The sequence below is a fragment of the Myotis nattereri genome, assembly GCF_964212035.1.
Source record: "Myotis nattereri genome assembly, chromosome: 7".
NCBI classification, from domain to species: domain Eukaryota; kingdom Metazoa; phylum Chordata; class Mammalia; order Chiroptera; family Vespertilionidae; genus Myotis; species Myotis nattereri.
In genome coordinates, this window is record NC_138082.1 from 53,655,556 (window position 1) to 53,943,913 (window position 288,358).

Here is a 288,358-nt window from a genome sequence, read left to right on the forward strand (position 1 = left end):
GAACCATCCTGGGAGCAGCATCCCTAAGGAAGTGATTCCACTTTTCTCCCACAATGCTCTCTACTCTGTGGCCAAACAAATCTTCCAAATATTCATGTATCACCATTACTAAAAACTCAAATATTCTAATACAGAAGTTAACACCACTTATAATGTTTTCAACTGTGTTTCTACCTTTTCTCACGGTCTCCACTCCCCTCCTAACACTCCACCATATCGGGCTGCTTGTTGGCTAGTTATCACACATACTTTAATTATTTTTTTTATTTCAATATGGACATGTATTTGAGAATCTTTGCAGTTATTGGAGTAGGTTTCCTTTCCCATATCCATCCTAATTCATATGCTACCTCTTATCTAACATTTTCTTCAAACTCTGCCCTACTCCAAGTAGTTCCACCCTTGAATTATTCACTGCTTTAATCATACTACCAATTTATTGTATATCACATTATGTTATAGCTATATGTCTAAAGAAATAGGTCAATGCAGGGGAAAAAAGACAAGACACTTGAATCACAATTTAAAATGTGCAAGAAAATTAGTTAGGATAAATATTTATTTCCACATAACATTTCTTAGTTGTGAAAAACACAATATCCTAGTCACATTTACACTTTACTTAAACTTTGCAATAAATTACATTCAAGATATTCACTAATTTTGACCAGGAATCTGAAATTAGGAAGAAATATATAACACTACATTTTTCTTATATTTTATATGATTTCAAAATAGTAGGATTAACATAAGGATATCATTAAAATTCACACAAGAACAAAATGACTATAAAAATACTCAGAAATACAGAATTTCATTGGATATGACTGCTTATTCAAATAGGTGACCATGTGAAGGTTTTAATTCACTACGATCATTTTTAACAGAATAGTTATTCATATATGAAAACACTAGTAGGCTGCTTATGGGACTGACTGCTAGTCTAAATCATAAAGCAATGGGAATGTTTATAATGTAGTATCTGTATTACAAAATATACAAAGGCAACACATTGAGAATGGAAAGTTTCTGTATTTTTTTCCTTGGCATTTATAAACACAGACTTTGTTCACTGCATATTCTTCTTATATTTTTTAGGCTTATGTTCCATAAAAGAATTGGCTCCTTAAAAGATTCTGAGGGGAATTTTTCAGAAGGCATCAAAATGTTGAACCTAATGAAGGCTTTGTTACTAGTGATTTTTTTACCCTTTAGAAGCTTAATCACAAGACCTTTCCCCCCCTCACTTTTCATGTGCACTTATACACAGAATATGCAATGAATAGATTGGAAAAGCAACAGGGCTCTGAATGATTATCAAATTGGACACTGAAGATCACTGATCATTCTTGGGAAACAAGAGAACTACATGATTTGGTTTTTGTTAACTTCACAATTCATCAAAAACAAAAAAAATACTGTATTCTTAGTAATGCTCAAAAATTCTCAACTTTTCTTCCGTTTATATAAGCTTAGTAAACATGATTTCATATGAACTGAAACATCTACAAAGCTTTTCAAACAGAATCTGAAAATTTCATTTAAAAGATTATTTTTCTACAACATGCATTTAATTAAAAAGTGGAAAAGAGCTTTGTAGAAAAACAGAGACCTGCCAGTCTAGCATGAGAACGTGATTCAGAAGCAGCTTTAAGCAGTACATGACCTTTAGCGGCAGAGAACTGTACAGAAGTGGAATTTCATGTACAATGACTCACCATTGGTATTCCACGAGTTTGTATATAATAGATTTATTTGGAAAATATTCATTGTCAACGGGAGAGAAATTTAACAGCATATTTCCCATAAAGGTTCTTTTGAAAATCTCACAAAACTTACAAAGTTTTTCTAAAGCATTTCGTACAAGCCTAGTATTTGATCATGTAATCACAACTTGAATTTTAAGCAAATACTACTTGACTCTTTGCATTAGTGTCTGATTCTTTTAAACAAGTTGTGAATAGGTTTCTACATATTTTTTTCAAATTTAAGTTTTAGCTACATATAAATTCTTAACTATTAAATGTATCATATTAAATCAAGGAAGTGCATAAATTCAGTTGTTAAAAAATGCTTTCCAACTAAATTTTTAATCTGGTTATTGTGAAATAAGTCACTAATACAAAATAAGAAGTAAGACTACCTTTCAAAATTCTTCTCAATGAAATTACCAGGTATCCTCAGGTCACTACAGTAGGAAAATACAAACTAGGTAAATATGACTTATCTCTTTAAGAAAGCGATTGCTCTCATAAAACTGGCAATGAGAATCCAGTGTTTACAAATGCCTAACACACCGCAAGGAATGCAGAGGTTCTTCAGTAGCTATTGTATATGCTCACAAGTGTGTCTCACTGCTCAGAAGTTTAAACACAAAAAGAAACAAGTATTGCACTACTTACAGTATGAAGGTGGATTTGGGATGAGAGACAGAATTTACAATACATGATCAAAGCAGTTTTATTAATAATTGTGGCACTCTTCTCATAGATTTGTAAAAAATAAATTGAAGATCAAGTCATAGACAAGTCTCCCTGTCAACACCTTTCTGTGAGTCAGCTTTCTTCTCTTTTCGGCTTTCACTGCTACAGGGGGGAAAAGGAGAAATTTATTACTGCAATTCAGCATGGCTACTGTGAGATCTGCTTGCTCAGACACAAAACCCATCGGCCCCGAAGCGCCACAAGGGCCCTTAGGCATTGCGCTCTCATGCTGGGAGCACACACAGATAGATAGCAACAATTAAAATCCTCTGTACTCAGTGAGATAGAAACCAAGAACTGCAAGAAAGGGGGAAATTCAAAACACAGACAGCAAAGACCAGACATTTTAAAAACAGTTTCAAAAGCATGCAGGATTAATACCGTGGTTTTCATTTGGGAAAATGAATCACCGATGATCACTGAAAATGCCAGTTATGGCCATCTTAAGATAGCACTGACACTGTAAATGACACAAACGAGATGTCCCAGAAGGTATTTCTGGGCTCTGCTGCAAGTGGCCCGTCCTCTGTGCATGGACTGGATCCTGCATCTCAGTGAGAACCCTGTCCTGGTCAGTAGGTCTGGAAGGAGGTGGCCATCCCGCACACTGCCCTCCGGACATCCATGCCATCTCAACAGACAGACCCTGTCCATCCCAGAAACAATGTTCCACCTCACTCAGTCCAGAATAAATTAATTCCCAAGTGGCTTCTATTTTAGCTATTCCGTAGTTAATTTCATTAATGGGCAAGCTGGTAATGTGACTCTCCCATTTTGTCTTCTTTTTCCCCAATATTTTTCTGATGTACATTTTTCCTACTCTCCGACTGACAGTTTTTGTGGAAACTTCCAACAAGGTGCTCACATGCTCGAAGCTCACACTGAGAGCATACGCTTCCCAAAGGGCAGGTGCTCCTCCCCACTACTTCCCTCCATGTCTGAGCCGCTCTGTGACCCTCCCTGCTGCTGGCAGGGAGGGCAGCCCACAGCTGGCCGGCCTCTGAGGCCTGAGTGGAAAAACCCAGACATTGTTACTGTTCATGTTAGCCCTTAATACAAATTTATAAAATAGTTGCTGGTTTTAATCCTTGGTTTTAATAGCTCTTTTCCAAGGATTAAAGTGACAGTTAAACCCCTTTATTCTGTGGGGTCTCCTGTGCAGCTTTTACCATGGTCAGTAGCTTAGCTATGTTCTAAGAGTGTGTTTTTTAAATTGTTTTTCCTCCATTTCAAGCTAGAAACAGCCTTTCTCAGTTGCCACCACCACCCGGCACCATCAGGTAAGAAGTGCCGGAGCTTCTGCCATCGGTGGCACGCTGCCAGTGCTGAGAGCTGGTGTGAGCGAGTGTCTATGGCACCCGGGTTTATGCCTGCCACACTTCTCAGCACATGCTACTTGCAGGTCAGAGCAAAGCAACTCTTCTCACTTTTCTTTTCTCCTTCCATGAGAAGAGATGACAGTGTGCGCATGATGTGTTGAGAGCCTTAACTCTGTATTTTTAACTCCTCTATCTAAATGACTCACTTTCCTCCACTTTAAGTTCCTTTCATATGACAAGTGTCTGCTACCCTACTTTCCAAATAAACTTTTCCTGGGGCTCTACCTGACTCCCAGTCTCTTCAGCCAAACAAAGCCAATGAGAAGGGGCAGCTGGGGCAGGGAAGAAAGCCCTGGGCTTGGAACAGAAAATTACATCCTGTTCCTGGGAGCTGAGCATGAGCTGTATGACCTTGGCCAGTTGTTTAACTTTTCTGGAACCTGTTTCCTCATCTGTGAATTGGTTTGACCTGGATGACAAAGTTCTCCTGTAGCTTGAATGCCAGGATTCTGAGGCAGGTATTCCCAACTCCAGTGAACGCCTGTCTTTTGAAAGATGGAAGGACAGATCCTATCTGCAGGAGATTTCGGGGACAGAGATACACTGCCCTCCATCTGTGCACAGTTTCTAAGTGCACAGAGCCCTGCTCCATGTGCTTCTGATAAATGAGCAAAAGCCTCGTGCACTCTTAGTCACCAAGAGTGGAAAAAAGAGACTCAGGATGTCAACGTGGTTCCAGACACGCTTCCTCCTGATGTGCTACTTTGATCATACTGGTTGTTCGGTTACAAAACAACCAATTATGATTCAGGATTTTAAAACTCTAAATCAGTGGTTTTTGTATTAGATTTCAGCATGCTATGAAGCAGAAGTTTTATAATCACCTCAAAATATCTATAAAAAATAGAAAATTAAATTGTCTTACTGTATGGCTATTACTCTGTTCCTGGTTACAGTGATTTTCTCATTGCCAACCAATTATAAACTTTCATTGTAATAGAGTGTATATATTTATTAACTATATTACATATATGTCATATCTATTATGTACTATTATAATAAAAATACATTGCATGTCTATTACATGCCATATATATAACACATATTACATGTTTAATGTAATATACAGATATAGATCATATTGTATAGTACTCTGAAAAGACCAATGGCTAGAAAATGAATGAGACAGTGTCCCTTCCCTTGAGGAGTTACAATTTAAAATAAAAGAAAGTAAAATTTCAAGAGAGAAAACAACTTGACCCACTACATCCACGCTGCTAAGCAATCTTGAAACTGTTATTTTTCAATGACACCAAAACAGAAAGTAAACAACATTTACCAACAGTCATGACAGGACCTAGGAAATCAGAGCAAGAAAGAAGAAGGTGGTGGGGGTGGGGACATGACACACAGGGCAGCAGGGAGGGTGGTCGCAGAGCCTAGCCCAGGGGTGGGCAAACTTTTTGACTCAAGGGCCACAATGGTTTCTTAAACTGGACTGGAGGGCCGGAACAAAAGCATGGATGGAGTGTTTGTGTGAACTAATATAAATTCAAAGTAAACATCATTACATAAAAGGGTACGGTCTTTTTTTTTTTTTTTTTTTTTTAGTTTTATTCATTTCAAATGGGTCGGATCCGGCCCGCGGGCCATAGTTTGCCCACGGCTGGCCTAGCCTCTGCCACCAGGGCAAACCTGCTTTTCCCAGGTACCTTTCCAAGGAACATCCAGCTTGGTGTCGGTTTATAAAGCATGGCAGCTGCTCAGCTATTCTATGCAATGAAACCTGTTTCCACAATCCACTCAATGAGCTAAAGGGAGCTTGTCCCATGTGTGAATAGCACCACTGAACTAGGTCAAGTTAGACATCCCACAGGGGTGGTAGAATTCCAGTTAGCTCCTAGGAACTTCTTCCAGAGGACCTTTCAGTTACACTGAATAAAATTTCTTGTCAATAAAAAGTGAATGAAATAATGGAGAAAACATAACTGCTATTCCAAATTCCACTAACAAAGGGTATCTAGGCTCCTCTGTTAGGCAAGGATAACCAGGGATGGGGGATGGAGGAGCCAGTTTAGGTCTCAAGAGATAGAGACCCTGGTAATCTGGTCTTTTTAAAAAATATATATATATTTATAGATTTGATGGAGGAAGGAAGAGGGGGAGATAGAAACATCAATGATGAGAGAGAATCATTGGTCAGCTGCCTCCTGCACTGCATGGCCCCCAGTGGGGATCAAGCCTGCAACCCAGGTATATGCCCTTGATCAGAATCGAACCCTTGACCCTTCAGTCCACAGATTGATGCTCTATCCACTGAGCGAAACGGGCTAGGGCTGGTAATCTGGTCTTTAGGCCTTGTTTTTGCCAATGGATAAGCTAGTAGGCACAAAATTTTCATAGTTTCTAGTCATCATACTTTAATGCTCCAACAGATACAAAGAGAAAGCAGTGGTTTGGGGAGGATATTGCTGTTATTAGTATTGGTGGTTTTAGGATTTCTGGAAGCCACACTCTTTCTCAGTTTCCATTGTTATGAAGATGAAAGACATTAACCACTAACTGAGAGATATTTAATCACATGGAATTATACAGATTTTATTACATCTAAAGGTTAAAAAAAACAAACAAACAAACAAGAAAACTGGGTAAACTTTCATTCTACAATAGATTCTCATGCTAGTTGGAATATATATTCAAAGAATAAAGAACAAGTGGATATATCAAAATATAAATTATGGTCTATTTAAAACTGGACCTGCTTAAGACAGACACATTACATTGGTCACTAGAGTTAATCTCGTGTCTGAAATAATCTACATACATATTTTTAAAACAACTAGGCTTTTCTAGTGAAAAACATTACTTGACTTTACTACTTACTTTAAGGAGTACCTAAACTATCATAAAAACGTTTGCTTGGCCCTGACCAGGTAGCTCAGTTGGTTGGAGCATCCTCTGTACACCAAAAGGTTGCGGGTTCCATTCCCGGTCAGGGCACATACCTAGGTTTCAGGTTTGATCCGTGGTAGGGGCACATACAGGAGGCAACTAATCTCTGTTTCTTCTTACATCGATGTTTCTCTCTCTTTCCCTTCCTCTCTCTAAAATTGGGTGAGGATTAAAATCACACACACACACACACACACACACACAACAACAACAACAACAACTTTTGCTTGAACCAAAGAAAAGCAGACAGAGTTTGCACTAATGGATTCATATACTACAGGAAGAAAAGCCATCTATAAGTTCAAGTGTCTCAAATTCTCCACATATTCCCATATCTGGCATTTATTTTGAACCCATAAACTTTGAGTTCAATTTTTTTTATAAATCAGAGAAATGCCATATTTTTAATATTAGAGTCCACAGGCACATATTTTAAGGGTCTGAGAAATTACCCCTCTCATAACTCTGATTTTCTTTCAAGACTTCTAGCAAAACTGTGTTGCTGTGAGAATGGCTCTATCAGACTATAGCAGGGGTCTTTGGGAAAGGATGATTAAGCACGTTTTAGAATAAAACATGACCTCTGCTTGAGCCAAGCAAAGAAATACATGGAGACTTTAAAGTCCAGTTAAAAGACAGGAAGCATCAAGCAGATGCTTTGAGAGAGTCTATTGAGTAATTTATATTAACCTCTTTTGGAATAAGCATTGGGTAGTTGACTGAGGAGAGGGGGTGAGGTGGGGAGGGAGAGAGAGAGAGAGAGAGAGAGAGAGAGAGAGAGAGAGAGAGAGAGAGAGAGAGATCCCAGCTTTCTGGGGTGAACTCTTACACATTTGTTTTTCTTGTTTATGCTGTTGAGAGCAGAGATGACACTGAAGCAGCATGCCATTTTGGGGTGACAAAAACCAGCAACAAGAGGTACTCCCTAAGTCTAATGTAGCCTCTTCTTCTAGCCCATGTTTCCAAATATTTCTCACGAAGCCAGATAAAGCTTGCAGGTTCGGAAGCATGGTGGTGCATAAATGGAAGAGCCCAGCTTTGCAATCACTTAATGCAAGGGGTACATTTCTTTTTCCAATATAGAAATGGAAACATTACTAAATACAGTTCTGTGATATTTGTTGATTTATATATGAAGCATTTGTATAAATCATGTGGGGGAGACGTTTACTCAAGTTTCAAACCCTTTTAAAGAGCTGAGTCGTCATAGGAATGCCATATGCAGTCTGATACTGGATCTAAGCCCACGACTCTGCATGCCTTTTGCCTCCCCAAAACTCACACAGAGAACATAGGCTGACCAGCTTTCTAGAAGACACCATTTAACATAAGGAAATACAATTAAGGAGTAAGTTTGAGGGAGAGGGTCTTACCTTTGGGGAATCAGCTTCTAGAGTGATTAGGAAGGGGAGCTTATGACAAAAACGTAATATAAAAATTAAGTAGAAATAGTTAATTTAAGGTCATAAAAATAAAGGAACTTAATAATTAAACATGGTCCCAAATCCCTCAATCACTCTTTAATAAGAAGATATATTATTATAACAGAGATTTTTATTTAGATCAGCATCTAAGTAGGCTGATGGTTTGAATATCTTATTTGTAAATTCTGGAAAATTTAGTTGGAAATCCTATGATGACTCTTGTTATTTAAGGACACACTCTTCCCCCAGCATGCATTCAAAACTATCATCCACAACTACAGGAGTTGTTTGTAATGCTTTCATGGATAAGTAAGAGTGAACAGAACTTTCTGGAGCTGAAAGTTTGGGGGTAAGGAGGTTAGAGAACATTTTCAAGGGGTTGAGTAGGAGACTGGAAATATGCTAAATACAAAATCACCATTTTATGTTTCATATGAGTTTTTGAAAGGACATGGGGGAGTGCAAAATGTGGTCAGACATCAACAGGGTTCCTGGGAAGTGGGTGATAAGGGAAAACAACTAAATCTTACTGCAAAAGACTAGGCCAAAATGAATGTCCAAAGATGTCATGCATTGGGACCCATTTATAGCACCATTACTCCCCACTGTCATAGTTTTGGAGTGAACTTTTAATTTGAAAGGGAGATAAAAACAATACCAACTAATACGATAATTACAATTTCTACCCACTTTTCAAAATAATTTTCTGAAATACTTTACATCTAAATTTGATGAAAAACTATTATACTTTTGCTATTGGATTCATGTCAATAGCTGGGATCAGTATAAATTAATATTATATTAGAATTCAAACCTTTTAGAAGGAAAGCTTGACTCCTTTTCTTTTGAGTTATCGGCAGTAATCAGAAGGTTTCTCCACAAGGCAGTCTTTGACATTTCATCAGAAATATTGATCACAGATGGATCATCTCTAGATAGTAGTTTACCCAAAATGAAATAATAAACAATAAATAAGCAATTGAAGATATTTAGTGATAGAAACAAATATAGGACAATAGTATGCCTGTATGTGTGTGTGTGTGTATATGTGTGTATATATATACATATATATATACATATATATATTTCTTTTGATAATTAAAAATTAAAAAGTATTGAATAGTTTTCTCAATTAAAACATTTATGAAAAATAAAAATCTAGACAATATATTCTAGTTACATAGAAACTGGTTTTGGCTACAGTTTTCCAAATTTATTTCAAATTATAGAGATCAGGTGCTGCATGTTCACTGCCTAGACTCTTCCCCTAATATTTGTAGCACAGCAGACCCACTTCACTCTCTGCTTAGACTCTACAGTTACTCCCACTCACTCAGAGCAAAAGGCAAGTAGATGGACTATTAGGCTCTGTTCCCACCTTCACCTTCCTGCTTCATCTCCTGCTCTCACTCCCCTGCTCCTTCCTCTCCAACCATATGCAATGGCTTCCTGACTGTTCTGAATCACCATAAGGCTTGTTGCTGCCTCACAACCTTGTACCTGCTCTTCCCTCTGCCTGCAATGTTCCTTCACATGGTACAAACCTTTCCCTCCTTTGTTCAAATGCCACCTACTCAGACAGGCCTTTGCTGACTATTCTATTTAAAATTTCTATTTTTATCCCCTCAAAGCACCCTCATTCCTCTTTTTTTCACTTTTTTGTTTTTATTGTACTTTTCATTATCTGAAATAGTATCTATACTAATAAAAGGGTAATATGCTAATTAGACCGGGTCAAGCAGACATCTTCCAGATGTCTGTCTTCCTTCCAGACAAAGCCACGGTGGCAGGGGCCAAGGCAGAGGTAGTTAGGGGTGATCAGGTTGGCATGGGGGCAGTTAGGGGAGACCAGGCCAGCAGGGGGCAGTTAGGGGGCAACCAGGCCAGCAGGGGGGCAATTAGGGGGTGATCAGGCAGGCAGGCAGAGTGGTTAGGGGTGATCAGGCAGGCTGGCAGAAGAGCAGTTAGGGGGCAACCAGGCTGGCAGGGGACCAGTTAGGGAGTGAGCAGGCTGGCAGGGGACCAGGTAGGGGGTGATCAGGCCAGCAAGCAGAGGCAGTTTGGGGCAATCAGGTAGGCAGGTAGAGTGGTTAGGGGCCAATAGGCAGCCAGGCAGGCAAGCAATTAGGAGCCAGCAGTCTCAGATTGCAAGAGGGCTGTTTGACTGCCAGTTTAGGGTAGCAGGATTGGGCCTAAACTGGCAGGTGGACATCCCCTGAGGGGTCCAGGATTGGAGAGGGTGCAGGCCAGGCTGAGGGACCCCCACCCAGTGCACGAATTTTGTGCACCAGGCCTCGAGTAGTATTATATTTGTTGGTATGTTTATTTTCTGTCTCCCCCTACCTCTAGTCTACTTGAATATAAGCTTTATGGAGAATTCTTGACCATTGCCCCACTGCTGTTCCCCCAGACAGAGCCTGGCACTTCATACTTATTCAACAAATATCTAATCTAATAAAAGAGAAACATGGTAATTGGCGTACGACCGCTACCCTTCCCATTGGCTAATCAGGGAGATATGCAAATTAACTGTCAGCCAAGATGGCAGCCTGCAGCCAGGCAGCTTGAAACTAACATGAGGCTTGCTTGCTTCAGTGACGGAGGAAACCAACGTTCCCCGCCTGCCTTGCAGGCCTCTGAGCCTGCAGTTTGAAACATTTTAACAAATATAGAAGCTTAAAAAAAACCCCAGAAACCAGCTTTCAGCGAGCTGGGATCTCAGAGCTGGAGTCAGAGCTGGAGTTATACATGGTTTCGATTACCTACTTTCAGCAGCGGAGGCCTAAGAGCTGGAGCCTCAGGGCTAAAGCTGGCCCAGAATTAAAAAGAAAAAAAAAGAAAAAAAGGAGCGGTAGGGAGCTTCCGTCACCTGCCAGCCTGAAAACAGCCCTCAGCCCCTCACCCAGACTGGCCAGGCACCCCAGTGGGGACCCTCACCCTGAAGGGTGTGTGACCAGCTGCAAACAGCCCTCAGCCCCTCACCCAGGCTGGCCAGGCACCCCAGTGGGGACCCCCACCCTGAATGGTGTGTGACCAGCTGCAAACAGCCATTATCCCCTCACCCAGGCTGGCCAGGCACCCCAGTGGGGACCCCCACCCTGATCCAGGACACCCTTCAGGGCAAACCAGCCAGCCCCACCCATGCACCAGGCCTCTATCCTATATAGTAAAAGGGTAATGCCTCCCAGCACCGGGATCAGCATGACAGGGGGCAGCGCCCAAACCCCCTGATCGCCCTGTGGCTCTGTGTGTGACAGGGGGTAAGGCCACAACCTCCCTATCCGCCCTGCTCTGTTCGTGACAGGGGAAGGCGCCCCAACCTCCTGATCGGCCTTGCTCTGTGTGTGACAGGGTGCAGCGCCCTAACCCCCTGATCGGCCTTGCTCTGTGTGTGACAGGGTAGAGCCATAACCTCCCCATTGGCCCTGCCCTGAGTGTGAGAGTGGTGGCCTCCCAACCCCCTGATCCGCTCTGCTCTGTGTGTGACAGGGGGCGGTGCCCCAACTCCCCTATCGGCCTTACTCTCTGAGTGACAGGGGGGAGCTCCTCAACCCCCTGATGGGCCCTGCTCTGTGTGTGACAGGGGGCAGCGCCCCAACCCCCGGATTGGCCCTGCTCTGTGCGTGACAGGGGGTGGCACCACAACCTCCCCATCGACCCTGCCTTGAGTGTGACAGGGAGTGGTGCCCCAATCCCCCAATCAGCCCTACCCTGAGCGTGACTGGGGGTGGCATTGCAACCTCCCAATCCGCCCTGCTCTGTGCATCACAGGGGGCGGCGTCCCAACTCCCCAATCAGCCCTGCTCTGAGCCCGACCAGGGGCTGCACCTAGGGATTGGGCCCCTGCCCTCTGCCACCCGGGAGCAGGCCTAAGCCATCAGGTCGTTATCTCCCGAGGGGTCCCAGACTGCGAGAGGGCACAGGCCAGGCTGAGGGACTCCCTCCCCCTCCCCCTGAATGCACAAATTTTTGTGCACTGGGCCTCTAGTCCTATATAATAAAAGCCTAATACTATAAGTGTCTGGTCATCCGTTCAACCAATACTAATGATATGCTAAGGCTGCTCAACCGCTCACTATGACGTGACCACCAGGGGGCAGACGCTCTGACTGGTAGGTTATCTTGCTGCTGGTGTCCAGCCAATCGGGACTGAGCAAGATGGGCTGGACATGCCCTGGAGCCCTCCTGCAGTCCCTCTCTGGCTGGCCAAACTCCTGTGTCCCTTCCCAGCCCTGATTGTGCACCAGTGGGGTCCCTGGGCCTGGCTTGCACCCTCTCACAATCCGGGACCCTTTGGGGGATGTCAGAGAGCTGTTTTTGACCTGATTTCTCAGGCCAGGCCGAGGGACCCCACTGGTGCATGAATTTGTGCACCAGGCCTCTAATCCAGTGATAGAGAACCTTTTGAGCTCGGCGTGTCAGCATTTTGAAAAACCCTAACTTAACTCTGGTGCCGTGTCACATATAGAAATTTTTTAATATTTGCAACCATAGTAAAACAAAGACTTATATATTTGATATTTATTTTATGTATTTAAATGCCATTTAACAAAGAAAAATCAACCAAAAAAATGAGTTCGCGTGTCACCTCTGACACGCGTGTCATAGGTTCGCCATCACTGCTCTAGTCTGTTAAATAAATGAAGGCATCCTGTGTGTTTGGCTGGGTTCTTTCCCAGTGGCTTGGGGAGCTTGTAATATCAGCACTTATGCCAGGCTGGGTGTTTTTTTTGTTTGCATTTTTAAATGGCACTAATTATAGGTGACATCCATAATGTTCCAAAACATTCCCACGGCTAGAAACACAAGCAAAATGCAGCAGAGACAAATCATAGACCAAGTCAAGGAAAGTTTCATTGATTGAGAAAATAGCACTCTTCTCACTACATGTAAAAAAGATTCTCTGCTGTGAAAAAGAAAGGAAAGAAAGAAAGAGAGGAGAGAGAGAGAGAGAGGAGAGAGAGAGAGAGAGAGAGAGAGAGAGAGAGAGAGAAGAAGAAAAGAAGAAGAAGAAGAAGGAGGAGGAGGAGGAGGAGGAGGAGGAAGGAAGGAAGGAAGGAAGGAAGGAAGGAAGGAAGGAAGGAAGGAAGGAAGGAAGGAAGGAAGGGAGGAAAGAAAGAGAGAGAAATAAAATCCTAGCCTGACCTCACATGGCTCTCATTGCTAGTTTTCACAAGAGGGCAACAAATACAATTTTTAAGAGAAACACTAAGGGTCTAGAGCAGTGATGGCGAACCTTTCGAGCTCGGTGTGTCAGCATTTTGAAAAACCCTAACTAAACTCTGGTGCCGTGTCACATATAGAAATTTTTTGATATTTGCAACCATAGTAAAACAAATATTTATATTTTTGTTATTTATTTTATATATTTAAATGCTATTTAACAAAAAAAAAAATCAACCAAAAAAAATTAGTCACGTGTCACCTCTGACACGCGTGTCATAGGTTCGCCATCACTGGCCTAGAGCAACACCTTGGGTCTCATAGGCCCCTTTCCTTGCCTAATCTAGACATGTATTCATTAATTCCTCCAATTCACCTAGCCTTTGGGAACTCAAAGCATAAAATCAAGTAATTCCCTAAAGAGTGTCATGTGGAGTACAAGCCTTTTAAGATATGTGACAGTTTTGTGAGCAAATAAGTTTGGAAAATGCTGGATTAAACCGTTGAACTTTTTTTTTAATGCAATACTATTTAGATTTCTGAATATGCCAATGTGCTTTGTTAATTTACAAACTGGAATACGGTATGGGACATTTTCCAAACTTATTTAACCACATAATCCTTTTGAAAGTGGTATCATCTGAAACTAGGTTTCTATAGAATACACTTGAGAATATGCTGACTCAACTAAATAATCAACAGGACTTTAAAACCTAAATATTGTTTTTAAAAAGATAAAGCACTTTCTATGCTCGTGCCTGTGCTTAAGTGGTACAAAATTATATATGTTTTAAATCTAGGAAATATGATTTTACAGTAAGACCCTGAAGATCTAGAAGACTCTTTTTTTAACACTATGACAAATTTCCTCCTCAGAGAAAAGTCTCTTCTGCTTTTTTACGGCATTGCCTTATATTATTCCTAAGTACTTTGAGACCATATATAGAATTTTTTAGCCAGATACTTTCAAAATTTTTATTATAATTTATAGGAGTTTGCTTTCTTTTGCTATATCTTTGTGCATAAAGACAATTAGCATATTTTAGAGAGTTACATAAATATTTCCTAAAATGACTGGTAGAATTTCCTTTAATTTAGGAAATAGATTACCTGTTTGGAAGTGCCTTTAGGGATAATCTCACAGAGTTCAAACATTTAGCTGTGATCAATTTAGTGAATACCTAGCTCATTTATCTCAGAATTGAATCTTGACTTGTCTTCAGATGCTACTTTCAGAGGATACGAAAGAGAGCTTTCATATCAATTATAAAATATGAGAAGAAAAGACTTCAAACAGTAGTTCCCTGCCCCCCTTCATCTTAAGCTACTTGGCCACAGTCACATAGCTATTAGCGACAAAACTTACTACTGGGACAGAGTAATCTAATTCCTAGCTTCAGTTCTTTCTACTCTAATGCAACTTCAGCAAACCTCTATAGGAATCCATGTAGTACAGAATTTTTAAGTAGAGTATATAATGAAATGTGCCATTTCTCCAATTGTCTGTTTTCACCTTCTATCTTACCTGTAATGCCCTTCCAATGGGAGTTGTACTGTACCCTCATCTTCCATAGCTAGCATACTTTGTTCTTCCTGGAAAGATAAATGTAAAATATATAAAGTGAACCTGATGAGTCTCCCTTTTACATTGAAGAAGAAACACAGATTAATGTTTCACTATCTCATTAACCCCAGGACCTTCCACTCTGTTTGCACTCATTAATGCTAGCACAGGTCCTTTCAATGAAGAAAGCATCGGCTACCAAGAACACAAGTAATTAATGAGAGTCTCATATCACAAAGTAATTTCAATGCTAACAACAGTCTCTTTCATGTTAACTTCCAAGCAGATTTTTTTAAAAATCAATCTGCCCTAACTGTTTTGCTCTGTGGTTAGAGTGTTGGCCTGAGGATTGAAGGGTTATGGGTTCAATTCTGGTAAAGGGCATGTACCACAGTTGCAGGCTCAGGGAGTGTGCAGGAGGTAACCTATCAATGTGTCTCTCTCACATTGATGTTTCTCTCTCTATCTCTTCCCCTCCCTCCTACATTCTCTAAAAATCAATGGGGGGAAAAAAAATCCTCCATTGAGTATTAACAAACAAACAAAACAACCTAAATTTTACAAGGACAAAAGTATGAGTAATATAGGGTGTCCCAAAAATTCACACAAGATTTGCAATTGAATTGAATTGCAAATCTTGCGTGAATTTTGGGACACCCTATATAATCATTTTCATTGTTGTAAAGTTGAAATTATATTCCCAGAATGCTCTATTAGAAGGGAATGAGGGGTGTATTTAAAGCAGTGGTTCTCAAACTTTAGCTTACATTAGAGTAATGGAAAGGCCTTGTTACAAATACACATTGCTGGGCCCCACTTTCAGATTCAATAGGTCTGAAGTAGGGCCCCAAAATTTACATCTCTAATGAGTTTCCTGGGGACACTGATTATGCTGTTCCGAGGACCACACTTTGAGAACCATTATTAGGAGGTACTGGAGAGACTTGGAGAAGGATAGTAAAAGACACCTTCTTGTACGGACCAAACACAGATGTGTTTTCCACTTAGCGAGGCATCTTAGGCTTTTGCTTTATGCTTCAGGTTTCTTCTTATAATGACAACATCCCACCCTTCCCAAAGGGTGGAACTGCTTTATATAGTTATTTCTTCAGATATAACATTTTAAAACTATATATCTGGGATAAAGATAATCTTGTTACCATACAGAAATATCCTGCTTTAGTTTTCAATAATGTTATCATCAACTTCTTTCCATACAGCAAAAAAGAAATTTAGTTATCTGTAGATTATAGTTCCAGTTTAATGCATTTGTTTTCAAAGGGTCAATTAGCAATGCTCAAGTTCAGAGAACTATTTGGGGCCATTAAAAAATCTTAGAATTATTGTCTTAAAGTCCAAAAATGGAATTTTAAGTTGTATAAAGATGAAGAGCTAGGCAGCTCCCTGACCAAATGGGAACTGAAAAGAGAAAATGGGAATAACCTGGAGGCTCATTGCCTTTCCTCTTTCAGTAGCTTAGCAGTAGCTTGGCTGATTTAAATTGGCTTCCAGAGAGATATGACCTTTGGTGGATGTCATTATACTTGGCATGCAAAGCTGTTCTTGCAAGTTCTGTATTGCTGAACTTGGCCCTCAACTTGCATGTTGCCTAGTCTGAAGACCACTAGCCATATTTCTTGTTACTTAAAGACTTAAAGAAACAGTGTTTGCTAGAGTCTCTTCAACTAACCCATGAAAATTAATATAATATAATAAATATAATATAATATAATTAATATAATATAATATATAATATAATATAATATAATATAATATAATATAATATAATATAATAAATATAATGTAATATAATATAGGCATGTCTCATTTTTTTAAACATCTTTTTAAAAAATGTATTTTATTGATTTTTTTACAGCGAGGAAGAGAGAGGGAGAGTTAGAAACATCAATCAGCTGCCTCCCACACACCCCTTACTGAGGATATGCCCGCAACCAAGGTACATGCCCTTGACTGGAATTGAACCCGGACCCTTCAGTCCCCAGGCTGATGCTCTATCCACTGAGCCAAAGCGGTCAGGGCTAGGCATGTCTCATTTTAACTCTTATAGTACTTGCTTCCACATCCAACCTGCAGACCAAGGCAGGCTCCTCTGCTGGGACCTTGGCCATGTTGTGTACAGAATATCTATGCCCAGGCTTAGGCTGTGGAATAATGGAGAGGCCAGGGGAGTGCCTGAGTTCTGCTGTCTCTCTGCTTATCAGTGCCCCGCCCCCCAAGCCCTATGCTACATTTCTACTCTGTGATACCAATGGTATGTGTCTGTTACTCCTTTGCATTGCAGAAATCAACCCTATTCTCTTTTTCTGTTGTTCTTTAAGATTTTCTTTAAGAACCATCATATGTTCTTTATTACTTGTGTATTATGCCTAGTCCCCTTGGCATTTGGCAGTGCTATTAGAGTTAATTTATGGTAAATAGATAGTACCATTTGTTTTAAATTACACATTTAAGCATCTGAGCAGAGCAAATCTGTAGTCTAGGTTGAGGCATGTCTTGCAAATAGGTTAGTCACTATACATGGAACATAATATACATGTCATGTTAATTTATGTGCACACCCTTGAGGCCAAGAACAGAGCATATGTACCCTTTCAGATAGATGTGGTTATTTCCTTTTCTACAGAAAAGGTTACCTAAATGAATAGGGATGAACATAAAGAGGAAACATTCAGTGATCCCAAACGCTATTTAAGTAAAACCAAGATACAAGCAAAATGCAATTATTTCCAAAATGCAATTATTATCCACAGAAAGGTAAGCTTGGTACATAGTATGTTTCTTGACCAACTCAGAATAAAATCTCAAAAAGCCAGGTAGAAAGGATTAGTACAGGGGTCCTCAAACTTTTTAAACAGGGGGTCAGTTCACTGTCCCTCAGACCGTTGGAGGGCCAGACTATAGTTTAAAAAAAACTATGAGCAAATTCCTATGCACACTGCACATATCTTATTTTGAAGTAAAAAAAAAACAAAACGGGAACAAATACAATATTTGTATTTGCATGTGGCCCGCAGGCCGTAGTTTGAGGACCCCTGTATTAATAAATGAGTAAAGTTCAAAAAAGCTAAGAGAAGAACAGTGCCATCAATGTTTAGGTGACCTGGCAGCAGAAAACCAAGACTCAAGATTCAATCTAAAGGAAAAAAAAAAAAAATGGACCAAAGCTTTGGGAACAATTTTGTTTTTTCCTCAGATGATTTTCCACTTTTCTCTCAAATTGCTTTCAATAATTATTTTGCACTCTGTGGCTTGTTAGCATGTGTGGGCTTTATACTAGTCATAATTCTATCCAAACAAAAACTCGTCACCTCTAAAGATAGCATTCCAAGCCATGCTTATCTGAAGAGAACGTGGCAGAGCAGCCGCTGCCTTTCGTGCCAGAAGGAGGCTGGGTGGGCCCCAGTGCTCTGGATGGAGGGCCGGCTGCATCCCAGGCAGCATTGAGGAAGCCAAAAATTGAGACTTTCTGGGGAGGAGCAGTCAAATCAGGCACTAGCCGTCACGACAATTGCGGCCTAGTTTATCTCAATCATACAGTAAAAGAAAGTGAGAGCATAAAGCCGAGTATCCACCACTTTTTAAGTCAGAAGTACCTTAAAATGAGTTCTATTCAGCACTTCATTCACACAGGGTCCATCAAAAATATGCTGACTCCTACCTACAACATGGTGAAGATCTTAAAGGATGATGATCAAAGTTCTACCCAAGAACATTTGAAGGGTTTTGCCAATTTGACTAGAGGAATATTCATACTATGATTTGAATACTATATCTTAATTAAGATAGTCCAAAGCCTTCTTCAGATACCAGATAAGTCAGTGGTTCTCAAGCTTGGCTGCACATTACAATCACCTGGGAATTTTTTTAAAATCCTGATTTCTGGGCCTCATCCTCCGGAAATTCTGTTTCTTTGTTACTAATGTTGTGGCCCCACCCCATAACAAAGAAACAGAATTTCTGGAGGATGAGGCCCAGAAATCAGGATTTTAAAAAGATTCCCAGGTGATTCTAATGTGCAGCCAAGGTTGAGAACCACTGAGATAAGTGAAGGACAGTTAATGCTATATCCAGTGAAAGGCAGGAAAATTGAGGCTTAAAAAAATCCATTCAAAAGCACCCAAACATTTACTGAGCATGTATTATGAGATATGTATAATTTAGCAGCTATTCATAAATCCATTTAACAAATATATATTAAGTATCATCTACATGACAGGTAGTCTCCTAGGTACTAGGGATACAGCAATAAAAAGGAAGATAAAAACCCTACTCTCAGAGGTTGAGAAGCATCACCTTAAAAACTACAGGAACAGAGAAAGTGGTATCTGACCCCATCTTATTTGATCAGTTTGGTCATAGAAAGGAAGAATCTCTAGTTAGTAAAAAGGAAAAAAACTCTAAGTAGGCCAAGGATAAAAGTTGTCTATAAATAAGATGTATTTGCATGACAATAAACAATGAGCCTGGCTGGAGCCAAAGGTCTGTGCTGAGTATTAGTGGAAAATAAAATTGGAGTTAAATTATGGGGTGTTTTGATAAATAGGATGCTATATATAAAATTATATCATGAATCTGAATTATATTTTGTGATAGCATAAAAAATACCATGTTACCTAACACATGCTCTACCTTAGTGAAATAGGTAGCATCTGTTACTATATCCATATCTCGGCTAAAGTCTGTATTTATGTAGGAGCCCTCAATTGGCCCGCAGTGCAAACAACAGCAAAGAGCCAATGTTCACAAAATTCTTAGAGTATTACTAGTAGATAGAGAAATACTCAGCAATTTTAGAATTCATAGATTTTTAAGAAATAGAGGGGTCTTCAAGTTTAACCCCTTCATTTTATCCAAGAGAAAAACAAGGAAAGTCAAAGAACATAAGAGTCTACCATTTCCTTCCTAAATTAGTGATAGAATAGATAATGCTGCAAAAATTCCACATATATTACATATAATGTATTATATACACACATATATACAATACTTTTAATGCCATAAACTATTATAGCCCTAAGAGGTATTTTTTAATACTCCCAATAGATAGAAGAGTCAACACATACACTACTCACTTTACTGATGAAAGCCAAAAAGAAGTAAAGGGGCGGAGAAGTAGTCCACACAGAACTCATATGGATAGGTGGAGGCAACATATGTCTTTCGTCAGAATGTTTGATTGTGTCTAAATGACTTATCTAAATTATTATAAAATACAAAAATTCTGATAGAGTAACCTTGGATTTAGAAGAGTATATTCTGGAGATACAGTCTCTGTGATTTTTAGGAAGTCTTATCTCATATTTTAGCATGAATCAGAAATACCTGGAGGTCTTGTTAACACAGAGTACTGGCCCTATCCCCAGAGTTTTGAATAGAAGATCTGAGTAGTGTCCAATAATTTGTCTTTCTAACAAGTTGCAGGTGTCGGCTGATACAGCAGAGATCCTGGGACTACACTTAGAAAACCCTCTGCTTGAGGGAAAATCTGCTGGCCTCAGTCTAAGATTCAATTAGAAATAACATTTGTCTGTGTAATAATTAAGACATGCTTCCCAAATCCACAACCAATTCTGATCTTTCTTAGCAGTATAGACATGCTCTGTGATAGGTTTAATTGCTCTTGTTTTTAGATTGCTTTTATAACTTCTTGGCCTTGTTCATGGTCATGCTTCATATAGATCACAAGTCTCACTAGCCCCCTTTTTGCCTTTTTCTATAGCGTATATGTTAGAGCGAACCTACTATAAACCAAGAGGTGTCACTACCATGATCACTGCCCAGAGTTGAATTTCCAGGGTTTATTGAACACTAACTGCCTTCTCCCCCCACTCAGGAGCAAACATGCTGCTAGGGCTTTCTGCTTTTAACAGCAGCCCTTTTGTCAAATGGGTACCATGTCCTAGAGAATATTTAAGCAGCAAGGAAGGCTTGTTGGTACTCTGAGCACATTTGGACATCCAGAATTTGATTCTGCTGTCTTTCCTTTACACAGAGCAATGTGCAAAATGTCAGGGTTCCAATATTCATTTCTATCCTGATTATAATCCTTTCTTTCTAAAAACTGAAGCATATGCATATGCATATGCATGAAGTACATGAAAATTTGGAACAGAAGCTCTGCGACCTTGGACTGGCCTGTGTAGCTATTTATTCTGCTTAACTCATTATTGAATTTTAAGGTCAGACTAATGTTTTCTCAATGCCATAAGACCAGAAGTGGGCTACTGATAGGAAAACCCTGGTGTATAAAGGTATAAGCTTGTAACTACTATCAAAAGGACAATAGGTGAGAATACTCTAAATTCGAGTCTCAGGGAGTTGAGACATTTCTGCTCTTTATCACCTTCCCAGATCAAATCAAAGTGACTCAATTAGTTTGAGTAATTGCAGAAATGCAACCTTTCTAGAGATCTTGTCCATTTACCACCTCAGTGCACCACCTCCTGGGTAAGGGGGCCTGGGAGGACTGCCACAGGAAGGAGTCACATCCTTCAGGAGAGTCCCCAGCCTCACGAGTGAAATCCCAGGAGCCAGGTGACCAAGTGAAAATAACCAGAATTTCCTTTCTGGTGTATTGCTTCTTACATCTTCTGATTTCCAAGTTAGAAAGTGAACATCTTTAAATTTCCTTTTCTTCCTCCAGTTGTCAGATGGAGAATTATCTTTTTTTTTTTTTTGCACTGGTCATACCTATATTTTAATGTTTGATAATGGATTGTTTTTTCACTGTATTATTGGTGCTCTTGTTTCTTCCCATGTACTGAAGATCCCATGAAAGTATCATCATATTAATCTATCTGAAATTTTAAGTGTCGGTAAACCTGCCTGATTTAATGTATTGCAACTTTTTTCACATATGCATATCTGAAGGATACCCCTGTAAAATTGCCTCAATAAATCTCTAATGGATTTTGTATCCTTTTGGAAAACATGAGTTCTGTGAAATCTAGCAATATTTAATTACTTCTAAAATCATTATCATCATAATCAGAAAATAGTAAACACCCATTAGAGTACAGTGGGTCTATAATGGGAAAAAAGTTAGAAGTTCATTAAATAGTGTCTCTGCCTATCTGAGATTAATAAATTCCAAAATGGACACCTGGTACATATGCATATAAGTCCCATATATATGTGGCCATGGGAGTGGCTCTGTGCAATGGAAATGGCAGATTCTAATACATTTATGATTATGATCATATTTGTTCTCTCCTACTTGACAGACATATAAAGGAGAAATTTTTTAAAAAAATTAATGATAAAAAAGTAAAGATAATATGTTATATAGAAATATCAGTTTTCATTTTACAAAGTTCTGGAAGGGCAAAAAATGTCCCATAGTATGGGTATGGCCTAAGGAGAATGCTGTGGAAGGGATGACTAGAAGGCTGGGACTGTTGCCACCCTTTTCTTACAGAAGTAATAAAGAGAATTGACATGAAGTCAAAGCAAAAAAAAAAAAAAAAAAAGTAAAATTACACTAGCTACTGCTTCAGTATACTTAATAATGTTTTCATTATCAGAAAGACTGAGTGGAAGCTTATAGGTTTTGAATTCAAAATTACATTCTTTGGAATTTAAAGCTTCTTAGAAATTGCTTTCAATCTGAATAATTTTAATTACACCAAGTGTGGATAATTTAAGTCTTCAGAATTTCTTTATTCTGATGCCCATCTTATGTACATTTAATTTATACCAAATTTATGTCATACGTTTTGAAATAGTATCTGATGATGAGAGTAAGCCTTTACCTAAAGCCCAAAAATTAAATAGAGACTATCAAAATATCTTAGTTAAAATATTATTTTTAAAAATATCTCATACCTAAATAAGAATATATCAAACAGAAAAGTAAAGTAATGATACCTTTATAATATGAATTTTAAATAATATAATAGCTTAAATTTTGTATTATTATTATTACTAGAAGTATGAGTCTCAGTATGCTTTCTACAATATTTGAGAAAACTGAAATATTCATACAGTGTTACAATACATCGTCATGATCAGTTCCTAAATGTGGGAATCCACTGTCAATGATGGGACGCCATGGAATAGTGAAGAAATACCAGACAGTCACTAATTATGTAGCTATATTTGTAGAAACATCTGTGCAGAAATCTCATTAGACTTTGTGACCTATCAAGCTTCACCTAATGACTGAATAAAATCTAAGACCACTGAAAGGTTTTCAAACAGATTTCCCAAAGGCAAGAGGAATATATCCATGTTTTGAAAAAATATACTGTAGGTAAGAAAATGAATACACTTACTAACCACCTTGTAGAAGAAGGAAAAGTGGAAAGAATGCACAATTGTCATCAAATGTTTTCTTTCTTTTTTAAAAAAAATATATATATATTTTATTGATTTTTTACAGAGAGGAAGGGAGAGGGATAGAGATTTAGAAACATCGATGGGAGAGAAACATCAATCAGCTGCCTCCTGCACACCTCCCACTGGGGATGTGCCTGCAACCAAGGTACATGCCCTTGACTGGAATCGAACCTGGGACCTTTCAGTCCACAGGCTGACGCTCTATCCACTGAGCCAAACCAGTTAGGGCTCAAATATTTTCTTTCATCTTCATTTCTATTCACATGGAAATTTTGCTCCTATCTTTTATAATTTATGGGTTCAATCATTCTGCTAAATTATGTAAGGGTCACTTTTTTAACTTATACTCCCAGACTTACACCTGAATTTTAAATACTCCATAATACTTAAATTGTTTTAACATATGAAACAGGATAGGATAAATGAGTAGTCTATAAAAGCAATTAAATCCAAAAAGTTTCTCAAACAATAATCTTAAATCATTTTTGAAAGCAAATCAGATCAACATATTTTCCTCTTAAGTTTTTCATCTATTTCAAGAATAAATCATTTTATCTTTGGATTAAAATTATCTTTTGATTAAAACTTTGTCCCTAGAAAAATACCCACAGCGATAATTCTCCTTTTTGTTTCTCACTTATTCAACCAAAAAGCAATCATTGAATGACTATAATTTGGAAATAATTAAATATCTGTAAGTTTCTACCATCCACAGGGGAAGAATCAGAAAAATAAACTGTACAATTTTCATGATAATGAAGTACAAAGTATTATGTTTCACTAGGGATTGATTTCCTCATGTAAGATATGCCCACTCGCTCTCTCTGTGTTCAAATTCCAACTTTATGGTTTTAAACATTAATCTTCAAAAAGTGTCCACCTGTGCTTGTTAATCACTCATTGTCTAAAGCGAAACACAATAATTTAATTTTGCAAAGAGCTATTGTATACAAGTGCTCCTTTTACTTTATAAGATATTTATTTTGCTATGACTTACTTCTTTTTCGGCATCTTCTAGTTTCTTTTTCTTGCTCTCAGGCATTAAATCATCTAACCAGCTGAGTTCCCGTTTGGTAAACAAAAAGTCCATCAACTTTCTTACAAATACCAGAGCTAAGACCTGAAATAAATAATAAAATAGTGTAAAATATGGGAGAAATGGAAATGGGGTATGTAGATGTTTATTTTTAGAAACAAGTCAATTTCAACTAGGACTGAGATTAAAAATGAAATTTGAAAATATATGTATATAACAGGCATTGTCTGTACTTTTGCTTCTTTTATTTCCCTTTCTTACCTGATCCTCTGAATAATGGCTATGGTGTTACTTACCCATTATAGAAGTCATTCAAAGAAGCTACTTTAAAAACTATAAAACATATTCCACTGTTTTCTTAAATACATATAGTTAATAGTTTGCTTTATTTTAAATGAACATTAAACTATCCTTATCTGTACTGAAAATATTTTAAATATTTTTAGCTATTCAAATTCACTATATTTTTGAAGCATTTAAAACTTTGCCTGAAATATTTAATGAAATTTCATTTTTAAAATCCCCCAACTTTTCAGATTTGCTAGTACAGTTTTAAAGTTAAATTTTGGAAGTTTACATTTTCCCACCAACTTCAATTAATTCAAACAACGACTAGTATTCAGAATGATAGAGACAAAACTAATATGAGTCACTGATATTCATATATAATCTCAAACCCAATCTTAGTCACTAAGATTTTTTTTAAAATATATTTTATTGATTTCTTACAGAGAGGGATAGAGAGTTAGAAACATCGATGAGAGAGAAACATCGATCAGCTACCTCCTGCACACTCCCTACTGGGTATGTGCCTGCAACCAAGGTACATGCCCTTGACCGGAATCGAACCTGGGACCTTTGAGTCCGCAGGCTGACGCTCTATCCATTGAGCCAAACTGGTTAAGGCCTAAGATTTTGTGGTTAAAGTTTATACCAGGATTACCAGTAACTGTTCAGAATGATTCTATTGCTTCAATTCCAATAAGAGCAGAAAAATCACAAATAAAGAAAAAAAGTTAGAAGTTCCATACCATCATTGGAAAGACAATAGCAGCTCTTGAAACTTTTATTATCCACAAAAGGACAAGGCAACTCATCTGAATAACTGTGAAGAGATGGACTTTTCGAAGTGGAACATGCCTTAGATATATAAAATCTGGTTGATGTTTTGCAGGCATCCAGAAGAGCTTTATTCTATCAAAGAACTAAAAGATAGACAGGCTAAATTGATTTTTACAAACAACAATAAAAGTAGAACAAGTAAACATTTAATGTGGTCCAATATATTGTACATCTGGATCACTTTTAAGCTGACATTTGGGCATCTGGATAGTAGTATTGTTATGCATACATTTTGAAATACTATGATATCAATTTTATAATATCCCACATTTTCTTGAAAATATGGACCCAGGTTGTAATTTAGAAGAGTTTAATAATATTAAAGACCACGCTAAATGTTGTTACCAGGGAGAGTATAGCCTTGAGAGACAAAACACCATCATCAACCTCTTTTTCATCGTCACATCACAATCTCTTCTTTTATTTGCCCCTTAAGCACCAGGGCTTCCTGGACTCGCATTCTGTCCTTTTCTCTCCTACAATAGTCTATGGCTTCAACTAAACATACTTCAGCTCTCTGTCTCAGGAACTCTCTGCCCATCTCCAGCTGCTGAGTCAGATGTTTTGACCTCTCATTTTGACTCTGCTGTTCTGACTTTGTTGCTTTGATCTCCACAAGGTTTAAGTACTGATTTTACAAACACAAATACCTTATCCATAAATATTTAACCTAAATTAATTACAGTTAATAAATTCTTTCCAGAGCAAATTTTGTTAACTCAATTTAATTTCTTAATTTCCTACACTCCACTGTCAAACCATTTATAGATTTTATTGTATTTTATAAAAATTATTTTTACCTAGATAAATGTTATTTCTGTTTAAATTTTACATTAAAGACAGCACAACTATTTTTTAATTATATAATGTTGTTACAGCTTTGACTTGGAGGCCATTTTTATCTACAAAAGCTAATTTTCTCAATTAAAATTCTATATATTAAATTTTCAGAAGAACCTTAAATCTTCAATCACATTTTATTTAATGACAATACTTCATATTACTTTATTTTATGTGTATCATTTTGTTTAATATTTCTCAGGCCAAACTTTGTAGTTTTGAATGTTTCCAACAGGAAGCAATTATTTAGAGTATGGTTTTAATCACAGTCCTATTTCATGCCATTTCTACAGTAATATCTGTTATATGTTTTTAAAGAGTACTATTAGGTTTTATTTCTTAGCTAATTTATAAGAAAACTGTAAGTAATTTTCAGCACATATTCCAAAATTACTCTAATAAGGAACAAATGTCCATTGAGTCAAGTGTTAGGATCAAAACATCCTATTTTACCAAAATCTGTTTGCATGTGTAATAGGAATCCCAAACTCAACAGAAACCCATCTTTCCTCTGTGTTCCCCTTCGTATGCTATGGCATGATCTCTTCTTGGTCATCTAAACCAGAATCACATGTAGGTTGGTTCATGTATTTATTCATATCCATTAATACCCTCAAAAAGCATTTATTGAAAACCGTCTATGCAGAGTACTAAGCACTGAATTTCTTTCCTGGCCCATCCTCTCCATACTGTCCACAAATATATCATTAGGTCTTTATTTCTACATCCTCAATATCTCTTAAAATTACATGTCATTAAGCAAGCAAATAAAACTTGGTACACGATGGGAGTGGGAATAGGGAAGAAGCAAATTAAAATCATCTGGCTTATAACTGAATGTTTCCGTTTCTATAGCACTCATTTTTCTCAGCCACCATTTCTCCTTTGTGAAGTTATGCTATTGCATAAGTGTACTTCAGTGTGTGGGTGCTTCAATTGTTATTGTTTAAATGGCACATTTGCTTTACTTTGGACTCCTGAAGTGTTGGAATGAATATAGATGTGGTGATATATCTGAGTACAGAAACAACATTCCGAGAACACTGTGATCTGTTTTTTTCTGCCACATTGCACAGTGAGAAGTCTAGATAATAATCTTCTTAATAATGCTAAACAATCATGTACAACACAGGGTCCTACTACATATAGAGGAATCCATTAACATGCTCCTTGTATTGTTGGTATTCAGCACATGTTTATTACCACTTACATCATGATAAGCATAAATGTAATCTGAGTTTTGCATTTAGCATTTATCTTGACATAATATCAATTCCCACTTCAGAACCGAGTTAGCCACAGAATTCCAAATATGGATTTCGACTCCCTGAGCTTCAGGCTCACTTAAATTTTCACTAGCACTCTTTCTCAATGTGAGATCTTACTTGCTGTTTCATTTGTGCTATTTCATACTCATATTTTTATTTTGCGCCTTTGATAATATTTTCTTCAATTTTCATATGAAAGATGAACACTGCAAATAATTGCAAGAATTGTTTAGTTTTAAATCATGAATATAAAATTTTGTGAGTGAAGTTAGTGGGGGAAAATCTGTTGAAACCTATCAAAATTATTTTACTTTGTTTCTTAAACTTTTACTGCTATATTTTTGTGAGCCTGAGGCCTAATAATAAATACTTTGGAATCACAGATGAAATTAGTACTCGTGGAACTTTTGCCAAAGGCAAAAAAACACACGAAAAAACAACAAAACAAATAAATAAAACCTCTTTAGTACTCTTCCCTCTCTGCCTCACCAAATCAATTATTTCACAATATACTTTCATCTATCATATTATAAATGAGAAAATTAAAACTAATTTGAGCAAAATTTAAATGCATAACACTTCTGCACCATCTCCCTCTCCCAAGTTAATGTAACCCACTGTCGGGATGAACAGGCTCATCCTCTTCACTTTGGGTGTTTGATGACCTTACAAGACTTCATATTGAAGTTTTGCCTCAGTTCTAACATCCAGCACTGCCCTAAGGCCTACGTGGTTTTCCTGCTCCCAAAGTCAGAGCTGGCTAGCTGTTCATTCAGGAAAAGAGTTCCCGTGCTGCCTGTTCTTCAGTGTCTAGAGTTTGGCTAAGATACTCCATGGTATTGTTGCCTTGAATCTATTTTATTCAGCCTAGTGGCCTGCAGTGACCCTTAACTACACTAGTCCCTCATGCAATTACATTCCCTAGGAAGACGCCCACAGAGTCACAAGTAAACAAAAGGTCCTGATATGACTTCCCCAACAGCCGTTGTGATCAACAATCTCCCCTGCCTCCCAATGCCTTTCCCTTATGTGCCCCTTAGGTTCCCAGGGACTTAAACCCTGCTGTCTTAATTTGAATTAGCCCAGGAACCCCCAAGTACTCTACCCACAGACCCTAACAAAAGCATGTGCCCAGATTTTGTCTCCACCTATCTGTCTTTATTTTGCCTTGACGTTCTACTCTGGCCCAAGGCCAGGTATTTTCTCCAGGACCTGTGAGTAATAAACTTCTCTTTTTCAATTTCTCTTATGGTCTATTATTGAACCGAAGCTCACCATTCCACACCCTGTGCTCCATACTTAAGTATTAATTTGGTAAATACATAACATTCTGTCAGGTAACTTTTCTTTTATGTCTTTGAACAGCCATGAATCAAGCCGTGTCAAAGAAAAAGCAACAAGTTATATTTTCCTTTTAGTCAACAAAAATAAACTATACTTTACAATAAATAACCCTCAAAATTAGTCTCTTTTTCAAGAAAATGTGTTTTAGATCAATCAGTAATTTAGGACAACCAATACTCCTTTAAACAATTAATAATGTTAAGTTAGCAAACAAGAGCATTCAAAGGCAAATTTATATAGAAATCTATATTAGTTTCCTAGTGCTACTGTAACAAATTACCACAACTCAGTGACTTAAAGAAATACAAATTTATTATCCCACTAGAGGCCCAGTGCATGAAATCTGTGCATGGGTAGGGTCCCTAGGCCTGGCTGGTGATCAGGGCCGATTGGGGCCTTCTGGTTGCCAGCCAGGGCCTTCCTTCATTCCGTGCCACCCCCTGGTGATCAGCACATGTCATGGCGAGTGATCAAACTCCTGGTCTCCCGGCTGAATTACCCGAGGGGACACTTTGCATATTAGCCTTTTTTAAATATATATATATATATATATATATTATATATATATATATATATATATATATATATATATATATATATATATATATATATATATAGATTGTTGTGGAGGCCAAAATCGAAGTGCTGGCTACAAAAGCTCCCTATGAAGGCCGTGAGGAAGAAACCCTCCTTGTCTCTTTCAGCTTCTGGTGGTTCCTGATGTTCCTTGGCTATGGCAGCAAAACTCTAATCCCTGCCTCTATCTTCATGTGGCCTTATTCCTCTTATCTCTCTGTGTCTCTCTTCTTGTTGTAAAGAACCTAGTGATTGGATTTAGAGTTCACCCTAAATTCAAGATGAACTCATCTTGAGATCTATAACTAATTATATCTGCAAAGAGTCTACTTCCAAACAAGGTCACATTCTGAGATTTCAGGTGGAAAAAAATTCTGGGGGGACACTATTCAACCCACTACAATAATGTAAGCAGGAACAATTTGCCAACAGCCTCTATAAAGATTTAGAAAAAAATTGTGTGCTTTTAACATGAATCCATAAATTCTTTAGTACTTTTTTCTCTTTAAGAGATAAAGTCTAGCCCTAGCCAGTTTGGCTCAATGGATAGAGAGTCAGCTTGTGGACCAAAGGGTCCTGGGTTCGATTCTGGTCAAGAGCGAGCACCTCAGTTGCAGGCTCCTCCCTGGCCTGGGCCCTGATGGAGGCTTTCTCAGTTGTTCCCTCTCTCTTCCACTCTCTCTAAAAATCAATGGAAAAATATCCTCGGGTGAAGATTAAAAAATAAACAAATAAACAAAAAACAAAATAAAGAGATGAAGTCTAATTTCTTTTCCCTTATGTACAAGCTGGCTATAGGGATTTACTTTTAACAAATAGTAAAAAGTGGAAGTGACCAAGGGCAACTTTGGAGACTAAGTCAAAAGGCACTTTTGCTCATTCTTTCATTCTCACTCCAATAGAAGTTAACTTCCATGTCATGTGGACACTTGAGTAACCTATGGAGAGGCCCATGTGGCAAAACAGAGGCTGCCTCTCAATAGCCAGGCAGGAACTGATGCCTCTTGCCCATAGCTGTGTGATAAGCCATTTTAGACATGATCCTCAAGCCCTATTCAACCTTCAGATGGCTGTAGCCTTTGTCCATATCCCGACAACAACCACCTGCGACATCTTGAGCCAGAACCACTTGGCTAATCTGTTCCTAAATTCATGACTCACAGAGACTGTGAGATAATGTTTGTTATTGTTATGTATTCTATTGTTATGCAGCAATAGGAAACTAACCCAGCTATATTTATCTATCTAATACTTCCTTAAACAATTAATAAGCCTTTCCTTATACTTTGAAACTGGCTTACTTTATAACTTTATTTTTAGTTTAATATTTCTATAAATATAATAATAATAATAATAATAATAATAATAATAAAAGACAAAAATCACACAGGATTTTTTGTTACTCCTCACCTGAGGATATTTTTCAATTTATTTATTTTTAGAGAGAGAGAATGGAAGGAAGGGGGAGAGACAGAGAGAGAAACATCAATGTGAGACAGACACATTGATTGGTTGCCTCCTGCACATATCCCAACCAGGGCCAGGGATCTAGCCTATAATCGAGGTACATGCTCTTGACTGGAATCGAACCTGGGACCCTTCAGTCTGTGGGTGGATGCTCTATCTACTAAGTTAAACTGGCTAGGGCAATAAATTATTTTTATTTCTCTGTCTTCCTTTTTAATATGACCAATATCATAGCTTTATAAACCAACTAGAGGCCTGGTGTATGAAATTCGTGCATGGGGGGGCGGGGGCGGTGTCCCTCAGCCCAGCCTGCACACTCTCCAATCTGGGACTCCTCTGACATCCTTCTCACAATCTGGGACTGCTGGCTCCCAACCGCTCACCTGCCTGCCTGCCTGATTTCCCCTAACCGCTTCTGTCTGCCAGCCAGATCACCCCCTAACTACTCCCCTGCCAGTCTGATCAATGCCTAACTGCTCCCCTGCTGGCCCAATTGCCCCCAACTGCCCTCCCCTGCTGACCTGGTAACCCCTAACTTTCCTCCCCTGCCAGCCTGGTCCCCCCCAACTGCCCTCCCCTGCCAGCCCAGTCACCTCTAACTTCCCTCCCCTGCCAGCCCAGTTGCCCCCAACTGCCCTCCCCTGATGGCCTGTTCGCACCTAACTGCCCTCCCCTGCCGGCCATCTTGTGGCTGTGGGTACCGCCATCCTTGAAGGTGTGGCAGTCAATTAGGATATTCCCTCCTTTTTGGCTGTGGGCACTGCCATCTTTGAGGGCAGGGCAGTCAATTAGCATATTCCCTCCTTATTGGCTGTGGGTGCCACCATCTTTGCGACAGCATGAGGGTCAATTAGCATATTCCCTCTTTATTAGATAGGTTAGTTGATACAATTTATTTTCCTACTTTTTCACTTTGCATTGTATCATAAGCATTTCTACCATGTTACTTTTATTATCATCATAATTACCACTTTTTAATGAATATACCATAGATTATATAATTATTTACTAATGTTGGATAATGGGATTGTTTCTAATAACTTGAAAGTGTGTGTAACAATATTTTGTGCATAGAATTTTTTTCTAGTCTCATGTATATATATCCATAATCATGAAGACAGTATCAAAGATTAAAAGTATTTGTATATATTTTGAAATGTACTATGATTAGTCATCTAAAAGGGCTGTGAATTCTAAACATTTCAATTTTAATATACTTATGGTAAACAAAAGTACCCTAGGATTATGAACCTAAGATGCTGATGAGGATCTTCTTTAACTTTGGGAAATCTGACTAGTTTTTTTAAAAAAATTAATTGTAGTCTGAAACCTGTTCCTAAGATGATCTCATTTTCTTAACTATCACATGACTTAGCATCAACAGATCTTACAGTAAGTCATCATAGATGTGCCTGTATTACTGTAAATAATTTACCTGAATTCCCTTTAGAGATGAAGCACCCATATAAAGAAACACTCCATATAGCACTGGCATGGGGATAAACTGTGAAAGAACAATTGGAGAAAAGACACAATTTATTTTCAACTTATTTGGATTAAAGGCAAAGAATAGAGCTAATACTTAGATATTGCTTCTACATTATACCAGATGTTTCCAAAATTGTGGATTGTTCAACTTTTCTCTTTCTTTAAATATTCAGCATCATTCTATCTCTATAGTATTTATATGAAATACACGCCAATTCTTGCAAATATACTTATGAAATTATTAAATACAAGTAAATTTATGTAAATAATTAAATATTTCAACTAGAATTTATAAATTATAGACAACTGAGATGAGTTACAATAAAATACAAATAACACATTTTAGAAATATCTACCAGAATTATGACATAATAATTACTCTTTAATGCTCTCATATTATTATTTTTATGGAACATATACAACTGCACATGTGGCTATGACTGTAACATTTGCTTACTTCTATACCTTTATCTTATACTAGGTAATGTTAATTGCAAATATAGCTTTCCATTGACAAAAAAATAAAAGCTTTATTTTGTGTAGGCCTGTAGTGAATTCAGGTCACAAGTCAATCAGAAATAATGAGGGACTCTTTCCCACAACTTTGTCACATTCTCAAAATTATGGTAATAATTTACACATCAAATTTTACTTTGCCAGACTAAATTTTTATTTAAGTATTTTAAAATACAGCACACAATTTTCCTCATTAAGTTAAAAAGTTACATAAACATGGTAAAGAAATTCATCACTTTCATCATGTGCCATAAAATATTTGCAAATTGATGGTTTAGATTCAAATGAAATCTCTTAAACAATAATAAGTCTGTTCTGCCTTCTCTTAAATTCATAAGGGCAGATTTTATTACCTTCAGAATACTGGTCATAAAGACTGATGAACCCATAAGAACAAAAATCATAAGCCCAGTAACTCTCTGCTCCCGAATGCCAAGAAATTTGGGTTGTTCTCCTGGAGCTGAACATTCTGATTCCAGTTTTAGGCTGTTGACATGAGTGATGGAGAGGACAGTGGCAGCCACAAACCATGGCAGGCCCATGATGGAGCACACACCAAGCATGACAGCCACCATTAATAGGTCCAGATGGTATCCACAGCCTTTCTGTTTAAAAAAAGAGAGAGAGAGAGAGAGGATATTCATAGGACCTGAACTTAGTATAGTGACAAATAACACGACTACCATGGAACAGTAAGAATAGAAAGAAGATGCTGTCTTGAATCTTATACAACTGATTCTAAAATGCAAAATCAAGATAAAAAAGTAACAGTGTCATAATATGTAATTCTCTTAAAGAAATGTTGCAGATATTCCTACTGCAATTATGATTATAGTGTCTTCTACATACTTTGATAGGTTCAATGTATTTCTAGGTTAATGTCACATTAGTTTCTATTCTATTTCTATTGGGTAAGTAAAGTCATTATCAAATACAGTCACTTCCATAGTTTCCTTAAATGGGCAAGTTAATTTTCAATTAGTATTATTCACAATTCGTCATTATTTAATCACACATAAAAATATTAAGTACCAACTTTCTATCACGTAGTAGGCTGAGAAGACAAAGCAGGGACTGTGACAACAACAGAGCTAAGAATGACCTAATTGTGACTAGAAGACAACTTCCTGACAATATCCAAGTATCCTCTCATATGAGATCGCCTAAAGATAAATTATCACATGATCTCACTGATATGTGGAATCTAATGAACAAAATAAACTGATGAACAGAACAGATCTAGAGACATAGAAGCATGGAACAGACTGGAATCTCAGAAGGAAGGCAGGGGGTGGGTGGGAAGAGATGAACCAAAGAAATTGTATGCATATATGAATAACCCATGGACACAGAATAGGGTGGTGGCGGCCTGGGGCAGGGGATGGGAGAGGCTAGAAGGGGTCAATGGGGGGAAAAGTGGGATATATATAATACTTTCAACAATAAAGTTTTCTTTAAGATAAATTATTCTAAAATACTCTGTTTCCAATTGCCATCTTTTGTTTCAATGGGTGACTTTCCCTAGGAAAAATAATATCATGTAACCTAAGATTCCTTATACAAATATATATGTACATATATATGTGTGTGTATACACACACACACACACACACACACTATCAGTTCCATTTGTTTTAGTTTCAGCAACTTAAAATCATAGTTTTTGTGTTTTCTCTCTCTTCCGTGATCCTATTCCACTATCACTGATCTCCAGGTATTGCAAACTTAAGTGCTTTCTGGACCAATCAGGAAATGTGAAAAAGGAAAAGAAAATGCAAGGGGCATGTGAAACGTGGGGGAATTGATGACTGCTCTCTAAAGAAATTGAAAATGGGGAAGAGCCGAGTTAACCTCTCCCTCTCCCTTGGGAAGGTGACAGGGCAAAGTCTCAGAAGTAGCAAAGGGCGTGGCCTAGTTCACATTCCAGCTCTTAATGAGAGGTAGTGTAATAAAGTGGTTAAGAGTTTAGTTTCTGGAGACTAGTGGCCTGGAATCAAATGCTGGCCCAGCCAATGACCTTGAGCCTCTGTTTCCCTATCTGAAAAATGGTGATGATGATACAGGAGCCACCTAATTGGGTTGTTGTGAGAAGTATATCACTTAATTTTGCAAATCATTTAGAACCATAATGGGTATATAGTACGCACCTATCAAATGTTAGAGACTATTACATTCTAGCAGTTGAACAATAAATTTCTCTTTTGAACTCATTTGTTTTAAGGCTCCTCAATAAAAGTATGTTTCTTAAGGGCAGGTAACTTATCATATAATTTCTCAGTGTTTCCTATGGTTTTTAGCACAGTCATTGGCATACAATAATCAATCAATAAGTTGATTTTTTAAAAAGTAAATATGCATCATTGAAACATCTTTTGGAATCCAGTTTAATATGTATAATTTTAAATATAGCTGTTAAATTTGTTGTCATGAGTGAGAGCAGACATTACCAATTCTTCTAGAATAATAATTTTGGCTTCTTTTTTTTACAGGCAGTTTTACCAAACTGTAAGCAATTTACAGTTAATATGAAAGCTCATATAGCCTGGAGTGAAACATATGAATTATTTGTTGCATATTTGTCATGGTAGTATTTCCTTTTTGCTCTTTTGCTTTGTTAATTGTTTTATTAAGAAAAATACCTTTTAAGTCCATTGTACTTCCTTTCTTCCTATCACTGCCAAATTATAAAAGTGCAGGGTGACAAGGAGGCAATGGGAGCCATCCACACAAAGACCTCCTCCTTGTCCACTGTCAGTGGTACTCTTCCTTGGTCAGCTGAGCTGGGGCAATGCTCCAGTTCGCCACAATGCCTAAGCCCAGTTCCCCTTGTGAAGAAGTTGCTAGAAACTTTTCTTGGCAAGTAATGCAGGAAAGATCTTCATTACTAGGATCTCAAGAGTGGGCAGAGAAACACCCTGATATCCACTTAAACAAAAAGGCATGGGAAGGAATAAGCTTCACCAGGGCCATAGTTTGTTCCTTGGGTCCTTCTGCAGAACATTTTGGAAGATGTAGATGCATGGACTAAAACTCAAATTTGGGTCCCTTAAAAGAACAATATCTTAGCCAGTTAGAGAACTGCTTTGTCCTAGGGACTCAGGAGTGAGAAGGAGCAAGAATAGTGAAGGACTTGCTCAAGCCCCAGCCTCTGGGGGAGTACAGTGTGAATGACACCCCCTGGGGCTGTGCAGAGCTGTAGTACTGCTGAGAGAAAATAGAGCATGGAAGTGGATAAACATCAGAGAGCAGTGGACATGGGGCCTTGAGCCTGTACACCCTGGATTTTCCCAGGACCCATGTTGACTATGGCTTAATAATATGAGGAAGGACTTCTTCATGATAGTGATTTCCTATACCTCTTACAAAGTGTTTTTAAAATAATGTAAATAGTAAGATTCTCACTTGCAGGAAGCAGAAAAAAATAATGCTCTCAGAGGAAATAACTTATTTTTAAATTTAAAAAGCTAACTTTGTTAAGTGCAAGTATATAATAAAAACAAAAATACAGCTCCCCCTGGTCATGCTGTACAACAATGGCAGCATCTTAATGTGAATGGAAAAAATAAAGCAGGTCTGGGACTTTCACTCATTAAACGTCATTCTTCTCCTTCTCTTTCATCTAACATGTCTTTAAAAACGTGGTCTTTGTAACCAAATTATTAGCTGATAGGCATGCCAGCCAAAGGAAAGTATCCCTTTGTCAGAGAGGAAACTGCACCTTCGAACATATTTCTGTAGAATTTTTTTCTGAAATAAAGACAGAACCAGAGCTTTTATTCTCAGATTCATCCATGAATCATGGGAAATGGACATATGGAAGGAAAAGGGAGCACAGCAACAGGTGATGCTACAGCAGACCCCACTAAAACCAACATGCAGCAAGACAAGAGGCCAGCCAAGAGGACCATCTGATACCCAGATGCCACTGCTGAAAAAATTCATTTCAAAGCTTGGCAGCAATTTCCTGCAGCTGTCAAGTTAACCACATAAAAGACTATAGATTGACATGAAGAACCAGGCTGACAAAGAGGGCAAAAAAGAACATATCAAATGCCATAATCATCAAGAGAATGTGGTGCCAAATGAATGCTGCAAATGCATTCATTTACTCAAGTGATCTGGGATTGTATTGCTGTTTATTAAAAATGATGTCAAAAGAAGCCTGAACTCTCTACAGAAACACGTAGAAAAGCCCACGGTTGTACCTGAAGAGAAACTTTCTTTTCTGTAAAATAATATATCTTTCCATTTTTAGAAAATACATTTTTTAAGTGAACATGTGTAATGCTTTTCAAAGAGATTCATTTAACCTATGCCTAGCCCACTTCGCTTGGAAAGAAATGAACAAGCAAAAAAATGCTAGCGTATGGATTTATATCTATACATAATGTAGATGATAACTTGCATTCTCAAATTTTTACATTTTGCAGCTTTTAAATCTTTTAATTAAAGTATAGTTGACATACAATATTATATTAGTTTCAGGTGCACAACATAGTGATTCTACATTTATCTATCTTACCATGATCAACCCAAAGGTCATGAAGCACAGTGAGTTGGAGTTTGGCTAATTTTGAGTTTTTTCGTTCTGAGGGAGGAGTAAATTACTGTGCCGGTGATGTGGACTTAGCCTCTATAGGTCAACATGTCATTCCTGTGTGATGTAGTAACACCCACAAAATAACGAAAAGCATTTTTAGTGGCATGAAAAGTTCTTCTAAAAGAAAACCAACTACTAGTTTTGGTGATGGAAATAAAGAAAACGTTAAAGGACCTCCACTATAAGTCTGAGAGAGATAAGGAATGAGAAGCTGAATTCCAAGGTGACTTGGATATATGGTGTTGACTTAGGTAACTTTAGACATATGTTGTCGAATTCATCAGGTGCTTGATACAGAAACCACAAAACATACTTCATTGAATTATTTCTGGGAATGCTCCACTCAAGGCAAAAATGGGCTTTCAAGTGAGGAAAAAAAATAAGTAAAAGCAGAAAATGTGGTTAACTTGTGGTCTGGGGACATGTTCAAGGAACACATGTCTTTCAGTGACAATGTGGCTCAAGTCAAAGCCAGGAGATAGCGCAAACATTTCAGGGAAGCAACAGGCGGAGAGAACGGCTTTAGAACAAACCGTTATTCTGAGTAAAGACTGTTCTTGGAGGTGATTTTTTGTTATTGTTAACAGGAAAATCAGTAGCAGTAGACCACACTATACCAACGCTTACAGAAGACAAAGGTTAGAGGTCAAAGAGAAAAAAAAAGTGTTCAGTGTAGATAAAATATATCTTCACTGCAAGGAACTTGCTTTGCAAATATCCATATCCAAGGGGAAGATGGGCTGTTCAGACTCATAGCGACCAAGAATAGACTGGCTCTTCTACTTGGGGAAATATACCAGTTTGATTAAGTGAGATTTGCTCTATTGTTAACTATTAAGAGGAAAAATTATGAATCTTTTAAATACATGGTCATTTATTTGTATAATAAAAAAATTAATGTATAATGTAATATAGTTTAATAATATAGCCTCAAATTTATTTTAGTGACCAAAATATTAAATGTTTTTGTTCTACATTTAATTCTATAAATGCAAGTACTTGAAAGACCACATAAAGAATGCTTTATTATATTTTAGCTATTGTACATGATAGGCAAAGAAGGAAATACATCATATTGGAGTTTGGCAAAGATGGTGAATGTCAAGGGCCAACCACAGGCTTATGAAGAACAGAAGGAAGTGCTGTGTGATTTATAATTCTGAGAGTCCAGGAAAGAGTAATGACAGAGAATGGCCAAAAACAAAAAAAAGTACCACCCTCAGCAAATCTTCACTTACTTCCACAGTTTGTTTTAATATGAGTCCACCAATGCTTAGAAAAAATACTGCCTCCATCAGTTTAGCTGATAATCTTTAAAAGAATAATTTTTCAGTGAAATCTGTGGAATTCCTGCCTAAATATAAAGACTAAAAAATGTTTTTCTTTGAAAGGAAGCAATGATTACACAGCTTATTTTATTCTTAAAATATGATCTATTTAGTTTTTTTTGTGTATGTGTTTTATTATTTAAGTCATCCCTGATACTTTATTTTTTATGAAATAAAAAAATATATATTTAGCTTAATTTATAACATCCTATGTAATAAAAGCCTAATATGCTAGGTCAACCAGTCGGCCACTCAACCAATCAAAGTGTAATATGTTTATGATATGCTAAGGCCATTCAACAGCTCACTATGATGTGCACTGACCACCAGGGGGCAGGCGCTCCAACCAGTAGGCTAGCTTGCTGCTGGGGTCCGGCCAATCTGGGACTGAGCGAGATGGGCCTGACATGCCCTGGAGCCCTCCTGCTGTCCCTCCCTGGCTGGCCAACCTCTCGCGTCCCTCCCTGGCCCCAATCGTGCACTAGTGGGGTCCCTCAGCCTGGCCTGTGCCCTCTTGCAATCTGGGACCCCTCAGGGGATGTCAGAGAGCCAGTCTTGGCTCAATTCCACAGGCCAGGGTCCCCACTGGTGCACAAATTTGTGCACCTGGCCTCTAGTGTGTCATAGAATAAAATATATATACAGGCATTTAAAATATAATGCATGCCAAAACCGGTTTAGCTCAGTGGATAGAGCATCGGCCTGCGGACAGAAAGGTCCCAGGTTCGATTCCGGTCAAGGGCATGTACCTTGGTTGCGGGCACATCCCCAGTGGGAGATGTGCAGGAGGCAGCTGGTCGATGTTTCTCTCTCATCGATGTTTCTAACTCTCTATCTCTCTCCCTTCCTCTCTGTAAAAAATCAATAAAATATATTTAAAAAAATAAAATAAAATAAAATAGAATATAATGCAGTCTCATTTTTTTATTTTCTCCCTAGTTTCCTCTGCCCTAGGAGATGTAGCTACAAATATACTGCTACAAGAGATGTCTGAGATTTTGCTGCCTATGTTTTCTTCTAGGATTTTTATGGTTTCTCAACTTACATTTAAGTCTTTTATCCATTTTGAGTTTATTCTTGTGTATGGTGTAAGTTGGTGGTCTAGTTTCATTTTTTTTTGCATGTACCTGTCCAATTTTCCCAACACCATTTATTGAAGAGACTGTCTTGACTCCATTGTATGCTCTTGCCTCTTTAGTCAAATAGTAATTGAGTGTAATGGCGTAGGTCCATTTCTGGGGTCTCTGTTCTGTTCCTTGATCAATATGCCTGTTCTTGTGCCAATATCAGGCTGTTCTGATTACAGTGGCTTTGTAGTATAACTTGATATCTGATATTGTGATACCTTCAATTTTGTTCTTCTTTCTCAAGATTGCTATAGCTATTTGGGTCTTTTTTGGTTCCATATAAATTTTTGGAGTATTTGTTCTAGAGCTGTGAAATATGCCATTGGTATCTTAATAGGGATTGCATTGAATCTATAGATTGCTTTGGGTAGTATGGACATTTTAATTATGTTAATTCTACAAATCCATGAACGCAGTATATTCTTTCACTTGTTTATATCTTCCTCTATCTCTTTTTTTCGGTGTCCAGTAGCTTACCTTCTTGGTTAAGTTTATTCCTAAGTATCTTAATTTTTTGTTGCAATGGTAAATAGGTTTTTTGTTTTTGTTTTTTTAGTTTCTCTTTCTGAGAATTCATTATTGGTGTATAAAAATGCCATAGATTTCTGTTAATTTTGTATCCTGCTACATTAAAATTAAAAGCTCTGCACAGCAAAAGAAACCATCAACAAAATGAAAAGTAAGCTCACTCTATGGAAGAAGATATTTGGCGATGATACATCTGATAATATCCAAAATATATAAGGGACTCATACAACTTAACAAGAGAAAGACAAACAATCCAATTAAAAAATGGGCAAAGGATCTAAATAGACGTTTCTCCAAAGTGGACATACAGATGGTCAAGAGATATATGAAAAAGAATGCTCAAAGTCACTGATCATTAGAGAGATGCAAATTAAAATGACAATGAGGTATCACCTCATTGACTTCCATCAACGAATGACAAGTGCTGGTGAGGATGTGGAGAAAAGGGAATCCTAGTACACTTCTGGTAGGAATACAGATTGGTATGGAAAACAGTATGGAGTTTCCTCAAAAAATTAAATATGGAACTACCATTTGACCCAGTGATCCCACTTCTAGGAATATATCCTAAGAAACCCAAAACACCAATCAGAAAGAATGTATGCACCCCTATATTCATAGCAGCACAATTTACTAAGATTACATGCTAAGATCTTGGAACAGTCCAAGTACCCATCACTAGATGAGTGGATAAAAAAGCTGTGGTACATTTATACCATGGAATACTATGCAGCAGTAAAAAAGAAGGATCTCTTATCCTTTGAGACAGCATGAAAGGACCTGGAGAGTATTTTGCTAAGCGAAATAAGCTGGTCAGAGAAAGACCAGTATCATATGACCTCAATTATATGTGGAATCTAATGAACAAAATAAACTGATGAACAAAATAGATTCGGAGACACAGAAGCATGGAACAGACTGTGGAATCTCAGAGGGAAGGCGGGGTGGATGGGTGGGTGGGAAGAGATAAACCAAAGAACTTGTGTGAATATATGCATAACCCATGGACAAAGACAATAGGGTGGTGAATGCCTGTGGAGGAGGGAGTAGGGGTGGGGGTGGGCTAGAAGGGGTTAATAGGGGAGAAAGGGGACATATTTCAACAATAAATATTAAAAAATTAAATGATAATGCATATTTGCATTGTTAACATTGGATGATTCCCATGATAATGCTCTTATGTGAAAAAATGCAAGTGACATATGTAGTATAAAAATATATGTTTGGGTACATATAAAAATGTTAATGATATTATCTCTAGGTAATGAAATGATATTGTTTTCCACTTTTTTAACTTTGCATATTATCTATTTTTTTTTAAACTGAAATCATGTTACTTGATAATAAAAAAGTATAGGTGTTTTCGGTTTTAAAAAATAAACTGGTGTCTAGGAAAAATGTGTTCCTACTTCTTAGAGGGTAGCAGGCTAAAATTATTAATATAAAGTAGCTACACTTGTTTTATAGATCTATTTAAGCAACTATGTAACTTTAATAATTAGGTAGTGGTGGCATTTGCTTTTGCAGAAGGTTAATATTTTAAAAGCAAATACTTTTAAATGATTGATATTAAATAAGTAGGCTATTAAACTTGGGGGTCTGAATTCCTTATTTTGAGGACTGTAAATAGTTCCGTTTCTAATACTGAATTGCGTAGTTCAGCGATGTTTTGGGAGCCAGCTCATATAGGCTATCAGAGCCAATTGTTTAATTTTCAAATAATTTTCCTGCCAATTGATGTCACACTGGTAGCATAAAATGTGCCGTGCGATGATGGGGCTTTCATACGATTAAAATTGCAAACATTGTAAATCAAGATCTCTCTCTTTTTTTAAATGCAGAGAACTGGTTGTTAAACATGTACCAGCACACCACCGGTCTAGTTCCTAAGACTTTATGAAATGTTTTTGTAAAATATATCCTTAATAATTAAGATTTTATTTGACAAAAACAAGTGAATTGAATGAACTTTCAAAAAAGGTTGTGAGCCCTCAAGTTACTTTCTACAAAGAGAATGAAGAATGCTCTTTGTTTTAAGATAGACACACTCTCTCCATTATATACAGCATTATATACAGAAAATTCATTTTTAGTAAGATTTATTATAAATCATTCTGCTTTCTTACATTTATGTTTTTACTATTTACAATCAAATAGTTCAATCAGAGATTTTAATCTTTCTAACAAACATACTTATAAATCCTTTGGAACATGATTTCTGTTGCTCTGACAATGAACCTTTTCCTAGAGTTTAGAGTATGTACATAATTCTAAAACAAAACAAGATTGTGCATGTTTTGTTTTTACAAGATTTGATTTAGATCATTTCTAACCATTCAATGATTTTGATTTTATTTAACATATTCTTATAAGTGATAGCACTCATATTACATAACTCAGACAAATTGTATACCAGTAAACCATTTGATTATTCTCAGTTGCAAAATGGCAGGGTCAGAATATAAAACATATCCATATTCATTGTCTTTGTAAAAAAGAAAGGCATTAAAATCTGCAATAAAACTCAACAGAGGTGTCACTTACAGTCTATAACAATTATTACTGGGTTTTGTTGTCATGGGCATTATAGACAGAGGAATAACTAAAGAAAACAAGAAATATCTGAAGATGTAATTTGTTCGAATAATGAATGTAATCTAATAGACATATTTAGGGTCAAATCAAGAAATAAAAAAATCCCTAATGTAAGACAAATTGGTAAAGATGCACTTCACCAGAATAGAACATTTCATTAAAATATGTTAAACATGGTAAAGAAAGTTAGAATTTAGGCACTGCTTTTTTTTTTTTAATTGTTTTATTGCTTAAAGTATTACAAAGGGTATTACATATGTGTCCTTTTTTTTCCCCCGCCCTTGACAATCCCTAGGCACTGTTTTTACTTTAAAGCCTGAAGGTAAGGTTTCAGAGTTTAGAGCTCAGTCAAGTATTATTGATTAATTAACTAACTAAAAATAATTAACTTTAAGTTTATTGTAATACAGAATATCCTGAATATGAACAATAAAAAGTATGAACTTGAAAGCATTGCTTTAATATTTCATTATACAAATGACTATAGCATATAAAGTATAATGAACATCAATTGATGTCAGTCAAGTCATAATAATTTACATTAAAATTAATGTTAAAATATACCTTTAGCTTATGCTCTTTTCTGTTGATTATGACAGCTGTAATCTGTTGGTCCATAAAAATTAGAATAGTACACAGCAAAGCTGGAATAATAGCAGCTATTACTGTCCACCATGGATTTGGGCCTACAGGTGTAACAAACCAGCCACGATCATCTCTGGTGGGCTGTGAAAAATAAAAGAATGCACATAGTTATGAGTTAGATCAATGAACATCTAATCAAATTAAGTTTAACAGATGTTACCAGGAAAACCCTAATTATAAACTGATATGCTGACTGAATAATACTAATTTTTACATTAATAATAATAATGAATGACACTAATGTTTACAAAGCATTTATAAGGTACGGCACCATTCTAAGTGCTTTAAATATTTTAACTCGTTTTGTTCTTGGCAACAGATAAGGAGGTACAGATTAAAAAAACTGAGACATAGAGAGATCCAATATATTGCCCAAGATTCCAAAGCTAGTAAGTGCTGGAGACAGGATTTGAACTCTGACTGACTGGCTCAAAAATCTATTTTCTTAATCAATATCTATATTAGCTAAAATAATATTTACCATTTCCAGTTGGCAAATTTATTTATATATATTGAAATATATTCATATTTACAAATACATTTATCTTTACAGTTGACAACTGTATGTAATCTTATTTTAAATGTATGCACAGACCATTATCTGAAAACAGCAAAAAGACAATTGGTGACATCAGGGGCTCAGTTCTAAACATGGGTGGTGCCTGAGATGAATCCCAAAGGAAGTCTTTTTGACAATAATTCTATGAGGAAGTCCATAGCTCTGTTTGATAGATAATAAAATCAAGTTTAAGGAACTCAACCAGGGTCACAATCTTAGTAACATGGTCAGAATTCTGTTTCAGACCTATTTTTGTTGTAAGTACTATTCACTGGGCAATTCTGCATCAAGATAATGCATTTCCCTTAGTTTCAAAATGCTTCCTTAACTCTTAGGAGTGTTATATGTAGATATTTCAACTGGCAAAATTGACAGGAAATATTTTCAAGTGGCCTCCAGGATTCTATTTCTGTGGTTCCTAATTTTTTAAATAGTAGACCAAAGTTTTAGTCATGCTTATGGGCATTTTACTAATCTATATCTTTATATTTTCATCAAAACCCCAAGTTCTTGGTTTCTAGCCACTATCTAAGTGAATATTTGGTCTACAGAGACGAAGAGGTAAATAGAAAATGCTGTAAGTTCACCTTGAAAACACTTGGTACTTGTAGTTTTGGAGATGGGATCCCAGTGGCATAGTCAATTAAAACCATACACAGAATTGTAAGAAAGACAGCAAAGTCACTCACTATGGATCGAACCTAAGAATAATGAAAACATTTGTCACTTGAAGAAATTATAAATAGACAGGAATACTCAGGAACATAATCTTTCTTTGAAAAACTTTATGACATAACATTACAATATTATATGCTATGCATACTAGAATATTATTATTAGCTCTGTCAGAACCTAAATGTATATTTATGTAACTATCATTAAGATGGATACACACTCAACCTTTCCAGAAAGAGGCACTGCGAAATAGCTGTAATGGTCATTGTGCTATTTTAAGTTTTATTTAAAATCTAAGTTTATTATGCAACTAAGTGCGTAAAAATTTAGAACATAGAATAAGGTTGCAAGGCCAGAATTTGGCTACATTTTAGGACTCTTTCTCACACAGGCAACATTTTAATATGATAAACCTGAAGCACCATAAAATAAAATCCTCATTTTTATTGACGAAGCATAATATTTTAGTTAGTATATCTGGGATATCAGAATGGCAGCAAGGAATGTGCACAACAGAGTAGAAAAAAATGAAAAGTTCTTCTGTGTAAGCCAGTTTTAAAGCCATCTCATATATAAAGCCATCTTTCAGCAAAAATCCTAATACAATGATCAACAAGATCTGGCTTCTTTATTAGGATGACTTTATGAGACACACAAAAATATAGGAGATTATTGTTTCAAGTTACAAATATAAATTTAATCAAATTAAACTTTCAAGGGAAAGAAATAAACCTTCCACCTTACAGAAGGAGGTGACAAAAACTGAAGTTTTCTGTAGAAGAAACAGTTCTTTAAACATTTTCCCAGGGTGGAATTTTTATTATAATCATCAGCTTGTCCTTAAAAAGCTTGTTTTCTTGTTTTCTATTGGCTGAGTCAGACATTATAGGTGTTACTTTGCAGTGTTAAATATTGAACTAAGCTGTGTCTCTGTTTACTTTCCTTTCCAAATATGCAGATGCAAACGTGGTGGGTTAGGGGGAGGGACTGACACTTTGAAATGTAAGAGAATAGTATTCCAATGGGCTTTTCAGGGGCTCTCCCAGTTAGAGTGTGGCAGTGGCTCCAAGGAGGTATCTGTCAGGCTGGAATAGTTCCCACTGTTCACTGAAGGGAGTGACAATCACTACTGCAGTGTGTGCTTTCAATTTCCAAAAACGGAAGTGGGAAAGTGGGAGCTAATCTTTGGGATTTGAAGGAGAGAAGCCTGGAGTTTATGTGCACTTCCAGCTCCTGTCTCAAAACGCTTTTCCTTCACCTCCCTCCTCTACCACCTCCACTCCTAACCTGGCAGCCTGCTCACACAAAAGCTTTTTAGTGGCTCCGTTCATCACAGCAACTGCTCTTTCTTTTTTCTCAAAACATGTATGCCTTCATAACCTGCTTTATGTAGCTTTATGTTTTAATCCAGAAAATTGTAGTCTAAGTACCTTGGTTGGAAAATAGCGGCTAGTCTTGAACTGCTTCAGGGTGGCTGACATAGTCACTGTGGAAAAGAACAGGATCACGGACCAAAACAGAACATCCGGAACGTATGGGTGCTCGTGGCCGCAGGCTCGTCCCACATACTCTCCGTGCAATGACTTGCATTCCTGCCAGAGGAAGTAAAACACATGGAGCTTTTAAGAAAAAATGGGCACAGTCCCCTCCGACGTCCAGCACCTGAGGTCAGCTGCCGTGGAGATGCCGCAGCTCTGCCTCTGTGGCCCTCCCAGTGACTTACCAGCTACTCTGCGCCCCACGACTTCTATCAGGACAGGTTCGGTAGTGAGAAATATCAAAGGCTTATGTGAAATTCGAACAGGAACCACTTTAAAATTTCGGCCTTTTTCAAATTAAATTTAAATCTATAAAATTAATTGATTTACCAATAATATGTATTTAGCTTATATCAACTAAGTTCCTAAGAGCACATTTATTGAAATTTGACATACTTCATAGTGATTACTAGGTCAGACACTACGCCAAACCATTTAAATACATCATCTTATTTAATTTGCACATCAAGCCTATAAACTAGGTAGCTGTTATTACTTTGATTTCACGCCTGAGGAAACTGGGACAGAGTTTAAGTCATTTGCTCTGATCTCACTGCTGCTGGTGGCGGTAGAGCTGTGATACAAATACAGTGTCCATGGTGGGAATATTATTACTTATTAAGGAAGAACAATGATTTTGTAAAATGATCTAATCCAAAAGCTACCAAAAAAGATGATAAAGGCAACAAGAAAACTATGTTATGTTATTACTGAAATGAAATTGTGAGTCAAAGATCGGGCCTAAACTGAGATCACACAACAACAAAAATGTTACTACATGAGCAAGACGGAGCTCATATTTACTATTATGACTTCTCTGTGGTCTTTCCCCCCTCCCCGCCCCCCGACCCCCACCCCCCGTATATATTTTTATAAGGCCCTGGAGGATCATGTCTAATTACTGCCTTAGCCATGAGGTGGCAGCAAAGTCAAAACAAAATTCCTTTCTCCAAGAAAAGCTGAGCACTTTAAACATTAATATTTTGAAATTGAAAATTTCCTTTTAAAATCATCTTGGTTTCTCTTATTTTATTTTAAAGATTAGATTACTAAAGTATTTATTTTTATTTTAAAACAGAGAAGATAACTGCTTAAATGGACCAGTGACTTGATCAATCCTTGAGATATTCCGGACCTGAACAGAAATGGAATTGTGCCACGGTACAGAGAGATTTTAAAGAAACATATGCACTGATGGGTTGGGCAATAACACAGAGCCCACTCACTGAACAATGCCTTAGGCCCTGGAGCCCTTGTATAGCAGAAAATAAATACGTTCGAAAGACTGTAAAATAAACCACAGACAGCTCCACTGTTATTCAAAAATAAACAACCAACCAGTAAATCTAGTTGGAGCAGCTACTCCTAAGGCTAGGCTTATGAAGAAATATTGTTAGTGTACCTTATAATTATCTGAAACAATTCTGTCCCCTCTTCTAATCTAACTGCAAATACCTTCCTTGCTAGCTAAGGCTGAATTCCAATTATCCATGTTAAGTTAATACAGAGCACAATAACTTGGCTAATTGAAAAACCAAAGAAAAATCCTCCAGGCCTTAATTATAGCTTTAATTTTCATTTTCTCAAAACTCTGTAAAAATAAAGTTCCAAAAATAAATCCTTGCTTTTTTCTTCTTTTTTTAGTTCCTTCTCTTGTCCTTGTTCAGAGATACTAGGAGAGCAATTACTAAGCCAAGTAATGGGTAAGCTGAGCGACTAAATACGAAGAGGAGCTACAAGCTCCACTGTAAACTCATTATCTATGGACTTGTGATTTCTGCAGTCTTTCGTGCAGTTATAAAATGTTCCTTCGACTTGGCTGAGTCTTGCTCTCAGTTCTTAAGAACAGAGCTGCCATTTGCCATTTCAAGGGATTGTTTAACTGTCTTATAATCTATAATAAATTTACAATAGCTTGCTTAGGTACTTTAATTCAAAGTAAATTTGAAAAGGATATTTATTTGGGGAGGTACAGAATGTTAATATTTTAAAAAGTATAATCTACTAAATTCTACATTTATTTTCTGGTTTATGTTAACTGTTCCTCACCCCCCAACACACACACACACACACACACACACACACACACACTTCTACATCTATATCCTGAGATATAGAAGTGAAAAACAAATCTAAATCCTGTTCTTTTAGTTTCAGTCTAACACATGCTTTCATTTACAAAATAAAAAAAAAAATGCTTGTTGCCAAACTCATTTCTACTAATTATCCTTCAAATACATCCTAAGTATTAATAATTTTATAAGTTAGTAAAAATCAAGTTTGATAAAATAAGAAGTTGAAGTTGGCATTAGTGTCCTGCCCCTTAAATATGCTAGCTAAATATGTTATTCTGGCACTGAGACTATTAACCAATCGCAAGTTAAATGCTTGTGAATATTTTAAACCTTACCTAAGAACTCCTTATAATGGCTGATTTTGAGATACTGCTAAAAATACATATGACAAAAGAAACCTAACTATTCCAGTTTGCCATAAAAGACTTGTATTAAGCATTATTCACAACAGCCAAGATACAGAAATAACCTAAGTGTCTGCCAAAGAATTAATGGATGAAGAAAATGTGGTATAAATATGCAATTGGATGTTATTCACCCTCAAAATAAGAAGGAAATCCTGCTATCTGCAAGAACATAAATGAACCTGGAAGACATTATGCTAAATGAAATAAGCCAGAAAAAACAAACACTACATGATTTCACTTAAATGTGGAATTTAAAAAAAGTCACTCATAGAAGCAGAGTGCAATGGTGGTTACCAAAAGCTGGGGGGAGAAGGGAAATGGGGAAATATTGTGTCAAAGGGTCCAAAAGTTTCAGTTATGTGGAATGAGTAAGTTCTGAAGATCTAACCCACAGCATAGTGACTGTACTTAATAATAGTGTATTACATAGTTGAAATTTACTAAGAGTATATTTTAATTGTTCTCACCTAAAAAGGCAACTATGTGATGGATTGGTATGTTAATTAGCTTGATTGTGATAATCATCTCATGATGCATACATGTAATCAAAACATTATGTTGTATACCTTAAATATGTATAATTTTTGTCAACTATACCTCAATAAAGGTGGAAAATAAACAAAAACAAGTCATGTTAAATAGTAAATCTGTGATATGGGACTATCTTTTAAAATAATCATTGAATATTTATGGAACACTCACTATGCATATAGCAGTTTGGGAAAATCACAGAAAGCTAAAGTTCTTTGCCCTTTGTGAATTCTCAATGTAAAACTATAATTTATGAGGTATGTAAAATGTAATTTTAAAAAATCTGTCAAATGAACAACGTATAAAATAATGTTATATTATTATTTTTACAAAGTAGTTATAAAAGCCATTAGTACAAAACTTTATTAGTAAAATGCTTTTACTAATTTGTGATTATGCTTTAAAAAAAGAACACCGGTATAACAATTAAGACAAAAAATTTCAATGGTCTTCATTGACTTAAAAATTACCAATTTTTTTCATTATGTAGCAATTCCCTTTGTGATAAAGGTTATTTCTGGTCAAGAGTAGCAATTATTCAATTTCAAAAGCAGCTTTTAACTAATGACAAATAATATGAACATTTATGCCAGAATGTTAACACCTAGTTCAGGACTTTGAAACAACAGCAAAATGCTGGATATGCTTTGATTGCAAAATACTGTTCACTATACTCTGCTTGACTCTAAAGCAGTGGTTCTCAACCTTGGCTGCACATTAGAATCACCTGGGAATCTTTTTAAAATCCTGATTTCTGGGCCTCATCCTCCAGAAATTCTGTTCCTTTGTTATGGGGTGGGGCCACAACATTAGTAACAAAGAAACAGAATTTCCGGAGGATGAGGTCCAGAAATCAGGATTTTAAAAAGATTCCCAGGTGATTCTGATGTGCAGCCAAGGTTGAGAACCACTGCTCTAAAGCTTCTAATAATTAAAATTAACCAATGGCAAGCCAGATCACTTGTTCTGTGAGTCTTTTAGAAGGTTATTATTCAGGATTTGCAGCTATACAAAATATTATTATTTAGCATTAAATTATTCAGACAATATAAAATACATAGAGTTAGTGACCATGTTAAATAATTTAGAGATGGTATTACTGGGGTTTCTGCATTGAAGAGAACACCACAGTGAGGAACACAAGCAAGAGCTTCTTTAGACATAACATCCTTATAGTTGACCCAAAAAATGTAGTTGGAAGATACACTGTTGGATGGATCAACCACGGTATAGGTAACAATGGCTATCCAATAAATGGATAACCATGCAATATTATTTTTCTAGGGGAAAAAAGTAGGACATAATAAATGTTAACTATAAAAGAAGAAAACAAGAGTAAGTAAAGGCTTATTCTAGAGAAAATGATGAAGGTAAGAATAAAGGTAGTAAAATATAGGTCAAGATTGAATTTTATACAGAGGATAAGTAATTTGATTTTTATTCTAAAGAAAACGTTTATGGGAAAATTGACAAAATAGGTAATAGGTCAAGTGCTCTTACAAAATTCATGTTTATATTTAAAAGTTACTAAGAGAGTAGACCTTAAAAGCTCTCATCATAAGAAAAAAATTCTGTAACTATGTGCGGTGACGAATGTTACAAAGACTTATTGTGGATGTCACTTCACAATATATACAAATATTAAATCATTATATTGTACACCTGAAACTAATATAATGTTGCATGTCAATTATACCTCAATTTAAGAAAACACATTTAGATTTTTATAATATTTGTATAACAAAAAAGATTTATTTGTTCCACTAACTGGTTCGCTTACTAAAATGATATGTGTTTCATAAAATGAGCTGAATTCATATAGTTTTATGCTGATGCCTATAATGGGTTTGAGCTAAACAAGTAGGTGAAGTGGAAGAAGCTTTGGATCATCATGTTTGTAACTGAGGGGAATAAAAAAAGAAACTAGGAAGACTCAGATTTTTTTAAATATTTATTTAAAGCAGAACATTTTCAATTTTTTCAATTATGAGATTTGACAAAACAGAAGTGAAGGATGCACTGTATTTCAGATGAAAAAAGAAGTGCACAACCATAATGATAGATTAAGCAGAATGGAGAAACAGCTATGAGAGAGAGAAACCACAAAGTAGAGATAAGAAAAAAAAGTTTTTAAAAGGTATGGGATTTAAAATAAAAATGTGTTGCCATCCTCTTTCCTGAAGGGGAGATAAGAAGAAAATGGAAACAAGAAATCCCTCCTGAGGGAGGTGCCAGAATTTCGTTAATAAACTGACTTTGGTTCTCCCAAAGATTTCAATATTTACACTAAAATAATAACAGGCAGCCCCTTAACCTCAGCATATTCTGAAGAGCTGGAACAGTACTACAGAGCAAAGTAAAAGCATCTGGTTTCTTTACACAGAAGGACCACTTAGTGCTGCCATACGGCTTCATTTAGGTCAACACCATTGTCATTTAATATGCTTTCCGTTAGTCCAGTCATATTATGCTGTATATGTGTGCTTTCAGTGCAATGCAGGCCTACCAGGTATTAGAAATACTTCACAATGAAAGAAAACCCCAGAAAAAAACCAACAACTATCACTTTTATAGCAGTATGCACTCAAAAAAAGTTACCTTAATGGTGATAATTCACTCACAATGTCAACAAAAGCCACCAAACAACAATACAATTCAATATATGACTCGTTTTTCAATGTATCACTTACTGACACAGTTAGGTTCTCCCAAATTATGTCAGAGGCAGAAATATTGGACTCGCTCCATTCCTTTAGCGTGTCGTTGCTGGGGTTATGGGGCTCCACACAGTTGCACCTGGAAAGGCAAAACGGTGCAGTTTGTGAAAAGTATCTTTTTGTCATCAGACTAAAAACAAATATGCAATGGGTCCTTTTCCCGAGGCATGGCTTTCCTCCAACTAAGAGATAAGAGGTTAGTTTATCCTGAATTATTCTAGGACAGACCATGTCCAGAAAGTTGGATAGATATATAGCCAGGGCACTAGACCACTCTACAGTGTTTCCTACAGTGGGGCCTTGACTTACAAGTTTAATTCGTTCCAAGACCGAGCTCATTAAGGAGCTCGTTAACTCAAATTACTCTATCAACTCAATGCAAAATATCGGCCGAGAGACAGCTGGTATCTCAAAACACTCGTTAGTCGGGACACTCGTAAGACAAGGCCCCACTGTATTTCCTAGTGAAATAGGTCATTCCCTCTCTGTCCCAGTCAGAGAGGGTTTTATAAATTGTATTTTAGAACCAGGTCTTTGGGGCCCTTTTAAGCCAGGATGCCTTCTAGGCTTTAAGGGACTATTTGCCTCTAAACTATAAGTCAAGTGGAAAAAATGCTAAACATCCAAATCTATTATTATAATTTACTTATATCCTATATAATAAAGGCTAATATGCAAATTGACTGAACAACAGAATGACTGGTCTCTATGACTCACACTGACCATCGGGGGCAGATGCTCAATGCAGGAACTGTCCCTCGTGGTCAATGCACTCTCACAGGAGGAGCACCGCTCAGCCAGAAACTGGGCTCATGGCTGGTGAGCACAGCGGCAGTGGCGAGAGCCCCTCCTGCCTCCGCGGCAGCACTAACGTGGTCCGATTGCCGACTTAGGCCCACTCCCTTAAGTGGATCAGGCCAATCAGGGCCGGCCGGCTAGGGCGAGGGACTGCGGGAGGTTAGCCAGACATGGTAGGTTGGCTGTTGGAGCGCACTGACCACCAGGGGGCAGCTCCTGCGTTGAGCATCTCCCCCTGGTGGTCAGTGCGTTGTCATAGCGACCGGTCAACCAGGTTGCTTAGATACACACACACACACACACACACACACACACACACACACACATACACTAGGGGCCCGATGCATGAAATTTGTGCAAGGGGCTTGGCCCTCGCAACCCTGGCTGCCTCAGCTGGCCCTAACAGCCACTAGCAGCCTCGGCCGGCCCTTGTCGCCCCGGCATCTCCGGAAGGTCATTTAGCTGTCCGGTCTAATTAGCATACTAGCTCTTTATTATATAGGATAGATCATTTATCAGATATGGAGCATATCCTTCTAACTTCATTTAACCTTGATTACCTCCTCAAGACTCTATCGCCAAAGAATTGCAATGGAAGCTAGGGCTTCAACATATAAATTTTGAGGGAATACAACTCATCTGTAGTAATCACTCTCTGGTTCTTTACTCCTGCTCCTTAAGATCAATTACCCTTTAAGAAAGCCTCTATCTCAGGCTATGCTTTCAGGGGAACCCAGGTTATAGTATGTTTTGTTCTATATGTATGGCGACGACACACACACAAAAATGATCCATTGAAAGTCTAGTCATGAAGGTATTACTATGCACAATGCTTAACTGAATAAAAAGTTAGTAAGTTATTTTTTAAAGTGAGTTAAAAAGTTAATTCAATACTACACTGAGCAAGACACCATGCTAAGTGTAACACTGAATAAGATAGACATGGTCCTGGGGGCTTTCTTTAAATGCAGGAGAGAAATACTAAACAGTCGATTACTTAATTATATAAATACATTTGTGAAATATGCTATAAAGAAGCCTAGGTTGCTAAGAAGCCTTGAGTCTATGTGCTCGGGAAAAACTAAGAAAATGAGGCTTAAGCTGAGATTGAACAAAATTTAGTAAGAAATGGTGTGGGCAGGGTGGTGGTGTGGTGGACTAGAGAGAGCAACAGCAGGTGGGAAGCTCTGGGTCAGGAAGCAGATTGTCTCAGAAAGGTCAGTGCGGCTGAATCAGAAGGGGAGTGGGGAAAGAAATGGGGTGGGGCTGTGAGAGAGGCAAGGCCCAGACTGTACAGTGAGCCTTGCGGGCCCTAGTAAGTACTATTTTGAATGTTAAAGTGAGAACAGTAGGGCAGCTTCAAAGTATTTTTGGAAAGATTTGTTTATTCCATTGTTGCTGTGGTTTTTGTAGCCCTCATATAAAGTCCATATCATTAATTAAAACGATTAGATGTAGGCATAGCTAGAATAATTGTAGCTCAAGCTCTGAGGGAATGTTATTGAAGAAAAGTGCTCAGGCCATTGAGAGGTCTTAAAAGAGTCAGTGGACATAGTAGAGAATTGTGATAGAAAAGATCCTGCCTTGACTTCTGTCAAAAGTGTGGGAGGCAGAGAAGGTAAGGCCTGACGTTCTAGAGCCATGGATACCTTATCTATGTTACTACATATATAAGATCTGCTAGTTTCTCCAAGATCTGATTTCTAAGTCTCAAGTTGGAATTCATAGACAAATTCTAATATGAAGTATATTAGCAATTGTGAAAAAAAATTTCTCTCTGCATTTCTGAGAACTTTCTGTTGTTTCCATCTATTTTCCAAAAACAAAGGAAGTTCTTATGTTTCCCTGTTTTGTCTTATTTGCTCTGTGTGTATATGTTTGTAATATGTCTGCAAAGAAACTTATGAAAACCCTAAGCTTGGACCTGGCTGGGATGGCATACCATATTGTTCTTTGATCTAAAGGATCTATTTTTTCTCTTTTTATTTTATGCTCAATACATAAAAGCTATTTTAAAAATGTATGAAGCCCTGGGGTTTTCAGGTGATCTCTTCTAAGCATTGATTTTTACAAAGATATTTTCATCAGCTTTGCTGAAGGGGCAGATTACTCGGCGATTCCCCCACCTTTTTTGATGCCACCTGCCATTCTTTAGGATAATTAATAAGTCTGAGCTCTGAGTGGAAAGAAAAGTAAAGCCTCCATTTGGAAGTAATATTTTTTTTTAAATATATTTTATTGATTTTTTACAGAGAGGAAGGGAGAGAGATAGAGAGTTAGAAACATCGATGAGAGAGAAACATCGATCAGCTGCCTCCTGCACATCCCCCACTGGGGAAGTGCCTGCAACCCAGGTACATGCCCTTGACCGGAATCGAACCTGGGACCTTTCAGTCCGCAGGCCGACGCTCTATCCGCTGAGCCAAACCGGCTTTGGCTGGAAGTAATATTAAAGTGAGTCTTGACTCTGCTCCTTCGCCCTATTTGACCTAAGGAAATCACAGAACATTTTTGAGCTTTTATTAACTCATCTTACATCAAATATAATTATAACCATTGTGCAGGGTCATGTTGAGGCTTTAAAGGGGTACTATAACATATGTAAAGTACTATTCCTAGAATTTAGTAGATGCTCAATATAAAGTACCTTATCACATATGTTTGTTATGTGGGTTTTAAAATACTTTGATATAATCTCATTGAACCTCAAATCACTCCTATGAGAGGTAGGACAGGTATTTTTATCCCCATTTAAAAAGGAGAAACTAAAGCTCAGCAGCTGGCTGGTACCATGGAAAAGGATGAGGTAGGCCATAGGATGTTTGGTCTGTACTCCAAAAAATGGAGCCCTTGAGAGGTGGAATAGGCAAAGAAAGTTTTTTTCACTTAGCATTGTCTTATTTCTAGTCTAACTTCATACTATAGCAGAACAAGATGGCTGAGAATATCCTGGATTTATGGATGTTGGCCCCAGAGATATATATTTTATTATTTCAAAAAAACACCAGGTGGGCTAGGAGAGGACCAGGTACAGAGTTAATCCATAAACTAATATTTATAACTGTGTTCAAAATTATAGGTAGAAAGCAAATATGTATCAACTATTTTATTCATTATGTAATCGATATGGGAAGTCATTTTTAAAAGGACAGGTATCTCCAACAATTTTTGGCGTAAATTGTAAGAATTGGAAAAAATATATAAAGTAAATCTTATAAAGGTCATGTCCAGGACCTCCAACCTTGTGAGGAAGAGATATTTTTCATCTTCCTGAAACTGGATCCCAGAGTGATTCTGAGAATAAGGTATATTAGAGACAGTGAGGGGTGGAACAAAAGTACTACCTGCTTTTACCTCCCCATTGGAAATCCTAGCTAAGGAAGCGTGTGGGAGGAAGGAAGCAGCAAATGGCTTGGAGGGCTGCTCGGTGACCTGTCAGGTAGAACGTCAGGTCCTTCTGATAGACGGCACCCAATCCATTGGTCAGGAACTACTAAATGTAGGGCCTTGTGAACGTGTGCCTGGTTTCTGGAATTGGCATATGCTCTCTAATGTCTTTGTAGAATGATAAACATGATTTAATCTGCTAGATTAGAATAATTATGTTAGATAGTTGCCTAGGCACATACATGTGCTATGGTTCAGGTCAAACCATTTGAATATACAGAAGACCTGCCTCAAATCCTTACCCAGCTCTGTCATGAATTCAAATAAAGATACCAGAGGTGACTACTGCACAGTAGTGGTGCCCAACAGAACACTGTTAATATTATTCATTAGGAGCAATACTCTCTTTCTTGTTAAAGTAAATTAGTAACATATTGCCTGAATCTGTTATATCATGCAGTAAACATCCTGTTTTTTTAGGTAGCTAATGATTAGAATTCTCCAAGTTAGTCATTCTGCTAATTTACCTAAGAAAAAGCAGCCCCAAACCATTTTTTAATAGGAAATTATGTGCATATTCTGAAAATTTTGTAAAAGCATAGCTCTATAAGGTAAAAGGAAACTTAAATGTAAAACAGAAAATATATGGCAAGTTTCTTGTGGAAGTAACATAACAAAGGAGAAGGAGCACTGTAGTAGACCCATGAATACATCTATGTACAGACGTATGTGTGTGTATAATGCACATATAAGCTCCCACTAGCCATTGCATATTTATGCATATCTATCTGATATGCATATAGCTGCCACATGCATAACATGAGGCACCTCGTTTTCTAGTTTAATAGTTTGATTTCTACATGTTATAGATGCAGGAAACTAAGTGTTTGATGACTTACCCAAAGCCATACATGCTGATAGAATTACATTTGAATCCAGGTCTGCAGCTACAATGTGCTTCCTCTAGATCAGTGGTTCTCAACCTTCCTAATGCCGCGACCCTTTAATACAGTTCCTCATGTTGTGGTGACCCCCAATTTCATTGTTACAAATTGAACATAATTAAAGCATAGTGATTAATCACAAAAACAATATGTAATTATATATGTGTTTTCCAATGGTCTTAGGCGACCCCTGTGAAAGGGTCGTTCGACCCCCAAAGGGGTCGCGACCCACAGGTTGAGAACCGCTGCTCTAGATGCAGTTCTGTGCCATTTCCATCAGCAGAGCCACATAAAAGAGATGACTCCAGAACAAGGAAGTGATCTACATTTCACTATGCGGGCTTCCTAGCTTCCCCTTTCAGGACCTCTCTCCTGTACGGTATCACCTCCCAAAACACCCAGCAGACCTGCCCTCATATCACGATAACTACACCAGCACTCTGCAGATTCCTATTCCTCACAGCTGCGTCTAACCCTGGCCTGGGATGACTTCCTTCACTTAGCTGTGTGTGCTCCATTCCCCAGGGCCCTGGTTTCTTTTTCACAGCCATTGTGCTGGGTCAGTGAGGACAGTGATAGAATGTGTCATTCCATTCCTGGGAGTACAGTGACATTTTAACAGTGATGTTCTGAAAGTACTAAGAAATCTGGCATAAAAATGTGAGTTCATAGAAAAGACACTTTTTTGGAGAGTCAGATTTATAAGTGGACATTAGTCACCTATGCCTCCTTGTCAGGCCTATCTCTTGTTAATAATAGTTCTCATCCATAAATGAATTCCAACGAGGAGAAATAAGTTCTTTAACCTAAAAGATTTATTTTATACATCACAGGTATCACAAGTAGCCAGTGTTCTTTCCTGAGGTAGGCGGATGTGATAACCACTGCCTTAGGGAAACAGATACATTGCTCCTTCCTGAGTCCCCACCTCTGATACTGGGAATCTCAGCAGAGAGTTCTTAGAGGCTGCAGGCTTGGACAGGACGTTTGAAAAAGCTCAAAGAAGGCTCTGGCTATTAAGAGTTTATGTTCTTAAACATCAAAAGCAGATATTCTAAATACATAAAATGAGAAAAAAATCCCATTTTCCTGTTTTTCACCTATACTGATGGACTTAAATAACTCCAATCGAAAACTACAAAAAGAAAAGAAAAGGGAAACCAAAAAAACTAGAGACAGCAATACAAGCAAATAAAATGTAAGTTTGGATTAAATTCTTCTGTTAATTTTATCCAAAGTACTTTTTTAGTGACTCTGGCCATAATATAGAAATGCTAATGCAAATAATCTACACTAATAAAAGAGAAAAATGGTAATTGGCGTACGGAGATACCTTTTTCATTGGCTAATCAGGGCTATATGCAAATTAACTGCCAACTAAGATTGGCAGTTAACTGCCAACAAGATGGCGGCTAATTTGCATATGTAGGCACAATGCAGGGAGGCGAAAGGGAAAGCAGGAAGAAGCCCCCTGCCACTGACAGTGATCTGAAACCCAGGGGGGAGCTAAGAGCTGGGGGGCAGGGCAAAGGCGGCCCTGGGGCCATGATCGGAGAATCAGGCGCCTTTGCCGCCCTGGCCAGTGATAGCAGGAAGTAGGGGTGGAGCCAGCGATGGGAGCTGAGCACGGTCGAAGCTGGCAGTCCCAGGAGCTAGGGGTCCCTTGCCTGGGCCTAAAGCGAAGCCCACGATCGCGGCGCCCCCCGCTGCCACTGCAGGTCCCCGCTGCCCGGGCCGGAAGCCTAGGCCAGAGGTGTCAGGCCTGGGCAGGGGCGGAGCCTGCAACCGCAGGGAGCTGGGGGTCCCCTGCCCAGGCCTGACACCTCTGCCGGAGGCCTCAGGCCTGGTCAAGGGGCCGATCTAGTGATTGGTGATCGGAGGATGACGAGGGTCAACTCCTCTGGCTGAGGCATCAGGCCTGGGTGGGGGGCGGAGCCGGGGATTGGGGGGATATGATGGTCCCCTTGCCCAGGCCTGAAGCCTGGGTCAGAGGCGTCAGGCTTGGGCGGGGGGTGGAGCAAGCGATCAGAGGGAGATGGGGGTCCCCTGCCCAGGCATGATTCCTGGGCCAGAGGCCTCAGGCCTGGGCGGGGGCCAGAGCCAGTGATTGGGGGGAGATGGGGGTCCCCTGTCCAAGCCTGACACCTCTGGCGGAGGCATCAGGCCTGGGCAAGGGGCTGATCAGGCGATCGGAGGGTGATGGGGGTCAACGCCTGAGGGCTCCCAGTATGTGAGAGGGGGCAGGCTGGGCTGAGGGACACTCTCCCCCCACCCCCACCCAGTGCACGAATTTCGTGCACTGGGCCCCTAGTAATAATAATAATAACCTTTAGGTATATAAGTGCTTAGAATACTGGACTTTAGTCTCTTTAGCACGGTTTCTATGATCACTTACCAGAGGGACTTTGGACAAGTTATTTAACTTCTCTATATCTGTTTTCTTAAAGTGGGGATAATGAGCCCAGCCAATGTGGCTCAGTGGTTGAGCCTTTGACCCAGAAACCAAGAGGTCACTGGTTTGATTCTGGTTGCCAGCTCAGTCCCCGACTAGGGAGCATGCAGAAGGCAGGTGATGGATCATGTTCCTCTCTCGTTGATGTTTCTATTTCTCCAACCCTCTCCCTTACTCTCTCTAAAAAACCAATAAAGACATATTTTTTAAAAAGTTGGGATAATGATAGTATTCAACCTAACAGTATTATTACAAAAATAAATTAGTTAATGTAGGTAAAAGCATCTAGAACAGAATCTGGTGTAAATAAATTCAAATTAGGTGTTAGGTATCATTATTGTTATTACTATTGTTACTAGACTAGAAATTTCAGTAATCCAAAGGCAATAGAATGGACTGTATATGCACTTTTTTATTACATTTTTAAAAACACCAGTATAAAATGTCAGTAATTCTGACTTATGATGTTGAATTGTTTGGCTTAAAATACACTCTTCACCAAACACTATGTTTTACCGCCACTTCCCCTCCCCACACCCATGTGTGCACTGTAAGCCATCTTGTTTATGTAAATGGCTACAGAGTGATTAGATAAACATTATAATTAAATGCCCTCATCCAGAAGTCATTGCTTTTGTCAAGGCTAATGGAGGTGATCAGTCTTCTTTACAACAGAAGAGCCTGTAGCTGTCTTCTAGAAAACATAATTTGGTAGAACTGCCTTCAACATTATTACTAATTTTAGTCCCTGGGTTACAGATGATCTCCTTTGTCTTTGTAGTTATTATCAGTACCTTCCTGTGTGTGCTGAACAGTATGGTTTGTGATTCTTTTTTTTTTTAAGTCTTTTTATTGACTAAATTAACCCCTAGAGTGCTTTGTAGCAAGTTAGGTATTAATATGTGGCATAAAGTCACAGAATTATGATCTATCTGTAGAAGTCAAACGTGTTTTTATGTCTATACTTTTTTCTATTTCAAAAGTATTTTGAATTACTGAAATAATAAAAGCAGACTAGAGGATATTTATAAAATAAAGAACAAGAAGAAAATCAGTCTATCAGTTACTGTGATTTTTGACATATTTCTTTCAGTAGTTCTTATTATGTTTTCAACATATTTATGACCATACAGTGTTTTCTAGCCCCATCAGTGGGCTTTGAGAAGCAGTGTGACATGCTCTGACTTGGGCTGTAAGAGAATAATTCTGGCTGCTTCATAGAGAACAGTCTGTGTGAGAGCAAGTGTAAAATCAGGGACACCAGTTGAAAGGCAATTGTAATAATCTAGACAAGAGATGATGAAGAAAGAGAGGGTGGTAAGTAGTGTTTAAGTTTTATATAGAGAGCCATTATATTTGTTAAGAAGTCAGGGTGTGTCAGAGAGTAGTCAAAAATAAATCCATGGTTTTTTTCATCAGAACAGCTGAAAGGATAGGGTGGCCATTAACAGGGGAACGACTTCAGAGAGTTTGCTCCTACAACTCCAAAGATAAATAGAACTAAACTACTGTAGAGCTTTTACTCAGTATACTAGCTTTCTGGGGCTGCTATACCAAAACACCAAGAACTGGGTGGCTTAAAAAATCAAAATTTATTTTCTTACAGCTCTGGAGGCTGTAAGTCTGCGATCCAAGTGTCATCAGGTTGATTACCTCGGAGGCCTCTCTCTGGCTTGCAGATACTGCCCGCTCGCTGTGGCCTCACATGTTCCTTTTAATGTGCCTGTGCATTCTGGTGTCTCTCTTCTGTGTCCAAATTTCCTCTTCTTTTAAGGACACCAGTCAGATTTGATTAGGATCCACCCACATGACCTCATTTAACCTCAATTATCACTAAAGGCTCTGTCTCCAAATATAATCACAATCTAAGTGAAAGGTTTCCATCTTCCACATACGAATTTTGGTGGAACACAATTCAACTCATAACACCAAGTGATATGATTTCACAGTGAGTAAGTACCACCTCTCTTACTCCCTAAAGTCTGTTTTTATAATTGAAAATAAAATTCTACCATAGGTGCTTCATTCTTTTAAACACAAAAAAATGAAATGTTTTGAAATAAATAAAACTAGACTCTTAGTAATCCTTTTTAGAGCAAGTTCTTATAGACTATGAAGACACCAGGTAGGTACCTATGAAATGAAGAGATGAGCAACACATAATGGGGTGACTAGAAGCAGCAGAACTGGCCACAACACAAACTTCACTGAGACTAAGTAATAAGCATTCATTTACGGAACATATTTTGTTACCCTTCATAATATTTGAATAGTCTTACAGAGAAAATATCTACAAAAGATAGACTTTTTGGTAATATATAAAAACTGTTTTGCCTGAAACTGAGAGCTATTACAATAGAATGTTTTTAAAAGTGAACTTCTTCCTTTACCATATATATATATATATATATATATATATATATATATACATATATATATATATATACATATATATATATATATATACATATATATATATATATATATACCTTTTCACTTGATATTTTCCTGTTTGTGAAATAATAAATGTAAAGTATATAAATGGAACACCTTGTTTTATCAAAAACTAAAATTTTAAACAGAAAGAATATGCTAAGCTAACTTGACTAGTTCTACAAATATTGAGTAGAAATAGTGTTCAAAGAAATTAACATATAATATTATAAGTAGCAATTATTACTCATAATTTTTTTCATTTACATGGATTTTGATATAAAAATCCAGTGGAAATTTTGGAAGAACATAGAATAATAATTTTTTCTCATTTCCTTAACTAGATTCAAGCCTCCTTTAAAGTAGAAAATGTAACAATTTTATCTCCCATAGTCCCACCATACTACAGAATACTAGAGGCCCAGTGCATGAATTTGTGCACAGGTGGGGTCCAGCCAGCCGGCCCCAATTGGAGCTGATCAGAGGTGGGACCGGCTGGGGGGAGGGGTTGAGGGTGGTTGGCTGGCCAGCCCCACCCCCTGGTTGAACTTCTGGTTGAACTCCTGGTCGAAGGGACAATTTGTATATTAGCCTTTTATTATATAGGATGGTAATGTGTAATGCATATTGATTAATTGAACATGTTGTAATATAATAGACATCACCTGACCAATCACGTTTCACAAGTAAAGATAACTGAGCTCTTTTACAGTATCTTTAACACTACTCTTAAAGATTTCAACTAGAAATTTTGAATAAACTGAGAGGTTATAAGAATCTTAATGTGGGATAAAAATATACAAACTGAATTCATAAAACTAGTTCTGACTGCAAATTTAAACAGGGTGCCAACATGGTGGAGAAGTCATCTGGAAGAGAGGCAGGACTGCAACCTACAGCAGAACCCCAAAGTTGATCAGAGATGTTCGGAGAAAGGTGATGAAAGGGAGGTTATCTTGGCTCATTGACCTGTTGCTCCTCACTAATCAAAACTAAAGGATAAAACTCAGATTTAGATAAACCCCTGTATTTCAACATTTTAAAATCACTTTTTTTCTACATATAAATGACTAAATTTATCCAGAATTGCTTGCAACATAACTTTATAATTGTATTTTTATGTATTTATTTGTGTAATATATGTGTGACTCCACTCGATTAATCTCCATAATGCTGGACCCATTACTATAAGGCAGGCACACCTTTTACCCCCTATACTAGCAAAGTGCTTGGTACACATCACAAATGAACATGTTTGTTCATATTTTTATATTTCAGAAATACTTCTTACCATGCACATTTAATATAGAGTTTTTTTCTCTATTAAAAACCTGACATCTTAGAATCAAATAAATATTACTAGGCACTCAAAAAATCATTATTCAATAAATTTCTGGAAACCCATCTTATTGTTGATTCTTAATCCAAACACTTGCTATCTTTGTTTTCCCTTTCTGCTTTTGAACTAAATTCTGCTTTTAATGATAGTCTTACCTCCAGTAGCCATAGTATTCAGTATAAGTTTATTATTTACCTATTTAATCCTCACTATTCCTAATGAATTATGAGCCTTTGTGTAACAAGATTAATGTCTCTTCATCTTTCTGCCTCCACAAAGCCAAGGGGTTGGTAGATACCAGCAAGCTTTTGTTAAGTGTCTTTTAACAATGTTACTTTTCAGATCTACTCCATCTACTATTTTCTTTCTTTATAACTATAGATTTGCAAACCTGAAATATTTTTATCTTCCATGCTTTCTTATCAAGCAGCTATGACAGGACAGAAATTTGCACAAACATCCATATTAAAGGGAGAGTACTAAGCAGGTATTGGTGATTTCTTCATTAAGATGCATTAAATGGTCACAGGTGTTGTGTTGTATATCAAATGCACAGTATTTTGATTTGTTGAGATGTGATGACCATTCTCAAAGATAATGATTCATAGAAGGTTAATTTTATTTCTTCCAAAAAATTTATTTTATATCTAAAAGAATGAAGCACCCATGGTATAATTATTTTCAATTATAAAAGCAGGAAATGTTTTGCCCACATTTTCCAATAAATGTTTGTTTAATATATATGTCATCCTGTGCAACTGAAAAAATGGTATTCCTCATCTTTGCCTTTCTGAGACCTATTATAGTATAAATTTGCCTATAAATGGTGGGATCTTCCAGCTTAATAGTTCTTCCAACTGCTGAAATTTTAAAATGTATTTAAAGCACTGTTTCTCAACCACTGATACACATGCAATCAGGAAAAAAAGCAGACAAAATTTAAATAGGCAACTGAGTTGTTTTTTAAAATCAAATATTCATAATAAAATGTTCTTCCAAAAATTCCACTGGATTTTTATATCCTTAAAACCCATGTAAATGAAAAAAATGAATAATTGCTACTTATAATATTGTATGTTAATTTATTTGAACACTATTTCTACTTGATATTTGTAGAACTAGCCAAGTTTAGTTAGCTTAGCATATTTTTCTGCTTAAAAATTTAGTTTGTGATAATGTAAGGTATTCAGTTTATGTTCTTTACATTTATTATTTAATAAACAGGGTTTTATAGAGGGCTATGGGCTGGAAAAAACAACAACAAAAAGATAGAAAAAGGATCAAAATCCAAAATAAAACCTTCCTGTAACCTAGCAATGAGATCATACTTTCTAATACCTCTGTAATTATTCAACTCCTGTATGTTAATAAACTACAGTAATAGACCCTGCTCTTTGTTTTGATCCAACCAACTAAAAAGAGTTAATACAACCCCAATCTTTCCTTAGCTAGCCATCTTTGAGAGCTTTAGATTATTACAATATATTTGAAGAAACATTTCATCTTTCATAAGCAGAGTGCTTTATTCTATTTTTGCCATTTCTTAAAATCAAGGCAACCTAGAAAAACTTATTTCCACAAACTCATTACTTATTGCTAACTTGACAAATTTCAGCTTGATCATCTGGTGTAATGTATATATTCTTAAATTAAATTGATTAACTTGACACTTGCTCTTGGCACAATGAAAGGAAAGCTCATAGCTTTGAATAGAAGGTCTACATATTATTACCACATTATAAGATTAGGATGCCAGAGGTACTAGGAGAATCTTAACAAAATCAATCACATTTTGTTATTTGGTTGGTAAAACTATGACTTTAAGGAAATGTAAGTATAAGAAGCTCAAGTATAAAGAATATCTTTGAAAATTAAATGAGGCCCTTTTTTCCATATCTTATACCTAAGCAAAATATGTGAGCACATAGACATATTAACTTTGCAAATACTGCAGCTCAGATGTACTGCATCCTAGCTTTGACATTTTCTAGAAATCCTATATAACAAAAGCCTAATATGCTAAGTGTCTGGTTGTCAGGTCGTCCATTCAACCAATCATATTATGCTAATGATGTGCTAAGGCCACTCAACCGCTTGCTATGATGTGCACTAACCACCAAGGGGGCAGACAGTAGACCGGTCAACCAGTTGCTATGATGTGCACTGCCCACCAGGGGGCAGATGCTCTAAACCAGTAGGTTAACTTGCTGCTGGGGTCTGGCCAATTGGGACTGAGTGAGAAGGACCGGACACATCCTGGAGCCCTCCCACTGTTCCTCTCCAGCTGGCCAACCTCTCCAGCCCCAATCGTGCACTGGTAGGGTCCCTCAGCCTGGCCTGCACCCTTTCACAATCTGGGACCCCTCGGGGGATGTTGGAGAGCCGGTTTCCACCCGATCCTGCAGGCCAGACGGAGGGACCCCACTGGTGCACGAATTCATGCACTGGGCCTCTAGTTTGTCTCATAAAAACTGTGCAAGCATGAGACCAGCAACATTAGTAGAAAACTTTAGGAGAGCATGAGCATAATGACACTTAAAACTGATTAGGTCACAGTGACAAGAACAAAAGACCACTAAAAGTGTCATGTGAACTGCATAAAACACAAAATGTTTTGTACAAAAGGTGAGATTATACAATACATTAAAGTAACCATTATTGTTATCAGTAAGTTTGATTTATTTTCTTTAATGTACATGACTAAAAGTATGTTAATAAATATATGCATTGTATACATAGCAAAAAAAATTAGTTTTGCTTTTCCAAAGAGCAAGTAATGGCAATACTTTATCAGAGTCATGTACTCAAAGTGAGTAGTGCAGGAAACCATTGAATCATGGTGAGAAGCTAAATGGAAGACAAGTGCAGTAGTCACATTTCCCAAGGAGATTGTTATTCTCTGTGTTTCTCTTACACCCATTTCAGGTCCAGGAGACACTAAAACCTCATGACCCATCAGGATGGATCAATCTTTCCATACCTCCTAACCCCCTAATTTTGGTTGAGAAGGGCATTTGGGCAATGGAACACAGTGATTAGCTCATATTTCTGCATCCTGGCAACTTTATAGTCTGTAGTTTCATTGGTATATCTACCATGTACATGCCCTTCTCATCTTGTTTTCTGTACAAAAAAATATATATTTTCATTTTCTTCATTCCTGATGAGATTTTTCTGGGATAACTCTACATTCATACATTGCTAGTTGTGGGCCAATATTTCCCATTGTTATGCCTCCAGCAAAAAAATATATATGGTAACCAAAAGCGAACATAGAGAAAATCTGGAGAAGTATATTGATAAACACCATTACAAACTAGCAGTTGAGTGACCAAGGTTCCCAAGAAAGCAATTCTTACTCCAAGGCCATAACCAGTTCGAGATCACATTACATTGGACCACTCTCTTTTAAATTTATGTGGTTCTCTTAAATGCCTGTCTATGCAGGGAAATAATAACCACTGAAGCTGTGCCACAGCACGGTGGCACCCACCATGCTGAAGAAAAGAAGCTTGCAATCACATCAGGTAGAAAAAGCATCATATTTCTCTGAATCTGAAGTAAATTTAACACTAATGCCAGAAATACTCCAATAAAAAACAGTACTACTCCTTGAATCATCAAATTTACACTCCAGCTAGTCACAGATGAGATAAAAGGACCACAGTATCTTTTTGAGCCCAGTATCTCTCCTTCTACTATGGTTTCATAAATTCAGTAAGCCAGCAGGATTAAAAAAAAAAAAAAAAAAGGCATCCCAGCTGAAAAGACTTGTCTGTGAATTAAAGCAGATTGGCATTTCAAAAGAACCACATCTTGCCCTGAAATAGGACCTACCAGAAATCCCCTGCCTCTGCCAACTTCTGGGACATGTGTCCTCATTTTTAAACACATAGCTCTTTCCTTTTCTCTTTTTAAAAATATATATTTTTATTGATTTCAGATAGGAAGGGAGAGGGAAAGAGAGATAGAAACATCAATGATGAGAGAATCATTGATTGGCTGCCTCCTGCACACTACCTACTGGGGATTGAGCCCACAACCCAGGCATGTGCCCTGACCAGGAATTGAACCGTGACTTCCTGGTTCATAGATTGACACTCAACCACTGAGCCATGCAGGCTGGGCACATAGTTCTTTTCTATCACAAATTGTCACTCACAATCTCATTGCTCTCTCCGACAGGCACTGTCTTTACTTTCTTTGACATCATACCTAGGCATACTGTCTCCATTTCTTTACCGCCTATGCTCTTCTTAATTTTTTGCAAACTGGCTTCTAGTCATGCCTCTCTGCTCCACCCAATACTGTTTTTTAAAGTTAATATTGATCTTTTTTATTAATTTCATACTGAATCTCTCTAAAGATTTCTTAAAACAATGTTTTCCCTTGACTTCTACAACCTGATATTATTCATGTTTTGTGGGGGGTTTTTTGTGGGGGTTTTGCTGTTGTTGTTTTGTCCTTTTCTGATGCCTTTTTCTAATATTTTATCTATTGGTTACAAGTTTTCATTCTTCTGGCTTCAAGCTGTGACCACTATCCAGGGCTCAGTCCTTGCGTCTCTGATCCTTTTCCTTTCTAGACTAGAGGATTTTAAACTGTGGTCCTCAGTCAGAATCACCTTAGAAACTGCAACTATGGGTACAGGAAACAGCTGAAAGGGTGGACAGTTGCTGCCTCCACACAACTTCAAACGGAATTTCTCTGCTTTTACTTATTTTATTTGCTCCATGTTGTCTCTTTGGAGAGCTTATTTTTATTCATCAGTATACTGAAAATTGTATCAGAGTCATAAAACTAAGTCTGATTTCTTGTTTACCACTACCTATATGACTTTGGACAGATACTGCAAAGCATTAATGAATTGCTTGCATCCAGGCCTGTGCCATTCCCTCCATCTGAACCACTCTGCTGTCCTATTCTTCACCTTTCTAACTCCTACTGATTTTTTTTTATCTTCTATATCACTTCATCCAGGAAATCTCTGAACCCAAAATTTGACTTAGGTGCTCTTCTGATAAGGTCCCATGGCATCCTGTACCAATCCCTTAACACAACACTTATTTCACTGTGATGTCTGTTTGTCTGCTTTCCCATATTAAACTGGAAGCTCATTGAGAACAGAATATTATTCACGATTTCCTTAGCACCTATCATAGTATCTAGCAAGTGGTAGGTTTGAAAATCCAAGAAGAGATGAGTATATATCCTAGCAAAAATATCCCAATTAGGGGGCACTGCTCTTTTTGAAACTGAAGATAAATAAAAAGGCAAATATCTGCCCTAACTGGTTTGGCTCAGTGGATAGAGCGCTGGCTTGTGGACTGAAGGAACCCAGGTTCGATTCCGGTCAAGGGCATGTACCTTGGTTGCGGGCACATCCCCAGTAGGGGGTGTGCAGGAGGAGGCTGATCGATGTTTCTCTCTCATCAATGTTTCTAACTCTCTATCCCTCTCCCTTCTTCTCTGTAATAAAATCAATAAAATATATATTTTTAAAAAGGCAAGTATCACTGTTATCACTCACTCTAATCAAACTGCTCTTCCCATCTGCCTGCTTTCAGAGTGTCCCTGACACCTCCTTCATCCATTTCTGAAACCTAATCATAACACCCTCACTATTTGCTTTTATTGGGAAAGTTATTAGTTATTTTGTTTCCACTCTGATTTTCTTGTCCAAAAAACAGAAGTATACTGTTTAAAGCTATCTGTGAAAAAGTAAAACTAAAGTACTAAAAATCACATTATTTTCCAAAAGGAAAGATAAAAATCACATGATCTCACATGATCATATCAATAGATGCAGAAAAAAGCATTTGACAAAATTCAGCACCCATTTATGATAAAAAAAAAAATTAAGCAAAGTGGAAATAGAGGGAACATATTTCAACATAATAAAAGTCATATATATATATGACAAACACACAGCTAACATCATACTGAACAACAACAACAACAACAACAACAACAACAAACCTACATGTATATGGAACCAAAAAAGATCCCAAATAGCCACAGAAATCTTAAAAAAGAAGAACAAAGTTGGAGGTACCACACACTACCTAATATCAAACTATACTACAAGGCTAAAAATCAAAACAGCCTCGTACTGGCATAAAAATAGATAAATAGATCAAAGGGACAGAATAAATAACCCAGAAATAAACCCACATCTACATGGTCAATTAATATATAACAAAGGAGGCAAGAACATACAATGGGGTAAAAACAGTTTATTTAATAAATAGTGTTGGGAAATTGGACAGATATGTGCAAAAAAATGAAAGTAGACCACATTGTACATGATACACAAGAATTAACTCAAAATGAGTTAAAGACTTAAACGTTAGGCTCAAAACCATAAAAATCTAAGAAGAGAACATAGACAGTATAATGTCAGACATTTCTCTAGCAATATTTTTTCTGATGTATCTCCTCAGGCAAGGGAAATACAAGAAAAAATAAACAAATAGGGGCACATCAAACTAAAGAGGTTTTGCACAGCAAAGAAAACCATAAAAAAAGACAACCTGTTGAACAAGGGAAGATATTCACCAATGATATATCCAATAAGGGGTTAATATCCAAAATTTATAAAGAACACATACAACTCAACAGCAAAAAAAAACCCAAACACTTCAATTAAAATATGGGCAGCAGATCTGAATAGACACTTCTCCAAAGTGTCTATACAAACGGCTAATAGACATATGAAAAGATGCTCAATGTCACTAATCATCAAAGAAATGCAAATTAAAACCATGATGAGATATCACCTCACACTTCTCAGAATGGTTATCATCAATAAATCAACAAACAAGTGTTGGTGAGAATGTAGAGGAAAGGGAACCCTTGTGCACTGTCGGTGGGAATGCAGATTGGTGCAGCCACTGTGGAAAACAGTGTGGAGGTTCCTCAAAAAATTAAAAATTGAACTGCCTTATGACCCAGAAATTCCACTTCTGGGAATTTATCCGAAGCAACCCAAAACACGAATTCAAAAGCATATATGCACCCCTATGTTCATTGCACATTATTTTCAATAGCCAAAATATGAAAACTACCCAAATGCCCATCAATAAATACGTGGATAAAAAATGTGGTGGTACATATATACAATGGAATATCACTTGGACATAAAGAATAATGAAATCTTACCTTATGCAACAGCATGGATGGACTAGAGGTTATTATGCTAAGTAAAGTAAGTCAGACAGAGAAAGACAAATACCATATAATTTCACTTATATGTGAAATCTAAAGGACAAAATAAATAAAAAAACAAAATATAAACACACTCATAGATATGGGAAACAGACTGATAGTGCCAGAGACAATGAGGGTTGGGGTCTGGGTGAAAAGGTAAAGGGATTAAGAAGTAAAAATTAATAATTACAAAAATGTCACGGGATGTCAAGTACAGCATCAGGAATATAGTCAATAATATTATAACAACTACATATGGTGCCAGTTAGGTACTTGAAACATTGAGGGAATTACTTTGTAAAGTATATGATTGTCTAACCACTGTGCTGTAAAACTGAAACTAATATAAAATATTGAATATAAATTCTAATTAAAAATAAATTAATTAATTAAAAACCATGTTATTTTTAGCCCTATCACTACATCTTTCTTTACAAAATTATACATTGCACTATTTTGGTCTAATTTCAACAATTTAAAATTATTCTAATAACAAAAAAGGTAATAAATCTTCAAAACATATGAGCCCATATCTAGGCAGTTAGTAAGAGCACTGGTGGTTGATGCAGAGGCTATAACTGCCCCATAAAAACATATTGCTTCAAATGCTTGCTATATAAAAATGTACACACAAATACAACAAAAATATTCAAGTTAAATACACGAAAGGGCAAATATAATGTCCGTATACAGCAGCGGTTCTCAACCTGTGGGTCGCGACCCCTTTGGAGGTTGAACAACTCTTTCACAGGGGTCGGTCTCATTGGAAAACACATATATAATTACATATTGTTTTTGTGATTAATCACTATGCTTTAATTATGTTCAGTTTGTAACAATGAAATTGGGGGTCACCACAACATGAGGAACTCTATTAAAGGGTCGCGGCATTAGGAAGGTTGAGAACCACTGATATACAGTATATAAACACAGCCTTAGAGAAATTCTAAACTACTGGCCTACTAAAACTAGAAAGATCAATAGGTCCAATACCATTTTTAACCCTAACTTGTATATTAACTTCAAAAGGCAATACCTGAGCACTTCTATCATAAATGTCATAAGTTGCAAAAGCAATATTATATATCAATTCAGTGATTTTTGTTTGTCTTTTTATTGACCCAATAGAATCTCTTTCACCGTATTGCTCTAAATCTGAAATCTTATATTTTCAGTTTCCTTTGAATTATAGTAAATTGAAAAGGCTCTAAAGAAAAACAAAAATCATATATATTTTGTAAAAACAAAATGCCTATATAGCAAAATTGGCCTTGGTTCACTATTTACTTAATAGGGAATGCCTGACAAAATAAAACTCCAAAAAATATATTCTAGGCAGAGTTGTTATATTGTGAACATAAGTATCTGATGAGTGGAGTGGCTCATTAGATGACTTTTAAAATCCTGTTCCACTTTGAGAGTGCTGGATTTAGGTCATGAATCAATTTAAGGCACTCTATCTGCTGAGTAAGTTCCCCATATTTCTTATAACAATAGCAATATTTGTTAAGAGGCAAGTCTCACAGCCAACAGGGGAAATAGTACTTACGAGTATTGTGTTAGCAGTTCCAAATCATTATGCATGTTGATTGGATATGCTTCACTGAGTTCAAACAACTTCTCTAGGGCTTCATAAATGAAAATGATGCAAATAAGAGAAGCAAAAGCTTCTTCAGTAAACCGGGTGATATAGCAAACAAGGGAGCTTGCATCAGTGGCCACAAGTATGATGCATAGTGTTGCAGTCCAAAGTCCAATACTGGCTCTGAGAGAGAGGTATGACAGCTCATATTCTCTAGGAGGAGACAAGGAATAGCAGAAAGAAGGTCACTGTACAGCTTGCCACCATTTTAAACAGATGGAAATAAGGCCAACTCATGAAGTGGAAGTAAATAACTTCACATCCCATGAGTATCCAAACTCATGACTTTGTCTAAAGGGAACACTAAGAGGATAAAACTAATAGGGGCTCTCAGGGTTGAAAACTAAATATAATTTTTTACAAACATCACAAAACATTATACACAGATCTTTTTGTTTTCCTTTATTTTCATGGAGAGGCAAAAATGGCACACTGAATCAAATCAGCCACTTCCACCTCTCCCAGCAGACCTCAAACGTGATGTTGGGAGAAGAATACATACAGTAGACAAATAGAAAGGGGCTAAGAGCCAAACGTATATAACACTTACTTGCAAAATTTAAATAAAATCTTTTCAAACACCAACACTGGTCCTGTACTGCCTAATATGGTAAGAGGCTGTCCACCAAAGAGAGAGTAGGCTATCCCAGTCATGGATGCTCCAAAGAGAGATTCAATTGCACTCTGTGTAGAGATATAAATTATTTCATTATCTAAGCTCTACAGGTACCCACTATAACTGGGGAGAAATGTTTAAAATACAAGGGCATAGTATTTTTCCTTTGCAATGAAAATCCTAGCAACCTGGGGCAAGATGTGGATAGGAGAATAAAAAACGATGCAGGCAGTCGGCCAAAAATAAATGGTAGTGAATAGGGATGTGTCTTCTCCACCTTCCTTACCTTGCTTTTCTTTTGCTCACTAAAAGTGTACATACTTTGTGATATGTGAATGGACAGAAGCATGGCTTATATACATGGTAATGGATCTCTTGTGAGGGAAGAATCACAGCCTAAAACTAGCCTAGGATGGAGGCCAGAGATGAGATCAGAAGCTTGTGTAAGACTCAGAAGTAACTGTTTTGAGATCTTCCCACTCCCAGATTACCAGTTCCACCACCATCCAGGAAATTCATATGAAGTTATCTGCCAGACCAAACATCATATATCTCCTCAAAAAAGGAATCCAAAATTAAACGCTCACTTATCTAACTGGGAAGCTTAAAAATGGATTAATTTGAAAGTTCAGAGAAAAGCATAATACGTACTATACGACCTTCAGTGGCTTCTCCCAGCAGCCCTCCAAATGTGATGACAGGAGACATACACGCGCAGTAGAGAAACAGAAAAGATGCTAAGCACTGCAGGCTGAAAGCATCTCTGAAGTCACTCCAGAAGTATGGAGCTTTTCTTTTGATATCTAAAATAAGGCCCCCAAAAATCCTAAGACAGGGGGGGAGACACAACAGTGAAATCCAAATATAAAAGACATACAAAGCAAAATACCATTAGCTTTGCTGCCAGGTCCCAGTATAGGTTTTCCATCAGCTGAGATGAGACCCAACATGAACCTGCTACATTGCATTATCATGATCTACAGCAGTGGTTCTCAACCTTCCTAATGCCGCAACCCTTTAATAGAGTTCCTCATGTTGTGGTGACCCCCAACCATAACATTATTTTCGTTGCTACTTCATAGCTGTAATTTTTCTACTGTTATGAATCGCAATGTAAATATCTGATATGCAGGATGTATTTTCATGGTTACAAACTGAACATAATTAAAGCATAGTGATTAATCACAAAAACGATATGTAATTATATATGTGTTTTCTGATGGTCTTAGGCGACCCCTGTGAAAGGGTCGTTCGACTCCCAAAGGGGTCGCAACCCACAGGTTGGCGACCCACAGGTTGAGAACCGCTGATCTACAGGGATGGCTTTGCACCACTGTTTCCCTAATGCCTAGCCAAATATTATATCAACAGTCAATAAATAAACAAAAAGAAACAGGTTCTCTCAAACAAGGTCAGAGTTGTTCATCAGTTCAATTTCAAATAATGAGATTTAGAATTACTCCAAAATTTCTGTGCCATTTCTACATAAACCTACTCTTAATCTCAGGGCTGCTACTTGCAATTGTTGGCAGTATTTTTTGATTGTTTTCATTTTGTTTAGCTAGCAGAAAATGCCAGAGGGAGGGTAAACTAGTTAGCTACTCTCTCTGCCAAACACACATAACACCTTCCCCAGATGTTGTTCCAGGCAGGCATCTAAATGGCCTTTGAATAAGACAGATAGCTTCCACAGTCGTTTTCAATATTAGGCAAAGGCAACTAGGAGGAGGACCTTATAACCATAAAGTTGAACCCATTATTGCCTAAATATATTCCAATTTCTGTCACTCACAAGACAATAATAACCTTACTTGGTATAAATTCATTTTTTAAATATATTCAAAGCCAAACTGAACACTTAAAAGAGCCTTGGAGGGTGAGGGGAAACAGTATTAAATTGTGATATGCTGCCTAAAATTTGAAGACTAAATGTTTTTGATCTATTAGGAATTAGAATACTATGAGCAGATAGTCTCATTTTTTGAACATTTAGTAATCACATGTAGACTTAACACTTGACTACTGAAATTTCTTTGTGCTCCATGGAATAAGATACCATATTAAAATTAATAAGACTGCCCTAACCGGTTTGGCTCAGTGGACAGAGAGTCGGCCTGCGGACTAAAGGTTCCCAGGTTCGATTCCGGTAAAGGGCATGCACCTTAGTTGCGGGCACATTCCCAGTGGGGAGCATGCAGGAGGCAGCTGATCAATGTTTCTCTCTCATCGATGTTTCTAACTCTCTATCTCTCTCTCTTCTTCTCTGTAAAAAATCAATAAAACATACTTAAAAAATAAAAATAAATAAAATTAATAAGACTATGGTTAAGTTCCTACATGAAGGTTAAAAAAATACCTATTACATTACAATATACTGCCAGTATGCTGAATACATTTAAATTATGGGAAAATCTTAAACTTGTATTATTTATTTTCTAAATAGAAATATTAATTTGCAATCTAATAATAACCTCAAAAATGACTGTGCCCTTGAGAAATAAAGTTACTCTGCCTTTAAAAATGTACATCTTCAGTATAACTGAAAATTTTGAGTATTATTTTTAATTTCCTTGATCTGACCCAATAGTAACATATTAGTAACTTTATCACTATTATGTGTGATAGAATCACTATGTTTTCCCAGTGATTATTTCCATCAAAGGGATATGAAATAGGAGAAGTTGAGAGAGTAAATTTTAAATTGAAAATTAAAAGGACATTTGAAACTTAGAAACTCTTGCAGAGAACCTGTAAAATTCACACACAAAAAAATCATTTTAAGTTCCTCTACCTGTGTTTTGTAAAACAAATACATATTATTTTTATTTTGGGGGGAGTCATTTCTGAATAATCTGTTAACTTGTCAAAGTCACAATTCAAAGTAGATTTAATTTATTAGTCTATTCATTTATTTATAATTTATATCCCACCTAACCCTCAAAAAGAATTTGAGGTGGTTATGAAATATTAATTAATAGTTAATATTTATAGGCTTGATAGTACTTTCTATTAGACCATTGTACTTATTAGAGCATACATTAGTCTACATAGCTCTTATATTACTGTGTAATAAATGTGCTTTTAGCAGCAAAAATCTAAATCCAGAAAGGGGAGGTCATTACAGAGAACAGTGCAAGAGCAGCCCAGATGGACACCAGCAACTCCAGGCGAGCAGGTGAGTAATGGATACTTCAAGCCATGTCAGCAACAGAATCTGTGGAAGAACTCTGGAGAAGCGAAGACACCGGATATGGGTGACCTGGGAGGATTTAGGAAGCAGTAAGGAAAAGTGAACTTTGAAAAAAGTCTAAGCTTTGTGGCACGTTATACCTGAGAGAGAGAAAAATATAACCACCAAAAATAAAAAGGCAGCATTTGAAAATGTGAAAGCAAACAGGAGGAGTAACAATGCTTCTAGTAAAGAAAGGGAAAGGGAAGAAACTGCTTGAACCATCTCAAATCAGGTCTGGAGCCTGGGGAAGACATTAAAGGACGTTTCCTCCGAGACAGACAGAGATGAAGGGGAAGAACAGAGGAGCATTACCACGCACAGCGTTTCAGAAACTGGAGAGTCAGCTTAGAAAACACAGTGAACGCCGCTCAGGACACGGCCCTGAGGGGAAGGGAGCGCCAGTCCTGCAAAGCCTTCGCCATGGCCTTCCATTGTAATGGAGGCTGTGTGCACATATTCTCTGAGGAGAGACCCACCCAAGGGTTTCTGATTTTCTGCTCACACATTGCTTGGAGACAGACAAGCTGTCAAAAAACCATAAAGAACCATTTTAAGAAATAAATTGAAGCTTTCATCTCGTCAAAAATGTGTGATTAGAAAAATAAATCATATAGCTCTTTCAAATCACGACTGTAAAAGTAAAAAATGCTATTCTATACATCCTACTTGCATGTAATGAGATAGAGTCTACAAAGACTGTGCTCTTGGTGTTTATTTTTATTTCTATCTTAAACTTGAAGCTTTCAACGGGTTGTTTTGGAAGGGGCAACTGACAGTTTTCTTATTCATTCTAAGAATCTGTGAATGCATTTTATACACAGCAAAATGAAAGGCTGGGTAAGTTAAAATGGAATGATGCAAACACTGTTCTGACTTAATAATAATAGCAATCATTGGTAACTACAGAGAAATAAAATTAATTGGCATTTTTACCCTCCCCCCCCCAAGAATTCGCATTCAAAGTATTTTTAAAAATGAGATCTCAGAGCAGCAATCCCTAACACGCAAGAACGGTATGTCATTTGGTTTTCGAAGTCCCACACAGGCGCTTCTCACTAACCTTCCTGTTCTCTGGAGTTCAGGTCCACTATGTCCTCCGTGGGGCTCTGCTTCCCCATGAGCTGCTGTTCCGTTTGGTACAGCAGGAGTCTTCCTCTTCTCCTGTTGGAAGTGTTTTGTTTTTTAAATATCAGGTGCTGGTTATAAATATCAAAACCAACATGTTTCCCTTGAGACGATATGCAGAGTAGCTAAGATCCAGACACCATTACTTATTTGCTGCAGGACCTCCTGAAAGTTACCTAGTTTCCTAAAGCTTTACACCCATTAATGCACCCGTGAGAATTAAGTGGGTTTTGGGCGTTTATTCATTCTTTCATGTAATAGTTATTGAGTACCTAGTGAGTGTCATTTATGGTTATGGATACTAGAGATGCAAAGGTGAGCGAGAAAAAGCATTCTATTAGTGAAGACAAATAATTAACCTATAATGTCAGGTAGAGATAAAGCTCTGAAGTTAGAGAAAGGGACAGAGAGACCAGGGCCAGGGTAGGTTCGGATGAGGTGGTGTTAATATGGTGTTAGTATGCCTGGCATAGTCCAACTGTTCAATAAACATTAACTATTATCATTAGCTATTTTTAAACTGTATTTTCCTCTTTGATTCTGGCTATCTTCCTATTCTAAGAATGATTTATTACATGGTCCTTTCTTACTCATATAGAGATCCAAGACTATTGAGCCAATGACAAATTAACTGAGGTTTATTCAAGTGCTATTTTCCCATAGGTCTATTCCACCTACTTTTGTCAGTGACAGAGATTTTTGAAAATCATAAAAATCCTATCTATTGGTGATTTTAGAGCACACCAATATATTCAAAAGTGCCTAAAGAATTGTAAAAAATATGCTAAGTGGTTTAATTAAAATGTTTACATGACTGCCATTCCAAAATCATGTAAACATGTTCTTCATGTTTAACGTGAAGTGAATTATCGAAGGATCTGATGTACAATGGACATTTAGATAAAATAGTACAAGGTTAAAACATGAGAAAAATAGGTTCTGAATTGCACAAAATATAGGAAAGTTTGTTGTTTAATATTTTTACAATTTCTCGGAAACATGAATAGATACAATGAACTAAAGTGAAAATATAAAGGATTCCTGTCAACTAATAAAGGAAATGCCTTTACTGGTAAATAATTAGCATACATTAGTCAAGGGCTTTAAGAGTAACCCTCAGCCTTGGCCAAATGACTAGGTTGGAGTCTCTTCCTGATGTGTCAAGGCTGCAGGTTAGAGCCCCAGTCAGGGCACATGCAAGAATCAACCAATGGATGCATAGATAAATGGAACAATGAATTGATTTCTCTCTCTCTCTCTCTCTTTCTCTATCTCCTATCTCCTTCTAAAATCAATTTTTTTTAAAAAAAAGTGACCCTCAACCACCTAGGAAAACATTTTTTAGCTTCCATAGTCTCAGAAAGCAAGTGATATTATTCAGTCTTCTGTGGAAGTATCCTTTACTAGATAAGTTAACTCATTGTTTTACAATGGAAAAGGCTATACACCAATAAGGCAATGATAAACTATGAAGAATATTTGCCAGTCTAAAGAGCCCTTCCCTCAAGAAGTGTTCCTTTGTAGTAAGGGGGTGGGGGGGATTTTGTTTGAAAAGAGAAGTGTATATGAATAATATCAATGAATATTCTGAGAAATAATACAGAAAATATTTTTGTTCAGAAACACACATATTTTGATGTTTTAAAACAAATCAATTGTTGAGCAGATATTTGAGTACTCGAATTATACAATTTATTAATTCAAACAATAAATTCTTATTGAGAGTCAATTTGTGTCAGGTACTAGGCCCCACCACTATTCAACCAGTGGACAAATCAGGCCTGCGGAGCTTACGTTCTAATAGGGAAGGCAAACAATAAACAAATAAATTAATTAATTCTACCATGTATTGATGGATTAAAAGCTAGGGAAAAGTGAAAATTTAGAGCAGAGTAGGGGGTGTTGAGGTACAGGGTGAGTGTTTAGAAGGAGGGAGACGCAAATATAAATACCGTTGTCAGGCAGGATCAGTGAAAAAGTGTCATCTAAGAAAAACTTGAGGGAGTCAGAGAGTTATCCATGACAATAACGGGGGGATATTCACACAGAAAGAAAAGCCAGTGGGACAGTCTTAAGGCAGCGGAGTGGCTATGGGGTTTAAAGAATGAGGTGCAAGCAGGCCAATGGAGTTGGAGAGGAGTAAGCAAGGAAGAAAGTGGTAGGGGATGACTCCTGAGAGGTAAAGGGAGGACAGATTGTGTAAGTTTAATAAACCATTGTATTTGGCTTTTATTCTCCGTGAAATGAGGAACTTGTGCAGGGTTTTGAGGAAAGGAGTAGTATGATCTAACTTGGAGTCACGCCGGCTACTATGTTGAGAACAGATTCTAGGGGCCAAGGGTAGAAACAAGACCATCTAGGAGGCTATTTTAGTAATCCAAAAGTATTATGATGGCAGCCTGAAATGCAGTGGTAGCAGTTGTAATAGCAGGAAATTGTTTCATTCTGGATAGATGTCGAAGGCAATGCCAAAAGCATTTTCTGGCAGACTAGAAATCAGGTATAAGAAAAAAATAGTAAAATGTTTGGCTTGATCAACTGTAAATGTGGAGCTAGTCCTATCAAGATGGGAAGGTGCTGATGGAACAGAATTTAAGAGAAGATCAGTTTCTTATTTCCTTAGGAAGCGTTATATTGACTTTTCTGATAGAAATACAAAGATGTGTACAGAAATAAGATAGTCTACAATTCAGTTCAAACCTTAGGACATGTTAAGTTTTATATATCTAAAAGACACCCAGGAGGAGACACACAATAGGCATTTGGATAAAGAACTCTCAGGTTCAAGTTGAAATATAAATTTGGGAGAAGATTTAAAGCTATAAAATTGGAAGATAGTACCAAGAGAATGAGTATAGATAGGGGACAGGATATGACAAAGGACTGAGTCCTGCATCACTTCAACATAAAGAAATCAAAGAGAAGAGAAGAAACCAGAAAAGAAGACTGGGAAGGAGTAAAAACCAGAGTGTGGTAAGGTACAAAGAAAATCAAGAGTGTGGTGTTTTGGAGCCAAACAAAGAAAGTATATCAAAGAGTTATCAGCTCTGCCAAATGCTGATGATTAATAGGCTAAACAACATGCAGACTGAGGTTGACCATGACCTTTTGCATTGTAGAGATATTTGATAGTCTTCATGTAATTTTATTGAAGGGATGGAAGCAAAAGACTTATATGAGTAGGTTTAAGAGAGAATTGGAGGAGAGGAATTGGAGGCAGGTAGTACAGAGAACTTTTCTGTGGCATTTAGTTGCAGTGGTAGCAATATTAACAATTCTTTTTTTAAGATATGAAAATTAATTATGTTGTATGCTAATAGATAATACAGAGCAAAAGAAATTATGAGACAGGGAAGAAAAAAGGAGAATTGGTAGATATGTCTTTGAGTAGGTGTGTGAAGAGATGGGATCTAGTGCACAGATAGGAGGCTGACTTCGGATAATTCATCAATAGCATGATATGGGAGGCAGAGTATGTGGGTGCAGATGCTGGTAGGTGGATAGCTGGGGTGGTGGGAGTCTGTGGAAATTGTCTTTTAATCATTTCATATTTCTCAGGAAAGTACAAAGCAAGTCAACATCTAAGAGTGAAGGTCAGAAAGGATATGATGATGGTTTGAGGAGAGAAAACAGGTGTGAAATGTCATCTAGAGAGAATGATTGGACTATGAACTTGCAACATTAAGGGCCCACTTGAAGTATGTAGTCAAGAATTATGTGAGATCAGTCAGAGTAATTACATGTTTTCCTTCAGCCACCTGTACCAAGGCACACACAGACTAAAGAGCTGAATTCACACAGGGTTGTAGTTTTGACAAGCAAGTAAATGGCATGACAGGAAAGCAAAGAAATTGAGGGTACACAAAAGGGAGTGATTATAATGACTGATACAAGTTCTAATGATATTTTCAGGGTTATCACCTGAGGTGACTGGTTATTCTTCTCTTAACCGAAAGGAAAAAGTACCTAAAATTCCATTACATTTCAAAAGAATAACAACCGTGGAAATTATCTCATGGGGGGGAAGTATTATTTGAACAAGTCTGAAGTCATAGTACTTAATGTTCCTCATTTTGTTTTATCTCATAAAAGAAAACATAGTTTCATAGTATGTTATTCAATTACAGCATACATTAAAAAATACTAATGTAAAGAAGCATATAGCTTATCTCTAATTCAAATTCATTATACAGAACAGTGTTGTCTAAAATGATAGCCACTAAAAATGTGTGGCTATTTAAATTTAAGTAAATTTAAGTTTAAAATTCAGTTCCTCAGTTGCAGTAGGCACATTTCTTGCTCAATAGTGGCTTGACTTATATATCATAGATATAGAAAATTTATATTCTTGCAGAAAGTTCTATTAGACATGTTGACATAGAATGTCAGTACTGAGAGGTTAGGGTATCTGCTCATGATCCTACAAATAAATAATAGCAGAACCGTCTTGATTTTTAACTCAATGTTCTTTCTACTACTTCCTCCAAATATGCAGAGTCCAATACATTCTGATCGCCTCATAAAAATAATTTTAAAAATACAGAGCTCCCATGCTTCAACTTGTCTTAATAATATAATTACTCAAAGGCAAGGTGTTTTAAAAAATGCTTAACTTCAGTTTTAATGTTTGAAAAACCAACTGGCAATTTTTAAAAGAAAGAAAAATTATAATACTCTCAACAATAAAGGTTTTTTTAAAAAAGTTCTAGAGACAGGTAGTGGTGATAGTTGTACAACAATGTGAAAATTCTTAATGCCACTTGAGCTGTACATTTAAAAAATGGTAAAAGTTTCTGCTATATACATTTTGGCACAATAAAGAAAAGGAGAGAGAAAAAAGGAAAAACTAATTGGTATCAAAAAGTGACTTTTAAAGTCTCTGTCTCAATGCATTTATATTTTCACTAAGTTTTCTAAATAACACATCAATTAAAAAGATTAGTATTTCAGGAAACATTATATCACCTTTTCTACTGTTGTAATGGCAAAGACATAAACAAGTACAAAAATAGGACAGTGTATAACCCTTAAAATTACTCCTTAAGCAACTTCTTTTATTTTCAGACTAACTGAAAATACGTGGCTGCAGTTATAGAATAGCAAAATTGTAATTGCTGAGAAAAGAAAAGAAAATTATCTTTAATGTTATGAAATAACTCAGAATTAAAATACAGAAATGAGGCAGATGTCAGCTTATTTTCCTTGAATTGAGAGTTGGATTAAGACACCTTTTTTAAGCAATCATGTTTGAGTGGTATACCTGCTCACTTGTACATCTCTGGCTAACCGAAAGAACTTCTATGTCCAGGATTGGGCCAATTTGACCATCTGTTACTTCATCTAGTGTAGTCAAGTCAGACCAGCCTGGACTCCACAGGGACAAGAGCCCAAAACAAGGCTGACTAGATGACAACTGGGACAGTTGAAGGAGGCAGATTCAGTAAAAATAGAGGTGATACTATGAGGAGTGGGCTTAACAAACATTTGGTCACCACTCTCAACAAAGGCATGCCTACATTAAGAAAATGACCCCAAATAATGGCAACAGCCTTTGTTTATATTTTTATGGACTATCCTATCTAATAAAGAGGGAATATGCTAATTGACCCTCACGCTGTTGCAAAGATGGCGGTGCCCACAGCCAATAAGGAGGGAATATGCTATTTGACTGTCCCACCCTCAAAGATGGTGGCGCCCAGTTCCCTCAGCCCCACTGGGGTGGCAGGCATGCTTGCCTCCAGAGACCCCCCAGTCCTCTCAGGCCCCAGCCACCCAGGGCTGGCCCGAGGCACAGACAAGCCTCAGATGGTGGCTGCCCAGGGCTGCCAGAGGCTCAGGTAACCAGGGCTGGCTGAGGCTTGTGCTGCTGGCAGTGGCAGCAGCTGAGGTGTGATGGGGCATCGCCTTCCCCTGATCGCTGGGTTGCCTACCGCCCCTGAGGGCTCCCGGACTGTGAGAGGGGGCAGGCTGGGCTGAGGGACCCCCCCTCCAGTGCATGAATTTTCATGCACCGGGCCTCTAGTATACATATAATGAGTAAATGGGCATTAACATTTTATAGGCAGAATTTCTACAATTTTTATGTCACACACGCACACCAAGATAACATAAACATAAGAATTTTAATTAAAAATGTTTATCAATTAATATGATCAGCAGTAATAGGAAACTTTCTATATAATAAAACTAAGTCATGCCTTTGAATTTTTTTAATACTTGCTAACTTCAAAGTGATGCATCAGAATATAGAAAGGCAGTAATAGACTTTTTCTTAAGCCATATTTTACATCTTTATTAAAAATTTAATTTTCCTCCAGTATAATGTTTTGAGATGGGTCTTAAGTCTTTCCAGGGATATGGGATTGCTTGATTTAGCAGTATATCATCAATACACCAAATTTCTCAGTGAAGTGTGTTGCATACGATCATGGAAGACTTTCTAACTTCTTAAAAGTTAAATAGGTTCTGGTGCCAATTCCATGTGGAAGAAAGTGGGGATTCCCAACACCACCAACCAATTCTCCAGACACCAGCTGGGTGTCCTACAATTCAACCCAATTTTGACGCTATCTCCCTAGAGATAGCATCAGATACCACAGGTTGAGGACTCAGTCCTGCAAGGCTGCCCCCTCACCCCAGCCCCTACTTCAGATATAAGTTGCAAGCCCAGGTTCCCAAGACCCTCTCCTTGGGTTTCAACTAATTTGACAGAGTGGATCACCGAAAACTCAGAGAAACACTTAACTGACTAGACCACCAGTTTATTATAAAAGGATATAACTCAAGAACAGCCCAGGTTAGAGATGCAAAGGGCAAGGTATGGGGAAAGGGCCAGAGGCGTCCATGGTCTCTTCTGGTTCACAACTCTCCTCAATCGCCATGTGTTCACCAACATTGAAGCTCTCTGAACCCCATACTTTGGGGTTTTGAGGAAGCTTCATTACAGAAGCATGATTGATTACGCCATTGGCCATTGGTGATTGAACTCAATCTCCAGCTCCTCTCCCCTCCCCGGAGGTGGGAGGGTGAAACTGAAAGTTCCAACCCTCTAATCACATGGTTGGCATTGCTGGCAATCAGCCCCCATCTTTAAGTGAGTTCCAAAACCCTCCCTCTCAACCTAACAAAAGACACTTTTGTTGCTCTCATGACAGGAAATTCTCAAGGTTTTAGGAGCTCCATGCTAGAAACAGGAGGAATACCAAATATATATTTCTTATTATAGAGCACAATATCACAGAGGTTATAATTTAAATCATGTCAATCCTTGTGATAGGTTATACTATTTTGGTACATGTATTTAAAAGACAAAAAAGATAAGATTTTTAAGAGTATTTTCAAATATGCATACCTGGGAAGGAACATTTTTTGGAGGTTCTATACGAATGCTTGGATCCCATTCTCCAGGAGGGAGAACAGTAACCTGATCCAGAAATTCATCAATTCCTGATACCAAGTCATTTCGATCTTTAGCTTTGTAAGCAACATCATGAAATACCTATAAGAAGGAAAATAAATACCATTTATAGATTTTAAAAATTATAAAATATTAATGTGTTCAGTGTTTTCATTTCCCAGTTACCTCATATGAGATTATAGAATTTGAAAAAATGGATGTTTTTCATGTAAAATATTATAATTTAGTTTTATATATTTAGCCCACAGATATATATTTTTCTTAGAATGCTAGAATGAATGTCAAAATTTCTGGAGGCTAGAATAAAGGGAAGGGGAAGGAGGATGGAAGGGATGGAACTAAAATTCTGCCACCCTGAAGCTGCTTTTGGGGGGATATTGACTTTGAGCTATTTATTGAGAAACAAATGACTCAATGAAACTTTTATTCTTCCCCCTTTCCTGCCCAAGAGATTCAGAGAGAAAAACTTGCTTCAGGAAGAAGATCTTAGGATACAACCTTAGTCTATTTTGAATTAAGTATGGTGAACAAGAAGGCTTTAGCCAGGTGCCTATTAGCTAGAGATCCCTGTGTCCCTTTGCTTTTGAGTCGCCAAGCAAGAATTTTCTTGCCATGTGTGTTTCAGTATTCCTCAACTACCTGACAATAGTCTATTTTCATTTCTGAAATCTAATTCCCTGCTCTCCCCAAAACATGTCTTAGACACCCAATGTTGCCTCATTGTCTTTGGAATTTTCATGCCTCTGTGAATTCCCTATGCCCATATAGTAAAATCTTATTCTCTCTTGTTCATGAGTCTCTGTTAATTTGGTTATTAGCCCAGCCTAGAAGAACTTAGGAGGTGGGAAGAAAAGTATTAATATTTTTAGTCCCACAGAAGGAAGCTAATTAAGCTGGAATTAATGATTCAAGCTTGGCAAAGGTTATTTATATGTGGTAAATCAAACTTTCTGAAAGACTTCTTTGCTTAAAAATAGAGATGAAAATGTATAGACTATATTAAAAATTTTAGCAATATTTATACCTTGGCATATATGGACTAATTTAAAAGGTTAATTTTGTTACAATTATTAAATAATAAGGTTATAAAATAGGATTTTCTGATATATACCATATCTGTAAGGTTCAGAAAGTATGTTTCCATTTAAAGTATGAGCTACATTTACACACACACACACACACACACACACACACACACACACACACACTGTGGTAATCATTTAGGCTACTGACAGATACCTCAGGTCTTCTAGACACAGAGCAGGATTGCAGTCCTTGCCTTCTTCAATATTAGAATTAGGGTGTTCTATTTAGGTGTATATATGTCACTTTCTAATGGAAGTTTTGAACACCAGTGTGTGATTTATCACATAGCCTTTTGTCTGCCATAGTGACCGAGAAAACACAGGTTGCGCTCCAGCTTCTATGGGCCTGAGTGACTATAATCAGCAGACTCTCTGCCAGTTTGTGATGGACACACAGCATGACAGAAATTAATCCTGGTTGTATTAAGCCACAGAGATTTTAGTTGGCTATTCCTGCAGCATGCCTAATCTCTTCTAACTAATACACAGAGGAATGGTATACTTAATATAATAAGTGGGTAAAATAAATGTGAAAAAATAATTTACCTTAAACATAATATAAATATTTCTGACACTGTTTTGCATTTTATATAATATGAAATGGAACAAATATTTGAGATTTGGGACTACAGTATTATTCTTTATGCTAATTTATATTACAGTAACCAAACATCCCAAAATTTACAGGAAAATTATACTTTCAAACATTCTATTCTATTTTTAGACCATTTATTTTAGCTTCTGGTTTGATGTTCTAAACTGCTGAAGTGACTCAAGAGACGGTATTGCTAAAATTACTAACACATTCAGTCTTTAATTTATTAAAAAAACTTATTGAGTCTGTTTCTATTTTGTTCTTCAGATTCTACATATAAATCAAACTGTATATGTTTGTCTAACCACTGAACACCTGAAACTAACACAAAATGATACTGAATATAAACTATAATTGAAAAATAAAATTTAAATTAAAAGAAAACAATAATAACTTCTGGAACTCTGACTAAGGGCCAGACACTATGCTAAGTCTGAAGATACAAAAAGGAAAGACAGAAGTTCCCAATACAAAGAGGAAAAACACAAATAGAGCTCAGCCAACAAATATTTATTTGAGCACCTGAAAATATCAAGGTACTAAAATGAATATATGGTAACTGCTCTCATGAAATTTACAGTTTGATCATGCAATCCAATTCACCATTTTCTGAACTTTATGAATCAACATCTTAAATTTTGTTCTTAATAAGTATAATTATTCAATAGCCTTCAAAAGAATTGGATAAGCAGAATAATTTTTCCCAAATTGGCTGTAAGCAATAAAATATTACTTTTTCTTTTAAAAGTATTTAAATATTTTTATAGTCAATGATTTTTGATAGTCAATGTACTATTTTAATTAATATGTCCTATTATCTCATCCTTTACAGCAGGGGTGGGCAAACTTTTTGACTCAAGGGCCACAATGGGTTCTTAAACTGGACCGGAGGGTCGGAACAAAAGCATGGATGGCGTGTTTGTGTGAACTAATATAAATTCAAAGTAAACATTACATAAAAGGGTACGGTCTTTTTTTTCAATAGTTTTCTTCATTTCAAATGGGCTGGATCCGGCCCACGGGCCGTAGTTTGCCCACGGCTGCTTTAGAGTAACTTTCTGACTTTCTGCTTCTCTATCCCACTGTTCAGAGAGTTACAAATTGCCCTAAAGCTAATCTCTAAAGTTTCAAGTCTAAATGATTCTTGTTTGAGCCTCCATTAGGTGGCTCATTAATCAAGGAAATAAATGAAAGTCCCTTCTCTGCTCTCATTCTAAATCTAAAATTTAAAAAAACATGGTTGTTTCTCTGTTATTCTGTATCCACTTGGTTAAAAGTTGGACAATTACATCTTTCTATTGAGAAAATTTTGAATCTAATTGGAAAAGGGGAGGTTTAGGAAGAGAGATACTTTGACTATGTATGGACCTCCCACAATGCAATATGCTCTTCTCACCATATAACATGGCCCATGCCCCATTGATATCTTAGTGTAATCCTAATGTCTTAGATGTGGAAACATAATATAACATGATACATATGTGCCCATGTAAGTAACAATATTTAAATTTTGGAATACAAATGACAGTATTATTTATTTGATAATACTATAAAAATTGCTGAATATTAATCAATATGGAAATACTAAAAGCAAAGTTACTGTGTTATCTCATAAAGAGTTCTACTAGAGCAGGTTTAGGTTCTCATGAAGCCCTTTTTTCACTTTCTGTCTTCTCCCGGATTTCTTCAATAAAATGTTACTCACTGTAGTGGATGGAATAGTGTCCTCTCAATATATATGTCCACCTGAACCTCAGAATGTGACCCTATCCTATATAATAAAAGCTTAATATGAAAATTGTCCCCTCTATCTAGAGTTTGACTGGGAGTTTGACCACTCACTATGACGTGTGCTGACCACCAGGGGGGCAGCATGGAACATAGAGGGTGTCCGCAGCAGACAGCAGTGGAGGCGCTGCTGCCCCAATGGGCCCCAATGAGAGTGGGACCATGGTGGAATGGTGGAGCAGGTGAGTGGGCAGCACCAGGCCAAGGCGGGTGCAAGTGGGGCCCCATCGCCCCAGAAATTGCCCCACAGATGGCGACCAGCAGCGGCGGTGGGGAGTGGGGCTGCTATGGGAGCCCAATGACTCAGGTAGAGGGTGGTGCATGGGGGTCTGGGGGTCCAGGTGCTGCCCAGGGCCCAGAGGTCAGCTGAGACCTGCCCCGCCCCCCCCGCCAGACACTTGTGCTTCAATCACTGGCCAGGCCTAGGGACCACACCTGTGCAAAAATTTCATGCACCAGGCCTCTAGTTTGAAATAAGGGTCTTTGCAGATGTAATTAAGGTAAGAATCTCAACATAAGGTCATCCTGGATTAGACTGGCTCTAAATCCAATGAGTGTCTTTATAAGAGACAGAATAGTAGATGACACACAGAGAGAAGGCCATGTGAAGATGGAGGCAAAGACTGGAATTTCACTGCCACAAGCCGTGAAATACCATGAGCTACCAGAAGCAAGAAAGATATGGAAAGATCTCCTTCAAAGCCTTCAGGGAGTGTGGCCCTGCTGATACTTTGACTTTAGACTTCTGGCCCCAGAATATATGAGAAAATACATTACTCTTATTTTAATCACCTAGTTTGTGTAACTTTTTATGGCAGCCATAGAAACTAATATACTCAATAAGTTGTTCTTTTTCTACTGAACCTGATTTTAATAAAAAAACAACATAACAATTGATATAAAACATAATTAGAACAGATGTAATAGAATAATTTCTATCAAACCCCAAATACAAGTTTAAATCTTCAGATTTTGTAAGGCTAGTAAAAGTTATAGTCAATGTTAATTTGCTCTTTTTTAAAGTATCCACAGCCATAAATTCAGTAAATACATCATTAAATTATTTAGACAAGATTCTAATTTTGTATAGTCCCATTTGTTATTTACTACTGAATTTTGAATTTATACCCCTTCAGTGATCTTTCGCATCTGTTCTTTTTTAATAAGAAGGACAATAAAATAATAAAAATAGATTTCCATAAAGTGTTGGGGGATACAAGAACCCAGTTAAACAATGTTTCATCTTGTGTTCTTGTTTTTATGATCTTACATTTTTGAGATATACACTTCTTTGTGAAGCTGATGAAAGCTTTTTTCAGTCCAAAAAAATCTAGATACAAATTTTTTACACAGAAAAATGTATATGCTGTATCAGAGGGATCACAGGCCCCTTGAAATCCATCTATAGCTCTAATGGTTCAAACACTCCCAGATTAAGAAAAACTATACACAGGCCATTGTAAAGAAAGTTTATAGATGTTGCATGGTTTTTATTGTCATGTATACTATTCAGATAAACTGTCATTGGTTTTTCTTGAGACCTTAAAATCATTTTGCCCACTCCCTATGTTTCATGCAACTCTGAACATACTAACAGCCAAAGAAGTGTACTCTTCAAATGGGTGAATTGTGTACCATGTGACTTTTATCTCAATTAAGTTGTTAACATTTTTTAAAAAATCACTTTGCCCAAAGCAAGATTTGCAATGATAGTAATAATGCTGCTTGCTCTGAAAACACATATAATGTAAGGGGGATATTAATAATATATTCTAAATGTCACTAAGTAACAAATTATTTTTAGAATATGAAGTTTTAAAGCATTATATTTATGTGTGTGAACTTACTACCCCTTTTAAGAGAACTTCTCCAAAGGAAATTTTACAGTGAAAACATAGAAGAAGGGGGAGTCAATACAGAGAAATCTAAGTCACAGTAAATTGTCATGATACAGGAACCCCAAAAGTTACTAGTTGTGGCCAAAAATGTTCCCAATGAACTTGAATAAATACCTCATCTGTCATTAGGGTTGCAATTGATCTGCCAATCTCATGGTACTGTTGACCCTTTCCCAGGGGTCCCAGCAGAATGAACAAAAATCTGTAATTAAGAAGAAAATAAAACAAATGTTTTATAGTAGAAATATAAAAGTTATTTTAGTAGTACAGAATCACTCATCTCAAAGGAATTACTGAATATAGGAATTTCCATGTAAAGTACTCTGTATTTTTTCACAGTTCATTATTATGTTGAAACATTTTATAATGCTTGTCTCTTATGCATAAGATTCTTAAGCATTGGGAATCTGTGGTTATTTTTATTTCAGTGTTTCCCCCATTTTGTTACTGGTAGAGCCTACACAGCTGTTAGTGAGAATTTTGAAGATTCTATAATTCTTAAGGTGACGAAAGGAAAATCTGATTAAAACGTTATGAATTGGCCCAGCAGGCGTGGCTCAGTGGTTGAGCATTGACTTATGAACCAGGAGGTCATGGTCTGATACCCGGTCAGGGCACATGCCCAGGTTGCAGGCTTAATCCCCAGTGTGGGGGGTGCAGGAGATAGCTGATCAATGATTCTCTCTCATCATTGATGTTTTTATCTCTTTCTCTTTCTCTCCTATCCTCTCTGAAATCAATAAAAATATATTTTTAAAAATTCTGAATTGTAAAAAAATTCACTAATGAGCAAATTGTAGAACTAGATAGAAGGGGGAAAGGTAATATAGTTATATAAACAAATAAAGAACATATGGTCAAAAAAACAATAGGTACATGTAAAATGTACATCAAATTGAAAAAAAAAAAGCTATCAAAGACCAGTTAGGCAGACAAAGTGGGGCATTAAAGATATTAATTTCAATGCTGGAGGAATAAAAATACCAGTTGAACTGTGATATTCCATATAAATAGGAAAACTCATGATCACAACTGGAGTTTTTTAAAGAAATCAATACATGCTCTAACTTCGCAGGATGGTCAGTGCTATAGGGAAAAGGTCAGTGCTGCAGGGAAATTGTGAAAATTTTTAAATGCCCTATATTCTGCAATATTACTCTACAGTATTCATTTGTTAAATGATTTGTGCTCTTCAATATGAAGGTCCAATGGCTTTGTGAAGTATACGAAAATGGGTACTATAATTCTACCCTTCATTTACTAATAAACATTAGCGATTATACATGTTTTTACATGAGGCATATGTTACACAGTCCTATACGGTCTGACATTAAGTTTTTGTTTCCGTTGAAACCGAGTCCAAGTCAATATCTACCATACAGAAATGTCTGCGATACATTTAAAACAGGAATAGCTTCATGTGGTAGCAGAAGCTTTATCAACTAGAATGCTTTTAAGAAATTTCTTAACCTGTGTACATGTTGCTATTTTTCAGGTTTCCATTTCATGGGCTATTTATAAATTCCTAAAAGATTATTTTCTGACATTTTTCCTGTGATGCTGGTATAGTCATGGTGTCTTAAGGAAGGATAATTAGGGCCCTCGATGGCTTTCTTTATTCTATGTGTCTAACTACTCTTCTACTTTTCACCTGTCCTAGCTAGCCAAGTTTCGTAACCTCTCCCTTTACAGTGGCCCTACCATGCCCCTGGTTTTCCCTCCCTTGTTCTCTACACATATTTCGCTATGTCAGTATGAAATGAGGTCCCCTAAATCTTGACAGTTCTCAAAGTGAGGGTTCATAACCCCATTATGTCTTTACTCCTGGGAATTTTTCTTTTCTTTCATTTGAAAGACAAGAAGAACTCTCATGGGCATAAACAGCCATCATTTACTCAGAGTTCATCAGACACTATTTTAAATGGTGGAATAAGAATGCATCGCTTGGAAGACTAATAAAGAATGTTAAACTACTAAAATAACACTTCTGCATTTACTAAGTTTGACATCTTAAATGTAAATCCCAAATTACCAGAAATTCTGAATGGGTTACAGAACAGCTGTGTAGAAAAATTGGCCTTAATTATATAGTCATATACCACTTTAATAGCCTCAGTTCATCGTCCTCCTATTTAAATAATAGTAGGTATGTACAAAAGTCTCAATAGCCCTCCAAAAGGATGAACTTCTTTCCATGACCTGAATGGTAACCAGGTTCCTTCCTTAAACCAGATTCAGGCACAGGTACTCAAACACTGAATCCCATTCCAGCTACTTGAGCTCTTCCAAAATGAGGTCTCTCCTAACTAAACTGTTCCATATTTGGGGATGTCTTGGCCATAATCAAAACACAGAGTGATGTAACCTAATGTAAAGGCCAACGGTTCATAGAGGAAATGTTCTACAAACCCAGATGCCACAGCATCTGTACCTTACGTCATCTTAACCTGGCCGAGGCATTCAATGCTTGGAAGAGAAGGCATACTACAGCATCTGAAACAGAGCATTACATGATCAGCCCCAGTCATTTGAAGGATGGGGCCGCAGAGAGATATGAAAATAGGATCAGAGTGAAAGGCTGTCTTCATATGGAAATTACATTTGATGGAGGAAAAGGGAAGAAAACAAAGTCCCTGGGTGAATTGCTAGGAACCTAATGTGCTAAAGTCAACTATTTTTTTTCTGCATATTTTTGCCTATGGATAGTCTTATATCCATAAAATATAGATATATTATAAACAATTATTCAGTTTATACTATCCCTAAATTGTTAGTTTTATGCATGGTTCAAAGAGAAACAAGTTCATATAATCATATTAAATTTGTGCTTTTGATTTGGATTCAACCACAGCACCACTGATGCTTCTACCAATGATTCCTCAGGCTCTATGTATGGGAAGTACACTGTGCCTAAGATTAAAACATACAGTACATTAAATACAGCAGGGGCTATCCTAATTATGCCACTTACATGTACTTTAAAGGCCTCCTGATTCAAGCATTAACCAAGCTTGAAAATTGATTTTTTTTTTTTTTTTTTTTTTAGTTTGACCATACTCATATACAGGATCCTTGATAGCCCAAGAAAGGATTTATATAGTGGTATAGATCAGGATATTTAGAGAAGAGGAACATGCCTAAAAGAAAACATAAAAGTTTGAGAGGAAGGAGGAAAGAACAGAATAATTTTTTAAAATATTTTTTTATTTATTTCAGAGCGAAAGGGAGAGGGAGAGAGAGAGAAAGATCAATGATGAGAGACAATCATTGATTGGCTGTCTCCTGCACACCCCCTACTGGGAATTGAGCCTGCAACCCGGGCATGTGGCCTTGACTGGAATTGACCTGGGACTCTTCAGACTGCAGGCCAATGCTCTATCCATGGAGCCAAACCAGCTAGGCTAGGGCAAAAACAGAATAATTTTTAAAGGACTTTCCCCCCTTCTCCACAAGCAAGAAGAAACAACAGTTTTGTGAATTCGTTTCTAGAAATAAACTCTCAGCGTAAATTAAATTTACTCTTTGTTTTTTACCCCACCAAAAAAAAATGGTTTCAGAAAAATGCAAAAGATGCTGTTATACTTTCACCTGCTTGGGATCGGGACTTCAGCCAGTCCTTGAAGCAATACAGCCGGAGAAAGCCTGACGAAAGCAACCACAGTTCGATCCAGAAACTCCAGCTCCCCAACTAGGATGTTTGAGGCCTCAGCCCCTGGAGGGATCTTTTTCATAAAATGGAGATCAACCTGCAAGCATCACAGAGCAAATTAAGATAAATCAAAATGGGAAAAATTCGCTAAATTACATCCTAGCACAGTGCCTCACATATTGTAATTCATCAATAAATAGTGTATCATTTGAATAAATATAGCTTATATAGGTATATAGTTTAAGAACATTTTTAAATAGTTAAAGGTCTGTTGCCCTTTAGAAATAACTTTTTTTCTTTACTGTGTATTTTTCTAACTTGTCATCAATAAACTGAATATTCAAGTTTCTCTATGCAATATCCTTAAGAGATACTTCTTCAATATCAGCAATCTTGAAATATTCAGGGAGAAAAGAGCATGTGCTCAATTAAATTAATATGCTTGAGTCGTGATTTAATTCACATTTTCCAATAGATTTAAATATTTTTAGGTTGCATCATCTAAATTTTGTGCATAATACATTTTAATTAATACTCAAAATATGCCTATGTCAAAAGAAATATAAACATGTTTCTCCTTACAGTGTTAATTATGACTTTAGTCTTCGCCTTTATTCTATATCCTTCACATTCTATACTTACCCTGATCATTCTTTAATTTTAATTTCTCATCAGAGAATTTAGATATGGCAGAGTAAAAAAAACACACAAGAATATAAATATTAACATTTGGGTGGCTGAAGAGCCATAGTTGAACTTCTGATATGAGATGTCTGTGATTGAAATGAATGCACACAACACAAAAGTGATCATTAACAAGAAGAAATGCTTAAAAGGTGAAGTCTGAGAAATGATTGTAAACTGTTTGTAAACTGTTCTTAAGAGTAAATGTTCATTTTTATACGCAGGGGCTCAACGAAAACCAAGCAGTGATTTTAAAGTCGATTTTGCAAGGCCTATTTCTTGTTTCTAATTCATTTGAGTTGCTTTTTATGGAAATCACTTTGTATGGAGAATAAGATTTTTTATCTGTCTAGTAATTGGTTTTATGCTCTGTGTCAATTAAATGGAGGCCAAAGATCAAAGTGGGAATATCCAAGAGAGAGAAAAGAGTTCTGGCAAATATAGGGGAGGCAGAGATTTTTTTTTTTAAGGGGCAAGACAGTTCTTTTGCAAGTTTAATGATATGAGAATAGCTTTGCCACGAAGTTTAAAATGAAAAATATTAGAACTTTTAGGAGTACCTTAGAGAGTCCATAGCCAAACTTTAGTGACTACATTACATATGTTGCTTTCTGAAATCAAGACCTCAACATAGCTATATAGAAAGTTTATAACTACTTCATTTATCAGTAAAACAAAGGTAACACAAAACTCATTATATGGAGTATATACTTTATCCTAAGGATTAAATATAAAAATAATCCGCAGTGCTCCACTGAAAATATCAACTAGAACCAATGTCCTACTTTAAAGAAAAAAATAATTTAATAAAGCAAAAGTGCGTATAAAATTATAGCAAATATTAAAAATTCTAAAGTTTTAACCTATAAATATGTTTCCAAATAAACTCATAAACCATATACATTGGGATATTATATGGTAAATATTTTATTTTACAGAAGCTAACCTTTTAATTTATAGGCAGAAAATTATTTATTTACCTTATTATTAGAAAGTTGAATTTCATGAAAAGTATTATCATATTTTTGTATCTGTCTATCTAGGAGATTGCATACATTGAAAATGCTTTCAATTACTAATGCTTTATAATTTCACTATAAAGCATAAATTCTAAGGGAATAAAAGATTACCCATACACTATTAACCCAAAGTCTTTCATAGCCTAAAAGAGTAAACAATTAAGTTCCCCCTCCCAATGGAAATAACAACTATACAATGTTAATACACCAGAACAAAATTTAAAATAAAAAAATAGCTTTTTAAGAAATTCTGTGATTGATAAACAATATGGGTCATATTGATAAAACCTGTCATAACTTCAATGAAAAGTCTAAATTCCAACTGAAAAACTTTTGATCAGCTCATTTGTTGTCTGAAAAATGCCATAGTCTTAACTATTGAAGTCTGTGCCTCAGGCAGGTGGGAATTATACAAATAACTGCTTTAAGATGCAATTTAATTGAATCAAGAAGTACATAGTATGCTAAAATAGCTTAATTATATAAAAGGAAATATATGGTCCTTACACAAGATTTTATTTTTGCATTACATAATACCTAATATATTAGTTGATACCTGTAATTTAGGAAGAACATTAAATATACAGACTTTTATTTCAGAATTAACAAATTTATTTCTTGATTTAAAACATAATAAGTTATAGTTAAATAATATATATCTGGAGTAGCCATTATATTATACTCATTACATTATATTATTCTTTATTTAAATGTTTTTATTGACTTTAGAGAGAGAGGGTGGGAGAGAGATAAATATCGATGTGACAGAGAAACATTGATCAGTTCCCTCCCGGACACACCCCAACCTGGGATTGAACCCACAACTTGGGTATGAGCCATACTGGCCAGGGCCATTATATTATTTTTAAAAAAATTTTAAATTTCTTTTAATCTTTATTATTTAAAGTATTTAATATGTCCCTGTTTTTCCCCCATTGGTTCCTTATAGCCCCATCCCCACCCCCCATTATATTATTCTTGAAGTAGGTTATACTAGTATATTTGAGGGAGTATTAGATTTATAATTTCTAATTGTTATTCCATTGCAATTATATATTATACTATTCTTGGGGGCACCCCTATATTTTTGTATTTGTGTTAATATACTATCATTCATTAAAAAACCTAATTTTGGCAATAAAACTAACTACATAACTACTATAACAAAAGGTCACATTTAAGGACCACAGTTTAACCTGTAATAAAATTACAACTGCCTAAAACACCTCTGAGAAAGGAACTAGATTAAATACATCTCTAAGACAATCCTCAAGTTGACTAAAAACACTTGGAGTGAACATTTAAAAATCCTGGATTTTCAGTTCTGAATAGGATCTTAAAGAAATCAAGGATTTCTTCTCTTATGAATCAGGATTTACACCCTGTTTTTAAGTTCTCCAGACCTTTGTGCGAAGAAGAGATAGATGCTTCATACTGGGCATTTGGTGCATAAGCTGTAGGTGAGAAACAGCGATATTTCTAAGGAACAAGGTTAGACAGATCATGGTGGAACTGGAAGTGTGGTCAAGCTACACACTGATATGTGAAGGAAATACAGATGGGACTTTAGGGGAAAGTTTAAGTCTTAAGTGCATTACATGAAGTACAATAAAAGCAACAGGGATTCTCTTGGGGGAAATGGCACTGTGACACTAAACAACCAGAGATCTTGAGCAGCTCTCTTAGTCTCTCTGGGATACAGCTTTCTCACCTTCTAAATGAGAAGATTTCTGAGTTTTCCTGGAATTCAAGGATTTAATCATCTAACTCTTTATATTATGTTTCACATACTAAAGATAGATGCAGAAGAAAGTTATTTCTCTAGAAAATAATGTGAATGTTTTCTTGAGTCATCTATATATATAAAAGCCTAAGCAACCAGCCAAACATTCAACCATCTGACCGGTAGCTATGACGCGCACTGACCACCAGGGGGCAGACGCTCAACGCAGGAGCTGCCGAGCTGTGATGACTTGGCAGCTGCAGTTCTCAGGTGATGCACTCAGAACCAGAGAGGAGGGAGTCTGATTCTGGGGTGCGTCACCCAAGAACTTCACTTTCACAATCTGGGACCCCTCAGGGGATATTGGATAGCCAATTTCAGCCCAATACCCACAGGCCAGGTCAAGGGACCCCACCAGTGCATGAATCCATGCACTGGGCCTCTAGCCTATTGGCTCCCCACTTTGGGTCTGGCTCTCCACCAGACCTCTAGCCCATTGCAGAGGTAGTGGTCCGGCCCATACAGACACTTTTCAATTCAATTAGCTAAATGATGAGGCATGCAGGACCTTCTGGCGCCCGCACTGGCCCATCCAGTTAATACTGATTTTCAGTAGAGGCAGATAATTTTCTGCTACCACTCTCGGCTGGGAAACCAGCCGCAGCTTCCCTCCTTCCAGGAGGGGCAGTAATGCCAACAGACAACCTCCTCCAGAGAGGGAAGGAGGTGAAGGAGCAGCTCAGGTAGGAAGAAGGAGGTTCCCGCTGCTACAGGACTCCACCTGGGTGGAAGGGTCTGGATGGGAGCCTGAAATTGAGCAGGGTCCTGCCCTAGGCCAACTAGATTCCAGGCTAAGTAAATCCTGTTTGCTAAATACTTGCATTTTGCAGCTAAATGCCCACAAGTCGTCAGTTACCACCAAACTTAGGGTAAAGTGAGATGAAAGAAGCGAGACAGATACAGAGAGAAAGTCACATAATATTGGGAGAAGAGAGGAGGGAGCCCGATTCTGGGGTGTGTTACCTGAGAACTGCCCTCTCACAATCCTGGACCCCTCCGGGAATGTTGGAGAGCCAGTTTTGGCCCGATCCCCACAGACTAGGCTGAGGGACCCCACCGGTGCATGAATCTGTGCACCAGTCCTCTAGTTTGAAATAAAAGAAATGCCACCAACATTTGGGAAATACTAAAATATCCACCCTCTACATGTCAATTTAATAAATGGAAACATAGAGTGTTTTGACACATCTGCTTTTTAAAATATTATAGGAAGCAACAACCTGACAACTTAGATTATATTCAAAAACATCCCTTAAATTAGGAAGTTTGATGGGCCTATCCATTGGAAGGGTTAAAAAATGTAGATTGAATAGATAGAATATAGGATCAAGTCACATGAAATGAATAAAGACTTTTTTACCCTTAACACCTCAAAATTCTACTGGGGTTTGGAATCTACATATTAAAATTGAAAATATTTAAATGGACAATGCCTGCTATATTCCCAGCACTCTGCCAGGCTCTCTCTATATTATTTTATTTTTACATTATTATACATAGTATTCTTATTCTTCTTTTACAAACAAGAAAGCTGAAGTTCAGAGAACTCCTTTAAGATCAGATAGTTTCTAAACACTAGAGTTAGGATTCCAGATCTCACCCTCTTTGTAAAAAGCCATGTTCTTTCTAAGGTGTCATGCTGGGGATGAGAGACTAAGGAATATAGAAGGTGAGCACTGAATAGAGGGCTCTAGAAACTTAACTTGCCTATTAAAAGATGAAATGGACAAGTGATTGGAAATATAAGAAGAAGAAAAGGATTAAAGGACAGAAAATCTATTTTTCACTCTCCTGTAGTTCTAATTGTTTGGGGGGACCTGAGGATAAGACTAGTCTCCACTTGACAAAACTCATTTTCTTTCAAATGTGAAGCATTTTCAAGGCTGCCAAAGATAGGTCAGACAACTAAAAGCAATATGGTATGGAAATATAAAACTCAGCTTGAAAGGATTATATCCTTTAAAAAAAGTTAAAAGGTAATTTAGTTGAAAGGATAAAATTGATTATTATTATTTGTGAGAATGTTAAATGTGCCCACGTTGTACTGTTAAGGCCTGCATAAATAAATAAGCAATTTCTTATGTCAGTGCTTTCTTTCTTTCTTTCTTTCTTTCCTTCTTTCTTTCTTTATTTATTTATTTATTTATTTATTTATTTATTTATTTTATTCCTCACCCAGATATGTTTTATTAATTTTTTTTGGGGGGGGGGGGGCATCGATCGGTTGCCTCCCATATGTGCCCTGACCATAATCAAACCTGAAACCTTTTGGCATACAGGATGACACTCCAATAAACTGAGCCACCCATTCAGGGCTGCCATTGCTTTTAAGATAATGTTTCAAATGAATAATATCAGCAATTACGTGTATGGCAGTTTGCAACAATTTTATTCCAACTTGCAGATGAATGAAGATGTAATGCTTTGAAAAGATAGTTTTTGGAACGGCAAATGGATTACATTTGAACTGGCTTAATGTTTGAATCACATGCCTCCATACAGTGAAATGAGCTTCGAACCATCGTGGAAACATAGCCCAAGTATGCCCTCACCTCTCTCTCTTGCTGGTGTGGAGGTCCTTTTTCATGCCTGTGTTTCATCCCACATGGACTAGTATGCCCCTTTTGCTGGCCTCCCAGTCCCTGCACGCATAATTAACAGACTTAAACTCGTACACAGTGCTCCCACCAAGACTCCACCAGGCAGCAGAGGGAGAGCATGCACATGACTAGACCCAGACCACTTAGGCATTAGCGGAGAGATTCTGAAACAGCAACGGGGAGCTGATTGCTATTACTTTTTTCAGGACTTTACTGGTGCCTCCCATCCCCATCGCCTCCCACTGTTATAATCATTGCCAGTGCTACTGACTTCATGGGGGGAACCACACACACACACACACACACACACACACACACACACACACTCTGAGTCACTGCTGTTTCAGCCACTCAGATAAAGAGAATGGTTGACCCTCTTTATTTTGGGTCAGTATTGAGACTCCTCATTGCTGTTTAAGTGCTAGTTTGCCGTAGCCCACAATAGCACATGCACAATGTCAGGAATTTGCTGACTAAAATCACATTATTTTCACAGACTCATTATCTTCTTAGAATAATTTAAGTAATAATTTAAGAATGCATTTGAATTGGCTCCAATTAGATGTATCCCTCAACAGTCCATCTTTATTATGTTTTTATTGGAAACCTTGCTCAGTTCCACCATATTCTAGTGCTTTCTTACACTAATGCCTTTCTCTGAATTACTACAATGAAATTTTATATGATTTGTTTTTCCTTAAATAAAGGAAAAATAACTTTGAAAAAACAGAAATTTAAATAATAAACTTCTGTGAATTTCTCTGTGAAGTCCAGTTATTCTTTTACGGGAAGGGATACTTTATACCAAGTGGCTCAAACCTAAAAACACTATGCCTACAATGTACACATTTGGCTCGTGAATTAGTAAAATGCTACATATGAAATTAAATGCCAACACTATCTATAACAACATCCAGTTCTGGCTAAATAACAAAAAATGTGCATGCAAAAATTATGTAGTAATTTCTAATAATAATTCAGCAACTTACTTAAATGAAAGGGAGGAAAGCTTACCTTGCTAAAGTCAACTGTGCTGTTTTCTCTGCTCACGTCATTTTTATTTTCAACACAGGCTGGAGCAGACTGTGGAGAAACAACCTGACCTGCTAAAAGAGATTGTTATTATAGAATACAAACAATTACTTAAATACTTCCAGACATTCTGAGTGAAATATGAATTAAACTAGACTAATATAGTTTCTTAATGAGTTTATGAAGTAAGCATGAAGGTTCAATATAAATAGAACTCTATCAATAGTCTTATTTATCAGTTACAGAAAGAAATGGGAGAATTTAGTCAAGAAAATGTAAACCAAATTCCCAGGTTAAAACTCTGTAACTAAATAGTTATTCCTTATGAAGAAAGATCACTTATGAAAATATTACAAAGTAATCATGGTTTTGAAACATCATTGATTTTTATATTTTATCCAAAGCTGACAATATATATTTTTTAAAACAATAAGGTAGACATCTATTATGATTTAAGCCCAGACTAAAGAATTTAAAATGTATAGTTTTTAAAAAGGGTGAATATTTCTCTGAAGAGCATACAGCATACATAGAGCTTCTATTGCATCTGAAAGAACAAACTAATGAGAAAAAAATTCTTTGACAACTTTCAGAGATTTCTATATGAGAGTGTTCATACAGTACAAACACTGTGATTAGAATTGTATGCTTGTCACTATTCGATTGCATAAGCATACTGATATTGGTCTGCAGAGAAATGATCAATAGATTTGAATTATATCAAGTTTCCATTAACACTAACCAGGAACTTAATTATTTTGTCATCCTTCCCAAATTATAGTGAAGATTATGACATTAGTTAAGTGCACAGCAGATCTGGGAACATGACAATGGCTAGCAAATGGTAATTAAATTCCATTATCCACTAATTATGAAACATTTTTTAATTTAAACTTATCTGTAAGCTCTTCATGTTTAGCAATTCAATGGTAAAATTAAAGAGTTCTGCATGATTTCACATGTATCTTCTTCCTAACGTCTCTCCATACTTATTTGTTACTTTTGTTGTGAAATGAGTGATGACAACCAAGCTTTAAAGCCTTGACCATATTTATAATAACTTACTTCAAACTACTGCTCCTATTCTCATTAGTCTTATATGTTGGGAATACACTCTCTTGTGTCTGCCTACTTCTTCTCTCTACCTACCTAAATCCCAACTTTATTCAAATTCACCTGCAGTTTCATCTCTAGTCACTGCAGTTCGTACTCATCTAAATGCCTCTAAACTACTAGTACATATACAAATAAAACCTTTTCTATAAATTCTCTCCTGAAATCCCACTTCTTCTTCACTACCCAGAAATTATAACTTACTTTCAAATATTACTCGAATTTTGCCCTGTGCACTATTAAGCCTCTCAAATGGGCCGCTTACTAATAGATACAATTTTTTTATGTTTTAAAATTGTTATATTTCCAGAAAGTAATGGGCTTAAGATTCTTCTAGAACTGAAATAGTTTTTTGCTTTCACTAAACAAAGTAAAATAATACATGTGGTGAAGATTTTAATATGATTTTTAAAGCAAATGGGCATCAAACCATGTACACAAATTCTGATTTTAGCATATTCCAAGACACATATATAATTTTGGAGAAATAATAGACTTAAGCAGCATCAATTATTTTCATTCTCCCATTTCTAACTGCAATGTGCAGCTATGACTGTGAACTGTTCATTAGCAGCCATTTAATTTATCATTCTCAAAAATAATAACTGCAATTTAAAAAACCTTTTACATAATGCATTTGTGCTAACAGATGTCTTCAATCACCAGTTTCACATCATTTCTCCATATTTTCATGAGTTAGAACATTAGATATATTTAAACCTAAATTTACTGAATGTTCTATGAAATTGAGTGGTGAAATTCAAGGCTTAAAAAATTAAATAAACATATATCTTCTTTCTTATAATAATTTATTTAATGTGGTATAAAATACATGGAAGAACAATAATTTAATTCAATCAGCAAGAAACACACACAAAAAAAGTTAATCAAATGTAAAGTAATCAGCACTGAAGAAATTTAATTGTATAGAAAATGTTATAATTTAAAATTGAATAGGCTATGTTTTCATTATATACTTTAAAAGTAGAACATTTCACAAATTACTTTCAGCTCACATGGCATTTGTATTTTATCATGTAAATATTAATATATTTTGAGATTTGTTGTTCTATCATATTTTTGTTATAAGATGATGAAAATTCCACAAAATATTACCTCATAAAGCTGATAATCAGGATGGTATTTGAAAACGATTTCTTATAAATATTTTAAGGATATGGATAATGACCTAGTGGAGAGTATTTAATTAGCAGGAGACATACTAGATGTTAGCAATTTCCTTGCTAGTTCTGGATTCTAGATATGTACATAGAATATATGCTAATACAGGAAACAGAGCTTAAAAACTGCCTGGCCAGCATGGCTCAGTGATTGACTGTCAACATATGAACCAGGAGGTCACAGTTTGATTCCCGGTCAGGGCACATACCCAGGTTGTGGGCTTGCTCCCCAGTGCATTCAGGAGGCAGCCAATCAATGATTCTCTCTCATCATTTATATTTTTATCTCCCTCTCTCTTTTCCTCTCTGAAATAAACAGAAATACATTTAAAATAATAATAATAAAAGCTTAAAAACTACCAGCCTACGAATATAAACTACAAATTTGGTATCTCTTATATTTCAGCAGTAATAGTTAACAGTAGTAAATATTAGTAGTTACATATGTTTAATAACAAATGTCATATACCAAATATGCTGCAAAGATTAAAGAGTACTACAAAGCTTATTTATTAATATATACATTAATTTGTTAACATGAGACAATATACATTGAATTTATATATCTTCAAGCAGTATTTCAGATATCTGAAAACTTGGCAGGATAGAGAAAAATATATGGGTAATATTATTTTAAAATTAAACAAGTTTGGTTTGTGTTGTTTTGAAAAAATACTAGCCTTTAAATAATGCTTAAACTTTTATTTGCTCTCTATCAAACTAAAATGCACACATGAATGAATTATAGTCTATTGAACTACTGGAAATCTCATAAGTTAATTTCTATAATTTTGTTATCAACTATAATCTTTATTTGTCTAAGCACTAATTTCTTTAGTTTACTTCAATTATCACTGCCTTTCAAGAGGCAATGGGCTTGAATTTCAAAATGACTTTCATTAACTCAAATATTATATAAGAAGAATCAGTAAATTTAGGTTTTAAAAGAGCATCCCTTATTTTCTCGCTAATGTCTAAAACAATAGTAGTTCATATAATGACAATTTTCAGGTACAGGATTTTCCTTCCAACAGAAGTGAATATGTTTCCTAAAAGAATAACAAAGAATGTGCTGGGCTATTTTCCCCTCTAAGACAAAATAGTATAAAGTTGGGATTTAGCAATATATATATATATATATATATATTCTTTATGAATGCTAATTTTTATAATTGGTCTAATCACTATGCCACAATACTTGTGAACATACATGTTTTTTACCTGCTTCTTTACATAACCATCACTTCATCCCCTGATCACTGTTCATATTAACATATCCTATAAGTAAATGTCATTACAATGTTTAATCACATCTGTTATGAGACATGAAGTGGACTATACAAAGCAATTTAAAAAGATACTTATTAACTCAATAACTTCATTACATTCAGGGTAAATTATTCAAAAACTGATGAAAAATGAATACCATTATTATTAACAGGGAAAAGTACATGGCTATTTAAGTGTAAACATTTGAGAAACCTAACATCATCCTATATATTTACCATATGTGTTTATTGTTCCAAAACTTTAAACTCAAACTGTTCACATTTTTAATGTTATATGTTTTGATATATGTTATACATTTTATCAATTAAAATTCATATTATCTAGTATTCATATTAGTAACTGCTTGAATGGATTTTCTTTTGAATCATGAATTCATTTTGTCCTCTGGACCTCTATGTAGGGATCATATGAGTTGGATAAAGTTATTATAGACATCAAGTTTTCCAAGGAAAATCATTAAAGATGTGGGACAAGCACAGGAGAAAATTGAGAATAATTCAGGTGATTACTAACTAGAATATGGAAGCTCTGCCTTTCTACTTGCTACTCCATAAATTTTTCACTAAGTCCATTGTGCAACTGGCATAGACATTTCTCTTATTATAAACTTGCAGGGGAGTAACATGAGATTATGTCAAAAGTACTAATTTTACTGTAACATTAGTATCATTAAAACATGTTATTGAAACACAACAGTAAAATATGTTATAAAAAAAACCTTTAAGTATTTAGTGCTTACCTATAGTTTTCTTTTTCTTCAAATAAATTATATACATAAGTATTGTAAAACAGTACCAATTTCTATTTGGCCAATTCAAATCAATACAATATATCATTTAAGAATATAATTATTTTCTACTGCTCAATGTACTGAAAATCATGTGTAATAGAAGGAAACTGTGATGAAGACATGGAGGTACATTACTTTAACCTAGAGACCAAGCTGGTTTACACTACCTCAGGAAACCTTCAACGCATTTAGAGTACCCAAAGGGTAGGAGATGAGGGAGGTACAGAGATGAGATGAGCCTGTTAGAGACAGACACAAGACAGAGCAAAATAAAGAAATATAAAGATGAATGACAAAGTTACAAACATGTGTAACAATACATTAATTTATGGAAATAGGAAACATGAAAGAAAGGCTAAATATTTAGAAAATGTTGATTAAGTGAGCTGCACTTCAAAAACATAAGAAGTATGCACTTAATTAAACCTGGAAAAAATTATTATGCCTGAAAATAATTAATGTAATATAAGAAATAACAAATTTAAAAGCATCATACTAGAAATAGTTTTGCAGTTAAAAACTAGTCCTGATATTCCAAAACTCAGTAGCAATAAATACAGCTTCTGAACAGCCACCAATTGTGTCTACAATATTATCTTGACATTTTGGAACAATGAAAAATATCTTTATTATAAAATGTCTAATTCTGTCATCAAAATGAATCTTTTACTATGTTTTTTTTTTCAAGTAATTCTAAGAATTATTATTCTAGCTTTATTTCTTCAAAGGTAGAACATTGTGAAGGATAATTTTTAACTTTTGGTATCTTACTTATGAGACCACAGTATTTAAAAAATAAGAACGCATATAAATATCTAAATACACATAAAAACATTGTACCTCTGAAAATAAAAAGTACAACATTTTTTAAAGTAGTGCTTACAAAGCAATAAAACTGATTTCCAAAGGCCGTAAATAAAAGTCATTCACAATACATATGCATACATTATTGTAAGGGCTGGAATCTATGTAGACTGAAGAGTCAACACATATCCCATCCTTCCAAATCTAAATGTTCTCCAGTAAAACTGGTTTTGAGAGTAAGTCAGAGACCTTCTGTTCTGTAATTCCGTTGAGATCTTAAATAAAAGGTACAACTGGAGCCCAGCCAGTGTTGCTCAGTGGTTGAGCCTTGAACCATGATCCAGCAGGTCACAGTTCTATTCCTAGTCAGGGCACATGCCCAGGTTGCGGGCTCAATCCTTTGTAGGGGGCGTGCAGGAGGCAGCTGATCAATGACTCTCGTTATTGATGTTTTTTTCCCCTCTTTCCCTCTCCCTTCCTCTCTCTGAAATCAATTTAAAAAATGTTTTTAAAGTACAACTGGAAAGTATTCAGAATAGGAAGGAGAAAAAATATCTAAAGGAAAAAAATTAGGGTTAGAATTATTAGTAAAAGACACAGTGGAATGAAAAACCCTATACCTAAGGAAACTAAGAGTCCTAAATTATTTTTAATATAAACTTTATCTCTAAGGTAATATTAGTTTATAATAGATTTATAATTCAAATGTCTCAAAATATAACTAAATACATAACCTAAATCATAAACACAAATGCTGATTTTTTCTAGATCATTTAACACAAAAGTCTTATTTTTATTTTTAGAAAGTCCTTCTAGTTTCAAAGAATAATCACATATTCATTTTCAGTATTTTCTTCCCATATCCTTTTCAGGGTTGTAATGTTAAAGAAGATATTATTTTTTAATTATTTTTTGCTGTTGTTTTGCCAAATGTAACTGTCATTTTTTATTGAAACATCAAAATCAGACATTTAATGCTCACAGTTTTGATGCTTAATGAAAAGTGAAAGTTAAACACAGCATGGTGGCATTAAAAATGCATAGTGAATCCATAGCATCCTGCATGTTAGCCCTTAAGAGAATGTGCAAAACACCAAGAAAATGATTATACAAAAAAGCAAAACTAGTGTAATATCTGGAGGTGAGATTGAATTACATTACCACAAATCACTGAAAACATTATGAACAAAATATTTTAGGCTTGGAAGGAGAGGACCAAGGAAATCACTATCTTAAAAATACATAAAATCTATAGTAGGAAAGATCCATATTTGAAATTCAGATAAACTTCTCTGACTGTTTAACCCTTGGGATTACTACCTCGGTAGCATGCTAAAGGGTCAAGTCAATTAAGAAAGTAGAAACCTTATTCTATATCATTCCTTCAGACTTCTTTATATAAGCATGAGTTCAATTTGGGGGAAGTTTCAATTGTTTTGCCTCCAAAACAAAAGCCTATTAAAGAAGAGAGGGCTTATTTCTAGCCTGTACTTAGGAATAAAAATGTTTCTGTTTTTAAGATTCTAGAAAATCCTTCGTCTATAATTTTAAATAAAAAGTTCATCTTTTTATAGGAAATGCTCTACTGGAGATATATTTTTAAATAATAAAAATATTATTATTCCCTTTTGTATATTTTGAAATCTTTTTGCATCTCTCTATACTACTGCACACACACACAAAAATAAATCTCTATTGCATATTTTGAAACAGAATCCCAAATCTGTGTTTATGGCTATGAATTTCGATGTTTGTTTATCTAAAGTTTGTCAGTTTTTAGAGTTCATAAGCAGATTGAGAACCTTAGTAATAAAGGTCTTTCACACTTTTTTCACTTCTGGATAAATTTATTTCTAAATTGGTGAAGTCTATACATATTTTCAGAATTATCAATACACATAATTATGCAAAATGTGTGAGGAAGCAAAACAGACTCATAAGGAGGTGTTATAGGCCTAGGCTTAGAACATCACTTCTGACAATACAGTCTACAATACTTAATTGGATGTATGAATCTTACTAGAAATGTTTCCAAGTTTTATTATCATAACGTATGCCTCCAAGGGGTCTGTATATGTTCAGATAAAGGCTGATTGTACATATGGTGACAGAATCACTTCAGAACTACTCACATTCTAGTTTTCAGAAAAACTAAGCAGTTGTCTGAACAAGACAAAAAACAGGCTCTCACAAAACTTTGTATCTATATGTGGATTTGTGATTGAAAGCTCTAATTCTACCATCTCTTTCTATGTTTAATAAATGTTTAAAGGAGTAACGAACAGTGTGTCCAGGTTTACATGATATTACAATAAATGGTTCATCCAATAAATTCAGCAACCTCTTTCCTCCAAGAACTTAATGCAATAAAATTATTTTATAGCAAACATTATCCCCAGTGAAATTTGAGATATAAATTATGGCTAGTTAACAGCCCGAGATTCTTGCATCTTTGAATAAATACATTTTCTTCTTATAGACATATATTTTATACTCTGCTTTCCAGCTAAAGTAATGAAGTGAAGGCAGACATTTTTTTAATGTGCTTGCAGTCCCACAAATTAATTCATGGGAATATTTTAATACGGTCTTTGGAATTATGTGAACATAAGCCCATAGCCAATATTAGTAAAATATCTAAGTCTGTTTTCTTAATAACATCATGCCAAATAAATACTAATATTGCAACAATAAGTAAAAGTGCTACATTTATATTGTCTTCTGCTTGCCAACCCTAATTTTTTGAGAACATGTTACGCCTACTTGATATCTCGTAAGGTGTACGTATGTGAAGAACCTTGAAGAAATAATAAAATTCATTTGAGCGACAAAAACACAGTATATGATGATGAAAAATACATTTATTTTTTAATGTACACATGTACACTGATAGTCTGACAGAAAACTTTATGACTCCGTTTGATATTATCAGTGGGACTTTTGCTGCTGCATCACTGATGACAGATTTTACATCAGGTTTATATTTTGTGACCTTCAGAGATATGCACAAGCTACTACTTTCATCCGTCAGGCTACTCCTATTATGAGACTTAACAAAATTCATCACTGAGAACAAAGATTCACAAGCGTATGTGGATGAAACCAAAACACTGGTCAGATCTAGGAAGGCAGAGGCATAGAAATTGCTCTTCCCCTCTCTCATCAATACATGTCTATGGTCTTTAAGATAACTTGTTATGTAAAATTATTTATTTATCTAAGATGCACCTACACTGAATTTATCTGAAAAATAAAAAAGTCGATATTAATAAAAAAATTGTAAATGGAAGATTATAAGAGAGGGTTTCGCGTGCCAGCAAAAGTTACTGGCGTGCCATGTTTGGCACATGTGCCAGAGGTTGCCCATCCCTGGTATAGAGTCTATACCAATAGCCTATAGACCATAAAGTGCTCATAACACTTTTATTGAGCTCAATATATGCACAACTACAGACTTCTACATAACAATGACTTATATTCAGTCATTGCAGGGTCTTTAGAAAGTCAAATGGAACTGATTCTGTGTTCTAAGACAACAGTACCATATTTATTGATTTATCATTTGTCCTACTTCTTTGTGTAGTATATTTGATTCAATAGTATGAAACCTGGTAAAATTCCCATATAAAGAAAGTCTGAGGAAAACTCACTATCATGCATTTGTATTTAAGGCATCTCTGAAGCCTGAAAATAGAAGTGGAATTACATAAAATAATACATGCTGACAATACACAAACTTTAGTCCATTTGTGGAAATCAGAGTCTTTCTAGGAAAGCATTTGCAATTATTTTTCATTAATATTTATCTTTTAAAACTGGGAACTCCTATAGCTGATGGAAGTTTAACAAATTCATATTATCCTCATGATAACTTCATTTTCCTTCATAAGACTAATGGAAAGGATAGATAATAACAAGATTCTTAAGTAACTTCCGTAATGTCAATGATGAAGGACCAAATGGATAAAAAGGAGGAACAAATACACAGAAAGGATCAAACAGTCTGAGGCACAAACCACAGGGAGTAAGTCACAACTGGTAGAAAACAATGGTTGGGGTCTCCTGTGTTTGTGTGTGAAGACGGTAAGCATGGTAGTTCTATGGATGCAACATGGGCCCATGAACTGGAAATCAGGCTTAATATATGTGGAGCCACAAGCAATGCCCTCTCTCAGTGGTCGGCAAACTGCGGCTTGCGAGCCACATGCGGCTCTTTGGCCCCTTGAGTGTGGCTCTTCCACAAAATACCGACTTCTGCGCATGGGCCACGAACTTTCAATCGCACTATATGTGCATGCCCGCACGTGGTATTTTATGGAAGAGCCACACTCAAGGGGCCAAAGAGTCGCATGTGGCTCTCGAGCCACAGTTTGCCAACCACTGCCCTAGCTGGTCTTTTCAACCAGTATCTTGTTTTCCACAAACACTAAATAAAGATCACATTCATTTTAACTGAAAGAACGTAAGTTGAAGTATTGTATTCTATTCTCAAGCTATGAGATAAAGTCTAGGACCTTGTTTGGGATACAATTGAAACTCACTTTATGTTTGTTGTATTTGAGTCTACAACTTCTTATTAGCTAAAAGTTTCCCTTGCATTATTTCATGAGCCCTTCAGGGCACCTAAAGTCTTGTTAAAATTTCTACAATCCAATGCTTGATAACAATACTACATATGTATATTAAAAGAAGCAATTTTATAACAATCTAAATTTCGATAGATCATTTTTAAATAAAAAATATTTTAAAGGATTTAGAAGCACTTTGATAGTTCAAACACCTATGATAAACATAAAGAGAACAATAAAGAAAGATTTACCATTTTTATCCATGGAATTTGGTTCTGATTGTTTCTTGCCAATATCAGCAAAGGAACGGACAATGGGAAGTCTATTGGTGAGTTTTTTCTGATTCTGGTGGTGATGCTGTTTCATCAGTGCTTCATGGACCCTGTGGCGCACATCCTCGTTGAGCTGACCTGAGCTCACTTGCTGGTCAAGGACCATATCTGAAAAGGGAATGCAGGAAGATTAGCACAGCTCTCCTGTAGTGAACCACTGAGTCCAAATACCCAGACTCAAGATCAGTGGTTCTCAACCTTCCGGCCCTTTAAATACAGTTCCTCATGTTGTGACCCAATCATAAAATTATTTTTGTTGCTATTTCATAACTGTAATGTTGCTACTGTTATGAATCATAATGTAAATATCTGATATGCAGGATGGGCTTAGGCGACCCCTGTGAAAGGGTCGTTTGACCGCCAAAGGGGCCGCGACCCACAGGCTGAGAACCGCTGCTCTAGATATTAGTCATCTTAAAATAGGAATAAATTCTTTAAAAAAAACTCTTGGAAGTTTCTCTTTGTAGAAATGTTGCACAAGAAAGACTTGGGAAAATTTGTATCATAAACATTCAACTTTAAATACGTAATGATCATATAGAGGATTATATTTCAAATAGACATAGGTGTATTGAGAAAAGGGTGCTTCATACTTTTCAAACCTTCCTGGAAAACGTGTTTATGTAAAAAAGGTCTTCTATAACCAAAATACAAAGTATAAAAAGTGAGATTTCAGAAGGCTATAATTCAGAATAAGAGTTACCATATGCAGCGTCCTAAATGTCTATAAAATAAGTAAATAAGTAAAGGCATTTTAAATTTGTTGGTAATACAAAGCTCACTTCAATAAACCTCAGTGTAATTAATCTGCTTTTAGATGATCAAATATTAACTTTATTTGATTTTTTTAGATATTCCTTATATGAAGCAAGCAGAGCACAATGAATTACCTTCCACTGCCCACTGAATACACTGAAGGTTTGAAAATTAGCAGAATTCTCCCTTATAAACAATGTTTTCCTCCAGTGTGAACGAGAAATGAACTATGGAAACAGACTTGGGTCACTGTGCCACATTCTATCTGTGTGGCTTTGTAAAGTTGAATAATCTCAGGGTCCTTATTTGTAAGATGAAGATAATACCTATCACATATGTTGCTGCCATGACTAAGGACATAAGACACCTAAAGCACTGATTGAATACTGACACCCTCAGTAAATAACTCCCAGTACAAGATTTTCTTCGCAATTTCCATTAAGTAGGTTATGGGTCCCTGGTTTGAATCTTGCAGTTTTAAAACATCCATCTGTATTTATAGTAATATATCAAGTGCAGGCAAAATTGGGTTTATTGATAACAGAAAACCCAAATCAAACTAAAACAGTGACTTTCATTGGCTTACTAAACAGGAAGATCCAAGTTAGGCTGGATTGAATTCCAGTCTATGTGATTCTGTCAGCATTCCCTTTAAGTGTGAGCGTAACCCGAGGCTGATTTTCCTTATTGTCATAAGGCGGCTGCCAGGAACAGCAAAGAAATACTTTGTTCTTAACCATAGATTCTTTGCCTTTTTGTGATTTTCTCTCTCTAAAAAATCATTATTTTTCCCCCTGCCCAGGAATGATTCTTCTCTATCAAGTGACACAGCTTTGCCTATGCTGAGCCAATCATTGGCAAAAGCAATGCCCCCCATCACCACCATGAAGCCGTAAATGAATCAAGAACTGCCCTATACTCTAGAGTCAGTTCTCTAAACCAGAGGCAGACAAACTTTTTCTATAATGGGCCAAATATTATGTATTTTAGGATTTGGGGACCATACAATCTCTGTCACAAATACTGAGCTCTGCCTTTACAGCACAAAAATAGTCAAAGACAACATGTGCACAAATAAGCATGGCTGTGTTTCAGTAACACTAGCATGGACACTGAAAATTGAATTTCATATCATTTTCATGTCACAAAATATTAATCATTTTGTGATTTTTCAATCATGTGAAATGTAATAACCATTCTTAGCTCATAAGCCTAACAAAGTCAGGCAGTGGGCCATATTTGCACATAGAGTATACTTTGCCAACCTTTGCTCTATCACTTTGCTGTTAAAATGGAAAGGGATAGTATGCATGTTTCAAAGTCAGCTGTGATGTAATGTTCACTATAATTACCTCCAAAGTCCCTTCCAATTCTGAAAATGAATGATAGTATAGAATAATTCATCTATCTATATCTCAGTTCTCTGGAAATCAGTACTTATAATACTCCTGGAATAATTTGAAATAAGGAAAGGATAAATTGTCAATATATATGACTTTATACTAAAACCTTACTAAGATTGAAAATTGCATATAAAATATGCAATATATACTTCATATTGGGAATTGTAAAGTAAGTTATTAAAACATCAGAGGTATGCTATCGTACGGCAGTTTCATCTATAAGCCCCAGTTCAGTATTCTAATCCGAATAAAAATGAGTCATATAATAAACCATGGACATAGTTATGATTTATAATTCCTACTAAAGCACAGTCTTTCCAGGCTTGAGTACCTCAAAAACCTGTAAGTCACTAGCTTCACAGTGTTTCAGAGATAAGGTCTTTATTTGAAAGAGTTACATAAGAGAAAGCAAATAAAAAAAAAAAACTCATCTGCTCATTAGTCACACAGACATACACAGCAAACTCCTCTGAGCTATAACTGCATCAAATAACATCTTAATGAACCGGAAAAGTTAATCATCTTGCTTAAGAGTATAAGTTATAATGAGATGATACTTAAGGACCAAAGGGAGAATGATCCACTGATCACTTATATTGTTCTCTTCACCACTATAATATATGTTAGCATTAACCTTGAAAACTAGGGAATTATAATGGACCATAATGGCTTTGGGCCCAGAGTCAAGTCCCACAATCTCAGCAGGCTGTCATGCCTAATAATACAGTCTGGCCTGCCAAAGCACAATGCCAGGATCTGGGTGATAAGAAAAGAAGCAAGAAGAAAAAAGGATAAATAGGTCTTGCTCTTCTATCACTAAGCTGGCTCTGAAAAAAACTAGTAGCATTTGTATAAAAGGACCTAAGAAAATGAAAAATTATTTTTCATCTTAATCAGATAATTTTTTACTTTTTGACTCAAACTATAACTTTTTTATTTTAAAAATTTTTATATTCAATATTATTTTGTGTTACTTTCAGATGTACGGCTTTAGAAAATCATATACTTTACTAAGTGGTCCCCCCGGAATTTCCAATACCCACGTCACACTATACACAGTTATTACAATACTATAGGCCCAGTGCACGGGTGAGGTTCCTCAGCCTGGCCTGCACCCTCTTGCAATTCGGGACCCCTCGGGGGATGTCGGACTGCCAGTTTCAGCCCGATCCCAGCAGGCCAGGCTGAAACCGGTAGTAGTGCGGGAAGCCAGGCCTGCAGGGATCAGGCCAAAACTGGCAGTCCAACATCCCCCCAGGGATGCAGTAGTGCGAGAAGCAGCAAGTAGCTGGGGAGGGGCCTGAGTCCAGGCTGGGTGCCATGTTCGCTCATCCTGGCCCCACTGCACCTGCTGCCACTGCTTGGTAGCACTGCCGCAGAGGCCGGAGAAGCTCATGCTACCGCAGCTGCACTCGCCAGCCCTGAGCCCGGCATCTGGAGCCCATAGGTCAGCTGTGGGAGCACACAGACCACCAGTGGGCAGCTCCTGCATTGAGTGTCTGCCCCCCGGGTGGTCAATGTGCATCATAGCCACTGGTCAAACAGTGAACTGGTCAACCGGTCACTTAGGGTTATATATATATATATATATATATATATATATATATATATATATATATATATTACTGACTGTATTTCCTATGCTATAATTTATATCCCTATAAATTATTCTGTAACCTATCTGTACTGCTCAATCCCTTAATCTTTTTCACCAGCCTCCCACCATGCTTCCCTCTGACAACTATCAGCTATTCTCTGTATCTATGAGTCCGTTTCTATTTTGTTTGTTCATTTATAATGCCCTTTAGATTCCACATATAAGTGAAATCATATGGTATTTGTCTTTCTCCTGCTATCTTGTTTCACTCAGCAATAACACCCTCTAGGTCAAATTCAGACAATTATTTCATTATGATCAACAGAATGAAACCCTAGAGACTATGTGATTTTATAGATTCTATATAAATCTCTGAACTCTTTAAAGATTATCATATAAATGCTTTGTCCTAAAAACCCATTGTCTTACCTTTAAAGGATGCTCAGGGCGGAGTGGGAAATAGGATGGGTTTAAATCCTACAATTTGGTTGACAGCACTAAAAAATGTATTTACTAAAAATATAAACTACTAAGAAAATACGTACTTTGCGGGCCAATGACTGCAATAGTGTGCGCATGTTTAAAATGTATGACACTCCCATTCTCCTAAATTTGCATATTATATTCAGTAGAGCAAACCATGGATTTTCACTTCACTGAAAGAATTTAGACAATAAAAGTTCATTTAATGAGTTGAGAGCAATGACTGATAATCTTTCATGGTACTAACTTTGGTTTAGTTCTAATTTCTTACTCTCATTGACAGAATTAGGCTAAAGTATAGACCTTGCAGAAGGTCTTTACAGTGTTATATTTTAAAGAGATTAACACAGACCAAAGAATTGCCTATGATTTGTAAAATTTAATTAAGAATAATAATAATACAATTAATCTTCATATCAGAATAAATTGTAAGAAAATATATCTTGAGAATTTGATTTGAAAGGGTTTAGTAATATTTTGAAGGAAGAAGTTTACATTTATTCCGAGTTCCCTGAAACATTGGGAAATAGACATTTTTAAATTAACTTTATCCAAAAGAAAATCCTACTTTAATTATACCAGAAATTCTTAACAGACCTGCCAGATATAAATGGGATTTTCTCCTACTAAGTCTATAAAACCTCTTTAAAAAATGATCTAAGAGTCTATTAAAAACATCAGAATACTGATATAAAAACCCTTCATCATTCTAAAACAATATCTGGGTCATAATCTTCTGCTAGAAAAAGCCTAAAAAACACTAATGCTGCAGAGCCCAGGCATTTGCAAAATACTCAGGTTTAGAGCCCTTAAAATAGGCTATTACATCTAGGTTTTGGAACATAGAAACAAGTGACTAATATGTTGTAAATGCCTAACATATAGAAAATGGTGATAGATAAAGGTAAAGAGAAAATTTCAGGCCTTATTGTTAATCATTATGGTCACAAATTATCTATATATCTATACATATAAAAGCCTAAGCAACCAGATGACCAGCTGGTAGCTATGATGCGCACTGACCACCAGAGGGCAGATGCTCAATGCAGGAGTTGTCCCCTGGTGGTCAGTACACTCCCACAGCAGGATTGCCACTCAGCTGACAGACGGGCGTCAGACACTGGGCTGATGACTGGCGAGCGCAGCTGCAGCAGTGTGAGCCTCTCCTGCAGACACTCCCCCTGTGCGCCCAAGGGGCAGCAGATGCAGCAGGGCCGGGATGAAGGGGTGCTATGCCAAGCCCAGGTTCGGGCTCCTCCCTGGCCACCTGCCACTTCGTGCACTACTTCGTGCTGTGAGGGATCGACACGATTGTGGGCTGGAGCCCGATGAGGTCCACTGATCCCCACAGGCCAGGCCGAGGGACCCCACCGGTGCATGAATCCATGCACTGGGCCTCTAGTCATAAAATAAAATAAAACAAAATTTATAATTATAGGTTAAAAAAAATTCCCATCTCTGCAAGTGGCATCTGTGATATATTACTAAACAATACAGCTTATTTGTCACAGAGTAAAAATAGTGGTAAGTAAACAATAAGAAAATAATTACAAGCCATAGGAAGAAATGTTTAAATTAGATTTCATTGAAGGTAGAAATAAATATCTTTGAATTAAATAAGTCAAATTAAAATTATTCAGAGAGGGAATCTTGTTACATTAATAATTGAAAAGGCATTTAAGGTCATAATGATTAAGTATTTGTAATAATATTTTTCTATCTGGTGTTAGCTCTAAAGTATTTACAGTTTATGAAAGACATTTTACAAACTGATATACATTGAAAATAGGATATTCAAGTTGGGCTACTCTGGAGACAGAAAAATACAGACTAATTAGAAGAGCAAAATGAATACTAAAAAGCTATCTGGGATATTGAACTTCTACTGAACTACTTCCATTTGTAAAGATAGCCTTAGAAACTGAAATTTGCTTTTGAAAGCTAGATTTAACACAGCTAACAGCCTTCACATATTCTACAGAATTGAGTTTGAGGAAGAAGGCAGCATTTAAGAAAGGAAGCATAAATTTAGACAGTAAAACTAAGCTAAGGTAATAAACAGGAGATTTTTAGTGAAATTAATGGGAGACGATTTCCTGGTAGAAATAAATTTCTAAAGAAAGCAGAAGTTATATGCTTTAAGAAACATAAAGCCAAAAAGAAAAAAAAAAGAAACATAAAGCCTAGTAAAACTATAAATGTTATTTTCTGAGGCTAATTTTGCCAGATTGAGAAATCTGACAGCTTCCTTATAGGTAGCCAATCCAACATTCATTTGGATTAATCCATTTTCAAAAGTAATGCCATCACTAACATTAAGTAGTAGAAATAAACTCCTTACTTTGGGCATGACCCTTAACCTTCTGAATTTCAGTACCTTTATTTATGAAGTAAGGATAACAATAAGAATAGTAAGCCCCAAGTTTATTTTGAGTATCAAAAGATAGTGTAGAATAACTAAAAAGAGCTTCCTAAACTGATAAGACCTTCCTAAATGGCCAAATACTATGAAAAGTCCAGTTATTTGGTTCCTTACTAAAATATTTATTAGGGAACCTAGGGGAAGGTGGATCCAAGATGGAATCATAGAAAGATCCTGACTCACCTCCTCCCACTACCATACCTAGTATACACCTACATATAGAAGAGCTGAGGGCTAAGTGAACAGCTTCTGCACAACAAATGCTAAAGCAACCACATTAAAAATAGGAGAAACACAGACACGGTAACAACAAGGACCCTGCCCCCACCACGGTGTCCTGCAGTAGGGAAAAAGACCACTAACTGCCTCCTGAAGGCTTGCCTACCTGGGGGCACAGCAAGAAAACAGCAATTAAAGGGCACCTACGCTATATGTGAAGGAAATCCATTGACGAACCCTATAATGTCTTCCAAATGGGTGAAAAACAACTAGAAGTCTCTCTAGGAAGTGCCATTTTTTACATTTCCCCTTCACCTTTATAGAACAAGTGGGACACAGTCCAGATGCTTTAGCCATCCTAGGAAGGCTGCCACAGTGCCTGCAGACCCCCGATAAACACCAGATGGAGGTGTCCTGCCAAGGCAGCCCCAGTACTGGTCACTTTGAAACCCCCATAGCCTGTGTCCTGCCAAGAAGACTTCTGTGCAGCTTGTCCAGGACATCTCAGCCTATGCCCACTCCAACTCCAGTAGTCCCACTGGTAGCCCCAGTGAAGAGCATAACAGAACCCCCACAACCTATGCCTGATCCTGCTCTCCTGCCCAGGGCTCCTAATACTGCACATTCTGGGACCTCCCAGCTCCAGCCATCTTGCTAATGTGGATCTGGTGGCATGCCCTGGGACCCCTCAGGCCATGCCTGCTCTAGTTGCAACTGGTTTGCCAAAAGAGGCTGGCATATGCAGGCTACACAGCAGCCACTCCTTCAAGACTTGGTGAGGTAGAGAGGGAGCTGTTATGCCTAACTCATAGAAACAAACACAGTAAGTCAAACATAATGAGTAAAGGAATATGTTCCAAATTAATCCCCCCAAAAAAGAACAGAAACAAAACTGAGGTAAGTAATTTACTTATAAAGGGTTCAAACTAACAATGATAACAATGTTCACTGAACCCAGGAAAAGCATGAAGGAACACTGTGAGAACTACATCAAAGAGTTAGGAAATATAAGAAAGAAAAAATCAAAACTGAAACATACAATAATTGAAATGAAAACTACCCTAGAGGGAATAAATACCAGACTGCGTGGTACAGAAGAACAGATTGGTGATCCGGAAGACAGAATAGTAGAGATCACACCATTAAAAACAGGAGGGAAAAAAAAGAATTGTCAAAATTGAGAACAGTTTAAGGGACCTCTGGGACAACATGTAATGCAATGTATGCATGCCTATCAGCACCAACAACCAAATAATCTTTAAATTAATTCAACTGCCATTAAAATCTGGGCTATATCCCCTGGAAGCCTATTCTTTCTTCAAACAGTAATGTAGTGTAACAAAAGGAACACATGGCTAAAGTCAGAGGCCCTTCAATGGAACCTGGACCATGAAAGTTTCAGAATTTCTATTTTCTCATTAAAATTGGGACTGATACTTCATGAGGCTAGTCTGAAGATTAAATTAAATACACTATTTTTCTAATACAACATTCTCTCATTTATGTGATCAAAAACACACAGTTTGATGGGGTCCCCCCCATCTCTACAATATAATTATCACATTAACATCTCCCTTAAGTCTTTCTATTTCACAAAAGATTCCACATATACTTGGATCTGCTCCCCCCCCCCGAAAAAAAAAAAAAAACTAGGAATTTTTTAAAAACTGCTTAAATACTTGCTTTGCTTTTATTTTTAAAATCTCCATTAACCATTTCATTTCTACCCTTTTAAAACTCATTTCTGTGTTTTTGTATTATTTTGTTTTTACTAAAATGTGTTTGTTTTTCAGACCATAAGATATGTGAGCTCTTTGCCTCTATTTCTAGATTACCAGTAAGAAGCTTCCTAAATATCACTGCTTGTGTGATGTCGCCATTATAGGCTCCTAATGCAAAGCATTCTCCCCAGGGGCTGGTCATAGTGTTCAATTACAAACTAATCTCAACTGCATCACTTGGCAGCCTCTAGGATTCAAGAGTTTAAAATAAATGATCATACCTTCCTATTGTTTTCTAAACAACATTTTTCCCATTTACTAAATAAGATTTTTTTACTTGGTTATTTCATGTTCTTTAATATTGAGAATTATCAATCTCTAGCTTTATGATTGTTTCCTTACATTTTCTAATGATGACAGTCTAATTAAATATAATAGTGAAAATAATAAAATCTAAGTGGGAGTCAGGATATCTAGATTCTTGTTCTAGACTTGCCATTGGACCAGTTAAACCATATTTTTCTGATACTCAACTTATTTTATATTAAATAAGAAGGTTGGAAAAATTATCTTCAAGATGTCATACACTGATTGTGAGAATCTATTTTTCAAAGATCACGCATATATAGAATTATAAGGAAAAAGTAATAACAAAGATCAGCTGTAGGCATAAGGATGAAATAGGCTAAAGGATGGGGGTGGGAGATATACCTGCAATTTCTTCTAAAGTATTGGCATGCATGTCCAGCAACACAGTTCCATTCAGAATACAACTTCTCAACTCAAACAAGCTGTGTAATGAAAGAGTCGCCACATAAGGCTTGCTCCACCTCTCTCCTCCATCTTCCACATCTTCTTCAAACTTCAACCACCTACACAAATAAATATTATCAAAACATTGAATATTATATTGTAGGTCCATGATGCTTTATCCTAATAATAAAAAGTAGAAATAGCCCAGCTGGTGTGGCTCAGAGGTTGAACACTGGGAAAAAAGGTCACCATTTTTATTCCCAGTCAGGGCACATGCCTCTCATCGATGTTTGTATCTTTCTATCCCTCTCCCTTCCTCTCTCACTAAAATCAATAAATACATAATTAAAAAGTAGAAATATAAATATATTCCATTGCTTCTTGGTTTCATGGGTTTTGAACGTAAGTAAACGCTATCCCAAGTCACTGTTTATTTCATTTAACAGGAATTCTTTTTGTCATTGAATAACATATTAAAATAAAAAACTCATATATTTTTATATTAATTTGTCTAGCTCTGAAAAAGTATTTTAATATAAATGTTTCATCAGTGGTTACAATGAATCTGTTATAGAACTAAGAAAAAGTATATATACTTCATGAAAAATAATGATAATTGAAAGAGATGCAAAAGAAAAAAGAATACTCATTTTTCTTTAGTGGGAGGTCTTAAAACTGAATATTTTTTTAAATATTTTTTTATTGATTTCAGAGAGGAAGGGAGAGGCAGAGAGAGATAAAAACATCAATGATGAGAGACAATCACTTATTGGCTGCCTCCTGCATGCCCCCTACTGGGTTCAAACCCGAAACCCAGAATTGAACCCAGGACCCTTCAGTCCTCAGCCCAACACTCTTATCCACTCAGACAAACTGGCTAGGGCTTAAAACTGAATATCTGAGTCTCTTGATAATTTTTCCATTCAGTTAGAGAAGCTTATATAACTTGGGGACTATTCTACAGGGAAAATACTTATTAGGCCTATTGATTGCAGTCACCTCCCAATGACTACACTAATGAGAACTAAGCTCAACCCTCATTCCCTGGGCCTTCTTGCCAGGAATGGGGAATAGAAGAACCTTCATATCATGGTGCCAAACGGACACCACTGCCCTCTTGGAGTGAAATAAATAGTAATATATATATAATTGTTTCTAAAGACAAATAGAAGGAATAAAGAGAAAACAATGACTTTTACTGCTCTGGCATAAGCACCAAATCTCATTCTCTTAGGGACTTGCCCTCTAATCTTAATAGATGACCAATTTAATTCAAACTTTTTTTAATGTTTTTGTTGATTTCAGACAGAGGAAGGGAGAGGGAGAGAGAGTTAGAAATATCAATGGTGAGGAGAGAGAATCATCAATCTAATGGCTGCCTTCTGCACCCCCCCACCCCCACTGGGGATCAAGCCCACAACTCAGGCATGTACCCTAACCAGGAATCAAACCATGACCTCAACCACTGAGCAACACCAGCCAGGCTAATTCCAACATCTCTAATGAATCCTAACATAAATTGTCTTTCCCAGCCCATGCCCCACCCTTTTCCTCATTCTTTTTGTAGTGTCATTTTGCCCTAACTTCCCCTCTCAATGCAACACCACTCCAATTCCCTATATGATATTACTGTTTTACATAATCAAATGATCCAATGCCAACAGAGGACAAATATGTTGCACTAACTAGTTAGGAAACAGTGGATCAGTCAAAAATAACTAACCAAAAGGGCTAGTCAGAGTGATTCCTGCGCAGAGTTCCAAGGAAGATAAAGAGAGCTATGGATCTTTCCTCAGTGTTCAGGGAGCAAACAATTTTCAGGAAGTGAAAATAAAGAGCTAATATGCTAATTAGACCAAAAAGCAGAACGACCATCCGGACATCCTTCCGGACAACCGTCCAGACGACCTTCCAGATGACACTGGGGCTGCAAGGACCAACCAAGGCTGCAAGGGAGGGCCAGTCAGGGCTGCAAGGGGCTGCCAGGGCCAGCCAAGGCAGCCGGAGCTACGAGGGCCAAGCCCCTTGCACGAATTTCGTGCATCAGGCCTCTAGTACCTATATAAAACACTTGAAGGTTAAAAAAAAGAAACTTACATTTCAGTCCTAAATCACTGTCAGTATTTCTAAAATTGCTGGCAATTTTATAGGGTATTTATCTATTCAGTTAGGAATTTTTCATATTAGTGATTTTTAACATTTTTTAGCCCTTAACAGGGCCATAAAACTTCATAAATCATATGATGGTCATAGCATAGTATTATTTATCAACTATACTTGTTTCTCTCTCTTTTCTTGGCAAGGAGTAGGATATCACTACCTCCCCATCCCTTCTAACTGGGTGATGCCATGTGACTGTTGACTAGTTCTGGAAATCAGAAATGTTCAAGAGGGAGGCGGCTATACAAGTTAGGGTCTCTAAGTAACTACAGTGAACAGATGTGTAGAGGCTCCATGGACATGACAGACATGTATCATGAGACATAAAAAAGTCTTTGTGATTTGAAACCATTGAGACTGCAGAATTTTTTTCTAACAGAATTTAGCTTACATTAAACTGATACAGATTGCCATTTTTGCTATGCATATCAGCATCAAAATCTTAATTGAAATGAATGATGAAAGCAAATATAATTTTAATAAATATAATAAATTAGTATTTCTTTCCAGGTTTAAAAGTAAAATCATGTTCACAATCTTAATGTCAATATCTCAAAGGATCAACTTCTTGGCAGACATTTTGAGATAATATGGAATTGTGGAAAGAGTCTTGGACTAGTTGGGAATAAAAATAAATTTTGCTTTTGTCTCTATAGCTAAATTGTCATGTAACCAAGGGAAAGACTTTCAGTTTCTCTGGGCCGTGTTCTTCTCATCTATAAAATAAGACAAATTCAACACATTAAAAACTTGCCCAAGGTCACCTAGCCAATGACCTTGCCAACCAGCTTCAACTCCAAGTGTTCTTGTTTTTCTCTAAAATCTGTGACCATTCTCCACCATTATACAATTACTTTGGTTGAATTTATGGACTTTTTAAGCTGAAATATCTTTTGCTAATGCATATAGTGGAAACAACTGATTTAACATTTGATTTTCATTCTTGTCTGGAACAAATCTCAACCTGAAAAGTCTTCTCTGTTCTCTTCCTCCTTTTTACATTATCCACAGACATGACACCAAGAGAGTGGATACAACTTTTATAAAATCCTCTGTCACCTTGAATACTATTCACATATGATGTTTTTACAAAAAGCACAAAAGAAGGAAGTATGTAGAGCAACACTTATTTTGGTGTTATTTTGACTAAAGGACCTTAATAGAATTAAAATCTAGTTTCCAGTCCCTTGGGTAGTAAAGACTTAGGGTTATGAAAGGATGTAAGGGACCATAGATTTCTCTCAATTGAAAAATGTCTTCAGTTAATGTTTCTGGAGCTATAGTACATTCTGTCATCTCTACATATAAATTCACTCCTAAAATGTTGTATTTAAAATTTTCACTCAAGTAAGACATCCTGAAAAATGCTCCTACATTATTAAAATATTATCGTTTCTTAATTATTTATGTATAAGTCCATAAACTAACTCATACAGTAATGTTATTTGTGATTTATGATAACACCAATAATAAATTCATTTTTAAAATACTAGTGGGCTTCTAGATCTACATATATCAGCAAACCTTTTCATATAAGGAAAATTATAGTTAAATTTTATACTTCCAAATAACAGTGAAGATAATTAAATAAATAATAAAACATCTTCATCATATTATATTGGCTCCTTTGAAAGTGAAAATTTAAATTTTAAGAATTCCTAGGGGGGAGGGGAAGCCATGAATGTGTAGTCCCAATCATTTTTATCCCATGTATAGATAGATTCAGTAACCACCACCACAATCAAGATAGAACACTGTTCCATCACCACAAAGAATTTTCCCTGTCTGTAGCTTGTCTTTTCATCCTGTTAACAGGGTCTTTCACAGCACAAAAGTTTTTAATTTGAAGGAAATCCAATTTATAATTCTTTTCTTTTATGGATTGTGCTTTTGATATCATGTATGAAAACTCATCATCCAGCCCCAGGTCCTTAAGATTTTCGCCTATGCTTTCTCTAAAATTTTCATAGCTTTATGTTTTAAATTTATAATTTACTGTCAATTAATTTTTGTATACACTGCGAAGTTTAGACCGAGGTAATTTTTTTTTTTTTACCTATAGATAATTGTTTCAGTACCATTTGTTCAAAAGACAAGTCTTCCTTTATTTAAAAGCTCCCTTTGTCAAAACTCAGCAGTATTTGTGTTGGTCTTTCCCTGTTACCTATTCTGCTGCATTGATCTATGTGTCTATCTGTAAAAACATTTTAAAAACAAATCCAAAATGTATATTCTTTTCTTTAGAATAATTCCCTTCAAATTAGGTGCTTGGCCTTTTGGAAAAGGAGAATGAAGTCTCTAGGAATTCCAAACAATTTGGTAGTTAAAAGGACCACATATAAGTCATTTGCATGAATGGTTTGATTTAGCCACAGGTTTCATGACCACTGCAGGAGGAAGCGGAAGGTCCTTTCTATAAAAAGGAACCCACAAGTTACAAATAGCAAGTTACTAAACATTTCAAGATTCAGTGCTTCATGCCATCTTCAGAATAATGCCAAAGGCTTTAAGATATTTAAATATTTTAAAGGCTACATTAAAAATTTTATATATATACAAATTCATATGTATAGCTACTTTCTGGGGGGAGGAGGGGTTCATTCCATTTTAAACTTCAAAGATAGAAATTAACAGGTCTGAGAACACACCAAATCCTGTTTCAAGATTTGTAGTCACTGAGTATGCTGTCAGTTGCAAAATGCCTGATTGCAGTTAATGACCTAAAGTGCTGCAATTTATTCCAGTTTTCAAATAAACTCAGCTGACATTTGTTTGAATAGCAAACCAAAGCAAACAAGAGTTTCACAGGCATGAATGAGAAGTGATGGACAACAACAAAAAAATCAAGGTTATAGGCCATAAGCATGACATTTTCTATGGGGGAGGGACAGGTTTAAACTCAGAGAATATTTTCATTTTCTTCTGTATCTGGATCTGTTTTCATCCATGATTAACACATTGGAATCTTTTTGTACTAAACTACAACAACCTAATATAGGTGTTTCATTAATTCTTTGAGGATTAAATTGACAATAATCTCTATAATATTCATATTAAAAGTCTACAAAATAAATTTCTTCTGCAAATTAGAAATAGATGTTTTCCATATATATTAAATCTTTCTGTTTATTCCATTCCCACTAATTCTGGTGACCTTTGCAAAGAATTTTTATTGTCTGCTTGTACTCATATAGAAAGTAAAGAGGTTACTATACCATCCAAAATTATAGCCTCAGAGAAGTCATGGCTTCTCAAGAGAAAACATCCTCCTTTGGGTAGAGCTGGGGATATGGAGGGTTAGAGTGGGGAAATGGTTAGGGTGGGGCTTGAGAATAACATATGTAATTATAAAGAGCCTATTTTTACAAAAAAAGGGGGAAATGAAATATATCCAAACCTAGTTTATCGATATTCACTGTTCTTAATCCATATTATCTTCACACCTCACATTGCACTGAAAAATCATGATGACTTGAACCTTTGCTAGTTTTGAATATTAAATGCTTCACAACATCAATAAAATCATTTTGAGGTAATAATCCTTTCTATACTGCCATGTATGTATCAGAGGCCTCACTGCTACCCCCTGCTTGGCCTCTTCTGAGCTCCTTTGTGGAAAGCACTTTTTAAAGGACAACCACAGTGAATCAAGCATGTTGACTCCACAATTGCACAGCTGTGGTATCTTTGAGAACTTTTCTATTAATAACATTATATGTTATTTATAAGCAGAACATTCTAATCTTGTTGATTTCATTAGTCCTTGTCATATGGCTTCTTTAGGGTTTTTAAAAGTGAACAGCTGTTTTTCACAAACATTTATTAAATAATTTTGATTCAAAAAATTCACTTCAAAATCTAAAACTTTGCTCAAGTTTTACTTGGCAACAACAGTGGGTATGAATTATTCAAGATGTGATATATGACAGGTGCAATGTGCTGATAAACTATTCTTTTTATTTCTACTAGGGTAGAAAGATATTAATCTCCCTGGAATACTAATCAAAAGAGTGAAGTGCTTCAAATGATATGCTAATGATTTATTAGAATTAACTTTCATTTGACAAATTAGATGGAGTAATGAATTAACTAAAATTAGCCTTTTTAAATAAATTAGGGACACCAGAACAAAGTTACTTCTGCCACTTTAAAATCCACTACACTTCTAAGTCTTCAATAAATACGTACTGTTCCCTGATGTATTGTCTCAGCCAAAATTCATGTACCCTCCTCTTCAATGTCTGTTACTATTTGATTGCTAATCAGATGTCTCCCTGAACCTTAAACAGCTGCACCATGCATGAGGTTCCGGAAGCATGTCTGAGAAGACAGGTCCCAGCCAATAATATTCAAGAATACTAATAATTAACTAGATCATCTCTTTTATTCTTTATAAATAAATAGCAATACATTTTGGTGGTTAAGATTAAACACTTTGTTCAACTCAACCATTAGAACATAATAAAAATCTTATTGGCTCAACTGTGACAGAGTGAAAGACTAGATTCTAAATTGAACTGTCACCTACTAGCTTTATGAGACTGGGCAAATTATAAGAAGGTATTGGTTAAAAGGAACAGATGACTATTCTATTCTGGAAAGTGAAAAATCAACAAGCATTTTAAGAATAAGAGAGTTACTCATGCCAAAACACATATTCCAAACTTACTTTTTAGCTATGTTACATAGAATGAGAGTAAAGAAAGAAATACTTCAAGTCATCTGGGAACACCTATTTCTTTTTTGTTCCCCATCACCATTTATCCCTCTGTACCTTCTTCCACCTCCAACCTCCCCTATCCACCCTCAAATCACCACCATGACCAGGAGTTCTCTCACTTTTTTTACTTTTTTGCTCAGTTCTCTCACCCCAGTTCCTCCAGATCTGTCTGCCTGCTCTCTATCTATGAGCCCGTCTCATATTTGCTTGGCAGTTATAAGAAATACGTGTTCTTTCTCACTAATATGTGGAATTTAATGAACAGGAACACCTATTTTTTATAACCAGCTGAAGACTGATATTTCTAAACTTATTCAGGGAGGTTAGCACTTTAAATTCCTTATCAACAAATCATATAAATAGTTATATCATTAATTTGTGAAGATTATTGTGGTTTTTATTATCAAATAAAGAAGATGACTACATATATTATGTATATTAAAAACTCTGAAGTATTTAGTTTTTGATGCAATTGAAAGAAAAATATAAAGTAAAAGATTCTTAATCCTGAAATTAACCTGGTTACATAAAAACAATTTCAAATTTGGTTTTATATTTAAAATATTGTAATAAAATCATCATAAGGAAATTTATTAATTTTGTAAATTTTTACTTAAAACATAATTCACACAGAATAAAATTCCATCAATTTTAGGTATTAAAAAAGGCAAGTAGCCGAAACCGGTTTGGCTCAGTGGATAGAGCGTCGGCCTGCGGACCGAGGGGTCCCAGGTTCGATTCCGGTTAAGGGCATGTACCTGGGTTGCAGGCATATCCCCAGTAGGAGATGTGCAGGAAGCAGCTGATTGATGTTTCTCTCTCATCGATGTTTCTAACTCTCTATCTTTCTCCCTTCCTCTCTGTAAAAAATCAATAAAATATATTTAAAAAAAAAAAAAAAAAAAGGCAAGTAAAGAAAATGATGATTTTATATAAAATAGGTAAAGAAAAGAAGCAATTAGTTCATAGGAATAAAATAAAAACATATAGGGACCTGGCCAGGTAGCTCAGTTGGTTAGAGTGTCATCCCGATACACAAAGATTGCAAGTTTGATTCCTGGTCAGGACATATAAAAGAATCAGCCAATGAATGCATAGATATGTGGAGCAACAAATCGATGTCTGTCTACTCTCTCTCTCTCTCTCTCTCTCTCTCTCTCTCTCTCTTTCCCTTCCTCTCTCTCAAATAACTTAATTAATTAATAAAAAATATGAAAAGATGTTCAATCTCACTAATAATTAAAGAAATGCAAGTTAAAACAATGCAATTTATTTTTCATCTATAAAAATAAAGTTTGGTGATTGAGTAGGGCAAGGATTTGGGCAAAATAAACACTCTCATACAATGTTAAAGTATAAATTACCAAAACAATTTATGAAGATAGTTTTTAAATATCTTCCAAAGTAAAAAAGTCTGCTCTTTTGTACATAGGTTCCACTTTTGGAAATTCACCCTACATAAATACCGACAAAATAATGCCAAACATATGAGTAAATAATTATTGCACCAATGATTACAGCAAATAAAACAACCTAAGTAAATAAATAATTAATAATCCATATAATTAAATGTAATGCAGTCATTATAAGATGTACATCTGTACTGATAACATGGAAAGTAGTCCGATTATATTTTTAAGTGATACTGGGAAGCTATTTTGATTTCCTCTCTTTCACCCTGTGGTTTAAATCATTGCTACTCAAAATGTGGCCCTGAACCCAAAAACATTGCTGTGACACCACCTGGAAGAGTGTTAGAATCTGACACTATGCCTGAGGCCTACTAGATCTACATTTCAACAAGACTCCATGTGATTGGTATTAACAATAAAACTTGGGAAGCAGAGGGTAAGTGACAATCCTAGGTGTGCCCACAATTCCTTGTGCACACCTATATTACAGCATTCATTTATAACCTTGTTTACTTGCCTAAATCCCCATATTAGACTATGAGACTGCTGAAGGAAAATTTTAATTTTTTGTTATTGTTCTATATCCATTGCACCTGGCACATAATAGGTACTTTATAAGCGTTTGTTATATAAATGAGACAATAAGCAAGAATAAATAAAAAGTAAATGCAAAGTTTAGTTTATTACTCTTTCATAGCAATTCATTGACTATATGACAATATAGAAATATTAATTACAAATGACAAAAAGTAATCTTGAGAAAGTTATTTTGAAAAACACTGTTTGAATGTATACATATCTTAGATACACATTCAAAATATTTTTATCCTTGCCAACTAGGACATAAATCCAGGACAATACTTAAAGCCTCTTATAATGTTTGCCCTTCCTTTTTAAAAGCCCCCCACTCAAATTATCATATATCACTAGTTTGGGCACAGGCCATAAATCAAAAAGAAATAAATAAATTACTTTTAGATTTCTATTGTTTTCCTGATGACACACAAATTATGCTACTGTTTATCTTTAGGACTGCAGCTGCTGCTGGCTCTGAGTCACTATTTACTATAATTACTGCCTTCAGAGCTCACTCTGACCCAGACCCCATTATAGGATATGCCCAGACCAGATAAGCAATTTCAGAAATTAGCAGCATTCGTGGATGTTTGCAAAATCATGGCAGTAGATATCTGTTTTTCTAATAGCATGAAAATTCTTTAATATGCATTCACTCTTCAACAAAAATCCTCACCTGGCTGTTTCTCGCCACTCAGCATCTTCACCTTCACGCCAGCAAATCTCATCCAATTCTGTGAAAAGGTCATGAGGAATGTGTTCCTCGTCATCATCCTCAGTTCCAAGAATAAACTGTACCCGCTGTGATGGGGTGTCTATGGAAAATCAGAGACATGAGCATGCATTACCATGACTTTAAGCTTAAAATGTCCCAATCACCTCTTTCATCACCACTCCAAACTCACACCTCACTTGCCTCCACTACAACACTCATCTAAAGTAAACTTGGGCCCTAGCTGGTTTGGCTCAGTGGATAGAGCATTAGCCTGTGGACTGAAGGGTCCCAGGTTCAGTTCCGGTCAAGGGCACATGCGTGGGTTGCGGGCTCAATCCCCATTAGGGGATGTGCAGGAGGCAGCCAATCAATGATTCTCTCTCATCATTGATATTTCTATCTCTCTTTCTCTCTCCCTTCCTCTCTGAAATCAATAAAGATATATTTAAAAATAAATAAATAAAAATAAAGTAAATTTGGGGAATTAAAACTAAATTTAGCATTACATTAAGTCTAGCATAATTTAGGAACATAAATATGTAAAACCATAGCAGATGATGTATATATATTATAAAAATAAAATATGATTATGATTATTTTGTATTATTTATAACAATCATGAAAACTATTCCATTTACCTCACACAATACATACATACATCTCTCATCATATATGCTATATTTTATAATAATATTCAGAAGAGTAGACTCTGATAAAATTCACTTATACTAAAACTATGCTCAATATAACTCACCAAAAACTCCCTTGTGATGTTTTTCATAGTCACACCCAAGTCGTCAGCCCAACCACTAGCAACAACTAATCTGGCTTCCACTGCTTATAGTTTTTCCTTTTCCAAGATATTATATAAATGGAAAAATGTGATATGTAACCTTTTGAGGCTGTCGTTATTCACTTAGTATAATGCCTTTGAGATTTTGAAATTTATCTGCGTTACTAAGTATATCAGTAGTTCATTCTTTTTACTGCTGAGAAATAGTCCATTGTAGAAATGTACACAGTGTATTTACGCATCCAATTGTTGAAGGATATTTAGGTTGTTTTCATTGTGGGGCAATTAATAGAACTGTGATACTGTTCTTATATGGGTTTTCCAGTTGGACATAAGTCTTTATATCTCTAGGGTAAGTGCCTAGGGGTAGGATTGCTATGTTATATGCTAAGTGTATTTTTAACTTTATAAAACCACTTTCCAGAGAGTCTGTACTCTTTTGCATTCTGAGCAGCTATGTATGAGAGAGTTGTACTTGTTCCGCATCCTGATCAGCACTTTGTGTCAACTGTTTCTTAGCCATTCTGTGCAGTGATATCTCGTTGTGGTACTTTTTACATTTCTCTGATGTCTATTGTTGACAGTTTTTTGTGCGTTTATTGGTCATCCATATGTCTTCTTTGGTGATATGTCTGTTGAAATATTTTGTCAATTTTAAATTAGGTTGATTGTTTCTTTACTATTGAGTTTTGAGAGCTCTTTATAGATTCTGAATATAAGTCTTTGTTGAACATTAACTTATTTTATATCTGAATACAGCTGAATGGGGACTTGAGGGAGACTGGGGAACTATTTAAAATGGGAGAGATTTGCCCTAACTGGTTTGACTCAGTGGATAGAGCATCGGCCTGTGGATTCAAGGGTCCCGGGTTCGATTCCAGTCACGGGCATGTATCTTGGTTGCGGGCACATCCCCAGTGGGGAGTGTGCGGGAGGCAGCTGATCGATGTTTCTCTCTCATTGATGTTTCTAACTCTCTATCCTTCTCCCTTCCTCTCTGTAAAAAATCAATAAAATATATTTTATAAATAAATAAATAAATAAATAAATAAATAAATAAAATGGGAGAGATTTGATCATGTGTAACAGATGATGAGAATAATCTAGTTGAGAGAAAGAGGTCATTTAGACTACAAATTGTATAAGTTTCCAGGTGGGAGAGAACAAGAAATAAACATAATTGAAAAGAAAACCCCCTCATTATATTAAAAGGGGGGAGAGTTGCAGATGTAAGCATATAGGTCTGTATATTTAATAGGAAGGAAGTTGAATAAGTTCTTTCTGGTGGTGTATTTCCCTTCTGACGTACAAAGCATCTACTAAGTGATGGTGAAAAGGAGGCTGTTGGGGAATGGTGAAAAAGGATGAAAATCATTTTTTTTTTAATCAAAGAAATGCAACAGAATTGGGAAGAGGTATTGAAAATCCATGGAAGTCGTGAGTTTAAATGGCTACAATCCACCCTTTAGAAAGACTACTGGTATGTCCAGCAGAGCATCCCTACTTGGGGAGGAAGGGAGAAAGCAAAAACATGGAGAAAACCCAACATAAGTATGGATTTTAAAGTAGGAGTGAAGGTATGAATAAAACTACAACAAGGGACCTACAATATATGGAATATTAGCAAAAGTATTAGTAAAATCACAAGCTATGAAATCAGAGTAGGATAAAGAAATAAAGATTATTACATGAGTAGGAAAAAAGTAGAGAGATCAAGTAGTTGCACAAGCAAATAAGAAGAGAAGCTGCAGTCAGCGAACAAGGTGCGCGCGTTAGTGACTTCAGAGGCGGAGTAATGGATGTGTAGGTGAGCTGGCTGCAGTGAAGGCGATCATAGGAGACGGGATGGTCAAGGAACTGAAGGCTGGCTCTTGGTTATGTCATGTGCACAGAGGCCCTCAAGGCTCCCAGGAGTTGTTAACAACGACCATATCACTGCATGTTGATATTCTGTATCTACTTTCAAAGGAAAAAGTCAAAACAGCAGAAATTTCACATCCTAAAAATAAAATGTGGGCAGATTAGCAATATAAGTGGGAACTTAATAAAACATTTTCCCCTGAATTTTCAAACTACTTAGAGAAATAACTATTATTGGGATAAATTATCAAGAGTTTATACAGCCAAGTTTTACTACTTAACTGTTTTTCCTCACTCACAAATCGAACACAATTATCACCTTCATAAAGCAGATGTACAAGAGAAAAAAAGGATCAAGTTTTCTCTCTCCCACTTCTCCCCAAACTGTCCAACACAATATAATTTAGAAAAGTATAAACAATTATATGACTGTTAATTTGGATTCTACAAACAAGTGCAATATTATTATGGTCACAAATTTAATAAAAACAAGGCAATTCTTACCAAAGGAAGGTGACTCCCTTCCATCCTCTAATCCTGAGTCTCTCTCTCTGTCTCTCTTTCTGTGTTTATGACCACGATGCCTGTGACGTCGATGGCTTTTTCTTCCTCCCAGGGGCACATGAACTCCAATAAATAGTGTCCGATGACCTTATCAGAAGTAAAAGCACAAATTAAACTCTAAATTATTCCAGATCACAGAAGATAATGATTTACATGTTAATGATAACTCAATTCAATTCCATCCAGCACATGGTCTTTGTGTTTATGATGTGTGTAAACCTTAAAGTTTGGCACTGTATTTTGGTATACTACGGAACAGTCACAATACTATTTGGTTATATATTTTATACTCACCATTAGCTTATCAACTTTCTTAATAATCTCTTTGTGTCTATTTCCCATAGTTTATAATAATACTATTATCATTTTTAAAAAATCATTCTACTTTCTACAGATCTTCAAATCAGTTATCTCATCAGTTCCCTTTCCTTCACAGTCAAGTGAGTGAAAACTGAGTCTTTAATAAAGCAGATTTCACCTAGGTCCCTAGTAATACCAAGTTCTGTGGAGATTTTTCAGCTCTACTGTTTCTGTATGTGGCACTTAACAGCACTGACCATTTTCTTCTCCATGACTGAACTTTCTCTTGGCCCTCCTCCCTCCACCTTTGTTTTATCCATATCATTTTCCTTTGTTGGTTCTTCCATTTACCCATTCAAGGTTGGGATCCCCATGACCATAAATTTTTCTTACAATATCATACCCCAAATTGATTTTTCTATTCTCATATATATATCACATAAGAAGAACAAAGATATGCTCAATTAATATTTGACAAAGGTACAAGAGCATACAATGGAGTCAAGACAGTCTCTTCAATAAATGGTCTTGGGAAAATTGGACAGATACATGCAAAAAAATGAAACTAGACCACCAACTTACACCATACACAAAAATAAAATCAAAATGGATAAAGGACTTAAACATAAGATGGGAAACCATAAAAATCTTAGAAGATTCCATAGGCAGCAAAATAAGAGACATATGCCAAAGCAATATCTTCACAGATACAGCTCCTAAGGCAATTAAAACTAAGGAGGAAATAAACAAATGGGGCTACATCAAAATAAAAGGCTTCTGCACAGCAAAAGAAACCATCAACAAAACAACAAGAAAGCCCACTGCATGGGAGAACATATTTGCCAATGTTATCTCTGATAAGGGTTTAATCTCCAACATTTACAGGGAACTTATACAATTTAACAAAAGGAAGATAAACAATCCAATCAAAAGATGGGCAACGGACCTAAATAGACAATTTTCGAAAGAGGACATACAGAAAGCCAAGAGACGTATGAAATCATGCTCAAAGTCACTAATCTTCTGAGAGATGCAAATCAAAACAACAATGAGGTACCATCTCACACCTGTCAGACTGGCTATCATCAACAAATCAACAAATGTAACAAGTGCTGGAGAGGATGTGGAGAAAAAGGAACCCTCTTGCACTGCTGGTGGGAATGCAGACTGGTACAGCCACTGTGGAAAACAGTATGGAGTTTCCTCAAAAAATTAAAAATGGAACTTCCATTTGATCCAGTAATCACGCTAATAGGAATATGTCCCAAGAAGCCAGAAACACCAATCAGAAAGGATATATGCACCCCTATGTTCAGAGCAGCACAATTTACAATAGCTAAGATTTGGAAACAGCCTAAGTACCCATCAGCAAATGAGTGGATTAGAAAACTGTGGTACATCTACACAATCGAATTGTATGCTGCTATAAAAAAGAAGGAAGTCTTACCATTTGCAACAGCATGGATGGAACTAGAAAGCATTATGCTAACTGAAATAAGCCAGACAGAGAAAGATAAATAGCACATGATCTCACTCATTTGTGAAATATAACATAAACTGATGAACAAAAATAGAACCAGAGATATAGAAACATCGGACAGACCTATAAGGGAAGACAGTGGGGGCGGGGGGGTGAGGTGGTGAGAGATCAACCAAAGGACTTGTATGAATGCATATGAGCAAAACCAATGGACACAACAGTGTGGGGGGTGAGGGTTTGTGCTTGGGGTAGGGGTGGTGGGGGAGAGGTCAATGGGTGAAAAAGGAGACTCATGTAATACTTTAAACAATAAAGAATTTTAAAAAGAACAAAAATTCAAGAAACTTAGTGATAAATGTCATTATTCTGAAATGACTTGGCATTTATTATTTTTTAAATATATTTTATTGATTTTTTATAGAGAGGAAGGGAGAGAGATAGAGAGTTAGAAACATCGATGAGAGAGAAACATCAATCAGCTGCCTCCTGCACACCTCCTACTGGGAATGTGCCCGCAACCCAGGTACATGCCTCTGACCAGAATTGAACCTGGGACCTTTCAGTCCGCAGGCCTATGCTCTATCCACTGAGCCAAACCGGTTACGGCCGACTTGGCATTTATTAATCCTAATCTAAATTATTTTTAAAGATAATATAATTTTTAAAGATGAATAATTTTTATTTCTTTTAATTAGTCAAAACATTCTACAAATTAACTTCATATCATGTTAAAAATCCAAAAAGTAATAAAAATACATATCATTGAGATATGAATACCAGTATATTTTGAAAATATTAGGGAGAATGAAACAGAAATACTAAGAGAAAATTTCCTATACATTTGTACCACTGTCTTAAGCAAAACAACAAGTTGAGATGGCAGTGTTATTTTTTTTTAATCTTGAAACATAGTAAGCCTCAACATTTCCTGAATAAATAAAATGAATCCTAACAACAGGTATTTTCTAAGAAAAAAGGAAAGGAGAATTTCAATTTTGACAGGCTATCAGACAGCTTGAGGCTGGATATTTATAGCACTCAAAGAGAGGCTTACAGTTCAAGTTAGTCAAGAAACAGGTTAATAAGGAATGCTTATAGGATATGATAGCTGCACCTAGAAAAGGATAACCATCCAATTGTTATGAACTCAAATCCAAAGAAAACAGCAGTAAATAATACAAATTTAAATACAAATAAAAGCAGTAAAAAATACTAATCTGTAGGAGTTCATAACAGAGTGAAATCAAGGATAACCTGGGCGACAAGGGAAGTTTCATGGAAAGGTAAGACTTGAGTTAGGCCATAGTATGTAGAGCATGGGGAAAAATAAGGTGAAATAGAGCATCTATTTTTTAATGTTTTATATTTACTTCAGAGATAGGAAGGGAAAGAGAGAGAAAAAAATATCAATGATGAGAGACAATCATTGATTGGCTGCCTCCTGCATGGCCTCTACTTGGGTTCGAGCCCACAATCTGAGCATGTGTCCTGACCAGGAATCTAACCATGGCCTCCTGTTTCATAGGTCGATGCTCAACCACTGAGCCACAATGGCCAGACATGGCATCTATTTTTATAATGACTGAAGCTTGCAATTCACTATTATTTTAAAGCGTTTATGTTTTGTTGTTTTATTTTGAAAGGAAGGGGGAGAAAAGAGATCAGCATATGTCCTAGGATACTTAAAAAATGAATACAAAAGAGAAGGTTGTTACTCTCTACCTTCCCAACCCCATTTTTACTAAATTATAATTTCTGAACAGCCCTGCCACTTTGCTTCAGGGAAATAGGTCAGGAAATGAGCAAAAATGTACAACTGTAAAATTTTCCATATTTAGCTTTATACTGTACTAGAGGCCTGGTGCACAAAATTCATGCGGGGGGGGGGGTGTTCCTCAGCCCAGCTTGCACCCTCTCCAATCTGGGATATCCCTCTCACAATCCAGGACTGCTGGCTCCCAACCGCTCACCTGCCTGCCTGCCTGATTGCCCCTAACCACTCCCCTGCCAGCCTGATCGATGCATAACTGTTTCCCTGCCGGGCCGATTGCTCCTAGCTGCCCTCCCCTGCCAGCCTGGTTGCCCCCAACTGCCCTCCTCTGCCGACCCGGTCACCCCTAACTTCCCTCCCTTGACAGCCTGATCGCCCCCAACTGCCCTCTCTTTCAGGCCTGGTCCCTCCCAACTGCCCTCCCCTGCCAGCCATCTTGTGTCCACATGGGGGAGGCCATCTTGTGTGTTGGAGTGATGGTCAATTTGTAAATTACCTCTTTATTGGATAGAATTATTCAAAAGATGTATGCACATGTAGAAAGTGGCTTATTTGGGGAATTATGGTAATTGGACACACAAAGGCTTGCTTGGAAAAACTGAAGAGTCATTGAGGAGAAAATCAGAGTTCCATGAAGACAGTTGTGGAATTCAACTGTGAAACTGAAGGAATAAAACAAAATATCTGAAAGCAAAGATGAAAAATACTTGGCATTCCTGTATAGATGTCTGCAAATAAGAAGTAGATAGTGTTGTAGTTGTTGTTTTTTTTTATGGTCACAATATTTTAGCAGCTTCTCTCGTTGGAGGAAGAATCTATTCTTCCAACACTTGAATCTGGATTTGGGTATGTGACTTGTTTTGACCTATGAGACATTAGCAAATGTGACAGAAACAAAGGTCCAGCAAATACTTGGGCATTGGTTTTTCCTCTCTATTGCTTCCGGGAATTCCTATGTCGCCATGCAATCTGGTCTATCAGATATGTTTAATTTTATATATATAAACACCAGTATATACTCCCTTGGCACCTTACACTTCCCAATAAAACTTTTCAAATTTCAATCAAATAACTAATGATTTCATCAGGTACATAATGCCCCTCATAGGATCTATACTTAGCAATACAGTCTGTTTAATCAAGTTTCTATTTTCAGTACCTGGCATATTAAGAGCTCAGCAAGTGTTTCCTGAATAAATAAGTGAAAACAAATCTTAACCCCTTTTTACAGCATTTTATGCTGCAGTAGGCTGAAAAATTCAAATGCTGGCTCACAAAAGGGGAGATCAGACTTCAAGGAATAGGATATGTATTGGCAAGTGAAATGTAGATGGTATGCCTTGTGAAGGGGGGTGGGGAACAAAAAGGGTCCAGAAATATATATTAGCATACTTAACCTGTTTTTACCAGGAAGTAAACAGTTGTTATTTCCTTAAACATTTACTGCAATAAACATGGATTTATCCTGACATATAGAAATTATGTTTCTCATTTTTCAGTTTTTTGCAGGAAATTTTGGATGAAAACAATGACTTGTACAAGTGCCTGAAGCTGGCTCACCCAGTTCTCCCGAGGCAGCTGTGCACACCTCTTCCTAACTGTGTGTTCAGTTTGGTGATGTGAAATCAGCCACAGAAAAAAATAGGTAACCATGAATTTTGACAAATGCCATAAATCGAGGCTGTGGGTGGGCTGGGGAGGGGATGTTTACTGGGAGGGTTATCAGAACATCATTACCTGGTGCCTGATAGAAAAATAGAAACATAAAGATGAAATTTCCTAATTTTTCTTTTCTTTTTATTTTATTTATTTATTTATTTGTTTATTTATTTATTTGTTTGTTTTTGGCTGCTGACAGTTTTCTGTACTGAGAGGTGATCTGCTCAAGTTACCTTAATAAGGCTGCCTGATCTTTCTAGAAAGATCCACTTGTGCAGTTCTATAATTACGTGGTTATTGAGTAAATATCCACCTATGAGTGAAGAATATAAAATAATTATTTGGGGTGAGGGAAAAGCATAAAGCTCAGATGTTGGAAAGTGAAATTAGGAGGTATCCTTGCTCCTGTATCCACTGTGATCCTCACATTTACATAGGTTTTACAAAGAGTCTATTAGGAAGAAGAAAAGCTAAACCCAAGTCCCTTTGCTTTGAGATTTAAAGTCACTTTAGTACCATTTACAGTACCCTAAATGACAACAAGCAGAAATGGATACATTCCCTCATTTCCATCCCCGTCTGGAGGAAAGATCACCTCTGGGAAGAGAGTCTGGCCCACTTCCCAAACTCAACAGCAGCCACTAACCTACAAAGGATGTGTGCGCGCACACCGCTGGATCTATGCCCATCACATGACTGATGCTAAAGGCCTTTACAACAAAGTCACTTAGATAGGAGTGGAGAAGGGGGACACATGTGCCCTTACAATAAGGGAAATTAAAGACCTGGGTCACTAAGAAGTTTAATACTTAAGACTCAAGGCAGGTTTTGGTACATGTGTATGTGGATGAGGAGGTTATGTGGAACACTGTACAGATAAATTATGAAGGATCAATAGCTGTAGTGGACAGGACCTTCCACCACATGATGGGGGCGGGGGGTAGTCACATAACACTAGTGTAACTTGCATTACCCCAACTCCTTGGATGGCACCAGATTTCTACCTGGTGGCAGAAAAAACTGAAACTATAGTAATAGGCTAGGCTGTGCAGTGTTGAACATTTGTTGACATAAATCTTGAGGGGCAAATCTAGCATATAAGGATCATAATTTTATCTTTATATTTCACTGCTATATTATTAATACCTGGATTAGTGTCTAGCACTTAATAATAGGCACTCAAAAGAGAGTTGGAGGAATGACTGAATGAATAAATCTGGTGTTCATTTCATTCTCACCTGAGGATAGCAACAGGTTAGGCATTAAAGTCTGACTCAACCACTTAGTTCAGTGGTTCTCAACCTTGGCTGCACATTAGAATCACCTGGGAATCTTTTCTTTTTCTTTTAATTAAATCTTTATTGTTCAGATTATTACATTTGTTCCTCTTTTTTTCCCCCCCCCATAACTCCCCTCCTCCCAGTTCCCGCCCCACCCTCCGCCCTCACTCCCCACCCACTGTCCTCATCCATAGGTGCATGATTTTTGTCCAGTCTCTTCCCACATCTCCCACACCCCTTCCCCCCCCCCCAAGAATAGTCAGTCCATTCCCTTTCTATGTCCCTGATTCTATTATAATCAACAGTTCATTCTGTTCATCAGATTATTTATTCACTTGATTCTTAGATTCACTTGTTGATAGATGCATATTTGTTGTTCATAATTTGTATCTTTACCTTTTTCTTCCTCTTCCTCTTCTTAAAGGATACCTTTCAGCATTTCATATAATCCTGGTTTGGTGGTGATGAACTCCTTTAGCTTTTCCTTATCTGTGAAGCTCTTTATCTGACCTTCAATTCTGAATGATAGCTTTGCTGGATAAAGTAATCTTGGTTGTAGGTTCTTGGTATTCATCACTTTGAATATTTCTTGCCACTCCCTTCTGGCCTGCAAAGTTTCTGTTGAGAAATCAGCTGACAGTCGTATGGGTATTCCCTTGTAGGTAACTGAGTTTCTTTCTCTTGCTGTTTTTAAGATTCTCTCTTTGTCTTTTGCTCTTGGCATTTTAATTATGATGTGTCTTGGTGTGGTCCTCTTTGGATTCCTTTTGTTTGGGGTTCTCCTCACTTCTTGGACCTGTAAGTCCATTTCTTTCACCAGGTGGGGGAAGTTTTCTGTCATTATTTCTTCAAATAGGTTTTCAATATCTTGCTCTCTCTCATCTTCTGGCACCCCTATAATTCTGATGTTGGTACGCTTGAAGCTGTCCCAGAGGCTCCTTACACTATCCTCGCATTTTTGGATTCTTTTATCATTTTGCTTTTCCGGTTGGGTGTTTTTTGCTTCCTTGCATTTCAAATCATTGACTTGATTCTTGCGCTCCTCTGGTCTGCTGTCGGGAGTCTGTATAATATTCGTTATTTCAGTCTGTGTATGCTTAATTTCTAGGTGGTTCCCCAATATAAGATCGAGGGTCTCATTAGTTTTCTTGTAGATCTCATTAAGTTTATCGGCGGCTTCTAAACAGTTCTTGAGAGACCTTAAAAGTGTGGTTCTGAACTCTATATCTTCCATTGACAATTTTGTCCTGTTTCTTTGTCTCCGCATTTTGTTATGCTTCCTTGGTGCACCCCCTAGTGGTTTTTGTGCGCAGTCTTATAGTTAAACCTTGATTGCTGTAGCTAATACCAGGGAGGGTTTCGGGAATCTTTTTAAAATCCTGATTTCTGGGCCTCATCCTCTGGAAATTCTGTTTCTTTGTTACTAATGTTGTGGCCCCACCCCATAACAAAGAAACAGAATTTCCGGAGGATGAGGCCCAGAAATCAGAATTTAAAAAGATTCCCAGGTGATCCTAATGTGCAGCCAAGGTTGAGAACCACTTACTTAGTTGAAGTAACCCAAGGAAAACTTGAGAGGAGAATTCCAAGAGAAATATCATATATTTCCAGAACTCTACCAGGCAGGCAGTACCTCTGAGTTATTATATTTTGAATGCTAACCAAATATGACTTAATTTTACATCTCAAGATGATAAAGCCAGGCATAACTTTTTATTTAAAAAAATTATATTTGACTAGAAGCCTGATGCATGAAATTCATGCAAGAATAGGCCTTCCTTTCCCCAACTGCCAGCATCAGCTCCCCTCTAGAACTGGGACCTGGGCTTCCCTCCCACCGCCGGCAGACACCCAGAACCCAGGCTTCCCTCGCAGCCCAGGCTTCATCAGGAAGGTCATCAGCAAGATATGCAAATTAACTGACAACCAAGATGGCGGCCGGCAGCCAGGTAGCTGAAGCGAACAGGAGGCTTGCTTGCTCCAGTGAAGAAGGAAGCCAAGGCCTGCCGCTGCCGGTCTCTGAGCTGCAGTATAAGAAACAATGTTGTGCCAAAACCGGTTTGGCTCAGTGGATAGAGTGTTGGCCTGCGGACTGAAGGGTCCCAGGTTCGATTCCGGTCAAGGACATGTACCTGGGTTGCGGGCACATCCCCAGTGGGAGATGTGCAGGAGGCAGCTGATCGATGTTTCTCTCTCATCGATGTTTCTAACTCTCTGTCCTTCTCCCTTCCTCTCTGTAAGAAATCAATAAAATATAAAAAAAAAAAGAAACAATGTTGCAATTATAGAAGGTAAATAAACCCCAGAAACCTGCTTTCAGCCATCAGAGCTGAAGCTAGCAGGACTGCAACAGTGTTACAATTATAGAACCCAAACAAACCCAGATACCTGCTTTCAGCAGCCGAGGTCTCAAGCTGGAGCCAAGACTCAGAGCTAAAGCCGGCTCTCAGTTCCAGTGACAGCCATAGAAGGTAAATAAATCCCAGAATAAAAACAAAGAAAAAAAGGAGAGTTTGGGAGATTCAGTCACCCACCAGCCTGAAAACGGCCCTCAGCCCCTCACCCAGACTGGCCAGGCACCCCAGTGGGGACCCCCACCCTGAATAGGGTGTGACCAGCTACAAACAGCCATCATCCCCTCATCCAGGCTGGCCAGGCACCCAAGCGGGACCCTCACCCTGATGCGGGACACCCTTCAGGGCAAGCCAGCCGGTCCCCACCCGTGCACCAGGCCTCTATCCTATATAGTAAAAGGGTAATATGCAAACTGACCCTAACAGCAGAAGGACTGGGAATGACTGGTCACTATGACACACACTGACCACCAGGGGGCAGACGCTCAATGCAGGAGCTGCCCTCTGGTGGTCAGGGCACTCTCACATGGGAAGAGCTCTGCCCAGCCACAAGCCAGGCTGATGGCTGCCAGTACAGCGGTGGTGATGGGAGCCTCTCCTGCCTCCTCAGCAGCGCTAAGGATGTCCGACTGCAGTTTAGGCCTGCTCCCCGCTGGCAAGTGGGCATCCCCCGAGGGCTGCCGGGCTGCCAGAGGGATGTCTGATTGCCATCTTAGGCCCAATCCCCCGGGGAGCGGACCTAAGCCAGCAGGTGGTCATCCCCTGAGGGGTCCCAGACTGTGAGAGGGCACAGGCCGTGCTGAGGTGCCCCCCTTCCCCCCCGAGTGCACAAATTTTTGTGCACTGGGTCTCTAGTATATATATAAAAGCCCAGCGACCAGAACGGCAAAACGACCAGAACAACCAGAATGGCTGGTGGCTATGGCACATACTGCAGCAGCCAAACAGCCTGATCTGGACCCTGACTGGACCTCCTGGCTGGCCTGGCCCCCAATCTGCCCCAACACCCCAATCAGGAGTGGGCCTGGCTGGCCAACTGCCTGTGGCCCCTCCCACCCCCCACTGGCCCAATCTGATGAGCCCCCATTGGGGCAGGATGGCAGGACCCCATCTGTGCACAAATTTGTGCACCAGGCCTCTAGTATTTACTATAATGAAAAGAATTCTTTTTACCTATTATATCTCTGAAATAGTAATTGATTGAAAATATTGCATATACATACATACACAAAAACAGTTATCCTCATTCACAGAAGATATGGTTTTAAGTCATATAAATAGCAAATACTCCAAATACTGTACTGTGTCTTATAGAGAGTAGTAAAAAGCCTGACTTTAAGGAACCATGAAGACAGATTTATAATATAGGCTCTTATTCTACAATTGGCTGCCTAAAAACTGACATCCTAAGCTAGGGATGCAAAATGTAAAACCAGGACTCCTAAATTATGAAACCATAAATTTGCAGAATTGTTTAGCCACATATATACATTAGAATATGTTACTATTCTCATGCAAACACATCTATAACTACTTGTACATGGTGTAAAAATATGCAAATTTTTAAAAATACTTCAGATATTTCAAATTTCCTTAGAATTACAATATACTGTAAAAGTGGACTATAAATAACTATCAAGTTACCACTCACTTCAAATATAAGAAATATCATTAAAAAATTATGTACCAAAAAAATTGATGTGGGTCACATACAAAAATTATGTGAAACATTAAAGTGAAGAAACATGGATATAATATATAACTCACCTGAGAGTTCATTTTAGGAATTAAAGCAAATTCTATGAATAAAAACTTTAAGAGAACATTCTCTTATTTGGTTCTTATATTTAGGACTAGAGGCCCAGTGCACAAAAATTTGTGCACTCAGGGCGGGAGAGGGGGGTCCCTGAGCCCGGCCTGTGCCTGCTCGCAGTCTGGGACTCCTCGGGAGATAACGACCTGCTGGCTTAGGCCTGCTCCGGGGTGGCAGAGAGCAGGCCTAATCCCTAGGTGCAGCCCCTGGTCGGGCTCAGAGCAGGGCCAATTGGGGAATTGGGGCGCCGCCCCCTGTCATGCACAGAGCAGGGCAGATTGGGAGGTTGTGATGCCACCCTCAGTCAAGCTCAGGGTAGGGCCGATTGGGGGTTTGGGGCACCGCCCCCTGTCACACTCAAGGCAGGGTCAATGGGGAGGTTGTGGCACCACCCCGTCACGCACAGAGCAGGGCCAATCAGGGGGTTGGGGTGCTGCCCCCTGTCATGCACAGAGCAGGGTCGATCAGGGGGTTGGAGAGCTCCCCCATGTCACACACAGAGCAGGGCCCATCAGGGGGTTGGGGAGCTCCCCCCTGTCACGCACAGAGCAGGGCCCATCAGGGGGTTGGGGTGCCGCCACTCTCACACTCAGGGCAGGGCCGATGGGGAGGTTATGGCTCTACCCCATCACACACAGAGCAGGGCCCGTGGGGTGGGGGGGTTGGGGCACCGCCCTCTATCACCCACAGAGCAGGGCTGATCAGGGGGATGGGGCACTGCCACTCTCACACTCAGGGCAGGGCCAATGGGGAGGTTATGGCTCTACCCCGTCACACAGAGTAGGGCCCGTGAGGTGGGGGGGTTGGGGCGCCGCACCCTGTCAAACACAGAGCCGCAGGGCGATCAGGGGGTATGGGAGCTCCCCCCTATCAGGCACAGAGCAGGGCTGATCAGGGGGTTGGGGCGCCTTCCCCTGTCAGGAACAGAGCAGGGCCGATAGGGAAGTTGTGGCCCCGCCCCCTGTCACACACAGAGCCACAGGGCGATCAGGGGATTTGGACGCTGCCCCCTGTCACGCTGATCCCGGTGCCGGGAGACCTCACAGCTCCGCTGATCCTGGTGCTGGGAGTCATATTACCCTTTTACTATATAGAATAGAGGCCTGGTACATGGGTGGGGGCTGGCTGGTTTGCCCTGAAGGGTGTCCCGGATCAGGGTGGGGGTCCCCACTGGGGTGCCTGGCCAGCCTGGATGAGAGGATGATGGCTGTTTGCAGCTGGTCACACACCCTTCAGGGTGGGGGTCCCCACTGGGGTGCCTGGCCAGTCTGGGTGAGGGGCTGAGGGCTGTTTTCAGGCTGGGACTGAAGCTCCCAACTGCTCTTTTTTTTTTTTTTTTTTTTATTCTGAGCCAGCTTTAGCTCTGAGGCTCCAGCTCTTAGGCCTCCGCTCCTGAAAGCAGGTATCTGGTTTGTTTAGGTTCTACAATCGAAACTCTGTATCAACTCCAGCTATGAGATCCCGGGCTTGCTGAAAGCTGGTTTCTGGGGTTTTGTTTATCTTCTATATTTGTTACAATGTTTAAACTGCAGGCTCAGAGGCCGGCAGCGGCAGGCGGGGAATGTTGGAGTCCTCCATCACTGAAGCAAGCAAGCCTCATGTTAGTTTCAAGCTGCCTGGCTGCCAGCCGCCATCTTGGCTGACAGTTAATTTGCATATCGCCCTGATTAGCCAATGGGAAGGGTAGCAGTCGTACGCCAATTACCATGTTTCTCTTTTATTAGATAGGAAACCCATGAAAAAAGAGAACAGTTCATTATACAATGTGCACAGGTGGCATAGATAGCTCAATAAGTGGATGAAATTTACTATTGGCTTTTTTTTTCCCCTGAAATCTTCAGTATTAGTCTGTCTTCCTAATTTCCATCCTCAAATATCCAAAGTGTTTGACATGCAAAATGTACAATTTCAAATGGCTTTTGTGTAATTAATTAACTCTACTAATTATTACCAGTGCATCAAATACAACTTAGAATTGCCCTATTAATTGACTTTGAAAATCCTTTTATCAACAACACTAAGTTGCACAAAAGTTAACCAATAATAGCAGGGAAAAATGCTTCTTTCTTTTTCAAAGAAAAGATATTTTGAATAAAGAAACAATACGATTATTTATTTTATAGTGCAGCAGAGACAGGAATCCTATATAATAAAAGGGTAATATGCAAATTGACTCTAATGGAGGAACAACTGGTCGCTATGATGCACACTGACCACCAGGGGGCAGACATTCAACACAGGAGCTGCCTCTTGGTGGTCAGTGCGCTCCCAGAGGTGGAGCTCCACTGAGCCACAAGCCAGGCTGAAGGGCTAGCAGGCTGTCAGAGGGATGTCTGACTGCCAGCTTATGCCCAATCCCCCAGGGGAGTGAGTCTAAGTCAGCAGGTGGACATGCCCTGAGGGCTCCTGGGCTGCCAGAGGGATGTCTGACTGCCAGCTTAGGCCGATCCCCGGGGAGCAGGCCTAAGTTGGCAGGTGGACATCCCCAGAGGGCACCCGGACTGCAAGAGGGTACATCCCCTGAGTGTATGAATTTTCGTGTACCGGGCCTCCAGTTTAAAATAAGAGAACAAGAAGTTATAATGAAAATAGTCTCCAGTGGTAGTGAGGTTTCTTTCCTATTTGTGAGAATGGGAATTTACTAATTATAAAACTTTCAAATGTTTGCAAAATCATTTGGAGAACTATATGATATGGTTACTAATTATCAAATTCCTTATTGCTTCATAATATGACCATCTCAACTTTTAAAAATAGTCATGATCAAGTGAATATATGTGCTCCAGTCTTCCAGTTAATCGTCATCTTGCTGCATTCAGTCACCTATAAACAAGGTGCATTTGAATCCCGGCTCTAAGGCTTGCTAGTCATGTGGGTTGGGCAAATCAATCTTTTGTGTTTAGTTTCTTTATTTGTAAAATGGAGATCATAATAATATTTACCTCATTGAGTAAAATCAAGGATTAATTCATTCTTCACTATCTGAACTTCCTCTTACAAATATTTAAATTTCATCTTCAGTCATTCTTTACCTCTAGGCACACTATCCTAATGCTTTAGCCACACCATGTTTGCCATCCCTTGCATACAACTGGTCCTTCCTTCTTTGCCTTCAGAACTCCTATTCATTTTTCAAAGCCTGCCTCTGCCTCTCTGAAGCCACCTTTGGTCCCTCTCAGTAGATTCCACATTTTCCTCCTAATGACAATTTTTTGGAAATGAAAGATTAGAAAAAAAAAGTCTAGGCCTAATTTTTAGCTTTTTCTTTTCTTTTTATTCCACCATATTATTTTTTACCTCAGTTGTAAAATACTATATTATAATTATAGGTACTACCATTGATAAATCAGAATCATGTTTTATGATAGCTTTGTGCTAGGTGCTTTTATTACATTATCTCTGGACATTGGGTCCATTATGCATTAATGTCCCCAAAGGTAATAAACTAGTAACATAACTATTTTTCCCCTCAAATGAAATGAGCAAAAGAATATCAAGATAGAGGTATCACTTTCTCTATTAAATCCTTGACTTTAAAGTAATTTAATATTTGCTAAAAGCAATATATAATAAAGAAAATGTTGTTTTATTTAATTTTTAAGCCAGATTTAAAGATTAGTTTAACTTTTCCATTAAAGTTTTATATTTATGAATTCTTGAATAACAGAATAAAATGTAACTAGGTTTATCTTCATACAGCAAAACATACTTAGAAACTACTGTATTTACATGTTAGATGTTTGAAGGGTGATTAAATACTTGATGAGTGTTAATTATGTACCTAATTACATTATACAAATTTAATTTCTTAGTGACATATTATTGAACAAATCAATACAACACACAATGAAAGACCATCTCACACTCATTAGGATGGTTACTATCAAACAAACAGAAAGTAAGAAGTGTTAGCAAGGATTTTGTTTAGCATCTATCTAATTTAATAAAAAGTGCTGGATATCATGGAAGAATGTAAATATGTATAAGGTGAAATTTGTCCCTCAATAAGCTTAGAATCAAATAAGAAACATAACAAATATATATAACACAAAAAAAGATGCAAACTCAGAAAGAGAAGTTGGGAGGAGGAAGATAATTATTCTGCCAGCAGGAGTCAGGTAACACTAATGTATGGGCAGAATTGGCATTCTACTTCCGTGTGGAGGAAAGTCACTAATAAATGGAAGAGATGAGAAGGAGGTAATGGACTATTGCAAAATAAGCCACGTGGTAGCATCAATTGCAGCTGCTGTATCAGATGTAAGCTCTCTGTTAGAGCACGTTAACATGACCTTAGATATAGGGTGATGTTGCTATTTATTGTTGATCTGGCAATTGCATTTTTTATTACTATCAAGAAGGAGCACCAAAAAAGAACATTCCCTTGGGAAGTACAACAATAAACAGGTGTCCCCAAAATGTATATACACCTTGAATGATTACAAACTCAGTATTTATTAACATACAGTTCAACTTCAAAATTTAAAAGAATCTATATAAATGAGTAACTTTTTTGTCAATGCCTGTTTTCTGTAGTGGACAACCTGGTAGATACTTTAGGTCTTTAAAAACTGGTAGGCAGCCTGGCCAGCATGACTCAGTGGTTGAGGGTCTACCGATGAACCAGGAGGTCACAGTTTGATTCCTGGTCTGGGAACATGCCCAGGTTGCAGGCTTGATCCCCACTGGGGGCGTGTGGGAGGCAACCAATCAATGATTCTCTCTCATCATTGATGTTTCTTTCTCTCCCTCTCTGAAATCAATAAAAATATATATTTTTTTAAATGGTGGGCAAAGCAGGGGGGCGGGGGGAGTGAGGAATGGAGGACATCTGTAATAGTATCAACAATAAAAATTAAATTAAAAATAAAATAAATAGGGAGAAACTAAGGTGGCGGCAGAGGTAAACACCGGGAAATTGCTGCCTCCCACAACAACTTCAAAAATACAATGAAAAGACAAAACGGACATCATCCAGAACTATAGGAAGGCTGGCTGAGTGTAAATTCTACAACTAGAAGAAAAGAGAAAAGCACACAGAGACTCAGAGGAGCTGCGGAAGTAAAGTGCAAAGGCACGGAGGCTCGAGCGAGTGTGCACGCGGAAAGGGGCTGGTACCTGAGGATACGGCTGTCTTTTTGAATCAGGAGGTAGTCACAAGCTCCCCACTGCTCTGAACTCCGGTTCCAGGAAGTCTCTGGGGACCCAGGACTCATACGGGGAGAAAGTGGACTGTCTGGCAGCAGGCAGAACTCTGAACTTGAGGGCCACTTTCCCTCAGAGGTGCTTGCAGCAATTATCGGGACAGTGGGACACGCGGCCCCTTAGGGCAGGGCTGAGGACCAGCCATAGCTGCTTGCTCCACCCTTTGATTCCCTGAGACCCCGCCCCACCCAGGCTGCCGCAGAGGCTTTTGCATATGAATGCCCTGGCCCTTTGCAGCCTGAAAATTACCTAACAAATTGCAGCTGGGCCAGACAGACCCAGAACTTCCACGAGAAGGCCCAAGGCCCCACAGCAGTTTGCATTGCTTCACAGCTGGGCCTCATCAGGGCACCTCCAAACTCCAAAAAAAGGAAGGGGAATCTGCAGTTCTCTTCATAGCTCCTGCTGGGTAACCTCAGTCAGAGGCTAAATTAGCACCTCCTTAGATCCAAGAGCCAGTGTACCCAGTGGTCAGAGGGGGACCATCCAGATTACAACTCCTCAGATCCATAAGGGACACACTCAGGGCGCAGACTCAGTGAGCACCAAAGCCCCACTGAAGCAAGTCTTGCCCCAGAGGGGTGTCTTCAGCACAGAAATTCTCCTACTGCAGACACAGCTGATTCTCACTGCCAATTGGCCTGGAGGTCAGTTCCTCCCAGCGATCCTACAACAATCAAGGCATAACTACAACAAGAAGGTGCACCAAGAGTGTCCCCCTCAGGTAACTGGGGAGGCTAAGCCACTGGGCCCTACAGGACACCTAGCACACAAAACCACTCTACCAACACAGGGAAGCATAAAAAAGGCGGAGACAAAGAAACAGGTCACAAATGACAGAAATGGAGGAAAGCAAACTACTGGATATAGAGTTCAAAACCACACTTTTAAGGTTTTTCAAGAATTTTATGGAAACTGCCGATAAATTTAGTGAGACCCTGGAGGATATGAAAAAGACCAACTAGAAATTAAGCATACACTGACTGAAATAAATAATAATATACAGAGATCCAACAGCAGACAAGAGGATCCAAGAGTCAAGTCAAAGATTTGAAATACGAAGAAACAAAAAATACCCAACCGAAAAAGAAAAAAGAAAAAAGATTCCAAAAATATGAAGATAGTGTAAGGAGCCTCTGGGACAACTTCAAGCGTACCAACATCAGAATTATAGGGGTGCCAGAAGAAGAGAAAGGGCAAGATATTGAAAACCTATTTGAAGAAATAATGACAGAAAACTTCCCCTACCTGGTCAAAGAAATAGACTTACAAGTCCAGGAAGCGCAGAGAACCCCAAACAAAAGGAATCCAAAGAGGACCACACCAAGACACATCATAATTAAAATGCCAAAAGCAAAAGACAAAGAGAGAATCTTAAAAGCAGTAAGAGAAAGAAAGTCAGTTACCTACAAGGGAGTACCCATACGACTGTCAGCTGATTTCTCAACAGAAACCATGCAGGCCAGAAGAGAGTGGCAAGAAATATTCAAAGTGATGAATAGCAAGAACCTACAACCAAGATTACTTTATCCAGCAAAGCTATCATTCAGAATAGAAGGTCAGATAAAGAGCTTCACAGATAAGAAAAAGCTAAAGGAGTTCATCACCACCAAACCAGCATTATATGAAATGCTGAAAGGTATTCTTTAAGAAGAGGAAGAAGAAAAAGAAACTCTTACCATTTGCCACAGCATGGATGGAACTGGAGAGCGGATAAATACCACAGGATCTCACTCATTTGTGGAATATAATGAACAACATAAACTGATGAACAAGGACTGATCCAGAGACAGAGAGGCATTGATTGGACTGTCGGGCCTTGGAGGGAATGTAGGGGAGTGTGGGGGTAAAGGGGAAAGATCAACCAAAGGACTTATATGCAAGCATATAGGCCTAACCAATGGACACGGACAACGGGTGGGTGAGGACATGAGTGGGGGGGGGGTAGGGGGCAACGTGGGGATAAGGACACATATGTACTATCTTAATCAATAAAAAATATATTAAAAACATAATAATAAAATAAAATAAATAAAAATGACACTAATCTTTGCCATTTCCCATCACCTGCAATACTGATTTTCATTTCCTCTCATGGCCAAGGCAAAGAGTTTCAGAGCCTTTTCACTCACTGAAATAGTTCCCTCAGGCAAAGAAACGGATGTGAAGGTCCTGCCAATTACCAAATATGTCCATTAGTACTGTTCAGGGACCAGGGAAACGATCACTAAGTGGGTCAGCTTCCTCAGGAAACAGACTCTGAGGAGCATTCAAGGGGTTTGTTGAAGAGAGCTGCCTGCAATAACATCTGTGAGGAAATATGGGCAGCAGCATTGGGAAGCGAAAGAATTACGGTACAGCTGCAATGAAGACTTCAGTTTCCACAGGAGGCTCTGAAGCTGGGACAACCCTTCAGAGTTATACCAAATTGAGGCGGGGATGGGAGTGGAGGGAGGGAGCTTTAAACTCCTTCACTGACCATGAATTAAGTTCAATAGGCAAGGAGCAGCTCCTTAAGCTAAATGTCATTTCTGGGGAATGATTAGGTGTGAACCAACTGCAGGCAACACCCATGGCAAGTGGGGAAATAAATGCCACAGTCCTTAAGAGGGGACATTGGTGATTCATCATAACACCCACTACTGGGTTGACAGATTTAGAAATTTTTAAAAATATAAATAAAATTATTACCTGGCCTACCTATACTAAAGGGTTATTTATTGTTTATCTAAAATTCAAATTTAACTGAGCATTGTGTATTTTATCTAGTCACTGTATCCACTGCACTTGTACTAAAGGGTAAGTACAAGAAAGAATTTCAAGGGTATTAATACATTATTCCTTCTGTAATCTTATTCTTTAAATACTACTAGTTCCACAAGAAAGTGGGAGACCAAAATGAAAATTGGTTAACCTCAATAATTTTGGCTCTATTCGAGATTCTGAAGTGGTCCAACTATAGAGATTCCATGCTGCTAGCTACATTTTACCATCAGAAACAGAAGTATGCTTAGGAAGAATACTAGCAATACTAATGAGGGAGGATTGTGATAAAGACATAGCACTCAGTATACAGAAAGGGAAAGGACTGGAGCAAAGGCAGTAAGAACAAAAAGGAAGGGATGAGAGGAAACACCCTGAGATAGTTTCAAAGAATTTTCTGACTACATGATGTAGAAAAATAGGAAGTGAGCAGAATCTAGTAAAATTGCATGCTCTTGATTTTATGTAATGAGGAGAAGAGAGAAATGATACAAGATACATGTAAAACAAAAGAATAAATAGGTTTAGAAGGAGAAAATTATATATTTGACAAATCATTCATCAGAATGTATAATATGTATGAATACTCTAATACACACCAAACTGTTGATATTGGTCAGGTATTCATATTCCATTAAACATATTTCACCTGAGACTTTATAGATATTTTTAACCATCTGGAATTTCTACAAGCTGTACTAAAGATGTTAAATTATACCAGTAATTCTATTAGCTAAGTATATACACAGTTCTGAGAAACTGTAATTTTCAAAATTAAAATTTTAATTCAAAGGTTGGTTGCCACAGGGTGGGGGTTGGGAGAAATGGGAAGATATTGGCCAAAGGGTACAAACTTCTAGTTATAAAATGAGTATATTCTGGGGATCTATTATACTGCATGGTGACTGCAGTTAATACCACTGTATTACATACTTGAATGTTGCTAAAAGAGTAGATCTTAAATGTTTACCACACACAAAAAAAGGTAATTAGATAAAGGGATGGATGTGTTAACTAATCTTATTATGTTAATTATTTCTCAATAAATATGTGTATCAAATCACCATATAATACACATTAAATTTACACAGTTATATATCAATTATATCTCCATAAAATAAAAACAAATAAATAAAACTTTAATTGAAGGGAGATTTTATAAAATGTGATTGTTCTCAATAGCAATTCTGAAGTCTATTTCATTTAAAATAAATATTTATTGGTATGTTTCATCTACATTACTAAAGAAGCTCTTACAAAGTAGAGCTCTGGTCTTGTCCTTTAATTACACAAAGAGAGAAACTACCGCCACCATTACCCTCAGTAATGCTAACATTCTACCTGGCATTCTCCCACCTATATTACGCTGCCAGTTTATTTTTCCTAAACCATGCCATCCATTACACTGCCCCTGTGCTATTTTCTGATTCAGAGTAATTAGTCCAGGAAACACGAATATATTAATTCTTTGTATGCATTACAGCAGAATCCTCCATTGCATCCTCAAATGCCAGGATATTAATCTGCTTAGTATGGTTTGGGACCAGAAGAAATATTTAGAAAGTTAATATAAATAAGGTGTTGTCTATTTTTCTTCATAAGTCTAAAATGTAACATTATACTTCCATCCTATGATGTTAATCTGAATCACCAGTGAGCCACACTTATTCACTACTGGGATTAAAATACCCACCATAAGACATCTATAAACAGAACAAAATCTGGTTTATGAATTGTTTTGCCAATCAGAAATCTATTTTAATAAGCATCATATACTATCACCCATATTCCCTAACCATTCCCAATAAAAGAAAATGTATGTAATACATGTTCATATGATAATTAAAGTGACCTTATTAAATATTATTTTTGTATTATGTATTTTCTATCCAAACAAACCATTCAGTATTCTGCTGTAATTATTAATATATTAGAGGCCCAGCACATGAAATTCGTATGTGGGTATGGTCCTTAAGCCTGGCCTGTGATCAGGGCCATCTTCCCCAGCTGCCCAGAGCTGGCCCCACCCCCTGCCACCACCCACCCCCGGTTCCCCGTTCACCATCGGACAAACAGAGCCTGCTGGCCAGGGAAAGGGACCAAGAGGCGGTCAGTGTGCCTCATAGTGACTGGTCGAGCGGTCATTCTGGTCATTCTGCCATTAGGGTCAATTTGCATTATATAAGATTATTAACTGTTAACTTCCAATTATTCATGTGTGGATTATCCATCATAGTCTTTAAACCCAAGATGGCTAATTTTTTGGTTTACTAGGTATTCTTGTGTGCGTTTAGTAAAAATAAGTATAGCTTAAGACATAAGTAGAAAGATAAATCTGCTGCTGGAAAAAAAAAGTGATATAATACATTTCAAATCTAATAAATAATTATTTTATGATCCATAATACGTTTATGTTTTTCAATGTTTTGCTCCCTTCAATTTGTGCAATGAATATGGATAGCACAGCAAATCACTATGCATATCCTTAGGCACAGCCTTCCCAGACCTGGGTATTTTCTGGGCACCCAATCCAAATGTCAGGCACACAGTAGCTATAGCTGTTGAAAATTGTCTCTAAATATTTTATATTAATTCCCCTGTTATTTAATTGTTGCAGCTAAAGATAAAACCTACAAATAATGAATTTAATTGTAATTTATGTGGTTATATTATAATCACTAAGGGGAGTAAACGCTTATTTCTCAGCTGCAATGATTATTGGGAGCTACTTATGATTAGTTTTACTTAAGATTACCTGGGTTTCACTTTTTAACCAAAAGATAAAAAATACCAAATATCTTGTATCTCACTAGTAATAATTTCTGATTAAAAAGTAAAAATGAACTAGTAGTGTAGTAGACACATTAAATTGCAGAGTAATGACAACTGTTAATACTTATTGTCAGGTACTATTTTAGGTATTTTTCTCTTAATTCTTAAAAAAAAAAAACTTTAGAAAATACGTTCCATTATTATCCTTATTTTAACAGTGCCCAGAAGTTAACTGGCTGAAGGTTCTGTGGTAAATAAGGCAGAACTAACATTTAAAACCAGTACAATTTTGGTTTCAGAGTTACTACCAAGAATATATCACCTCCCTGTTGAAGTATTTGACCTTCTTCCTTATTGAAGAGAACACAAACAAATGGTGCCTCCAACCACTCTCTCTCCTAGATAGCTGAGTAAAACTGGAATGCCACATTGTCTTTTGTGGGAAACTGTTTATTGCCTTCACTATCTGATAAGCATAGACAGAGAACCCCCCCCTGCCCCCTGCCCCCAAGGCTGGGTGCCTTTGAAGCCCTAGCAAAGGCCGGAGCTAGGCGCCACCTCTGTTTGTCCAGACAGTGGTAGCTGAAACTACTCCCCCATTTATTATTATGTAAACCCTTGCTGATGGGCTAGTCCGCTTGTTACTAGGGGGTCACCTGCCTAAGGGCTATGCTATGGGTGCATCCCAGATCAATAAAAGCTTGGTGAGGCCTGAGCACCGAGGAAGTCCTTCGGGACTTGCCGCCTGGTCCCTCAATATTGCAAAATTATCTCGTGTCTTTTTCTCTCATTTCTTGTGCGGCTCCTCTTTCAGATACCGAACCCTACACCACGCGGTACGTGGAAGGAAACACTCAACAGTCTTTAACTCTATTCCAGTGATAGCCTACTCTGACAACTAGGCTGGGTTGGATGTCTCTCCTGTCCTATTCTTCCCTCTCACATACCACCACATTTACTAGTCTGACATCATTTTTTTCTTTTCATTCCCCAGTTGATTGTAACTCTTTGAAATAAGGAATATTAAAATATTGGAGCACAACACAGTGCCTGGAATATAGTAGAGGTTCAGTAAATGTCTGCCGAAGAATGTTCTTACATCTTCAGGTCTGCCTATGGGGGTTGCAGTTGCACCAGAACAATCACATCCACCGCCCCCTGTATTCTGATGTTGACTGTTGCAGCTCTCTACATTGTGACATATTTCCCATTCTCTTTGAAACAAACATAAGGACAGCTATCCCAAGCGGGGAAAATGTCTTACCTTCTAAATCTTCTTTCTCGAAGTGTGTTTTGAGAATAGAGCGAGTTCCACCCCTATCCACAACTGCCTCTTCATCATTTCTCTGTAGAATGGGAAAAAGGAAGACTAAATGGGAAATACATATATTTTCTTACTTTCAGAAAATAAAAGTTTTTCAGAGATAAGACTATTATTTGTTTACAAAATATGTCTGTTAAAGAAATAATAATTGAAATTGATAAAGGTATTTTTAAAGTTATAAGCTCTAAGTATCTTCCTTTTTGTTTCCAACATTTTAATTAAATTTATTGCAGTGACATTGATTAATAAAATTATATAGGTTTCAACTGTACAATTCTATGATACATTTCTCTATATTTTGCTTTGAGTGTTTGCCACCCAAAGTCAAATTTCCTTCTGTTACCATATATTTGCCCACCCTCCCCCACCCCCATTAGCCCTTACTAGCCTCTCTACCCCCCTTTCCTCTGGTAACCACTATAGTTTTGTCTGTGTCTATGAAATACTGCCATTGTGACAGCATGGATGGATCTTGAGAATATCATGCTAAGCAAAACAAGTGAGAAAAAGTTAAAAAAAAAACAAAAAACATGATTTCACTCATATGTGGGATTTAAAACTGAAAGCAACAAATGAACAAACAAGAAAATTAAGCAAGCACTCATAGACAGACAACAGAAAATAAACTTGTAATATGATCTAATATTTTAGAGTTTTAATTTAGTAGTTAAACCTATTTGTATATGACTATTTTATTTGATTACCAAGTGTTAATTTAAGGAGAAGGATAAAGTTAATTTGGCCACATATTTAGAGATGAAATAGCATTTGATTTTTCCATGAAATTGAAGACAAACATTCCAGTTGGCATCATTTGTTAGTGATATAAAAAATGGAAAATAAACAGTTATCTTGTTGATTTAGTAACATGCATTTCTATCTCTGATAAAGAATTCTTGTTAACAAGATGACATTTTGAACTGCACATGGAAAATATAAAAATCATTAGCATTAACACCACTCATGCTATGGTAGAGTGACATAATTCCATTGCCATTAAAAATGGGGTTGGAGGGGTCTAATCCCTTGAAAGCAATTAGTAGCAATTATTAGGTAAACTACAACTCTAATTATTTTGTTTTAGTATAATGCATTTTATTCAAACTAAACTGTAAAGTACAGTCATGTGAATTAAACTTTCATTTGGTTTATTTTTTAAAAAACTTATTTAGAATGGCTGGGCAAAAGTTCTAGCATATGCATATTGTACATATTCAAAACAATACGCCCACTGATTTGGTTCTCAATAAAATAATGAGGAGAAGGGTGAAAATAGTTCATTTTGACCATGCAGAAATACACAAAATACAAAATACTAAAGGAAAATGCAGATTCCTTCCAATGTTTATATGATTGGTAACACCTATCTATTTCTAAGCCTATCATTGTATATAGTAGAAGGGCATGTTTGAAACCCTGTAGACCTTTGTCTTTCTGAAAATGTGAACTGAGACAGGTCAGGGTGAAGTGTTTGAAATCAGAGTTAGTGAAACCTACACTATAAACGAGAGAAAAATGAAAATAAAGATACAATTCAGAACCCATTGCTCTTCTGCTTGGCAAAATTTTAAAAATCTGTTGGTTTGAGCAATAATAGCAATAGAAAAAACTAAAGATGGTATTTATATAATATTCCTAAACCAAACAAATGCACGTTTCAGCCTACTTAGAATCTATTCTTGATATATTTACAAATAGAACTTATCATCTGTGTGAGATATATTCAAATATATGTCACATTGGAATGCATCTCTGACCTCTGGAGTGTTGTTAAGATAAATGCCAAAAGCTAATTATGGATCCATGTTCAAAGGTCAGACGGAAGACTATTCCACTATATTTTACAATGGTGGTCTCTTAAAACAATTACAAAATGGAAAGCTTTATAAAGAATATAATAAGATGTTTTTTCCCAGTACAACTTTGATTTCAAGACCTGAATCGTTTTTAACTGATTATATAAAATACGTATACTATTCATATACAAAAGATATTCTATTGATTAGCTAATGTAAAAATACTGAGATAAAATGAAATTTTGAAGCAGAGCAGAAGGCGATCTAAATAAGAAATGGTAATTCTTTAATTACTATAAAATTGTACGCAGAAATGATCTGTTTTAATATTTCTTTTAAATAACAAGAACTAGAAGCTAGAATATGAATGTAACTCAATGTAAGTGACTCATTTTTGGTTTCCTATACATTGTTCCCTTTAAATACTCTCGATGTCTCATAGATACATCAAATGAATGATCTTTTAGGCTAAAAATTCTCTACACAAATTGATACTGATATACAGACTGAGATTCATCCATTTTGTTTATAGTTCCCAAGGTCATTTCAATATTATTCAAAACTTTTTAATAGGGTATTTCCCTTCCTCCATATTACCAGGTAAACATGGGGTGTGATGACAGGAATGAAGAGGGCATACATCACTGGGTGTCAGTCTATGTTGTAATCGCAATACACCAGTAAAATAAATTATTATTTCATTTTGTACTGTTAATCTCTTTAGATTTGTTGAAATCAAACACATTAGTATAGCCTAATTCCTATGTATCTTTATTCATTTAGGAACAAATTTTAGCACTGTACAGCGAGAGACACATAAATGTGTTGTATTACCTCTCAATACAATTACCTTTGCTACACTATTAGGTAAATATTTATTAAGATGATTGATTTCAGTAAACAGGATAAAACAATCTTTAAAATTTTTTGGACATTACCCATTGTGATATATAGTTCAACACAATCACATACTTACATATATGTAACCAAAACAAAAATTTCACAAATGAACACTTACTCTTACTATACACAGTGTGTCCTGATATTTTCTATTGTAGGATATTCTATTTCATTTAAAAATACCAGTCATTATTTATTAAATCTATTTCAGGACTTAAAAATTAATTGTAGCCTGCAATTTGAGAATCACTGGTAGAGACTATGGCTCTGAGACTGAGAAACAGTAACTAACTCACACAGAAATCACTTCTTAATCCATTTATGTAAGCCTCTAACCAATAATAATAATAATACTTTACTCTGCAAATCAATATTTTTCAATTTCTGAAGTTTCTGCCATGCTAAGTTTAAGGGCATATTATTGTAATGGCATAGACCACACATCTTTTCCTGATCTATTTTGACTTAGTTTTCCATCTCTCCCATATAGCATTATATACTATCCTTTACATAGCATTATATACTATCCTTTATATAGCATAATATACTATCCTTTATATAGCATAATATACTATCCTTTATATAGCATAATATACTATCCTTTCTAGTTAAACCCTGCTTATGACTAAATTTAATTTATATTCAGCCATTTTAAAAGACACATTCTATGTAATTGGCATAACCCAAATGTATTCTATAATTTTCTAAAATAGGATTACTTCTAAACATTAAGACATTGTTCTATTGAACTTCAATGTTTATAAATGTAAATTAGAAATATGTATTCTCCAAAAAAGATTTTAAAGGAAAGAGTTTTGTTATTGTTATTGTTATTTTAACTGGACAATTATAAACTAGAGGCCTGGTGCATGAAATTCGTGCACGGGGGGGGGGGGGGGTATCCCTCAGCCCAGCCTGTACTTCTCCAATCTGGGACCCCTCAGAGGATGTCCGACTGCCAGTTTCGGCCCCATCTCAACCACTCGCCTGCCTGCCAGCCTGATCACCTCTTAACCACTCCCCTGCCAGCCTGATCGAAACCTAACTGCTCCCCTGCCAGCCTGATCACCCCAACTGCCCTCCCCTGCCAGCCCGCTCACCCCTAACTACCCTCCCCTGCTGGCCTGATCACCCCTAACTGCCCTCCCCTGCAGGCCTGGTCGCCCCTAACTGCCCTCCCCTGCCGGCCATTTTGTGGCTGTGGGTGTCATCATCTTTGAGGGTGTGGCAGTCAATTAGCATATTCCCTCCTTATTGGCTGTGAGCTCCACCATCTTGAGGGCAGGGCAGTAAATTAGCATATTCCCTCTTTATTAGATAAGATAGCAGAAAAAAAAAACGCTTTCTACTCAACTCTCACATTTGAAGTGACCTTGAACCAGTCCACCCTCTCTTAAAAGAGCAATTAATATGGGCCTGCACATTTAAGTGTTAAAATCTTCAGAAAAACGTAACAATTTATTTTAGGATTGTTTGTAAATATCATTAAGTTCTCTGTGAATTCATATAAAAATGCATTTTTCTGACTTATCAGAACTCTTGAGCATAGTCTTCAACGAAATAAATTTTTCTAGTTTTATAATCCAGAATCTAACAGCAATCCCATGAGCAGGAAGATTAACTTTTTCATGTCCTTTTGATAAGTCTTATCTCATTTGAGAATGGATTAATAGAGAAGAAAGCAGTTTGTTTTCAATTCAGAATTTTCTTCCCTAAAAGTATTTGTCGTAACAATTTTTAAAGCAACCACTTTTTCTGCCTTTTTGTTAGATACTGGGTATTAGAAAATATGATGTGCTATATATTCTCCACTAGCCATAACAGATTCACTTTCCACTCTTATCTATGCTCTATCTTTATGGATTGCATCATCAGGCCCCGTTGCTTCTACCTTCCAACTGAGTTCAGCCAATGAGAGATAATGACATAAGTCTAGAGTAGCAGAAATACATAGACAAATGTATTTTATAAGCATGACCTGAGAGCTAGTTTTAAAAGTGTTTATTATTTACAAAGCCTCCAAACTTGTCAGTTCTCATTAATGTTAAAATATTTCACAGAAAACTAAGGTATTCATTTAACTAATGTTAAAACATGTATTTTCTACACATAACATTTCACCACATTATTTACATACTATGCTTTAATACAATGTGTTGTTACTATCTATTTCATTAACTAAGATACAGAATTTTAACTTTTTGGTTTACCCATTCATCCCATTACCTTTTATTTTCAATTATAAAATTAAGAAACTGATATTAACTCGTAGATTTGATGTTAATATTTAACATATGAATCCATTATTTAATCTACAGAAGTTACCTTTTTGTCATTACCAAATAAATGCAGGATTTTTACTTCTTGGTTTTCTTGGCCATATACTCATTACCTTTTATTTTTAATTATGAAATTAAGAAAATTGAGCATTAACATTTAGTTTCAATGTTAATATACTACGTGTGCATCCATATTTATTCTAGAGGCATTCCTCATTTTTACCATGTAAACAAAAGTATTATACCAATATAAAAGGTTATGCTTTAACCTCTAATTATATTAGACTGTATTACATAGGATATTAGATATGAAAGTATCAGTTCAGGGATTAGCTTATCATAGGAGCTCAAGAAAATACTAGCTGACCTAAAATCTAAGCATAAGTCAAGCACAACTTTGAATTTCACTTAGTATGTTATATTTTCAAAAAAAAAAAATGAACCCATCTATTTTTACTAGCACATTACTTTGAAATTAGGTGTTTAAAATCTGGTATCTACACTAAATATAGATTATACCACTCCAGTAATACAACTTAAATCTATCATATATACTATAGTAATTCAATCACATAAAATATATCTATTCTAAAGTAGCACAATAAGCCACTCTGTCTCCTTTCCTATGTATTTTTAATAAAAGCAGTTGAGTTCCTTTCTAAAGTATCTAATTGGGGAGGTGGCAATTAGATTTCATTTACTTAAGCAAAGTGAATGTGTTATTTCATTTTTACACATATAAGAAAAAATAGAACTGAGAATAAGGTTTGGAGAGCAAAACCCTCTGTCATAGGAATAGAACTAAGAAGGCATTATAAATCATCATGTAAAAACTTCAAGATTTTTTTTAATCTCATTTACTTGGAAAACTCTACCCAGGCAAGCTTTAAAGACCAGCCAGAGTAAAGAGATCAACCAAAGGACTTGTATGCATGCATATGAGCATAACCAATGGACACAGACCGGGGCGGGGCGGGGAGGGGTGAGAGCATGTGCTGGAGGAGGAGGGCAGTCGGGGAGAGGTCAATGGGGGGAAAAGGAGACTTATGTAATACTTTAAACAATAAAGAATTTAAATTTAAAAAAAGAAAAAGACCAGCCAGGGAATACACAGGTCAGTGAAGTTCATTGGTTGACATGAAATACTCCAGAGTCAAGTTCAGGATTGAAAGGCTCAGGGGTGAAAGTCTTCCAATGCTAAGCTAATTCTGACTCAGAATTAACGTCATCACAACATACAGTATTGCACTTATTACTGTCACTGTGACCTAAAGAATATGTTCTCTCCTAGAAAGCTTCACATCTGATGGTTAAGGATTAAAAGTGTTTTGAGAAATCAGGAACAGTTTTAATTAGCCAAAAGTATTTCAAAGGGTTGTGATACCTCACAATTGAGTTCCTGTCTTGTTTGCCCACCTGATCCTCTAGATATGTTTTGAATTCTGGACTTGATTCTTATCTTGTTCTTAAAAATCCTTCTAGAGTCTCAGTTCTGCCAATTTACCAAATTTTATACCCTGAAAATGGTGTTAACTGCTGCTACATTTCCTTACTTCTGCATCACGCTGTCTTTAGCCTCTTCATGTTGCTTACTCTTAAGTGCCCTACAAGTCTCCATCTGTCTTATGATAGGCCTTCTTCTTTTATCCTGCTATGTCCTTTCTTCCGTAAGCATCTGCTGCATCCCCATGAGCTTGTTTGATGTTCAAGTACAAGTTTTACAGATATGACCTACCCTTCTGCTGCTGATGCTCCCTTTTAGGAGGTCAACAAAAGTCATGTTGGGTAAATGCTGAGAGGTATGTGGAGCTGCATAGTACCTGGATTGAAATTTTGTTTCACTTTATTTAAGAATCTTCTGTAATTTCTCTGTATCTTGAGTGACTTATTAAAAGATATAAAGTGCTTGAGTCTGCCAAGCATGTAGTATGTTCTCCATAAATAATATTTATATTATTATTTCTACTATGGGAGCTACAAATTCAGTAAGGCATGATTCTTTCCCACAAAGCGCTTACAGACCTCATGTTAAGTACAACGCATAATGATACACATAATTCTTAAAATTAAATACTTCGTGGATAGGTAAAACAGTAGACTGAAAAAATATATAAGAATTAGAAAACTGGAGAAAAGATCTGAAAAAGTTACACAGAATATAAAACAATGATAATATGAAAATATGCTAATTTTTTTAAATGGAGGATAATATGTTAAAGTCTAACATATAACTAATTGGAAGTTCTAGTAGTTAAGAATAGAGAAAATAAGAAGGAGCACTGATTGAAAATAATAGGTGAAAATGATAGACAACATGAATCCCTGGATTCAGTAATCACAATGAATCACAAACAGGAAAATTAAAATATAATTCACACCTACACCTATCATGTGAAACTATAGAATGACACATTTTCAAAACAGCAAAGACAAAAAGGATCACCTACAAAGTAATGATAAATTAATCAAAATAGAAGCTAGAAGAGAGTAAAATACTAACTTCAGTATACTAAAAAAAAATGTTAATACCCAGCTAAGCTAATATTCTCGAAAGACACTTAAGAAAAACAGAAACTGAGTCAATTTATTACCACGAATCCTTTCTAACAGAATTTCTAAGTATATACTTCAGGAAGAAATAAAATTATTCCATAAAGGATGTCTGAGATGCTAGATGAAATCCTGAGCCAAGAAACTAAAAGACATAAACAAATATGATAAAAATACATTTAGAAATCAACTTCATGACCTCTACGATCCTTTCTAGTTGAACAATACTTGAATTTTTTTATATTAAGCTATTTCCACATCAGTATAACAATCACTTTTTATCTCTATGTAAATACCTATCTGTGCTTTAGCCTAAGATGATAATATTTGTAATCTTCTCATATAGCAATACCCTTCCCCTTTCCTGCCAACCAAAACCCTGATGTTTTTATTGACATATTGTAAACTTGTAGAAGTCATTAGTATCAATTATAGAAAGGGAATACAGATATACATACACATTTTTAAATAAAATTAGCAATGTTTACCTATTGCATCATGAATAAAGACTTGTTCTTTACAACTTTGTCAGAATCTAAAAACTTATAGTACACAAGTATTTAGCCTTCTCAGCATAAATTGGGACAGTCCTGAGTTGGCCTACATACACAGTAGTCAATTAATCAAATTATTTAAACAAATAATACCCTAGTGTCTGCAGTTTAATGATTTATAGGTGATTTGGACTTGAATATTCAATAATTTGCAAACTGGAAATGGAAAGAAGATTCCTAATATAAGAAAGCCAACAAAGCAAGTCAGAGTGGAATTAATTAAATAATATTTGTAAGGTATTATGGCTTGAATAAATAAGAAAATTTCAAAATATTTTTAGATAACTAAAATGGTACTGAGGAATAAGATAAATAAAACATTATAAGATGAACTTCAATGATAAGAAAAGCAGAGAAAAGAAGTAATTTTAAAAGTAAATTTCAGTGATATTTTTCCTTTAACCTCAGTGATTGTGGATAAGGGATAAGTTTTATCATATCATTAATAAAATGGTAGAAATCTTAGGCACACAGTTTACTAAAAATTTGACTTTTATTACATTTAATAGCCACTTTAAGCAAAGTGATTTTCCTAATTATACAAATACCAAAACCATGGGAGAGGAAATAGGGAAAGGCTGCTTTATTTATTTGCCATTTTAGAGCTAATAAAGAATAAAAACAAAAAACTTGTGCTCTTAAATTCCCTAATTATCTAAAACTTCAAGGAGCATAAAGAAAATAAAAATACCCTAAACATGAAAAAAATGAAATTAGATTTGAAATGGGAAGCAATGAGAGAGCACTATGGGGAATCAAAAGAGATTAAACTGAAGAAAGGCATCTACACTAATAAAAGAGAAAGATGAAAATTGACCATACATTCACGACACCCACCAGCCAATCAGGAGTGAGTATGCAAATTAACCCAACAAAGAAGGAGGGTTAATTTGCATATGCAGGCACTGAGCGGCTGGGGGTGGGGCAGGATGCTTGCGTCGTCACCATGGTGACAACGCAGGCATGCCGCACCACCCCAGCTGCTCCAGGCCTCTGGGCAGCATGGGAAGGCAGAAAGGAGGCTCTGGACAGAGCGAAGGCAGTGACAGCAGCTAGGGGAAGGAAGGCCCATTCTTGCACAAATCTTCATGCATCGGGCCTCTAGTTTGTAATAAAATAAAGCTGCTCTTTATTTTCATCAAAGTCACTGATGGCTTGATCAAACAAGTAAACTAAAACACAATTTTAATTCATAATAGCATGTATTAAATCACTAGAAATGTTTATACACACTTTGAATAATTATAAAAGCAGTGTTTATTAAAATACATTTAATTTTTAAAATTGAGCTATCAGCTGTTAAGGTGTGTATATTTTGGGGGGACACCATATATATGTATCATATCTTCTTTATCCGATCATCTATTGAAGGACACTGGTTATTTCCATGTCTTGGCCACTGTGAGTAATGCTATTATGAACATAGGGGTGCATAAATCTTTGTGAATAAATGTTTTTGAGTTTTTTAGGTAGAAATCCTTAAGAGAAATTGCTTTTATATGATAACTCTATTCTTAGTTTTTTAGGAACTGCCATACTCTTTTCCATAGTGATTGTACCTGTTTACATTTCCATGAGTAGTGAATGAGGGTTCCTTTTTCTCCACAACCTCTCCAACACTTGTTAATAATAGCCATTCTAACAGGTGTGAAGTGGTGTCTCATTGTAGTTTTGATTTGCACTTCCCTAATAGCTAGTGAAGTTGGACATCTTTTCATATATCTGATGGCCATTTGTATGTCTTCTTGGGAGAGGTATCTGTTCAGGTCCTTAGTCCATTTTTTAATTGGATTGTTTGGTGTTGAGTTGTATGAGTTCTTTATATAGTTTGGATATTAACCCCTTGTCAGAGCTGTTTTGTGCAAATATCATCTCCCATTCAGTTGGTTGCCTTTTTGTTTTATTGTTGGTTTCTTTTGCTGTGCAGAAACTTTTTAGTTTTATATAGTTCCATTCATTTATTTTTGCCTTCCCTTGGGATCAAATTCATAAAATGTTCCCTAATACCAAGCTCCATAAGTTTATTACCTATACATTCTTCTATGTACTTTACTGTTTCAGATCTTATATTTAGTTAATTGATTCATTTTGAATTCATCACAAATGGTAATCTAACTTATTCTTTTGAGTGTGGCTTTCCAATGCTCCCATCACCATTTATTGATGAGGCATTCTTTTCTCCATTGTATGTTTTTGGCTCCTTTGTCAAAAAAGTATTTGCTCATACAGCTGTGCTTTTATTTCTGGGCTCTTAATTCTGTTCCATTGGTCTGTGTGTCTGTTTTTCTGCCAATGCCATGCTGTTTTGATTATCATAGCTCTGTAGTATAATTTAAAGTCAAGTAGTGTGATACTTTGCTTTCTTCTTTTATCTCAGGATTGCTTTGGCTCTTGGGGTTTTTTGTGGTTCCATAATTTTTTTGTTATACTTCCTTAAAAAAATGACATTGGGACTTTGATGTATTGAATCTATATATTGCTTTGGGTAATATAGCCATTTTAACTATTTTGTTTATTCCAATCCATGAACATGGAATATCTTTCCATTTCATTGTGTGTTTTTTCCAACTCTTTTAATAATGCTATAATTGCAGTAAAAATAACAAGTAATATTCATTGTAAAGTTTACAATGTGACAAAGTATTAGAACTTTACATACATTTACTCATTAAAAATATTTAAAACATGTTAGTATTCTGAGACCTAAAGAGAATAAGATACTTTCCCAGAAATCTTCAGCTACTACGAAGTAGAGACTGAGTTTGAACCAAGGTCGATACTCTTAGCCAATATGCTACACTACAAAGATATTATATTAGTTAAGCATAAAATCTAAAATTCCTTAATATAACTTTAAAACACTTCAGAGTCTGGTTCAAGTCTATTTATACACTTCAACTAAGATGAAGTCCTAATGATTACCTAAGTGACCTAGGCCATATTTTTCCATGAACATTTCATACTCATTCCCCATTTTATTATTCAACAAAAAAAAAATGTACTTATTAAGTAATTACCACGTGCCAGGCATTGTATTAGTGCTGGCTATAAAGAAATAAAAAATACTGCATTTGCCATTAAACCATTTACAGTCCAAACAGGAAAATCAATGTCTACAATACAGTATTCATTGCACTTCAATTAAGGTAAATAGTGGAACCCAGAAAAACAAAAGGAAAAAAACACCTAATTCACTCTGTAGGGAAGAAGGAATGTTTCATAATGAGGTGACGTTTAATTTATTTAATCTAAATAAACCTTGAGGCATACGAAAGAGTTAGGCAAGCAAAAACCAGGAGAAATGAGGGGCCAAAAGCATTAAAAGCAGAGAAGACCACATTTTTAAAAGTTTGAGCCTGTCTCTTTCTAACTAGTGGAACTTAAACTAAGTTTAACTAAAGATGGTTGTTTAAATGTCACTTCCTCATTCCTCAAAAAAGTAAAAATATAACTACCATATGATCTAAAAATCCTGCTTCTGGGTATATATCCAAAAGAAATAAAATCACTATCTCAAAGAGATATCTGCATGCCATGTCCATTGCCACATAATTTACAATATCCAAGATATAGAAACAACCAAAGTCTGTCAGTAGATAAATAGATAAAATTAACACAATGGAATATTATTCACCATGCATAAGAAAGAAATACTGCCTTTTGCAAAACATAGATAAACATTGAAGGCATTTTGCTAAGTAAAATAAGTCAAAAAAAGAAACAAATATTGTATGTTCTTAACTCTGAGAATTATTGCGAAGGTAATGGGGAATTTAAGCAGTGAAATGTCTGTTTCTGGCTTCAATTTCAGAAACCATACTCTGGCAGCTGAATGGGGGGGGGGGGGGGGGGAGGGGCTTAGGGAGTAAGTGATAGGAAGAAAAAAAAATACTAATTAAGAAATTAGTCCAAGAGAAAAATGAATGTGAACTCATACTGAGGTCAAGACAATGGGGAAAGAAGGTGTAAATTTTAGACTCCTTAGGAGAAACTTGATGAGTAATTGGATTTAAGATTGGGATAAAGTGGTTGAAAATGATTATGAGGTCATCATGCCAGGAAAGATAAAGAACTTTTGAAGAGAAAATAATAAGTTTAATTTTGGCAAGTTTGAGATATTTATAAGATAAATGAGTAGAGATGTATATCACGATGCAATGTCTGAAACACTAAACAGAGGTTAAAATGTACAATGGTGCAATAAATTCGGAATTCATCACCATGGAAAGCAGCAGTTCTCCATCTGGCTGCCCATCAGATTCACTGGGAAAGCTTTTTATAAATATAGAAGCCTAGGTTTTATTTTCATAGACTTTTTCGTACTTCAAAGATAAGCTTTGAGCATCAATGTTTTTAAAAAGCTAAATGTGTGACTCTGATGCATAATTACAACTAAGAATCGCTGGTGGGTAATTTGACTCATGACTATAGATTGGATTCATGGTTTTCAAACATTATGTTGCACCAGTTAGGGAATGTTGGAGAAGAAATTATCAGAACAATTATGATAAGAATAACAACTCATAATTTATTAAGCACCTATGACAGGAACTGTGCTAATGACTTTACATACATTATTTGAAGTGAAAGAAAAGCAGGAAGGAGTATAATCAAAGTCAAGTCACCTCTTCAATAATATCTTCCGAGAAACTAAGATGGCGGCATAGATAAACACCGGGAAATTGTCGCCTCACACAACAATTGAAAAATACCGCAAAGGACGGAGCAAACATCGTCCAGAACAACAGGAAGGCTGGCTGAGTGTAAATTCTACAACTAGAAGAAAAGAAAAGCACGCTGAGAGCCAGAGGAGCTGCGGAGGCTGAGTGCAGAGGTACGGCGGCGCGCGGAAAGGGGGTGGCACCTGAGGACGCGGCTGTCTTTTTGAATCACAAGCTCCCGACTGCTCTGAACTCCGGTTCTGGGAAGTCTCTGGGGACCCAGGACTCATACGGGGAGAAGCTGGTCTGTCAGGCGGCAGCGGGCGAACTTGAGGGCGGCTTTCCCTCAGAGGTGCTTGCAGCCGTTACCGGGACACTGAGACGCGCGACTCCAGGCAGAGAATCAGCCATAGCTTCTTTCTCTGCCCTTTTGACTCCCTGAGACCCCACCCCACCCAGGCTGCGGCAGAGGCTTTTGCAAGTGAATGTACCTAATTGCAGCCGAGCCAGGCAGACCCGGAACTTCCAAGAGAAGGCCCAGGGCCCCGCAGCAGCTTGCATTGCTTCACAGCTGAGCCTCTTCGTGGCTCCTGCTGTGTGGCCTCAGGCAGAGGCTGAACTAGCACCTCCTTAGATCCAGGAGCCACTGTGCCCAGTGGTCAGAGGGGGACCATTCTCCTACTTCAGACACGGCTGATTCCCACAGCCGGTTGGCCTGGAGGTCAATTCCTCCCAGTGATCCTACAACAACCAAGGCACCAAGAGTGCACCAAGAGTGTCCACCCCAGGTAACTGGGGAGGCTGAGCCACTGGGCCCTACAGGACACCTGGCGCGCAGGGCCACTCTATCAACACAGGGAAGCAGCCAAAATGCGGAGACAAAGAAACAGGTCACGAATGGCAGAAATGGAGGAAAGCAAACGACTGGATATAGAGTTCAAGGCCACGTTTATAAGGTTTTTCAAGAATTTTATGGAAACCGCCAATAAATTTAATGAATCCCTCAAGGAGCATAGTGAGACCATGGAGGACATGAAAAAGGACCAACTAGAAATTAAGCATACACTGACTGAAATAAAGAATAATTTACAGAGATCCAACAGCAGACAAGAGGATCCCAAGAATCAAGTCAAAGATTTGAAATACAAAGAAACAAAAAATACCCAACCGAAAAAGAAAAAAGAAAAGAGATTCAAAAAATATGAAGATAGTGTAAGGAACCTCTGGGACAACTTCAAGCGTACCAACATCAGAATTATAGGGGTGCCAGAAGGAGAGAGAGGGCAAGATATTGAAAACCTTTTGAAGAAATAATGACAGAAAACTTCCCCTACCTGGTCAAAGAAATAGACTTACAAGTCCAGGAAGCGCAGAGAACCCCAAACAAAAGGAATCCAAAGAGGACCACACCAAGACACATCATAATTAAAATGCCAAGAGCAAAAAACAAAGAGAGAATCTTAAAAGCAGTAAGAGAAAGACAGTCAGTTACCTACAAGGGAGTACCCATACGACTGTCAGCTGATTTCTCAACAGAAACCATGCAGGCCAGAAGAGAGTGGCAAGAAATATTCAAAGAGATGAATAGCAAGAACCTACAACCAAGATTACTTTATCCAGCAAAGCTATCATTCAGAATGGAAGGTCAGATAAAGAGCTTCACGGATAAGAAAAAGCTAAAGGAGTTCATCACCACCAAACCAGCATTATATGAAATGCTGAAAGGTATCCTTCAAGAAGAGGAAGAAGAAAAAGGAACTCTTACCATTTGCCACAGCATGGATGGAACTGGAGAGCGGATAAATACCACAGGATCTCACTTATTTGTGGAATATAATGAACAACATAAACTGATGAACAAGGACTGATCCAGAGACAGAGAGGCATTGATTGGACTGTCGGGCCTTGGAGGGAAGGTAGGGGAGGGTGGGGGCAAGGGGGAAAGATCAACCAAAGGACTTATATGCAAGCATATAGGCCTAACCAATGGACACGGACAACGGGGGGGTGAGGGCATGAGCAGGGGGGTGGGAGGGTACACATATGTAACATCTTAATCTATAAAAAATATAAAAAAATAATAATAATAATACCTTCCATGGCAGTTATGTTGATGTTTCTCATCTTAATTGGCATTTTGAATATACTAAATTACACAATGCTATCTAATTCAAGTGTCTATAACTCTACGTGGTATAACACAATGGCTAAGAGCAAGAGTTCTAGAGCTACACTTCCAGGATTGAATCCCATATCATCCTTTCCTTTGTTGGCAATTTTTACCTTAGGCAAGCTACTTAATCTCTTTTTTAGTATATTATATGTAATCAAAGTATAATATGTACATATATACATATATATATGAAAGTACTAAACATATATATAATTGTAATCTTTACTTATAAAATAATGTAAATTACTTGAAAGGATAGATTTGTTTTCTAACTTTTGTAGCTTTTTCATAATTCCAAAAATTATTATCTCCATTTTACAGATGACAATACTGAGAAATGAGAGATTAGGTAACATTTCTAAAATAAAAATTGCCAGTAAAATGGAAAATATGGAATCCAAATAAGTCCAGCTCTAAAACTCTAGCTCTTAACTACTGTGCTATATTGCCTCCCTCCAGACTATACAATAAACTCAAATTCTTATTAGACTTAATAAGATTTAAAAAAACTCATAGGAATAAGTGGTATACACTCATATGCAGCACATTTTGCAATGGGCTTCATTGAAACTGGGCTCTGTTGCCTTTTAGAAAGATAAGCTTGATAAAGAAATACCCAATTATCTTTTTAACTTATTCTGATAATATTCCCATATTATCATTTTTAAAAGGTTTAATTGGGGAAAGGATCACTTCACTAAAGTCTTTTATCTGCTTTTTGAGGAAAAAAGTTTAAATGTTTAAAAGTTTGAAAGCAACCCAAAGCCCTATAATTTCCAAGGTTTCTTCCAGAAATGGGTCTATGATTTTAAAACTGAAAACTTATTGGCTCCCTACCATATGTATGGCTCATTCCCAGGCAATGTGAAGTCGCAAGGATTAATAAAAGCAACCTCACTTTGCCAGGAGGCTCAGTTGGTTGGAGCATCATCCCATGTCATATATACCGGAGAGTTGCAGATTCAATTCCCAGTCAGGGCACATACCTAGGCTGTGGATTTGATCCCTCATCAGGGTGTGTACGGGAGGCAACCGATTGATGTTTCTCAATCTCTCTCGCTCCTTTCCTCTCTCTCTAAAATCAATAAAGCATATCCTTGGGTGAGAATTTTTAGAAGTAAATATAAATAAAATAAACAAATAAAAGCAACCTCAAAAGAACTTCTAGAAAATGGGGTTTCCTAATAATACAAACTTCTATGGGAAGATACAGAGTATTCTCAATTCTATGGGTCTGCTATTGCTCTAAATATAGAGCCAGAAGAGCAAGTGTATCTGATTTCATTTTTATTCACACAGTTTTACTTCTGACATACTTTAAATCAGAGTGTTCAATTCCAATTTTTGTACAATTCCTACGTACAAATATCAACTTCCTGGGCCTGATAACAAAAGTCCCATCCCAGCTGTCACATCTAAAGGAAATCTGCTCTTGCATGTTACCAGCTTTTTAACTAGCCTCAGGCAATACTGAAATGCTTCTGGTATGTGGAGTAGACTTAAAGATCACATTAAAAGTATTAGCAATGATGGTTTACTTTATCACTTCTAAATGAACAAAGAGCAAAGCTAAAATATCTCTGTGGCTTCCATGATTATAAATAGCAATTACTAAATTCAATTTTCCCTAAGATAAAGTCCTTATTATTCAAATATTCACCATAGTGACATTCGTATTCATTGTATTAAAATGATCCCTCTAGATTGTCCTTGGTCTAGGAAATGTCAAAAATAAAGCCAAAGCTAAATCAGATTACCTACCAATAAAACAGAGTTTTACATCAGGGACAAGCAGGAGGTCTCTTAGGATCTGAAATCTAGGACTTGTGAGTGGTTGCGGATAGACTGAGAAATGCCCTCATGTGCAATTTTGATAGAGAATTTTATTAAAATCCTTCATTTTGCTTCTACCCCCTACCTTGTCTACTAACTACTAATAATCTACTCAGGAATTTAATTTTCATTTCCAAAGTCCCAGGAGGGTTAGAGCTCTGAAAATCACTGTAAAAATATAGGTATTGCTCTTTGGTTTTTAATTTTATTTCCTCCCAAGAATAAGTAGATCAGCACAGAAATGTTCTTACTTTAGAAATCATAATCTAACACACAAGACTCTACACTGTCTGGTCCCAACAATCTTTCCCTGTGATACTCTAAAGTACCCCACCAGGCTAGGCCAAAATGAACTATTTCATTCTGCTCAAGTATATTATTTCTTTCTGCCTCCCCACATTTGTCATTGCTGCTTCCTCTGCCTGAAATGACCTTTCTCCTATCTTGGCCAGTTTTCAAGGTCTACCTCAGATGCCACCGTTTCCATAATTACCTAACACCCCCTCTAACCTGCCTCTCCTCTCCTCTCCCCACTCAGCTGGGAAAAGCCTACCCATTGTACTCACACACACAAAAAAAATATTTGTGCTTCTTTTGTCTCTCTTTTTAATCTCTGTGGCACTTCTCACTTCCCACATTGTGTTATAGTTATTTGTATTTAGAGTGTATGACTCACAAGCTGTGACCTTCTGAAGGAAGTAAACCATCAGTCTTTATATTCTTGCCTAATACTATTACCAGAATATTGTAAGGTTTTGTATGATTGTCTTAACAAATTGCATTATGCTGAGGTTTGCTTGAAACCTGTGCAAAATGGAGAAAAGAGTTGTACATTGAGAAAAATAGTTCAAGAAAAGACAACTAAAATACAAAGCTGTCACAAAATGGAACACAAAAGCATTTAGATTTTATTTAAATACCAAATTATTCACTTGTACTTAGAAGCATGTCAATTTTTAAGCAAATAGATGGTTTTATATTAATCAAAATATTATACTTTTATAAATAGAAACTTGAAATGTTCTATTCTTACACAATATTGTCTTTATAACATATTTCATTTTGGTCTTTCATCTAGGATAAAAATATTAATTAAAAAATAAAATTACAAAACACATGCATTTAACTTTCAGTGAAGTTTTTTGTCCTGTTTTTTTTATTTAAAAATAAATCAGGTCATGAAATCTAAGCTATATAAGTTATCTCTTATTTTCTTTAAACCTTAGTTTTACTTCTTAATTTTAATCTTCACCTGTAAGTAAAAAAGACTCAACATTGATATTATATTTGCCCAAAGGCCCAATAATCTTCCTGTCATGAATGTAGTTGGTACAACATAGGAAAGCAAAAGATCAACACATAGAATACTATAGAAGCTTCAATCAGCCAAGTACGCAGATGCAAAATACTTTAAACACAAAATTTCTCATCAAACCACAATTATTATAGTCAGTAAATGTTACAATTTTATTAGCAGTAGCATGTTTTTCTTGGCTTGCCTTTTTTATAATCATCTTTATTCAGTATACCATATGTTTTTTACTCAATTTCTTATTTGATAAGGAGAGTGAAAGAGGTAACAAAACTAAACTGCAAGACTACCATGATCAACACTTGCCAACAGCTCATTCAATGTCTTTGAATGCATATAATGTTTGTCAATAATTAATGTTGCCAATGATGTGCTTCCTACTTTTTGTTTGTTTGTTTGTTTGTTTTGTTTTTCCTCACCCGAGGATATTTTTCCATTGATTTCTTTTTTAAGAGAGAGTGGAAGAGACAGAGAGAAACATCGATGAGAGAAAGACATATCGATTGGTTGCCTCCTGCACACACCCCGACCAGGGCCAGGGAACCAGCAACCAAGGTACATGACCTTGACCGGAATCAAAGCCAGGACCCTTCAGTCCACAGGCCAACGTACTATCCACTGAACCAAATTGGCTAGGGCTGTGCTTGCTACTCTTAAAAGTGCTTTATAAACATGTATTCACTTGATCTTCACAGTAAATCTTTGAGGTAGGTGCCATTGCTATCCCTATATTACAAATGAGGAAACTGATACCTAGAAAGATTAAGTAACCTGCCCAAGATCATACAGCTGCTAAGTGGTATTGCTAAGATTTGAACACAGTGAAAGGGGCAGCCAGATGCATAGCCATCATACTATACAAATCAGAAGAATTTGCATATCAATTTTCTATCGCTTTACTACAAGAAAAGAGGCAGTTTGGAGGCATTATTGGGCAACATCGCCCAGTTTGGGGTTCTGAGGAAACAAGGGTTTTGCATATGCTCTGCCAGGATACTGGTATGAAAGAGAAGAGAGTAGTGCCTGGATGTCCAACAGCCAGTGGGCTATGGCCCACTTCCATTACAGCTCCTCCCAATTCCCTTTCTCAGAGCTTGAGGTGAATCCTATCTACTCCACCCCATTTTATACAAAGGACTCCCATATGACCTAGGTAAATCAAACACTCCCATACTTTCTACTCTTTTTTTGCTAAAGCTCAAACCCTATGAAGTCAAAACCCTCTTCCATAATGCATAATTACCTATGCCTGGCCTGAAATTAGATTGAATTAATCACATTCCTGTTTTGAGCTGATTCTTGAAGTTTTTGCTTCTGCCTCATGCAAATGAGCTACTAGTAGATCCACCTTCACTCTCAAAATAACAACTATGGCTTATAAAACAAACCAGGTTATTTTATTGATTCAGTATATTAGTAAAATGCCCTGTTGAAATAAATTATGTGTTATAAAGAAAATACAATTTTCAAAATTATAGAAGGTTTAATTATATAGTTTGACCCAATCTTTTATTTCTCTAATACCAAGACATTTACATGAGAAAAATAGTTATGAATAATTCATTCTAGAATTAATCAGTTCATAAAACTGATTGTAGCATACCACCTTTGAAAAATCAATTCAAAATGTGAGCATAGCTCATGTACATTTTCTCATGATTTTCAAAGCAGGAAACAACTTTTTCTTTTCTGTATTGCTCACAACAGCAAATGCAGTCTTGTGCAAATGATCAGCTTGCACATAATGTTTACTGAATTGAACAGTTACTCAAATAGTTGATTATAGGCTGCTCACTTTTAAAAACCTTTATGATGTATAATGAAAGGCATATATAATATGGTATGGACAGAGACAACCATTGTAAAACAAAGATAGCCAATTGCTAGTGGGCAGATTTACAATTCATTCCACAATTCAGAACGTCAAGATCTTCTTGCTGGACAGGAAAAATGGTTGACAGTAAATTTAAATGTTTGTGACATTCTAACCAATCTTTACTTTTTTAATGTAACATGTTTTGACATAACAATGGAGAGAATTTCTCCTATTTGTAAAAGAAATAAAAATTCTAATACAGTAATTTTTTCACCTTATAAAACTTTTGAAATATCCTCATTTGAGTATCACTAAAGGAAAGTAACCCAAAAAAAAAGCTTTAGAGTTGGGTTCCTTTGAAAGGTCATAAATATAGTGAAAACAAGCAGAATTCTGTGAAACCAATACTTAGAGTAATCCCAAAGCAATGCCAAGAAACAGAATGTACTCATAGTGACTAGTACATGCAAATACTGAAAATAAATTCTAACAGATTAAACAGGTTTTGTAGCAACTAAAAGGTATATTCACATCATTCCAAAACTAATCAAGCTTAAAAATATGGCAATCTTCCCTACTAATAAGAATATAAGCTGGCTAAGTAGCCTGAATAACATATAAATTATAGCCAATATCAGTAGGTATAACTTTTCAATGTGGTTTTAATTAAAAAGGAGAACTGAATTAAATCACTGCTTCAGACTTCCACTTCAGTCTTTTGATAATATATTCATTTTTAATACTATATCACTTCACTCTAATGAAGCATTAAAGCCTAATCATGCTACCAAATCACAAAAACAAAACTATCTGTTGAGAAGTGTTGCAACATTTTATCTCTTTTTGCTTATTTAATATGGAATATATGATCAAGTATCCTCTAAAATTCAAGCAGAAATATGTATCATATAAAAATATGTATCATATTTCCTTCATAATCTGAATGTCAAACACAGGCACAGTATCTAATTACCAAGCATGTAATTCTAAGAATATGCTACATCAAACCGAAGTTAAATGTATTATAACTAGGTAGGTAAAGATAGTTTAAAATAAGAGAGTTTCAGGATAAAATAGACATAAATCCAAATTATTTGCTGTAATGATTCTCTACTCTTTGTAGTTAATATGTCAATGTAGTCCAGTCTTCATTTTGAAAATGAAAGTAAGCAAATGCAGAACATCTCTGGGTCAAAAACCTTAAACAAGCTTAAATGTCACAAGCTTTCTTTAAAAAAAAAATACATTTATAATCTGCTTTCATCTATAAGCAATGCCTTAGCAGATGAAAGAACCAAGAGCATCATTATTTCAATAGAGCTGAGAAATTATTAAAACCAATGCCTTTTAAGACAGGTCAGATACTGAGACATAAATTTCAGGAAATTAGCTTATAGCTCAAATGCTAGTAAACATGTCTCTTCTCATCACACATATATTGCTGTGTGGTTGCACACTACAATGGTAGCAACATCTATTTCTATGCTGAAGAAATTCCAGATAAAAACATTTTAATATGTCACTAATATATAAGCAGCTAGCTATGAAGTATCCTTATCAGTTTGAACAATGTGTGCTATTTTTATCATTCCCAATAAAAGATGCAGTATTGGGGCTTAATCTGGAAAAACCTGTAAAGCCCCAAACCTTGTTTTTAATCTCATGCAAGATATATTTCCCTTAATCCCCACTTCCCCCCAAAAAAGCTAAAATAAACACAAGCTCACACACACACATACACACACACACACACACACACACACATTTCTAAAATTCAGATTGTTTAGCTGGTGTGTATTATTCTAAATATTACATGTTCAAATATCATAAGGAAAATCTAATAGGAAACAATTACATAGATTAATATATTCCAAATGACTAAGAGCTAGAAAAAGCAATAACTCTGTAATCTAATAGTGTTATCATAATTCATGAGGTCATACCTGATGACTTAGAGATTGAAAAGCCTCACAGGTTCCAGACTGCATGACCTTTCTATTCCCAGAAACCCCTAAAGATTGCATTTTCTGTCTTACAAAAAATAATCACAGCCATTTCTCTGTCTCAGCATCTTCAGGGCTAGTGAAGAAAAACTCAAACAGCAGATCTGTCCATCTTTTTAAGCTATCATGAAGATATCAGATCTCATATATTGCTTATCGTCTCCCCTTTGCAGTTACAAACACTCTGTATTAAGGGAGGATGACACAGTCGTGTTTGCTATTTGCTGAAGCTGTTAATGCTCTCTGAAAATAGTAAGCTTGCAGCTTAGAGCAATTCTGCATCATCAAACACAGAATGATCCACATCCTCCAGTTTCCCACTTCTGCTACTATAAAGATGTCACTTGCCAAGAAGAGTTTCATTTTTTTGTCAGTTCTTTAAAAGTAAGCAATATTCTATCTAATTAAGTGTCAATGTGTGTTGCAAATACCATGTTCAAATGGCAATTCTTAATTATTAGGCAGTGCTCTCCATGCATGACTAAGCTTTAGTATAATGACTAAACAAGAAAAACTGTACTCTCTCTCCTCTAAACATTACTCATCCAACCCATTAAAATTAGAAGTCCCTAAACCTGAAAAACTTTTATTCTGGCAACCTTTGATAATTGTGTATAATAGTCAATAGATAAATAAGTATAAGTATTTCACTTTTCTCAGGAACTTCATTTTTATTTCATATTCTTCAGACTTTATGCTTCAAAGAAAAATGCCCTTTATATGTTTATTTAATATATTCTAGAAAAGACAATGTATTAGTATTAAATTCCAAAAATGCATAGTAAATCTAGGGATGAAACCTATGTAAGTTATTGACATTCTTATTGTGATTTCTCTTTGTGTCTCATTTGTGTTCATCAATGTTCTTATAATGCTTTCATTTACCACAACACAGTAAAATCAGGAAACTTTAAGACTGATAAAGAGTTCTGATAAGAGAGAACCAATATCCTTTAAAATTATATGTAAAAATACTTTCTCTTTACCATATGACAAACATTGCGTTTCAGAAATAAAACAAAAAAAATAAAATAAAATTATTAGAATACTGAATACATCATGTTACCCTTAAACAGCTTTCACAGATGGATAATCTGAATTAATGAACACTTTATTTGTATGCCTATGAACACTATATACCTGTGAAATAAACTAAATGAAATTTAATGATAGCTAAAGTGCTATATGGAAAATGTTTTAGATCAATGTAGACTACTAACAAGTCAGTATAATTTCCCTTCTCCCATTCACAATATTTGATGAGCATAATATGTATTATCATGAAAACTAATCAAAATGAGTCTTAAGGTTGGGGTTCCTTAAAAGGGCTGGGGACATGGAGGGAAAGAGGAGATGTTGGCCGAAAAGTGCAAAGCCCCAGTTATAAGATAAATAATTTCTGGAGATCTAATGTACAGCATAGTGATTATAGTTGATAATATTGTATTAAATATTTAGAAACTGAACTATGGTGCTAGTAATTTAGCAATATATAAGTACCAAAAATATGTGTATCAAATCAACGTGTTGTAAATCTTAAATTTACATAGTATGTCAATTGAATCTCAATAAATCTGGGGTAAAGTTATTATACCCTAAAAATATACAATTTTCATTTGTACAAAATAAAGACATTCAGCTTCTTTAATAGCCTGATGCACACTATCCCCTTAGAGAAATTAAAGCCTCTAACTGCACAGGTTCAGAAAAAGGGTTCAGCATTTTACCTAAATGCACAATGATACACTTAAATAAAAAACCATATGCAGGAAAATATGTCTTATCCATGCAGTATTTATTCTCTTATTTGTAATAAAAAGAGGTACTCATTCTTGAAGATCTGTCTTCTCAATAAGGCTCTCCCAAACTACACCATCTCCCTTTCTATATTCACGTACAAAATATTAAAAATCTTCTATGTGTCAGATACTATATAGGTGCTGGAGACTCTATGACAACATGAAATATGCCATTACAAAAGCAAATAATTAAACAAGTATGTTTTGTTGTGACAGAAGAATCAAGTGGCGATATGAGAGCAATAAAAGGGCATCTAACTCTAATCTAGAGATCAGAAAGGATCTCCCAAAGAAGCACCATTAAAACGGAGAAGATCCTGAGCAAGTCACATTCAAGAATGATAAACACAGCATGGTTACACCATAAAGTGTAAGTAGGACAGAGGGCAGAGATGGGGCTAGGAAGGGAGGCCAAAGTACAATTACACGAAGCCTCAGAAAGCATTTAAAGAGTTTGAGGTTTATCCTAAGGGGAATGAGAGGTCGTCAACATAATCAGTTTTGCAGTTTTAGATTATCCTGGCCACAGTGGAGAGTCATTTGAGTACAACAAAACTGGAGGCAGAGTGTCAAGTTATAGAATTTTGAGCAGGGGATAGTGACAGTAGAAATGACAAGAAATGGATAGATTCCAGATATACTTTTTAGTTAAAAAGGATAGGATCTGGGGATTGAATGTGAGAAAGTAGGGGGAGAAAATAAGAACTAAGACTAATATAGTGGGGCCTTGACTTATGAGTTTAATTCGTTCCGTGACGGAGTTCATAACTCAAATTACTCGTATGTCAAATCAAAAAGTGAACGAGTGAGACACGTGATGCTGAGCTGATGTTGTGGCATTCACTGACGTTCACTGCACCAACTAGAGGTGGGGTATCTGAAGTTAGCTCATAACCCGAATTTTAGCTCGTAACTCAAAGCAAAAAATCAGCCGAAAGACGGCTCGTATCTCGAAAAACTCGTTAGTTGGGACACTCGTAAGTCAAGGCCCCACTGCACTAACCTCCCATATTATTACAGATTTCATTTTGACAATCAATATACTTTCATCACGTGCTCTTCTTATCCTTTTCATGTGTGTATGTTTAGTTTTTATAAAATGGTCAAAAAATTGTGAGAAGACATATTCCTTCTGTGTCCTCTCATAATGTGCATAATTTCAAACAAATTATAAATGAATAAATAAATGAGAAGTAAACAAATAATTTTAATTTCTCTTTCATATATTTTTTCATGACTGAACATAAACTTTGTTTACATCAGTCTCTGGACATTATTAATTAGTGCATATAATCTAAATTTCTTCAGTGTTTTCTTGCCAACATATTTAATTGATCTTTGCAATAAAAACATGAACTCCATATTATAATGAAGCTTTTAATCCCTCTGCCATCCAGTTAATGAAATCAATTTAAACAGAAAATAATTTTATTTATAATCCATTATTTGACCCACATAACAGTAATTTAGCATGGGCTAACCAATGAAAAATAATAGATATTTCTTTTCAGTCCCACACTATGCTATTCATAGCAGTGTTATCAAGGTGTTCTCATAATAGTAAAACACAATACCTCTACATTTTCCCTAATAAGTCTAACAAAGGTTTGATAAAAGGGATGAAGAGCAGCCAACACATAGCAAAATAATCTTTTGGTCTAAATGAGGAAGGACCAAAAGGGTGAAAAGCATAAGTCAAAAGTACCATTATCCTTTTAATGATTGGCTGTGTTATCAGAACATCCCAAATGATATAGGATTAACATCTTGAGAACAGCAATAGTTTTTTGTTTGTTTGTTTGTTTGTTTGTTTAATTTAAATTCTTTATTGTTGAAAGTATTACATATGCCTCCTTTTTTCCCCAGCTCATTCCCACCCCCCCCCCCCAGCACATGCCCTCACCCCCCTACGGTCTGTGTCCATTTGTTATGCTTATATGCATGCCATCTCTTACCCTCCCCCTTCTCCCCTACTTTCCCTCTGAGGTTTGACAGTCTGTTCCATGCTTCTATGTCTTCAGATCTATTTTTGTTCATCAGTTTATGTTGTTCATTATATTCCACAAATGAGTGAGATCATGTGATATTTATCTTTCTCTGACTGGCTTATTTCACTTAGCATAATGCTCTCCAGGTCCTCCATACTGCTGCAAATGGTAAGAGTTCTTTCTTTTTTAAAGCAGTGTAGTATTCCATTGTGTAGATGTATCACAGTTTTTAACAGCAATAGTTTTATAGTAATTACCACATATTTAGCTCTTGCTTTTTACCTCAGAGACTATGATCCAATGTGCTCATTTTACAGATGAGATAAACGGAAGTAAAATTTCTCTGGCATAATAAACTAATGCTCCAAATACATGTTGCTAAAGTGTCCTCTAAAAGGAATCAAACTACTTAATCTGTACCTGTAAGTGAACAGTAGTGCCCCTCTCCCTTATCCTTCCCTCATCAATACTGGTTATGGCTATCTACCATTTAAACTTAACAAATTGATAATTGAAAACATGTATCTCAATTTTATATGAATTTCTCATTTCTATTACTTTTAAGGCCATTTGTAATTCTTTTGAGAATTGCTTGTTCACTTTATTCTTCCACAAGGATATTGACAATGTGCTCTGTAAGCTTCCTCTCTCAAATTCCAGTCGAAGGGATTTGAGTTTAAGATTGTTTATAGAAGTGGTTTATATACTAAAAATATTAATCCTTGAATGATCACCTATCCTATAAATCTTTTTCCAAGTTCATCATTTGGTTTTTAATTTTATTTACCTTATTTGTAATCATTCCCCTTTAACCTTGGGCATCCCAGATTCAAATTAATTTTCTCTCCTCCACCTTTCCTTTCTCCACCTCCCTGTTGAGGGCTAACTCCTCTGCCCACAGGACCTTGCAGTATTTGATATTAATAGTGTTTCACTGTCCATTCTCACCATCACACTATGACCTCTTTGAAGACAGGAACTATGCCTTTCTTCATTGCAAATCTTGATAGTATATAATCTCCAGTAGATGTTTAACAAATATTCACTAGATGAATAAAATGAAAGAATAGGCCTTTCCTCAGGTACAATTTCTGAGAGGGAAAATAGTGTTAATAATAACACTGTTACTTTAAAAAAAAAATACAACATTTAGTGACTTCATCACATCCTCTCCAGGCCTAACTGCAGCATCTTTGACCCTGAATCATTTTGATGTACAGGGCCTCTCTTTGTAAAAATGTACTAAGTTCTTTAAATTAGTTTTCCTAATCAAAGGTGAAATTAGCACTAAGTAAAATATTATTTTCTCATTTTAACCTTCCTGATTATATCTTTAAAACTTATTAACTGGTAAATTTATTGATAAATTTTGTATAAATGTAATTGGATTTAAGTCAAATAACCTTGAATGATAATCAGGATTAAAAAAAGAAAAGAGGAAATTAATTTTTGTGTAATAGTTAAATGCACAGCTAGGTAAAAGTGTCTGAGCTCAAATACTAACTTAACCATTTACTAGACTTATAATTTTGGACAAATTATTTAATCTTTCTAAATCTCAAATTTCTTCATCTATAAAATGGGATTGGTAATGGTACATACCTCACAGAATGATTATGATGATTATATGAAATGATAGGTCATGCACTTCACACAGGGTCTAGAACACTGTAATACTCAACAAATGGGAGCTACTATTAGTTTTTAACTGGCCTACCCAATGTTGCTTAGAAGAATCATTAACCATAATTGAATAAATAAATCCCTGCAGGTAATCACCATGGATCTAGCAAAATTGGGTTGCCAAGGTGATAAGCAGCTCAACTGCAAGTCAACGCCTGCAATTAGGCTGTCTGCCCTTATGCTTCTCTATGGGGTCTATATGTAAACCTATTACTTATCTTCTCTTCCTATAGCATCTTAACATGCATAGCAGGTGATTCCATAACTGGCCTCTTTTTGGACCTCAGAATCAGCAATTCTGGAAGATGACTGTCCATTTCTGACTACACTCTCCTCAATCACTGAATGATTATGCAACAAACCAATATCTTAAGTTATGTCATCACAAGCATTTGGCCTGTATTTGTGAAAATCCACCATCCTTGACGCAAAAACAGAAACACATACAGAAGCTTCATTATATTTTTAATCTCTTATGAGCCAAGTACTTTCATTTAATCCCTGCAACAAATTGCGAGAGGGATATTATTTCTATATTTTACAGTTGAGGAGACCAAGGCTCAGGTAGATCATGTACAGTGTTTAAGGCCACATGGTGGCACAATTCTTTCCTTTTTCTTTTATAAGAACTGTATCTTAGGCAAACATCATCCCCTTCTTTCAAGTCCTGTTCAAGCCCTTCTCCAACCATCAGAAAAATATGACTCTGCTTTCTATCTACAAGTAGGAATGTGTCTTTCACTGTTCTCTTCAGGGTACTTTTCCAGAAAATTTCCTGAATGAGCAGAACTAGAAAAATGAATACAGATAACTCAAACAGACTTCAAGGAGGGAAAAAATGCAGAATGTTTTTCTCATGCAGAAAAATAATTGTCACAATTACCAAAAGGTGGAAACAATTCAAATACTATATGATTCCACTTATATAGCAAAACTATAGTAGTCAGAACAGAAAGTATAATTGTGATAACCAGCAATTGGGGGAAGGGATAGGGGGAGCTAATGTTTAATGGGTACAGAATTTCAGAATGGGATGATGGAAAAGTTCTAAAGATGTACAGTGGTGATAGCTGCACAACAATGGGAATGGCACTTAATGCCAATAAATTGAACACTCAAAACAGCCAAAATGGTAATTTTATCTTATGTATATTATACCACAATGAAAAAAATGAATGTGATTTCTACGTCTGATTGTAACTCTAGAGCCAATTGTCTTTTCTGGTCTTACTAGTCTTATTTTCCCTACATATTATTTAAAAAATTATAAAATTATAACACTTTACAAAAATGTTTTAGCTACTTGTCAAGCATTACTCCTCTTTCAGTCTAATTACCATGATTCAGATTCACTAGGGCAATTACTCTTTAAAGTGCCTAAAATATAAAATTTGGTTAAATTAGATATTTTAAAACTTGAAAAATCTCTAAAAACATTTCAACCTACCAGCATAGAAAGACAGAACAAAGAATGATATTTGCAGCTTCAAGGAATGCAAATAATAGCCTATAGGCTTTTCCCTACCTCACTGCTCTTTGACTTTTCTGCTACAATGAATACTGTCATCCACTATACTTCCTTTGAAACTCTCCCTTGGCTGATTCTCTGATAGCTCCCACTCTGTGAATTGCTCTTCTCCTTATATACAAAAGTTGATTGAATTCCTCCTAAGTACCTCACACTGTGCTAGGAATTTAATGGTAAACCAAATACAGTCCTTGCCTCAATGTTCTAATTGAGCCCTACAGATGAGCCTAAGCCAGAGAGCAGTATCATGAACAAATGATTGTTTTTTTTAAGCCATTAATTCTGGGGTGGTTTGTTATGTAGAATTGTATAAACAAAACAGAATTTCACTGATCCTGTATTCTGAAAATTTCCACATATCATCTTAAAAGCTAAAAACTTAATTCATTTGTCTTCCCAATCAAGTTCCATCTAATCAACTTCTTTTTCTCTGTAGTCCTACCATTCTTACAAGTATAGAGCTCTGAAAACATCATCTTTATTCACTCACTTTATGTTACATTAGTACTAAAGAATATTAATGAATTTTAGAACAATAATGGCTCATAGATAAGTAAATTTATAAAACATTGGATTAAATGAAATTATAAAACTGTCTTTACCATTAGATTCTTTTAGAGACTTTGCTTCTGAGCTTGTTAAATTCAAGAAAAGGATATAAAATGAATATTTCCAAAATATGTTTGACAAAGAATTCTATTTTCCACAAACTATCTGGTAGGACTAGTTTTTTTATAAAATACACTTTGGGAAAATGAACAAAGTAAGGACAAAGTGATATGTTAAGATCAAGAAAAAAGAAACAGTCTAGTTGTCCCTGAAAGTCTTTCCTTTCCTCTAAAGATAAAAGCAAAAGCATATTTTTCTATATGTATAACATACTTTAATAAAAAGTATAAAAATAGAAACATCAGCTCAAGGTAGAGATGTGGATAGGTATGATAATGCTAAGAACCAATGGCATGAAATTGTAGTGGTTCATGTCAGTATAATTCCATGATTCCTATTTTTCCTTAATTAAGTCTGAACTCTGGGAACAGAAACAGAAAAATTGAAAAGAGGAAGAAAGAACCACAGTGATCACATCAAAAGATGATAAAGCTTAGTTTATTAGTAAAGAGACTTTTATAATAGCTATAAATGTCTACAGACCAAACCAGCAGTCATATGTAGTGAGAAGGTGTGTAATGGAGTAAAGTACCTCCTGAATATAGGAGTCCTGGTAAAAACAAGGAGTTTGTTCAGTGAGTATAGGATACAAGGAGTAAAGTTACTAACTTTTTTGTCTAAGAAAGGGTTAAGCATGTTTTGGAACATAGAAATGTAGGATTAGAAAATACATTACGATATAATTTAATGTAACACATACTGGACTAAAATTCGAAAGATTTAGACTTACCTAGCTATACTACAATAGATCTCAATATTTCTGACCTCAGATTCTCTTCTCCAATATGAGTATGAACTGTATGGTCCTTCCTATTTTTAGAATTCTGTAGGCCTCTGATTCTAGGTGGATTCATGCCACATAATGATTAAGTCTTAAACAGTACATGGCTGATGTGAAATGCTGACAGTGAGGAATTATATGACTCATGTGTCTGGATGTTAGCAGCCAACTGCAGGGAAAGAAAGATTGTGAGCTCATTATGTTCTCTATGGATAGTGACAGATTTTGGTGGATAGTAGATAATAATGAGAATTATTAACTAAGTGGCATAGACTTCACAAGATGAAGGAGACAGAAGGCTGCAACTTCATATTCTTTAAGTAAAATTGGGTAAATTTATACCCTAGCTTCTTACTGAACTAAGGAAAGGTTTTTTTTAACAATGTCCTAATCTATTCCTAAGTTATATCAATGTGTCATTTAAAATACCTAATATCTCTTCCTCTATATCTGCACAGCCATTACTATTGTCTAAATTCTCATCATCTCACCTAAGTTACCTTGAAAGCCTTCTATTTGGTCTCACTGGCTCTCATCTGTCCTCTAAAATCCACTCTGCAGATTGCTATTGAAATAATATTACCTAGAACTTGCTTTCATCACATTATTGTCCTCTTTAAAAACCTTAATAACCACCTCTTGCTATCCATATCAAGCCTAACTTTCTATCAGACTTTCCAGGCCCTCCATAATCTGATCTCATCCCACCTTTTCTATCTCTATTCCTGTATTTTTCAACATAAACAATCCCTCTAGTCAAATACTTTCAACACAGCCCCCCCACACACACTCCACTTATTTCTCCTATTCTCATACACATAATGTTAATTCCCACCATCATACTTTTGCTGTGAGTTCCACTTCTTCAAAATATTTCATCCCATCCTGTTCATCTATAAAAATCCTATACAATAAGTGGCTAGAATTTCAGCTAATCTATGTATTTACTGATCATCTATTAAGTATGAATGACATCAGCCTTGACCTCAACAAGGTCATAGTCTAGTAGAGAAAATGAATAAATGAGTCTACAATAACAATACTCTGTAAGCAAAATGCATGAAGTTCTGAATACACGGAGCACAGAGAAGTAGCATTTAAACCAGACACAGATGGTGTATCAGAAATGGATTCCTAAAAGTAGTGAACCTTCAGCCAAGTCCTTAAGGAAGAGAAACACAAAGGGAAATACCATATGCAAAGGCATGGAATATCTTAGTGGGTTCAGGAAGAAGAAAGTAATCCAGGTATATGGAAAACTGTATGTGTTTCTGAGAGAAATGACAAGATATAATGCTAGAAATATTGGCTGGGTGAGGCTAGACTATAATCAAGTCTAAGGTAATATGCTAAAGAGTTTATTTTACCCTAAAACCAAAAGGGGGAAATTGAAGAATTGTAACTAGGAGAATGACGTCAAGTGATGAGACCTAGCTTTTAAAGGAAGACCATTCTAATAGGAGCATGGAAAAAAGAAATGAAAAATGAAGGTGGCGAGACCATTTACAAGGCAATTTTAATATACTACACAGGAACAAACAAACCAAAAGTGTTGACCTGCAATTGTAGAATATGCAAAGCTATTCCAGATATTTAGAATGTAAAATTGGCCTGTACACATGGTTCAGTGGTTGAGCATCCACCTATGAGCCAGGAGGTCATGGTTAGATTCTCAGTCAGGGCATATGCCTGGGTTGCAGGTTTGATACCCAGTGTGGGCATGCAGAAGGTGATTAATCAATGATTCTCTCTCATTATTGATGTTTCTATCTCTTTCTCCCTCTCCTTTCCTCTCTGAAATCAATAAAAATGTATTTTTTTTAAATAGAAAGCAAAATTGATTGCACTTAGTCATTGGTTCAATATGGGAAACGAAGAAGAAGAGAGCTTCTAAAGGTAACCAAAGGAACACCATTATCAATTCCCTTTTTCTATATTACTTAAATTCTATCACGTACAATTTAGTACTTGCATGCTATCATGTAATTTGAATTTCTCATTTTATGTGTGTTATTTTTACTGACCTACACAGACTGTATAATCACTGAGGGTAAGGATACTTTTTGTATCCTTCCCAGGACTAAGCACACAGTTAAGAACTTAGCAAGTATCCTATATAATAAAAGCCTAATATGCTAAGGGTCTGGTCGTCTGGTCATCCATACAACCAATCAAAGAGTAATATGCTAATGATATGCTAAGGCTGCTCAACTGCTCACTCTGATGTGCACTGACCACCAGGGGAAGACACTGACTGGTAGGTTAGCTTGCTGCTGGGGTCTGGCTGATCAGGATTGAATGAGATGGGCTGGATGTGCCCTGGAGCCCTCCCGCGGCCCCACCCTGGTTGGCCAACCTCCTGTATCCCTCCCCAACCCCGATCATGCACCAATGGGGTCCCTGGCCTGGCCTGTACCCTCTCACAATCCAGGCTGAGAGACCCCCCACCCCTAGTGCATGAATTTCATGCACCATGCCTCTAGTTAATAAATATGTACTGAATAGATGATTTTATGCCCCATCATGCAAGACATGACATACTTTAGACTATAAGCTTGAACTAAAATCTTTGAACACAATAAGCTCAAAATAAATATTTGTTGAACTGAAAACAAACTAAAAATAGATAAGTTTTAAATTCCTACTTATGCATGAAATATCTATCTCACTCAACACTCACAAGAATGACTAAAATTTAAGACTGACAGTACAAAGAGTTAGCAAGTATATGAAGCAACTATAACTCTCATATATTACTGGTGGGAATATAAATTGATGAAACCACTTTGAAAAACTTGTGGGCAATAGGTACTAAAGCAAAATGTATGTATAGACTATGATCTAATAATTTCATTCTTAAGTTATATACAAGGACATGAGTGAATCTCACATACATAATGATAAGCAAAAGAAGAATACTAAATCATACTGCATCATTTCAACATATATAAAGCTAAAGAACAAGTAAAACTAATCTATGGTGTTAGACATTGGAATAATGGTTACCTCTGAGTAAGAAAGAACAATGAGAAGGTGCATGAGAAAGGCTTCACAGGTATTAGAAAAGCTGTGCATCTTCTTCAGAATGATAGTTACACAGGCATATGAATATATGAACATTCACTCATTGTACACCTAAGATTCATACACTTAGTTGTATGTGTAATTAATTTTTAAATACCTGTATAATTCTTCATTTTAGCATTAATAAAAAGGTTTTCTACATTAATTTTACATCATGTCTCTGAGAAACTAATGAGCAGGTGGCTTCATGTGTACAGTACTCCCCCATCTATAAGTTGTAAAAATGAGCAAGTTTTTAAATAAATAAAGTCCTTTCTCCATACCTTAGAACACACCCAGAAGTAACAAGAGCTTGAATACACTGTTCTATTTCCATTTTGTACACAGTCACTCCTCCAGATTCATTATCTAAGCCAATCACCAGATTAGGACACATTTGGGTCTTCAAAAGAATTCACTTGGGCCTAAAGGAAGTCAGGTCATAAGGAAAAATGAACATCTAAAGTTAATATTTTAAAATGCACAATGAAAAAGCAAAATAAAAATGAGATGGTTGAAGATAATAAGCAAACATAGCTCCCATCTAAACCTTTAAAAATTGAGAGACACCATGAATAGAACAAATGATGATAGGAAGGACCATGTAATTTCAGGACATGCCCTTTGCTCACCCTGCAACTGTGACCTCTTCTAAAAGTAGCATTCTGTTGCCGTGATAAGAATCAAAGATTTGGGGGACAAAACAAAAAGATTACTCTCTCTGTGCAACAGTGAAACCATCCAAGTTTATTTCTGATTCTACCATTGGCCAACTGTGTCTAATCTTGTCAAGTTACTTATTTCTTTATGTACTGGTTTTTTCATACATAAAATAAATATATTAATAGCACCTATCAAATAATTGGGATATGAATTATACATCATAAATGCTGCTTGACCAAAACTTCATAGCAATTCTGGCTAAAATGTGTGAGTGTCTGTCCATATCATTTAAACTGAATTGAATATTTCAAAGTATGTAACCTTCTGTACCTCAAGAATAAGCTAGCTGGTTAAATCCTTTTGTAATATGGACTCAAGTCAGTACCTGAAATATCGGGGGGACCACTTTGTAAAGTATATGATTGTCTAACTTGTACACCTGCAAGTAATACAGAATAACCCTGAATGTAAACTGTTATTAAAAACTAAAACTAATAAAAGATTTTTAAAATTAACTGCAAAAAAGATAGCTTGGATAAGACCTGAATTAGCAGCCATTCATATTGAAATGATTGAAAATTAAATGTGAAATTAAAAGGCAACAATAAGACACATCTCTTCAAACAAGAGAAACAAAAAGAAAAAATAAACAAATGGAACTATATCAAACTAAAAAGGTTTTGCACATCAACAAAATGAAAAGACAATCTACTGAATGGGAGAAGATATCCACCAATGATACACCTGATAAGGGATTAATATCTAAAATGTATAAAGAATTTAGACAACTTAATAGCAGAAAAACAAACAACCCAATTAAAACATGGACAGAAAACCTGAGTAGACACTTTTCCAAAAAGGATATATATACATCAAAAACTTATCTATTTTTAAAAATAGATTCTATCTTTTCAAACATGTCTGAAAAACAATGAACTTCTAATCCTCATTTGTAAAAAAAAAAAAAATACATTACTTTCCATTTGTTTATGCGATGTATCCCTTTTATTGATTTGTGAATATTGTACCAGTCTTGTATCCCTGGAATAAATCCTACTTGGTCATAGTGTATGATCTTTTTAATATATTGCTGGATATGATTTGCTAATGTTTTGTTGAGGATTTTAGTATCTATGTTCATCAGGGATACTGGCCTGTAATTCTCTTTCTTTGTAGTGTCTTTATCTGGCTTTGGAATTAGGATAATTCTGGCCTCCTAAAAAGAGCTTGAAAGTGTTCCTTCCTCTTGGACTTTTTGTAATAGTTTGAGGAGGATAGGTGTTAGTTCTTCTTTGAATGTTTGGTAAAACCTGGGAAGACATTTTGTACTTTATTTTAAAGAGAGGAAACTAATATCTCAGGGTCACACAGTGAATTAGGAAGAGTCCAGATACAACCTCAGAGTCTTTCAATATTATCCAAGAAGTGTAGCTAATCCCATGTTGCTAATTTCATCCTTAACTGACAGGATAGTGCATCAGTTAGTATACAGTGCACTCCTCAGCTCCCTGCCCAGAGCAGTTTCCTGGTGCAATAACACACATTAACATTTCCAGATAATACAAGCAATGGCCTGATGCTCAGAAAATTCCAGGACGGTTTGACCTTTATTTGATGACCTAAAATAACTGTCCTCATTTTCCAAACTGCACCATCTCAAGATGTTTTTCTTTTACATTGTACCTCTGTAACCTATTTTTACAATAACCAAAATCACTACAATTAAATGAAAAAGTCAAAAAACCATTTATAGCATTTATGATACTTAGAGAAATATAAAATTAGCTATTCACTTTGGTATAATTTAGTATTGAGATTTAATACAGACTGAGAATTAGATCAATAATTTGGATCCTGAGATTAATGCCTGTAAACCCCACTTGTTAATACCACAATTCATTTTGCTGAAATGTGGACTGCTTATTTATATATCACCTTGAAAGCACAGACATTTATATGCAAAAAGGTAAGTAATGCAGCATAACAGGTTTCAGTATTTCTTACACCCCTCAAAATAAAAGATGATGGAAAAATCAATAAGGCAAAGAAAGAACTTATTTAATCAGAAAGGATGCTGCCTCCAAAAAGAAAAATTAAAAAAAAAAGAGGTAGATATTTGTTACTTCATTGCTTACTAGAAATGTTGGGGTTTTATTACATTCCATTTTGAAAGGCTCTCTTCAGATATATCACAAGTCACTAAAAATACATAAAGCAGAAAACTTACTATAAAATTAGTTTCCTTTTCAAATCATCCAAATCTCATTTATCCCTAAAGAGGCTAGTAGGGCTATCATGCTTAAACAGTTTGGCCTATGTTATTTCACTTCTCAAATACCACAAGGTCTTTAATAACCTTATTCCAGACTACATCGCCAACCTCCCTTCTCAGCACATCCTACCAAGTACCCTATCTTCATAACATGACAATTTGTCCACACTCTCCTATGCTTCTCCCAAATGCCTTTCAGGAGTGAAAGGTCAGTTCAAATGCCACTTTGTTGATCTTCGCATTCTCTAGTTCACCCAGGCAAAATTAAATAGTCCTTTCTGCACATCATCAAACACATAACCACCAATAAGAACCCATTTCCTTCTGCCTTGATTTATGCTTTCCTACCACTTTATGAATTGCAACTACCTTAAGATCAAAGATCATTTTTATCTTTCTACATGTCCCCCCTAGGACCTAGCATTAGGATTATAATTTTTAAAAGCCAGGCACACAATGCTATATACAGATCATGCATCATAGAAATGTACACCTGAAACCTATCTAACCTTATTAACCAATGCCACCCCAATAAATTTAATTTAAAAATAATAAAAATAAAAGCTAAAATTTCCCTAAACTCTGAAATTAAAATATTTGAAAAACTATAAAATGATCTAACAGTTTAATTCTTTTTAGACAATTTTTGAATTTACACTATATTTTACCCTGAAATACATAATATAAAAAGATTATGCCTTGTGTCAACAAATCAAATCAACAGATATTTACTGAATATATATTATTATTGTACCTGTTCAGTACCAAATGCTGTCAGGAAGAATACAAAAAATACTAAAATAATTTCTGCATTCAAAGGATACTCAGCAAAGGACATGTAGGAGGCTCCAATGAGTACAACAAGTTCTCAGAGGCGGAAGAGACATCTTACACTGAGTGGTCTAAGAAGGCTTTGCAGAGAGTGAGGTCAGATCTGGACCTTGGAGAAGTTAATTTCCTGACTACAGGAAATGCTATACTCAGTAGAAAGAAGCATGCATAAAACCCTTTTCAGATAGAGTTAATCTTGTGACCTTGGAAACATTCTAAAAGCCGTGTTCATAGGGAAGTTAATTATGTGGACATAAAACAAAACCTACCCAAGAGTAGAAAGGACTCAAAACTTGAAAGAAAAGAAGAATTGAGGGATCAAAGATTCTAACACCATTGCCTCATTTACTTTGGATGGCTGAACAACTGAAAGCAAGTGACCTCTAGGCCAGCAGATTGCTCAATCCAACAAATCGGGGAAATGAAAATTTATTACCCTCATATGCAGTGGCCGAAGTACAGTAAATGCTCAGTAAATGCTTGTGGAAGGAAAGAATGGAAGAAGAAAGGGAGGGGAGGGAAAGAGGAAGAGCTCTCAATAGTAGAAACTTAGAAGGCTGTTTCTCGGGAAACTAGGTACTGTGAAAAAACCTAGAGTCTGAAATATTAATGACAATATTTAACATTGTATGCCAGGCACTGTTATAAACACTTTATAGGTATTAATTCATTTAATACTCACCCCAACCCCAGAAGTAGGCACAATTATTTTAACAAATGTATGGATACAAAACCTGAGGATGAGAGAGACTGCAAGACACACCCAGAGAGTAAGCAGTAGAACCAAGATTTTTAACTCAAACCATATGACCCCAGACCCTTTACTTATAACTCCAAAAGGGTCAGGTTTTCATCAGCTTTTGGGAAATATATCAAACCATGGCTTCAGAATGAGTAGTCAGTTCTACTGAGTCACCCGGTTGGAGGCCTTAATTGGTAATCAAATTATAGCTGACTACATTACTATTTTGCAGAGCGACAGCAACAATGAGCATCTGTTGCCTCACTTTTAAAATAAATATAAGAGTAACATACTTTCCTCTGCCTATTCTAGATGAAGAGTGAGGGTTAATCACATTTTAAAATACCAACTGTGCCCTATGTTTTCATATCACATGATATTCCTATTACTGATTTAGTAAGTCTTCACTTAATGTTGTCCATAAAATCTGCAACTTTCAATGTATAACTAAACCAACTTTACTACAGGCCAATTGATATAAGTTAAATTCCTATAACATCTTATCAATGTTATAACGAAATGATGTTAAATGAAATTACATTATTCGAGAATGTGCGGTACTATAAAAAGTACCCATCATTATAAATGATTTCCAAATCTCAGTGTGTCACTCACATTAGCGTTGCATAGAACAGTACCTGTGCACCAAACGTAACCATGGCAAATTTAATTACCAAATTAATCTTCTTAGGCTTGAAAAGGAGCAGTACAAGAAAACACTAATCTGTATTTTTTTAATATATAACCTCAAATAAGTGAGACAGACCAAGTGCCTTTTCATTCAAATACATTCTTCAGTGTTTCTGAATAAAAAATATTTGTCTATAAAGGTTACAAATTCTATCCAATCCCATAATCCCAATTTGGTAAGAAAGGCATTGAATATGGTCTGTTTCTTCACAAAAATAAGACAGTCACTCTGGTGGGCTAAAAATGAACTATTTTTTCTGATATAATGGAGATTATTTTCTACTCATATAGCTTGTCTCTAGCATTTCAAATGGCATTCAGAAGCTAATTTATCTTAAATAATGACAAAAGGCAAGCTTCAACCTGAAGGAGATACAAACTAATTCATTCAAAAGAGGGGGAAAGATCCTCTACACAAAATTCTTAGCATAAACCATGAAAAGCTAGAACTTGATAGCATGACACAATGCTTTCGTTTAATAATGAAAGCTGACATTTTGTAGAACAAAGTGAAAGAAATTGAGAGGTGAAAATGCAAAAAATATATGCAGAGGAATAAGGATAAATTAATCCATGTGGTAATCTTCTTTAAAGGACTCTTCTAAAAAGGGGAAAAATATACATATCCATATTCTCTGTGTATAAAAAAATCAAGTAATGTGTTCCAAAAGACTATATTATAACCTGAATATAGTCCAAGATATGAGAATTGAAACATATGTAAAGAAAGTTATGGGTTCCCTTCACCAGTAAAATCTATTTTGGAAAGGAAAATCTTCAGCTGTCAAGGATAAAATCACAGGGTTGATAAAACACTATCGTCTAGCATTTCAATTCCCCCCTCAATACAATCAAGAGATCATGTGCTCTCTACGTGAATACTTCTAGTGACAAGGAACTCACTGCCTCTGAGGCCACCTGCTCCCTTTGCAGATGAACTGTTTGTGGCGGTCCTTCCCTGGCTCTAGTTTTATTCTCTTGTGACACACATAAGAAGCCTAATTCCTCAACATATAAGCCCTTCAGATACTTTCAAACAACTATCAGATTCTTTCTGAGTTCTCTATTCTCTAGACTAAATTTTCTTGATTCCTTCACTTATTCCTTACTATTCAAGTTTCTTCCTCTCCTCCTCAACCCTAGCTGTCCTCCTCTTAAATGCAAAACTCCAAGTAAAACCTGAAGAAGGCTCATGAAAATTTGACATTCCTTACTCTAATTAGTGACATATTTAAAAATTTTCTAATCAGAGCCATGTTTTACCAATATAATAATAGCTATTAGTAGCATATACATACTGCTACTACAAAGTTTTTGTCACCGAAGCAACAATACCGGTGTTGTGAAATATTTTGATACCGTTTGAAAGTGCTTTTAGAGTCAGTTTACAAGTAGAAAATTAGACTGATTGCTTCAGTCACACTCTTTGATTGTTGCATCAGTTATTTTATTATTATTTTTAAACAATAAAAATAATTTTGTACTGTTATTCAGCTACCATATTTGACATATTTTGTTCTGGATAATTTTTTGTTCTTTTGAAAAACTAAATATACCCTCAAAGCATGAAAATCTGCTACTACACCCAAAACATTTTGCCATGGGCCCTGAATAGAAGTCCAAACGAAGAGCAAAAAAACAGTTTGAATGATGGCAGTATTACTTGAATATTTATTTTTTTCTCAAAGTAAGTGATATCCTTCATTCTGGTAGGTATATTTTAATATATTTTTTAAATCCGGAGGAGCAAGATGGCGGCGGTATAGGCAGACGCGTCCCAGGTCGTGTCCCGGAGCAAATGGAGTGAGCAGCTGAAACTAGTAACATCCACCCCAAATTGGCGAAATTGCTCAGCTGGTGAGACAGTTTGCAGCCGGGAAGAGCAGAACTCCCCTGGAAAGGTAAAAAAAACCAGGGATTTGGGCAGGAAAGTTTGCCAGACCTCTGAGCCCAGAGAGTCGGAGGGAGACCGCGCGGCAGACAGCCGCGTCCCTTGGGACAGGCACAGCCCCTGACGGGGGAAAGGAGAACCGCGGGATTCCTGGCGCCGCCGGGGGAATTGAGAGCTGGGCTCTGTGATCACAGAGGACCGAGCCTAAAGGGGGCAGCCTGAAGAGCTGACCAGACCATGCAGTCCCGGTAAGAGAAGAAGCCTACAGAAACCAAGCCTTTCCCATTTCCGCGGCCGGCGTTTGTTTGTTTGTTTTTACTGAATCCTGTTCATGGGACATTTCGGATACAGACACTCACCTGTGCTGAAGAGAGGGAGAGTGTGCAGAGGAGTGGAATCTGGGGAGAGACTGAGGAGAGAAGGGGGGCCGGGAGAGGTGGCAGCGAATTGAGTGCTGAGACACCCCTGAGCCCAGGACTGGGGCAGCCATTCTCTCCAGAGAGTGAGACTCCTCCCCCCAGCCCCCAGGCAAGGAGCACAGCCACACCCAGATTCCACCCTGTAGGAGATCAAGGATTAAAATAACCTGATCAGTCCCTGGGAGTTAACAGGGTCTGGCCTATAGAGGGATTTCTAATCCCAGCAACAACACAGCTCCGGTAACTAACTATTACGCAGCCAGCTCTGGGCAGTGAACCTCCACTGGACAGAGAGGCCCTATAGCCTCAGAGGCCAACCCCAGAACACTGCCACCCAGAGGCTGACCCACAAACTGACTCTTTGCTAAACACAAAATAAGGCAATCTGGGAAACAAATGCAGCTTGCTTTAAAATAAGGACTGTGGTTTACAACACAGAGGAACAGTGTATCGCAGGGAAACTCAACACTCTCCTGAATACCTGGCAGGTCTAAGGCAAGCCACACTGAAGAATAGAAAAACCGAAGGACCTTCACTACTGCAATTTTTTTTTCTTTTTTCACCTTTTAACTAAGAAACCAATTTTTTTTTCTTTTTTTTTCTTTTCTTCTTTTTTTTTTTTCTTCTTTTTTCCATCACCTGATTTTACCCTTTTAATTACTACCTTCTTATTTTTAACCAGTATTATTACTGCTACCATTTTACCATTTTTTTTAAAGTGCCATTTTATTTTCTCTTTATTTTATTTTGGGATTAGTGTTCTCCATTCTATTTTCATTGTTGTATTATTGGTTGTTTCTAGTTTGCATTCATCTCCAGGGAGCTGTTGCTGGAATTTGTTGGGATTAATGGCTGTTCTATAGGAGTATTCTCCTCATATAAAAAAGTCTCTTCCCCTCTTCCACTTCATTCTCTCTTTTCGCTCTTTTTTTCTCTCTTTTCTTTTCTTTTCTCGCTTTTATTTTCCCCCCTCCCTTTTCCCAATTTCATTTTTGCACTCCTTTTTTTGGTCCCTACCTTTCTTTTCTTTTTTCTCTTTTATCTTTTTCTCTTCCTTCTTCCTTGTCCCCTAATTCTCTTAATTCAGGTGGTCACCTTTATGTGGGGTTATTAACATAGTGAATATATTTGTGTATAGTGCCTGGTACGTGGTGCCTTGTTGTGTTGTATTTTGTGCCTTTAAATCAACGCAGCAGATCCAAGCAACAGCAACCTCCTGAGCACCAACACCCTCTGCTGAGGAACAGCAGCTGTACGTGAAACCTCGCCCCACCAGCCAGAAGAGCCACCACAGCTGTGAACAGCACCCACCAGAGGAGCTGCTGCCAACTGAAGAGCAGCTGCTACCGCAACCGCCCGAAGAGCAACCACAGACCAAGGAGTCACTGCCACCAAGGGAGCAACCACTGAACGACTCAACGTCTAGATATGTCAGTGAGATCAAACATGGGTAGACAAAGAAACCCCCAAAGGAAAGAGAAGAAGGACTCTCCAGAAAAGCAGCTAAGTAATACAGAGGCATGCAACATGACAGAAAAAGAATTCAGAATAAGGGTCCTAGAGTGCATAAACCGGATGGAGGAAAAAATCGACAACCTCTTCAAGAAGCAAGAAGAAACAGATGAAAAAATCGATAACATATGGAAGAAGCTAGAAGAAACAGATGAAAAAATCAACAACTTAAGTAAGACCCAAGAAGAAATGAAGAGTGATATAGCTGCAATGAAAAACTCCATTGAAAGTATCAACAGTAGACTAGGAGAAGCAGAGGATCGAATTAGTGAATTAGAAGACAAGGAAGCAAAACACACCCAAAATGTACTGCAATTGGAGAAAAAAATTAAAAGACAGGAGGAGAGCCTAAGGGAGCTTTGGGACAACATGAAACGAAACAACATACGAATAATAGGGGTACCAGAACAACAGAAGGATGAACAAGGATTAGAAAACCTATTCGAAGAAATCATATCAGAAAACTTCCCTGAGGTGGGGAAGAAAAAAGTCACACAAGCCCAGAGAGTCCCAAACAAGCTGAACCCAAAAAGACCCACACCAAGACACATCATAATTACCATGGCAAATGTTCAGGACAAAGAGAGAATCTTACAGGCTGCAAGAGAGAGATGGAAAGTTATATACAAGGGATCTCCCATTAGATTGTCAAATGATTTCTCAACAGAAACACATCAGGCCAGAAAACAATGGACAGAAATTTACAAAGTGATGCAAAGCAAAGGACTGAATCCAAGAATACTCTATCCAGCAAGGCTATCATTCAAACTTGAAGGGGAAAGAAGAAGCTTCACAGACAAAAAAAGGCTAAGGGAGTTTATCACCACCAAGCCAGCAATGCAAGGAATGCTAAAGGGACTGGTATAAAAATAAGAAATAAAAAGCTCAGAAAGAAAACAGCCACACAAAAACAGAAATGGCTACAAACAAGTACCTTTCAATAATAACTTTAAACGTAAACGGACTAAATGCTCCAAACAAAAGACATCGAGTGGCTGAAAGGATAAAAAAACATGACCCATACATCTGCTGTCTACAAGAAACCCACCTCATTAGAAGGGACTCACACAGACTGAGAGTGAAAGGATGGAAAAATATCTTTCAGGCAAATGGAAAGGAAAAGAAAGCTGGGGTAGCAATACTTATATCAGACAAAATAGACCTCAAAGTGAAGGCCATAACAAGAGATAAGGAAGGCCACTTCATAATACTAAAGGGATCAATACAACAAGAAGATATAACCCTGGTAAACATATATGCACCCAATGCAGGAGCACCCAAATTCATAAAAAAAACTCCTGGAAGATATCAAAGGAGAGATCGACAACAATTCAATCATAGTAGGGGACTTTAATACACCACTGACAACACTGGATAAGCCCTCTAGACAAACAATCAGCAAAGATACAGCAATCCTAAATGACTCACTAGATCAGATGGACTTAATAGACATCTTCAGAACACTTCACCCCAAAGCCAGGGAATATACATTCTACTCAAATGCTCATAAGACACATTCAAAAATAGACCATATATTGGGTCACAAGCAAAGTATCCCCAAATTCAAGAAGATTGAAATCATAAAAAGCATCTTCGCAGACCACGATGGCATAATATTAGAAATAAACTACAATAAAAACAACCCAAAATACTCAAACACCTGGAAGCTGAATAGCATGCTATTAAATATTGGTTGGGTTACCAATGAAATCAAAGAAGAAATTCAAAACATCCTGGAAGCTAATGACAATGAAAACACAACAATCCAAAACCTATGGGACACAATGAAAGCAGTCCTGAGAGGGAAGTTTATAGCTCTACAGGCCTATCTCAAAAAAACAAGAAAAAATGGTAGTAAATCAGCTAACTCTACAACTCAAAGAATTAGAAAGAGAGCAACAAGAAAACCCCAGAGTGAGCAGAAGGAAGGAGATAATAAAGATTAGAGCAGAAATAAATGACATAGAGACCAAAAAAACAATACAGAAAATCAATGAAACCAAGAGCTGGTTCTTTGAAAGGGTAAACAAGATTGACAAACCTCTAGCCAGACTCACCAAGAAGCAAAGAGAGAGGACCCAAATAAACAAAATCAGAAACGATAGAGGCGAAATAACAACAGACCCCACAGAAATACAAATGATTGTTAAAAAATACTATGGACAGCTCTACTCCAACAAACTAGACAACCTGGAGGAAATGGACAAATTCCTAGAAAAATACAACATTCCAAAACTCAATCAGGAAGAATCTAAAAATCTCAACAGGCCAATAACTATGGAAGAAATTGAAGCAGTCATCAAAAAGCTTCCATCAAACAAAAGCCCAGGACCAGACGGCTTCACAGGGGAGTTTTACCAAACATTCAAGGAAGAACTAAAACCTATCCTCCTCAGACTACTACAAAAAATTCAAGAGGAAGGAACACTTCCAAGCTCATTCTATGAAGCCAGCATCACCCTAATACCAAAACCAGGTAAAGACAACACAATGAAAGAGAATTACAGGCCAATATCCCTCATGAACATAGATGCCAAAATCCTCAACAAAATCTCAGCAAATAGGATCCAGCAGTACATTAGAAAGATCATACACCATGACCAAGTAGGATTTATCCCAGGGATGCAAGGATGGTACAATATCCGCAAATCAATAAACGTGATACATCACATAAACAAATTGAAAGAAAAAAACCACATGGTCATATCAATTGATGCAGAAAAAGCATTTGACAAAATCCAACACCCATTTTTGATAAAAGCTCTCAGCAAGGTGGGAGTAGAAGGACCATACCTCAACATAATAAAAGCCATATATGACAGGCCCACAGCCAACATCATACTCAATGGACAAAAACTAACACCATTTCCCCTAAGAACAGGAACAAGACAGGGATGCCCCCTCTCACCACTCCTGTTCAACATAGTACTGGAAGTGTTAGCCATTGCAATTCGGCAAGAAGAAGAAATAAAAGGCATCCAAATTGGAAAAGAGGAAGTAAAACTGTCCTTATTTGCAGACGACATGATATTATACATACAAAACCCTAGAGACTCCATCAAAAAGCTACTAGACTTAATACATGAATTTGGCAATGTAGCAGGATACAAAATTAACCCAAAAAAATCTGAGGCATTTCTATACACCAATAGTGAACTTTCAGAAAGAGAGATTATAAAAACAATCCCGTTTACCATCGCACCAAAAAAATTAAGCTACCTAGGAATAAACTTAACTAAAGAGGTAAAAGACCTCTACTCAGAAAACTACAGGACATTGAAAAAAGATATAGAGGAAGACATAAACAGATGGAAGAACATACCGTGTTCATGGATTGGTAGAATCAACATCATTAAAATGTCCATACTACCCAAAGCAATCTATAAATTCAACGCACTTCCCATTAAAATACCAACGGCATACTTCAGAGATCTAGAATGAACTCTCCAAAAATTCATCTGGAATAAAAAAAGACCCCGAATAGCTACAGCAATCCTGAAAAAGACCAAAGTAGGTGGGATCTCAATACCAGATATCAAGTTGTATTACAAAGCCACCGATCTCAAAACTGCCTGGTACTGGCACAAGAATAGGCATATAGATCAATGGAATAGAATAGAGAGCCCAGAAATCAGCCCAAACCAATATGCTCAATTAATATTTGACAAAGGAGGCAAGAACATACAATGGAGCCAGGATAGTCTCTTCAATAAATGGTGTTGGGAAAATTGGACAGATATATGCAAGAAAATGAAACTAGACCACCAACTTACACCATACACAAAAATAAACTCAAAATGGATAAAGGACTTAAATGTACGACAGGAAACCATAAAAATTCTAGAAGAATCCAAAGGCAACAAAATCTCAGACATATGCCGAAGCAATTTCTTCACTGATACAGCTCCTAGGGCACTTGAAACTAAAGAGAAAATGAGCAAATGGGACTACATCAAAATAAAAAGCTTCTGCCCAGCAAAAGAAACCATCAACAAAACAACGAGAAAACCCACTGTGTGGGAAAACATATTTGCCAATGTCATATCTGATAAGGGCCTAATCTCCAAAATTTATAGGGAACTCATACAACTCAACAAAAGGAAGATAAACAATCCAATCAAAAAATGGGCAAAGGACCTAAATAGACACCTTTCAAAAGAGGACATTCAGAAAGCCAAGAGACATATGAAAACATGCTCAAAGTCACTAATCATCCGAGAGATGCAAATCAAAACAACAATGAGGTACCATCTCACACCTGTCAGACTGGCTATCATCAACAAATCAACAAACGACAAGTGCTGGAGAGGATGTGGAGAAAAAGGAACACTTGTGCACTGCTGGTGGGAATGCAGACTGGTGCAGCCACTATGGAAGACAGTATGGAGTTTCCTTAAAAAACTGAAAATGGAACTCCCATTTGACCCTGTGATCCCACTCCTAGGAATATATCCCAAGAAACCAGAAACACCAATCAGAAAGGATATATGCACCCATATGTTCATAGCAGCACAATTCACCATAGCTAAGATCTGGAAACAGCCTAAGTCCCCATCAGTAGATGAATGGATTAGAAAACTGTGGTACATCTACACGATGGAATACTATGCTGCTCTAAAAAGGAAGGAACTCTTACCATTTGCAACGTCATGGATGGAACTGGAGAGCATTATGCTAAGTGAAATAAGCCAGTCAATGAAGGAAAAATACCACATGATCTCACTCATTCATGGATAATAGAGACCATTATAAACTTTTGAACAATAATAGATACAGAGGCAGAGCTGCCTCAAACAGATTGTCAAACTGCAGCGGGATGGCCGGGGAGGGTTGGGGGGCAGGAGGTAGGGGGGTAAGAGATCAACTAAAGGACTTGTATGCATGCATATAAGCATAACTAGTGGACATAAGACATTGGGGGATAGGGGAGGCTAGGGGACTGTCTAGGGCGGGGGGATAAAATGGACACATATGTAATACCCTTTGTAATACTTTAAGCAATAAATAAAAAAAATTTAAAACAAAAAAAAAATATCCACTTTAGCTTATGGTTATAGCTTATAATGGTTATATGGTTATAGCTTATAATAACATATGGCTGAAATGGTAAGTAGGAATTCTCACAATACCTTCCTGTTGTACTTTATGCAATGTCAAACTAGACCTTTGTTCTTGTTGCTGAATCATAAATGGTTAGGTCTTGTCATACTGTATTGCAATTATTTATTAACTTGTCTTCCTTACTAGAGTCTAAGCTCCTTAAGGGCAGAGATGTTGGTTTTCATCTGTTTCATCAGTTCCTAGAACACAATAATATTTGCCAATATTTTTGATATTTACAAATATATCATTATAAAATTATACATTTTTCTGCTCCTCTTTTTTTAATAGGCTGAAGAACATGGGAGAAAAGAGATCCTAATACCAAGATGTTGCCTTTAGACATGTTGCTTAAAATTCTCAGACCTATTTTACCCCCAAATATAATGGTGAATTAAATGCTGCTCATAGATGTAAATACACAAATTACATGTCATTACAAACCAATAAAAATTATCAACATTATGCTCAGATGGTGTGGCTCAATGAGCCAGGAGATCATCCTGGTCAGGGCACATGCCCAGGTTTCCGGGCTCAATACCCAGTGGGGGGTGTGCAGGAGGCAGCCAATCAATGATTCTCTCTCATCGTTGATGTTTTTATCTCTCTCTCCCTCCCCACCTCTCTGAAATCAACAAAAATATATATTTTTAAATCTCTACTTCAAAAAAATTATCAACATTATTTTGACTACTCTTTACAACCTTAACAGTTCAAAAGTCAATTTTTATGAAAGAAATATTTATTATTCGCATAAAATAAAAATGACTTTGCAGACCAATCCAACAGTGTCAAAGTAACTGCGTCTATTTTTAGAATATGACTTATAAGCAGTGAGTTTTACTACTAAAAGATTCATTGCATTTTCTAAATTATTAGCATGAACAGAAATATATACATATATCCCATTGTTTCTTTCAGACTATTGTTAGCTAGAACATGCACTTTTACAGATGCTGGAGAGAATTATACTATGTTCAAGTAACTATATAGCAAATCTTTAAGAACTTTCATATTAAATGTTTTATATTCTTTATTATTTGTTATTTGAGAAATACTAGCTCATGAATTATTCATATAGCTAACCAGATCTGTTACATCAGGTGTCAAATTAATCTAGGAGGTAGAAAGTGCTTAGTTTTACATGAAGTATTCATTAAACTTGGTGAACTCATTAAAGTATGTTAATTAGGTAATAGACAAAGAAACCTGGTATTTGGTAGAGATTGGGCACTGTTAATACCTTGCTTTGTGTTAATACCTTGGCTGCAGTTTTTTTCCCCTTAATGAGCACAGGGAAAAGCTGATTATTCCAAACGCAGAAAAAACATCACATGTGTTACGTGTTGGAAAAACTGCCCCAGGTGACAAAAGGAAATACATACCAAAGGAACTGGCACTCTAACAAAGAGAATATCATTTCAAAGCTTCTGAAGTTTTCTTTGGTACAATACTTGTCATGAGAAAACTATATGTTAATTTTTATATCCTCAAAAACTCTTCATTGTTAGTAATTACTGTTGGACTAATACAACTTTTTATTTCTATTTAGATCTGTCTAGATCACAAGTATATGAATCTTGTCCTTTCATTATATTTTTACATTGAAATTTTAAATAACTGAGAGCATGCATTTTATTTTCCAGGTAAGGCCAAAAAAATCACAAATAATGTCATTTAAATAAAATAATTTCCCACTAAATGATAACTTTTTAAAGACTATGATAAGAGTTTTCCACAGGAAGACCTGAATTTGAACAAAGAATGTGCAAACCTTGGGATGCTCATGACACACCAACACACAAACTACTTTTATCTAGCTGCCTCAAAGACACCCATTCAAATTACACAAACTGATTTTCTATCGCTCGGTGTCATATGTAAAAGTTAACTTGTGCGGAGTCCTTAATTTTTATACTAAAATGGAGTTTATTGATAACAATAAAAATGTTTCCTTCCATCATCAAATACCTTAGGATATGATCCTTTTTTTGAGAATTTACTGATCCCAAGTATCTACTAAAATATATTTAGCCTCTAATTAAAATCCCAAGATTCAACATCAATGGTACAACCAATATTAAAAACATGCTTTCTTTTTCATAGAACCACCTATCTTGTTTTCTATTTCTTCTTTCTGTGAAAATCCTGGCCACCTCACACACAGAATTTAACTACATAAGCAAAATGATTCAACCAAGATTAGAACATATGTGTCATATTTAGTGACACAGAATACCACAGCTGGCTCCATTCAGAATATGACTCTGCCCATACACAGGCCAAGCTAGAATATTAATTTTCTGTCTTTGACAGCATTATACTATACAGTCTCTCAGATATATGGTCCTGAAAAGTAAGATAACTTCTATTGAAAAGTTTAAGTGCATGGTTACCTCATTTATCATTAATTCCAGGGGGAAATGAACTCATTCTAAGGACTTACCACAGGAGCATTTATCAAAAGCTGCTATTTTTGGATTAAATCTTTCATAGAATTATTTCAGTTGTGCTCCTTCAGTTCTGCTTACAAAAATACATCCTTCAGTTTCTGAAATAATTCATATATGAAATGTCATACAAGACTTTTCTAAAAATATATTTCAAATTTTAATTGTAGTATATTCAGTAAAGTGAAATAAATGTCAAAATGAAAATTTTGGGTGTTGCTGCTACTTCTTAAACTGTTTCTCAAAACTTCAAATACTCACCCAAAAACGTGTCCACAAAGAAAATCATATGAATATGAACGGCAGGTCAACTAAAAGACCTAACTTTCTCATGAAAGCATCTATGGTACTATTTTCTGATGTTATATCAACTCATTCCTCTAAAAAGTTAGGAAGACCAAAAGAAAAAAAAAAATCCCCACTAAATTTAGACATTAAAAAGTCAATGTTTCCCATTTATATTTTCATTCTCTTTGTAAGTTTTCTTTTTCTTTATTGCTTAAAGTATTACAAAGGGTATTACATATGTGTCTTTTTTTCCCCCCCGCCCTTGACTATCCCCTGGCCTCCCCACCCCCAGCGTCCCATGTCCATTGGTTATGCATATGTGCATGCATACAAGTCCTTCGGTTGCTCTCTTATACCCCTCCCTCCTGCCCCCCAACTTTCCCCGGCCTTCCCACTGCACTTTGACCATCTGTTCGAGGCAGCTCTGCCTCTGTATCTATTATTGTTCAAAAGTTTATAATGGTCTCTATTATCCATGAATGAGTGAGATCATGTGGTATTTTTCCTTCATTGACTGGCTTATTTCACTTAGCATAATGCTCTCCAGTTCCATCCATGCCATTGCAAATGGTAAGAGTTCCTTCTTTTTTATAGCAGCATAGTATTCCATCATGTAGATGTACCACAGTTTTCTAATCCATTCATCTACTGATGGGGACTTAGGCTGTTTCCAGATCTTAGCTATGGTGCTGCTATGAACATATGGGTGCATATATCCTTTCTGATTGGTGTTTCTGGTTTCTTGGGATATATTCCTAGAAGTGGGATCACAGGGTCAAATGGGAGTTCCATTTTCAGTTTTTTGAGGAAACTCCATACTGTCTTCCATAGTGGCTGCACCAGTCTGCATTCCCACCAGCAGTGCACAAGTGTTCCTTTTTCTCCACATCCTCTCCAGCACTTGTCATTTGTTGATTTGTTGATGATAGCCAGTCTGACAGGTGTGAGATGGTACCTCATTGTTGTTTTGATTTGCATCTCTCGGATGATTAGTGACTTTGAGCATGTTTTCATATGTCTCTTGGCTTTCTGAATGTCCTCTTTTGAAAGGTGTCTATTTAGGTCCTTTGCCCATTTTTTGATTGGATTGTTTATCTTCCTTTTGTTAAGTTGTATGAGTTCCCTATAAATTTTGGAGATTAGGCCCTTATCAGATATGACATTGGCAAATATGTTTTCCCACACAGTGGGTTTTCTCGTTGTTTTGTTGATGGTTTCTTTTGCTGGGCAGAAGCTTTTTATTTTGATGTAGTCCCATTTGCTCATTTTCTCTTTAGTTTTAAGTGCCCTAGGAGCTGTATCAGTGAAGAAATTGCTTCGGCATATGTCTGAGATTTTGTTGCCTTTGGATTCTTCTAGAATTTTTATGGTTTCCTTTCGTACATTTAAGTCCTTTATCCATTTTGAGTTTATTTTTGTGTATGGTGTAAGTTGGTCTAGTTTCATTTTCTTGCATATATCTGTCCAATTTTCCCAACACCATTTATTGAAGAGACTATCCTGGCTCCATTTTATGTTCTTGCCTCCTTTGTCAAATATTAATTGAGCATATTGGTTCGGGCCGATCTTTGTAAGTTTTTAATATTATACATTACATCTTAAAAAGAGCAATATTATAGGAAAAGGCTGTGTTCAAATATAAAATACATATTTAAGTGATCTAATTTACTCTAGCAATGGATATCTTAGCCTCTAAATATGCTATAGGAAGTTTATTTATACAAAGATACTGTAATGGGATATATAACAGCTCCTTAATGGGTCATTATCTCTGGTTACAAATTTTTAAAATGCTGTCCTTTGCTTCATTCATTAGATATCAAATATCCAATGTTTTTGTATCAACATTGGACAATTACCAAGGTTTAAGCACAAATGCTGTTCTGATAATTTTCTAGCCCAGGTAATGTTTAGGTATTATATCAATAATACTGCACAAAAGTTTCAACTACTCTGTTTATGGCTGCATATTAACTTTGTGACATGGTCATTGCAGTAGACTGAATGTTTGTATTCCCCCAAAATTTGTATGTTGAAACCTAATCTTCAATGTGAGGGTAACTGGAGGTAGGGAGGTCATTAGGTCATGAAGGAAGAGCCCTCATGAATGGGATTTAGTGCCCTTATAAAAGATACTCCAGAGAGCTCCTTGCCCTCTCAATCGTATAAAGACACAGCATAAAGATGGCTCTCTAGGAGCCATAGTGTGGGTACTCACCAGGCACTGAATCTGTCTTGATCTTGGATTTCCCAGACTCCAGAATTGTGAGAAATAAATCTGCGCTGTTTTTAAGTCACCCGGTTTATTGTACTTTTGTTATATAGCAGTCCAAATGGACTGAAACAGTGATAGAGACAGCCATAGCTCTCATGTATTTTATTAAGAAAACAGCATTACATGATAGATCAAAAAAGAGGATTCAGAGTTAGAATCATCACAATCACAGCTTCTTGCTTCCAGTTTTTCTATATCCAATAGGCCATAGATACTATTACAAATACTTCCTAAATGAAGCCTAATATTTCACTGATGCAATAAAGCAAATCTAACTAAGAAATGCTCCTCAAGATCATGTTTCTTTGCCTCAGAAAATTTGTTGGAGGTTGAAATACAATGTTATAAATACCTACAAACAAAAAATGTATATAGTGTACACATTTCTGCATAAATATCAAGGTCTCTTACAAAACCAGCAGCTGTTAAAAAATTTATATTATAATACAGCACTAATTTGACAAAATTATATTGTTCTATGTTTGTACACAGCCTATCTATTTTGACAGGGTAGAAGAAATTTCTAATCACAGGAATTATTGGCAGATAATGTTTTTAAGAAATCCTGCCACTCCTTAGAGAGAAAGTTCTTTTAAATACAAACTAATTATAATAAATTACAATTTTAAGGATGCTAGAGTGCCACTCTGTATTTGCCTCCCCAAACAATGAATAAAGAGGCTTGGTTATTTTAGACATAGTTTTTTTTTTGTTTGTTTGTTTTTTATATTTTATTGATTTTTTTACAGAGAGGAAGGGAGAGAGATAGAGAGTCAGAAACATCTATGAGAGAGAAACATCGATCAGCTGCCTCCTGCACATCTCCCACTGGGGATGTGCCCGCAACCCAGGTACATGCCCTTGACCAGAATCGAACCTGGGACCCTTCAGTCCGTAGGCCAACGCTCTATCCACTGAGCCAAACCGGTTTCGGCTAGACATAGTTTTTTTTTAAAATAACACTCAAGCAATATCTTTTACCATAGAAAAAAATCTCTAAAACAATTTAGATAATCTACCCAAGATAAGGAAAAAACCTACTTGATCCCCTACAGTCTCTTTAGCAATTGTCCATGATATCGAGAATATATACCCCATTTATCACACTCACATTATGTCATAGAGTTGGGAAGAAATTGAAGACTCCATAGAGTCCAGATATTATTCACTTTAATAATAATTATTCATGAGTAGACTATCTCCATAAATCATATTCATAAAACCACTATCTTTACTTTTTAAAGTAAGAGATATAAGGTCCTGTGTTTAGCTTATGAATATTGCAAGTTAAAATAAAACTATGTTGCCTGAAGTAACGTGTCCTAATATACTAAATGAATACATTTGTTGCTGAAAGATTATGTCTCAACACTTCTACAGCCCACTCAGTTTTTGGACAAATCATGTTAAGTATGCAGTTTGAGTAATTCAATCTGCAAAATGGGAATGAAACCAGCAAATAGAAAGCATAAAATATTAATGAATTCTTCAGAGATCCATAAACAAATATTGTTGAAAAGTAAAGCAGTACATTTTCAGAGGCATTCTAAGAAAATCTCTAAGAAAATTTCATAAAGCATCAAAAACAAGCCAAGTATCCAGACTACCTGGACTTCTACTCCCTATCTAGTCAGATGAATGCCTTTCACCCATTCTGTTTCATCCACATCATCATTAAACATTATTTGTATTTGACTTTTTATGATACACTAGAAGAGAAACAAAATAAATTAAAATATCCTAATAAGCATCAAAAAGAAAAGAGGAGAAAAAAATGGCGGAGGTTTAGACGGATGTGTTGGTGCCTTGTCCCGGAGCAGATAAGGGCGAGCAGCAGAAACGGGTAACATACAACCAGAATAAGCAGAGGAGATTCAGCTGAGAGACAGTCTGCAGCCAGGAAAGACAGAGAACTCCTAGAAAAAGGGAACGGTTAGAGACTGAGGCTGAAACCTCTCCCAGTGCGCCGGCTCAGCCACGGAGACCGTGCCATCTTGAGTGGCTGTTACCGGCACCCAGAGATCGGCTACTAACCTGGAAGCAACGGCTCTCAAGCAGCGCGACTACGTGAACTCAGAGGAGCCCTGCTTCTCCCCACAGAAAGGACTGTGGCTTAAAACACGGAGGAAGGGTATATCAGAGGGAAATTCAACACTCTCCTGAATACCTGGCGTGCCAAAAAGAAGAGTAGAAGATCTGAAGCACCTTCATTACTGCACATTTTTAATTATTATTTTTATTATTTTTTCACCTCTTAACTAAGAAACCATTTTTTTTCTTTTTTCATCACCTGATTTTACCCTTTTAATTACTGCATTTTTATTTTTAACCAGTATTATTACTGCTACCATTTTACTATTTTTTAAAGTGTCATTTTATTTTCTCCTTATTTTATTTCGGGACTAGTGTTCTCCATTCTATTTTCATCATTCCTTTAGCATCATTTTCCTCTACCTCAATTTTGCTTCTGTGCTAAAACCCTCTTCCCCACTTTTCCCCTTTTGCTGTCCTGTTTCTCTTACCCTATTCCTGCTTTAGAGTTTCCCTATTCTTTTTACCCTCTGTCTAAATTTCACCCTACTTATATATCCTATTTCCAATCACCTGCTCTAAATCCTTATACACCTCTCCCTTATCTTTCTTCACTATCCAAATTTTTTTCTTCTTCTTTTCTCTATTGTTTTGTTGTTGTTTGCTTGATTGTTGAGTATACTGAAGTTTTTTTAAGGATTGTTTGCGAAGTTGTTCTGCTTTTTCTTTTTCTTTTTCTGTTTCCCACCCCGGATTATTTTTGTGCTTCTGTTTTCCCTTGCCTCGCTTGATATTATTGGTTGTTTGTAGTTTATATTCATCTCCAGGGATCCATTGCTGGAATTTGTTAGGATTAGTTGTGGTTCTATCGGAGTTTTCTCCTCATATAGGTAGTCTCCTCCCCTCTTCTACTTCATTATCTTTTCTCTCTTACTTTTTTTTTCTTTTCTGTTTTCTCTTCTATCTTTTTCTCTTCTTCCTTATCACCCAACTCTCTTAGCTCAGGTGGCCACCTTTATTTGGGGTTATTAATACCGTAAATATATTTGTGTACAGTGCCTGTTATGTTGTGCCTTGTTGTGTTGTATTTTGTGCCTTTAAATCAACGCAGCAGATCCAAGCAACAGTAGCCTCCTGATCACCACACACTCTGTCTGAGGAACAGTTGCTGTGTGTGAAGCCTCCCTCCACCAGCCAGAATAGCCACCACAGCTGTGAACAGCACCCACCAGAGGACCTGCTACCAACGGAGGAGCAGCTGCTACCACAACCGCCCAAGGAGCAACCACAGCCCGAGGAGCCACTGCCACCCAGGGAGCAGCCACTGAACGACTCAATATCTATATATGTCAGTGAGATCAAACATGGGTAGACAAAGAAACCCCCAAAGGAAAGAAAAGGAGGACTCGCCTGGAAAGCAGCTAAGTGATACAGAGGCATGCAACTTGACAGAAAAAGAATTCAGAATAAGGGTCCTAGAGTGCATAAACCGGATGGAGGAAAAAATCAACAACATATACAAGAAGCAAGAAGAAACACATGAAAAAATCAACAACTTAAGTAAGACCCAAGAAGAAATGAAGAGCAATATAGCTGCAATAAAAAACACCATTGAAAGTATCAAGAGTAGACTAGGAGAAGAGGAGGACCGAATTAGTGAACTGGAAGACAAGGAAGCAAAACACACCCAAACTGTACTTCAATTGGAGAAAAAAATTAAAAGACAGGAGGACAGTCTAAGGCAGCCGTGGGCAAACTACGGCCCGCAGGCTGGATCTGGCCCGTTTGAAATGAATAAAACTAAAAAAAAAAAAAAAAAAAAAAAAAAACCATACCCTTTTATGTAATGATGCTTACTTTGAATTTATATTAGTTCACACAAACACTCCATCCATGCTTTTGTTCCGGCCCTCCGATCCAGTTTAAGAACCTAGTGTGGCCCTCGAGTCAAAAAGTTTGCACACCCTTGGTCTAAGGGAGCTTTGGGACAACATGAAACGAAACAACATACGAATAATAGAGGTTCCAGAACAACAGAAAGAGGAACAAGGATTAGAAAACCTATTCGAAGAAATAATATCAGAAAACTTCCCTGAGGTGGGGAAGAAAAAAGTCACACAAGCCCAGAGAGTCCCAAACAAGGTGAACCCAAAAAGACCCACACCAAGACACATCATAATTACCATGGCAAATGTTCAGGACAAAGAGAGAATCTTACAGGCTGCAAGAGAGAGATGGAAAGTTACATACAAGGGCTCTCCCATTAGATTATCAAATGATTTCTCAACAGAAACACATCAGGCCAGAAAACAATGGACAGAAATTTACAAAGTGATGCAAAGCAAAGGACTGAATCCAAGAATACTCTATCCAGCAAGGCTATCATTCAAACTTGAAGGGGAAAGAAGAAGCTTCACAGACAAAAAAAGGCTAAGGGAGTTTATCACCACCAAGCCAGCAATGCAAGGAATGCTAAAGGGACTGGTATAAAAATAAGAAATAAAAAGCTCAGAAAGAAAACAGCCACACAAAAACAGAAATGGCTACAAACAAGTACCTTTCAATAATAACTTTAAATGTAAACGGACTAAATGCTCCAACCAAAAGACATCGAGTGGCTGAATGGATAAAAAATCATGACCATACATTTGCTGTCTACAAGAGACCCACCTCATTAGAAGGGACTCACACAGACTGAAAGTGAAGGGATGGAAAAATATCTTTCAGGCAAATGGAAATGAAAAGAAAGCTGGGGTAGCAATACGTATATCGGACAAAATAGACCTCAAAGTGAAGGCCATAACAAGAGATAAGGAAGGCCACTTCATAATATTAAAGGGATCAATACAACAAGAAGATATAACTCTGGTAAACATATATGCACCCAATGCAGGAGCACCCAAATACACAAAAAGAAAAGAAAATCATGCAGTATAAATTAAAATTATTAAAATTACAGTTTTAAATGGTCAACATGTGATCTGAGGTATGCCTGAAATTTATTCATATAGTCAGATCTTTTATATAAATATAAGTCAATAAAAATGGATATTAAAATATTTAATAAATACACAATGTGCTTGTGTCCTTTACATTCATCCAAGAGTATATGGCTTTTGACCAAATATGGTCAAAGTCCTAACAACAACAAAGCTCTCACATACTTCTACTGGCTCTTACTGAAAATTTGTCAATACAGAATTACACTTTTCAATTTTGACTTAGCAGATGGAACATGCCACACAATAAGATGCTCAGAACAAAGTCAGGAGAGGTAAGGATAGCAGTAAATAATTTGACTGCATGAAAATGCTAAAATGCCATGCAATTTCATGTTTTTATAGAGCTTTATTGAGACATAATTTATATACCATACAATCCACCCATTTAAAGTATACAATCCAATAGCCTTTGGTATGTTCACAGAGTTGTATAACCATCACCACAATTAATTTCAAAACATTTTCAGCACCCCAAAAAGAAACCCTGTGCCTATTAGCAGTTGCTTACCTTTCCTGGACAACTCTCCTTCCATCATCAGCCTAGGCAACCTTTAATCTACTTTTCTGTCACTATGGGCTTGCCTAATCTGGATATCCTATCTAATAAAAGCCTAATATGCTAAGTGTCTGGTTATCCAGTCATCCATTAAATCAATCGAAGCACAATATGTTAATGGTATGCTAAGACCGCTCAACTGCTCGCTGTGACATGCACTGACCACCAAGGGGCATACAGTCAACCAAGCGGTCGACCAGTCACTATGATGTGTACTGACCACCAGTGGGCAGATGCTACAACTGGTAGGTTAGCTTACTGCTGGGTTCGGGCCGATCAGGACTGAGACAGGCCGGACACACCCTGGAGCCCTCCCGCAGTCCCTCCCTGGCTGGTCAACCTCCCGTGTCCCTCCCCTGTCCCGATCATGCACCGGTGGGAGTCTCTTGGCCTGGCCTGCACCTTCTCACAATCTGGGACCCCTCGTGGGATGTCGGAGAGCTGGGTTCGGCCCAATGCCACAAGCCAGGCCAAGGGGCCCCACTGGTACACAAATTCGTGCACCAGGCCTCTAGTTTCATATAAATGGAATCATACAATATGTAGTGTTTTGTGACTGATTTCTTCCAATTAGTATAATGTGTTTAAGGTTTATTCATGCTGTAACACATATCAGTATTTCATCCCTCTTTATTGTCACATAACATTCTGTTATATTGATATACTAAATTTTATTTAATCATTCATCAGCTGATGGGCATTTAGGTTTTCTTACTTTTTGTCTATTATGAATAATGTTACTAAAATCATTCTTGTACAAGTTTTTCTTTGGGTATATGTTTCCCTCTATGTTCCATTTTGAATACTCCTTTCTTAAAGATATATAAAAATATTTTATAAGTATTCCAATAGCTTTTCTCAGTGGTTACAATCATCAATAATATATAAGTAATGTTCACCATATAATATGCAATTCCAGTTCCTCTTCTATTTTACTGATTGACTTTAGTTGAAATTACTATCCATTAAAATAATTACCAGAGTTAAGTTTTAAGAGATGCAAAACCAGGAATTTTTCAAGAACTCTTATCTCCTGACTTCTATCAACTAAAACACAAAAGTATGAACCTATTAAGCAGCAAAACAAACACTAACATTTATTTTATTATAAATAGCTTTATTCATCTGAAGTTCTCCTTAAATTATTTTTTTTCTTCTAGGTCATGATGAATCTAAAAGGTAACAGATTCAGTCTAAACAATTCTAATGCAAAATTTGAATGTACTCACAAAGTAAAACTTCTCAACTCATAGAAGTTCTTTTTTGTTAACATTATTTACAAATGGAGACACAAAACTATAGTAATAATGTAATAAGCAGAATTCTAACATGCCCCCCATGATTTCCAACCCTGATATTCACATCTTTGTGAAATTCCCTCCCCTTGACTGTGGGCAGGACCTGCAACTGCTTCTAACCAAAAGAATATATCAAAAATGAAGGAATGTAACTTGTATAGTATGTTATGTTATGTTATGTTATGTTATGTTATGTTATGTTATGTTATGTTATGTTGTTATGTTATGTTATGTTATGTTATGTTTGTTACATTGTGTTATGTTGTTATGTTGTTATGTGGCAAAGGTGAAGAATTTTCTTTACATGCAATTAAAATCCTTAATTAATAGAATGTCAATCAAAAGAGATCCCAGCACCTATTCAAGTGTACATTGAAGACATTGTTTACATGTACTTGCATGAGGACAAAATCCAAAAATAGATAAATAAATAAATAAATGCTTGAATTTATAAATAACTACCCATTGTGTAGATGTTAACCATTCTTCAGAGTCAAACTGAAGACCCTACCAAGCACAGTAACTTCATTCAGAACCTAATTGGTAACCCTTCTAATATAGTGAACATTTATTGCAAAATTGCCTATGATCTATGCATGATGGAGAATATAAAGTGAACAAAATGGGTTCCCAGCCTTCAGCAGCTTAGCATTTACTGGCAGACCCCAAAGTATACATATAATTATAGTAAATGACATATAAGCTATAAGAAACATGAAAACAAAGAACATTATAGAGCAAATAAATTAGATATAAATAATGAGTAAAATGGAACCATACAAATCAACCATGAAACAGATTTCTGATGTCACTATGTAAGGGAAAGGGCTCATATTTATCACCTACTGTGTGCCAAGTACTCCACTAGATTCATCACATATAGTGTCTTATTTAATTTTCACAATCCTGTAATGTGGAGTTATGTCTTTATTATATAAATAAGAATATTTCTAATCAGAGACATTAAATAACTAGACTAAAATGGAGAGGGGAATATCAGGATTTATACTTAGATCTCTATGACTCTATAAATACTGCTTTTTGTAAGTATTTAATGAAATAAATCTTTACATTTTATATATTTTTCAAAGCATTTTCAATATTTTAGCTTATACTAAAACAGCCCTGTAAGATAATAGTATAATTATTATTATTTCCACTTTATAGCTATAGAAACTACCATTCAGAAGTTTACTGACCATGCTTAGTGAATGAGGATTAAACCCTGGTTTGGAAGAGCCAAGGACAGAATTTGGAGAGGAGGAACAAAAAGTTTAAAAAAAAAAAATCTGTATCTCTGACCACAGCTATCTTCTAACAGTGATACAATGATGAAATCCTACTTTCTACAACCAAGGATTTGGTTACTTCCATCAGTCACAAATTATCTCTATTCATATAGTCTGTGCTGGGCTTTCTTTTTTGTTATCCTGAAAAAAGACGCAATTTACAAACACAATGTCACCTGAAAGACCTATTGCCATATTCCTTTGCCTTTGTTATTCTTTATGCCTCTCCAGCTTTCTACAAAAATGACACACAAGCCCTGGCCGGTTTGGCTCACTGGATAGAGAGTCGGCCGGGGAGTTAAGGAGTCCCAGGTTCGATTCCAGTCGGGGGCATGTGCCTTGGTTGCGGGCACATCCCCAGTGGGGAATGTGCAGGAGGCAGCTGATCGATGCTTCTCTCTCATCGATGTTTCTAACTCTCTATCCCTCTCCCTTCCTCTCTGTAAAAAATCAATAAAAATATATTTTTTTAAAAAATGACACACAAATTCTCTAATGACTGCCCCAATTTCTCTAATCCTCTTGGTTTTTCATATGTTTTTGCTAATTTTTGCACTATCTATAGCTGTTTCAAACATTTCTCCTTCCTATCAGCTACACATTTTTCCTCAGACCTCTAACACCATTATCTTCTCCTTTTTCCCTATAAAGATTCAGACTGTTCCATTATAGCAGTGCCTGGTTCTGAAAGCCCTCCTCAGATCTCTAGGAATCATATTATCTGTAATATAGGATTTAAATGGTTTTTTTAATATTTCAATATTTTTTCTGAAGAAAAATAAGCCAAAAAAGGCAAATATTTTGTTAATTAAAAATAAATTGATTTTAAAATGTTTAAAATGGTAAATATATTTGTGATGCCAAACTATCTACTAACTAAGCTTTTATCAAATTACTATCACTTGCTAGTCTTTTCCTTGTACGCCCTACTTGGTTCACAACTCATTGGTCCCACTGCAAGTGCATAATGTGCAGAGGTACTATGACTGAGACAATTTCAACAATGTCAGAAACACTTCCTGCACAGAATGCTTCTCACTGATCGCCTCTGCCCTCAAATCATCAGTAGAATCACTTCTACTGGTGAAGACGAGTGTTGTAATCACATAAAATCCTATTAAAACCTAAATATATGGTAACCATGTGACCCAGGTCAGGGAACAGGGGAGCACATGCTTGGCAATGAACAAAGTTATATTTAGAGATACTCTCCCTAAGAGCTAATGAACAGGATTCTCTCAAAGACCAACTAAGGAAATATTGACTATACTCTTATTGCTCTTATACCTTTTCTTTAAAAAAAGTAAAATAAATTGTAAAATTATTTCTTTAAAATTTTTAAACCTTAAATCTACCTTTTATGGTAGTTTATCATGACTTTGACATTTTAGTTACAATGTACGTGGATGGTTGCTGTCAAAGGAAGATGTAAAATCCAATTTTGCACCTTGGGTAAGAACTAACCTTTTAAATCTTTTTATTAAATATAATCAAATTACTATAGTGCTATTTTCTGACACAACATTACTTCATTTTATTTCAAATCTACTTCAAATGTTGAAACAGGTGTTACAAATTTCATTTCTATCAGCATGGCCATTGATATGCTCACACATGCTTTGCCTTAAAAGTTCATTTCTTACAGAAATAAAGATTTCTGTAAAGTTTTAAATTTATGTAACATTAGATCTCAATTTGGACTAATAAACAAGCAGCAAAAATAGCCATGGGACTCGCTTTTAATTGTCAATATAGAATACAATTTTAATTCTGTGTCCATGTTTTCCCACAAACAGCCACCTAGAGATAGACTTTAATTTATTAATTTATTAATTTATTTATTTATTTATTTATTTTTAGAGATAGACTTTACTTTCAATGCAAATAGGCATTGTATAGGGACTTGTACTGCTGGTAATGGTGGACTAGGCATTTCAGACCAACCTCCCACTAATAACTCCAAGGGCCTTTATAAAAATTTTTAAAATCAAGATGAACTCTAAGTAACATCTTTCTAAAAGCATAGATGAACTAATGAAACAGTAAATAATTACAGGACAAAAATAGACTGAAAATCAGACAGATGAATAAAGATTAGAATTGCTGCTCTAAGCTGGTTTGATCTGGTTGAGAGGCTAAACCTATTTCTGACAGCCTCTTGGAATTAGAGAGCAAAATTTGGAAGACCAGTGGTTGAGATTGAGATGTCAAAAGACTGTAACCTCGTTGTAAGGAAAACTGGCAGTAAAGCCACCTTCACATTGACTTCTGTCATGCACTGAATTATCTGAATGTCACAGAAAATCTCACACATTGAAATCAGATGAAGATGACCCAGAATCACTGGCTCTCTGGATGCCTGGCAGTAGCAGAGAGAAAAAAATCATCTCAGACGATTATAACATCATGCTAAACTTTAAATTATTTCTATTAATAATTTTACAACAATCTGCAACACCTGACCAAACGTAACCAGAGAAAAGAGAAGCTACAATAACATAAATAAGAGCCCCCATAAATAATAGACAACAGAAACGGTCTCATCAGTTCCCCATGGAAAAGAATTATCAGAGACAATGTTTGTTTGTTTTTTTAAAAAAAAAAAGTGCATTTACTACAGTTATGGCAATTAAAGTCAAACCTAAATTTTCAAGGAACTAAAACTATTAAAAGTAACATTGCCTATTTATGAAAGAATCAACTAGATAGAACTAAATATGGAACTAAAACCTATCATGACTGAAACTAAGACATCAATGGATGAAAAATAGCTCAAAATTATCTTGAAAAAAATGTTAAAGAGTCAATCTACAGAAAATACTGCAGGAAGAGTAAGAGATATCAAAGATATTGTGAGATGGTTCAACTTAAATAGAATTGGAATTCCAGAGGACAAGAGATAAAAATTGAAAGAGGCAATATTTGAAAATATAATTACTAAGAATTTCCCAAAACTAATGAAAATCATCAAGTCACATTTCAAAAGTCCCAAACAGACTTTAAATAAGAAAAAAAGATCAACCAACTGAGAAGATTATATTCCTGGCAAAAGAATTTCTAAGATATGTTGAGACCAGAAAAACAAGATAGACAATACTAAGAGTTGGTTTTTCAAAAAATGTAAACAAAATTGACAAACCTTTAGCTAGCTTAAGGAAAAAAGAGAGAAGACAAAGTCAGAAATGAAAACAGAGACATTACAACTACTACTACAGAAATACTTAGGATCATAAGAAACTATTCCAACAATAATATGCCAACTAATTTGATAACCTGGAAGAAATGTAAAAGTAAGCTGAAGAGAGTGACTATCTCCTAAATTAACAAGTCAGTTAACATCTGAAACCACCTATTGCTTGCAGGTAAAGAAAAAAAATAAATTATGGCATGAGGCCCCCATAAATAGAAAATAGCCATGTTATTAACAAGTTAAAAAAACCTTTGTAATATAATTGAAATTAATGTATCGATGTTAATTTACTAGTTTTGACAAATATACAATGTATGATTACTATTAAGGCATCTGAGTGAAGGATATACTGGAACTCTGTACCTTTGCATCTTTTCTGAAAATCTCAATTTATACTAAAATAAAAAGGTTAGTTTTGTTTAAAGTTATTTCGTTTGAAATAGTAAAGTCAAAAATCTGTCTCATAGCACTATAAAAGAAAAGTCTTGTTAGGTTAAAGATCAAATTTTTTTTAAATATTATATATATATATATATATATATATATATATACATACATACATACAAGAAGATATTATTATGAACTTGAGTAACATACAAAAAGCAAAAATTGACAAATGAAAAGATTAATAAATTTGACATCACAATGAAACATTTCTATAGAAATAATACTACAAATAAACAAGAAAAAAACTTAAAAATAAAATTTGTAATGTATTTTATGGACAAATATTACAATCTACAAGAATTTGAACTCGATAAGAATCTACAGAAAAATAGAAAGAATTTTTTAAGTGGAAAAACAGTATGAAAATACAATTCACAGAAGAGGAAATGGACAATAAACCTTAAAATATATTATAAGGAAATGCAAATTTTATTAATATTTTGAATATTTTTATCTATGTAATATATTTGTAAAAGAGTATGGTAAAAAGGTGTCATAGGCTACATAAAAATTAGGTCAGCCAATCTGGAGGGTAATTACCCATAAGCATCTCTGTACCTACTACAAAGAACATATATAATTTTTTATAAAAGGAAAAAATTTTGAAATCAACTTAAATGCCAACAGAAAATGAGGTAGGTCAATCATCCCATAGGAATAAATCTCTAAAACGTATTGCTTTAAAAAGCAGTTTATGAAGCAACTGTATGATGCCATTTTTGAAAACACCTACAATGTCATGCATTATCTATGAGTGTCTGCCAGCTCTGAAAGCATACTCACCAAACTGAAATAGGTTAATCCTGCAAAGAATAGAGGGGGGAGGAACTCAGAATCAATTGAAACCTAAGCTTTTGTATTTTTTACAAGTAAATTAACATTAATTGTTTAATATATTTAATTGATTTTTTTTACAGAGAGGAAGGAGGAGGAATAGAGAGTTAGAAACATCAATGAGAGAGAAACATCATCAGCTGCCTCCTGCATACCCCCTACTGGGGATGTGCCCGCAACCCAGGTACATGCCCTTGACTAGAATCAAACCTGGGACCCTTCAGTCCACAAGCCGACACTCTATCCACTGAGCCAAACCAGTTAGGGCTTAACATTTTTAAAGCTTTAGTAATTTCTTATTTTTAAGAACATTTTAGTCCTACTTACCAATTATTAGAGTCTGAGCAATAACAATACTCTGATAAATATCTCAGTCATTCTTTCAAAGTTTTAACCAAGGAAGCATCAAGTTTATATGCGAAATAAAATCAGTTGAGCCAAATCCTTAGCACTCAGTATATCTTCAATAAATATCTGAATAAATAAGTGTATGAGTGAGCAAGTAGCACATAAAATACCTGTTTGGGAAAGTACAGTTGCACCCTCACCTAAGGAAATTATAAGGGAACTCTGCCATTTCACAGAGTAATAGAAAAATGTTGATCAAATTAAGATTTAAGACATCTGAATGCTAGTCTTGATTTTACCACTAGCTTAGTGCATGATGTTCAAATATCCAACTGAGCTGAATTTATTGATCATATTTTCTGGAAAATAATGTTGCCTAACCTACTTACCTTCATAGAGATAGGGGAGCAAGAGGCAGAAATGAGGACATACATATAATAATACTTTGAAAAATGCATGGATGCTGTACTAGTAAAAGAACTTTTGAAAAGTTCTGAAAAGCCAGTCATCATGGTGTTTAATTGGGTTGGTATCATTGCTCTTTCCCAAGTACTATTAGTGAAGAACAGGACCATGACACTAGATCCACCAATTTAACCCAAACTGCCTGGTCTTTATGATATCAGGATGATGGAAATAAGTTTTATGATGTATAAAATATAGAAACAGAAATTACTTGTATTCAAATTTTTAAAAAACTAAATCTTGAAAACAGTTTGAAAGGAAATTACTATAAATTTCAATCCTATCACACTAATACTTTCATTTTTAGCTCAATCAACCTAGGCTTCCCTTTTCTATCTAACGGGAACACTTTAGATAACTAATCACATTCTCAGCATTTTAAAAAGGTACATTGCTCTTTGTTTTCACTGGCCCCATAAACTCTGTTGTGCTTGCATCTTTTTGCCAGTAGTTCTTTTCATAGATAAATTAATTTATGCATTTATTCTAAGTTGACGTTGAAGTAAATTTCAAATTTTGGTAGCTGTCTATACTAGTTTATAAATACAAATTATTTTTGTAGTAAATATTCTAAAATATTGATCAAACACATCAAAAAGTTACTTTTATTACAGTCATGTACATAAAAATGAGACTTGTGCATTGATGTGGGCATGTCATCCTGATTATCAATTAATATTTCAAATTCTTCATAGTTTAATCACCTCTAATCTGGACATGAAAATAAATATGTTTCTTCACAATTGCCCTGTCAATTAAAATATCTGAAATTAGTTTGTTCAATTCTTTGAAGAATTACAACACTATTAAACATGATAGGCATGTAAAGGTTTCTAACTTCTTGGTTACAAGGATATTTAAGGAACCACCAAGTTTCAAAGTTAAATCAGGGTAATTTTATTCCTCCAAATGAAAAAACAACCACAATGAATTTTTCTAACAGTCTTAAATTAAGAAGACTCTGCATAATCATTCCAGAAAAAAAGAAAGTTGATTTTTAAAAAGCCTTTTCTAAAATCTCTGAGTGCAAAAGATGTGTAACCACTAAAAGAATAGTACCTATTCTATAATTGTGAATTATTGAGGAAAAAGTTAGAAATTATGTTGTCAGAAAATCCTTGTTACCTAAGACAATGAAACTTTCAGAAACAATACATATTTGAAAAGTAGGCTAAAGGATGGATTTCAAAAAATGAGAAATGCTTTTATATCATAAGTAGCTTGACTTTTGTCACTATATCAAAGATGAAAATATCTGTGGCATTGGTTATATCTAATTTTGAAGCAGCTAGTTAATTTACAAGGGAGAAGTCACTTTCTAGTTTAAATTTTAGAGAATTGTCAGTAGTGAAGATTATAAAATATTACATTTACTTATTTAAACATTTGAAAATATGTCCTCAAATCTCCTGATTCTTGCATAAAACTTCCAAATCAGTTAATGGTCTGTACAAGGAAGAATTTGAACTCTAAAATATAGCTATAAAGATTTACACATTATGGAGTTAGAGTGTGAAAATTATTAATTTAGCCTGATGCTTTCTACTTCATAATGTCAAATATGTCCTATATATGTGTAATGCACAATTCAAACTGGTAGAAACAAGTCAAAGAGAAATTTTTGCATTGTTTTATTTTTAGCATCCTAAGAGTCAATTGGTTTAAAGGAATTACTAAACAAATATTAACTGCTCAAATTGAAAGCATCACAAAGAAATGTAGCTAGGCTTTAATAGGATTAAGCCAAGAGATCTAAACAGAATACTCTAAATTTTCATTATGAGCCATAACCGTACTTTATTTTTATGCATCACTACCCTAAATTCTGGATGCGATTCTTATGAAAACTTAATCAATGTATCTGTTTAGCTGCTTTACAAATTGATAACAGAATCACATGGACTTTTTGAAAGTAGTTTTATAGTCCATGAAATTTAAAAAGCTTCTGTTAAACTTTTTTTATAATTTGATTTAATTCATAGAACAGTCATGTGCATTAATAGAGGTTGTCTGTATTGAGTTATCACCTTTTCCTTAGACTATTTCCTTTCCCTCACCCATATGTAAATGTTTACTAATATTAAAGGGAGTTTAATATATAATTCAGGTGGACAGAAATGAACAAGATTTAAGAAGTTTCCATACACATTCTCAGCATTTGATAAAAGTTCGTTGCTCTTTATTTTGACTGGCTCTCAGGTTTATATAAAATTCCTTTACTTGGTTTTCTATTTGAATGTTCAGCCAACACTAAATTCTTTGAGAATATTACATTTTTTAAAATTTTAGCTTCTTGAAAATGTAACAAAATCCAAACAATATTAGTACAGTGTGTTTTCTTGTGCAGGCTTTATCCAAAATAATCAAAGGTGAACTCTTGTCTCTTTATTCACGTAATATTAAACCACTGCCATGGCTTATCAGGAGGAATATGTAATTAGAAAGTGAGACCAATATAAAATTATCACTAATCCACTATTGAAAGGCTGGGGAACAAAATGAGAATTATATGTTGTCTTCCCTATGCACTTCTATTAATTTTTTATATTAATAAGCAATATATATTAGTTTGGGGCAAATATTATTACAAGAGGATGTATAGTATAAAAATATTAGTGGTATATACTCAATTTTTTAATAAAATTTATATTAAAGTCCATAGTCATAGGAGCATATAAAACCAAGAGAGAGAAAGTTACTGGGAATTCTGAAAATTCTTCTTACACCTGGATACAGATAAAGTTAGATGGTCACAAATGGCCTGATAGGTAATCTTTTTCTATTTCCTTTTTAAAGAGAATGTACAGATTAATATAGGATACCCATTTGTTCTGTGTTTTCTTAGAATTTTATTTGCCTATTTGGCATCCATTTATTTTCGGGCCAGTTATAGTACTATATTTTTTTTTATTTTCTGTATTGCTGGTGTTCTAGCATTTGAGGCCTTACAGACCCAGGGAGAGACTGAGCCTACCAAAGCGAGCTAAATCCTAAACATGATTAACAACTTTCCCACAAACATGCCTTTGACATGCAAATTTCACATCTATTTCTATCATGTTAAACCTAGGATGTAGTTTGAAGTATGTAGAAATAAGAATGTAACTTAATTTCCAAAATAGCTACGTGTCCTAGCATCATTTATTTACTAATTTATATTTACCAGATTATTTTGCAGTGTCTATTACAATCATATTATCACAAACACACACACACACACACACACACACACACATAATTTCCCTTGATATAGCTATCAATACTTGATCAATTGACATAACAATTTCAACCATATATTTTGATTAATATTGACATATTTTATATAAAAGTATTCCTACATTGTTGTTTTTATGTTTTTTAGCTCACTTTTTTTACAGTAGACCTCCACAGCTTATTTATTTTGCATAACTGAAACTTTGTGCCCTTTGACCAACACTCCATATCCTCTTCTCTCCAACCCCTAGCAACTCCTCTACTCTTTGCTCCTATGTGTTTGGCTATTCTAGATTTCACATGTAAGTGAGATCATGCAGGATTTGTCCTTCTGTGCCTGGTTTATTTCACATAGGGTAATGTCCTTCTCAATTACTTCTGATTATTAAATTATTAATCCTGAAAATCAAATAGTCTCTAACTCTCTCATGCCTAATCACTTATCATGAAGCGTTAAATGAATTAACATCCATCCATTTTTATCTTATTTTAACCTACTGTCATTTCAAATTGTAGTCCATAAAGTCCCAAAATATTTAGGAAATAAATTTCGTTTGCTAAGTTTGTTTTTTCTTTGAGGAATGGTTGACAGGGTGGACAATATTGTTTTCTTCATCATCTCCTATGTCTCCTCTTGTGGCTGCATGTAGCTCACCATCTCATTAAAGAACACAGAACAACACTGAAGCTATTACATTAAAAAGGTAATCTGAATTCTCTTTGAGTTTTATTTATTTGCACTGATCTTCTCCCTTTATCATGGATCATCTGCATAAAGACATCATGATCAAAGCAGTGCAAGACGTTTCTTAAGCCCATAATTGGAACATTTTACTATGCCTCCCATGTGGGTAGAATCCTTGACGCATTCCTTAAAAGACGGTCAAACTACATTTTTACCTCTCTGCTCTTACCCAGTAGAGATATGAATAATGTAAACAAATTATTAACACTTCAGATCCATTAAATCAAATGAACCATTCAAATATTGTTTGTATTCAATTGCATTTTGACAAACACTCTTACTTGTAAATATGCATGTACTTTTTAAAATAAACGTAAATGTGTATTTGTACATTCTTGAAACAAAATCATCAAATTATTGTTTTATGGAACAATCTGAGATTAAATAAACTTTGAAGTCTTTCTACTCCCTCTTCAGGGCATTTTTCTGAACCAAGTAAAACATTAAGAAAGTATATTTTTTTCCAAGAAAAACTGATTCTAATGTCAAAAGTTTCAATGTAATCTGAAAGTTAAGTGATAGAATTCATTCTAAAATATTTGGTCTATTTGAAATCAAGAGAGCTATTGAGCTAAATAGATATTTTGCACTGAGATATAGTAATATCCTAGGGAATCAAAGATATAAGCCCCCTTTTTGTCCTATGCCAGATCATGCAACCATCTCCAAAGAAATCAGTTGAGATGAGAAAGACTAGGAATACTGAATTATATAGCTAAGAGATAAGGTGAAGGTAAGTATACGGAAAGAAATGGAATAATGTTTTTAAGTCATTAAAGGGAACAAGTGAAATTATAAGCGACTAAAGTAATTTTGTAAAAGGTCGATCTTTTTAAAGCTGGGTTCAAGGCTGACTCAGTATGTTTTAAGTGAATACACAGTGATTAAAATTTCCTGAATTATAAGAAAAGCTTCATGGATTTTTAAACGGACAAAGTCAATATTAAGTTCACCATTTCTGCATGTTTGTTCTTTTACAATGATTTGGCAAAATATTATATTACCTTACTTTACAGAAACAGTCTTTACTGGAGATTCCAAGTCCTTTTATTACACTGGCACTAGTAGCTACACAGCTCCTAATGTCAGGCTAAGAGGCTTAATGTTCAGGATTTGTTGCTGTTTATCTTTTATGACAACCATTTTCAATGGGTATTTATGGTAAAGACATAAAAAGAAAGTACTAACTTACAATGTAAAGATAAATGTAAAACGATTATTGTTACTAAATTATTTGATTTACAATAGGTTAATCCTAATCTCAGTTCTAAAAACTATTTTGTCAAATCACATAAAGATTAAAAAATTATTAAAACAGAGAATTATGAGCAGGGTCCAAATGATCAAGTTTTCTTTAAGTAACAACATATAGGAAGGCCTAGAAATTTTATTTTTGTCAAGTTTGTCATCTATCGGGATCTTCAGGTACTTCTTCAACATGGTTTTAATCACTTGGAAGGTCCTGGATGGTTCAAATAATAATGATAGTCTCTTCTCTTTTTTTATTGTTTTATTGCTTACAGTATTACAAAGGGTATTACATACGTGTCCTTTTTTTTCCCCGCCCTTGACAATCCCCTGGCCTCCCCTACCCCCCAGTGTCTTATGTCCATTGGTTATGCTTATATGCATGCATACAAGTCCTTCGGTTGACCTCTTACCCACCTCCCTCCTGCCCCACAACCCTCCCTGGCCTTCCCGCTGCAGTTTGACAATCAGTTTGAGGCAGCTCTGCCTCTGTAATAGTCTATTCTTAAGAAGTAACACAGATGAAAGTACAATACATAAGAACCATCTTAATACAAAAAAATAAAATCTGAGTGTCTATATCCACTCCATCATAGACTAATAATGTATAGTAAGTCTGAGGGAAAAGATAAGACTCTGAAACATCTCTTAAATGGATCCCTCTCAACTTAATTTTTAAAAATATATATGTGGGTTTTGCCCTAGCCGGGTTGGCTCAATGGATAGAGCATCGGCCTGGGGACTGAAGGGTCCCAGGTTCAATTCTGGTCAAGGCACATGCCTAGGTTGCAGGCTCAATCCCCAGTAGGGGGCATGCAATAGGCAGCCAATCAACAATTCTCTCTCATCATTGGTGTTTATATTTCTCTCTCCCTTTTCCTTCCTCTCCAAAATCAATAAAAATATACTTTAAAACATATATATATGGTTTTTAAGGAAGTAGAGAAACCATTTAATTCATTCAAAGAAGAATGAAATTTTCCTGGCTAAAATAGTGTCTAGTACAGATCTGTATTGATGGGGCCAAGGGCTAGAGGTTCATACCTTCATTGTATAACAGAACCATGTATAAAAGAGTTAAGTTAGTAACTGTCCTAAGAGATGAGAGATAAGCAGCATTTAAGTAATACCTTCAGTAAAGTGAACAAGAGAAATGTTTCAAATAGTTCAACATTTCTTCTGAATTGTAATTTAAAAAAAATAAACTACTTCATAGAACAACACTAATAGCAAACAAAGTTGAAAATGGAAAACAAAAGAAAGCATTAGTAAAATGTTTACAAGGCCAATTGTCAAAGTTTTCAAATACTGGTGAAGCATCTAGTGGAAGTGAAAACTGGTTATATAATATCTCTGGCAGGAATTTTGGCAATATTTATAAATAGCCTCAAAAATTAGCATAGTGGGTCCTTGAAGAAATAACTGATTCTGGGGCTGAGGCAGGGAAAATACAAGATAATGCTGGAAAATCTTGTGGTGCCAAGTACTAAGGAAATGCTCAAAAGTAAATGGGCACATATTGAAAAGATGAGAGCTAGTTGAAGGAGTTCCTAAGGTCCAAAGATGAAATCATATGAGCAACAAAATAAATACTGAGATATTGGAGTATGGTCCATATAGTAAAATAAATATCTTTGAGTCCATACTAAAATAAGCAATTGAATGAATAAGTAAATAAATGGAGAACTAACAGCTCTCCCCTACCAAAAAAATCTAATTTCTAATTACAGGAAAAATGAGAGAAATAGAAAAGCACCAAACACTGCAGTAACACATAGGTAATAAGCAGAAATATTCACTGCTGAATGCTAAAATTAGTTTGAGGAGAAAAAGGATATTTGCATAGTCTTAACATATCTCCCCCAAGATATTATTACAAAAGGGAAATGTTTAACTTTAGAGTGGAAAACTCAGCAGACACCTCCATAGTCAAGGGTAACATCCCCAGAAATAGGCATTATCTATCCCATAATATGATGCACTTGGAAGAGAACATCACTTCAGTGGTATGCTTGACAAAAAATGCATAACCTCAATCTAACGATGAGAACCTCAGGCAAACAAAAATTAAGAGACAGTCTACAAAAAAAAAAAAAAAACTAACCTAACTTGTACATTTCAAATAAATGTGTCATGTCATGAAAGATAAAGAAAGATTGAGTAACCCACAAATTGGAAATGATTAAAAAGACATGATATCTAAACAAGAAATGGAACCCTGGAACAGAAAAGGGACATTAGTGGAAAAACTGGTGATATTGCAATAAATACTGTAGTTTAATGAATAGAATTATACCAGTGTTAATTTCCTAGTTTAGCTAATGAACTATGTGAGATGTTAACATTATGGCAAGGTACATAAGAATCACCTAGAGAGTTTCTTCCACTGCTTCACCGGTATTTGAAAACTTTGACAATTGGTCTTGTAAACATTTTAGGGAACACATTTTTATGTTAAAATCTAATCCTTGGGTATGTGCTGGGGGGAGAGGTCAATGGGGCAGGGAGAGGTCAATGGGGGGAAAGGGAGACATAATACTTTCAACAATAAAAAATTTAAATTAATAAAAGGGGGAAAACAAATCCTCAATGTGATGATATTAGAAGGTGGATTATTTGGGAGGTGATTGGGCCTTTTATAAGGTGATAGTGCCCTTATAAAAGAGGCCCCAGAGAGCTCCCTTTTCACTCTGATCTGTGAGAACACAGCAGAAAGATGGCCATCTATAAACAAGGAAGGGGCTCACACCAGACACCAAATCTGCCACTCTTTGATCTTGGACTTTCTAGTTTCCAGAACTGTGCAAAATCCATGTGTGTTGTTAATAAACTACCCACTCTGTGATATTTTGTTATAACTATCCAAATGAACAAAGGAAATTAGTCATCATGAAAATCACAACAGCATGCCACTTCACACTCATTGGAATGACTACCCAGAAAGACAGACAATATTGAGTGTTGGCAATAACGTGGAGAAACCAAAACACTTATATTACTTGTGCTGCTGATACATGTAAAACAGCACATATACAGTAAAACGACACAATCTCATTGGAAAAGAGCCTGGCAATTTCTTTAAACATTAAATATAAACTTACTATGTGATACAGCAATTCCGCTTGTAGTACTCTACCAAGAGAAAGGTAAATAGACATATCCATGGAGACATATACATGAGAATTTATAGCAGCATTGTTTGTAATAGCTAAACGTTAGAAACTATGTACTATGTAATATGTTCCAGCAATACAAATGACAAATTTCTGACACACATCGCAACATGGATGGACCGCAAAACATTTCACTTTAAGTGAAAGAAGCCAGGTACAAAATACTTCCCATTTATAATTTCATTTATATGAAATGTTCAGAAAAGGCAAAGTTATAGAGACAAAAAGCAAATTAGTAGAAAGAACATCCATCATCAGGGTTGGAATTGAGTGTTAACATTAAATGGGCTGGAGAAAACCTTGGGGGCAATGAAATGTTCTAAAGGAGATTGTAGTGATGGTTGCACAGCTCTGTAAATTTCCTGAACAGGAGAATTTTATGATATGTAAACCATTATGTATGTATGTATTATATGTAAAAAAAAAAATTGGACATCATAAGATCCTGGCAGAAACATATTATAAAAATCAGTATAAAATAGTTAATTGATGGTTTTCTTTGGAGTTTGATTTGCCATAAAGTAATATAACACCTTATGAAGCTAGACCAACAAAGACCTTAAAACAATGTTGGCAACACATCGTAAGTTTTAATTTTTCTTCTTAGAAATTTTGCTGCACTGGTATTCCTTATGTTAAAGTATATCAAGAGAAAATTCAGAAAGATGATTTGGACAAATCAAAATGACAATGAGTTACCATCTTACACCTGTCAGAATGGCTATCATCAACAAACAACAATTGCTGGCGAGGATGTGGAGAAAAAGGCACCCTCGTGCACTGCTGGTGGGAATGCAAACTGGTGTAGCCCCTGTAGAAAACAGTATGGATTTTCCTCAAAAAATTAAAAATGGAACTCCCATTTGACCCCGTAATCCCAACTCTAGGACTATATCCCAAGAAAACAGAAATACCAATCAGAAAGAATATATGCACTCCTATGTTCATAGCAGCACAATTTACCATAACTAAGATTTGGAAAGAGGCTAAGTGCCCATCAGCATATGAGTGGATTACTAGTAAAAAGCTGTGGTATATCTACACAATGGAATACTATGCTGCTATAAAAAAAAAAAAAAAGAACTCTTACCATTTACAACAGCATGGATAGACCTGGAGAGCATTATGCTAACAGAAATAAGCCAGTCAGAGAAAGGTAAGTATCACACGATCTCACTCATTTGTGGAATATAATGTACATAAACTGATGAACAAAAATAGATCCAGAGACACAGAAGCTTTGAACAGACCATCGAACCGAAGAGGGAAGGCAGCGGAGAGTGGGGGGAGGTGTGTAAGAGATCAACCAAAGCACATGTATGCATGCATATGAGCATAACCAATGGACACAGACAGTAGGAGGGAGGGCTTGTGTTGGGGAAGGGAAGGCAGGAGAAGCCAGGGAGAGGTTAGAGAGGTAAAAGGAGACATATGTAATACTTTCAACAATAAAGAATTTTTTAAAAAGATGATTTGGAGAAGAAATACCAATGTGATTCAAGTTAAAGAGTTATCTTCATTTAATGTAGATATTATATCCCATATACCCTCGCAAGTCAGCTTTGAAGATATATTCCAAAAGATCTGAGGTCTGCAAATAGATTGCCAAAACACTGACCAATCTCAGAAAATAAATTTTGTGGTAAAGACTATCTTGGGGGTGGGGGGGAAAGAGAGAGAGAGAGAGAGATTTTTAATTTTCATGAATATTTTCTTTCCTTTTTTATTTATATAAATCTGACTGATATAGAAGACTACTTACTAAAACCAAGATGGCAGCATAGGTAAACACCTGAAATTGCTGCCTTGCACAACCACTTCAAAAATACAACTAAAAGACAAAATGGACATCATCCAGAACCACAGGAAGGCTGGCTGAGTGGAAATTCTACAACTAGAAGGAAAGAGAAAAGCACACTGAGACTCAGAGGAGGTGCAGAAGTAAAGTGCAGAGGTACAGAGGCGCACGTGGAAAGGGATGGCAACTGAGGACACGGTTGTCATTTTCAATTGGGCGGGAGACACAAGCTTCCGACTGCTCTGAACTCCAGTTCTGGGCAAGTCTCTGGAGAACCAGACTCATACGGGGAGAAACTGGACTGTCTGGCAGCAGGCAGAACTCCAGGGCGGCTTTCTCTCAGAGGTGTTGGAGCGATTACCGGGACACTGAGACCCAGGGCCTCTTAGGGCAGGGCTGAAGATCAGCCATAGCTGTTTGCTCCACCCTGCTGATTCCCTGAGACCCCACCACACCCAAGCTGTGCGCAGAGGCTTTTGCATATGAATGACCTGGCCCTCTGCAATCTAAAATTACCTAACAAACTGCAGCTGGGTCAGAGAGACCCAGAACATCCAAAAGAAGGCCGAAGGCCCCACAGCAGCTTGCATTGCTTCACAGCTGGGCCTCATCTGGGCACCTCCAAACCCCAAACAAAGAAGAGGAATCTGCACATCTCTCTATACCTCTTGCTGGGTAGCCTCAGGCAGAGGCTAAATTAGCACCTCCTTAGAGATCCAGGAACCAGTGTACCCAGTGGTCAGAGAGGGACCATCCAGATAACAACTCCTCAGATACATAAGGGACACACTCAGGGGGCAGACTCAGTGAGCACCAAAGCCCCACTGAAGCAAGTCTTGCCCCAGAAGGGTGTCTCCAGCACAGAAGTTCTCCCACCGTAGACACAGCTGATTCTCACAGCCAATTGGCCTGGAGGTCAATTCCTCCCAGTGATACTTAGAACAATCAAGGCTTAACTACAACAAGACTGTTCACAAAGCCCACAAAGGAGTGCACCAAGAGTGTCCAACTCAGGTAATTGGGGAGGCTGAGCCACTGGGCCCTATAGGACACCTAGCACACAAAGCCACTCTACCAATACAGGAAAGCATAAAAAATGCGGAGACAAAAAAACAGGTCACAAATGACAGAAATGGAGGAAAGCAAACTACTGGATATAGAGTTCAAAACCATAGTTGTAAGGTTTTTCAAGAATTTTCTAGAAACTGCCAATAAATTTAGTGAGACCCTCAAGAAATCCAGTGAGCCCTCGAGATGAAAAAGGACCAACTAGAAATTAAGTATACACTGACTGAAATAAAGAATATTATACAGAGATCCAACAGCAGACTTGAAGATCGCAAGAATCAAGTCAAAGATTTGAAATACAAAGAAGCAAAAAACATCCAACCAGAAAAACAAAAAGAAAAAACAATTCAAAAATATGAAGATAGTGTAAGGAGCCTCTGGGACAATTTCAAGGGTACCAACATCCAAATTATAGGGGTGCCAGAAGAAGAGAGAGAGCAAGATATTGAAAACCTATTTGAATAAATAATGACAGAAAACTTCCCCTACCTGGTCAAAGAAATAGACTTACAAGTCCAGGAAGCACAGAGAACCCCAAACAAAAGGAATGCAAAGAGGACCACACCAAGACACATCATAATTAAAATGCCAAGAGCAAAAGACAAAGAGAGAATCTTAAAAGCAGCAAGAGAAAAACAATTAGTTACCTACAAGGGAGTACCCATAATATTGTCAGCTGATTTCTCAATAGAAACTATGCAGGCCAGAAGGGAGTGGCAAGAAATATTCAAAGTGATGAATAGTAAGAACCTACAACCAAGATTACTTTATCCAGCAAAGCTATCATTCAGAATAGAAGGTCAGATAAAGAGCTTCAGCCAAGGCCGGTTTGGCTCAGTGGATAGAGCGTCGGCCTGCGGACTAAAGGGTCCAGGGTTCAATTCCGGTCAAGGGCATGTACCTGGGTTGCGGGCACTTCCCCATTGGGGGATGTGCAGGAGGCAGCTGATCGATGTTTCTCTCTCATCGATGTTTCTGACTCTCTATCCCTCTCCCTTCCTCTCTGTAAAAAATCAATAAAATATATTTAAAAAAAAAAAAAAAGAGCTTCACAGATAAGAAAAAGCTAAAGGATTTCATCACCACCAAACCAGTATTATATGAAATGTTGAAAGGTATCCTTTAAGAAGAGGAAGAAGAAGAAAAAGGTAAAGATACAAATTATGAACAACAAATACACATCTATCAACAAGTGAATCTAAAAATCAAGTGAATAAATAATCTGATGAACAGAATAAACTGGTGAATATAATAGAATCAGGGGCACAGAAAGGGAGTGGACTGACAATTTTCAGGGGGAAAGGCGTATGGAGGTGCGGGAAAAGACTGGACAAAAATTGTACACCTATGGATGAGGACAGTGGGGGGAGGGTAGGGGTAGAGGGGGGGCGGGAACCAGGTGTAGGGGAGCTATGGGGAGAAAAAAGAGGAACAACTGTAATAATCTGAACAATAAAGATTTAATTTTAAAAAAAAAGACTACTTACAACTTCCTCCCTGTTAATAATAATGGTTAAACAGTAACTTACTTTTATTTGCAATTTTATTTAGATCTAATTCACCATTTTGCAGCATACAATTCTGTGGTTTTTAGTGTACTCACAGTTTTCTACAACCATCACCATTATCTAATTCCAAACATTTTCATCACTCCAAAAAGAAACCCCGTAGCTATTAGCAGCCTTCCCTACACCCCAGGCCCTGGCAACCACTAATCTACTTTAGTCTCTAAGGTTTTACCTATTCAGACATTTCATATAAATGGAATCATGCAATATGTGGCCTGCAATGCCTTACATTTTATAGCACCTTGTTTCATAGTGCTTTGATTTTTGAAGAGTTAGATGTGAAAGCCAATTTTGGATTCTTTTTATTTTTAATTGACTTACATTAAAAAGAGCAAAGTCAATTAGATATAATATTTTCAAACCCTGGCTCAATACTCATTAGCTATGTGAACCTGGGTAACTTATTCAACCCTCTAAGCCTTATTTTTTATCTATAAGACTGGATAATCATGAAGACTAGAGATGTTTGTGTTTAGCATGATCCTAAGATAATATCTACTAATAATTCACAAAGATTATCTAATTACTATAATAATTTCAATTTGATATTCAGCTGTTTATGATAGAATAGGGATTATACAACAGTGGAAAGAATGAACTCAGAATCAAGAGATTTGAACTCTAGGCCAAGCTCTGCCATTAGCTAGCATAAATGGCATGCCTTAAATACAGTCCTTATCTCTCAGTTTCATTGTTTGTAAATTAAGGATTTCATCTAAAATCTGGTTTCCAATTGATCTCTACAGTTCTCTGACCAAAACATACATGATTCCACAAGATGGATGCATTATACACTAGTTATTCCCTCTTCCTAAATAAGAACACACCCCAAGGAATACCTGTGACAAATCTTTTAAGGGGGAGAATATATTAGAACTTTAACTTACAGCTATATTACCTAAAAGTAAATACCACTTCACTAATATTTACTATATAGATTGAAAGTGTATCTTCGCAGAAAGCCAAATAATTAAGTCATGTGTCCCATGTGGCAAAGCGAGTGGTAATTTCTCTGCACAGGATTGAGAGTAGCACCCACATTTCTCCATTCACTTGTAGCATCATGCAATGCTCTATAGTCTATCTATGTCCAGTTTAACTTCTGAAGCAACCATCATTCTAAGGTTAGAAGAAAAAAAATGATACATTGGAAGTGTCATTATTTTTTTTACCACGCTCTCTGACTCTATTTGAGTTTAGAACTTGGCCTAGATATTTTTTACCCCTCTCTCATATACTATCCCACTTCCTCACCTGACTTCAATATTTTCATCAAGAATTTAATATTGTAGGCTTTATGTTCTACCACTCATTACCAACCTTAGCATCCTATACACATATTTTATTTCTATAGTCACTCACCATTGTAAAGTAACAATTCAAGTCATGAAAGTGGAAATGAGAATTGATTTCTTTGGCTTCCATGTGTACATTTTACTTCCATGTGTAATGAGTATGTTTTCTTCAAATGCAAACTATATCTGAATTATAATTTAAGTAAAATATAAATACCAATATTACTTAGCCAATCTATGTGCTCTTTTTGTTACTTTGACATTTTAATCCCATTTTCCTTTCCCTGATTTACTAACATAGAAGATTTTCAAAACTGTTTTTCACAAATAAAATAATAAATAGGGTATTTGGAAATCTGGAATTAGCATGTTAAAAGGTGCTCAATTCCACCAGCTACCCTATACTATCACATTACCTTTTAAAAATTGTCTTTACTTTATTTCCATACCTCAGGACAGCTTTATGAGTAAGTTCCACTTAAAATGAGTTCCTTTTAGAACATCAGAATTTTAGAATACATCCAACATGGACCCACTACATAGCACCTAAGATTAAATGGCAGGAGATAGAAATATTTTTTATAAAAATATCCTCCTAAAAGCCTCTTCCATGGCCTGGTAATTTAAAATTGCCATATTACTCTTAAAAGCAAATTCAACACTGAATGTCAACAGAAAATTTGAAGTCATATGCAATATCCTAAATTCCTGGCTTCATATTTTTAAATGATTAAAACCATTATTACTGAAATGATGTCAGCATCATGATTGTCACATATACTCCCCACATGTACCCATCTCAAAGAGCTTATAAGAGTGATGAAATATTTGAGAAGAAAACAGCAGTCTCTCAAGAAGTTAAATTGAGCCCTCTCTCTGGACTAGCTAGACTATGAGATGCATGTGGTCAGAGTTTTGTCCGTCTTGTTCTTTGCTGTATCCCCAGCATCAAGAACATATTTGACCAACAGTAGGCATTTAATAAGTGAATAATTGTTTGGAACATGGCTTGTTGTAATAGCTTCGAACAGAACAGTTGGGTACTATTGAAGCCAGCCTATACTCGGCCTCCATGAGCTGAATCTCCTAACCCTAAGGGTGGCTGGGGCCTACACAATGCAGCGAAGCCTTGTCCGCAAAAGAAAATTATCAGCCTAAAGAAGAGCTGAGAGAAAAGGAAAACATATCAGGGTCTCCTTAAGAGGCGACTCTTAAGAGGTACTTTATATATACTAAACGAAGGTAAACCTTGGGGGCTTAAAAAGAATCTTTTCCTCCCTTTCACTGGAATCAAAATTCATACATTCACTCATTTGTCTTGTGATTTTTCTTTCTCTCTGACTTCTCCATCTACCTATGTCTGGCTGCTCTGTCCCAGATCTAATCTAGGTTTTCTTATGCCCTTCTGATTAGCGTTCCCGCCACACTACAGACTCCGCAGCTATAACTAAAACCCCACTTCCACCTCCACTGCACAGCGCTTTCCGGTGTTCCTTCTCCCCACTTTTCCTTCTTGGGACAGAGCACTGACCAGCCACCTTCCATAAGACCTGAAACCTGGAACTCATCTCAATGTCTCTATTTCCATCAATAATAACAGCAGCTTTTACTGAGTACTTACTACTACTAAATGTCAGGTACTGGACATAGGTTATTTCATTTACTCACCACAAAACCCAAGAGATGTGTATCATTCCCTTCCCATTTTTCAGTTGAAGAAACTAAGGCTTATCACTTTACCACAATCACACAGCAGAGTAACAGCAATGCTGGGACCTGGAGACTATGTTTTTAAATACTATGCCATATTACCTCTCACATAATCATTTGCAACTTTTCTAAAACAGAACCCAAAGTTATTTCTCTCTTTTGCTTCCAAGCATAAAACTCCAGTCCAGAATCTGATTACAATAAGCCTGGTTAATAATGTCATGTTGAAAAAAAAAACACTGCTTTTGTTCTGAACCAGCTTTAGAAGACCTATATTCTAGTCCTGGCTTCATCCCTATGTGAACTTAGACATATTATTCAAACTCCCTGTTCCTTCATTTCTCATCTTTAAGATTAAGATAATAAAATCTGCTTTAACATGTTTTCAAAACTAAAAAAAAAATCTACAAAAGTATTTGGGGAAGTTGAAAATATTATACAAATACAAGCGGGCCAATAATTCAGCATCCTTTCTATCTTCTCAGGCTTATTTTTCTTAAAATGAATTGCTAATATGATCCTTTCTTGTCATTAAACTATGTAACTTCTATTCTGGGCATTATCCACATAAAATGCAAACTTTTGACTCTTCAAAAATTCCATTAACTTATTACAGACCTTCTTTTCTAAACAGACTTGTATTTTCTATGCTCTTTTAAGCCACAGATTATACATCTAGCACATAATAACATTCCCTTCTAAATTTCTCATTTGCTCCAAAATCCCTCAACCAGTCCCCAAAATTGACAACTCACACGCCACATTAAAGTGACTTCAGATCACTTTTCTAGGGCAATTCCCAAGCCCCTTCCCCTAAAACAGGGTTTTTTCCCTGTGTCTTAATCTTCCCTAATTCCCCATCCCCCAGTTCCTATGATGAGCTCCTCAGTCATCTAGGAAACAATAATTCTCTGATAGTCTTGACACCCTTTACTCTCAGTACCCACAGAATCCTAATTTATGTGTCTACTCAAGTTTGGAAAGACAGACAAACCTTTTACTCTCATTTTGTAAAATAACCCCTCTCTGATCTGCAAAGGAATGTCTCTACTTTTAAGCAGCCAGACTAACTGGCATGCTTTCCTCTCCTCCCTTCCACACCCCCCTGCCCTACACACACACACACACACACACACACACACACACACACACACACACACTGTCCCTGCCCTTTAATTAGGCTCCATTCTTATGGTGACTCCTGATTCTTCCCATCTCCCTGCTTCCTCCCTGCCCAAATCTGGCATCCTGAGGAGAACTGAGCATGCTCAATGGCCAAAGTTGATTCCGGGATGCAAACTGGAATCTTTAGCAGATTTTGAGACAGCAGGAGAGGTAAGGCCCTAAAATACAGTGGCCCTGAATTTGCCCACTCCCCATGGAGGTATTATTTGGTTTAAAGATGTATTCAAATCCTGGGAATAGACTTGGAAATGGACAGCTTGCTGCCATTCCCTACTCTGCTAGGTGGGTCACTGACCTGAGTAGCTGAGAGCTGAGAACAACCTGGTTTGGTGCAGGGAGGAGATGTCTGCTATTCTGAGCTGTGACAGCTCTGATAGATGGCTGGAAGCTTTCATTTGGCATCTCTGTTGCATCAAGAAAATACCGTTGGGCTTATTTTCCTTTTTTTTTCCCTTGAATACAGTAACATCAGCTGCTCCAGGATGAGAAAGAAGATGCTGCCTGAGGATCTACAAAGTCTGTGAGCCAGCCAGAGAGATTTGTGCAGAAGATAGATAAATCAACTACTTACCAAGAATTAGGTCGAGGGAGGAGGCTCAAAGACCCAGCGATAAACAGGCTATTTCCAAATGAGAATTCAGGAACCCTTCAGATATTCAAATCTGGATTATATACCTGTTCCCCAAAATGCATACCTTCTTTGTATGTAAACCATGATACATTTCCCTTTGAGAGAGACTGAGAGAAAACACACACACACACACACACACACACACACACACACACACACGGAACGTGATCCTTCTGTTCGCCTTTCCCCTGGTTGCTGCAGAGACTAAATCTCTAAGCTGCAACAGCAGCCGATTCACTTACCTCCCTGTGAGGGGTATGAGGCATGAGGAGGAAATTTACCACGGATAAATATGATAAAAGGGGGCTTTTTTGCAGGGGCTTGAAACATCACTGCACAGCCTGAGACACTGAGATAGGCAGTAACAGACAGGGAAAGCCACACAGCTGCCCCTGCTGCTAAAACTAGCCATCCCTTCAAACAGCAGAAAACACAAGACATTTCATCACCATAGTGCATCCATATTGAGAAGGAGGGAGGGGGGGATCATGTGTTTTTGCGTTATGCATTTCAGTCACCCAAAATGGGAGGAGACCCCTGTCCTTATGTCGTGGGAGCTATCCACCACCCCAAAAGTACACTCGCTGCACCTAGCTAGCAGACCGCTTGCCTGACAGGTTCTGCAGCAAACGCCAGTTAAAGCTACATCACAGCAGGTTGTCTCTTACCGTAGGCAGCAGCGGCTCCATTTGGGCTCCCTGGTCTTTAATCTCCATGTTTTGTAATGCCTCCGGAATAAGCACCTTTCTCTGCAGTGGCTTCGGTGTCTTACACTCAGCCCGGCACTCGCTCTGCTTAGTATTCGGATCAGGTAGCTCTGAGGCAGGAGGCAATTGCACACTCCAACTCACCAGAGTCACATGGCTCCTACTCACTCGGGCTGCTGGCCAGGTTTTGCACTGAATGCCTTGGATCCCTGGGCCAGTAAGAGAGATCTCTCAAACCCTGTATCACTGCCCACACCTGGCTACTGGTATAATACCAGCCTGCAATGCTGCAAGTCTAATGAATCTCACCTAAGATGCTAACTTCTTATATAAACGAGTCTAAGGTGGACTCCAACAGCTCAGCCAGATTTTGACACTTTGAGGCAATTCCCTTCATTCCCCTAAGAGACATAATTCAAACAAGATGACATTAATAAGGTTTACTAGTTGTTCCACTCTGAGTACGAGGGCTCTTTAAAAACAGATAAGATGACATCAAAATTGATATAACTTAGTGAGCTTGAACTGCAGTAACAAGGAAATCGGACATTTAAATCAGTTTTGACTCAATTAAAATTAGGTAGACAGATACTTTCAACATTTTAATTGTGATAAACTTAGGTAAGTTATACCTGATTACAAATAAAAACTATTTTCTGTAATTTCTGACAAAAATAATAAGGAAATAAAGTATTGTGACAATAGCAATGATGAAGATAATAAAGCACTTTGAAAAGATCATGAATCTGACAAGAGTAACCCAAGCATATCACCGTTTTGCCTTAAAAATCTCAACAACAGAGAGGTAAGGGATGCTCTAATCCATGGAAGAAAAGGAATCAGTTAGAGAAGCTCTTTTGTAGGGAAAAGTAATTGATAATTGTTGCTCAGTAACTACACATGTTTCCCAAATTGATTATGAGTCTAGAGGACTAAGTCTTGGAGCCCGCATATCACTGGACCCGAGACTAAGAACATGGAGGTTAATAATGAAAGGGGGTTAAGAGAGAATGACTGAAAATTATTAAGACAATTTATCTCAAATATGAAAATTTTCAACAGATTTTAAAAAACTTTTGTCAGCAGAAGTGGATATTATTTTCAGAACACACCAAAATTTTTCACAATGCTCATCATAGATGGAATTATAGGTAACTTTTATGGTTTCCTTCTCAATACAATTTTTTTTTTTACTTTTTATTAATTTATTGGGGTAGCATTGGTTAAGATTATACAGGTTTCAGGTCACAATTCAACAACTCATTGTCTGTACACTGTATTGTGTGTTACCACCCCAAGTCAATTAATACAATAAACTTCAAGTGTTTTATGATAAAAAAAAATTTTAATCATAATAATTCATATATTTGAGTGATAGTTTTGTGCTCAACACATTGAGATGATTCCAAGGACTTAAATAATAAAATGTCTACTAGGAATTGATTAGCTTGGGGTTCAGCTTGACATTCTGCCATGGACTGATCAATAAAAGCTCCATTTCCACTCAAAAGACCATTAATAGATAATCACAAACAACTTATTAGAAAAAAAAATAACTTCTCTTTGGAAAGATTATTTTTTATCTCATTAGGAAACCCTAAGTCACTCAGTTTATATTTGTTCAAAAAAACCACATAAATATGCCCTAACCGGTTTGGCTCAGTGGATAGAGAGTCGGCCTGCGGACTCAAGGGTCCCAGGTTCAATTCTGGTCAAGGGCATGTACCTTGGTTGCGGGCACATCCCCAGTGGGGAGTGTGCAGGAGGCAGCTGATCGGTGTTTCTCTCTCATTGGTGTTTCTAACTCTCTGCCCCTTTCCCTTCCAATCTGTAAAAAATCAATAAAATATATTTTTTTAAAAAACACAGAAATACAACTAGAAAAAACCTTTTCAAGAGTCAAAACAGAATTTGAGTCGGGGAGAGAAAATGGCGGAGGTTTAGACAGACGTGTCGGTGCCTTGTCCCGGAGCAGATAAGGGCAGGCAGCTGAAACGGGTAGCATACAGCCCGAATAAGCAGAGGAGATTCAGCTGAGACAGTCTGCAGCCAGGAAAGACAGAGAAATCCTAGATAAAGGGAACGGTTAGAGGCTGAGGCTGAAACCTCTCCAGGTGCGCCGGCACAGCCGCGGAGACCGTGCCATCTTGGGTGACTGTCGCCGGCATCCAGAGACCAGCTACTAACCCGGCAACAACGGCTCTCAAGCAGCGCGACTACGTGAACTCAGAGGAACTCGGCTTCTCCCCACAGAAAGGTTAGACTTTCCCCAAAGGTGTGGTTTGCAGTTTAGGTTGGAGAGTGGAACGCGCGCAGGGGGGTGGGGGCTCTGCGCCCCACAAAGACCGCGGCCGTTGGAGCCAGCGTGACCCACGAGTGTGGAAGGGCACCCCCAGGGCTGCTGGCAGAAGGGAACGCTATAAATAAGCCCACAGTTGGACGGGACACAAACGGGCAGCCTCAGATTACGCCAGTTTGCCGGCTACTCGGTGCCAGGAGCCAGAGTGCGCGCAGAGACTTCGCGCAGATTTGGAAGGTGAAGCGTTGCGAGTTCGCACAACTTCCCAGGCTCTTAAATCTGTGCGTTTGATTGTTGAACCCAGTGCAAGGGACTACCCAGTTGGGGTCAGTCACAGAGCTTGTAAGGGAAGGCTGTTTTGGGGGAGCCTGGGAAACAGAGCGGGGAGTGACTACTGGAAAACCAGCTCTGGGCGGAGGACATTCCCAAACCAGCTTCCGGTACAATAGAGAACACCTGGTCAGAGAGGTCCTATACCCTCGGAGGTCAATCCCGACGCACTGCCACCCAGAGGCAGAGCCATGAACTGACTCTTCTGTAAATACAGATAAGGGCTGTCTGGGAAACCAATGTAGCCTGCCTTAAAATCAGGACTGTGGCTTACAACACAGAGGAACAGTGTATCAGAGGAAAATTCAACATTCTCCTGAATACCTGGTGTGCCAAAAAGAGGAGCATAAGATCTGAAGCACCTTCATTACAGCCCATTATTTTTTTTTTAATTATTTTTTTTTTAATTATTGTTTCACCTTTTAACTAAGAAACCATTTATTTTCTTTTTTCATCACCTGATATTACCCTTTTAATTACTACATTTTTATTTTTAACCAGTATTATTACTGCTGCCATTTTACCATTTTTTTTTAAAGTGTCATTTTATTTTCTCTTTATTTTATTTTGGGACTAAGGTTCTCCATTCTATTTTCATCGTTCCTTTAGCATCATTTTCCTCTACCTCAATTGTGCTGCTGTGCTATAACTCTCTTCCCCACTTTTCCCCTTTTGCTGTCCTGTTTCTCTTACCCTATTCCTGCTTTAGATTTTTCCTATTCTTCATACGCCCTGTCTAAATTTCACCCTACTTATATATCCCTTTTCCAATCACCTGCTCTAAATCCTTATCCACCTCTCCCTTATCTTTCTTCACTATCCAAATTTTTTATTCTCTCCTTTTCTCTATTGTTCTGTTGTTGCTTGCTCGATTGTTGAGTATATTGTGTTGTTTTTTTTTTCTTTTCTTTTCTTTAAGGATTGTATGTGAGGTTGTTCTGCTTTTTCTTTTTCTTTTTCTGTCTCCCATTCCCCCTCCCCACCCCACCCCCGGCCAGTTATTTTTGTGCTTCTGCTTTCCCTTGCCTCACTTGATATTATTGGCTGTTTGTAGTTTGTATTCACTCCAGAGATCCGTTGCTGGAATTTGTTGGGATTAGTGGCGGTTCTATCGGAGTTTTCTCCTCATATGAATAGTCTCCTCCCCTCTTCTACTTCATTCTATTTTTCTTTTTTTTTCTTTTTCTTCTTCTTTTTTTTTTCTCTTTTTTCTGTTTTTCTCTCTATCTTTTTCTCTTCTTTCTTCCTTACCCCCCAACTCTCTTAGCTTGGGTGGCCATCTTTATTTGGGGTTATTAATACCGTAATTCATTTGTGTTCAGTGCCTGGTACGTTGTGCCTTGTTGTGTTGTATTTTGTGCCTTTAAATCAACGCAGCAGATCCAAGCAACAGCGGCCTCCTGATCTCCACATGCTCTGTCTGAGGAACAGCTGCTGTGGGTGAAGCCTCCCTCCACCAGCCAGAAGAGCCACAACAGCTGTGAACAGCACCCATCAGAAGACCCGCTAACAACAGAGGAGCAGCTGCTACCACAACCGCCCAAGGAGCAACCACAGCCCGAGGAGCCACTGCCACCTAGGGAGCAGCCACTGAACGACTCAATATCTATATACGTCAGTGAGATCAAACATGGGTAGACAAAGAAATCCCCAAAGGAAAGAAAAGGAGGACTCACCAGAAAAGCAGCTAAGTGATACAGAGGCATACAACATGACAGAAAAAGAATTCAGAATAAGGGTCCTAGAGTGCATACACCGGATGGAGGAAAAAATCGACAACTTATCCAAGAAGCAAGAAGAAACAGATGAAAAAATCGACAACTTAACTAAGACCCAAGAAGAAATGAAGTGCGATATAGCTGCAATAAAGAACACCATTGAAAGTATCAACAGTAGACTAGGAGAAGCGGAAGACCGAATTAGTGAATTAGAAGACAGGGAAGCAAAACACACCCAAACTGTACTTCAGTTGGAGAAAAAAATTAAAAGACAGGAGGAGAGCCTAAGGGAGCTTTGGGACAACATGAAACGAAACAACATACGAATAATAGGGGTGCCAGAACAACAGAAAGAGGAACAAGGATTAGAAAACCTATTGGAAGAAATAATATCAGAAAACTTCCCTGAGGTGGGGAAGAAAAAAGTCACACAAGCCCAGAGAGTCCCAAGCAAGGTGAACCCGAAAAGACCCACACCAAGACACATCATAATTACCATGGCAAATGTTCAGGACAAAGAGAGAATCTTACAGGCTGCAAGAGAGAGACGGAAAGTTACATACAAGGGATCTCCCATTAGATTATCAAATGATTTCTCAACAGAAACACATCAGGCCAGAAAAGAATGGACGGAAATTTACAAAGTGATGCAAAGCAAAGGACTGAATCCAAGAATACTCTATCCAGCAAGGCTATCATTCAAAATTGAAGGGGAAATAAGAAGCTTCACAGACAAAAAAAGGCTAAGGGAGTTTATCACCACCAAGCCAGCAATGCAAGAAATGCTAAAGGGACTGGTGTAAAAAGAAGAAATAAAAATCCCAGAAAGAAAACAGCCACACACACAAAAAAAGAAATGGCTACAAACAAGTACCTTTCAATAATAACTTTAAATGTAAACGGGCTAAATGCTCCAACCAAAAGATATCGAGTGGCTGAATGGATAAAAAATCATGACCCATACATTTGCTGTCTACAAGAGACCCACCTCATTAGAAAGGACTCACACAGACTGAAAGTGAAGGGATGGAAAAATATCTTTCAGGCTAATGGAAAAGAAAAGAAAGCTGGGGTAGCAATACTTATATCGGACAAAATAGACCTCAAAGTGAAGGCCATAACAAGAGATACGGAAGGCCACTTCATAATACTAAAAGGATCAATACAACAAGAAGATATAACCCTGATAAACATATATGCACCCAATGCAGGAGCACCCAAATACATAAAAAATCTTCTGGAAGATATCAAAGGAGAGATCGACAACAATACAATCATAGTAGGGGACTTTAATACACCACTGTCATCACTGGATAAGTCCTCTAGACAAACAATCAGCAAAGATACAGCAATACTAAATGACTCACTAGATCAGATGGACTTAATAGACATCTTCAGAACACTTCACCCCAGTGCCACGGAATATACATTCTACTCAAGTGCTCATGACACATATTCAAAAATAGACCATATATTGGGTCACAAGCAAAGTATCCCCAAATTCAATAAGATTGAAATCATAAAAAGCGTCTTCGCAGACCACGATGGCATAATATTAGAAATAAACTGCAATAAAAACAACCCAAAATACTCAAACACCTGGAAGCTGAATAGCATGCTATTAAATATTGATTGGGTTACCAATGATATCAAAGAAGAAATTCAAAACATCCTGGAAACTAATGACAATGAAAACACAACAATCCAAAACCTATGGGACACAATGAAAGCAGTCCTGAGAGGGAAGTTTATAGCTCTACAGGCCTATCTCAAAAAACAAGAAAAAATGGTAGTAAATCAGCTAACTCTACAACTCAAAGAATTAGAAAGAGAGCAACAAGAAAACCCCAGAGTGAGCAGAAGGAAGGAGATAATAAAGATTAGAGCAGAAATAAATAACATAGAGACCAAAAAAATAATACAGAAAATCAATGAAACCAAGAGCTGGTTCTTCGAAAGGATAAACAAGATTGACAAACCTCTAGCCAGACTCACCAAGAAGCAAAGAGAGAGGACCCAAATAAACAAAATCAGAAATGAAAGAGGCGAAATAACAACAGACCCCACAGAAATACAAATGATTGTTAAAAAATACTATGGACAGCTCTACTCCAACAAACTAGACAACCTGGAGGAAATGGACAAATTCCTAGAAAAATACAACATTCCAAAACTCAATCAGGAAGAATCTAAAAATCTCAACAGGCCAATAACTATGGAAGAAATTGAAGCAGTCATCAAAAAGCTTCCAGCAAACAAAAGCCCAGGACCAGACGGCTTCACAGGGGAGTTTTACCAAACATTCAAGGAAGAACTAAAACCTATCCTCCTCAGACTACTACAAAAAATTCAAGAGGAAGGAACACTTCCAAGCTCATTCTATGAAGCCAGCATCACCCTAATACCAAAACCAGGTAAAGACAACACAATGAAAGAGAATTACAGGCCAATATCCCTCATGAACATAGATGCCAAAATCCTCAACAAAATCTTAGCAAATCGGATCCAGCAGTACATCAGAAAGATCATACACCATGACCAAGTAGGATTTATCCCAGGGATGCAAGGATGGTACAATATCCGCAAATCAATAAACGTGATACATCACATAAACAAATTGAAAGAAAAAAACCACATGGTCATATCAATTGATGCAGAAAAAGCATTTGACAAAATTCAACACCCATTTTTGATAAAAACTCTCAGCAAGGTGGGAGTAGGAGGATCATACCTCAACATAATAAAAGCCATATATGACAGGCCCACAGCCAACATCATTCTCAATGGACAAAAACTTACACCATTTCCCCTAAGAACAGGAACAAGACAGGGATGCCCCCTCTCACCACTCCTGTTCAACATAGTACTGGAAGTGTTAGCCATTGCAATTCGGCAAGAAGAAGAAATAAAAGGCATCCAAATTGGAAAAGAGGAAGTAAAACTGTCCTTATTTGCAGACGACATGATATTATACATACAAAACCCTAGAGACTCCATCAAAAAACTACTAGACTTAATACATGAATTTGGCAATGTAGCAGGATACAAAATTAACCCCAAGAAATCTGAGGCATTTCTATACACCAATAGTGAACTTTCAGAAAGAGAGATTATAAAAACAATCCCGTTTACCATCGCACCAAAAAAACTAAGCTACCTAGGAATAATCTTAACTAAAGAGGTAAAAGACCTCTACTCAGAAAACTACAGGACGTTGAAAAAAGATATAGAGGAAGACATAAACAGATGGAAGAACATACCGTGTTCATGGATTGGTAGAATCAACATCATTAAAATGTCCATACTACCCAAAGCAATCTATAAATTCAATGCACTTCCCATTAAAATACCAACGGCATACTTCATAGATCTAGAACGAACTCTCCAAAAATTCATCTGGAATAAAAAAAGACCCCGAATAGCTGCAGCAATCCTGAAAAAGAACAAAGTAGGTGGGATCTCAATACCAGATATCAAGTTGTATTACAAAGCCACTGTTCTCAAAACTGCCTGGTACTGGCACAAGAATAGGCATATAGATCAATGGAATAGAATAGAGAGCCCAGAAATCGGCCCGAACCAATATGCTCAATTAATATTTGACAAAGGAGGCAAGAACATACAATGGAGCCAAGATAGTCTCTTCAATAAATGGTGTTGGGAAAATTGGACAGATATATGCAAGAAAATGAAACTAGACCACCAACTTACACCATACACAAAAATAAACTCAAAATGGATAAAGGACTTAAATGTACGACAGGAAACCATAAAAATTCTAGAAGAATCCAAAGGCAACAAAATCTCAGACATATGCCGAAGCAATTTCTTCACTGATACAGCTCCTAGGGCACTTGAAACTAAAGAGAAAATGAACAAATGGGACTACATCAAAATAAAAAGCTTCTGCACAGCAAAAGAAACCATCAACAAAACAACGAGAAAACCCACTGTGTGGGAAAACATATTTGCCAATGTCATATCTGATAAGGGCCTAATCTCCAAAATCTATAGGGAACTCATACAACTTAACAAAAGGAAGATAAACAATCCAATCAAAAAATGGGCAAAGGACCTAAATAGACACCTTTCAAAAGAGGACATTCAGAAAGCCAAGAGACATATGAAAACATGCTCAAAGTCACTAATCATCCGAGAGATGCAAATCAAAACAACAATGAGGTACCATCTCACACCTGTCAGACTGGCTATCATCAACAAATCAGCAAACGACAAGTGCTGGAGAGGATGTGGAGAAAAAGGAACACTTGTGCACTGCTGGTGGGAATGCAGACTGGTGCAGCCACTATGGAAGACAGTATGGAGTTTCCTTAAAAAACTGAAAATGGAACTCCCATTTGACCCTGTGATCCCACTTCTAGGAATATATCCCAAGAAACCAGAAACACCAATCAGAAAAGATATATGCACCCCTATGTTCATAGCAGCACAATTCACCATAGCTAAGATTTGGAAACAGCCTAAGTGCCCATCAGTAGATGAATGGATTAGAAAACTGTGGTACATCTACACGATGGAATACTATGCTGCTCTAAAAAGGAAGGAACTCTTACCATTTGCAACGTCATGGATGGAACTGGAGAGCATTATGCTAAGTGAAATAAGCCAGTCAATGAAGGAAAAATACCACATGATCTCACTCATTCATGGATAATAGAGACCATTATAAACTTTTGAACAATAATAGATTCAGAGGCAGAGCTGCCTCAAACAGATTGTCAAACTGCAGTGGGAAGGCCGGGGAGGGTTGGGGGGCAGGAGGTAGGGGGGTAAGAGATCAACTAAAGGACTTGTATGCATGCGTATAAGCATAACCAATGGACATAAGACACTGGGGGATAGGGGAGGCTGGGGGACTGTCTAGGGCGGGGGGATAAAATGGACACATATGTAATACCCTTTGTAATACTTTAAGCAATAAAAAAATTAAAAAAAAAAAAAAAAAAAAAGAGTCAAAACAGCGCCAAAACTGGTTTGGCTCAGTGGATAGAGCGTCGGCCTGCAGACTGAAGGGTCCCGGGTTCGGTTCCGGTCAGGGGCATGTACCTCGGTTGCGGGCACATCCCCAGTAGATGTGCAGAAGGCAGCTGATCGATGTTTCTCTCTCATCGATGTTTCTAACTCTCTATCTCTCTCCCTTCCTCTCTGTAAAAAATCAATAAAATATATTTAAAAAAAAAAGAGTCAAAACAAAAATGAGGTGGTTTTAAGTTACATTTAACCAATATTTTCCTACAATGTGTATTATTAAACTATATATAGTAGGTACTTTGCTGGAACCAGCATTTCTTGAGTGATTACTATATGCTAGAGCTACTATTTCTATCAGTGCAATAGAACTTAGCCAGAGTTTCAACAGCAGTTGTTTAACCCCTAAAGATCAAGAAAGCCCGTATCTCCAAAGTTCTCTGATCCAAGATGTTGAATGTGCCTAGAAAAAAAAAAAGTGGAAAAGGAGAAAGTGATCCTCACTTAATCCACTACCTTTATCTTAGGCTCTAAAAGCTTTAGAATTAAGGCCCATACCTGAGAAAATATATCCACATAATAAACAAGTTCCAATAAAGAAGATAAGTATAGAATTGATAACTGCTGGCAACAAAAGCATCACCAGGTAGTAGAATGTTTACCAATAAAACCATAGAATTTCACAGAGAGACCTTTGGAGAGCAACTTCTCCATTGATTTCCAAACTCCGGAGGTAAAGAGAACAGAAGCTAGGGAAGAGGAAATCCGAACTGCATGAGCAGCTTTGTTTCAACCACATGTGTCTTGTCCTGGAGATTCTAATGTATCCTTGCTGGAGGCTAGTTAGAGGTAGTAGCTAAGAATGTACTTTTTGAAAAATGCTTCCAGGTAACTTTTATATTTCTCTAAATCCAAACCTCTTTCCACTACAGTCAAGTTTTTTTTTTGTTTTTTTTTTGTTTTTTGGATCCCAGGTGATTAAAAATGGGCTCCTGGTTAGCCTGTTTCGAAATCCAATGAGATTTCATTAGTACAATCTGACAGCCATAATTTCAAACATTGAATTAAGTATTGCAAGATTGAATCTGTCCAAGGAACCGAATGTTCCAGACACAGCACTGGAATGAGACAATAGTCTGATTTCATTCCGTCAGTCCTACTATGTGGGAGGCACTGTGCTACTGATGCTGCTTCCTGTCGTAACCAGCGAAATTAAAGTGGAATTTTCCTCTCTGAAGAATGAATAAAAGTGGCCGGCCAGAAGCCAACCAAACAGACAGAGGAATTCCAGAAAGCGCTGAACGGAAGAGCCCCTTCCTCTCCAGCGGCCCATGTGGTGGCCGGCAGGAAAGAAACAGCACCATGGTGTGCTTTCTTCCTTGACTTGTCCTGCGTCCTAGGGCTCTTGCTGACCTGGGTTTTCACTAATCCCCCAAGGATGCAAGTTAGCACGGATCCAGTGTCCTTTTAGTTCCTACCTCCTTTTGCTATGTTAAGTCCTGGGGGTTAAGATATGCACATTAATACAATGTTGATCTTAGAGAAGAGGCTATCTAGCATGAATTGTATTTGAGGAAGACACTGGATTCAAAAGGTGATTGTCAAAAAAACAAGTATTTCAAAAAAACGCTTTTCAGTCCTAGTAGTATTAGGTTTCTGGCTTACATCTCAAAGCCCTTTGTTTTTATCCTTTTTAGTATAAAAGAGCTAAACTTTAAGTAGGCAACAAGATCAGAAATATACTCTGAAAAATTATACTGCATTGATGATATTACTAGCTCAAGATTAATATTTTTTAAAAATGACATGTAAATGCTAGCATTGTTTATATCATTTACTTCTGTGTTTTATCCCTTTGTACTTCTATCCTTTGGGGCCTATACAAATATTCTGAACAACTTAAAGCACATTATATAGATTTGGCAGACTTATCAATCCAAAAGTGTTTAAGTGAATTTGACAAACTTAAGAAATAGCAAAATGCTCTTTCCTGACAGCTTAAAAAATGATGACATTTGCCCAGCCAGTGTGGTTCAGTGGCTGAATGTCACCTATGAACCAGAGGTCAAGGTTCAATTCCCAGTTAGGACATATGCCTGGGTTGCAGGCTTGATCCTGAGTAGGGGATGTGCTGGAGGCAGCCAATCAATGATTCTCTCTTATCTCTCTCATCTCACTCTCCTTTTTCCTTCCTCTATGAAATCAATAAAATATATATTTTAAAAAATGATGACATTTGACTACTAATAAAAAAGGTTAGAATGCCCACTCCAAAATCTGATATACAATAAGGAACTTCAGTGTATAATACTAGAGTTTAAAGGTCACAAATCTTGCCCTAGCTGGTTTGGCTCACTGGATGGAGTGTCGGGCTGGAGACTGAAGGGTCCCAGGTTCGATTCTGGTCGGGGGCATGTACCTCGGTTGCGTGCACATCCCCAGTGGGGGGGGGGGGGTGCAGGAGGCAGCTGATCGATGCCTCTCTCTCATCGATGTTCCTAACTCTCTATCCCTCTCCCTTCCTCTCTGTAAAAAATCAATAAAATATATTTTTTAAAAAAATAAATAAAATAAAGGTGACAAATCTTATTTCTTTTTACAAATGTTCTTGGCCACCAACCTGATAAGCATGATCATGATTCTAGCCATCAACTATCAGAAAAGGAAAGATGGGAAATAAGTAATTATGTTAGGTGAATGTCCAGATTTAGAAGACCCTTAAGTTCCATTTCTCTTAGCTCAGGACTGGTTTTTCCAATCCTGAAGATTAGGACAAAGACTTGATTTTAATTCTTTGCCATTAGGGTAGCATCTTAACCCAATTTAACTCAATTTAATAAACATCTGAGCACCTACCATGTGCTAGCAACTATACCAGAACAAGACATAAACCCTGCACTCAAAGAAGTCATAGTTTAGAAGAGAAGAAACATACTATGATTTGACAAGGGCTTAGGTAAAAATATGTACAGAGGTAGACCAGAAGACAAAATGATTAACTTTTAATAGCATTTTTCTCACCCTTATGGTAGAGATTTAAAATCCATGGGGTAGTTCTTTTGTTTAAAAAAATCTAATTTTCCTTTATTTGTTATGCAAACAAGAAGTATATGCATGCCTCAGCATATTACTTCTCCAATTATCAGTCTGTAAGCCTAATTATCACTTGTCTTTATTAAATGGTCCTGAATGTATCATTTGTATTCCTAACTTGAAAATAATCAATATCACACTTATTACAGAGTTAATCTCATAGCTAAATAATCCTTAACTTGCCCTTTTTCTATACCAATTTATAAAGATTTATACTAAGATAATCATTATTCAGTGTCCATGTGTAAATTTTACTATACATTCTCAAATGATGACAAACAAGAAAAATATCTCTGTGTTTGTTATTGAGTTTACACTGTCAAAGAAAGATGACAAGCCAAAACCGGTTTGGCTCAGTGGATAGAGCATCGGCCTGCGGACTGAAAGGTCCCAGGTTCGATTCCGGTCAAGGGCGTGTGCCTGGGTTGCGGGCATATCCCCAGTGGGAGATGTGCGGGAGGCAGCTGATCAATGTTTCTCTCTCATCGATGTTTCTGATTCTCTATCTCTCTCCCTTCCTCTCTGTAAAAAATCAATAAAATATATTTAAAAAAAAAAAAAAGAAAGATGACAAATGTCACACAGGAAAAAGGGAAGAAAAAAATCTAAACTCTTTCTCAGAGCAATTTCTCAGCTTCATCACAAGCAATCAAATTATTAGTGACGGAGTGTTCAGATACATGTAATACATGATGTCAGATACATTTTATACATGGTCTTACATAATTTAGAAACTTGATTTTGTGTTCTAATTTTACTGTAATTTTCAGAGTTCCATAATTCATATGTCTTTCCAAGTTACTTATAAATAGCTTCTTTTTCTAATGGAGAAAACCTTATCTGAAACTATAATTTACGCAAACCATAAAATAATTTTTACTGAATTTCTTATCAGTTAATTCAACAAAAAGATTTATTAAGTATCTATTTTGTGCTATATGTTGGTACAAAAATAAATAAGATATGATATCAATATATAGCACAAAATAGATGCTTAATAACAGAAACAGATTATTATTTCATGTCGATGGTGATAAGAGAATGAGATGTCCAGAATAAGAGAGGAGCATGAAGTGGGAATACATGGCCCAACTAAGAAGTAACGGTCCAGCCTCCTGTGGCTCAGTGGGGCCAATGAGCCAGGAGGTCACAGCACAGCCTAGGTTTCAGGTTTGATCCCCAGGAGAGGCTGTGCAAGAGGCAGCCAATCAATGATTCTCTCTCATCATTGATGTTTCTCTCTCCCCCCTCCCTTCTTCACTCTCTAAAATCAATAAAAACATATTAAAAAGATGAGGAGGAAGAAGAAGAAAAAGGAAGAGGAGGAAGAAGAGAAGGAGGAGGAGGAGGAGGAGGAGGAGGAGGAGGAGGAGGAGGAGGAGAAGAAGTAGTAGTAATAGTAGTAAGGGGAAAGATGAGACCTGAACTAAAGGATGATTAATGTTTAGCTAGACAAACCAAGGTGAAAAAGCTATTCCATTGTGAAAATATTTCAAAATTCAGAGCAGCATAAAAATCAAAATGACAGTAATTCATAGTCCCATCACCCAGAGATAATCACTGGTAACATTTCAGTATGTTCTGTGTATAAACTCCTTTTAAAAATTGGGGGCATGGGAAACTACTAGACCTAATAAATGAATTTGGCAATGTAGCAGGATACAAAATTAACACACAGAAATCTATGACCTTTTTATACACCAATAATGAACTCACAGAAAGAGAAATGAAAAAAACAATCCCATTTACTATTGCACCAAAAAAAATTAAGATACCTAGGAATAAACTTAACTAGGGATGTAAAAGACCTATACTCATAAAACTACAGGACATTAAAAAAAGAGATAGAGGAAGACATAAACAAATGGAAGAACATACCATGTTCGTGGATTGGTAGAATCAACATCATTAAAATGTCCATACTACCTAAAGCAATCTGTAGATTCAATGCAATACCTATTAAAATACCAATGGCATATTTCAACGATCTAGAACAAACTCTCCAAAAATTCATCTGGAATAAAAAAAGATCCCAAATAGCCACTGCTATCCTGAGAAAGAAGAACAAAGTTGGAAGGATCACAATACCAGATATCAAGCTATATTACCAAGCCACGGTTCTCAAAACTGCCTGGTACTGGTCTATACATATAGAACAGAATAGAGAACAGAATAGAGAACCCAGAAATTGATCCAAGCCATTGTATTCAATTAATATTTGACAAAGGAGGCAAGAGCATACAATGGAGTCAAAATAGTCTCTTTAATAAATGGTGCTGGGAAATTTGGTCAGATACATGCAAAAAAAAAATGAAACTAGATCGCCGAGACCGGTTTGGCTCAGTGGATAGAGCATCGGCCTGCGGACTAAAAGGTCCCAGGTTCGATTCCGGTCAGGGGCATGTGCCTGGGTCGTGGGCGCATCCCCACTGGGGGATATGCAGGAGGCGGCTGATCGATGTTTCTCTCTCATCGATGTTTCTGACTCTCTATCTCTCTCCCTTCCTCTCTGTAAAAAATCAATAAAATATATTTTTAAAAAAAAATGAAACTAGATCACCAACTTACACCATACACAAAAACAAACTCAAAATGGCTAAAGGACTTAAATATAATACGGGAAACCATAAAACATCCTACAAGACTCCATAGGCAGCAATATTGCAAACATTTGTCATAGCAATATCTTTACAGACACAGATTCTAGGGCAAGAGAGACTAAGGAGAAAATAAACAAATGGGACTACATCAAAATAAAAAGCTTCTGCACAGCAAAAGTAACCATCAGAAAAACAACAAGAAAGCCCACTGCATGGGAGAACATATTTGCCAATGTTATCTCCAATAAGGGTTTAATCTCCAACATTTACAGGGAACTCATACAACTTAACAAAAGAAACATAAACAATCCAATCAAAAAATGGGCAAAGGACCTAAATAGACACTTTTCGAAAGAGGACATTCAGAAAGCCAAGAGACATATGAAAACATGCTCAAAGTCACTAATCATCCAAGAGATGCAAACCAAAACAACAATGAGGTACCACCTCACACCTGTCAGAATGGCTATCATCAACAAATCAACAAATGACAAGTGCTGGAGAGGATGCGGAGAAAAAGGAACCCTCCTTCACTGCTGGTGGGAATGCAGACTGGTGCAGCCACTGTGGAAAGCACTAAGGCATTTCCTCAAAAATTTAAAAATGGAACTGCCATTTGACCCAGTGATCCCACTTCTAGGGATATATCCCAAGAAGCCAGAAATACCAAACAGAAAGGATATATGCACCCCTATGTTCATAGCAGCACAATTTACAATAGCTAAGATTTGGAAACAGCCTAAATGCCCATCAGCAAATGAGTGGATTATAAAACTATGGTACATCTACACAATGGAATACTACACTGCTATAAAAAAAAGAAGGAATTCTTACCATTTGCAGCAGCATGGATGGAACTGGAGAGCATTATGCTAAGTGAAATAAGCCAGTCAGTGAAAGAAAAATAGCACATGATCTTACTCATTTATGGATAATAAAGAACATTATAACCTGATAAACAAAAAGATAGATACAGAGGCAGAGAAGCATCGAACAGGCTGTCAAATTACAGCAGGAAGGCTGGAGAGGGTTGCGGGGGGAGGTAAGAGATCAACCGAAGGACCTGTATGCACGCATGTAAGCATAACCAATGGACGCAAGACACTGGGGGGGGGGGGGAGTGAGGGCATATGCAGGGGGGTAGGGGAGGTCGGGGGAAGGTCCATAGGGAAAAAAGGAGACATATGTACTACTATTTGTAATACTTTAAACAATATAATAAAATTTTAAAAATAATAAATTTTTAAAAAGATCCTTGAGCAACCTTAATAAAAAATGGGGGCATGGCTCATCAATCACTCTCTATTTCTATTTTCATCATATTTAAAGCAATAGAATTATCCTATATAATAAATGCCTAATAAGCACATTGTCCCCTAGACTGGGAGTTCGACTGGAGTTCAACCAGATTTCAACCAGGGGGGCAGGGCCCCTCCCCCTGGCTGCCCTGGTGGCAGGTGGCTGGGTGAAGGGGGGCCCCAGCCAGTAGCCAGCAGCCGCTAGGGACCCTACCTGTGCATGAATTTTGTGCACTGGGCCTCTAGTTTGTTATAAATATTAATTGGAAGTCAGGATCTCCTGTGCTGCAACAGGACTGAGGGAAACTCAAAACTCTACTAAGGAACAGGATACAATTTCCCTCTACTTTCAAATTCTACAAACGTATTTGAATTTTCTATCTTTTTCTTTCTCCTCCACTTCCCCGACCCGCAATAGAGAAAGAACACTGGCAACTGAAGCCCTTGCTCATTTCCAGTTCTTCCCCTCCTCCATTCCAGAGAACCCTTTGCTATGGGCAGCCTAGCTCTTCATCTTTTCTTACAAGGTTGTTATTTGAAAACTGTGTCCACCTAGGTTTAGGCTCCTGACACTGAAATCGAGCTTTTCTACTATATCATTCATTCCCAAGACATTAAAAGCCAATGACTAAATGAAGAAATGCTGGGCAGTTAAGTAAATGTAGGGAGGGGGGAAGAGACTTGATTAACCTAAAAAAGATTATTTTACGTCAATATTAATACAATAAGGCAAAAGTGAGTAACTGAAATCTTCTCTTTGATTTATGGTAAGAAAATTAATTTTGATGTAGGTGTTTGAATTTAATGCCACTTTTCAAGAATATTATCATCTCATAAATCAAAAGAGATACATAAAAATTGATTTATTCATTTAACTGATATTTACTAAATGCCTCCTACTGATCCAAAATTGTGCTAGACACTGGAAATCTAAAGTCCCTGCCTCAAGGAGCTCAGTCTGGAAGGGAGACAAACAATCAGACATTTCCAAGGATAGTAAGACAGATAAGAAGAACAGAAAGTGAGCCTAATCCATATGGGCGGAGACAGGGGACACCAGAGACTGCCCAAAGATTCTAATCAAAATAATTGAGTTGAGGACAAGGATCCTGTATTTTTAACAGAAGATCCTGATATAGGTGGTCTGTGCATCACCTATCATGAGTTTGATTTCCATACTTTATGTTCCTCTAACCAGAGCTCTTACCTTTCTTAAAAGAAAAAGAATTAGCTTAAATATCTATAATATTTTAGCAGACAATACATAGCACTATATTAGAATATATATTTGTTGTTGTTCTCACTTGAGGATATTTTTTTCATTGATTTTTAAAGAGAGTGGAGGGGCGGGAGGGAGAGGGAAAGAGAGAGAAGCATCAATGTGAGAGAGACACATTGATTGGTTGCCTCCCGCCTGTACCCCAATGGGGACTGGAGATTGAACCTGTAACCCAGTTACTTGCCCTTGCCCTGCAATCAAACCTATGACCCTTTGGCTCCCAGGCCAACACTCTAACCACTGCTCAGCACTATTAGGATATATCTTATATGATCTAACATGACATCCACTGTTTAAAAACAAAAACCTACCATTTATTTACTACATTAAGTACTGTGCCAAGTATCTTATATAATTATTTCATGTACTCCTCATATCAACCCTGAGATGCATGCTGAAGCTGAATGAAATTAAATAACTTGCTGAAATCCCACAGCTATTAAGCAGAAGTCAGAACTCCAACCCAGGCTGCTTCCAAAGCACTTACTTTTTGTGTCATGCTAAAACTGATCTCTAATTTGTATAGGTTACCAGATGAAACATTTGCCTCAATTCTAATTTCCACAAAGAAAAATATGAACACCAAATCCAAACTCAAAGTTGATACTATGGTCAGAAACTTTTAAAACAATGAACCTGGTCAAGGCAAACATAAAGTATTTCTATCACCAATGACGCATGGAAATGTGGCCTCATATTTAGGCTTCATATTGAAGTTCATTCAGAAAAGATGGAATAGAAAGCATGTGATCCTATGTCTTGACAGAAAATAATTGGGGTGGTAACTACTGTGTCAGGATGAGAAATCCTGTGGTGGTACGTCTTTCTTTGTCCAAAAAACAGCATGCTTTCTCGATGCGTCTACTATCTCTTTTACACACATGAGAATTCACAAATTGCCTACGAATTCTGGTTTAGTATCAAAGCGTAAAATCTGTATCCAATTGTTATTTTCAAAGAATAAAAGAGTTCATTAATTCCTTAAAAAGTATGTATCAAATGCCCCTTGTGGGCCAGACACTGTGCTAGGTCCTTGAGCAAGATCTCTACTCTTAAAAAGCTCACAGTACAGCCCTGGCTGCTGTTGCTCAGTGGTTCAGGAGACAGCCAATTGATGTGTCTCTCTCACATCCATCTCCTCTCTCCTCTCTCCTCTCCCCTCTCCCTTCTCCCTTTTCCCCTCTCCCCTCTTCCCTCTTCCCTCTTCTCTCTCTCTCTCTCTCTCTCTCTCTCTCTCTCTCTCTCTCTTTCTGTCCCCCCACCCTTCCATTCTCTCTAAAAAGCAATGGAAAAAAACATCCTCGGATGAGGATTAACAACAAAAATAAAAAGCTCACAGTGTATAGGGACATAGAGACATGAGAGTAATTGCAACACAGCATGACATATCCTATAATATAAACTCAGTGGGAACACAATGGAAGAGAAACGGCATTATTATTGCACTTTTATCAAAAAATGATGGCTAATATCTTAAAACTTACTATGTGGCAGCCTTTTTCTAAGGCTTATATTGTCACTTTTTCTTCACATTAGTCCTATGATGTGGATACTTACCCTGATTGTATAGATAAGAGTACTGAATTTTCTCAAATCACAAAGCCAGTAAATGGTAGGGCTGGGATATACATCCATGCAAACGGGATTGAGTGAACTACTTGACCACTGCACTGTATGTAATGCTCTTTATAGAAGGGAAAGCGTGGAAATGGAAATCTGTCTCTAAGTAGTTCTGGTATCCTGGACAGATTTCTCACCCTGGTACTTCCTTTACTTTATTGGTTAAATAACAGGGTTGTCCTAAACGTGATATATTTGCATCTGCAGAATACTAAATTAGGTAAAACTGAAGACTGATTCAAATTCAAGCCTGGCACTAATTGGTTGAAAAAGCTTAAGCAAGTCAGTTAACACCCCAAGTCTCAGTATCCAAGCCATTCTGCATGTTATCATTTTTTAAATGTTCTGGAATTTCTAAATGTGCCATACAGTCATAAACTCCAAACAATATCAAAAAGTAAATTCTCCCCATTCCATGTCCCTGTGGTAACCAGTCCAGACAGCGTCTCTCCTACTTTCTTCTACCATGCAGTTTTCCCTCACTGGCAAAACCAAATACGAAACTACTGATGTGGTGCGTACTAGTATGTTTGCATCCATTCATCCATCCATTGATTCAAGGCTTATGAAGCAGTATGTACATTATGTGCTATAATAAGTTATAAATTACATTATGTGCTAAATATCACTATATGAAGATAAGTAAGATATAAAGAATATAAAGATAAATAAGACATAAACCCTCAGAGAGCTAACAATGTACTTAGAAGTGGGAAAAAGCAAACATTCATTTAACATTCCATATGACAACTACCATAATAAAGTATGAAATAGGTTCTTGGGGAAAACAGATTAAAAGTATTTCAGACAGGAGGAACAGCATGCATTCCATACTCTAAGTGTTATGTGCCTTAAATATCTACACTAATAAAAGAGAAAAATGGTAATTGGCATACGGCGATACCTTTTTCATTGGCTAATCAGGGCTATATGCAAATTAACTGCCAACTAAGATTGGCAGTTAACTGCCAACAAGATGGCGGCTAATTTGCATATGTAGGCACAATGCAGGGAGGCGAAAGGGAAAGCAGGAAGAAGCCCCCTGCCACTGACAGTGATCGGAAACCCAGGGGGGAGCTAAGAGCTGGGGGGCAGGGCAAAGGCGGCTCTGGGGCCGCCTTTGCCTTGCCCGCCAGCCATGATCGGAGAATCAGGCACCTTTGCCGCCCTGGCCAGTGATAGCAGGAAGTAGGGGTGGAGCCAGCGATGGGAGCTGGGCACAGTCGAAGCTGGCAGTCCCAGGAGCTAGGGGTCCCTTGCCTGGGCCTAAAGCGAAGCCCACGATCGCGGCGCCCCCCGCTGCCACTGCGGGTCCCCGCTGCCTGGGCCGGACGCCTAGGCCAGAGGCGTTAGGCCTGGGCAGGGGCGGAGCCTGCAACCGCGGGGAGCTGGGGGTCCCCTGCCCAGGCCTGACACCTCTGCCGGAGGCCTCAGGCCTGGTCAAGGGGCCGATCCGGTAATTGGTGATCGGAGGGTGATGAGGGTCAACTCCTCTGGCTGAGGCATCAGGCCTGGGTGGGGGGCGGAGCCAGGGATTGGGGGGATATGATGGTCCCCTTGCCCAGGCCTGAAGCCTGGGTCAGAGGCGTCAGGCTTGGGTGGGGGGTGGAGCAAGCGATCAGAGGGAGATGGGGGTCCCCTGCCCAGGCATGATTCCTGGGCCAAAGGCCTCAGGCCTGTGCGGGGGCCAGAGCCAGTGATCGGGGGGAGATGGGGATCCCCTGTCCAAACCTGACACCTCTGGCGGAGGCGTCAGGCCTGGGCAAGGGGCCGATCAGGCGATCGGAGGGTGATGGGGGTCAACGCCTGAGGGCTCCCAGTATGTGAGAGGGGGCAGGCTGGGCTGAGGGACACTCTCCCCCGACACACACACCCAGTGCACGAATTTCGTGCACCGGGCCCCTAGTAGACTATATAAAAGGAAATGGCAGGGAGAAAAAGATAAAAGTGAAGACACTGACCAGGTTATTAGAGACCTATTTACCATACTCAATAGATTGGACTTTATCCTATGAATGTTAGGAAGATGTTTAAGGATCCTAAGTAGAAAAGTGACATGACAATACAGGCAGTTGGAAAATCTACATGGAAGATGTTGGGGCAAAGCTAGAGGCAGAGACCCCAGTTAGTTACTGGTAAGAGATAAAAAGAGCCTAAATTATGATAGCTGCAGTAATAAAAGAAAACCGTTTCAAGAGATATACAAGAGGAAGATGATGCCAATGTTTATGGCCTCAGCAAGTTAAAGGATAGCATTTCCATTACCTCTGATAGATGAGTACTGAGAATTACATTTGTATTTAACAATAAGGAAGTTATTGGGGACTTTCTCAAGAGCAGTTTATGTAGTGGTAGGAGCAGTCAGAAGAGAGAGATTGGAATATAGACCATTGTACTTCAGAAGATTGGAAACGAGGAGCAAATAATTAGGGCAGGGCTGGAAGGAGAAGTGGACTCAAAAAGAGAAATCAGTTATTATTTACCTTGCAGACTAGGCCAGTAAAGTGAAAATAAATATCTTATCTTTTCAAATTATTTCACCATATCCCATTTATGAGTTAATTTTTGTTTTGTTTTGTTTTGCTTTTGCCTATTTCTTGTGAGCAGCAAGTTAGTAAAATAATGAAATAACTGGACTCATTCAAGTCAAAAATACAGCAGTGCAACAATAATGCCTCAAACAAATTAACTGCAAGAACATGTGTAAAATAAGTCTTTTATATCAGAAAGGGAGGTGAAACATTTACTGAGAAAAGAGTGTGGTGTTTTGATCAGTAATAAGTAAGAGTCATTTCCTTTATTAAAATGCCTGATTACATAAGAAGTGTGCAAATATTTTTAAACTGTATCATGGTATCAGTCCTCTCACCATGAAGTTTTAATTCCTGTGGTCTGGTAGACATAAATCTGCTGGAGACAGGAAGCAAAGAATGGCATTCAGCTGAATGAATGAATGAATCATTAAGGTAAACTAATACAATTTCCAGAGTCAGGTCAGGACATCAGGAATAACAACAATGTGGCTCTCTTCATAAGGACATGGAAGTTTTTATTTTATTTTTTGGGTTTTTTCCCACAGAGTGAAAAAAGATATTGATTTGGGGCTCCATTCAAAAGATTCCATTAGTCTATGTTCCAAGACAGTATGGACTAAGTCTGTCTTCCTCCCTGTTGTTCTCCCAGGCCTATTATGGTACTGAATGCATGAATTCAATAAAGGTTTTTAGTAAAAAAGTGAATTAATGAAAACATGTAAAAATCAGTTAAATGAATGAACAGCACCTTAACCCTATGACACTATACTAGACAATAAATCACAGAGACTCAGCTAATAAAATGCTTCTTCAATAACCACCACACAACTCTACCTGTACCACATAAATAGAACATTTTAAAGTCTACACATGTTATCTATATTGATTATTCAAACCAAATATTACTGATCTCACTATGGTACATGGCACAGAAAAAAACAACAATTTAGTTTTCTTTGTTTTAGAGGTACTAGGGGCTTTTAGCAGTTACTGTTCTTAAAAGTAAAGCTACCTTTATTTTGAAAGGATAATCACGAAGAAATCTGTGAAATCGCCATAAGTACGAATGCTGGGGTTGAAGACACAGAGGTGTGCTCTTAAAGAATATATATTGAATTAATCTTTAGCCTGACTGTGCCCTTCTAGACTAAGCAATTTCATATATATATATATATATATATATATATATATACATATATATATATTAATGTCTCCACTTGATGTCATTTATGATTAAATAACACAGACTTTTAAAAATATACTGTTCAATATTTTAATTTTCTTGTCTGAGTAATGGAGATTAGACCACATCTGTGGGTACCAGTGGGAATTCCCCTAAAATAAACAGATGATTCTTTCTTTTAATCATCCTGAGAAGGCCTGGGCAGAATGGCTATGAAAAGGAGCTTCCCTGAACTAAGAGTTGAGGAATTAGGGCTCTGAACACAGGATTAATACAAATTTCTCTTTGTTGGGGATTGGGCTTGTTTGGACACATGATGCCACACGGGAGCAAATTTATATGGGGAAAATAGCTTGCATAACTACAAGACTGTCTTTATTCATCAGTACATCTCTAGAATAAAAGTATCTCAGAATGTGAAAACTGGTAGGGGGCAGAAAGAACCACAACGACAGATTAGCAAAACATATAAAATCCCTTTGGTAGTCCCAGACATCAATTGGGTAAATGATAGAAAAAAATGTAAGTACCCTATCTGTAGGATGGAAGTTTATAGTCATGTTTTGAATATTATATTGAGAATTGTTGTTTTGCCTATCATGAAAAGTACTCCTTTCCTTCTTCTGGATAATGTCACATTTAACCTTTTGGCTAAAGTGTACAGATCCAAAGATGGGTACCTGGGCCAATATGAGCCAATCAGCATCAATATCCTCCCCCTGGATTCTTTTCTATATATTTTTTTTTATTGATTTCAGAGAGGAAGGGAGAGAGAGAAACATCAGTAATGAGAGAGAATCATTGATTATCTGCCTCCTGTCCGCCCCACACCAGGGATCAAGCCGCAACCCAGGTATGCGTCCTGACCAGGAATCGAACAGTGACCTGGTTCATAGATCAATGCTCAACTACTAAGCCATGCCAGCTGGGCTGGATTCTTAGACTTGATAAGAGACAGCCCTAGTCTCCATGTCTCTCTAAAGGAGGAAATGTGAGGCTCTAGGACTAATTGAGACCTTGTCTCTCACCATAAGAAAAGTACCTGAAGGAAAATGAACCTAAATCACACACACACACACACACACACACGGAGATGTAATAAGTGGCAAATAATAAATATCTTTGAGATCTATATATAGTCCAATACTTCCTGTGGTCTGATTACCAAAGTTAGTAAGTCTTTTTTCCAAAGCCAGTTTAAACTGGATTTCTAATTCTTACATTCTAAAACCAGTACCCCTTTACTAACTACCACCCTATGCTGCAATTCCTGTGTTATGAGCATCCTGACATTTACTGGAATATTTATAAAACATATTCAAAAGACCTGACAGCTACTTGTATGCATGCATATAAGCATGACCAATGGACACAGACAATAGTGGGGTGAAGGTCTGTACTGGGGGGGCGGGTGCAGGCTGGAAGAGGTCAATGGGGGGAAACGGAGACATGTAATACTTTCAATAATAAAGAATAAAAATTTAAAATTTAAAAAAAAATAAATGACCATACTAAAAATAATTAAAAGACTGGACAACTGATGAGCTAGGAGTTTGCAGAACTGCTTTACCTAGAAAATTATATAATCTGACACATTTTATTAAGTTTTTATTCAACATAACTTGTTAATAAAGGACTTGTGGTACACATCATACTTAACCTAGAAACCTTTTAGTCATTCAACAAATACTTATTATAACAACTGTGTAAAACAAAACAAAAAAACACTAAGCCAGTGCTTTGTACATATGAATCCCCTGGGAATCTTGTTAAAATGCAAATTCTGTTTCACTAATTCTGAAATGGGGCCCAAGGTTCTGCACTTCCCCACAAGCTCCCAGGTGATGCCAATGGTCTGCAAACCACATTTTGCATAGCAAAGTGCTACATACTCTGGGAGATAAAACAAATAAAGCATATTAACCATCCTGGTAAAGCTCTTAAAGTAGAATGAAATAAATTTTATTAAATGACACTTTGGTGTAAAATAAAGTTTTATAGCAACCAAGGAATACATTCAACAGACATTTTTATCCCATTGTTGAGCCTAGCAAAACTTAATTTTGAAGTAGTGTTCAGTAGCAAGGTAAAGAATTGGTTGGAGGTCAGGAATTGAATGGTAGCAAGCCCAAGATAAGATCTATGCTGTAATGGCACAGAAAGTTCAATTCTTTAACATGACTTTTTCTCCTTTCTTTCCTTTCAATTCAAACTGGCTTCATCCAGCACCCTGACTCACCCACCTCCCTCTCCCTTGCATGTCCATTCCCTTTATCTTTAAGCCTCAGGACAATGAGGCTCTAGTCAGCATCAAATAATCTTAGGAACAAAGCCTCAGGTCTATTGACCAAAAAGAAAAAGTGTTTGTCAAACTAGAGTTAACATCTAAGTCTCAATTGTTTCAAGTCCAGGTCCAGAAAAGTGGAAAGACCCACCTCCCACACCCTTGCAAAACCAGACAGAGTGAGCCATGACTGACAGCAGGACCATATGCAATGATCAACTACACTCTAGCATAGCATGGACCAATCAATAGAGACCACGACCCTAACTCCCTAACCCCCTATGTAATCCATCCCCTAGAAGCAATTGGGGAGCCAGGTGTGGAGTCATTTCCTTAATTAATAAACCTTTACTTTACTGGCTGCAAACTCCTGTTCAAGTTTAGGCTTCAATGAACCCCTTTAGTTCACTAACAGTGGATGGAAAGAAGTCAGTCTTGTTGCAAACATAACTTAAACTCTTAAAAGTATTTTTACCACCAATCAGAAAGGATATATGCACCCCTATGTTCGTAGTAGCACAATTTACAATAGCTAAGATTTGGAAACAGCCTAAGTGCCCATCAGCAGGTGAGTGGATTAAAAAACTATGGTACATCTACACGGTGGAATATTACACTGCTGTAAAAAGAAAGAACTCTTACCATTCGCAACAGCATGGATGGACCTGGAGAACATTATGCTAAGCGAAATAAGCCAGTCAGAGAAAGATAAATATCACATGATCTCACTCATTTGTGGAATATAATGAACAACATAAACTGATGAACAAAAATAGATCCAGAGACAGAGAAGCATCAAACAAACCGTCAAAATTCAGAGGGAAGGCAGGGGAGAGGGATAAGAGATCAACCAAAGGACTTGTATGCATGCATATAAGCATTACCAATGGACACAGACACTAGGGGGGTGAGGCATGTAGTGGGGGGTAGAAATGGCCAGGGAGAGGTCAATGGGGGGGGTGGGGGAAGGAGACATATGTAATACTTTAAACAATAAAAAATTTAAACTTAAAAAAAATATTTTTACAATTTACATCTGTCAGAAAGGCTACTTCAAATTGGCTATATCAAAATTTCCTGTTTCAGACAAAGACATACACAATTAAGTATATTATAACCATTCATCCAACAAACATTTTTTAATTCTCTGTGCTATGCAAAGAGCTATTCTAGGTACTGAGGGTTCGGGAGAAAACAAAATACAAAGAAATTAGACTATAAGTACCAAAACTGACACTTCTTTATGGTTTAAAACCCTGGTGTCTCTCTCTCTCTCTCTCTCTCTCTCTCTCTCTCTCTCTCTCTCTCACACACACACACACACACACACACACACACACACACACACACAATATGTGCTATAGCAATTGAGAGGGGGGGGGGGGAATCTCACTTCTGACTGAGGTTAGCAAGAAGATTCCACGAAGATGGAAACTGGTCTCAGCAATGAAATAAGATTTCCAGAGGAGGAAATAGTTATCCTATTTCCTCCTTTTAAGCTGAGGGGATGTTCTGAATAAACAAGAAAAAGCAACAGTATAAATAAGCTATTAAAAAGATCTCGGATTGACAGAATAATAGGACAATTACAAATCCTAAGGTTTAAAAGATAAGGTTGAAAAGGAGTGGCTACCAGAAGGAAGTAGGAGTCGGGGGAGGAGGGAGAGGATAAAGGGGGTCAAATATATGGTGACAAGGGTAGACTAGACTGGGTGTTGAGGACACATTGCAATAAACAGATGGTTTATTACATAATTGTACACCTGGAACTTATATAATGTTATCAGCCAATGTCCTCCCAATAAATTTAATATTTTAAAAATATAGGGTTAAGTCAAATCATTTATTCCAGATTCAGGGCATTAGCACTAGCAAGACTTTTACCTATGCCAGAATTCTCTTCCCCCACATATTTTTGTTTTGTTTTGTTTTGTTTTGTTAATCCTCATCCCAGGATATTTTTCCATTGATATTTAGAGAGAGTGAAAGGGATGAAGATAGAGAAAGAGAGAGAAACATCCATGTGAAGGAGACACACCAATTGGTTGCCAGGGTCATGTCCTTGACCAGGAATCAAATCTAAGATCCTGCAGTGCACAGGCTAACACTCTAACCATGAGTCACACCAGGTAGGGCTTCCCCCATATCTTTGAATAGCTTGTTCCTTCTCATTATTCAGGCGTCAGGTAAAAGTTCATCCTCAGAGAAGTTTTCCCTGAATATACTTTCTAAAGAGCCCACATCTGAATTTACATTAATCATCTTTTTATTAATTTACTAGAGGCCTGGTGCATGAAATTCATGCACTAGGGGGGTGGGGAGGAGTCCCTCAGCCCTGCCTGCACCTTCTCACAGTCCGGGAGCCCTCGGGGGATGTCCCACCACCACCGCTGCACTTGCCAGCCATGAGCCCGGCTTCTGGCTGAGTGGCGCTCCCCCTGTAGGAGTGCACTGACCACCAGGGGGCAGCTCCTGCATTGAGCATCTGCCCCCTGGTGGTCAATGCACATCACAGTGACCAGTTGTTCCGCCGTTCAGTCAATTTGCGTATTGGCCTTTTATTATATAGGATTAACTATCTGCTTCCCCTGCTAAAACTTAAGTTCCACTTCTAACTATTGTTAGAATCGCACTGCTCACATATACTCTCCTACATAAAACAACATAAAACATGAACCAAATATGTGAGGCCATAGTTTTCAGACATTTGACAACAGGCAATGCAGGAGAGTAATCCCTGAGAAAGTAAAATAAATGAGCCCTCTGAATGCCCAGCTTACTGTTTAGAGAATGGCTGGGTAATGATCAGCAAAGGTGTGTGAAGAAACTACCTGAGAAGAGAAGGGGAACCACCTCAAAGGAGTAGAGAAATAATCCTTAGAAGTCAAACAGAGCCAGGAATACTACACTTTCCCATCAGCCAGAGTGCAAAACCTCATACTTCACAGGGCATTGCATAGAGTACTCGAAAATGTGTTGCCTTAGGTATGGGGCATAATTAGCCCTAGTTTAAAGATTACTCTGTCCTTGAAAAGCAAGGTTTGGAAGAATCAAATTGGTTCCAAGTAACTTACATGTGTCCTGAAAGAAAAGCTCAGGAATACAGGGTGGGACAAAAGTAGTTTTACAGTTGTTCATATGAAAATAATACAATAGTAAATAAATAATCATATAAGAACAAACTCTGTGTTTTGTGTACTCATAACTGTAACCCTACCTTTGCCCCACCCTATATTTACAGAAAATTCACAATAATTAGCAACTAATAAAATTTTATCAGGCAATAATGCAGTAAAGGCCTGGGGAGAGGTCAGGAGGGGTGTGAAGGGGGTTAATGGGGGGAAAAAAGAGGACATCTGCAATACTTCCAACACTAAAGATACATTTTTTAAAAGGCAGGAAAATACAGCCCATAATGAGAATTGTTAAATCAATCAAGAAAAACAGACCCAGAAATAAAACAGAATTAGTAGACAAAGACAAAATAATTATTTCAACTATATCCCATACCTCAAGAAGGTAGAGAAATTAGTAATCGTTTCAGTTAAAGACACAGACCTCACTAATCTCCTTATAGAAAATTTAGGAATTATAAGGGAATATTCTGAATATGATTAAATTGGTCTTTTAAAATCTTCCTACAAAGAAAAACCCAGACCCTGATAGCATCACTATGAATTCCACCAAATATTTAAAGAATTAATATTATCACATCACAAATTCTTGCAGAAAATAGAAAAGAAGGGAACACTTCCCTACCATTATGGGGGGAAAATAGTATGAGGTTCCTCAATAATTAAAAATAGAATTACCATATAATTCAGCATTCCCACTTCTGGGTATATATCTGCAGGGAATAAAATCACTCTCTGGAGAGTTCTGCAGCCCCATGTTCAACTGCAGTATTATTCAAATTAGTCAGAACATGGAAACAACCTATTGATGAATGAATGGATAAAGCAAATTTGGGTATACATAGAACGGAATTTTATTCAACCATAAGAAGAAAATGCTACCATTTTTTACAACATGGATGGATATTGAGGACATTATGCTAAATTAAATCAGTCAGAGAAAGACAAATACAGTATGATATTGCTTATATGTGGAATCTAAAGAAGCCAATCTCATAGAAATAGAGGGTAGAATTGTAGTTGCCAGGAGGTGGGGGTGAGGGAAAAGGGGAGATGTTGGTCAAAGAGTACAAACTTCCAGTTACAATAAGTTCTGGAGATCTAATGTGCTGCATGGTGACTATAGTTAACAATACTGCATTATATACTTGAAAGTTGTGAAGAGAGTAAACAAATTTTTCTTTAATAGTGACCCGAGGATATGTTTTAGAGAGAGGAAGAGAGAAACATCAATCTGTTGCCTCCCATATGTGTCCCACCTTCACCCAGACAGAAGATTAAACCCGAAACCTGGGTATGTGCCCTGACCAGGAATCAAACCCACAACCTTTTGGTGCACAGGAAGATGCTCCAATCAAATGAGACACACTGGCCAGGGCTTGTAATTTTAATTTGTATTTACTTGATTGCTAATGAGGCTAAGCAGCTTTTCTATATTTATAGGGCAATGTGCTCCATCTTTGGAGAAATTCCTGTTTGTGTCCCTTCTTTTTTTTTGTTTTGTTTTATTTGTGTTATTGGGTTTTTCATCTTTAAGATGTTCATTATATCCTTTGGATACCATTTTTGGGGTTAAGAATTTGCTGCAAATATTTCTAAAGTTTCCTTCCATTTTTCCTCCTGTGCATAAGTATATAATTAATTCTCTTCACATAACATCATTAACTATCATGAACACAAAGGAGGAACATCATACTTCAAATTAAGTTTGTCTTCTTGACTTTATAAATGTTTTACTACAGCCATGACTAACATTTTAATATCTAGAACTGCCAAGTATGCATAACAAATTTTGACAAATTGTTATTTTTTTAACCTACACTGGCCAGCAGCCACTTTGAAATTGTTTTGTCTGGCATTGGTATCAGGGTAACTGTGGCCTCATAAAATGAGTTTGGAACTGTTTTCCCCTCTTCTATTTTGTGAAAGAGCATGAGAAGAATTGGTATTGATTCTTTAAATGTTTGATAGAGTACACTAGTGAAGCCATCTGGTCCTGAACTTTTGTTTGTTGAGAGTTTAGTGATTACTGATTTAATCTCCTATTCATTATTGGTCTGCTCAGATTTTCCATTTCTTCATGACTCAGTCTTGGTAGAGTACATATTTCGGGGAATCTCTCCATTTCTTGTAGATTATCCAATTTGTTGGCACATAATTATTCCTAATAGTCTATTTATGTGGTATCAGTTGCACTATCTCCTCTTTCATTTCTGATTTTGAGTCCTTTGCCTTATTTTCTTATTTAGTCTAGCTGAAGGTTTTTTAATATTGTGTACCTTTTCAAAAAACCAGCTCTGAGTTTTTGTTAATCTTTTCTATTGTGTTTTGGTCTCTATTACATTTAATTGTTCTCTGATGTTTGTTATTTCTTTTTCTGCTAACTTTGGACTTCTATTGTTCTTGTTTTTCTACTTCCTTGAGGTATAAAATTAGTTTATTTGAGATCCTTCTTCATTCATTGTGTTGGAGTTCATCACTATACGCATACCTCTTAGAACTGCATCCCATAAGTTTTGGTATGTTATGTTCCATTTTTGTTTGTTTCAAGATTTTTTTAAATTTCCCTTTTGATTTATTCTTTTGCCTATTGGTTGTGTAAGAGTGTGTTGTTTAATTTCCACATAATTGTTCATTTTCCTTTAGTTATTGATTTTTTTATTTTCAGACTATTGAGGTGGGAAAAGATATTTGGTATGATTTCAATCTGCTTAAACTTGGTAAGAGTTGTTTTGTGAGTTATAATATTATTCATCCTGGAGAATGTTCCATTTCAGTCTTGAGAAGAATGTGTATTCTGCTACTGTTGGATGGAATGTTCTATACATATGTCAGTTCAATTTGATCTAAAGTATATTTCAAGTCCAATGTTGCCTTCTTGGCTTTGTTTGGATGATCTATGAATTGCTGAAAGTGGGTTATTGAATTCCCCCACTATTATTATATTGTTGTTTACTTCTTGCTTCAGATTTGTTAGTATATTTGCTTAATATGTTTATTTGCTCTTGTGTTGGATGTGTATATATTTATAACTATTTTATCCTCCTACTGAACTGACCCTTTTATCATTATATAATGCCCACTTATATATCTAGAGACAGTTTTTCACTTGAAGTTTATTTTGCCTAAGTATATAGCCATCTCTGCTTTCTTTGGTTAACATTTGCATGAAATATCTTTTTCCATACCCTCACTTTAAGCTTATGTTTGTCCTTAGACTTAAAATGAATCTCCTGCAAGTATAAATCAGTAGTTAGAAAATAGTGACAAAGCATAAGGTAGCCCTGCGGAACAGAAAACAAGACCATATATGTGTTGTCTACAACAGATCCACCTCAGAACAATGGACAAATTGGACTTCATGAAAATTTAAATATTTGTACATCAAAATGTCCACATGTGGGAACAAATATTCGCAAATCATGCATGTTTGATAAGGTATCAATATCAAGATACATACAGTACTCATAAAACTCAACAACAAAAACACACAACCCAATTCAACAATGGAAAAAACACTTGAATAAACATTTCTCCAAACAAGATATACAAATGGCCAACAAGCACACAAAAATATGTTCAACATCACTAATCATTTAGGAAATGGAAATCAAAACTATAGTGAGATATCTCCTCACACCCATTTAGGATGGTCTATCAAACAAACAATCAAAAGAACAAGTAATAGTGAGAGTAAAGAAATAGGAAACTTTGTGCACCATTGGTGGGAATATAATATGGACAGCCCCTGTGGAAAACAGTATGGATATTCCTCAAAAAATTACTAATAGGATTACCACATGACCCAGCAATTCCACTGCTGGGTATATGCCAAAAAGATTTGAAATCAGGGTCTCAAAGAAATATACATACACTCATGTTCCTAGCAGCTTATTCACAATAGCTAAAATGTGGATACAACCTGTGTCCATCAACAGATAAATAAGAAAAATGTGGTATATCATGTAATAGAATATTATTCAGGATTAATAAGGAAGGAAATTCTGTAATATGCTACAACATGGATGAACCTTGAGAACATTATGGTAAATGAAATAAGCCAGTCACAAAAAGGCAAATACTGAATGATTCCACTTAAATGAGGTACTTAGTCAAAAATCATAAAGGTAGAAAGTCCATGGCTAGGGCAGTGATGGCGAACCTTTTGAGCTCGGCGTGTCAGCATTTTGAAAAACCCTAACTTAACTCTGGTGCCATGCCACATATAGAAATTTTTTGATATTTGAAACCATAGTAAAACAAAGATTTATACTTTTGATATTTATTTTATATATGTAAATGCCATTTAATAAAGAAAAATCAACCAAAAAAATGAATTCGCGTGTCAGAGGTGTCATAGGCTTGCCATCACTGGGCTAGGGGGAAGTAAGAATGGGGAGTTACTATTTAATAGGTTTAGAGTTTCAGTTTTATAAGATGAAAAGAGTTAGGGGATGGATGATGGTGGTGGCTGTGCAACAATGTGAATGTATTTAATACCACTGAAGTATATGCTTAAAAATGGTTAAGATAGGAAATTTTATGTACATCTTTGCACAATAAAAAATAAAATAAACACTTGCAAAAGCCCTCAATGTTATGTTATATGAAAATAGAAAAAAATGAATGTTATTTATATAATTAAATTTTATTTTATATAAACTTTTATTCTCTTCTTTACCAAGATACTGCTATGCTTCAGTATAAATATTAGAACTATAAATCAGAACACAATTAAATAGATATACAAGGAAATTTCACTAGTTTTTTAAAAATAAAAATATGTATTATGCTTGATATAATACCTGTTAAAACTATGATTTAGACAGTTCCTGTTTAAGGTAACACAAAATCCAGCTGGGCAGGACATACACAATAAACTAACTCTATAAATGTTACAGTAAACTAATTATAATGAAAATACAGAAGAGGGAGCAACTACTTCTACTATAGAATAAATTATAAGTGTATTTGTCCATGAAGATTGAATAACAACCTAAGAGATAAAAAGAGAAATTATGTCCCAAGCATTGGAAGCTATTAAGAAAAAGACACAGAAAACTAAAAATATGTTAGGGTGAGAGCAAGGAAGTTTTTTATAGTAGCCAAATCACAGAATGGGTGAATAATGTGAGACTAAGGAGAGAAGGCAGAATTTATGTGCCTGAAAAGATAGATAATCCAAAATGCCAAGATAAGGAGATAGAAATATTTTTTCTGGAGTTAATGAAGAACTGGAGATTTCTGAGCCAAGAGTGATGATATGAGACTTCTGCTTCCATCCGGGCAGAATTGTCTCATATCAGGATGATCCCAACACAGAGAACAAACAATAAATTCTGCACAAAATGCCAAAATAAAAAGATCTTAAGGCATTGGAGAGTGAACAAAATAAGATGCATTATGTGAGAAAATCAAAACTTGGAAAAGGGGAATGGTACAGAATGAAGTTTTCCATTTCTGTGGCTTTTAACCTAAAATCTTTCTGGCCTAAAGAACCAGAGGATAGAGCTTCTTAAGACGGTGGCAACAGAGGTAAATGCAGTACCCACATTCTCCTACAACTACATCAAAATTACAACTAAAATATGTAATAGCCATCACTCAAAACCACCTGAAATCTGGCTGAATAGAAGCCTTACAACTAGAGAAGTAAAGAAGAAAGCACACTGAGACTGGTAGGAGTGGCAGAGGTGTGGATGGGCTGGTCCAACACCACGTGGGGCTTATTTTTAATTGGGAGGGATATCTTGGCTGTGGATGCCTCCTATGAGGAACAAGAGGTCTCAGCCCCACACCAGACTCCTTAGCCCAGGGCTCCAGTGCTGGGAAGAGAAGCCCCCATCACTTTGGGCTATAAAAACCAGCAGGGATTGTGGCTGAATGACACAGAGGCTGCTGGAGACCCAGACAATTCCTCTTAAGGGCCAGCTCATGGCCTTCCTCAGACTCACTGCCTCTGAGCTCCAGTGATGGGGCAGCAGCTTGTGGAGATCCAGGAACATACAGGGAGGAACTGTATGGTCTGGCATTGGAGCAAGAACTCAGGGGCCACTTTCTCCCTAACAGCGATGCTCTCAGGGGTCACTGTTCCTATGCTGAGATCTCCCTTGCCTCAGAGATGACTGGTAGGTGCCATATCTAAGTCTCCATCAACCTGGATCACAATGTTCTCTCTGGCCTGGTGATTCCCTAAAACACCACCCTACCCAATTTGCAGCCCAACCCAAGATGTTTGCAGTGTCTTTTCCATATGAATGGCCTGTCCTGGCTCAGACTTCAGACTTTTCTAAAATCTCTCAAACAAGGAGCAGATGGTGTCAGCATACCCCATACCTCTCAATAAAAGGCCCCAGGCCCAGCACTAGCAGCAGCCTGCCTTGATCCACAGCTTAGCCTCTGCTGGGCACCTCCAAGCCAACACAAGCAGCAGTCATTTGGAGATCACTCTGTAGCTTGTGCCAGGTGGGACACAGGCAGTGGCTGACTTTGCACCTCTCAGGAAACTCCAGAGGCAATGCACCCAATGGACAGCTTCAGACCATACCAGCCACACCAGATTACAACTCTACACATCCACAAGTAACATACTCAAGGAGCAGACTCAGTGAGCACCAAAGCCCCACTGAAGCAAGGGGTGTCTCCTGCACAAGCAGATCTTCCACTGTAGTCACAGCTGGTCCTCACAGACAATTGGCCTGGGGTTCAATTCCCCAGTGACACCAATAGCAATCAAGGCTCAACTGCAACAAGACAGCCCACACAGAGGCCCATCCAGCTCAGGTGACTGGGGTGGCTGAATTATTAGGTCATACAGGAGACCTATTATACAAGGTCACTCTACCAATTTCAGGAGACATTGCAACTTGACCTAATACATAGAAATAAACACAGGGAAGCAGGCAACATGCAGAGACAAAGAAACTTGTCACAAATGAAAGAACAAAAATGTCCAGAAAAAGAACTAAATGGAACTAAATGGAAGCAAACAAACTACTAGATACAGAGTTTAAAACAATGGTTTTAAGGATGCTCAAGGATCTTAATGAGAGCTTCAAGGGACTTAGTGAGACTTTCAAAGATCTTAGTGAGAACGTGAAAGATATGAAAAAGGACCAGTCAGAAATGAAGGATACACTAATGAAATGAAGAAGAATTTACAGGGAATCAATAGTAGAATAGAGGATGCCAAGAATCAAATCAGAGATTCGGAATATGAGTAAGCAAAAAACACCCCATCAGAAGAGCAAAAGGAAAATCCAAAAATATGAAGACAGTGTAAGAAGCCCCTGGGACAACTTCAAGCATACCATACCAACATTCAAATAATGGGTGTACCAGAAAGAGAAGACAGCAAGATATTGAAAGCCTATTTGGAGAAATAATGACAGAAAACTTCTCCTACCTAGTGAAAGAAATAGACTTACAAATCCAGGAAGTGCAGAGTCCCAAGAAAGATGAACCCAAAGAGGCTCACACAATGACACATCATAATTAAAATGCTAAAGGTAAAAAACAAAGAGAGAATCTTAAAAAGCAGCAAGAGAAAAGCAGCTAGTTTCCTACAAAGGAGCGCCCATATGACTGTCAGCTGATTTCTCAATAGAAACTTTGCAGGCCAAAAGGGAGTGGCAAGAAATATTTAAAGCGATGAAAGCAAGGACCTACAACCAAGATTACTCTACCCAGAAAAGCTATCCTTATCTAATAAAAGAGAAACATGGTAATTGGCGTACGACTGCTACTCTTCCCATTGGCTAATCAGGGCAATATGCAAATTAACTGTCAGCCAAGATGGCGGCCGGCAGCCAGGCAGCTTGAAACTAACATGAGGCTTGCTTGCTTCAGTGACGGAGGACTCCAACATTCCCTGCCTGCCGCTGCAGGCCTCTGAGCTGGCAGTTTGAAACATTTTAACAAATATAGAAGCTAAAAAAAACCCCAGAAACTAGCTTTCAATGAGCTGGGATCTCAGAGCTGGAGTCAGAGCTGGAGTTATACATTGTTTCGAACCAAAACAAACCAGATACCTACTTTCAGCAGCAGAGGCCTAAGAGCTGGAGCCTCAGAGCTAAAGCTGGCCAAGAATTAAAAAAAAAAAAAGAAAAAAAGGAGCAGTTGGGAGCTTCTGTCACCCGCCAGCCTGAAAACAGCCCTCAGCCCCTCACCCAGACTGGCCAGGCACCCCAGTGGGAACCCCCACCCTGAAGGGTGTGTGACCAGCTGCAAAGAGCCTTCAGCCCCTCACCCAGACTGGCCAGGTACCCCAGTGGGGACCCCCACCCTGATCCAGGACACCCTTCAGGGCAAACCAGCCAGCCCCACCCATGCACCAGGCCTCTATCCTATATAGTAAAAGGGTAATATGTCTCCCAGCACCGGGATCAGCGGAGCCGAGAGGCCTCCCGGCACCGGGATCAGCGTGACAGGGGGCAGTGCCCAAACCCCCTGATCGCCCTGCAGCTCTGTGTGTGACAGGGGGTGGGGCCACAACCTCCCTATCTGCTCTGCTCTGTTCGTGACAGGGGAAGGTGCCCCAACCTCCTGATCAGCCCTGCTCTGTGCCTGATACGGGGGAGCTCCCCAACCTCTGATCGCCCTGTGGCTCTGTGTGTGACAGGGTGCGGCGCCCCAACCCCCTGATCGGCCCTGCTCTGTGTGTGACAGGGTGCGGCGCCCCAACCCCGCCCACCCCCCCACGGGCCCTGCTCTGTGTGTGACAGGGTAGAGCCATAACCTCCCCATCAGCCCTGCCCTGAGTGTGACAGTGGCGGCGCCCCAACACCCTGATCAGCCCTGCTCTGTGGGTGATAGAGGGCGGCGCCACAACCCCCACCCCTCCCATGGGCCCTGCTCTGTGTGTGATGGGGTAGAGCCATAACCTCCCCATCGGCCCTGCCCTGAGTGTGAGAGTGGTGGCACCCCAACCCCCTGATTGGCCCTGCTCTGTGGGTGATAGAGGGCAGTGCCCCAACCCCCTGATCCGCCCTGCTCTGTGCGTGACAGGGGGCAGTGCCCCAACTCCCCTATCGGCCCTACTCTGTGAGTGACAGGGGGGAGATCCTCAACCCCCTGATGGGCCCTGCTCTGTGCGTGACAGGGGGCAGCGCCCCAACCCCGATTGGCCCTGCTCTGCGCGTGCCAGGGGGTGGCGCCGCAACCTCCCCATCAACCCTGCCTTGAGTGTGACAGGAGGTGGTGCCCCAACCCCCCAATCGGCCCTACCCTGAGCGTGACTGGGGGTGGCATTGTAACCTCCAGATCCGTCCTGCTCTGTGCATGACAGGGGGCGGCGCCCCAACTCCCCAATCGGCCCTGCTCTGAGCCCGACCAGGGCCTGCACCTAGGGATTGGGCCTGCCCTCTGCCACCCGGGAGCAGGCCTAAGCCAGCAGGTCATTATCTCCCGAGGGGTCCCAGACTGCGAGAGGGCACAGGCCAGGCTGAGGGACCCCCCCTCCCCCCCAAGTGCACAAATTTTTGTGCACCGGGCCTCTAGTCATTTATCATCGAAGGTCAGATAAAGAGCTTCTCAGACAAGAAAAAGCTAAAGGAGTTCACTACCATCAAACCAATGTTACATGAAATTTTGAAAAGTCTTCTTGAAGAAGATGGACAAGAAGAAGGAAGAAGAGAAGGAGGAAGAGGAGGAGGAGGAAAAGGAAGAACAAGAAGAAGAAAAGATATGAACAGTAACATGGCAATAAATACGTATCTATCAACAATTGAACCTAAAAATCAAAATACACACAGAATCTAATGAACAAAATAAACTGATGAATAAAATAGAACCAGAGGCATAGAAACATGGAATATACTCAGAAATCTCAGAGGAAAGAGGGGAGGTGGGGGAAGGAAGAGATTAACCAAAGAACTTATATGCATATATGCATTACCGATGGACACAGACAATAGGGTAGTCAAGGCCTGGAGCAGGGTGGGAATATGATGTAGGGAGATATTGGGGGAGAAAATGAGGGACATCTGTAATACTCTCAACAATAAAGATTTTTTAAAATAAATTAAAATACAAATTTTTTTAAAGGAACAAAAATTTTAAAAAAAAAGAACCAGAGGACGGGGTTCAGGGCCACCAATCCCAATAGACAGTACAGTGAAAATCTCCAAAGTAGAGAAGTAGAGGCCCAGATTCTGTCTGTAAAATCTGCCCAAATCTCTGGGTGCTCACTGAACCTTGCATCTACGGAGCAGACACAAAGCAGTCCACTAAAGATTGAAAAACATTCGCACCAAAAAAATTAACCTACCTAGGAATAAACTTAACTAAAGAGGTAAAAGACCTCTACTCAGAAAACTACAGGACATTGAAAAAAGATATAGAGGAAGACATAAACAGATGGAAGAACATACCGTGTTCATGGATTGGTAGAATCAACATCATTAAAATGTCCATACTACCCAAAGCAATCTATAAATTCAACGCACTTCCCATTAAAATACCAACGGCATACTTCAGAGATCTAGAATGAACTCTCCAAAAATTCATCTGGAATAAAAAAAGACCCCGAATAGCTGCAGCAATCCTGAAAAAGAACAAAGTAGGTGGGATCTCAATACCAGATATCAAGATGTATTACAAAGCCACTGTTCTCAAAACTGCCTGGTAATGGCACAAGAATAGGCATATAAATCAATGGAATAGAATAGAGAGCCCAGAAATCGGCCCGAACCAATATGCTCAATTAATATTTGACAAAGGAGGCAAGAACATACAATGGAGCCAATAAATGGTGTTGGGAAAATTGGACAGATACATGCAAGAAAATGAAACTAGACCACCAACTTACACCATACACAAAAATAAACTCAAAATGGATAAAGGACTTAAATGTATGACAGGAAACCATAAAAATTCTAGAAGAATCCAAAGGCAACAAAATCTCAGACATATGCCGAAGCAATTTCTTCACTGATACAGCTCCTAGGGCACTTGAAACTAAAGAGAAAATGAACAAATGGGACTACATCAAAATAAAAAGCTTCTGCACAGCAAAAGGAACCATCAACAAAACAACAAGAAAACCCACTGTGTGGGAAAACATATTTGCCAATGTCATATCTGATAAGGGCCTAATCTCCAAAATTTATAGGGAACTCATACAACTTAATAAAAGGAAGATAAACAATCCAATCAAAAAATGGGCAAAGGACCTAAACAGACACCTTTCAAAAGAGGACATTCAGAAAGCCAAGAGACATATGAAAACATGCTCAAAGTCACTAATCATCCGAGAGATGCAAATCAAAACAACAATGAGGTACCATCTCACACCTGTCAGAATGGCTATCATCAACAAATCAACAAACGACAAGTGCTGGAGAGGATGTGGAGAAAAAGGAACACTTGTGCACTGCTGGTGGGAATGCAGACTGGTGCAGCCACTATGGAAGACAGTATGGAGTTTCCTCAAAAAACTAAAAATGGAACTCCCATTTGACCCTGTGATCCCACTTCTAGGAATATATCCCAGGAAACCAGAAACACCAATCAGAAAGGATATATGCACCCACATGTTTATAGCAGCACAATTCACCACAGCTAAGATCTGGAAACAGCCTAAGTGCCCATCAGTAGATGAATGGATTAGAAAACTGTGGTACATCTACACGATGGAATACTATGCTGCTCTAAAAAGGAAGGAACTCTTACCATTTGCAACAGCATGGATGGAACTGGAGAGCATCATGCTAAGTGAAATAAGCCAGTCAATGAAGGAAAAATACCACATGATCTCACTCATTCATGGATAATAGAGACCATTATAAACTTTTGAACAATAATAGATACAGAGGCAGAGCTGCCTCAAACAGATTGTCAAACTGCAGCAGGAAGGCCGGGGAGGGGTTGGGGGACAGGAGGTAGGAGGGTAAGAGATCAACCAAAGGACTTGTATGCATGCATATAAGCATAACCAATGGACATAAGACACTGGGGGATAGGGGAGGTTAGGGGACTGTCTAGGGTGGGGGGGGGCGGAATGGACACAGATGTAATACCCTTTGTATTACTTTAAGCAATAAAAAAAGAAGATTGAAAAACACAAAAATGAACAAATTGGCAGTCACAAAATAATCATTGGGATGTAAAGTACAGCATAGGGAATATAGACAATAAATTGTAATAATTATATATGGTGTCAGGTGGGTATTAGACTTATGCGGGGAATCACTACATAAATTCTATAAATATCTAACCACCATTCTGTACACCTGAAACTAATATAATATTGAATGTCAACTATATTTGAAAATTTTTATAATTTTTTAATTGATTTCAGCGAAGAAGGGAGAGGGAGAGAGAGGTAGAAACATCAATGATGAGAGAGAATCATTAACTGGATGCCTCCTGCACACCCCACCCTGGGGATCGAGTCAAAAGTCCAGGATTGTGCCCTCACTGGGAATTGAACCATGACCTCTGGTTCGGGTCAACACTCAACCACTGAGCACACTGGCCAGGTGAAAATTTTTTTAATATTAAAACAGGTACTGAAATGAAGTAAAATAAATAAATTGAGATTTGAGCTGCCACTGAGGAGACACTATACTTTGAAGATTCAACCAAAAAAAATTGCCTGCTAAGTCAAAATAACAGCATTCTTTATTGTAGTAGAAATAATCCACATCACAACCTTCACAATGTTCAGAAATTAATTCAAAATTATTCAACAAATAAAGAATCAGAACAAAGTAACCCATTCTCAGAAGAGAAATTTATGTCCCAACTCCAAGATGACAGAGATGTTAGACTTAACACATACATATTTTATGTGTAATCATAATTACACTCAAAGAAGAGTAAAGTATTTTAATATAATCATAATTATACTCAAAGAAGTAAGAGGAAATATGCTTACAGTGAATGAAAGATAAGAAATCTCATTTAAATAGAAATTGTAATTCTATAATTCCTGAAATAAAAAATAACTATATGTTCTTAAGTGCAGATGATGATAATATAGGAAAGAGCCAGTGAAATTTTAGACAAACAATGGAAGTTGTCCAATCTTATGGAGAGAATTTTAAAATATTAAAACAATGAACAGAGCCTGGGAGACATGTGCAAATATATCAAAAACACTAGCATGTGTAGGAATCCAGGAACCAGAGAAGAGAAAAATGGCACAGGAAAAAAAATTGGTAGAAATAATGGCCAAAAATCTCTCATATCTTTTGAAAAATATAAATACATAATTTCAATGATTCAGCGAATTCCAAGCAATATAAATCTAAGCAAATCGTGGTCAAATTCTGAAAACCAAATACAAAGAATTGAGTGTTAAAAGCAGCCAGAAAAAAAAATGACAAAGTACGTACTGGGGAACAAGGACTCACTTGGAAACTCCCTTCTCATCAGAAATTATAGTAATCAGAAGACAGTAGAACAACACAGGCAAGTTCTAAAAGGAGAAGAATTAAAAGCATTAGAAATATTAATATATGAATAATTGTAAATATTACTCTTTACTCTTAATTTCAAAAAAAGATAACTACTATAGCAATAATAATAGAAACAGGTAAATAAGTGGACTGTTGCAGTTGCAAAATTCCTATGTTTTAGGTGAAGTCATACAATATTGATTCTAAATAGAGTGTAAAGCAGTGGTTCTCAAACTTCCTAATGCCGCGACCCTTTAATACAGTTCCTCATGTTGTAGTGACCCCCAACCATAAAATTATTTTCGTTGCTACTTCATAACTGTAATTTTGTTACTGTTATGAATCGTAATGTAAATATCTGATATGCAGGATGTATTTTCATTGTTACAAATTGAACATAATTAAAGCATAGTGATTAATCACACAAACAATATGTAATTATATATGTGTTTTCCGATGGTCTTAGGCAACCCCTGTGAAAGGGTTGTTTGACCCCCAAAGGGGTCGCGACCCACAGGTTGGCGACCCACAGGTTGAGAACCACTGGTGTAAAGTTAAGGATGTGTTGTGCAGCCATAGAGAAAATAATTTAAGAAACAAAATAAGTTTAAAGCAATGACAAGAAGTGTATCTTCCAGTAGGTGCTAAAAAAAATCTGTAATATGCCTTTTCTCAGGAAGGACTGTGTATACCCATAGAATATCCACAGAAAAAATGAAGAATTTAATGTATAGAGAAGCAACATAAAACATAAGTATAACTTTCTTCCTTTTCCAAAATAATCAAATTCTGCAATGACACTGATATTTCCCAAATTTAGTCAAATGTATGAATACATTTGCAGGTATAATTAAATAGGTACAAGCATCTAAAGGTGATTGAGTTCAGAAGTAATGTTTACTCTGGGTATTGCCCAACTATGAGTGCAAAGGAGCTTACCAGCATACATATGGGTGCACTCTGTCTGCAATCTTCTTCTAAATATAGCCATCCCACTTCCCTGCAAAGAAAAGGGGGAAATATTCAAGAATATGTTGCAGTGAGGATAATCATCTTTGGTCATTTAAACAGCAGTTTATTTCTTGTTTTCAAATAATATGCAAATAACAGCAATAGTTGGATTAAATTTCAAGTTCCCAAAAGTAACTGATTATCAAACTAACTTTCCTTTTCTTTTATAGCTCAAAGTACCTTTTACTGATCCTTTTTGCCCTTTTCCAAAGACATACCCATCAATAGACCCCTAAATCTTTGAAATTGATTCGGCAATAATTTATCTGTGACCTAGGCTTTAGTGCCACTCAGTGTTCAAATGACAGAACTGCAGCAAATCAAACCACCAAATCTGTCCTTCCAACCTAGAAACATATCTTCTGGATTTAAAGATATTAATTAATTCAAGATCTGTAAGCCCTACCTGCTTTACTTTGCCTCATACATATGAACAAGATGAAAAACTCAGCATATACTAGATACCTGTTGAAACTCTGATCAGGAGAAAATGGTGAATGAGTGCTAGAGATCGTTTTTATTTTCTTTCTGTTTGAAACATCTGGTACTGTGCCATGTCTCCAAATATAAATTGACTTACTGAAAACAGAGAAGAGAGAAATCATTTGCTCAGGGCGGGGGGTGGGGTGGGGGAGTGAAGCCATTCAGGAACAAAACCTAACTAATAAGTCCTACATTAATGGAAAATAAAACATATATATATATGGTTATAAACCAATGCTGAAATTAAACCACCAATTATAGAATACGAGGTTATATAGTCTTAATCTGTTAAATAATGTAAGGTATAATAAGCAAGAAGGCGTCTTCCATTTCTCATGACATTCCATACCAATTTTGCAGAAATTTTTTTTGTGAGAAAAAGAAGGATATGAAGGATGAACACTGAAATGATTGTGTTAACAGAGAGTGAATGGAAAAACAAGAGAGGCAATATTTTTAAATTTTATTTTTCAATTACAGTTTACATTTAATATTATTTTGTATTTGTTTTAGGTGTGCAGCATAGTGGTTAGACAATCATATACTTTACAAAATGTTCCCCCCAACATTCCCAGTGCCCACCTGGCACTATACATAATTATTACAACATTATTTAGTATATTCCCTCTGCTGTGCTTTACCTCCCTGTGACTGTTTTGTGACTACCAATTTGTACTTTTTAATCCTTTCATCTTTTGCACCTATCCCTCAACACTCTCCCCTCTGGCAACCATCAGTCTGTTAAGAGAAGCAATAGCTTCAAGGAAAAAATACCTCAGAAAACAATAAGGAATAAAAAGGCAAATATGCCCCAGCCATCATTACTTAGTGGTTGAGCGTCCACCTATGAACCAGGAAGTCATGGTTAGATTCCCAGTTATGGCACATGCCTGGGTTGCACGCTTGATCCCCAATGTGGGGCATGAAGGAGGCAACCAATCCATGATTCTCTCTCATCATTGATATTTCTATTTCTTTCTCCCTTTCCCTTCCTCTCTGAAATCAATAAAAATATTTTTTAAAAGGCAAACATGAATGTGGAAAAGTTAAAGAAAAGAAAAAAAGATAAAAATTAGACAAAGAAAAATTCACATGGAAGTTATGAATAAAATAATGTCATTCAAGTTTATTTGGGAATAACATTATTGATAATTATCCATTTTAAAACCTAATAATGATCAACATGTATTGTTCATGAGAAATTAAAGAATGATGGAGAGATCAAAATTTCCTTTTTGCAAACCTGTGTCTATGCTTTTTTAAAAAATCTTACATGCAGTAAGAATTTTACAGAAATTTCATAGTAACATTTTTTTCTCATGAAAAGATTAAAATTGTAGAAAATTTAGAAAATTCAAAATACCTACTTATAGTCTCACTAACTAGAGATAATCATTGTTAAATATTTTGGTATAAATTTTTCCAGTCTTTTATCAATGTAAAAATGTACATTCTAAATGGAATCCTAATGATTCAATGATATAACTTATTCTCATAATACACAGTATATATATATATAATATACATATGTCATTAAAAAGTTCTTTAAATTGTATTTTTAAACAACTGCTGGTATTCCATTTTATAGATGCACACTACTTTGTTTAACCAATTCCCTACTCTGGCTGACTCGTTTTTAGTTATTGTAAACAAATATTGAGTTCGGATCCTTATAACTAAATCTCATATACACACAATTACTTCCTCAGGATAAAGAACTAAAAATTGAATTGCAATGTTAAAACGCTATAGAATTTTAAGAAATTTTTAAGGTTTTCCCAATGAAAGTATTTATCAATTGTCTGATTTTTCTATATCTTGCTAACGAGGAACATAACAATTTTTTTAAATCTGTCAATTTGATAGCCAGTAATGTGCTCTATTTTCATTTGCATTTATTTGATTTCTAGAAAAGGAAAAAATGTATATGTTTACTGGCTATTGGATGTCTTTCTTCTTAAATTGCCTGTTTATGTCTTTGGCCATCTCGGAATGAAGGGCAGTGTGTATTATGGTTAGCGCTAATAAGTTCTGGCGTTAGATCTCCTGGGTTTGAAGCCTTAGTCCATCACCAACAGTAAGATCTCTCCAAGCCTTACTTTTTCATCTATAAAATAAAGATGCTAACAGCACCTCGCTCTCCACATGAAATGATGACCTGGCATGTACTGTGTGCTCTTTCAGGTTTTAAGAGCCCTTGATAAGAAGGGTTTTCACTCTTTGTTCACCATATGTGTTTCCCCCATTGTTCCCAGTTGTCAGTTGCCTTTCAATCTTGTTTATAGTGGATTTGGGCAGACAGGGCTTAAAAATTTTTATAGTAAAATGTATCACTTTTTATCTTCAGAATATTTGCCTTTGGTGTCATGCTTAGAAAGGCAACAGATTTAGAGGAGTAAAGATAGCACAACTTTTTCAGGAAAGCAAAATAGAGCTGGCATGTGTATTGTGAATCAGATCAAAATCCAGCATTATTCTTCTCGTGCACCTCTACCAAGCACACAATTTTTTTTAAAAATATATTTTATTGATTTTTTACAGAGAGGAAGGGAGAGAGATACAGAGTTAGAAACATTGATGAGAGAGAAACAACGATCAGCTGCCTCCTGCACATCTCCCACTGGGGATGTGCCCGCAACCCAGGCACATGCCTTTGACCAGAATCGAACCTGGGACCTTTCAGTCCGCAAACCGACACTCTATCCACAGAGCCAAACCGGTTTCGGCCAAGCACACAATTTTTAAATAACTTCAGTCTGAGAAAGAAATGCACAAAAATCACGTCAGTCACCACCCGTAGGACTTCCAATGATCATGGCCTATCTGGTCTCCTACTTTGGCTGAATCTTGATGTTTGGCTTCAATAAAAGGTACATAGGTGTATATAAATATAGACATCAGAGTATATTAAGTTTCTCTTCTTAACCAATTTTCCAGATGATTGTGAAAAAATTATAATGATGTTCATTATTCCATATATCAAAGAATTTCCCCAAATCCCTCATCTCTGAGGGAATATGGATTATAACTCTATCATCAGCAAATGTAACACAAAGACTTTCAAGTTTAAGCAAAATAAATCACTAGTAAGGTAGCAAGGTTCTGCTCATTTGAACTGGGATAACATTTTCCATCCAGCAGACAACAGTACACCCAAGCTGAAATACCAAACTATGAACGGGTTCTTATATATGTGTGACACAATAGCATTCTCTATCATGGCTTTATTACAGAGATAACATTCAGTAGATTAACATGTCTGAATTAAAACTACTAGTATAAGCAGCAACTGTTGGTGGGAATGCAGATCGCTGCAGTCACTATGGCAGTTCCTCAAAAAATTAAAAGTGGAACTGCCTTATGACCCAGAGATTCCACTTCTGGGAATCTATCCAAATAAACCCAAAAAACTAATTCAAAAAAATATATGTTCATTGCAGCATTATTTAAGATAGCCAACTTATGGAAGCAACCCAGTGCGCATCAATTGACAAGTGAATAAAAAAAGCAGTGGTACATATATACAATGGAATATTATTCAGCCATAAAAAGAATGAAATCTTACCATTTGCAGCAGCAGAGATGGACCTACAGGGTATTAAGTGAAGTAAGTCAGCCAGAGAAAAACAAATATGATTTCACATATATGTGGAATCTAAAAAACAATAAAAACAAACAAACAAAACAGAAACAGACTCATAGACACAGAAAACAGACTGATGGTCACCAGAGGGAAGAGGGATGGGGGACTCAGTGTAAAAGATTAAGGGACTGAAAAGTATAGATTGGTAGTTTCAAAATAGTCATGGGGATGTAAAGTACAACATAGGGAATATAGTCAATAATATTCTAATAACTATAAATGGTACCAGTTGGGTACTGGAAATGTCAGGGGGAATATTTTTTTTAAGTATATGACTGTCTAACCACTATGCTGTACACCTGAAACTAATACAAAATAATCCTATATAATAAAAGGCTAATATGCAAATTGACTGAATGGCAGAACGACCGGTCGCTATGACACGCACTGACCACCAGGGGGCAGACTCTCAACACAGAAGCTGCCCCCTGCAGGTCAGTTGCTGCCACAGAGCTCATAGCTGGCGAGCGCAGCAGCAGTGGCAGGAGCCTCTCCTGTCTCCACAGCAGCGCTAAGGATGTCTGACTGATAGCTTAGGCCCGCTCCCTGTGAGGAGTGGGCCTAAGCTGTCAATCGGACATCCCCCGAGGGCTCCTAGACAGTAAGAGGGTGCAGGCCAGGCTGAGGGACCCCCGAGTGCACAGATTTCATGCACCAGGCCTCTAATATGGAATATAAACTGTGATTTTAAAATATTTAAATATGTACATTGTACATAAACTGTAAACAGCAAAACATAATTAAATTTTTACAACAAATTTTCAAATTTAGTTTATTACAAATTCAGTTTTAATATCTAAAATAGTTTACTATATAAAGAATTTCTATGGCTGAGTACTACTCCACTGTTATACATATACTAAAGGCACAATGCACGAAATTCGTGCAAGGGGCTCAGCCCTCACAGCCCCGGCTGCCTTGGCCCTCACGGCCCCACCCCCCACCCTCTGGTCATTCCGGAAGGTCATTCCAGAAGGTCATTCCGGAAGGTCATTCTGCCGTCCGGTCTAATTAGCATATTAACTCTTTATTATATAGGATATTCAGAGTGGGGCAAAAGTAGGTTTACAGAAAAAAAAAGAACTTTCCTGGAGAACCAAGATGGCGGCATAGGTTAAAGCCGGAGTTTGCTGCTTTGAACAACTACTTCAAAAGTGAAACCAAAAAACGGAACGGACATCACCCAGAACCACAGGAACGCTGGCTGAGTGGA

General features: G+C 36.9%; 1 protein-coding gene and 1 pseudogene across 2 annotated transcripts; both read right to left on the reverse strand.

Moving 5' to 3' along the window:
• Positions 1–541: 541 nt before the first annotated feature.
• SLC4A10 (solute carrier family 4 member 10) lies at positions 542–240,435 on the reverse strand. The gene is made up of 27 exons (XM_081095919.1): positions 240,209–240,435; positions 155,866–155,947; positions 133,145–133,291; positions 129,949–130,087; positions 120,363–120,523; positions 110,970–111,158; positions 100,955–101,046; positions 99,893–99,982; positions 93,794–93,951; positions 90,320–90,407; positions 84,774–84,920; positions 77,358–77,458; positions 73,717–73,891; positions 73,000–73,133; positions 72,357–72,602; positions 52,219–52,324; positions 46,408–46,569; positions 44,890–45,003; positions 43,663–43,824; positions 33,274–33,525; positions 32,352–32,420; positions 25,331–25,504; positions 24,261–24,383; positions 14,867–14,934; positions 8,993–9,109; positions 8,128–8,166; positions 542–2,585 (listed from the first exon to the last, which is right to left on the reverse strand). Exons 1-26 carry the CDS (start codon positions 240,254–240,256, stop codon positions 8,154–8,156), a joined length of 3,357 nt encoding a protein of 1,118 aa, XP_080952045.1. The 5' UTR covers positions 240,257–240,435; the 3' UTR covers positions 542–2,585; positions 8,128–8,153.
• LOC308522500 (insulin-induced gene 2 protein-like) lies at positions 66,753–67,832 on the reverse strand (annotated as a pseudogene). Its single transcript has 2 exons — positions 67,814–67,832; positions 66,753–67,296 (listed from the first exon to the last, which is right to left on the reverse strand). The product of its transcript is annotated as an insulin-induced gene 2 protein-like (transcript).
• Positions 240,436–288,358: the final 47,923 nt, after the last annotated feature.

What these genes read in the sequence shown, in the direction of transcription:
- SLC4A10 (XM_081095919.1), bottom strand. Translation starts at nt 240,256, where the DNA reads ATGGAGATTAAAGACCAGGGAGCCCAAATGGAGCCGCTGCTGCCTACG. An exon ending in TGGAGCCGCTGCTGCCTACG is followed by an intron (nt 155,948 to 240,208) that starts GTAAGAGACAAC and finishes CCCATTCTACAG; the next exon opens with AGAAATGATGAAGAGGCAGT. An exon ending in AAGCCACTGAAGGTCGTATA is followed by an intron (nt 73,134 to 73,716) that starts GTACGTATTATG and finishes ATCTCTACACAG; the next exon opens with AGTGCAATTGAATCTCTCTT.